The 261,519-nt window shown below is 42.3% G+C and overlaps 11 protein-coding genes, 1 long non-coding RNA gene and 3 pseudogenes across 20 annotated transcripts; 9 read left to right on the top strand and 6 right to left on the bottom strand.

Annotated features, from left to right (window-relative positions):
- Window positions 1–14,006: 14,006 nt before the first annotated feature.
- On the bottom strand, window positions 14,007–18,682 carry FDXACB1 (ferredoxin-fold anticodon binding domain containing 1). The gene is made up of 5 exons (XM_036258975.1): window positions 18,475–18,682; window positions 18,085–18,241; window positions 16,012–16,215; window positions 15,695–15,853; window positions 14,007–15,331 (listed from the first exon to the last, which is right to left on the bottom strand). The coding sequence occupies exons 1-5, from the start codon at window positions 18,644–18,646 to the stop codon at window positions 14,149–14,151; spliced, it is 1,875 nt and encodes a 624-aa protein (XP_036114868.1). The 5' UTR covers window positions 18,647–18,682; the 3' UTR covers window positions 14,007–14,148.
- Window positions 18,683–18,781: 99 nt separating this feature from the next.
- On the top strand, window positions 18,782–29,837 carry CUNH11orf1 (chromosome unknown C11orf1 homolog). Of its 2 annotated transcripts, none has more exons than XM_036258785.1 (4): window positions 18,782–19,117; window positions 21,462–21,692; window positions 22,193–22,259; window positions 29,549–29,837. In XM_036258785.1, the coding sequence occupies exons 1-4, from the start codon at window positions 19,076–19,078 to the stop codon at window positions 29,656–29,658; spliced, it is 450 nt and encodes a 149-aa protein (XP_036114678.1). In that variant the 5' UTR covers window positions 18,782–19,075; the 3' UTR covers window positions 29,659–29,837. The 2 variants fall into 2 exon arrangements, with proteins under 2 accessions (XP_036114678.1, XP_036114677.1); XM_036258784.1 differs by lacking the exon at window positions 18,782–19,117 and adding an exon at window positions 20,211–20,307.
- A 26,115-nt stretch (window positions 29,838–55,952) lies between these two features.
- On the bottom strand, window positions 55,953–59,214 carry CRYAB (crystallin alpha B). Its single transcript, XM_036259779.1, is given in 4 exon segments — window positions 55,953–56,300; window positions 57,555–57,677; window positions 58,788–59,153; window positions 59,155–59,214. Coding segments are annotated over 4 exon segments (738 nt in total). The 5' UTR covers window positions 59,200–59,214; the 3' UTR covers window positions 55,953–56,096.
- A 188-nt stretch (window positions 59,215–59,402) lies between these two features.
- Window positions 59,403–62,363, top strand: HSPB2 (heat shock protein family B (small) member 2). Its single transcript, XM_036259781.1, has 3 exons — window positions 59,403–59,552; window positions 59,932–60,145; window positions 60,614–62,363. Exons 2-3 carry the CDS (start codon window positions 60,052–60,054, stop codon window positions 61,066–61,068), a joined length of 549 nt encoding a protein of 182 aa, XP_036115674.1. The 5' UTR covers window positions 59,403–59,552; window positions 59,932–60,051; the 3' UTR covers window positions 61,069–62,363.
- Window positions 62,364–65,375: 3,012 nt separating this feature from the next.
- CUNH11orf52 (chromosome unknown C11orf52 homolog) lies at window positions 65,376–71,808 on the top strand. The gene is made up of 4 exons (XM_036259780.1): window positions 65,376–65,416; window positions 69,767–69,804; window positions 70,798–70,853; window positions 71,090–71,808. The coding sequence occupies exons 1-4, from the start codon at window positions 65,385–65,387 to the stop codon at window positions 71,336–71,338; spliced, it is 375 nt and encodes a 124-aa protein (XP_036115673.1). The 5' UTR covers window positions 65,376–65,384; the 3' UTR covers window positions 71,339–71,808.
- Window positions 71,809–77,335: 5,527 nt separating this feature from the next.
- On the top strand, window positions 77,336–78,003 carry LOC118628091 (annotated as a pseudogene).
- A 6,421-nt stretch (window positions 78,004–84,424) lies between these two features.
- On the top strand, window positions 84,425–155,133 carry DIXDC1 (DIX domain containing 1). Of its 4 annotated transcripts, none has more exons than XM_036258813.1 (21): window positions 84,650–84,763; window positions 111,613–111,742; window positions 116,373–116,498; window positions 118,836–119,067; window positions 119,658–119,765; window positions 125,624–125,736; window positions 126,888–126,892; window positions 127,138–127,281; window positions 130,304–130,393; window positions 132,107–132,160; window positions 133,759–133,809; window positions 135,741–135,845; window positions 136,215–136,268; window positions 136,937–137,029; window positions 137,109–137,180; window positions 138,102–138,191; window positions 139,006–139,167; window positions 139,674–139,740; window positions 149,527–149,632; window positions 150,454–150,562; window positions 152,437–155,133. In XM_036258813.1, the coding sequence occupies exons 1-21, from the start codon at window positions 84,704–84,706 to the stop codon at window positions 152,515–152,517; spliced, it is 2,052 nt and encodes a 683-aa protein (XP_036114706.1). In that variant the 5' UTR covers window positions 84,650–84,703; the 3' UTR covers window positions 152,518–155,133. The 4 variants fall into 4 exon arrangements, with proteins under 4 accessions (XP_036114707.1, XP_036114706.1, XP_036114708.1 ...); XM_036258815.1 differs by having other exon boundaries at window positions 84,695–84,763; window positions 116,376–116,498; XM_036258814.1 differs by lacking the exon at window positions 126,888–126,892 and having other exon boundaries at window positions 84,425–84,763; window positions 127,136–127,281.
- Window positions 95,022–102,564, top strand: LOC118627703 (annotated as a pseudogene).
- Window positions 155,134–164,955: 9,822 nt separating the features above from the next.
- Window positions 164,956–182,104, bottom strand: LOC118628312. The gene is made up of 4 exons (XR_004959277.1): window positions 181,987–182,104; window positions 180,610–180,672; window positions 175,343–175,572; window positions 164,956–165,340 (listed from the first exon to the last, which is right to left on the bottom strand). It is a non-coding gene; the product is annotated as an uncharacterized LOC118628312 (long non-coding RNA).
- Window positions 182,105–183,327: 1,223 nt separating this feature from the next.
- On the top strand, window positions 183,328–220,184 carry DLAT (dihydrolipoamide S-acetyltransferase). Of its 2 annotated transcripts, XM_036257852.1 has the most exons (15): window positions 183,328–183,661; window positions 184,071–184,172; window positions 184,701–184,825; window positions 184,988–185,138; window positions 188,038–188,164; window positions 191,304–191,491; window positions 192,656–192,809; window positions 200,811–200,878; window positions 201,725–201,817; window positions 202,128–202,235; window positions 212,519–212,634; window positions 215,998–216,160; window positions 217,163–217,299; window positions 217,858–217,953; window positions 219,904–220,184. In XM_036257852.1, the coding sequence occupies exons 1-15, from the start codon at window positions 183,386–183,388 to the stop codon at window positions 219,911–219,913; spliced, it is 1,914 nt and encodes a 637-aa protein (XP_036113745.1). In that variant the 5' UTR covers window positions 183,328–183,385; the 3' UTR covers window positions 219,914–220,184. The 2 variants fall into 2 exon arrangements, with proteins under 2 accessions (XP_036113745.1, XP_036113744.1); XM_036257851.1 differs by lacking the exon at window positions 219,904–220,184 and having other exon boundaries at window positions 217,858–218,751.
- Window positions 204,592–205,230, bottom strand: LOC118627576 (annotated as a pseudogene).
- Window positions 220,185–222,344: 2,160 nt separating the features above from the next.
- PIH1D2 (PIH1 domain containing 2) lies at window positions 222,345–227,839 on the bottom strand. Of its 2 annotated transcripts, none has more exons than XM_036257853.1 (6): window positions 227,742–227,839; window positions 226,575–226,777; window positions 225,651–225,774; window positions 224,974–225,219; window positions 224,392–224,657; window positions 222,345–222,541 (listed from the first exon to the last, which is right to left on the bottom strand). In XM_036257853.1, the coding sequence occupies exons 2-6, from the start codon at window positions 226,749–226,751 to the stop codon at window positions 222,407–222,409; spliced, it is 948 nt and encodes a 315-aa protein (XP_036113746.1). In that variant the 5' UTR covers window positions 226,752–226,777; window positions 227,742–227,839; the 3' UTR covers window positions 222,345–222,406. The 2 variants fall into 2 exon arrangements, with proteins under 2 accessions (XP_036113746.1, XP_036113747.1); XM_036257854.1 differs by having other exon boundaries at window positions 226,575–226,793; window positions 227,742–227,771.
- A 215-nt stretch (window positions 227,840–228,054) lies between these two features.
- NKAPD1 (NKAP domain containing 1) lies at window positions 228,055–238,900 on the top strand. 2 transcript variants are annotated; one of them, XM_036257856.1, is made up of 6 exons: window positions 228,055–228,111; window positions 229,262–229,338; window positions 231,431–231,531; window positions 234,118–234,267; window positions 235,428–235,481; window positions 236,796–238,425. In XM_036257856.1, exons 2-6 carry the CDS (start codon window positions 229,270–229,272, stop codon window positions 237,280–237,282), a joined length of 861 nt encoding a protein of 286 aa, XP_036113749.1. In that variant the 5' UTR covers window positions 228,055–228,111; window positions 229,262–229,269; the 3' UTR covers window positions 237,283–238,425. The 2 variants fall into 2 exon arrangements, with proteins under 2 accessions (XP_036113749.1, XP_036113748.1); XM_036257855.1 differs by lacking the exon at window positions 228,055–228,111 and adding an exon at window positions 228,496–228,656 and having other exon boundaries at window positions 236,796–238,900.
- Window positions 238,901–239,405: 505 nt separating this feature from the next.
- On the bottom strand, window positions 239,406–241,266 carry TIMM8B (translocase of inner mitochondrial membrane 8 homolog B). Its single transcript, XM_036257858.1, has 2 exons — window positions 241,157–241,266; window positions 239,406–239,720 (listed from the first exon to the last, which is right to left on the bottom strand). Exons 1-2 carry the CDS (start codon window positions 241,238–241,240, stop codon window positions 239,553–239,555), a joined length of 252 nt encoding a protein of 83 aa, XP_036113751.1. The 5' UTR covers window positions 241,241–241,266; the 3' UTR covers window positions 239,406–239,552.
- Window positions 241,267–241,386: 120 nt separating this feature from the next.
- Window positions 241,387–257,903, top strand: SDHD (succinate dehydrogenase complex subunit D). Of its 2 annotated transcripts, XM_036258487.1 has the most exons (4): window positions 241,387–241,487; window positions 245,809–245,925; window positions 247,623–247,767; window positions 256,956–257,894. In XM_036258487.1, the coding sequence occupies exons 1-4, from the start codon at window positions 241,388–241,390 to the stop codon at window positions 257,119–257,121; spliced, it is 528 nt and encodes a 175-aa protein (XP_036114380.1). In that variant the 5' UTR covers window position 241,387; the 3' UTR covers window positions 257,122–257,894. The 2 variants fall into 2 exon arrangements, with proteins under 2 accessions (XP_036114380.1, XP_036114381.1); XM_036258488.1 differs by lacking the exon at window positions 247,623–247,767 and having other exon boundaries at window positions 256,956–257,903.
- The last annotated feature ends 3,616 nt before the right edge of the window (window positions 257,904–261,519 follow it).

Below are 261,519 nucleotides of genomic sequence, written 5' to 3'. Positions count from 1 at the left end.
GCCTCCTATACGAACTCCAACCAGGGATCAAACCCACAACCTAGGTATGTACTCTGATCAGGAATCAACCTGCAAATTTCTGATGCACAGGATGACTCCAACCAACTGAGCCACACTGGCCAGGGTGCCATAAACATTTTTAATAGCAACAACCAGAATAGCAATGACAACCAAGATAAATATCAAATGGGTAATACTATCAATTATAAGTAATGATCTATCACATGACCACCAGGAGGTATGGCCCCTGGCACTACTGCATTCTTTGTCCCTTTGTCTTGTCAATCATTAGTACCCAAGTTATACTATTTAAAAAGTACTGTAACAGGGGTCTAGTGGCAGAAAATAATTTGTGCAAAACTGTTGGCCCTCTGTCCAGTCTAGCCCAATCTTCCCCTATGTGAAGTACCATATAATACATTGTTATATTCTATGGAATTGCCTGCTTTGTCTTTCAGGCTGAAGACATCTTCTCATTATGGTGGCCATTACCCCTTTGCCCTACCATTGGACAGTAATTTACTAGGTACTGATTATTACAAAATACTAAATGAAAATGCATAATACAATATTATTTATACATCAGAGCTGTGGAAGTCAGAAGTATATGAAAAGACTGCAAAGAAATATAATAAAATGGAAATGGTAGCTGTATCAAGCTAGTAGGGTTTAGGTACATGATTTTCTTTCTATTTTCCAAACTTTATAATGTGGTTTTTTGTTTTGTTTTATTAAAACTCACCCAAGGATATTTTTCTATTTATCTTCAGATAGAGTGGGAGGGAGAGAAAGATTGAGAGAGAAAAACATCAACGTGAGAGGGACACTTTGACTAGTTGCCTCCCACATGACCCCGACTGACCAAGGCCAGGAACTAACTGCAACCGAGGTACATGCCCTTGGCCGAAATCTAACCCGCAACTCATTGGTCCACAGGCTGACACTCTACTGCTGAGCCAAACTGGCCAGGGCTATAATGTGGTTTTATTAATTTTGTAATTAAGAACATCAAATTGCTCTGGCCAGTGTGGCTCAGTTGGTTGAGTATCATCCCATCTATCAAAAGGTTGGCAGTTCAATTCCTGGTCAGGAATATGCCTAGGTGGTGGGCTCAATCTCCAGTAGGGGTGCATGTAGAAAGCAGTTGATTGTGTTTCTCTCTCACACTGATGTTTCTCTCTCTCTCCCTCTCTCTCTCCCCCTTCTTCTTTCTCTAAAATCAATAAAAACTTATTTTTTTTAAAAAAAGAACATCAAGCCCAGCTGTTGTGGCTCAGTTAATTGAGTGTCATCCCATGGACTAAGAGGTCTTGGTTCAATTCCCAGTCGGGCACATGCCTGGTTTTCAAGCTCAATCCCTGGTGGGAGGTGAGCAGGAAGCAGCTGACTGATGTATCTCTCTCACATGGATATTTCTATCTCTCTCTCTCTTCCTCTCTCTCTAAAAAGTAAATAAAAACATTTTTTAAAAAAAGAACATAAATTTAAAAATAAAATAATAGGGGTTGTATCAAATAGCTTTTATACTATAGTATACTGGTATGTTTAAGAGCATTGAATACCTCACAATACAAGCATATTTAAACATATACTCTGATTAATATAACTGCATATAACATGAAAATACTTTTCATTTTCATCACCATAAAAAAATTCCCAAAATAATAAATAAAGTGACAAGTAAATGCCCAGATTCATTCATCAATTCAATAAATGTACTGAAAATATACTATAAACTGAACACTATTCTTGATGCTACCACAAATGCGGATAATTTTAGTACAAAATGTCTGCATTTAAGGACATAGTTGGGAAGAGTACAAAGTTAACATTTACCAAGTTAAAAATTAACACAAGTTAATATAAGGATGGTATCTGAGAGCAGGACAATGACACCCCATAGCAATTAATATTCAACATAGTAGCTGGAAGTCTGATCAGTGCAAAAAGATATAAAAAAAATAAATGAGGCATAAATTAAATAGAAGAAACTAAACTCTATAAATACAAATGAAAGAGAATCCAAGAGTTTCACCTGACAAACCACTGACACTAATAAGGAAATTCAGCAAGATTTAAATTAAGATCAAAAGGCACAATTCAACTGTGCTCCTCAATACCAGCAATGATGACCTAAAAGAATTACCATTCATAACAGCAACTCAAAGTATAAAAAATCGAGGCATTAACTTATCAAAGACTGGATGCATCTAGAAATTTTAAATAAAAGACAGAAAACCTGACTAAATGGATAAATATATTTTAAGGTAGAATGATTTAACATTATAAAAATATTAATTCTCAAATTAATATGTAAATTCAGTACAACTTAAAACAAAACCCAGCAGAATTTGATGGAGGAGCAAACTGACTCTAAAATAATATTTAAATACAAATTTTAAAATGAAGAAAATGAGAAATTCATCAACCAGATATTAACACACATTACAAAGCCATAATAAAAAATAATATGGTACTGATTGACAAATTGACCAAGAAACAGACCCATACATATGAGATGAGGTGTATGATAAAAACTGTATTACAAATCAGAAGAGAAAGGACGAATTATTTAGCAAATGGTGCTGGAAAATCCACTTCACTAGCAAAAATTAAAGCTGGATTTTCCCACAATTAAAAAACACTCATATGGATTAAAGTCTTTTATGTAAAAGATAAAATTATAAAGTTTATAGAAGAAAATACAGAAGATTATCTGTGTGACCTGTGGTAAAGAAGGATCTCTTTTAGAAAGACCCAGAAACCACCAACCATTAAGTAAAAAACTAACTGGTTTGACTACATCACAATTAAAGATTACTTACTGTTTAACAAAGGGCTACAGACAAAGTTAATAAAGAGATGACAGCCTATGAGAAAGGATTTCTAGTATCTAAAACCTACAAGGGGTTGCTATTGAGAACTTTTACAAATCAGAAGAGAAAACCAGAACACCCAATTGAAAAACAGGCAAAAGTGTGAAGAGGTAATATATGGACAAGAAAATCTGAATGACTAATAAATTTATGAAGAAATGCTCCAACTCAGTAGTAATCTGAGAAATGCAATTGAAGTGAGAAGCATCTTACATACAAGAGAAGGGCAAAAATTAGAAAATCAGAAATATTAAGTGCTCAGGAGATATGAGGAAGCTGCAACCTTGAACATTGCTGCAAGGAGTGTCAAGTTGCATAGCCATTCTGGAGAGCAACGTGTCAGGAAATTAAGTAACCCATGGTTCTATGTATGGGATTCCACTCCTAAATATACAGTTCAGAGAAATTCATAACCTGATCCATAGGGAGACAAAAGTGTTCTTGTTTAAGGCATTAAGAAGTTGGGAAGGCAACCATCACTAGGGGTACAATTACTGTCATGTTGTCTCTCATCAACAATCCATCCTTCTCTACTCTACATGATGCTGGGGCTGGGCTGGGACTTTACAAGCTACAGTTTCCTCTCGCCAAGTGGCTCCCTGTTTGCTCCCGTTTGCAGAACCTAACAGAGAGAAGATTGGAAATACAAAGGGAAATCTTCATTTCTTCTCTGCTTGCTCTTTGTATCTTTGATGTAAAAGTAATAGTGATGTAAGAGGAAGAATTCTGTGTTAAATATGTCAAATTTGAAGTGATAGAGGATATCCAAGTGGAAATAAAACCCGTAAGCATTGCATATGGTTATTTCTCTACTAAGTCCCTCATTCTGTATATTGTTCCTCTGATAAATTCGAAAAACTGGAAATGAGAAACTAGGTAGGAAAAGGAGAGAACGAGCTCTATCACTTTCTGCAGATGATACTTTTCTGATCATTCTCAAATGTAAATGCAGTTATGTCTCACCTCTTGTCTAAAACTTTTCAATGGCTTCACAATGTACTTGAGGGGAGAAAGTCCAATTTCTTTTTTTTTTTTTATCTTTATTGTTGAATGTATTATAGATGTTACTCATTTTTCCCCCATTGACCCCCTCCTCCCCACTCCTGCCCCCCTCCTGCCTTTTCCCACACTGTTGTCTGTGTCCTTTGGTTATGCATATAAGTTCTTTGGTTTATTTCTTCCCACCCCCAACCCCCCATCCCTTTGAAGTTTGTCAGTCTAGCAACCAATTTGTTCTTTTTAATCCCTTCACCTTTTTCACCCATTACTCCAACCCTCCTTCTATCTGGCAACTAACAAAATGTTCTCAGTATCTATGAGAATGTTTCTGTTCTGCCTGTTCATTTTGTTTGTAGATTCCATTGTCGATAGCTATGTATTCATTGCCATTTTGTTTCTTCATATTTTTTATCTTTTTCTTCAAAAAGACCCTTCAGCATTTCATATAATAACGGTTTGGTGGTGAGGAACTCCTTTAACTTTTTCTTGTCTGGGAAACTCTTTATATGGCCATCGATTCTAAATGACAGCTTTGCAGGATAGAGTAATCTTGGTTGTAGGTTCTTGGTTTTCATCACTCTGAATATTTCTTGCCACTCCCTTCTGGCCTGCAAAGTTTCTTTTGAGAAATCAGCTGACAGCCTAATGGGAACTCCCTTGTAGGTAACTAACTGCTTTTCTCTTGCTGCTTTTAAGATTCTCTCTTTGTCTTGAAACTTTTGCATTTTGATAAGGATGTGTCTTGGTGTGGGCCCCTTGGGGTTCACCTTGTTTGGGACTCTCTCTGCTTCCTGGACTTGTATGTCTGTTTCCTTCACCAAGTTAGGGAAGTTTTCTGCCATTATGGTTTCAAATAGGTTTTCGATTTCTTGTTCTCTTTCTTCTCCTTCTGGCACCCCCAAGATGCGAATGTTGGCACGCTTGAAGTTGTCCCAGAGGCTCCTTACACTTTCCTCATTTTTTGGGATTCTTTTTTCTTTTTGCTGTTCTCATTGGGTGTTTCTTGCTTCCTTATATTCCAAATCAATGGTTGGCTTCTTGGCCTTCCCTACTCTACTACTGAATCTGTGTAAATTATTCTTTATTTCAGTTAGTGCCTCCTTCATTTCTGACTGGTCCTTTTTTATGCTCTTGAGGCCCTCACTAAGTTCGCTGAGGTTCTCACTAAGTTCATTGAGTATCTTTATAAGCAATACTTTGAACTCAGCATCGGTTAGGTTGCTTATCTCCATTTCGCTTAGTTCTTTTCCTGGAGATTTTTTCTGCTCTTTCATTTGGGACCAGTTTCTTTGTCTCCTCATTTTGGCTACTTCCCTGTGTTTGTTTCTATGTATTACTTAACAGGAGGAATGAGGCTAGCTGAGACCAGATGCTGCTTGTTTGAAAGAATTTAGGAAAACCTGAAGCAGGATCCAAGACAGGCCAATCCTATGGTTAAGCAACTGGTAACAGCTTGGATGGGCCTGAAAGTTGGGGGGGCAAGGCCTCAGGGAATCACCAGGGTGGGGCTACCAGTGTGAGCCCAGTTGCTGGAGTCCCAGATATGGTGGCTGTCTGCCGCCCCAGGGAAGGGCTCACCAAAGGAACAAAGGCCTCTGACAGCACGTCTGTCCTGGAGAAAGCCCCCTCTCCAGCCCTGGCTCCAATGCCAAACAGCTCAGTTCTTCCCTGTATGTCTCTGGCGCCCCTCGAGCTGTCTCCCCTCCAAGCTGAGAGGGAGTGAGTCCGATAAGTCCATGCGCTGACCCTTTAAGAGGAGCTGCCTGGGGCTCCAGCACCTCAGCCTCCCTGAGCCTCAGTTCCAGCTGGTTTTTCCAGCCAGAAGTTATGGGGATTCTCTTCCTGGCACTGCAACCCTGAGCGGGGTGCCTGTTATGAGACGGGGACCCCTCAGTCCTCAGGGAGGACCCTCCCAGCTGAGGTGTCCTCCTGATTTTTATCCGCCACACATGGGTGTGGGACCAGCCCGTCCGCCTCCGCCCCTCCTACCAGTCTCCTTGTGGCTGCTGCTTTAATTCCGCAGTTGTAGGACTTCCATTCAGCTTGATTTCAGGTGGTTTTAAATGATGGCTGTTCTGTAGTTTAGTTGTAACTGTGATGTGGTTGTGGGAGGTCGTGATACCGCGTTTACCTACGCCGCCATCTTGACCAGAAGTCAAAAGTCTAATTTCTTAATAGAGCCTACCAGGTATTGTATAAATCTGACCTCTTCCTGTCTCTGTCTCACCTAATCCACTCCACCACTCCCTCTTCCAAGAGTCAAATCTATTTATACAAGAAGGCCATGCTGGTCTTCTTCCCAGACTCAGGGCCTTCTTCCCTCATCCCCATTCTTCCTTTACCTAGACGACTTCAACTTATCTTCTAGTTTTCTAATCAGGAATTTCTGCTTCATGGAAGATGGATTAGCCATACTTTTCCCTATTACTCCTACTATGTAGAACCAAAAACTGGACATTTTATGTAAAACAAGCATAAGAAGATGCTGAAAGATGGAAAGAAGGCAGACTGGCTAGGAACTTCAGGACCTAAGTAACAACATGTTAGTAAGTTCTCTGGGTTTTCTCTTTGCCTTCTATATTCCAAACTTGGAACTAAAGAAGTTGGCAACTAGAAATGACAATGGGCACAAACAAAATAACACCAACAAAAGCCTGCTCTGTCCAGCCAAGAGACCAAAAAAGGTGTGAGACAGAAAACTTTTAGACAATAACCACTCTACTCCAGCCAAGCACTCCAGAAAAAAAATGTAGCTCTACTCTCACCGATGCAATCAAAGGTCCAGTAGGAAGCTGGAACTTTTATCCTTGCCAGTGGTAACGAGCTCCCTCTTCTACCACAGTGTCAGTTAAGACCCTTGGAGAACCTGTACTTCTACCTGCCCCATTCCCCAACCCAGCAGTGGTCATACACTACTTAATGATGGGAATACATTCTGAAAAATTCGGCGTTAGGTGATTTTGTTCTTGTGCAAACATCATAGACTGTATTTACACAAAACTAGATGGTAGCCTACTAACACTTAAGTTATATAGTATACCTTCTTGCTCCTAGGCAACAAGCCTGCACAGTATGGTACTGTAGAAAACAATACTAGATTATACCAAGCCAAGAGAAAATGATGCACTCAAGAGATGCAGCGAATACTAGATGTATGAAGCTGCTGCCAGCATAAGACTGCATAATGCTCTACAGCAAACTTATTTTTAGTTGGTAGAAAGAATACAGTCTAAAATATTGATAAAAATATAATATAAATACATACACCAGTAACAGTTGTTTGTATCATTATAAAGTAGTATAAGTGCTGTTCCTATTATATGTGCTATACTTTTATATGACTGCAGCACAGTAGGTTTGTTCATACCAGCATCTACCACAAACACATGAGGAATGTGTTGCATCCATCATTGAACCAGGGCACCATTTTGCAGTTCCCTACACTGCACAGTGGGGTGGTATCAGTGGAAGCCTAGTGGGGAACCTAGACTTCTCCCCGCACCTGCAGTAACAAGGTGGAGAACTCTCTCCTTTCTCCTGCTAGAGTGTATCAAAAGAAGCCAGTTTAAATAAGACCCAGAGGAGCAGAGGAAGCATGCTGGGCCCATGAGTAAGATCATGAGTCTCATAATGTAATACCCCAAATATCCAAGTTTTAACAGAAAATTATTTATCAGCCAGGAAGGTCTCAAACTGAATGAAAAAAAAATCAATCAATAAATACCCAAAAAATAAAGAGAGCAATGTTAGAATTACCTAAGTTTTCAAGGAGCCATTGTAAGATTGCTTCAATGAAGAACGAAGAACGTACTTGAAACAAATAAAAAAAAAAACAGAAAGTCTCAGTAGAGAAATAGAAGATATAAAGAAAAACCAAATGGAAACTTAACAAAATAATAACCAAAATAAAAGCTCAATGGATAGGGTCAACAGTGAAATGGAGGGGAAAGAGGAAAGAATCGGTGAACAGGAATACAGAAGATTAGAAATTACTCAATCTGAACAACACAGAGGAAAAAAGGGGGGCGGGACAGTCTCAGGGACCTGTGGAACTAAAATAAAATATCTAACATTCATATCATTGGAATCTCAGGAGAGGAGAAAGAGGGAAGGGCTGAAAAAGTACTAAAAAAAATACATCTATAACCCTGGCCAGTTTGGCTCAGCAGTTAGAGCATTGGCCTGCGAACCAAAGGGTCTCAGGTTTGATTCCCAGTCAAGGGCACATACCTGGTTGCAGGTTCGATCCCTGGCCGAGTCAGGTTTGTACAAGAGGCAACGAGTCGATGTGTCTCTCTCACACTGATGTTTCTCTCTCTCTCTTTGCCTCCTTCCCTCCCTCCCTTCCACTCTATCTAAAAATCAATGGAAAAATATCCTTGGGTGAGGATTAACAACAACAAAAAATACAGCTATAAACTTCCCAAATTTGGCAAAAGACATAAGCCTAAAGATTCAAGAAGCTAAAAAAACCTCCAAACAAGACAAACCCAAAGAAATCTATGCCAAGACACATCATAGTCATATTTGTGAAAAGTAATCAGGTTAAATCTCAGTTAATTCCTAACTATCCTTCAGCACGCTGTTTAAGTTAAGCTTTCCTAATATGCTATCCCATTGCACACTGGTACTCTTCTTTCATAAGATTCACTGCATTTATAATTACTTGCTCAGTATAATCTTCCCTATTAAACTATATATTCTATGAGGGCAGAGATTTGAGTCATTGTTATATCCAAACACTTAGTGAAGTGTCTACCAAATAAAAGTTGCTTAATTAATATTTGTTGAACAATGAATGAATAAATAATTCTTCTTTCAAAAAAGTCCCTTCTTAACTACCAACCTATTTTGTTCTTTTCTTAAAACTGTTCCAGAGACTCATCTCTTGATTGGTTGTGATTGCTTCCAGGTTGGCCTGTCCTTACCTTATTAGTTTGTAGAATTCTTGCATGAAATGCAGCTGGCCAGACATGAAGCAACAGGTAAGCATAGGAGCGAATGGCATAAACTGGGGAATATTCCCAAGTCTGAAACCCTTTCCCATAGATGAGGTAGTGTGTCTGAAAGTACAAAACAGATGAATTCAGGGTTATAGTGGCCAAAAATCCTTGTTGAAGGATGCAGATGAAGTTTTTAAGCAAAAATATTAGAGACAAAGGTGCACAAAAAAGCTGAAACTCTCAACAAGATTTGCAACTAATGGATAAGAATCAAAATGACCCAATAATATAAAGTATTAGGACATTACAAATTCTACGAGATTATTGTTTGGTCAACAGTAAAAGCCTGAATTTTACCTTCTACTTTTTTTTTTTAACTTTAACTTCTATTTTCTTAAACCACCTACACTAAGCATTCTTTTTATTAATGAAAAATGTGATTTGAAAATCTCGCCTATGAATTTTCTATAATACAAAGTCAACAGACTTATAAATCTAAAAATCAAGAAATAGCAATATAAGCATACTATTTAGTAACAATAGTTATTTTAGGAAACACCAGAAAAAATAACTGAGAAAACTGAAAAAAAAAAGTGGTTGCCTCTGGGAACTGGAATTTGAACATAAATGGAACAGGGAGCTACTGTTTTTGCTTAAAATTATGTAGTAGTGGTTAACTTTAAAAACTATCTCAAAGTATTACTTTGATTTAAAATAAAATTGAAGAAAATTACAAATTACATCTTTCATAAAACAGCCAAATTCCCTACAGCCTTCAATAGTTACTATCTAAATCATCAGCTTGGAAAACAAAAATGAAATAAAGTTATTTTACTAATAGTCACTCTTGTATATAGTATTTATATCTTGATTGGTAACAAGGTCCCAAGCAGTGAAATCAAAAACAACAACAACAATATCCATATAAGTCACCTACTGGTTCCCAGTAGTTGAATGTTTCATCACAGTCAGAGATGTTGCTCAGGAGAGCAGCACATAACCTTGCTGAGAGCAAACACTTGAAAGCAGTAGATCCTTCAGGTGCCCAAACTTGTCCTGCTTTGTTCCCAGATAACCTGCTCAGAAGCAAAAGAAGTATGTGTCAGGAAGGACCTGCTAAATAGAAAGGCTAAAACTAGATAAAAAAGACAAGACCAGCAAGGGACATTAAAGGTCTGAAGTAGTCACCTACAAAGGCGAGCAGTTAGTTATTCTGAGTAGATCAACCTTTATCGCTTTTTCAGGAGCAAACTAATTAATACATTTTATTTCTTGGCATCTAGGACGCTCCACTTACCCCACACCAACTAACCACTCACTTGAAGACCACAAAACTCTCAACCTCTGTTTCTTTCTCTTAACAAGATCATTGCTTTCCTCGGCTCTATTCATTTGCTCATTTGTTCCAGTGTATAGAGGCCTCCTAACACGTGCAAGGTACTGTAACCTCTTCCAACTCCTTAAGTTGACATCTCCTTCAATGCAGCCCTAACCTGCAGTTCCCGGCCTTGGGGAGAGAGGTGGTTGCTGGTGCTGGAGGTTGTGGGGCCCTCGTATTCAGTAACCGGTCAGGACTTTTGGGAGAATGAAGCATTGGTGAGAGACAGCCGAAAAAGGTGTACTCATTGCTGCTGCCAACTCAACCACCAGGACGCCAGCCCACTCTGGGCCTGGGCAGGAGCCTCAGAGACCCGCACCCCAGGGTTTCTTTACAGCAAACGCAAACCCAGGCGACAGGTCTAGGACCGAGTGAAGACCGAACGCTGACCCGCCCATGAGGAGCAGAAGGACCCTCTGGGCGAGAAGACTGGCGGGGCGAGACCCTCCGGGTCAGTGCCCGCCCGGCCACGTCCCCGCCGCGCCCGCACACCTACTCGGTCCGAGGCTCCGCGCCGCCCGCCTCCCGGCTGCACAGCAGGTCCCGCAGCTTGTCCGCCGCCGAGGCCGTGTCCCCGCCGCTGCTCCCGCCTCCTTTAAGGCGCTGCCGAGCCCCGCGACTCGCCTTAGCCAGCTTGGAAGTAGAGGTGGAATCCGGCACCCTACGAAGACCGCGAGCAGGGAGACAGAGCTCTGCTGCCAAACGGTGTCCGCCGAGGGACAAAAGACCTTGACATGCGCAGAAAAGACTAAATTACAGCGTTACAGGGCAAATTAGGGCAAAGCCCCGACTAGAAAAGAAACGGGACCTGAGAGTACTTTTACCATCACTGCTATCCCGCCCACGTACTTGTAACGCTGGGCATTCCTCCCTCCTTCTGACTCTTCCTTCACTTCGCAGCGTTCTCCACTCTCCTACAAACACCGTTCTGCAGCCCCCATTTTTAAAAAAGGCACAGATAGCGATTAAATTGCAAGGTCACTACGCGGAGATATTCAGTTAAAATCATAGCACAGCTGCCTACCAAGGGGGAAGTCCTTTAAAGGTCACTGACAACCTGCCCTCTCTGTATTTTGGTAAGAATGGTAAGGACAGCCTGTGGCTAATTAACTGCTTCAGAGAGATGGTGCCATAATGGCAGAATATAGAAAGAGAAGAAAAGTGAAAGACATGAAATTCTATGCAGGAAATTCAACCATACACTAGTGACTGCCATTGCTACTACAGCATTATGGTAAGCATTTTACAGATTTTATTCTTTTAAAATTTAATACTCATAACAACCTTGTTTTATTGAGAAGGAAACTGAGGCCCAAGGTTGTATAGCTAGGAAACGGTGAAGCCATATTCCAAGGCAGGTCCAACCCAACCCAGCAGCCATATTCCAACCCCCATTCTCATCCAACCAGGAGATCAGGAGCTTTCCACACAGGCATTTTTATACAGGCATCTTGATGATATCATGCCTGTGACTCCCAGGGGTCATTCACCTGTTCCTGACATTCTCCCTACTCCTCCACTCACAGTTCTACCCAACCCTGTGGAGCTCTGTGTTAGTATTTAAAACAAGTTTATAGGGGGAACACTAAACTTGGCAGGGTCCCAGGTTATGATTTCATACTAAAAATTCCCAAGTATTGAAAATTGCCAATTGATCAGATTGCTCAATTCCCACATACAATTATTAGTTACCAAGTTCAGGCATCCCAGATTAGCTATATATTTCATACATACATCTCCTTTTCATTTCACTCTAATCCAGACCCCTTTCTGCCTACCTAGGACTACTACAATAGCATCCATACAGGGATCTCCCATCTCAAATTCATCTTTTGCAACACTATCCAATTAATTTCCAAAACCACTACTCTGTCACTTCCTTATTTTAAAGTCACAATTTTTCTATTTCCTGACAAAGTACAAACTCCTTATTTTAGCATCCTCAGTCTGTCATGAACTAACTTTAGCCCCAACCTACCTTTCTAATCTCTACCTTTCTACCACCTTCTTATATACATTTTACATTCCAACTAACTAGCTTGAAAAGTGCACCAAATGCTCCATTATCTATACCTCTGTTCATGTATGCCCTCTACCTGGAATGCATGACCTCCCTGCCTAACAGTCCTGTAACATCCCTGCCCTTAAGAGCCAGCTCAAATGCCACCTCATGCATGTACTAGGAACTCCTGGGGATTGAAGAAAGCTATAAATCACTTATCTGCCTTTCATGAGCTTATAATCTATGTGGAGAGCTAAGCAATCAATGCATGTGTCCATTAGAGATTCCTTACTTTTTCACTCCCAGACTTACTCCTGTGCCAGTTTTCCCATTTATTAATGACACTCTATTTTTCTAATTGCTTAGGTCAAAAACCTAGCTTGATTCCTCTATTTTTCTAACTCTACACCCTCCACTCATGCACATATATTTAATTCATCAGCAAGTCCTTCTAATATTACCCAGTCCAACCATTTCTTACACCCTGGTCCAAGTCACCATTACCTCTTGATTGCATTATCATAATAACCTCCTAATTCATTTCTTTAATTCATTCTTGCCGTCCTATATATGCTTTTCTCCAAACACAAGAATAAGCCCTGGCCAGTTAGGCTCAGTGGTTAGAGCATCAGCCTGTAGACCAATGAGTCGCAGGTTCGATTCTAGTTAAGGGTAAGTACCTTGGTTGAGGTTTGTCCCCATCCCTGATTGGGTCATGCAGGAGGCAACCAGTCAATGTGTCTCTCTCACATCGGCATTTCTCTCTCACTCTCTTCCTCCCTCTCTGTCCCTCTCACTCTTATCTGATGATAAACAGATTTTTTAATCAAATTTTTTTAATGAGGATTAAAAAAAAGTTTACAATATAATTCCAATTGGTGGAGCCTAACTTAATTAATAGGAACATATATTCATTCACATTGAACATATATTCATTCACTTCAGAGTCATGGGCTGAGCCAATTTCCCAGTGTCCCTTAGAGATGCTTACAATAGAAGGCCTCATATCTGGGGTGAGGGGGGGGGCAAACTTTAGAGTTAATCACAGTTGAGAGATTACTGTTGAAGACAACTAGGGAAAGAGAAGTAACAAAATGGCAGAAAAAAACCTGAGCTGTAGAGTCAGCCAGATCCAAATATGAACTCTAAATCTGACACTTATTAAATTACTTTAACAGTAGTCAACCACTAATTAAAAATGATGATGATGGCCTTGGACATTGTTTCTCAGTGGTTAGAGCATCAGCTCACTCACCGAAGGGTCTCGAGTTCAATTTCCAGTCAAGGGCACATACCTGGGATGCAGGTTCAATTCCAGCCAATCAGGAAGTGTGCCAGGGGCAACCGATCGATGTCTCTCTCACATGGATGTCTCTCTCTCTCTCTTTCTCCCCCTCCCTCCCTTCCGCACTAAGAATCAATGGGAAAATATCCTTGAGTAAGGATTAACAAAAATAACTAACTAAATAAATAAAAGTTAAAAACTGATGATGGTGATGTCATGATACCAATACTAAGTATGGAGCACTTGCAACTTATCCAAGCTAATAAATGTTGGTCTGTCTGACTCTAAAAACCACTCTTGTAAATAGATTTAGTGAGATGATACAATAGAGTTAAAGGAAGAGGAATTGACAGTGTGGAATATATTATATATGTTGTTTCGATGAGACACTCAAGTTCTATTGCCTCTTCAGCAATAGAGCATCTAAAGTACAAGATGATGTTTTATTTGTTTTCCTAGTCATTACTGAGGATCAATATATTGCACAACTCCAAAGGTCACCAATCACAGTATAGTCTGTAAGTTTAAGTGATTGAGTCACAGGTATCTTTAGATTTAACAGTCAAAAAGTACAACAGTTTACACAAAAAAATGGTCTAGAAAGGATTCCCAGTTACTTCATCCCACACCCATGAGGATCACACTGCAGAAATGAATTTACTAAACTACCGAGGTCTCACATGTAGTCGTTGTTCAATCTCTTTCCTAAACTTGGACTGCATTGATGCTACCTGCTGCTGGGTAAGGGCCTTGTCACAGGTCTGGTAGGTCAGTCTATAGCAAAGACTGACCTGGTCAGTCTCAGGATGCTGAAAACGACTAAGGAATTGTATGGATATGACAGTGTCTTGGGACACTGCTCGGGCCACAGTGTGAAATTCTAGTTCATCAAATCCTTTCTTCTCATCTAACCAAAAACTAATATCATGCACATAGCTTGGAGGATATAGGGAATAGCTTTTAAAGGGTTCTATTTTCCCAGGGACAAAATTCTTCAGGAAACGTTTATCAAAGGTCCACAACATCCTCCAGTCAGAGATACCCCAGACAAGCATGGCTAATAGGTCCAAGTTCAAAGACACAAACACAAAACACTGGTCTTTATGTATAATGCTTGGAATAGATATGGTAACAGACCCAATAATCAGATCCTTGGCACAATCTGGGCCAAAATTATGAGACTTCACATTCATGATATAATCTTTCCCATTTGGCTGAAAGACAAATTCTATTGAACTACTCAGTTTAGAGCCTTCCAGTAATGTCAGAGTCAGAAGGCTATCTAGAATGCCCTTCAGGTGGTCTAATAGTGTCTGAAGATAGCCATCATTCAGATTTTTATTAAACCCAAGGATAAATAAAGTCTCATGAAAGGCTGGCATTGTGAAAGGCAGGATGTGGCACTTCCGAAAGATAGGTCCACTAAGGATGTGCAGAGAACCTGGGAGGAAGTCTGGTGCTTGGATGACAGCTGGAACATGAACTAGGAGAGACGGTCTAAGCCAGATCTTGGCTTGTCCATAGATTCCTTCATGAACTTCTTCTTTACCATCTCTTCCAGGGCTCTTGGGAAGGCTAAATTCTGAAGGTGACACCAGAAAGTTCTCTATGTCTTGTGTTTTCCCACCAGTCAGAGACTCAAAATTTGAGTTACCCTCTAGAAGATTAATCCAAAAGGCAGCTGATAGAAAGTCACAGTTCCAGGGAGTGAGAACACTGGCTTCTCTCTGTGGCAGCAAAGGGGAAAAACACTTCAGCCTTTTTAGAGGGAAAACTTTGCCCAATTCAGCAATCAGTTTCTCATTTATGGTTTTGATAGGATGATAGGAAGATGCTTCTAAGAAACCCCTGTTTAAACACAAACACAAATTAACCTTTTTAACTTAAAATAATAAATAATTATGTAGTTAGAATTTAAAAGTGCAAATAGCTGAAAAGAAAAGAATTATCCTTGTTGATCTTGAAAGGAGACAAAGAAATCAACCACCATACACAAAGGTATCATGTGTTTCAGAACTCTGACAACCACCATCCCTACAATATACCAGAACATTCTTAATTCTAAAGAGGCTTATGTAGGCTACACTGACAAGTATTAAGAGCACCAAAATCATTAACAGTACATGTAGCATTCATTCAATATATGGTTGTCATCAATTCAATCAGGATACAGCTAGAGACAGAAGTGATTTCTGGTAAAATAGCAGTTACCTGTTCAACTTTCCTACAAGTGCTTCTGGTTCTGGAAAGGAAAACCACCGGTCATCCAGTTTGATCTTGAAGATTCTTGGTTGTGAACCTTCAAAGGGTAAGCTTCGGGTGAAGATATGGTTCAAAGCACCTTCTATGTGAAAGGACTTATCTTGACTCCTGGCAAAATAGACACCAAGTATGAAGTCTGCCATTATTAAAGAAAGCAAGTATTTCTGAGACTGAAGCAGAAAATTGGCAAGAAAAAAGTTTATCTATGAGATTTTTTTATAATTAGAGAGCTGAAAAGGCTTAGTTAGACCTCTGTTATTACTTACCTATATCCAGTGCACTTGTACCCTGGCACAGCCTCATAGCTGAAGGGATGCACATCACTTAAAATGAATCCCCCCAGAGCTGCCATGGCAACCACTTGCCAACTGTTGTGCCATTCTCTTGTGGGATTATCAGCAGGAGTCCCACCTTGTCCTCTACACAATGCCACATGGACTTCTCCTTCTTCTGCAAGAACATCTGCACAGCTAATAGGGGATGAGGACACCAGCCACTTATTAGAAACAAGTAGAAATTACCACAGGACTTAGTTGTATATACATAGTTTGGCTGTGAAGTAATTAAATCCAGTCATAACCATTGGCAAAGGTCTACTAGACTTCAAACATGCAAAGAAAGTGGTTGGAAGGAAATAAGAATGTAAATTCAATGTTCAACTCACAACTGACACTAGTGAATGACTACAGTGTTATCAGCTTGGCATTTGCATTGTTCACCTACATGTCATAGAAAGTTCAATGTCTGCAAAGTCCCTATATAGGATTCACTGATCAGGCTGTTCTTCCCTGTGGAGAAAGATGTTCTTTTCATTTCCCTCCTGCCTATTAAAATTCTATACTTTAAATATTAACTAAAATACTGCCTCTGTTAAGTTTGTTGACAATTGTGACCCCAAAAGACCTCCAATTATATCACGTTTTGGTATAATAGTACAAAGCAGCAATTTTCAACCTTTTTCATCTTATGGCACACATAAACTACTAAAATTCTGTGGCACAATAAAAAATATATTTTTTGCCAATATGACAAAAAAAAAAATAGGTATAATTTTGACTTATTCACACCAAACGGCTATTGTTGTCATTTTTTTATTTGACTATCTAAAGGAAAAGCAGTCAGTACCTCTGACTAAATAGTGAGGTACTATTGTATTGCATGTTTTAAAAATCCTGTCCTGGCTGGTGTTGCTCAGTGGATAGAGCATCGGCACACACACCAAAAGGTCTCAGGTTCAATTCTGGTCAAGGGTACTTAGTTGGGTTGCAGGGTTTTGTTTTTGGGGTTTTTTTAATAATTCATTTAATCCTCACCCAAGGACATTTTTCCATTTTTTGTTCAGATAGAGTGGGAGGGAGAGAGAGGAAGAGAGAGAGAGAAAGAAACATCGACATGGACTGCAGGCCAATACTCTAACCGCTGAGCCAAACCGGCCAGGGCTGGGTTGCAGGTTTGATCCCTTGCCCTGATTGGTGTTGTGCAGGAGGCAACCAATCAATGTGTCTCTCACATTGATGTTTCTTTCTCCCCTTCCTTCCTCCCTTCCACTCTCTGTAAGAATCAACAGAAAAAATATCCTTAGCCCAGGCCGGTTTGGTTCAGCAGTTAGAGCATAGGCCTTCAGACCAAAGGGTCATGGGTTCAATTCCCAGTCAAGGGCACGTACCTGGGTTGCAGGTTCAGTCCATGACCCTGGCTGGGGTTGTGTGGGAGGCAACTAATTCATGTCTCTCTCTCATGTCCATGTCCCCCCCTCCCCCACCCACTCCCTTCCACTCTTTCTAAAAAAAAATTAATGGAAAAATATCCTCAGGTGAGGATTAACAACAATTATATATAGCCTTGGGTGAGGATTAACAAAACAAAAAATTCCTACAGGCACACCATTTGAAAATTGATGGTGTAAAGCACTGTGGCAAATTCCCAATAATTTTATGAGGTAGTTACTATTAATATCCTCAGTTTATAGATGAGAAAACCAAAAGGATTAAGTAACCTTACCTAAAATCATACAAGTAGTTAAGTAGTGGGCTGTTTGGCTCCTAAATCCATACTCTTCAGCATTGGACTACACTGGTTACCATTATTTTGCATTATCAAAATTAGGTGATCATCCCTTTACGTGCCCACGAGCACACTATTTGTACTTTTATTTGGCATTTAGGGGTTACACGTCTGCCTTTCCAACTTGACTGTGTGTTCTTTTGGAGCTTTATATTCTTTGCAAACCTAACATAGTATTTTATACACCTATGCCTAATTTCCCAAACTTAAATGTTTGAATGCAGTATGTCATGTACATCTTAAACATTTCACTGTGAGTGCTCTCCTTTCCTCACCTCTGAAAAAATTTGGCAAGCAGGTCCCTGTTCCTAGCTACTCCAGCTTTGCGACCACAGTGAGGAAAGTTAAAACAAATTCGATCAAACTCCCTTTCGTGCAGTTCAAAGGCATCTGCCAGCTGGGTGCAGTCCACGCCAAAACGTATCTTGGTACCTGGCACGAAATATAAACGGGAGGATGTCTTAAGACCTGGAGCGGGAGAAAACCCTTCCTAACGTGAACCGTGCGAAAGAACCCTGATCTAGGCCCGGAGCGAGTTTTCTGCAAATGCTCGAGGGCTGCTCGGGAGCAATCCTCACGTCACCTGACTCCCCACGTTCCCACCCTTTCCACGCCCGGCCGCGCCGCCCGCTGGGCGGGGCTTCGCGAAGGGTGGGCCTCGCTACCTCGCTCGCGCAGGCGCTGCAGGTTCTCCCGGGCCACCGGGTCCGGGGTAAGGTCCGCCGGGCGCTGGAGGCAGGTGGCGGTGAGACTAGTGCTCGGATCCAGGGTCTCGCTTACAGCGACGGCGAAGGAGAAATTCCCCTCCCCGACCAACAGGAGGCGCCGAGGAGCCATGGCCGCCCCTTGTTCCCCCCTCGCGTGCTCGGAAGCGCTCACTTATGACGTCACTTCCTTCGCGAGTCTCTGGCCGCCTGCTCCTCATCCGTCGCTGTTTGATGACGCATCACAGCGCTGGGTGGCCTAGGCAAATTAGTGCAGTAACACCCAGGAATGGAAAAGAGCCTTGAGTGCAAAAGGGAGACGCCGGCCACGACGTCCCCTCACTCCTCCCACCCCCTCGGGAGTGTCAGAATAAAACCTTTCCGCCGGTGGCCCTGAGCGACGTCGTCACACGTGCATGAGGTCACAAGCAGTCGGTAGCGCAGAGGGACAGGCCGAGGGTGAGGCGAGTTCTGAGTGAAAGAAGCCAAGGAGAGATTAAAACCGGCAGTGTTCTGCATTTTCCTGTCACAGAGGATTTTATAAGCCTTCTTCTCACCCGACATGGCTGCTGCCCGTTGTCTCTACTGCTCGGATTTTCTCCAGGTGCTTCGATCTCCTGCCTTTTATTCAAAAAATACTGAATGCCTGTTATGTGTCCCTGTGAGGACGGTTAGATACGCGTATGGATGAGCAAGATATGTGCTTGTAGTCTGGTGAAGGATGCGCAGCAAAAGAGGCGATTCTGATACAGCTACGGGGGGAGTAATTCAGGTTGCAATGGGAGCACACAGAAGCAGCCTTACTATTTTGAGGGCAAAGTGAAAGATTCCCTGGCATTGAAATCTGAGTTGAAAGCTAAGAGGGAAAAGTACAGTTTACCTGGGTCAGGAGGAGTGAAGAGTCAGAAGGAACAATATATGCAAAAGCATGATGGAGAAACAGAATACTTGAGTTTGGCTGAAATGTTAGAAGGAGAAGGGATAACAGATGAGACTGAAAAATTAAGCAGTGGCCAGGTCATATAGAGCATTATAAGCCATTTTAACAGCCGGAACCGTATTCTGAAACAGTGGCCAGACACTGAAACATTGTGAATAGGAAGAGGATACAATTAGATTTTTATTTTGGAAAGCCCTACTTTTTTGTGGAGAAGGACTGGAGAACTAGGCTGATGGCAAGGAGATCAGATAGGAGGCCACTGCAATCATAGAGTCCAGGGCTGATAGTGATTTGAATTGGAACTTGGCAGATAGAGGCTAGTGGGCTAATTAAAAAATCAACAAGACCTCGTGATTGGACAGATGTAGGGAGTTGAATGAAAAATCAGTGTCAACGACAAGCCCCAGGTTCCAAGAGTAGACAACTGAGTGGATGGTGATATCTTTCCTACAGCCCAGGACAATATCACCTTGGTCTGCAGTCTGAATACTAAGCCTGTTGGGCATTGTGGGTCCAGCTGCACTTTAGTCATCATGCTGTTTGTTGACATCAGTGCATGCATCTATCTTCACAAAGACAACGGGTGTAAAGACAGTTACCTTTAAACCTACAGTGTTGGCTTTGTCCTTACCTGTGAAAGGGTGGGTGAGTGGTGACTCCCAAATCATGGCCACCTGGTCATGGTGATCTAGATGATCTACAGTCTTTCTTTGCTTGGAGAACTGGGAGGGCCATGTTTGGTGATATCTCTTCCTTTAAAGAACATGGACAAAAAGGATAAGGTTTCTTGTCACTCTCCTATAGAATCTACAAACAACAGAAGCTACTCAGAATCAAATTACTCTTCATTGAAGGTATTGTCTTGCTCCTAAGCCAAGAGACCAGACTTTTTTATTTTTGCCAAAAATAAAAATGGGTAGGCTTTTGATTTCTCACAAAAATTGAAATTCAGACATTGGTCATCTGGTATGTTCAAAGAACTGTTGATTGAGAGGGCAGGCAGGAGGAGAGGGTGTGATAATGAATAATACACAGATCCTGTCCTCAGGGATCTGCAGTTCAGTATGAGGGATTCAAGGCATACTTCAAGAACTCTTGACACATGGTAGAAGTTATACATACAGAAAGATATGAACATGAAGTATTGTGTGAGACCAATGAGAAGTTAATGAGAGAAGACATATGGAATAAGTGGCATTTGAACTGGGCCTAGAAGGAAATATACTATCATTTATTGATAATTTATTGTTTTCCAGTTCTCACTAATCTAGTTTCCCAGTTCTCACTTCTCCCTATTCTCTTTGACTATAACAATACTCTTAGTTCTTTTAAAAATATTTTAAAATTGATTTTTAGAGAGATGAAGGGAGAGAAAGAGAGAGAAAAAAATACATATGAAAGAGAAACATTGGTTAGTTGCCTCCTGCACAACCCTGAGCAGGGATGGAACCTGCAACCTGGGTGTGTCCCCTGACCAGGAATTGAACTCACTATCTTTTTTTTTTTCCTTATTGATTTTAGAGAGAGAGGAAGGGAGAGGGAGAGAGAGAGAGAAACATCGATTGGCCAGTTCCTGCATGCCCTCCACTGGTGATCTGGCCCACAACCTGGGCATGTGCCTTGACCGGGAATCGAACCAGCGACCTCTTGGTGCATGAGTTGTTGCTCAACCACTGAGCCACACCGGCCAGGGCAATAGTCTTGGTTCATCTCAAAATTACCTGACTATTTAGCTAATATATAGTATTGGGGGTAGTGAAGTTTTTCTGTCTTTTTGAGAGGGAGCATTTAATCTGCATAGTCATCCATTACTGCTAATTGAGAGGATAGGTCAAAGGACTTGTGGACCTGGACAAAAAAGAAACAGAATGACAACAATTAAATTTAGAGGAAAGTGTAGACTCTTGCTACAGTGTACTTATATTGTGCTTGGCCAAGGATGACAAAGGGATGCCTCTTCTGCTCTCTGATCTGTATAACAAGCTTTTCTATTCTCGCCTTTTCCCAGAGAGAGTTCCTCACCTGTTTTCTTAAAAACCCACACTATGGCAGCCTCATTAATGCAGATGGCCATGCTGAAGTGTGGACAGATTGGAATGATATGTCCAAGTTTTTCCAGTATGGATGGAGATGCACCACTAATGAGAATGCCTATTCAAACCATACCCTGATGGGCAACTGGAACCAGGAAAGATATGACCTAAAGAATATTATGCAGCCCAAACCTTTACCTTCCCAGGTAATGTAACTTTCTCTTTCTTTGGTTCCTTCTGTTAGCACAAGAAATACCAGTGGCCATTTGAAAGGCAGGAATCTAATAACTTCTAATGCCGAAATCTCTTGTGCTTCTGTTCAGTGAAGTGGTTGGAGGAGGGCAGTAGTTCTTAGCTGGAACACCTATCCCACTTTATTATCAAGTTGAATGTTGTAATATTGTAAGATAATAAAAAGATGTGTAGTACTCTCTCATGCTTCTGTTTGAACTTTATTCATCTACAGAAATATATAAAGTCTTTTGACTATGGCTAGCTTTTCCCCTGGTTTTTGCCCCTGTAGCTTTCCTAAGCAAACAAATATACAAAGGTTATGAAATGTAGTATGATATAGAGTAATGACATATAGAACTCTAGTCAATCTAAAGTATGACAGAGCCTGTTAGAATTCATGTCACTGTGTACTTTATTTCCAGATATTGGTTATAGACTGCTATATTTTTAATCTGTTACTTTTTCTTTCCAGTTTGGACACTACTTTGAAACAACATACGATATAAGCTACAACAACAAAATGCCACTTTCAAACCATAGTAGGTGGACTATGTATTTTCATTTTTATTTATCTATTTTTAATCCTTACCTGAGGATATTTTTCCATTTATCTTCAGATAGAGTGGGAGGGAAGGGGAAAGAGAAAGAGAGAAACATCTATGTGAGAGAGACAAATCGATTGGCTGTCTCCTACACAACCCTGACCAGGACCAGGGACGAACCGCAATCGAGGTACGTGCCCTTGACCGGAATCTAACCCACAACTCTAGTCCACAGGCCAATGCTCTAACTGCTGAGCCAGACTGGCTAGGGCTCTTTTTAATTTTTATTTATTTATTTTTATTTTATTAATTATTTTTGTCACAGATGTTTCCCCTTTCCCCCCCCTAGACACCCTCTTCCTGATCCCACCCCCCTACCCCCCCACCACCACCACCACAGGAATGTTGTCTATGTCCATTGGTTATACATACATGCATATAACTTATTGGGTTTATCTCATCCCTCTCCCCTCCTCTTGCCCCCCTCCTCTGAGGTTGTCAGTCTGAACCATACTCCTTTCTATGTCTCTGGGTCTATTTTGTTCATCAGCTTATTTTGTTCATTATATTTTACAAATAAGTGAGATCATGTGATATTTGTCTTTCTCTAATTGGCTTATTTTGCTTACCATAATACTTTCCAAGTCCCTCCAAGTCATCTCAAAGGATAAGAGATCTTTCTTTCTTACAGCTGCATAGTGTTCCATTGTGTAAATGTACCACAGCTTTTTTACCCACTCATCTATTGATAGACATTTGGGCTGCTTCCAGATCTCAGCAATTGTAAATAGTGTTGTTATGAACACAGGGGCACATACATTCTTTCTGATTGGTGTTTCAGGCTTCTTAGGATATATTCCTAGAAGTGGGATCACTGGGTCAAATGGAAGTTCAATTTTTTATTTTTTGAGGAAACACCATTTTGTTTTCCATGGTGGCTGCACCACTCTGCATTCCCACCAGCAGTGAACTAGAGTCCCCTTTTCTCCAAACCCTCACTAGCACTTGTTTGATGATTTGTTGATGGCAGCCATTCTGGCAGGTATGAGGTAATACATCAAAGTCATTTTAATTTGCATCTCTCTGATGATTAGTGACCATGAGCATTTTTTTCATATGTCTCTTGGCCATTTGTGTGTCTTGTTTGGAGAGGTGTCTATTTAGGTCCTCTGCCCATTTCTTAATTGGGTTCTTTGTCTTCCATTTGTTGAGTTGTATGAGTACTCTATATATTTTGTAAATTAACCCCTTATCTGATATATTGTTGGCAATTATGCTCTCCCATGTAGTGGATTCCCTTTCCATTTTGATGGTTGTTTCTTTTGTTGTGCAGAAGCTTTTTAGTTTGGTGTATTCCCATGTGTTCATTTTTTCCTTTGTTTCTCTTGCCTTAGGCGTTGTATCAGTAAAAATTGTGCTGCAGATAATGTCTGGAATTTTGTTGCCTACACTTTCTTCTAGAATTTTTATGGATTCACAAGTTATAATTAAGTCTTTTATCCATTTTGAATTTATTTTTGTGTATGGTGTAAGTTGGTGGTCTAGCTTCATTTTTTTGTAAGTAGCTGTCCAATTTTCCCAACACCATTTATTGAAGAGATTGTCATGACTCCACTGTATGCTCTTACCACCTTTATCAAATATTAATTGAGCATATTGTCTTGGTTCAATTTCTGGGTTCTCTCTTCTGTTCCATTGATCTATCTGCCTGTTCTTGTGCCAGTACCAGGCTATTTTGATTACAGTAGCTTTGTAGTATAGCCTGATATCTGGTATTGTGATCCCATCTACTTTGTCTTCTTTTTCAAGATTGCTGTGACTATTTGAGGTCTTTTTTGGTTCCATATGAACTTTTGAAGTATTTGTTCCAGTTCTGAGAAATATGTCATTGGTATTTTGATGGGGATTACATTGAATCTATAAATTGCTTTGGGTAGTATGGACATTTTTTTTAATTTTTTTTTTTTTTTCGAAAATGTAACAAGAATGTTTAATAGCATCAAATAAAAACCCAGGGTTCAAATTTCCCTCTCGTCTTATCCTTAAAAATATTTTTTACAGTTTGTTTGAACCAGGATCCAAATAAGGTCTATATATTGCAAATTCCAGTGTCTTTGTATTTTATTCTTATATCTTGGATGTGAAGATTTATGTTGGTTATTTCATCCGTCCTCATCATTTTATAGATGAGAAAATTTGCCAGGGGTTACATTGCTGGTTCACTTAAGATTAGAACCCAGACCTTCTAGGGTTTCATCTTTTTTTTTTTTTTTTTTCACACTTAACAAAATAATTCCTTTTTTTTTTTCCGCACCTTTATTTTTATTTTTTAAATCCTCACCCGAGGACATTTTTCCATTTTTTGTTCAGATAGAGTGGGAGGGGGAGAGAGAGAGAGAGAGAGAAACATCGATGTGAAAGGGACACATCGAGTGGCTGCCACCCACGCGACCAACCAGGGCCGGGGACAAACTGCAACCAGGGCACATGCCCTTAGCGGGAACCGAACCACGGTCTCTCTGGACTGCAGGCTGACGCTCCAACCGCTGAGCCAAACCGGCCAGGGCAACAAAATAATTCTTTAATATCACATCCAGTCTTTGCCATTTTCCCAATTGTCTTGAAAATGTCCTTTTACTATTTTTTTTTTTTTTTTTTTAATCCTCACCCGAGGATATTTTTCCATTTTTTGTACAGATAGAATAGGAGGGAGAGAGAGAGAGAAACATCGACGTGAAGGGACACATCGAGTGGCTGCCACCCGCACGACCAACCAGGGCCGGGGACAAACTGCAACCGAAGTACATGCCCTTAGCGGGAACCGAACCCGGGTCTCTCTGGACCGCAGGCCGACGCTCTAACCGCTGAGCCAAACCGGCCAGGGCCTTTTACTATTTTGTACCAATTGATATCAAAGGAAGGGCACATACTGCATGTGGTTAACACATTTTTATAATCTCTAACCCTAACTCCCCTCCCCTTTTTCCCCATGCTATGTTGAAGAATAAATCCACCTATTGCTTTTTCTGTTGTTGTTACAGATGTTTCTCCTTTTTTCCCCATTGACACCCTCCTCCCCATCCCCCCCACCCAATACCCAACTTTATTGTCCGTGTCCATCAGTTATACATACATGCATATAAGTTCTGTGGTTTATCTCTTCCCTCCCCCCACGACCCCCTCTTCTGAGGGTTGTCAGTCTGTACCCTACTTCCATGTCTCTTGGTCTACCCAATTCCTCAGACTGTTATGTTCATTATATTCCACAAATAAGTGAGATTATGTGATATTTGTCTTTCTCTGCTTGGCTTGTTTTGCTGAGGATAATACTTTCCAGGTCCCTCCATGTCATCTCAAAGGATAAGAGATCTTTCTTTCTTAGAGCTGCTTAGTACTCCATTGTGTATATGTACCACAGCTTTTTAATCCACCCGTCTACTAATGGACACTTGGGCTGTTTCCAGATCTTTTGTAAATTGTGCTACTTGTAAATAGTGCTATCATGGGGGTACATATATTCTTTCTGATTGGTGTTTCAGGCTTCTTAGGGTATATTTCTAGAAGTGGGATCACTAAGTCAAATGGAAGTTCAATTTTTAATTTTTTGAGGAAACACTATAGTGTTTTCCATAGTGGCTGCACCAGTCTGCATTCCCACCAGCAGTGTACTAGAGTCCCCTTTTCCCCATGCCCTCGCCAGCACTTGTTGTTTGATGATTTGTTGATGGCGGCCATTCTGGCAGGTGTGAGGTGATACCTCATTGTTGTTTTAATTTGCATCTCTCTGATGATTAGTGATGTTGAGCATTTCTTCATGTGTCTCTTGACCATTTGTATGTCCTGTTTGAGAGGTGTCTATTTAGCTCCTCTGCCCATTTTGTAATTGGGTTCTTTGTCTTTCTTTTGTTGAGTTATATGAGTACTCTATATATTTTGGAAATTAACCCCTCATCTGATGTATCACTGGCAGATAGGCTGTCCCATACAGTGGGTTGCCTTTCCATTTTGATGGTTATTTCTTTTGTTGTGCAGAAGCTTTTGAGTTTGATGTAGTCCCATAAGTTCATTTTTTTCCTTTTTTTCTGTTTCTTTAGGTGATGTATCAGTGAAAATTCTGCTGTGTATGATGTCTGAAATTTTGTTGCCTACATTTTCTTCAAAAATATTTATGGGTTCATGGCTCACATTTAAGTCTTTTATCCATTTTGAGTTTATTCTTCTGTATGGTGTAAGTTGATGGTCTAGTTTCATTTTTTTGCATGTAGCTGTCCAATTTTCCCAACACTATTTCTTAAAGAGGCTGTCGTTACTCTATTGTATGCTCTTGCCTCCTTTGTTAAATATTAATTGAGCATAATGTCTTGAGTCCATTTCTGGGTTCTCTGTTCTGTTCCACTGGTCTATATGCTTATTCTTGTGCCAGTGCCAGGCTGTTTTGATTATAGTAGCTTTGTAGTATAACCTGATATCCAGTATTGTGATCCCACCTACTTTGTCCTTCTTTTTCAAGATTGCTCTGGCTATTCAGGGTCTTTTTTGGTTCCATATGAACTTTTGATGTATTTGTTCTAGTTCTGTGAAATATGTCATTGGTATTTTGATGGGGATTGCATTGAATCTATAGATTGCTTTGGGTAATATGGACATTTTAATGATATTAATTCTTCCAATCCATGAACAAGATATGTGTTTCCACTTTTTATATCTTACTCTATTTCTTTTTTCAATGACCTGTAGTTTTTTGTGAAGAGGTCCTTTACTTCTTTGGTTAAGTTTATTCCTAGGGCCCTGGCCGGTTTGGCTCGGCGATTAGAGCATCGGCCTGCGGTCCACAGAGACCCGGTTCGGTTCCCGCTAAGGGCATGTGCCTCGGTTGCAGTTTGTCCCCGCCCCTGGTTGGTCGTGTGGGTGGCAGCCACTCGATGTGTCCCTTTCATGTCGATGTTTCTCTCTTCATCTCTCTCCCTCCCACTCTACCTGAACAAAAAATGGAAAAATGTCCTCGGGTGAGGATAAAAAAACCCAAAGCAGCCCTGGCCGGTTTGGCTCAGCGGTTAGAGCGTCGGCCTGCGGTCCGGAGAGACCCGGGTTCAGTTCCCGCTAAGGGCACGTACTTCGGTTGCAGTTTGTCCCCGGCCCTGGTTGGTCGTGCGGGTGGCAGCCACTCGATGTGTCCCTTCGCGTCGATGTTTCTCTCTCTCTCTCTCCCTTCCTCTCTCTCCCTCCCACTCTATCTGTACAAAAAATGGAAAAATATCCTCGGATGAGGATTAAAAAACAAACAAACAAACAAAAAAAAAAAACCAAAGTTTATTCCTAGGTATCTTACTTATTTTTGCTGCAGTGGTAAATGTGATTGTTTTTTTAGATTCTCTTTCTGTGAGTTCATTATTGCTGTATAAGAATGCCATCGATTTCTTGATGTTAATTTTGTATCCTGCTCCTTTGCCCAATTCATTTATTAAATCTAGTAGATATTTAATGGAGTCTTTAGGGTTTTCTATGTATAATATCACGTCATCTGCAAATAATGACAGTTTCACTTCCTCCTTTCCAATTTGGATCCCTTTTATTTTTTCTTTATGTCTAATTGCTATGGCTAAGACTTTCAGTACTATGTTAAATAACAGTGGTGAAAGTGGGCATTCGTGTTGTGTTCCTGTTCTTAAGGGAAATGCTTTTAGTTTTGCCCATTGAGTATGATGTTGGCTGTAGGTTTTTCATATATGGCCTTTATTTTGTCAAGATATGATTCCTCTATACCCACATTGATGAGCATTTTTATCAGCAATGGGTGCTGGATTTTGTTGAATGCTTTTTCAGTGTCTATTGATATGATCATATGGTTTTTATCTTTCATTTTGTTTATGTGGTATATCGCATTTTTTGATTTGTAAATATTGTACTATCCTTGCATCCCTGGGATGAATCCCACTTGGTCACAGTGAATACTTTTTAAAAATGTATTGCTGGATCCGACTTGCTAATATTTTGTTCAGGATTTTGGCATCAATGTTCATCAGGACGTTGGCCTGTAGTTTTCTTTCTTTGTAGTGTCTTTTTCTGGTTTTAGGGTTAGAATTATGCTGGCCTCATAAAATGAGTTTGGAAGTCTTCCTTCTTCTTGAGTTTCTTGGAATAGTTTGAAGAGAATGGACGTTAGTTCTTCTTTGAATGTTCAATAAAATTCCCTGTGAAGCCATCCAGGCCCGGGCTTCTGTTTACTGGGAGTTTCTTGATTACATTTTCAATTTCCTCAGTTGTTATTGGTCTGTTCAAGGTTTCTACCTTTTCCTGGTTCAGTTTTGGGAGACTGTGTGATTCTAGAAATTTGTCCATTTTGCCTTGATTGTCTAATTTGTTGGTAAATAATTGTTAATAGTATTTCTTAATGATCCTTTGCATTTCTGTGGTATCAGTTGTTACCTCTTCTATTTCATTTCTAATGTTGTTTATTTGGGTCCTCTCTCTCAGTTTCCTGGTGAGTCTGGCTAAGTTAGGTCCATCAATCTTGTTTATCTTTCAAAGAACCAGCTCTTTGTTTCATTGATCTTTTGAATTATTTTTTTAGTCTCTATGTCGTTTATTTCTGCTCTGACCTTTACTATTTCTTTTCTTCTACTTGCTCTGGGTTTTTCTTTTTGTTTGCTTTGTAGTTCTTTAAGTTGTGAGATTAGATAGTTCTGTTCAGCTGCTTTTCTGTTCATTTTTCCTGATGATTTGTCTTTATTTTAGTTGTAATTCCAGTTTGGTCTTAGGAGATGGTCTGTGTAGCTTCCCTTCACTATACCGCCCTTTTTATCTTTTCTCTCCTTTGTTCTGTTCTCAAGGAATTTGATAAGTCATTGGTCAGGAGACAATGAAGTCTCTTTTGTTGAGTTTTCTTCCAGGAGTTTGACCAGGTTCTCACAGTAAATGTCTGAGAAAAACTTCTTCATGTTTCTACTGTCAACATAAGAATCGTTCAAACCTGTGAAGAATTTGTGAGTTTACTTGAGCCAAACTGTCAACAAAAGCCAGGAAGCAAAACCTCAGTGGATTGAGATAACACTCTCATTTTAATTTTTAAATGCTCAGGACCTAACTCAAGACCTAAAACGTAGAAGGAACTGAAATAAAAGTAAACTAAATGAGTGAATGAATGAATAATTTCTCTCTTTTTTGAATTTTGGCAGTATTCACTCTCTATTCCTTCAGAAATAAGAGTGAAATTTGTTACTAAGACTCCTTGCTATTTATTGATTCCACTTGTCTTTCCTTCTCTTTTCTCTTTTCTCTTTCCTCAGGATTTAAGCGAGAGCCTCACTGGTTCCCAGGACATCAACCTGAGCTGGATCCTCCTCGATATAAATGCACAGAAAAGTCAACTTATACAAGTAGCTATTCAAAACCTTAAATTGGACATCACTCTGTCTGTGCATAATCATAATAACTGCCCATTTCAGGGTATAAGATTCTAAGAAAGAATAAGAAGCTTCATTTTTCCAGAATAGAACATAGGAGAGAGCACATTCTAAGCACAACTAAGAGTTTAGCAGACTATAGCACAGTTTGACTCTCTGAATAAATAAAGCACAGAAAATGTTCTGTACCCACTTTTAACGAAGATTTAAATGTCAAATTTAAGTTGATTACATCTATTAGTTATGCATTAGGGGTGTTGTAGCAGGGCATTACAAATAATTATTTCTCTCAAATCTACAACCAGTCTGCTCTTCTGTGCCTTCCATCAGGAGCAAAATTCAGTATAACTTAGGTAAAGTTTGGCTAGATGCTGTCTGGATATAAGTCTGGTAGTTATGGTAAAATAATGTAACTTTAATGTGAACTTAATGAACATTCCTCTTAAGGACTTGAAATCAAAAAATAACTTTTTTATTATTACAGAGAATTTAAAACATACAAAAGCAGACAGAGTATTATAATGAACTCCCATCATCAAAACTTTATGACCAATTTTACTACCCCTATCTAATTTCTCTGGTTATTTAAAAATTAATTTTGGAGCATATCTCAGAAGTTATATCACTTTATCTATAAATATTTCCATTTATATTTCAAAAAGATACGTCTATCAATTTTTGATTCCCCACAAGGTTCACCACAGACACCTATTGATTAAACAAAGCTGAGTATTTAAAGCTATAGCAAGGAAGAATATCAGCTTGGCAGAATCTTGGTAATGATTCAAAAGAGAAATATTTGTGTAAGTTATCTTCAGGACTTTGGGATAAGGACTCAGTTTGTTTATGTTAAGGATGGGTCTCTCAAAGTGGGGAATTGGTAAGGATTGAGAAAAGGTTGTTATTAGTTTAGGGTTAGTGAACACAAGGAGGCAACAGTCTTAATTTTAAAATGGCAAACTTCGGGACATCCAGGATGGTGACAGACTAGGTGGATATTACATTCACCTCCCAGGATCAAACTGGAATTACAACTGAAATGTAGAGCAATCAACCTGAATAACCAGCTGAAGAGAAGTCTTAAAACCAAGGATTTACAGAAGAAGCTTCGTTGAGACTGGTAGGAAGAGTGGAGACGCAAAAAGGGCTGTCCTGCCCTGGCTGGAATTGCTGTTGGTTGGGCACTGTCCTGTGCACCAAAAGGTTGCTGGTTCAATTCCTAGTCAGGGCACGTGCTCCGGTTGCGGGCTCATCCCTGGTAGGGGTGTGCAGGAGGCAGCCAATTGATGTTTCACTCTCCCATCAATGTTTCTCTTTCTCCCTCTCCCTTCCCCTCTCTCTCTAAAAATCAATACAAAATATATTTTTGAAAAAAGAAAGAGCCCTGGCCGTTTTCTCTCAGTGGTTAGAGCGCCGGCCCACGGATCAATGAGTCTCTGGTTTGATTCTGATCAAAGGCATGTACTTTGGATGTAATTTGTCTTTGGCTATGGTGTGGGTCATATGGGAGGCAGCCAGTCGATGTGTCTCACATCGATGTTTCTCTCTCCCTCCCTCCTTCCTTCCCTCCCACTTTATCTGAAGATAAATAGAAAAATATCCTTGGGTGAGGATAAAAGGAAGGAAGGAAGGAAGGAAGGGAAGGGAGGAAGGAAGGGAAGGAAGGTAAGTGAGCAAGTAAGGAAGGGAGGAAGGGAGGAAGGAAGGGAGGGAGGGAGGGAGGGAGGGAGAGAGGGAGGGAGGGAGGGGAAAGAAAGAGGAGAGAGAGAGAAAGAAAAGAAAAGAAAAAGGAAAGAAGAGAAAAGGGCTGGCCTCATTCCCAGAGGTAGCAGCTGAGATAGCCTTTTGGTTCTTCCTGAGAGGTCTCAACCCCCTGAGAGGTCTCAACCCCCTGAGAAGTCTCAACCTGAGAAGTCTCAACCCCAGGCCAGACTCCCCAGCACAGAACATCAGAGCTCGCAAGAGGTGCCTACATAACTCTGGCTGTGAAAATAAGTGGGGATTCTGTCTGTCATGGAGAGATGGCAGTCGAGAGTCTACTCAGGGGCTGTCAGTAACTGAGTTGTGTGGCTTTGGGGCAGGGGACATTTCCTAAACTTTCCTGTGAACCTGACCGGCTCCTACCCCTCACAGGAAATCTGCTAGCCCCACTCTCCTGGCTCCCAGTAGCCCCCACCCTCCAGATTGCTGGTGGCTCTGCCCTGCCAAGGTCTGGGCAGAACCCAGGACAGGCTGAGTTGTGTTTCTCGGGTGGAGGGCCACTCCCTCCACCTTCCCCGAAGTATGATGGCACCTCTCCCTTAATAGAGATCCACTAGCCCTGTTCTGATGCCCAATGGCCCTACCCTGCTGAGATCAGGCTCCTGGAAGAACTGGGACAGACAGTAGTGTGGCTCTAGGACAGGGACTATTTTTCCCCAAATGCCTGAGCAGTGCAGAGTCCTTCCTTCACATGGACAAATCTTAGTCTGTTTGGGCCTGATAAACTCTGCTGACCTCATTTAAGACCAGCACTCTACCACAAACTTCCTGAGACCCCACCCTACCACAAAGGTGTGTGAGCACCCAGTGGGTGGCAGCTAGACTTGATATGTACTGGGACTGGTGGGGGGGGGAACGGTACCAGGTATTAGACCAGTGGGGTCAGACTGGACCTGGGTTCAGCAAATTTGGTACTTGAGTTCTGGCTAGGAAAGAGTTCACAGACTCAAACTATAAGAGAATACTTATTTAGAAAATCACAGAGGTATAAGAAGTAATTCATAGAAGAAATGGGCTTAGGAAACAAGTTATAGAAGCAAAAGAAGGGCCCTTGGAGCTTGGAAGTGAGGAAGGTAATAGTAACATGCTTGGGGGATGGGCAGGGAGAAGGGAAAGGCACAGGTCCTCTTTCTGGCTGTCTCTTTGTAGTTGTTTCTATGTATTAGGTAGATCTACTATGACTTCCAATCTTGGTAGGGTTGTCTTATGTAGATGTCCTGTGGAACCCAGTGGTGCAGTCTCCTTGATCACCTGAGCTGGTTGCTCCAGGAATTTTTTGTATGTGGGTTATGTGGGCCATTCTGTTGTAATTAAGTACAGATTTCTACTGGCCTGTTTCTGTGTGGGATTGACTCTCAAGTTGGCTGACTGTAAGGATTGACCTGTACCTCAGTGTATGAGTTCCTGTGTAGGTGCTGACCACACAAAATGGGATTCACTTCAGCAGTATCTGATGCCTGCCAACATTTGCCTTTGACTATGCCACTTGTATAGCTAATTGGATCTTGCTGTGGTACTTCCTGCAGCTGACCACTGGGTGTATTGGTTCTGGGACCTCTTGGGAGGGACTCTGGTGCAGGCCAATGTCAGACACTGCCCGTGACTTGCCCTGGACAACTTGTTTATAGCTACAAAGCAATCCACAATTTGTGGCTGCCTCTTCTGGGCCTGGGTGTGTATGGGAAGGACCAAGCTGTACGCCAAGGCCAGCTTTTACCATCACCAGGCTCAGGTGTAGGTCAGCAACCGTTCTAAGGCACTCTGAGATTCACCTTCACCTGTCAGCTGCCTATTAGGCTCAGCCACTGAAAGAGCCTCTGGTGGAATTCAAGTAGCATGCGGTAGGTTCTCAGTGAGTCACCAGTAGGAGTGAGTGATGTTCATCAGCTTGATACAGGTTCAAACTCCATACCAGTGCTGGGTCTGAGGCCACTCAGCAAATGTCCTGTGGTAGGCAGTTAGATGGACATGAGCAGAGCAAGGATGATGGTCCAGGTACAGAAGGTCACCAAGGTAGAAAACCCAGGTTGCCTAGCAATAGACAATTTTAGAGTGGTACTTTGCCCCCCAGGATGACCTTTCCTCCTCTAGCGTATTTGCTAGTCATTCAGTTTAGATCCCATGACCTTTCCTCCCTAGAGAAAACATCTAGGCTTCAATTATATTTCAGCTCCAGGTTCAGAAAAGGTGCAAAACCAAAGTGATGCCATGGCTGACCTCAGGACTAGCTACATTGGATAATGACCCCCTGCCCTGGTGCCAATCAGTCAGTGGAGACCCTGACCCTAAATAAAAACACACCTGAAAAGCTACTGAATAGTCTACTGAAACCTTCTCCTGGGACCTCCCCTAAAATCTCTACCCTAGGAACCCCTAGGACAGAGGGCCCAGCACATTCTCCCTCCTGGCCAGTTTGGCTCAGCGGTAAGAACGTCAGTCTGCGGTCCCGAGAGACCCGGGTTGAGTTCCTGCTAAGGGCACGTACCTCGGTTGCAGTTTGTCCCCGGCCCTGGTTGGTCGTGCGGGTGGCAACTACTCCATGTGTCCCTTTCACGTGGATGTTACTCTCTCTCTTTTTCTCTCCCTCCCACTCTCTCTGAACAAAACATAAAAAAAAAAAAAAGAATAATCAAGGAGCCCTGGCCAGTTTGGCTCAGCGGTTGAGCATCGGCCTGCGGACCAGAAAGTCCCGGGTTCAGTCCCTGCTAGGGGCACATACCACCAAAAAAAGAAAAAGGAAAAAAAAAATGATCAAGGAACTTAGTGAGAACTTCAACAAAGAGGTAATGAACATAAAAAAGGACAGAGAAACCATTTTAAAAAACACTCAGAAATGAAGACTACACTAGAAGAAATAAACAGTAGATAGGATGAAGCAGAGGACTGAATCAGCAATTTGGAAGACAAGCAGAAAACACCCAATCTGAGCAACAATAAAAGAAAAAAGAACTTTTAAAAATGAGGATAGTATAAGGGACCTGTAGAACAACAGGAAGCATAACAACATCTACATCCTAGGGGTACCAGAAGGAGAAGAGAGAGAGCAAAGGATGAAGAACCTATTTGGAGAAATAATGACTGAAAACTTTTCTAACTGGGTGAAGGAAAAGAAATACAACTCCAGGAATCACAGAGAGTCACAAACAAGACAAATCCAAAGAGGCCCACACCAAGACACATCATAATTAAAATGGCAGAGGTGAAAGACAAAGAGATAATCTTAAAAGCAGCAAGAGAAAGACAGTTACTGACCTACAAGGGAGCTCCCATAAGACTGTCACCTGATTTCACAAAAGAAACATTTCAGGCCAGAAGGAATTGATCAGCATGAAATATTCAAAGTGATGAAAAACAAGGATCTGAAACCAAGACTACTTCACCTAGCAACGCTATCATTTAAAACTGAAAGAGAAATAAAGAGGTTCTCAGACAGGAAAAAACTAAAGGAGTTTGTTATCACTAAACCGATATTACAAAAAAATGTTAAAGGGTCTTCTTTACGAAAAAGAAAGAAAAGAATAATAGAGAAACAGTTAAAAGACTAAACTGGCAATAAATATGTACCTATCAATAATCATTTTTTTTTCTTTTTCCTTTTTTTAAAATCTTTTATCTTTATTATTGAATGTTTCTCAATTTCCCCCATTGACCCTCTCTTTCCCACTCCCGCACCACTCCTGCCTTTCCCCACACTGTGTCCATTGGTTATGTATATATGCATATGTTCCTTGGTTTATTTCTTCCCACGCTCCAACACCCTTCCCTTTGAGGTTTTTCAGTCTAGCAACCAATTTGTACTTCTTAATCCCTTCACCTTTTCCACCCATTCCCCCAAAACCCCTCCCATCTGGCAACCAACAAAATGTTCTCTATATCTATGAGAAAGTTTCTGTTCTGCTTGTTCATATTGTTTGTAGATACAATTGTCGATAGATATGTACTCATTGCCATTTTGTTTGTTCATATTTTTCATCTTTTCCTTCAAGAAGACCCTTCAACATTTCATATAATAATGGTTTGGTGGTGATGAACTCCTTTAGCTTTTCCTTGTCTGGAAAACTTTTTATACGGCCATCGATTCTAAATGACAGCTTTGCAGGATAGAGTAATCTTGGTTGTAGGTTCTTGCTTTTCATCACTCTGAATATTTCTTGCCACTCCCTTCTGGCCTGCAAAGTTTCTTTTGAGAAATCAGCTGACAGCCTAATGGGAACTCCCTTGTAGGTAACTAACTACTTTTCTCTTGCTGCTTTTAAGATTCTCTCTTTGTCTTGAACCTTTTGCATTTTGATGATGATGTGTCTTGGTGTGGACCTCTTGGGGTTCATCTTGTTTGGGACTCTCTGTGCTCCTGGACTTGTATGTCTGTTTCCTTCACCAAGTTAGGGCAGTTTTCTGCCATTATGGTTTCAAATAGGTTTTCGATTTCTTGTTCACTCTCTTCTCCTTCTGGCACCCCCAAGATGCGAATGTTGGCACGCTTGAAGTTGTCATAGAGGCTCCTTACACTGTCCTCATTTTTTTGGGATTCTTTTTTCTTTTTGCTGTTCTGATTGGGTGTTTTTTTGCTTCCCTGTATTCCAAATGGATGGTTTGCTTCTTGGCTTTACCTACTCTACTATCGAATCTGTGTAACTTATTCTTTATTTCAGTTAGTGCCTCCTTCATTTCTGACTGTGCCTCCTTCATTTCTGACTGGTCCTTTTTAATGCTCTTGAGGCCCTCACTAAGTTCACTGAGCATCCTCATAAGCAGTATTTTGAACTCAGCATCTGTTAGGATGCTTATCTCCATTTCGCTTAGTTCTTTTCCTGGAGTTTTGTTCTGTTCTTTCATTTGGGACCTGTTTCTTTGTCTCCTCATTTTGGCTGCCTCCCTGTGTTTGTTTCTGTGTATTACTTAACGAGCAGTATGGGGCTAGCTGAGACCAGATGCTGCTTGTTTGAAAGTATTTAGGAAAACCTGAAGCAGGATCCAAGACAGGCCAATTCTGTGGTTAAGCAACTGGCAACAGCTTGGGTGGGCCTGAAAGTTGGGTGGGCGGGGCCTCAGGGAATCACCTGGGTGGGGCAACCTGTGAGCTACGTTGTTAAAGTCCCAGATATGGTGGCTGTCTGCCACCCTAGGGAAGGGCTCACTAAAGGAACAAAGGCCTCTGACAGCATGTTTGTCCTGAAGAAAGCCCCCTCTCCAGTTCTTGCTTCAATGTCAAACAGCTCAGTTCTTCCCTGGATGTCTCTGGTGCCCCTCGAGCTGCCTCCCCTCCAAGCTTAGAGGGTATGAGTTGATACGTTTGTGCACAGGCCCTTTAAGAGGAGCTGCCTGGCCCTGGCCAGTTTGGCTCAGCGGTTAGAGCGTCGGCCTACAGTCCAGAGAGACCCGGGTTCGGTTCCCACTAAGGGCACGTACCTCGGTTGCAGTTTGTCCCCGGCCCTGGTCGGTCGTGCGGGTGGCAGCCACTCAATGTGTTCCTTTCACGTCGATGTTTTTCTCTCTCTCTGTTCCTCTCTCTCCCTCCCACTCTGCCTGAACAAAAAATGGAAAAATGTCCTCGGGTGAGGATAAAAAAAAAAAAAAAAAAAAAAGAGGAGCTGCCTGGGGCTCCAGGCGCCTCAGCCTTCCTGAGCCTCAGTTCCCGCTGGTTTTTCCAGCCAGAAGTTATGGGGAATTCTCTTCCAGGCACTGGAACCCTGAGTGGGGTTCCTGGTGTGAGACAGGGACCCCTCAGTCCTCAGGGAGGACCCTCCTAGCCGAGGTGTCCTCCTAATTTTTATCCGCCACACACGGGTGTGTGACCAGTCCCTCCGCTTCCGCCTCCGCCCCTCCTACCAGTCTCTATGCAGCTGCTTCTTTAATTCCGTAGTTGTAGGACTTCCATTCAGCTTGATTTCAGGTGCTTTTGAATGATGGTTGTTCTGTAGTTTAGTTGTAACTTTGATGTGGTTGTGGGAGGACGGGATACCACATTTACCTACTCCATCATCTTGACTGGAAGTCCTCAATAATCACTTTAAATAAATGGCTTAAATGCTTCAATCAAAGGACATAGGGTAGCTGAATGGATAAGAAAACAAGACCCCACCCTGGACGGTTTGGCTCAGTGGTTGGAGCATTGGCCTGCAGACCAGAGAGTCCTAGGTTCAGTTCCCGCTAAGGGCAAGTACCTCAGTTGCAGTTTGTCCTCAGCCCCAGTTGGGGTTGTGTGGGTGGCAACCAGCTGATTTGTCTCTCTCATGTCGATGTTTCTCTCTCTCTCTTCCCCCCTTTCTCCCTCCCCCTCTATCTGAAGATAAATGCAAAAGTGTCCTTAGGTGAGAATTAAAAAGAAAGAAAAGAAAACAAGAGCCATATATATGCTGTCTACAAGAGAGCCACTTCAGAACAAAAGATACACAGAGACTATAATTAAAGGGATAGAAAAACATATTTTATGCAAATGGAAATGAAAAAAAGCTGGGGTAGCAATACTTATAACTTTATAACTGACAAAATAGACTTTCAAATAAAGGCTATGCTAAGAGATAAAGAAGAACACTGCATAATGATAAAGGGATCAACTCAACAAAAATATATAACCCTTGTAAACATTTATGCATTAAACATAGGAGCACCTAAATTGGTGGCATTTTTATACACCAAATCTTGATGTAGTGTATAAAGGGAGAGACTGAAGTAATACAGCAGTAATAGTAGGGCATTTTAACACACCGTTAACATCAATGCATGGATCTTCCAGACAGAAAATCAACAAAGAAACAACAGCTCTAAATAACACACTGGAACAGATGGATTTAATTGATATTATCAGAGCATTTTCCCCAAAGCAGTAAAATATACATTCTTTAAAGTGCACATGGAACATTTTCCAGGATAGACCACAGGTTAGAACACAAAACAAGTCTCAATAAATTTAAGAAGATTGAAATCATATCATGCATCTTCTCTGACCATAGTGGTATAAAACTAGAAACCAATCACAAGGGAAAATGACTGAAAAACACACAAACATGGAAATTAAATTAAATTAAATTACTAAACAACGAATGGGTTAACAATGAGATCAGGAAAGAAATCAAAATATACCTTGAAACAAATGAAAATAAGAACACAATAACCCAAAATCTATGTGACACAACAAAAGCAGTCGTAGGTGGGATATTCATAGCATTACAGGCCTACCTCAAAGAAACATGGAAAATCTCAAATAAATAATATAACTTTACACTTCAAGGAACTAGAAAAAGAACCACAAACAAAATCTAAATTAAGTAGAAGAAAGGAAATAATAAAGATCAAAGCAAGAATAAACAAAATAGAGTCGGAAAAAAAAAGTTACAAAAGATCAATGAAACCAAGATCTGGTTCTTTGAAAAAATAAGGCTGACAAATCTTTAACCAGATTCATCAAGAAAAAAAAGAGAGGATCCAAATGACTAAAATCAGAAATGCAAGGGGAGAGTAACAACTGACACCAAAGAAATACAAAAGATTGTAAGAAAGTATTACAAACAACTATATGCCAACAAATTGGACAATCTGGAAGAAATGATAAATTCATAAAAACATACAATCTTCCAAAACTGAATCAGGAAGAATCAGAAAATCTGAATAGACAGATTATAACTCATGAAATTGAAGCATTAATTAAAAAAACTCCCAACAAACAAAAGTCCTGAACTGGACATCTTCACAGGTGAATTTTATCAAATATTCAAAGAACTCACAGCTATCCTTCTCAAACTATTACAGAAAATTCAAGAGGAGGAAAGACTCCCAAGCTCATATTAGAAGGCCAGCATTATCCTTATTCCAAAACCAGATAAAGACATTACAAAGAAAGAAAAATTATAGGCCAATATCCCTGATGAACAAAGATGCTAAAATCCTCAACAAAATATTAGCAAATTGGATCCAGCAATACATTAAAAAGTTCATACACCATGATCAAGTAGGATTAATTCTGGGGATGCTATGTTGGTACAATGTTTGCAAATCAATAAATGTGATACACCACATAAACAAAATGAAAGATAAAAATTTGATCATATCAATACATGCAGAAAAAGAATTTGATAAAATTTGGCACCAATTTATTAAAAAATTCTCAGCAAATTGGGAATATAGGAAACATACCTCAGTGTAATAAAGGCGATATATGATGAACCCACCCAACATCATATTCTGAATAAAAACTAAAAGCATTTCCCTTGACATCAGGAACCAGACAGGGATTTCCACTTTTACCACTCTTCTTCAACATAGTACTGAAAGTACTACCCACAGCAATCAGATAAGAAGAAATAAAAGACATCCAAATTGAAAGGGAAGAAGTAAAACTGTCATTATTTGCAGATGACATGATACTGTATATAGAGGACAATAAAGATTCCACCAAAAATATGCTAGAACTACTGATAACTGAATTCAGTAAAGTAACAGGATGCAAAATAAATATTCAGAAATTGGTGGCATTTTTATACACCAATAATGAACTATCAGAAAGGGAAACTAAAAAAAAAAAAAAAAAAAAAAATACACAATCCTGTTTACAATTACATCTAAACAAACAAACAAACCTAGGAATAAATTAACCAAGGATGTAAAAGATTTGTACTTGGAAAACTGGAAGACATTGAAGAAAGCAACTGAAGAAGATAAAATAAGGGGAAGCATGTTCATGGATAGAAAAAATTAACATCATTAAAATGTAAATACTACCCAAAAGAATGTATAGATTCAATGCAATTCTTACAGAGATACCAATGGCATATTTCACAGAACTAGAACAAAAATTCTCCAAATTTATACGGAACCACAAAAGACCCCAAATAGTCACAGCAATCTTGAGAGAGAACAAAGTTGGGAAAATCACACTACCTGATATCAAACTAGCCATAATAATAAAAATAGCATGGTACTGACATTAAACAGACATATAGATCAATGAAACAGAATAGAGAGCCCAGAAATAAACCCACATCTTTGGGTCAATTAATATATATTTGTTAATCCTCTCCCAAGGATATTTTTCCATTGACTTTTAAATAGAGTGGAAGGGAGCTGGTGGGGGAGGAAGAGAGAGAGAGAGAAACATCAGTGTGAAAGACACATGGATTGGTTGCCTCCTACACAACCGGACTGGGGCCAGGAATCGAACCTGCAATCCAGGCATGTGCCCTTCACTGGGAATCGAACCTGCGACCCTTTGGTCCTCAGGCCGACACACTAACCGCTGAGCCAAACTGGCTAGGGATGGTCAATTAATATTTGACAAAGGAGGCAAAATCATACAATGGAATAAAGAAAGTCTTCATTAAATTGTGCTGGTAAAATTGGACAATACATGCAAAAAAAAAGAAAAGAAACTAAACCACCTTCTTACACCATACACAACAATAAACTAAAAATGGATTAAAGACTTAAATGTTACACTGGAAACCATAAATTTTTTAGAAGAAAATATAGACAGTAAAATCTTGGGCATTTCTTGTAGCATTATTTTTTTCTGATATATCCCCTTGGGCAAGGCAAACAAACAAAGAAAAAAACAATAAACAAATGGGACTGCATCAAACTAAAAAGATTTTGCACAGCAAGGAAACCATCAACAAATTGAAAAGACAACCCACTGAATGGGAGAACATATTTGCCATTGGTTTATCTGACAAGGGGTTAATATCCAAATTTAAAGTACTTCTACCACTTAACACCAAAAAAACAAACAATCCAGCCCTGGCTGGGTGGCTCATTTGGTTAGAGTGTCATCCTGTACACCAAAAGGTTGCGGGTTCAATTCACCATCAAGGCACATAGCTAGGTTTTGGGTTCTACCTTAGGTTATACATGTACAGGAGGCAACCAATCAACCTCTCTCTCCCCCACACACCCTTCCTCTCTCTCCCTAAAATAAATAAAAACATGTCCTTGGGTGAGGATTTAAAAAAACAACAGTCAAAAAAAAAAATGGGCAAAGGACCTGAATAGACATTTCTTCAAAGAGGACATACAGATGTCCAATAGACACATGAAAAAAATGCTTAAATGTACTAATCATCAGAGAATTGCAACTTAATACCACAGTGAAATATCACCTCACACTTGTCAGAATGACTGTCATCAATAAATCAATAAACAACAACTACTGGCAAGGATGTGGAGAAAAAAGAACCCTTGTGCACTGTTGGAGGAAATGCAAATTGGTGCAGGCATTGTGGAAAACAGTATGGAGTTTCCTTAAAAAATTAAAAATGTAACTGTCTTATGATCCAGCAATTCCACTTCTGGGATTATATCCTAAGAACCTTGAAACACCAATTTGAAAGAATATAAGCATTCTTATGTTCATTAGTGTTGTTTACAAAAGCCAAGTTCTGAAAACAACCTGTGTCCATCAGTACATGAGTGGATAAAAAGTGGTACTACATTTACACAGTGGAATACTACACAGCCGTGAAAAAGGTAGAAACCTTGCCCTGGCTGGTTTGGCTCAGTGGTTACAGCAGCAGCAGCCCTCAGACTGAAGGGTCTTGGGTTTGGTTCCTGGTCAAGGGCACATACCTGGGTTGCAGGTTCAATCCCCAACCCAGTTTGGGGTCATGCGGGAGGCAACCAATTTATGTGTCTCTTTCATATCTCTCTCTCTCTCTCTCTCTCTCTCTCTCTCTCTCTCTCTCCCCTCCCTCCCTCCCTCCCACCTTCCTTCTCTTCTGCTTTAAAAATCAATGGGGAGAGACTTCCGGTCAAGATGGAGGCATAGGTAAACGCGGTGTCGAGTCCTCACACAACCACATCAAAGTTACAACTAAACTACAGAACAATCATCATTCAAAAGTGCCAGAAATCGAGCTGAATGGAAGTCCTACAACTACGGAATTAAAGCAGCAGCCATATGAAGACGGGTAGGAGGGGTGGAGGCAGACAGGCTGGTCCCACACACACGTGTTGCAAATAAAATCAGGAGGACACCTCCGCTGGGAGGGTCCTCTCTGAGGACTGAGGGGTCCCCGTCTCACACCAGGACCCCACTCAGGGATCCAGTGCCAGGAAGAGAATCCCCATCACTTCTGGCTGGAAAAACCAGCGGGAACTGAGGCTCAGGGAGGCTGAGGCACCTGGAGCCCCAGGCAGCTCCTCTTAAAGGGCCTGTGCACAAACTTATCAACTCACTCCCTCTAAGCTTGAAGCGGAGGCAGCTCGAGGGGCGCCAGAGCATCCAGGGAAGAACTGAGCTGTTTGACATTGAAGCAAGAACTGGAGAGGGGGCTTTCTCCAGGACAAACGTGCTGTCAGAGGCCTTTGTTCCTTTAGTGAGCCCTTCCCTAGGGTGGCAGACAGCCACCATATCTGGGACTTTAACAACGTGGCTCACAGGTTGCCCCACCCAGGTGATTCCCTGAGGCCCCGCCCACCCAACTTTCAGGCCCACCCAAGCTGTTGCCAGTTGCTTAACCACAGAATTGGCCTGTCTTGGATCCTGCTTCAGGTTTTCCTAAATACTTTCAAACAAGCAGCATCTGGTCTCAGCTAGCCCCATACTGCTCGTTAAGTAATACACAGAAACAAACACAGGGAGGCAGCCAAAATGAGGAGACAAAGAAACAGGTCCCAAATGAAAGAACAGAACAAAACTCCAGGAAAAGAACTAAGCGAAATGGAGATAAGCAACCTAACAGATGCTGAGTTCAAAATACTGCTTATAAGGATGCTCAGTGAACTTAGTGAGGGCCTCAAGAGCATTAAAAAGGACCAGTCAGAAATGAAGGAGGCACAGTCAGAAATGAAGGAGGCACTAACTGAAATAAAGAATAATTTATACAGATTCAATAGTAGAGTAGGTAAAGCCAAGAAGCAAACCATCCGTTTGGAATGCAAGGAAGCAAAAAACACCCAATCAGAACAGCAAAAAGAAAAAAGAATCCTCAAAAAATGAGGACAGTGTAAGGAGCCTCTATGACAACTTCAAGCGTGCCAACATTCGCATCTTGAGGGTGCCAGAAGGAGAAGAGAGTGAACAAGAAATCGAAAACCTATTTGAAACCATAATTGCAGAAAACTGCCCTAACTTGGTGAAGGAAACAGACATACAAGTCCAGGAGCACAGAGAGTCCCAAACAAGATGAACCCCAAGAGGTCCACACCAAGACACATCATCATCAAAATGCAAAAGGTTCAAGACAAAGAGAGAATCTTAAAAGCAGCAAGAGAAAAGTAGTTAGTTACCTACAAGGGAGTTCCCATTAGGCTGTCAGCTGATTTCTCAAAAGAAACTTTGCAGGCCAGAAGGGAGTGGCAAGAAATATTCAGAGTGATGAAAAGCAAGAACCTACAACCAAGATTACTCTATCCTGCAAAGCTGTCATTTAGAATCGATGGCCGTATAAAAAGTTTTCCAGACAAGGAAAAGCTAAAGGAGTTCATCACCACCAAACCATTATTATATGAAATGTTGAAGGGTCTTCTTGAAGGAAAAGATGAAAAATATGAACAAACAAAATGGCAATGAGTACATATCTATCGACAATTGTATCTACAAACAATATGAACAAGCAGAACAGAAACTTTCTCATAGATATAGAGAACATTTTGTTGGTTGCCAGATGGGAGGGGTTTTGGGGGAATGGGTGGAAAAGGTGAAGGGATTAAGAAGTACAAATTGGTTGCTAGACTGAAAAACCTCAAAGGGAAGGGGGTTGGGGGGGTGGAAAGGAATAAACCAAAGAACTTATATGCATAACCAAAGGACACAGACAACAGTGTGGGAAAAGGCGGGAGGGGGGTGGGAGTGGGGAGGAGGGGGTTAATGAGGGAAAATGAGGAACATCTGTAATATATTCAACAATAAAGATAAAATAAATAAATAAATAAATAAATAAATAAAATCAATGAGGAAACATCCTCAAGTGAGGATTAACTAAAATAAAAAAGGAAATTTTACCTTTTATGACAGCGTGGATGCACCTAGAGTGTATTATGCTAAGTGAAATAAGCCAGTCAGAGAAAGACAAGTACTGTATGATTTCAGTTATATGTGTAATCTAATGAGTAAAATAAACTAACAAACAAAATAGAAACAGACTCATTGATGCAGAGAACAGATTGACAACTGTGAGAGCTGGGGTAGGGTGGGGGGTTGGGAGGCTGGGTGAGAAGGATAAAGGGATTAAGCAAAACAAAAAACAACAGCTCATGGATAGTATGATGATTACCAGGGGAAAAGGAGCGTGGGAGGAGGTAGAAGAGGATGTAGGGAGAATAAATCGTAATTGGAGGACACTTGACTTGGGGTGGTGAAACACAATACAATACGCAGATCATGTATTATATACTTGTACATCTGAAACCTATGTAATTTTGTTAACTAATGTCACTCCAATAAATTCAATTAAAAATAAAATGGCCAAACTTATCGGTATTTTCCTATTTTTTATCTTCTATTTAAGGTGACAGTATAATTTTGGGAAATGTCTCCCATATATTACCTCCTAAGCCATTATTATTTTATGTTATAGATATGGAATTTATGTTGTATATGATAGACAGTGACTAAGTTTCATTTTTTCTATATGACTATTTAGTTGGCCCAGAGTTATTGTAAAGACTATACTGTGAGGTTTTGCTTGTGGACCAGAGCATCCTAGAAGACCATCGGAATGAGTGAGCACAGCTTGTCCAGTCAGTGTGGCTCAGTGGTTGAGCGTCAACCCGTGCACCAAGAGGCCCCGGTTCAATTCCTAGTCAGGTCACATGCCCAGGTTCTGGGCCTGATCCCCAGTGTGGGGCATGCAGGAGGTGGCCAATCAATGTTCTCTCTCATCGATGTTTCTGTCTCTCTCTCCCTTTCCCTTCCTCTCTCTCTCTCAAAAAAAATCAATTAAAAAAAATTTTTTAACTAAATAAATAAAATGTCTATGCTTTAAAAAAAAAAAAAAAAAAAGAATGAGCACAGCTTCAGTGAGCTCATGCCACGGGCACTTCTAGAAACTTGGTGGGGAGGGTGTAGGGGGAGAAAAGACTATACTTTCTCCACTGCTTATCGTTTTTTGTTTTGTTTTTTTATGCTCACCTGAGGACATTCTCCCATTTTTTGTTCAGGTAGAGTGGGAGGGAGAGAGAGGAAGAGAGAGAGAGAGAGAGAAACATCGATGTGAAAGGGATACATCAAGTGGCTGCCACCCGCATGACCAACCAGGGCCGGACAAACTGCAACCAAGGTACGCGCCCTAGTGGGAACCGGACGCAGGTCTCTCTGGACCACAGGGTGACGGTCTAACTGCTGAGCCAAACCAGCCAGGGCTCCACTGCTTATCATTTTTTATTATAAATCAACTGTCTGTATACTTAGGTCTGTTTTTGTGTTCTCTATTATATTCCATTGGCCTAATTGTCATTCCTTATCCTTTCTTGGCTATAATGACTTAATTATCTCACAAACTTAATTATAATAATTTTGTAAGTCTTAAAATCTAATAAATTAAATCTTTTCACGTTGTTTTTCTTCAAGAGTGTCTTAGCTATTCTTGATCCTTTACATTTCTTTCTAAATTTTAGGATCAACTTGTCACGTTCCACCAAAAGATACTGTTAGGATATAGATGAAAACTGTATTGTATTATTAGGTTGATTTTTGAATTGTCTCATTAGTTTTAATAATTCATTGGTGTGTGTTCTTGCAATTGAATACTTTTATAGGCACATATTTTGTTCATATGCTATATATCTTATTCTATTCCCTGTGTATCCAGCACAGCATATAACATACAATATATCATTTTAACTATTTTTTAAAAGATTTTTTTGTTGATTTTTAGAGGGAGAGGTAGGAGGAGGGGGGGAGAAAGAGAGAGAGCAAGCAAGAGCACCAATGTGAATGTGAAACGTTGATTGGCTGCCGCCTAAACAATCCAAACCCGCAACCCAGGCATGTGCCCTGACTGGAAATCAAACTGGCAACCTTTCAGTGCACAGAACAATGCCTAACCAACTGAGTCACACCAGCCAGGCTATCATTTTAATTATTTTTAAGTATACAATTCAGTGACATTAAGTACATTCACAATGTATGCAACCATTACCACTATCCACTTCTAGAACTTTCATCATCACAAACTGAAACTGTTTACCAATTAAGCAATAATTCCTCATTCCCTTCTCCTCCTAGGCCCTAGTAACCTCTATTCTATTTTCTGTCCCTATGAATTTGCCTGTTCTATGTACCACATATAAGTGGAATCATATAATATTTATCTTTTTGTGTCTGGTTTATTTCACTTAGCGTATTTTCAGAGTTCATCCATGTTGTAGCATGTGTACTTTTTAAGACTGAATAATATTCCATTATGTGTATATACCACATTTTGCTTCTCTATTTTTTGATGGACACTTCGGTTGTTTATACCTTTTAGCTATTATGAATAATGCTGCCGTGAACATTTGTGTAAAATATTTGTTTGAGTTCCTGCTTTCAGTTATTTTGGGAATATGCCCAGAAGTGGAATTGCTGGGTCATACAGTAATTGTATGTTTAACAGTTGGGAAATGCCAAATTGTTTTCCATAGTGGCTACACTTTATTTACATCCTCACCAGTAATGTACAAGGATTCCAATTGTTGAGTTATGTTCTGTTTTGTTTTTGTTTTATAATAGCCATCCTAGTGGGTGTAAAATGGTGTCTCATTGTGGTTTTAATTTGCATTTTCCTAATGGCTAGTGATCTGGAGCATCTTTTCATGCGCTTATTGGCTATTTGTATATTGTCTTTGGAGAAATGTTTATTCAAGTCCTTTGCCCATTCTTGAATTGGGTTGTTTGCTTTTTTGTTGTTGAGTTGTTGTTCTTTATATATCTTCATATATTCTGAATATTAATTTATATTCAGGTATATGATTTGCAAATATTTTCTCCTATCCTGTGGGTTGTTCTTTCACTCTCGATAATATCTTTTGATGCATAAAAGTTTACAGTTTTGTAAGTTGATGAACAAAATAGATCCAGAGACATGGAAGCAGGGAACAGACGGACAAACCTCAGAGGGAAGGGGGGTGGGGGGTGAGAAGAGATAAACCAAACAACTTTTATGCATGTATGCATAATCAATGGACACAGACAACAGTACAGTAAAGGGGGGGGTGTCAATGAGGGAAAAATGGAGGAACATCTGTAATACTTCCAACAATGAAGAAATTTTTTTTAAGTTTACAATTTTGGCCCTGGCCAGTTTGGCTCAGCGGTTAGAGCGTCGGCCTGCGGTCCCGAGAGACCCGGGTTCGGTTCCCGCTAAGGGCACGTACTTCGGTTGCAGTTTGTCCCCGGCCCTGGTTGGTCGTGCGGGTGGCAGCCACTCGATGTGTCCCTTCACGTCGATGTTTCTCTCTCTCTCCCTTCCTCTCTCTCCCTCCCACTCTATCTGTACAAAAAAGAAAAAATATCCTCGGGTGAGGATAAAAAAAAAAAAAAAAAGTTTACAATTTTGATGAAGTCCAATTTTTCTGGTTTTTTTTTTCTTTTGTTGCCTAAACTTTTGGGATCATGTCTAAGAAATTGTTGCCAAATTCAATGTCATGAAGCTTTGCTCCTATGAAAAAATCTATCCAATTTGGATATGAAATCTTCTATGTTTTCTTCTAAGAGATTTATAATTTTAGCACTTATGATTAGGTCTTTGATCCTTTTTGAGTTAATTTATTATATAATGTATAAGGTACAGGGTGAAGCAAAAGTGGGTTTATAGTTATGAGCATGCAAAACACAGTTTATTCTTGGATTATTATTTATTGATTATTGTATTATTTTCCATATGAACAATTATAAACCTACTTTTGCCCCACCCTGTATATTATGTAAGGTAAAGGTCAACTTCATTCTTTTCCTAGCATTGTTTGTTGAAGTGACTCTCTTTTTCCCATTGAATGGTCTTGGTGAGTTTTGACCATATATGTGAGGGTTTATTTCTGGGCTATCTATTCTGTTCTATTGGCGTATGTGTCTGCCTTTATGCCAGTAGCACACAGTTTTGATTATGTCTTTTTTTTTTAATCCTTACCTGAGGACATTTTTGCATTTATTTTCAGATAGAATGGAAGGGAGAAAGAGAGGAAGAGAGAAAGAGAAACATCAATATGAGAGAGACACATTGAGTGGCTGCCACCCACATGACCCCAACTGGGGCCAGGGACAAACTGCAACTGAGGTATGTGCTCTTAGTGGGAACCAAACCCGGGACTCTCTTGGTCCGTGGGCTGACGCTCTAACCACTGAGCGAAACCGGCCAGGGCTGATTACTGTAGTTTTGTAATAAGTTTTGAAATCAAGAAGTGTGACTATTTCACTTTGTTCTTCTTAGCAAGATTGTTTTGGTTATTTGAGATTCTTTAAGATTCTATATTCAAATAGGATAAATTTTTCTATTTCTGAAAAAAAATCATTGGAATTTGGGAAGGAGGGAGTCAATGGGGGTCAACGGGGAACATCTATAATACATTCAACAATAAAAAAAATCATTGGAATTTTGATAAGAATTACATTGAATCTGTAGCTCACTTTAGCTAATACTGATATCTTAACAATAATATGTATTCCAGTCTATAAACATGGATGTCTTTTCATTTGTGTCTTCTTTAATTTCTTTTAGCAACGTCTCATAGTTTTTAGCGTACAAGTCTTTTTCTCCTTAGTTAAGTTTGTTCCTAAGTATTTAATTATATTGTAAATGGAATTGTTTTCTTTTTAGATTATTCACTGTTAGCATATAAAAGTGCAACTGATTTTTGTGTTGGTTTCATATCCTGCAACATTGCTAAAATTGTTTATTAGTTCCAACACATTTATGTGAATCTCTAGCGTTTTCAACATGTAAGATATAGGAAGTTTTACTTCTTTCTTTCCAGTTTGAGTGTTTTTGTTTTTCTTACCTAATTGCTCTGATTAGAATTTCCAATAGCATATGGAATAGAAGTAGTGGATGCAAACATTCTTGTCTTAATCCTGATCTTAGAGGAAAGGCTTTCAATCTTCATCATTGAGTATGATGTTAGTTGTGGATTTTTCAAGTTTAGATAATTTCCTGCTATTCCTAGTTGAGTGTTTTTGGGTTTTTTTAGGAAAGGATATTGAATTCTGTCAAATGGTCTTTCCGCATTAATTGAGATTATCATGTTTTTCCCCCTCCACTCTGATACTATGGTGTATTACACTGATTTTTATGTTGAATCAGCTTTGCATTCCAGTAATAAATCACATTTGGTCATGGTGTGTGATCCTCTTAATATGTGGCTGAATTTGATTTGCCAAAATTTGGGGAGGGATTTTTGCACCAGTATTCGTAAGGGATATTGGTCTGTAGTTTTCTCATGATGTCTTTGTCTGGCTTTGGTATCAGAGTAATGCTGGCCTCATCAAATGAGTTAGGAAGTGTTCCCACCTCAATTTTTATGGAAGAGTTTGACAAGGATTGCTGTTAATTCTTATATAAATGTTTGGTAGAATTTATCAGTGAAGCCATCTGGTCCAGGGCTTTTATTTGTTTGGACCTTGTTATTACTGGTCCAGGCTCCTTACTAGTGATAGGTCTATTCATTTTTTCTGTTTCTTCATGATTAAATTTGGGTAAATTGTGTTTCTAGAAATTTATCCATTTGATCTATGTTTTCCAATCTGCTGATTTACAGTTGTTCGTAGCATTCTCTTATAATCTTTTTTATTTCTGTGTAATCTGTAGTAATATTCCCTTTTTTCTAATTTTAGTAATTTGATTTTTTTATCCTTTTATTTAAGTCAATCTAGCTTAAGATTGGTCAATATCTTTTATCTTTTCAAAGAACCAACTTTTTATTTTGTTATTTTTAAAACGTATTTTTTAATTCTCTTTTATTTACCTCTGCTCAAGCCTTTAATTATTATTTTCTCCCTTTTGCTAGCTGTGGGTTAGGTTTGCTCATCTCTGTTTCTGGTTCCTTAAGGTATAAAATTAGGTTATTGATTTGAGATCTTTCTTTTTTAATGTATGTGTTTTCAGCTATAAATTTCAGTCTTAGTACTATTTTTGCTATATCCATGAGTTTTGGTATATTGTGTTTTCTTTTTTATTTGTCTCAAGGTATTTTATAATTTCCCTGTGATATTTTTCTATAATCTAATGATTATTTAAGGGTGTGTTGTTTAATCTGTAAATTTTCCATTTTTCCTTTGCTATTGATTTCTAGTTTAATTTCACTGTGATCTGAAAAGATACTTTGTATGAGTTCAGTCTTTTAAAATATATTGCCCTGGTTGGTGTGGTTCAGTTGTTTGGGCATTGCCCTGTGCACCAAAAGTTTGCCAGTGGGGTTCTGGGTCAGGGCACCAATAAGAATAAATAAATAAACAAAATATATAAAGACTTGTTTTGTGCCTAATATGTGGTCTCTCCATGGAATGTTTTATGTGACTGAAAAAAAAAAATGTATTCTGCTGTTGTTAGGTGGAGTGTTCTGCCACCATAGTATAATTTGCCTCTAACTCCCCACTGTCAAACAAGTCTTCATAGACTATCCTCATATTTGTCTCTCAGTAGCTGGGGTGGGAAAGTCCGGGCCATATGAGGCATGCAAAATCATTTGGTTTGGCCCTCCCAAGGCAACTACAGGCAGGACTCAAAATTCAATAAATCTAGGAGCTTTTAAAATAGAAACAGAAATTTATATTAAGTGAATCATAAAAATAATGTAAATTTTGGGGGACAAGCAAGGAACGTCCATTATAGGACCGGCAGGACACATACGAGTACATGATGGGACAGACACATTTGCTATTTGATGGCTGCCCAGGTCCCAGCTGCCTGTATTGTGGTGACTCAGAGGACAGTCAGTGCCAGGCAGCTGGGAGTGGACACGTTTCAAAAGTGTTAACACACTGTGGCAAAACTGCGGCAATACGGTGATGATAAGGCAAGAAGAAATGAGATGATTCCTCCAGACATTGATGACCTTGTCTCTGATGAATGACGCTGATGTTGTTGACTTCTTTGTCAACACAGCTGATAATTTCAATCCAACTTTTATCCAAACATCCACAATCAACAAACCTTGCAAAAATTGAATCTCAGATGAAGATTAAGGAAATTACAATACACAGAAAAGACCTTAAGAGTCGATACTAACGTTGGATATATTCCAAATCCATAATGCAGGATTAGAACAGTGATCAAAGCAAAATAATCATGTCACTGGCAAAACAAATACTGGATAATTATTAAAACTTAAGTGGGTGATATCCTACAAATGGTGACTACAAAGAAAAGAAAAGCTGATGCAGAGTGTCAATCTTTCCAAGAGAATTAGACAAACGATTGTTTTTTTGTTGTTGAAATCAAAGGCCTTAAAAAATTGACAGCTCCTACTTCCTGTCTTGTGGAACACTCCTTGGAGCCCTGAGCTGCTATATAAGTCTAGCTAGCCCTGGCCAGTTTGGCTAAGCAGTTAGAGTGTCGGCCCACGGACCAGAGAGTCTAGGGTTCGATTCCGGTCAAGAGCATGTACCTGATTGCAGTTCAGTCCCTGGCCTTGGTCACGGTCGTGCAGGAGGCAACCAATCGTTGTGTCTCTCTCACATAAATGTTTCTCTCTCTCTCTCTCCCACTCTATCTGAAGATAAATGGGGAAAAAAAGTATCCTCTGGTGATGATTAAAAAAGAAAAAGAAGTCTAGCTACCTGGTGGAGAGACCCTACAAAGAAGCCCAGACACTACAAAGAGAGGGAGAGGAGTCCAGTTGAGCCCAGGCTTTGAGTCATCCTTTTCAAGGCATCAGGAATGAGAATTAAGTCATCTTAAAGCCTATAGATAAGACTATCCACCAGCTGAATACCACCAAGTGACCCCAGTCAGTGCCATAAGAAGCTGAAGAATTGCTACAAATAGTAAGGTCTAATAAATGATTACTGTTTCAAGCTACTAAATTTTGGGATAGTTTATTATGCAGGAATAGATAACCAGAACAGTATTCTATAAACTAAGGTTTATTAGCTCTAATAGTTTGTTGATTCTGTGAGGATTGTTTTGGCAGTTGATTATATAATTTGTAAATAATGGTAGTTTCATCTCTTCTCTTCCAATTTTTACATCTTACTTTTCTTCTATTACAGCATCATCCAGAGCCTTTCATGCCAAGTTAAATATTAGAAGTGATAGTGAGCACCTTTGTCTTGCTCAAGATAGTAAAAGTGGTATGTTGAAATTTTCTTTGGTAAATATAATGCTTGCTTTACGTTTTTGTTATATAATGTTTACCAACTTTAGGAAACTCCCTACTATTCCTCGATTGTTAACAGGACAGGGATTTTTCCCCCCTGTAAATATGAACCATACTTAGAGATAACCATAAGATTTATTTTCTTATATTCTATTAATGTAAGAAATTACATTGAGATTTTCTCAATATCAACAATCTTGCATTCCTAGAACTTTTCACTTTGAGTGATAACTAGAACTATGGGTTAGTAGCTATCTATTACTACCCAACCAGTCATTACTCCATTATTTTGGTCTTTATTGATTCTGGTAAGTCTGCTGTCAATCGAGTTATAATTCATTTGTAATTAATTTATCTTTTTCGGCCTCATATATTTTAAGATTTTATCTTTATCCTTATTGTTTTGAATTTTCAGTGACATTTTCAGGTACATACTTAGTTTTCTCTATCCTGCCCAGTATCTGAGAACTCACATCTATTTTCAATTCTGGAAAATCTCTTCAAATAATGCTTTACCATTGTTTCTATTAAATCTTCTCAAACACCCATTTGGATATATATTGGAGTCTCATTCTTTCTTCCACGTATCTTCACTATTCTAATTTTTGATATCTTTTTCGTCCCCAACATGCTGGATTCTGAGTGAATTCCTCAGTGATCTTTACATTTGTAAATATGCAGCTTTGTCTCTCTCTCTCTCTCTTTTTTTTTTATTGAAGGAAGAGGGAGAGAGTGAAACATCGATGAGAGAGAACATCAATTGGTCACCTCTGCATGCCCCCCACTGGGGATTTGGTCCACAACCTGGGCATGTGCCCTGACTGGGAATTGAACTAGCAACCTCCTGGTTCATGGGTCGATGCTCAACCACTGAGCCACACCAGCGGGGCAGAGCTTTGTCTCTTATAGCATTTTTAACATCAACTAATTTCTAATATATTTAAATGGTTCTTTTTCATATCCGTACATTTTTATTTTATTTATTTTTTATCCTCACTCAAGGACATTTTTCCATTTTTTGTTCAGGTAGAGTGGGAAGGAGAGAGAGTAGAGGAGAGAGAGAAACATCGACGTGAAAGGGACACACCGAGTGGTTGCCACCCGCAAGACCCAACCAGGGCCGGGGACAAACTGCAACCGAGGTACGTGCCCTTAGCGGGAACCAAACCCGGGTTTCTCTCGGGACCGCAGGCCAATGCTCTAACCGCTGAGCCAAACCGGCCAGGGCTCCATACACTTTTAAATTTCTGCTTCTTTTTACTTAATATTTATTGCTCTTTTCAAATGAAGTTATTTCTTAATTTTTCTTTTTGTTGATTTTATTGTTGCCTGTTTTGGTTTTCAAAATAGGTCAAATAGCCCTGGCCGGTTTGGCTCAGCGGTTAGAGCGTCGGCCTGCGGTCCGGAGAGACCCGGGTTTGGTTCCCGCTAAGGGCACGTACTTCGGTTGCAGTTTGTCCCCGGCCCTGGTTGTGTCTTGCGGGTGGCAACCACTCGGTGTGTCCCTTTCACGTCGATGTTTCTCTCTCTCTCTCTCTGTTCCTCTCTCTCCCTCCCACTCTATCTGTACAAAAATGGAAGAATGTCCTCGGGTGAGGATAAAAAAAAAAAAAAAAAAATGAAAATAGGTCAAATAACTCCTTGATTTCTGATATTGACAACTGTGTGACCTTATATAAAATATAATATTAAAAATAAGAACAAGTGGTTAAGACATAAAAGAGAACTATGGAATTCACCAAAATATGGACTATATTAGAAGGAAAAAAATTGAGAGTAAAGATTATCAATACGGTTATAAGTATGTTGAGTTTGTGGACCTTTGGGAATTCAAACGGAGGTATTTATTAAGTAGTTGGACATGTAACTTCAGTTCTCTGGAGGCACACTTGGTGTAGGAGTATACATTTACAGCAGTTCTCAACCTGTGGGTCATGACCTCTTTGGGGGTGGAACGACCCTTTCACAGGGGTCACCTAAGACCATCAGAAAACACATATTTCCAATGGCAATTCATAACAGTAGCAAAATTACAGTTATGAAGTAGCAACAAAAATAATTTTATGGTTGGGGGTCACCACAACATGAGGAACTATATTAAAGGGTCGCGGTATTAGGAAGGTTGAGAATCACTGATTTAGAATATGGAAGCACATAGGTGGAGTTGAAGGTATAGGAATTGATAGTGTAATCTAGGCTTATCAAAAGGAGGGGCATAGAAAGGCCAGTGACAGAATCATTGTAAAGGCAAACTTGAATGATTGGTAGAGAAAAATGAACTCGTAAGAGAGACAGAGAAAGATGGGAGAACAATGAGCCCAGAGGTAGAGAAAGAAAGAAAGAAAGAAAGAAAGAAAGAAAGAAAGAAAGAAAGAAAGAAAGAAAGAAAGAAAGAAAGAAAGAAAGAAAGAAAGAGGGAAGGAAGGAAGGAAGGAAGGAAGGAAGGAAGGAAGGAAGGAAGGAAGGGAGGGAGGGAGGGAGGGAGGGAGGGAGGGAGGGGAGGGAGGGAGGGAGGGAGGGAGGGAGGGAGGAAGGAAGGAAGGAAGGAAAAGCATTTATGTCAGATAAGCCACACAGGGCTATTTTTCATGAATTGAATCAGAAGTTTTGTCTAGGCTTACAAAAGTGAAATGAAGATGTTTTTGTTTCAGCTAAATAATAGAATCACTTATTAATCAGTTATGCATTATAATTCTAAAACTTAACTTTTTTAATGGTGGGTCATTGAATTGGAAATTTCCCAGTCTTAGTTTTAAGAGGTATTTGCCAGATAATTTAGGACTACACCTGAGAAACTTGTTTGGCACTAATCACTCAAGTCCTATGTATTGCCTTTGTGAATCAGCTGAAGGCAATGCTTATCAGTGGGAAAATGTCAAATATTTTGGGGCCACCACCTATGCTCCCTGGTGACATGATTAATTTCAGAGATGTACTAAGGCCTTTCATGTATTGTTATCCAGAGTTCATTCAGATTTGTTGTTGGTACTGAGGGCCAAAATCAAAGAGAGAGGAGAGAGAGGAACTAATATTCCTTAAACTCTGCCAGGGGCTTTACCTACTTTTTCTCCTTAATGTACTCCTTACAGAAAGTGTACAGATCAGCACCCCATGTTATAAATGGAAGACCTGAAGACCAGGAAAGTGAAGTGACTTGCTAAATTTACACTGTTAATAAGTGATGGAGACAGTCATTCTGACTCTAATACCCCTGGAGATCCCTAGATCATAATGTGATGATTAAATGGATCTGCTGTATTTGTCCAATTAAAAAAATACATATGAATATTCAAGCACAAGGCAGTTATCTGTTGCTGAATGACATTTTATTAGCTTAATAATTTGGGCCTGCCCTTAGCATTAATAAGCTTCAGCACTAGACACAAGAGTTTTATTCACTGGTGGGGAAATTTTCTTGTTTTAAAAAATGCAATTAGAGAAAGGGCATCTACTTCTTAGGGGCTGCAGTGACAGCAGGCTTCTCTTCCCGAGTGATGGGAATGGTGCGCTCAGGGCCAGAGGCCTGTTTCCTTGGTCCATTCACACTGAGGACCCCATCCGATGACAGGGATGAAGTAATGGCGAGAGGGTCCACATCTGCTGGGATCCGGTATTTCCTATGGAACTCCCGGGAAATGAAACCATGTTCATCCTAATCCAAGAGATGTGGAAAAAGGCACAGAGGTAAGAATAGGAAAATAGCACCACTTGCTCAGAACTCAGACATCCTCCTTCCCCTTAGATGTGACGAAATGCCATGGCAACATGAGAGACAGCTTTTCTGTTTGGGGCTAAGATGAAGTTGTCTAGCTGGTCTCTCCTACCAGTGAGAATCTGAGAAGTCTGAAACAGGCAAAACCTCACAGCTGTCCAAACCCTGAGGCATGGAAATGTTTAGAGGTATTTTCCAAAAGTTTAGATCAATGCCTACAGGTTTTGGAATATCATCCAGCATTGAAGATCTAATTCCCTGAAGAAGCTCAGATATTGTCCTGACTACAGGAATGTCCCAGGCCAATAGGACTGCTGCTGTGTTAAATACATACATACATACTCCTTCCAAGGAGACTGTGACCCAAACTTAAATATGCAAAATGGAAATAGCTTGAAGACCTCAAATTGTACAGTTTGATGCAGAAGGTTCTGAATTATCACTAATTGGTAAGAAGCAAACTCATTCAAAAACCCTCCCTGAAAGTAATGAGAAGCTACTCCATTCTCTAGAATTCTGCTGAAGAGTAGTTGACCCTAACCCTGCTGAATTTCAAGCATTTGTCCAGACAGGCTCTCAACATTTTTCCACTTGTGCTCCAGGGTAATAGGAGCTGAGTACAGCTCGGAAACTTAGGCAAACCAAGTAGTTAAACGTTAAGATGGGCTAAAGAGAAGAGGATTCCTGAACACTAAAAAGTCCCAAACTCAAGGGCCTTTAGAATGCATACAGTTAATTTAATTATGTAAAGCAACCAGGTGTCCGACAAGCTCTGTGCCTAAATCAGTGCTCTTCACCCTGGAGTATACATTACAATTATCTAGGGAGCTTTTAAAAATTCTGATGCCTGTGTCCCACTCCTAAAAATTCTAATTTGACTGGTCTGAGATATGCCTCAGCATCGGAATTTTTTAAAATTCCCCTCTTGATTTTGATGTGACCAAGGTTGAGAACCACTGGCTTAAATGAAAAGTAAACATCCATCTATCCCATCTAAGGCAATCAAATCAAATTCAAACAAACAAACAGACAGCAAAGATCACTCTCTGGCCAAAACAATAACAATACCAGGTCTATCCCTGTTGCCAGACCCTAATGGTTTAGGGCCGGAATGCTGCTGGCAGAGGGTGATGGCAGTGTCTGGCACACAGTATGCACTGAATGAATGAACAGAAGAGAAGACAGGCTACATACCTGGCGCTCTTCATGTTTGCCATGCACCTCAATCACATCTCCCAGCACCTTGACCTTGAGTTCTTCTGGGGAGAAGTGCTTCACATCCAGGTTGACAGAGAATCTGTCCTTCTCCAGACGCATCTAGAAATAGCAAAGCGGGAGAAAGGGGTAAGAGAAATAAAAGTGGGAATGTGGATTACTAGTGCAATCTCATCATTCTGTAGACTTGCTTTCTAGTCAGGTAGTTTATCCTCCTCTTTTTTACTTAAAATCCCTTTTTGAATAAGCATGGCTCTGTGGTTCAGGGGAGCTACCACTGTGGTACCCAAGGTACCACTTGATCACCAGCCCCTAACTTTATTTACAGGGACAAGGAAGAAGATAGGCCACACAAGGGACCTAGCACAAGGATGGATCTGGGCATTGCTTCTGCCACCTCTCTCGTCCCAATGCCTGGCCTTGTCATTTGTCTGTGAGACAAAGGACCCTTCTTCTTGCTCAGATCTCTGCCAAGTTTCCCACCCACTCAATCTGGAATGTTCTGCTGGACCTGATTGTCCTTCCAAAGCCCTTGCCCACTCAACTCCTGTTTACACTTGGATATTTTTAAAACGGTGTTATCTGTGACAGCTTCTGTCAACCTTATATGTTCACCCCATTCTCCCACCCTCTTAGGACAAGTGGGGGGTCCTAACACTGGACCTACATTCTTTCCTCCATAGGCCTGAACCCAGGACAGTGCCCTGTCACAGCCCTGAGAAACCGGGAAAATCTTAGAAGAGAAGATAAGAAGGAAGAAAACAGTGGTTACTGTCTCCAGCTCCACACAGTAGAGAGGAAAAGCTCGGGATGTGGTAGGGCTGTGTCTTGGCTCCAAAACTTGAAATGATAACATTTTTCAGGAGTATGAGGTATTAGAAGTAGTAAGCAAAGGAGTCTGAAGGTAGCTCTTTCTTTGTAGATCCTTATTAACCAAACCAGAAAGAAGCATCCTACTTAAAAGTTAGGGGATAAAAGATGATCTTCATAGCACATGGAGGAAATGTAATAAGTAGGATATAGAGGAGCATCAAAGGCAAACAGGTGACTGGAGGAGAGAGGAACTAGTAGCCTCATCTCTTTTCACTGCAGGATACACAAGTGCCTATCTTAAGACACTTAGCCATAGCCAGATTTAGAGGAAAAGTAGAGTGCATGGGGATGTTTCCAGAAGGTTCAGGAAACTCTCCTGCCTATAGAAGGGAGACTAACCTCTGAGAGCCCAGTGTCAATCCAGCTGGGTGCCCGCAGCCCAGTGTCAATCCAGCTGGGTGTCCGAAAGAATGATGATGGCCGAAGGTAGAAGGGGCTCAGGGAAGTAGAAGCTGGGAAGAGATCAGACTCCAGCAGGTGCTCTCCGAAGAACTGGTCAAAGAGGCGGCTGGGGGAGTGGAAAGGAAAGAAGGGGCGGCGGATCCAGGGGTGGTGGATGGCGATGTCCATGGTGGCTGGTGAGTGTCGGGGGTCAGCTGGCTGGTCAGCTCCTTCAGCTGCCGCTACAGCCAGCCCCTTATATACGCAGTCTTGTGAAGCTTCTGGAATGATGATGTCAGGGGTTTTATTATCCCAGCTCACCACCCCGTTCATGGAGACTTGTGATCGGGGATTTGGCAGTGTGACACATACCCAGTACTCACTGAGCTAAGAAAAGAGAAATATAAACACGTCTGACCTGTCCAGTGACTTGTCCTGGACTTGTTTCACTAGCTTTCTGCCCACACCCAACGGCACCCCTCCCCTCCCCGTTTGGGATACGGTCTGGAATCCCAAGCAGGCGGATGGTGTGCCCCTCCTCCTCTCCAGCTCGCCAGCTAGGGGAATAGGCCAGCAACTATCTTGGGCCTGGGCAGGAACTGGAATCTTCCTTGGCTGGGACCCAGAGACATTAACTCTTTGCGGGTCCCTAGAGGAGAGCAGTGGTTACCACCATGTCAGTGGCAGGCATCTGTGTGGTGCTCCAGGTTGACCCAGGTTCTGGTAAGTACCCTGACATTAACCTGGGCAGGAAGACCCCTCACCACATGCCAAAGAAAGAATAGGAAAGTGTCTTGCATCTTTCACCCTCCACGGATCACAGAACATTAACTACAGAGAGCTTTATGAGTAGGGCGCAAGGTGCCCGCGAGGAGAAAGGTGGTGTGGAAAATGTGCAAACTGTGAGGGTCTCAGCTGGGGCTCTCCAGGACCTCTGACCGGCCTCCCCTCCCCAGCACACTCCCCAGCCAGGACCCCCAGCTGTCCTCACTGGTCCCCTGCAACAGCTGAAGGGTTGCTGGGGAGGGGACGGGGGTCCAGGCGGCGCTGGCCACACACCCGAGGCTGGCGCTCAGGGCCCCACTGCCTGCCCCTCCCCCAGACTCGGCACTATTTTGGGTGGTGTAGACCCCGCCCCCACCTCGGACCGAGCCCTGGCTGTCCAGGCAGCTGGAGGGGTCGCGCTGCACCTCGGACAAGCGCCGCCGACGCGTCCGCAGCCATGTCTGGCCGCTCGGTGCCACATGCCCACCCGGCCACCGCCGAGTACGAATTTGCCAACCCGAGCCGCCTGGGCGAGCAGCGCTTCGGAGAAGGTATGGCACAGACTCGACTCCTTTGCCTCCCACCCCCACCGCCTGAAATTCTGGGCTGACTTCCCGACGGCGCTGGCCTCCACCCCACGCAGGGCTTAACTGAACTGCTGGGGCGAGCCATCTCCTAGCCCAGCTCCCCTCACCCCTCCAAGCAGCTCTTGCCCTTCCGCCCATCCCAGAGCAGACGCGGCGCCCGCAGTGCTCCGATACCGCCCACCCCGCTGCTCCCTTAGAATGCTCCCTTAGAATGCTCCCTGTTCCCCTCTTCCACCCAGTTCTCCATCCCCACCTTTTTCCTTCCTCAGTCCCCTCTCCCCAGCTGCCTCCTTCTGGTCGTCGTGTCCCTCCCTGCCCTGTCCTACTCCTCCTGCCCCCCCCCCCCCCCCCCAGCCCGCAGGTCTCCTTTCAGCCCTGTTTCCGCCCCGCAGTCCCTCATCCTGCCTCTTGCCTTCTCTCTCTGCCCCTCAGGCCTCCTGCCAGAAGAGATCCTGACCCCCACCCTCTACCATGGCTACTATGTCCGGCCCCGGGCCACCAGAGCTGGGGAAGGCAGCAGGGCAGGGGCCTCTGAGCTCAGGCTCAGTGAGGGCAAGTTCCAGGCATTTCTGGATGTGAGCCATTTCACCCCAGATGAGGTGACCGTGAGGACTGTGGACAACCTGCTGGAGGTGTCTGCCCGGCACCCCCAGCGCCTGGACCGCCATGGCTTCGTGTCCCGAGAGTTCTGCCGCACCTATGTCCTGCCTGCTGATGTTGACCCCTGGCGGGTTCGTGCTGCTCTCTCTCACGATGGCATCCTTAACCTGGAGGCGCCTCGGGGTGGCCGACATCTGGACACAGAAGTCAATGAGGTCTACATCTCCCTCCTCCCTCCACCCCCTGACCTGGAGGAAGAGGAGGAGGCAGCCAGAATTGAGCCCTGAGTGCCACAGACCCAGTACCCAGCCAGCAGCTGCCACCACCCCAGAGGTAGCAGCATCCTTGGGGGAAGGGAAAAGTGCATGGGCCACAGTGTATGGTTTGGTCCTTTGGGACGTGTCCTAGCTTTTAGTTTAGTTCTGGGAAGAGCTGAATAAACCCAAATCGCAGGGCCTTGTTTGTGCTGCCTCCTATTCTGTGGCCTGGAGGATGGGGTGGGAAGGGAGGAGGAGGTCATAGCTAGAAAAAAAGCTCCTCAGTTAGATGTGCTCAACATTGCAGAACCCCGAGCTCACACTTGGATGCTGAGATCACACCCGGAAGCTGACACTGGCTCCTGATCACATTCCTAGCCATAATTTTCTCACAATGCAACAAAGGAGAGTGATCCTGGGAGGGAAAAGGGATATGCCATCTAAACAACCCACAGGGCACTGTCTGAGCTGGTGATTAGAGACACAAAAACAAGGGTCTCCAGACTGTCTGGCCTGTTTTGGGTAGGGGTTGGAAAAACAGGTTTTGGCTGGAGAGAGTTGCCTAAAGCCCTGTTTTCCCATATTAAGGTCTGTCCACTGAAAAATGGTCTCTGATTCTGAGGGACCAAGTAAGTATATATACTCAGGGGCACAGGCACAGAAACCTCTGCTTTTGTCACCGAACCCCATAGTCTCCCACCTTCTGCACAAGGGGAGGCCCATGAGAGAAAGCATCAGCCTCGTATCTTAGAACATCCCAAAGAGAGGAATCACTGCATCACCCAATGTAATCTGAGACTAAACGCAGGGGATCGAGGGCTACTGGTGTGATTGCAATGGCCAGGGAAGTGTCCTTTGGAAGCAGGGTGTTATTACTAGAGCTATGGTGTGTGCAGGAAAGCCTGGGTTTCTGACCCCAGTTACTCTCTGTAATCAAGAAAGTATGTGTGAATATGATTTGGGAAGTGTCAGAAGATCTCCCTGCCCCAAAATATATCTTTTATGAGGCTGAGGTAGATATCTGAAATTCTTCCACTAAAGTGGTTGCTTCTTAACTTTGTTGGGTTACAGACCTATTTGAAAATCTGAGAGAAGCCATAGATCATCTTACCAGAAAAATACATATGCTCCCAAATTTGGCATACAATTTGAATAGAGTTCTTGAGATCCATTCATATGCTCCTCTTAGGCACTGTGGATCCCCAGGACAAGAATCCTCACTTGAAGAATCCAATTTTTGGTTAAAGGATTACCATCAATTTAAAATGAAAGCAGCCTAGCCAGTGTAGCTGAGTGGATTAAGTGTCATTCCGTGAACTGTGAGGTCCCGGTTCAATTCCCAGTCTGGGCACATGCCCAGGTTTCTGGCTCAGTCCCCAGAGAGGGGCGTGCAGGAGGCAGCTAATCAATGTTTCTCTCTCACATTGATGTTTCTATCTCTCTCCCTTCCTCTCTCTAAAAATAAGTAAATAAATAAATAAAACATTTAAAAATGAAAGCATGCTTCAGAGAGATAACTATTGATATATTCATTTGTTCGTCCATTCAACAAATATCAACCCCCAAGTGATATACTATGGGAGATACACATTATAAATATAAATTATAAAAAACTATGGTCTTTTATTGTCTACACTTAGGAGTCTAATTGAGAAGAAAAAAATTTTTAAAAGGTTCTACTCAGACTTCAACCAAAACAGCTTCACATTGATCTGTTTTGTAACTGGGATTTTAACATGAGCTTTATTTAAAAGAAAAGGTTCCTTAGCTAGAAAGAAAACTGAGACTTCTGATTTAGTCTAAATCCCCACTCCATTCAAAATCTTTTAAATTTATTAGTCAACTTCTTCTGGTACATTTTGAATGACAGAGAACTAAGAATTTCATAAAGTAGTTAACTCCATTTTCTTTTTGGACATGTCTGTTATAAATTCTTCTTTTATTGAACCAAAATCTGCATTTTAGTAACATCTGCCCACTGGTTCTCGCTATGTCCAGAAAATAAATGCAATTCTTCTTTCACTTGAGAGTCTTTCAGATATTTAAAGATAACCATCCTGTTCTTCTAAGGCAGTGGTTCTCAACCTTCCTAATGCCACAACCCTTTAATACAGTTCCTCATGTTGTGGTGACCCCCCCACCCATAAAATTATTTTCGTTGCTACTTCATAACTGTAATTTTGCTACTGTTATGTCTTAGGCGACCCCTGTGAAAGGTCGTTCGACCCCCAAAGGGAATCTAAGGCTTCCCTTTAGCAACTACATACCTAGTTCTTTTGACCATATCTTATAGGACTTTCCATATCACTTATTACTCAGACAACTTTCTCTTGAACACACTGCCTTTTGACAACATAACTTGAAATTCAACATGTAATCCTAAAATCATTATTCCAGCTCTGGCTGGATAGCTCAGTTGGTTGGAGTGTTGTCCCAATGCGCCAAGGTTTCAGGTTTGACTAATCCTTATTCAGGGTGGGTGCAAGGAGTCAACCAGCGAATGCTAGCGAGAATGCCTAGGCCGGTGAACAACAAACTGATGTTTCTCTCTCTAAAAATAAAATAAATAAATAAATAAATAAATAAATACTCCAGTCGTGGACTGACTGGTACAGACCTCAGTGGAATAATCAATTCCCTTGTTTATCACTCGGAACCTCTATTAGTGCTGCTTTAGGTCTGTCTGGCTACCACAACACACTTTTGGTTCTTTTGGAGTTTGCCACCATCTAAAATCTCTTAGGTGTCTTTCTTTAAATTAGAAAAGGTGGCCGGAAAGAGACCAAACGTGGAGGGCTTTGAATGCTAGGCTAAGATGTTTGGGAAACAGGATGAAAAGAATACAGGTAATGATGGAGTACAGAACGGATTGCTGGGGAGAAGCATGGCCATGAAATAAGAGGCTAGTGCAATGATCCAGCACAAGATAATAAAGTAAGATCCTTTACTATCTGACAATTAGCTGAGAACAAGAAGAAATAATAGTAGTTAGGGCTTACTAAGAGCTCCCATGTGACAGGCCCTGGATTAGAGTTTGATTTACATTATCTCATTTGATCTTCACAATCCTGTAAGGCTGACAGTCCTACTGTCTCCTTTTTTCATAAGGAAAAAAGATGGGGGAGGAGTGAAGAGTCCAGGGTACTCTCTGTGGAGGGCAGGGTGGAGTGGGGGTCCTGAATGCCCATAAGAAGCACACAAATACCTGGGCGTCTGAACAGGCACTGAGGAGGGGAGTGGGAGCACTGGAGACAAGCCTCATGGGTTTCACCGGTTTTCCTGGAGCTCAAATTTTCTTTTTTAAATATGTTTTTATTGATTTTTTTAGAGAGAGAGGAAGGGAGAGATAAAAAACATTGATGTGAGAGAGACACATCCATCAGCTGTCTCTGCACACCCGCTACTGGGGATTGAGCCCGCAACCCAGGCATGTGCCCTGATTGGGCATCGAACCTGGATCTCTTAGTCCATGGGATGATGCTCAATCCATTGAGCCTCACCGGCCCGACAGGAGCCCATATTCTCTACAGAGGAATTTGCTCAGCTGTATCCTGGTTGCTGGTGAGTGTGGAATGAGTGTATTTTGGGTCATTGGAAGGAGAAGCTGAGTTGAGCTGTAAGTGGGGACTCTACAGTTCTGTACTGGGAATGGGGAAGTGAGTGGTTAAGAAGTGCTGAGGCCATTTCAATCAGAGTCATATGATTTTCTACTAGAAACGGGGTAAGGAAATAGGTTCAGTCCTCCATTATTACAGTCTTAACAAAAAAGTGATTTGCTCATGTTAATTCCTATAGCAAGGGAGAAAAAATATAGAAGGAATCCATTTTCCTAAATTTAAGTTTGCTAGAGACTACAGTGTTCAAACCCAGATTCTGGATAAGGATAATAAGAAACTGATACTGATAACCCTGAAAGTGAAACTCAATTAGAGCTGAGTAGTGCTGGGAAACATAAGGTAAGACTCTTCACTCCATTATAGAGGATATATTTCAATAACAGTGTGATGTCGTGGAGAAACACTTCCTAAGGAAACCCAGAGTCCTTTTGTATCTCAGGTTTCTTTTCAATGGAGCTTGAAGCTCAAAGTTCATGGCTCCATCAAAGCAGCTCCAAATCCCCAAGGTGAGGTAGTTCTCACCTATGTGTGTTCCTCTACTCTTTGGCTGGAGCAGTCACCTGGGAATCATTCCAGCAGGTGGCTTCCAAAGTCCAACCTGCTAGGTTGAAATCTGACACTGACAGAGACTCCCTGGGAGCTGCTACTGAAAACTAAACCAGGAACCAGGAAATGCACACGAGCCTCTTTATGTAGAAAATCAGCTGGCTCCCTCGGAGAGAGAGCAGGATGGGAAACCGGCTCTGCTGCGGGGGAAGCTGGTGAGTAGGGGCAAGGGGAGAGGGTAACATCTGTGTGGGTCGACACGGAGGCCCTGAGAATAAACTAGAGCTGCGTGCAGATAGTTCTCTGCCAGCCTCCCACTGCCACCTTCCTCTGCCTGGCACCTCCCTGTGCCACCACCAGAACAGCACCTCCTTCTGTGCTCACTCCTTTCAGGAGACTAGAAAAAACAGCCAAGCCAGCTGTCAGGAGAATGCCCAGAGCAGGCTGGGATGGTGAATTGGCATTGTTTCTCTTTGTCCTTCTCTTCCTCTCCTTTCCCTTTCCCTCCCAAATGATGATAATAATTGTAGCACTTGATAGCTTACTGTGCCAGCCACTTTACAATCTTATTTAATTTTCCCAACAATTCTATGAGGGGTGGCCTTACTCCTCCTCTTGTTTTTACAGCTGAGAAGCTAAGGCTCAGAGCAGTTGTCCGAGGTCACATGGCTAGTAAGCAAGTAAACCAAGATCCCAACTTAGATCTATCTGACTTCAGAGCCCACACTTCAAACCACTGCATAATACTGCCTCCCAGATCAAGCAAATTAACATTGGAGAAATATTTATTTGAAAGGGCAGAACAGGGGACAAGGAGATTACCTATGAAATATTTGAATATAACTTTTCACACTTATTTGCTGTGTGAGCTTAGGCAAATCCTGTGTACAGATAACATGACCTATGTTTAGATCACAGGTTTGAAGAGCAGAGGACATGTGAAAACCTCAGTGGAAATTAATTGTAATGTCTTCATTGTTCTTTCCCAGAGCTGTCATCACTAGAAATGCCTGGACCTGGTTTTAAACAACCAGTGCCTTCTTAGCTATTCCATTCCACGCCTGGGGCAATGTTGACAATACCTTGTTTATGAATAAAGCATCATCATATTTACAGAGATAACTGAAGTACATTGAAAAGGGCATATGATTTTGGAGTCAGTACAATGGATTCAAGTCCTGTTCTACTATCCTTCATTTATCCGTTCATTTATTAAACAAATATTTTATTCAGTACCTATATGTACCAGGCATAGTGACAGATGCAGATTTAGTAATAATAGAATATTTGGTCTCTGCCTTCTTAATTAACATGTTTTAGAGCCTTAGCTGACCCATCTGTAAAATGGGAACCATAAGACATGTTTTCTGATATGTTGTCAGGATTGGGGGAAAAAAGCACTTTTTAAACTCTGAGATGTCCTATAGACATAGGATATCTAGAAACATATTAAAGCTTCTAAAAAGGGGGGGTATAACAGTTTCTTTCACTACCCGTCTTCTCAAGTCTTCATGTTCCTCATTTTTGGTTTTTTCCTCTGATGGTGGTAGTCATAGTAGTCAGCTTTGCCGGACACTCATCATATGCCAGGCAGCTAGCTGAGCAGCTTACATTTATCATTTTATTTAATTATTACAATGGTTCCATGAGGTTTAGGTTCTATTATCATCCTCATTGTATTGATTAAAAAATGGAAGCCAGCCCTGGCCGGTTTGGCTCAGTGGTTAGAGCGTCGGCCTACGGTCCAGAGAGGCCCGGGTTCGGTTCTCGCTGGGGGCATGTGCCTCGGTTGCAGTTTGTCCCCAGCCCTGGTTGGGTTGTGCGGGTGGCAGCCACTCGATGTGTCCCTTTCACATCGATGTTTCTCTCTCTCTCCCTTCCGCTCTACTTGAACAACAACAATAAAAAAATGGAAGCCAAATGGAGTTAAAAACTTGCTGAAGGTTACACCGCTAGCCTGATAGCATCAGTCTGACTAGAGCCTGGCTAGAAACAGTACACCAGATATTCCAACCAAAATACAGGGTGGGTAAAAGTAGGTTTACAGTTGTTCATATGGAAAATAATACAATAAATAATAATACAAGAACAAACTCTGTGTTTCGAGTACTCAGAACTGTAAACCTACTTTTGCCCCACTCTGTATATTTTTTCCTCTGAAAATATTAGTAGGACTGGGTAAATATTATTTCTCTCTATTTCTCATCATCTCAATAACTTCCAGAGACTTAAAGATACTATAATTAAAGAGATTTTTATTTTAAAATATTATTTCCTCTATTACAAAGTAATACATAATAACTGTAGAACATTTGGAAAATACCAAAGAGCAGAAAATAAGAACCATAAATATAAACAGCCAGAGATGACAGGTACATTTAAATAGATTTTCATGTAATCCCCCCCTTTTTTTGTTGTTAATCCTCACCCGAGGGCATTTTTCCATTTTTTATTCAGATAGAGTGGGATGGAGGGAGGGAGGGAGGGAAGAGAGAGAGAGAAACATCGATGTAAAAGGGACACATTGAGTGGCTGCCTCCTGCACGACTCAACCAGGGCTGGGGACAAACTGCCACCGAGGTACGTGCCCTTAGCGAGAACCGAACCCGGGTCTCTCTGGACCACAGGCCGACGCTCTAACCACTGAGCAAAACCGGCCAGGGCTCCATTGATTTTTAGATAAAGTGGAAGGCAGGGAGAGAGAAAGAGAGAGAGAGAGAGAGAAACATCTGTGTGAGAGAGACACATTGATTGATTGCCTCTGGAACAGCCCCGACCAGGGCCAGGGATCAAATCTGCAACCCACGTACATGCCCTTGACCAGGAATCAAACTTGTGACCGACACTAACTGCTGAGCCAAATCGGCCAGGGCTCCATGTAATACTTTTTTGTGCCTATGTGGATAGTTGTTATCCCAAAACATATCTTATTATCTTTTTATTAATAATTATCTTTATTTATTAATAAAGAGTAAAATTTTCAACTATATTAGGTGTTCCTCAACATCTTTCTTAAATGGATGTGTAATGTTCCATTGAGTAGAGATGCCATTTACTTGATTAGTGTCCCATCTTGGACATTTAGGATATTTCCTGTTTTTTTACAATTGTAAATTATGCTACAGTAAGTGTCCATATTTGCACCTGATTATTTCTTAGACTATGGAATTGCTACATCAAAGGGTATGCACATTTGTTTAAGGCTTTTTATACTTATTGCCAATTGCATTCTAGAAAGATTGCACCAATTTCAACTCCTACTACTAAGATAGGAGAGTGCCCATTTAGTTTCCTTAATTCTAAGCTAAAGTCTTGTCACCTAAGAGTAACTGAATATTCCATTTGGGTTGTGTCCAGGCATTGTGCAATATCCAACTTGGGAGCAGGCTCCATTTACTAAAATTGGGTCACCCAAGTCTGTGTCATTTTAGAATTAATATTTTCTTTATCCATTTAAGTAAAGTATGTAGAAAGACAATAGTGACAAAAGGCAGGGAATTAGAGGCTAAGCAGTGGTAAGAGAAAGGAAGAAGTCAAGTGGCAGAAGACGAAGTAGAAAGACCCAGGAGTTTCAAAGCCTTTCTTCTGAATCGCCTGTAGAGTTCAGATGGTGACGCTAACTGCTCTCAACTCAGCAAGCGGCATTAAATCCCAAATCAAACCAAAACACAAACCCCTGTCAGATATGTGTATGGAAACCCTGACTTTTCCACAGTAGTAAATCAATGGACATGATTTAGAAGTTTCCATCTTTTTAAGTAGCAAAAGAAGGAAACTTCCTGGAGGAGGCAGAAGTCAGACAAATAGGCTGGCCCTGGTGAGGGCTGGAAATGTACTAGCAAGGAAAGGCATCGGAGTAAGCTCCAAACTATTCAGCCTATTTCCTCAGACAAGTGTTGTTTCCTGGCCATAAAACAGTTGACGATCATAGACACCCCGGCTCCATTGGGGACCCGAGGGGCCCAGAAATGAGTATAAGAAGCCTGTCCTACCACGAGCTCCGGGCAGCTGAGTCACTCACCAAATTCAGAGCTCCCAGTGCTGTGGGCCTTAAAGGTTAAACATCTCTCACATCCGTTAATTAAAAACAAGGACAGGGAAGCAGGGAGGGAGGTCACCTGTTAGGAAAGGGCTTTGAGAAGCCTTAACTAGTGAGCCTTGCTTATGGCAGCTTCTGTGACTCCCGGAATGTGAGAACCCCAGGTTGCAGAGACCCCTAAAAAGGCAGTGAAGCAGAAGTAAGAGGGTCTCCGAATCCAGGAGTATTCCATTATATGGCAGGTCTCTCTTACCCAATGCTGGAATTAGCCTGTTAGACAATCCCAGAATAGCCGTCAATCCAGCTACATCCCCTGGCATGTAATGACTGGTTGCCTGAGTCTGTATTTTGGGTTTGGTTATGTCAGTTGTTCCACTCTGCCTTCCAGAACCATCTCTTTGGGAGAGCTGTGGTATCTCTAAATGCTCTGGGGCTGGCTCAGGGTGACTGTGTCAGAGGGAGGGGCAGGGAGGGAAGACAGAGGCCAGGGGTCTTACACATGGGTGATCTGTTTTTCCTTTCACAGGAGCTGCCCGTCAATTTTCCAGAGGAAAAAGAAAATGGGTAACTAGGGGGAGGCAGGGGGGAGGGTAGCAAATTAGAGAAGATAATAGAGGCAGTGTCTTTGGAAGGAGCATAAGGGTGGGAAGAGTTGTGTTGAAGGGATAAGAGGAAACATTGCACCGCAGAGAATCTTCAGGCTACTGGGGCCACGGACAGCTCTGAAACACTGGGTCTCATCCTTTCTGTTATCTCGGAGTGGCAAGGTTGTTTGCTCATTCTTTCATTCATCCAGCAAAAGTTTACTGAGCTTATATATTGTATGTGAGGCACTGTAGAATCCAAAGGAGGCAGAGAGGCACAAGAGGAAGGACATGCTGTCTTGGCCCTTAAAAGAGCAGAAAATCAAGTTTGAGAGATAGATGTGTAAACAGGTAATTGCAATACCATCTACTAGTGCTATAAGAGATGCATACTCCAGCTGTGGAAGAATAGGGAGAAACATCAGTGTTGAAGAAATAATACCAAATTCACAAGTTGGAAGAGGAGCAGAGAAGAGAGGCTACTTTAGGCAAGGGAATTATCTCATGCAGAAAAAAGAAAGAAAAGAAAGAGGAGAGGCTGACTTGGTTGAAAGCGACCAATTGTTTGGTAGCTGAGCATTTACCACATTGCACTGCAATATAGTCTGTGTACTTATTTATCTCCCCTAGTAGACTGTAAGCTCCCTGAGGCCAAGGACACAGCCTATTCATTCTTCTATTCCCACAATGCAGCATAGCCTGGAAGCTAATGGGCTCTCAACATACATTTGTTGAACTCTGTTAGGGACCAGTGAAAAATGAGGAGGGGAGATATGAGCAGATTGTAAAAGGGCCAGGTTGCATTCCCTGCTAAGGAGTTTGGATGTGGAAATGATATAAGTGACAAAGATAGAATGGATGTAGGGAGATTAGTTAGAAGCTCACCATAATAGTTTAATAGATATTTGAAGAGGGCAACCTCAGTAGAGACAGGGAAGAGAAAATGGATTTAAGTTGGATTTCCTCCTCTCAGGGGGTCAACCAAGACGAACTCTGAAGCAGCAGCAGCAGAAGCAGAATGGCACAAAGGTAATGACAGGCCTCCCTGTCCCTTCTCGAGGGCTCAGACATGGGATGCCAGGACTCAGCTTTTTCACCCTGGAACAGACACAACCTAGTCATCTATAGGACTTGCTTGTTCTGCCCATCGTTCCCTGCCCCCCCTAAGAGGCAAAGTAAAGGGACATCAGTCTACCTGACCCTGCACTGAAGGTGAGGGACCAAACCAAGCCAAGAATCTCTCTAATGCTGTCCATTCCTTGCAGGGCCATGACACAACAGGACTTGCGTGTGAGCGAGTGTTGAGGCAGCCTGCGTCTCAGGAGAGGAGCCAAGGCCTCAGGTCAGAGGACAGCAGCTTACATTATGCAGTCATTCAAGTGTGCAGCCATCCCCAGCCACGCTCTGCCCGGGAGGTGAAGCACCAGCAGTCAGAAAATGCGACAGAGTATGCCACCCTTTGCTTCCCCCAGGCCACACCCTGCTATGACAGCAAGAACGGAACCCTAGTGTGAGCCGTGGGGAGACAGGACCAGTTTCCATCATTTCACTGCTACTCTGGTGGGAGAATCGGCTGCTTCGGGGAACTGGGTGGCAGCCCAGGAATGGCAGCCACATTTAGAGCTTAAAGAATTCAGGAGCCCCTGGAGTTGTGTGTCCCCAGTCTTGCTCTCTTCCCTGTACCTATCTTATTTGCCACTGTTAACTTGGAGTTGTATTTGGGTTTGTCAGGGGTGGGTGAAGTTGTTCTTAAAATAAAGGGGCTAGGTTGAGTGTGCAGGAAGGTAGGTTTTGACCCCTACCTTTGCTCCTGCTCTCAAGAAAAGTGCAGGAAAAAACAGGTTACCCTTTAAACACTTGGGCTGATCTTGTTAAACTTAATTTAATGGTATCCCTTTTACATACCTGAACATCCAAAGCTGAAGAAGAGGTGCTCTGAAAGATTTCTGAGCTTTTGTACAAGCCCCTAGGCCTGGCTTGGGCCATTTCCTTAGGGGCCGGGTCAAGGGGCCCCGACCTGAACAGTCAAATGAGGGCAGGGACCGAGGCTTGGAGGAGGCATTTCCCAACCATCCGTTACTAGGACTTGAAGTCACTGACACTGACAGCACTGAGTGGCCAGACGGCTGGCTCTCGAAGGTGCAGAGCCGGTAGGGACAATAAATCGCTTGCGGAACGTGCCTGGTGCGTTTTCTGGGGCGGGGACTTACGGGCTCTACGTAGGTGCAGCGGGTCTCGCCTGGCCTACGGGCGGCTTGCAAGTCCGGCCAGGAGAGAGAGGCGGGCCTCGGCACCCCACTCTGCAGGCTTCGGCTGCGGCGGGGCGAGAGTGTGGTTTGGACCCACGCACGGGAGATGAGGTCCCATCTGCAGAAAGCCGGAGCTCCGGAGCAGAGCCAGGGCCGGCAGGAGGCGCCTCGGTACAGGCAGGGGACCCGGTCCCGGCAGTCAGAAGGCGGGGGTCAGGACAGGCAGGGGTGGGGCCAAGGCCGGCGGGGCTGGGACCGGCCGCCAGAGGGCGGGGCGGGGCGGGGTCTGGGCCGGGAAGGCGGGCGGGCCGGTCGGTGGCAGGCTGGGGCCGGCTGGAGGCGGATCTGGCGGCGGCCAGCCTGGCGTCACCATGGCAGCGAGAACGCGGCGGCGACGAGGCAGCTAGAGGAGGCCCTGCTCAGGAGGACTGGGGACAGAGATGCTGCACCAGACCCACCGACGGTTTAAGAGGTAAGTGCTGAAAGGCGGCGGGTAACTGGGAGGTATTCTTACTACCGGCTGAACGTCCGATCAGGACCCGGGCCGCGCGGGGCCGCGAGGGAGGGAGCGAAGGAGGAAGTTTCGACCCATTCTGAGCCGTACAGGTTCTCAGTGTGCCATTCCTGGTTCAGACTTTCACAACTTGGAGACAAGCGGTGATGCACTTCCCTTTCTCAACCTGAACACCATCCTTCCCAAATGCAGCCGGCCCTGGTTTGTCCCTGATTCCTTGAGATGGATAGAGTACTGAAATCGTAATCGCAGCATAAAAAGTTGGTAATAATAGTATCAACTTCATGGAGTGTGAGAATTTTAAGCACGTAGAATGACACATAATATGTAGTCAAATGTTGGCTGCCATTAGCATCATTATCACTACTTTCCTGTGCTGTACCCTGGCACAGACCCGGTGCAAGTGGATTCAGAGAGGTGGCTAGAAACTGCCTCCATCACTAACCGGCTGAGCCAATTTCCTATTAGCTGGGGGGTAATCAAATGAACTCTATTTCCAAGAGTTATTTACTGTGACCGTCAACTAAGATGATGTAGGTAGTAGCACTTTGTAAACTTAAAGTACTATAAAAATTTCTGCCTTAGAATATAAATGCTGCCTATCTGTTTAACACTGAATTTCTGAGGATGAAGGGAAGTGTGTGTCAGGAGCAGAGCTCCCAATATTTCTCCTGATTGTCTTCAGAATCCTTCCTTTGGTTTTAGATGGAAAATGTGGGGAGGAGGGAAAATGCATCCTTATTTCACTAATGATAAGGGCACATTACTCTTTCCTTTATTACTATTAAAACTTAACTGACTCGTTTTTAAAATGCCATTAGGTTAGCCCTGTTGCGATTATAAGATCTTGGGCTAGGGTTCCTGCTAACTAGCATCCTATTTCTGATATTTCCAAATGACTTAAGTTGGTAGGTTTGAGGCCCGGGCCTGACCCCACTAGGTTGGTTTAGCTTTTGGAATTTTTTCCCCCTGTCCTATAGTTTTACACATTTCTTTTTCTTCTTATTTCAAGGTGGCCCTGATCTGGCTCTTCTGGGGACTGTGAAGATGGGGACCCATGTGGTTATGAGACTCTGTAACTCCCTGTTGCCAGCAGAGCCCTCTGTAAGTTTCTGGCATACTGTTTAGAGGAGTGTAAGGACCTTAATGGCTTTTCAGTACACTTCTACAACTGGGGTATTTATCCTGGAACTAGATTGTAATATATTTGCTTTCTTTTCTTGCTTCCCCTTCTTATGGAAACTCTAGCTCACTTGATTCATTATCTTTATCTGTAATTAATAAAAAAAGGCAGAGGTTGAAAAATTCTAGATATTAATAAAAAACGTATGCATTAAGATTTAAATGATGCTTTTGTAAAAAAAAAAAACATGTTAATTATAGAGCATTTGAGAAATACTGCAAACCATGATTTAAAAAACCCATAATTCTCTAATCCAGAAGCAATTCACTGTTAATATTTTAGAACATTTTCTTCTAGTCTTTTTTTCTATGTATATTATTTACATATTTGAGGTCATATAATGTACTTTTTAACTTTTGCTTTTTTAACTTAATATTTGTTAATACAAAATTATTGAAATGTTTGTTTTAATGTAGGTACAAATGTTTGGTAAACATTATAATGTCCTTAATTTTTTTGACCTTTCTGCTATTGTTGAACTTTTAAGTTACCCTCTTCCCATTGTAAATAAATAATTTATTTCTTCATTTAAAATATTTTTTTTCTTAGAGTATAGTCCCAGAAGTGGAATCCCTAGGTTTAAGGATGTGAACATTTTAGCCCTGGCCGGTTTGGCTCAGAGGTTAGAGCGTTGGCCTGCAGTCCAGAGAGACCCAGGTTCGGTTCCCACTAAGGGCACGTACTAAGGGCACGTACCTCGGTTGCAGTTTGTCCCCGGCCCTGGTTGGGTCGTGTGGGTGGCAACCACTCGATGTGTCCCTTTCACGTGGATGTTTCTCTCTCTCTCTCTCTCCCTCCCACTCTATCTGAACAAAATATTGAAAACAATGTCCTCGGGTGAGGGAAAAAAGAAAAGGATGTGAACATTTTAAGGAATAAGTTAACTTCTAATTTTTTTCTTTATTAATTTTAGAGGGAGAGGAAGGAAGAGGGAGAGAGAGATAGAAAAATCAATGTAAAAAAACATTGATTGGCAGACTCCTGCATGCCCCTCACTGGGGTTTTGGCCCACAACCTGGGCATATGCCCTGACTGAGAATCAAACTGGCTACCTCTTGGTGCATGGGTCGGCACTCAACCACTGAAACACACCGGCCAGGCTAAGTTAACTTTCAAAAGAAGAATTGTGGTGTCAGATTTTTTGTACATCCTGCAGAAGGCAGAGGGATATTAATTAGGAGATAGAAAGGTCCTTAGTCAAAAGCTGGCTACCTCTAGCAATGAGACCTTGGGTCCTATAGAAAGACTATTTCATGATAGTGCAGTTAGTATTGTGGAGCCCTAACACATCATGAATGGCAGTCCAGAGGCATAGGGGCATTTGCAACGTTTTCATAGTAGAGAAACTCAAGGATCACTTCCAAAATAGCCACCAGATGTCGCTTGTCTTAATTTAATTTTTACCTACAGGATAGCTGGCAGAAAACTTTGAAATGTAAATTTAAAAAATTCATGTTGAGCCTGGCCTGTTTGGCTCAGTGGTTAGAGTGTTGGCCTGTGAACCAATGGGTCGTGGGTTCGATTCCAGTCAAGGGTATGCACCTCGGTTGTGGTTCGTCCCTGGCCCTGGTCAGTAGTGCAGGAGGCAACCAGTCGATGTGTCTCTCTCATGTCGATGTTTCTCTCTCTCTCCTTCTCTCTCCCCTCTTCCCACTCACTCTATCTGAAGATAAACAGAAAAATATCCTTGGGTGAGGATTAATAAATAAATAAATTAATTAATCATGTTGAATATATTTGCATATCTGCTTTGGTATAGTTTATATTAAACACTAACATCTGGTGATTACTTTGGCAACATCCTACTCTAGTCTCTCACCATTTTCTCTCTTTTTTCCTTTTTCTACCCACTCAGTCTGTCACACTCATTTTTTTTTTTTTTAATCCTCACTCGAGGATATTCTTTACATTAATCTTCAGATAGAGCTGGAGGGAGAGAGGGAAGAAGAGAGAGAGAGAGAGAGAGAGAAACATCAATGTGAGAGAGACACATCGGCTGGCCGCCACCTGCACAACCCCAACTGGGGCTGGGGATGAACCGCAGCTAGGCACATGCCTCTAACCGGAATAGAACCTGGGACTCCATGGTCCATGGGCGACAATCTTACCATACCAGCCAGGGCGCACATTCATTTTGTACACTCTGTCCCCACATAATTAATATTGGAGTCTCAGTTTTACTTGTCTTCATTTTACTATTCTTTCTTTTAGTCTTATTTTTTGTATCTGTGTATGAGTATATGTATCTATGTATAACTGAGTTCTTGAAATTTTTGCTAAAAGAATAACACCTGGCATATAATAACATATAATTAATGAATAATTAATGAAAGAATACATTGATTAAGAGAGGAACATATAGAAAGATGCCAGAGATTATTTTTATTATTTTAAAATATGTCTTTACTTCTTTTAGAGAGAGAGGAAGGGAGGAGAGAGAGAAACATTGATGGGCTGCCTCCTCCACACCCCCTACTGGGGATTAAGCCTGCAACCCTGGGCAAGTGCCTGATAGGGAATTAAACCAGCAACCTTTTGCCCTGGCTGGTTTGGCTCAGTGGTTAGAGCGTTGGCCTGCGGTCTGGAGAGACCCGGGTTCGGTTCCCGCTAAGGGCATGTACCTCGGTTGCAGTTTGTCCCTGGCCCTGGTTGGGTCGTGTCGGTGGCGGCACTCGATGTGTCCCTTTCATGTCGATGTTTCTCTCTCCCTCCCTCCCACTCTATCTGAACAAAATATCAAAAAATGTCCTTGGGTGAGGATTAAATAAATAAATAAATAAATAAATAAAAAGACTTCCAGCTGTGGTAGTTAAAATTAAAAAAAAAAAAAAAAAAACAGCAACCTTTTGGTATATGGGACTACACTTAACCAATTGAGCCACACCAGCCAGGGCCAGAAATTATTTACTTTTGTCTTAAAAATACAGTAAAAGAGACAACAATTCACATTTCTAAATTAACTATAAGTGCTTAATGATATAGTATGGATCATGCTATGACCTTTGAATTTTAAAGAAAGGAAGGTTCATTTATCTATTCAGTCAATATTTATTGAGCGTGTGCTATGTGTCAGGAAATATTCTTGGTTCTCAAGATTAACCAGTAACAAAGCAGACAAAATTCCCTGCCTTCATGGGGCAGTTTACATTCTGAGGAGGAGGATGCTGACAATAAACAAATAAACAAGTAAATATTGAATATACAAGATGGTGATGAATGCTAGGAAGAAAAACAAAAATAAATGAGGTTTGGGAGAGCTGGAGAACAAGGATGCTATCATTTTAAATAGAATAATCAGAGAAGGCCAAACAACTAACTTGACATTTGAGCAGGTATAAACAATGGGTTATCTGGGAGATGACTGCTCCAGACAGAGTATGATCAGGTCTATCTTGATTTTAACAAAATCATGGGTGGTCAGAGAAGTTTTATGAAGAAGTGGAACTTGAACTAGGCATAGTGAAGAACTGAGTAGCACAAGTGTGGTACCCCTTCTTTCCCCTCTTAGCCTTCGCTGCACATTCCTTTTTCCTCTGCTGCCACCCAGTCCCGAATCAGTCAACACATGGATTTTGGAGACCTGAAAAGTCCCACTTGCCTCCTGGTCAACGACTACCTGGTGGACAAGAGTTACATTGAGGAGTATGTGCCATCATAAGCAGATGCGGCAGTATTTAAAGTGTTATCCGGCCCACCATCTGGTGACTTATATCATGCCTTACGTTGGTATAATCACGTCAAGTCTTACAATAAGGAAAAAGCCAACCTGCTAGGAGTGAAGAAAGCTTTGTGCAAGTATGGCCCTGCTAATGTGGAAGATACCATGGGAAGTGGAGCTACAGGTAGGAAAGACGATGATGACATTGATCTTTCTGATGAGAAGGGGGAAAGTGAAGAAGCAAAGAGGCTAAGAGAAGAATGCCTTGCAAGTATGAGGCAAAGAAAGCCAAAAACACCTGCACTTGTTGCCAAGTCTTCCATCTTATTAGATATGAAACTTTGAGATAATGAGATGGAGGTGGAAAATCAGAGGAGGGTGTCAGGAGCACTCAAGCAGACGGCTTGGTCTGGGGCTCTTCTAAACTGGTCCCAGTGGGATATGGAATTTAAGAACTTCAAATATAGTGTGTAGGACAAGATGATAAAGTTGGAACAGATATGCTAGAGGAGCGGATCACTGCTCTTGAGGACTATGTGCAGTCTGTGGACAGGGCTGCTTTCAACAAGGTCTAAAATCCATCACGGGTCATTGCTCTTAAATGAAAGCCTGAACGATTTAAAAACAAAAACAAAAAACAGTGGACATTCTAGGCAGGACAGTTGTGAAGGCGTGGAGGTGAAAATGAGCCTTGTAAATCTGTGAGGCAGGGTGGAGCCTGCTAACATGAGCCTAAGCAATTTGTGGGGAGGCTTTAAGAGCTGGGAGTGAGGAATTTATATCTGATATGCTAGGAAGGAGGAGCATTTGAAGACATTTGAGTAGTCTAAGGAAGACTCAAGGGTGGCAGAAAAGACTGGGGACAAAGCAATTTAGGAACTAGGACACGTTTGAGACCTCTGCCTGTAGATGTGAGCCCTTTTGTGTATATTTATGCTGATGTTTCTAAAGATAATGCAATGCAAATTTTAAACATATGCTACTGCCAAGGAACTTGTTAATGTGAGAAAACAGAAGGTTAAAAAAAATTATTTCAGAGTCATTTAAAATATTTCTATTGACAATTCTGTTTGTTTGTTTATTCAAACCGCTTTTCTGCTTCTCCATAGTCATTAATGATTACCCATAATAGATGTGTTAAATTTTACATAGATGTGAATTTCACACAAGGAGAGGCCACAGTCAATATTTTCACTGAACTACAGTTTCTTTTAAGGCTCAAAGTCTTACTTAGGCCGACATGTTATCTATATTAATAGAAGTGATGAATGAGTTTGTTAATGTTTCCTCCACTAGCTCATTCACTTATTCACTCATCATTCAACTAAAAGCATTTATTGAATACCTTCTTTGTAGCAAGCATCATTTAAAATTATTACATAATGATTAAAAAACTGGACTTTGGAACTTCCGGTCAAGATGGCGGCGTAGGTAAATGCGGTATCGCGTCCTCCCACAACCACATCAAAGTTACAACTAAACTACAGAACAACCATCATTCAAAACCACCTGAAATCAAGCTGAATGGAAGTCCTACAACTACGGAATTAAAGAAGCAGCCTCATCCAGACTGGTAGGAGGGGCGGAGGCAGACGGCTGGTTTCACACCCACGTGTGGCGGATAAAAATCAGGACACCTCGGCTGGGAGGGTCCTCCCTGAGGACTGAGGGGTCCCAGTCCCTCAGGGGTGCCCCGCTCAGGGTTCCAGTGCCAGGAAGAGAGTCCCCATCACTTCTGGCTGGAAAAACCAGCGGGAACTGAGGCTCTGGGAGGCTGGGGTGGCTGGAGCCCCAGGCAGCTCCTTAAAGGGCCCGCGCACGGACTTATCGGACTCACTCCCTCTAAGCTAGGATGGGGGGCAGCTCGAGGGGTGCCAGAGACATACAGGGAAGAACTGAGCTGTTTGGCACTGAAGTGAGGGCTGGAGAGGGGGCTTTCTCCAGGACAAACGTGCTGACAGAGGCCTTTGTTCCTTTGGTGAGCCCTTCCCTGGGGAAGCAGACAGTCGCCATATCTGGGACTCCAGCAACCTGGCTCACACTGGTAGCCCCGCCCTCGTGATACCCCGAGGCCCTGCCCATCCAACTTTCAGGCCCACCCAAGCTGTTGGCACTTGCTTAACCATAGGATTGGTCTGTCTTGGATCCTGCTTCAGGTTTTCCTAAATTCTTTCAAACAAGCAGCATCTGGTCTCAGCTAGCCCCATACCTCGTGTTAAGTAATACACAGAAACAAATACAGGGAGGCAGCCAAAATGAGGAGACAAAGAAGCAGGTCCCAAATGAAAGAACAGAACAAAACCCCAGGAAAAGAACTAAACAAAATAGAGATAAGCAACCTAACAGATGCTGAGTTCAAAATACTGCTTTTAAGGATGCTCAGTGAACTTACTGAGAACCTCAAGAGCATTAAAAAGGACCAGTCAGAAATGAAGCAGACACAGTCAGAAATGAAGGAGGCGTTAACTGAAATAAAGAATAATTTACACAGATTCAATAGTAGAGTACGTAAATCCCAGAAGCAAACCATCGATTTGGAATACAAGGAAGCAAAGAACACCCAATCAGAACAGCAAAAAGAAAAAAGAATCCCAAAAAATGAGGACAGTGTAAGGAGCCTCTGGGACAACTTCAAGCGTGCCAACATTCGCATCTTGGGGGTGCCAGAAGGAGAAGACAGAGAACAAGAAATTGACAACCTGTTTGAAACAATAATGGCAGAAAACTTTCCTAACTTGGTGAAGGAAACAGACATACAAGTCCAGGAGCACAGAGAGTCCCAAACAAGATGAACCCCAAGAGACCCACACCGAGACACATCATCATCGTCAAAATGCAAAAGGTTCAAGACAAAGAGAGAATCTTAAAAGCAGCAAGAGAAAAGCAGTTAGTTACCTACAAGGGAGTTCCCATAAGGCTGTCAGCTGATTTCTCAAAAGAAACTTTGCAGGCCAGAAGGGAGTGGCAAGAAATATTCAGAGTGATGAAAAGCAAGAACCTACAACCAAGATTACTCTATCCTGCAAAGTTGTCATTTAGAATCGATGGCCATATAAAGAGTTTCCCAGACAAGAAAAAGTGAAAGGAGTTCATCACCACCAAACCGTTATTATATGAAATGTTGAAGGGTCTTTTTGAAGAAAAAGATAAAATATATGAACAAACAAAATGGCAATGAGTACATATCTATCGACAATGGAATCTACAAACAAAATGAACAGGCAGAACAGAAACATTCTCATAGATACAGAGAACATTTTGTTGGTTGCCAGATGGGAGGAGGGTTGGGGGAATGGGTGAAAAAGGTGAAGGGATTAAGAAGTACAAATTAGCCCTGGCTGGTTTGGCTCAGCGGTTAGAGCTTCGGCCTGCGGTCCAGAGAGACCCAGGTTCAGTTCCCGCTAAGGGCACGTACCTTGGTTGCAGTTTGTCCCCGGGTGGCAGCCACTCGATGTGTCCCTTTCACGTCGATGTTTCTCTCTTTCTCTCTCTTCCTCTCTCTTCCTCCCACTCTATCTGAAGAAAAAATAGAAAAATGTCCTCGGGTGAGGATAAAAAAAAAAAAAAAAAAGTACAAATTAATTGCTAGACTGACAAACCTCAAAGGGAAAGGGGTTGGGGGGTGGGAAGAAATAAACCAAAGAACTTATATGCATAACCAATGGACAGACAATAGTGTGGGAAAAGGTGGGAGGGGGGGCAGGAGGGGGTCAATGGGGGAAAAATGAGGAACATCTGTAATACATTCAACAATAAAGATTTAAAAAAAAAAACTGGACTTTGGTTTTAGCACTTAGTAGCTGTAGGGTCTGTGGCAAATTACTTATCCTCCAAACCTCTCTTTTCTTTGTATGTAAAATAGGGAAAATATTTAAAAATCTACTGTTTATAGTCATTTTGACCATCAAATGAACTAATGTATCAAAATGCTTAGTACAGGACTTGGCACGTAGTAAAAGCTCAATTGTGCTATATTGCAGTTGTATAGATTTTGGTGTTAGTTGGTGAGGGAAGTATCTACCATCATTATTAAAATAAGGCAGGGCTGAGGAAGCCTGGTATAATTTCAGAAATCAGGAGCATGGCAGAGACATGCAGGAAGCAGCATGCTTGGACTCTGTATGTAGGCCCCTCCTCCAGGCAGAGTGAAGGATAGGCCTGCAGCAGTGGGAGGGGTTCCAGCCTTCCCGAGTGGCTTGCTGTTTTCCCATGTAGGGTACTATGGGATGCAGATCATTGTCCTATTATTCCTAGTTCTTTTAGTTAACCCACTTTTTCTGCCAGCTTTTATGTTGATATTACAGTAGGGTAGGATGGGGAGGATGGAAGGAGTAGTAAATAATAGTGCTGCTTAGAGCAAAAGCTCAATTCTTCACCTAGGCCACCTTCTAAGACAGACTGTGATAAGTATGGTGAACATATCTTCTGAGCAAAATGAACTAAGATTATATGGTCCAACAGGAATTTTGTCCTTTTTCCAAGTGTGAGAGTAGACTACATACAAAAATATCATAATTTTTGGAACATTTCAATAGTTGTATGGGGACAGTGCAATAGAATATTTTGAAATTGTACTATCTAATTTTAAATTAATTAAAATTAAATGTCATTTACATTTTAGGTCCACTTTTGCATTAGCCACAGTTTTAGTACTTAATAGCCACATGTGACTAGTGGTCACTGTATTGGAGAGCACAGATATAGAACATTCCACCATTATAGGAAGTTCTATTGTACACGACCCCTGTAGAATATGTGGTTGGTATAATTATAGACTTCCAGGGAATAGTGCAATCTTGGACCATATGCCCTATAATAAATCGATTTGTATCAATTCACCACAATGCTCTAATTCCTCCATCACACTGTGAGGCACAAGGCAAACAGCACAGGGTTGGCTTCAGAGACCTTCACTTCAGATCTTAGCTCCCACATTGACTGGCTGAGTGACTTTAAGCACCTCTCCTAGCCTTGGTTCCTTTAATAGTGAAATGAGGGAGTTGGATCAAATGAAATAGTTTTTTGAGGCTTTAAAATTCAGTGATGTAAAGAGTCTTTTCCCAGTAATAATGAGTTCACAGGTCCTCCTTTGGTAAATGACTTGCTGTTTGAGAAACAGTGATCTCTTTGCATAGATAACAGCAGGACCTCCCTCTGATGTCTCAATATTTTCTGCTCTGTACAAAGCAGGATGGGCTGTCAACCAATTAGAATCCTCTATCCCGGGATTGATCCACCAACTGGGTGTTTGGGTTTTGTATCTGTATGCATATAAATGTGTTGTATGTAATTTTATGCTCTTGGAAGTGTCATACTTCCCTTTTAAAACAGCCTTGTTGTATTAACATGAATTAGTGACTCACCTGAGGGTATATGGACTGTGGTTCTGGCGAGGAGAGTTCTTGGTAACTAAATTCCCCAGATAGATTACGAAGGATAGTCTGACTCGTGGGATACTCATGTGCTGTTTGATTTGTTGTTATGGTTTTTCCCCAGCCTTGGCCAGAATGGAACTCACAGTACTCAACCAGTAATAGCCACTTAACATCTCTGCTGGCCTTCTGCTTCCTGCTTGCTGTGGTGGGAAGGAAGGTGTCTTTGTGTTTAGCAGCTTTAAACATGCAGGCAAGATGTCGCAGTTCTGACTACTCTGGGTAAAGATTTTTCCCTACCAACCTGAGGAGGAGGTCATTAGGTTAAATAAGAGCCATTACTGACTTTTCTTGCTAAGGTTCCAATGTCAGTTTGGGGAGAGAATCTGGACCTTCTGCAAAAGTGTAAGTGTAGAGTACTGGCTCCTCAAACTGTCTCTGTCGCTGACCTGCTGTGTCCTTGGACAAGGCCCCAGCCTTCTCTGAGCCTTAGCACTCTGTAAACCCTTTCCCTCTAGCTGGGATCACGGGGTGTAACATAATACATATGGGTGTTCTTTCAGCTTCCACTTTTCCTATAGAAATAAGTACGCACTGAGAGTACAAATGACTAGTGTTCGTAAAAATAAGCAAGGCTGTAACTTGAATAACCAGAAACAGAGGGGAGTAGCTCTGCTTCACTTGAGTAAGCTTTACTTAACTCTTTAAAAAGCACCAGGACATTTTTACGGTTTTTATTTTAATTAAAACCCATTTAATTAATTTAAAACATTAAAAATATGGGTTTTAGCCCTGCCGGTGTGACTCAGTGGATTGAACTTAGTCCCATGGACTGAGAGGTCCGCGTTCGATTCCTGGTTAGGGCACATTCCTGGGTTGTGGGCTCGATCCCCAGTGTGGGGCATGCAGGAGGCAGTGGATTGATGTTTCTATCTCTAAATAAATAAATGAATAAATAAATAAATAAATAAATAAATAAATAAATAAATAAATGGATTTTACTTTTTAGAAGTTATTCTAAAAAGAAAGAAAGGCTCTTTTGTTAAAGTTCTGGTCATCCTTTATTTACCTTTGATGTTTCTGTTGTGATCCTGTGTGAATAGTTTAGCTGTGTTTCAATTAAATGTGTCCTAATGTCATCACAATTAAAATTTTCTCTTTCCATCCTCTTTTTTCTCTCCTTCTGAATGGGTCTTCTGTCTCTTTTTCTCTCCCATTTGGTTCTCCTTCTTTAGCCTACCCTCAGTGTCCAGGCCCCATATGGAAAAAGGTTGCTGTTCTCAGCTAGTGTGGAAAGAAGGGTGGGTAACCTTATGATTCACTCCCCTTCCCACCCACCATGCGGTCAGTTGTTTGCGGCTTTAATCAGCAGATCTTGTGTGTGTGTGTGTGTGTGTGTGTGTGTGTGTGTGTGTGTGTGTGTGTAGCGAGCACTCTGACACGCCTGCTTGCTGACATCCGTGTGTGTGTATGTGTGTGCAGCACGCGTTCCCTCAGACACGCCTGCCTGCCTGTATGTGCGTGTGTGACTGCAAGCGCTTGCACACGCCGGCACGCCCGAGTGAGTGAGTGCGTGCGTGCGTGTGTGTGCGCGTGCGGGGCGCGCACACTCCAGCCTGCCCGCGGGCCGGGAGGAGGTCGCCCGCCAGCGCAGGTCCAGCCTGTGCGCGCCCCGCTGTTTCCATAGGAACCGCGGCCGCGCCGGGGCCCCCCTGCGGAGTCCTCCGTAGGAGCATGCCCAGTGGAAGCCGCTAGTTTGGCTCAGGTCTGGGTTTCCAGTAAGTGGCGTGCGGGACTCCGGAGAAATCGCAATGAGCTGAACCGAGAGTCTTTGTGTGCAGTGGGCGGCGGCGGCCGCCTGGTCTGGAGACCCGCCCGGGAGCCCGGGAGCCCGGCAGCAACCATGCTGGCGTGCCTGGCCCGGGGGAACTTGCTGGACGTCCTGCAGGAGGGCTTCACCGAGGTAACTGCCTGCCCCTCCCACTCCCAGCTCCCCTCCCCCAGCGCCTCCCGCCTAATCTCTGGAACGGGTTGTGGCCCTCGGTCCTCATCCTCACGAGGACCCCAGAACAATTCGCCAGCAGAGCCCCAAATGGGCATCGGTGGTGGGGGCGGGGCAGACAACACGGGTGCACCGCGAAAAATCAAAGGGGCCGCCTGCCTCTATCCAAGCTGGGCATTGACCTTCCCTGGCAGCTTACCTGAGCCCCAAGACAGGACCACAAATTCAGAGGTTATGTCCTTCCAGAAGAGGTGGTTTCCACTGTCCCCACGGATTCTCCCAAGGAAATTCCTGAGTACATGGCAGTAGTGCTCATTCTATTTCGGGAGCTAACCGAAGAGCCAGGGAAGGGTGGGGTGGCATTGCATTGGTAGAAAGTTTGAGAGAGGGCAGGGTGAGTGTGTGGTCCATATGAAGTGCCCTCTTCATGTTGATATCTTTTTCTAAATTCAGGGCAGTAGATGTCTCCACAGCTAACGGTATGATTGGCAGAGAAGACCTAAAAGGAGAGAGAGGGCCTGGGTGTCTGGGCTCAAGTCAGGGGAACCAGCATTTTCTCCCTTCTGTGTGAGAGCCGGAACTAGGGCCCCAGTCTGACAAGCAGTGTGGGCCAAGGCTGTCTAGTCTTTCTCTTCACTGTTTTCTCTCAAAATTCTGTTACTTATTCCATTTCCTTCTCTTGCGATCCAGAAAATTCTGATTTTGGACCCTCCCCCCCTGTAATTTGCTCCATATGTCTGTCTTTCATTACTTCTGAGCCCCACCCTTTGGGTTGCCTTATCCCGGGTTCCAGGGAGACCCCTACAAGGAGACCTAGACTTAGTTGTGTCTTTCTTACTTTCTCCTTTTCTTTTCACCTCTCCCTCTCTTCCTTCTCTTTCTGAAATTTAATATTATTTTTAAATCAGTTTTTAGTTAAACAATATGAACATTACAAGCAAGACTGAGTACCTTGGCCACCCCTCCAGTCTTGGCCTTTCCCCCAGAGGTATTCATTCTCATGAATTTGTGTGTAAGGTTTTTGCTCTACAGCTGCACTACAGGCTCTTTCCTTAATTCCTGTTTCTAATTAAGAAGTTCTGCAGCCTGACCTATCACAGAACCTTTCCAGTCCTGGCCCTTGTGCCCAGCCTTGTTCCTGACACAGAGAGGAAAGTTGCAGAGATGCTGTCCGGGTACTGTCTGGGTCAGAAATTTCCTTTTGGCTGAGGAGTGTCACACCCCTCATGGAAAGGCAGGGTTTGCATCCTGCCGGCACTGCAGGGCTCCTCATCTTTGCACCAGTCCTCTTTTTTTTATCCTCACCTGAGGACATTTTTCCATTTTTTGTTCAGATAGAGTGGGAGGGAGAGAGAGACAAACATCGAAGTGAAAGGGACACATCGAGTGGTTGCCACCCGCACCACCCGGGCCGGGGACAAACTGCAACCAAGGTACGTGCCCTTAAGTGGGAACCGAACCCGGGTCTCTCTGGACTACAGGCTGACGCTCTAACTGCTGACCCAAACTGGCTAGGGCTGCATCAGTCCTCTTTGAGCATATGTAAGGGGATTGTTAACAAAGAGCTACAGTCATCGAAGCCAGGAAGCCACCTTTGAGTGCTTCCAGTATTCCTGGTTCCTCTTTTCTCTGCCTTTGGGCCTCCCCTGGTCTCAAGCTTCATGCATCTGACTTATCCACCAATTGTAGCAGAAGCCCCCTAGGTCCTCCTCTGGCCTCTCCTTTTTAAAGGTCTGCCCCCAGGTATCAGGTCATACTGCCTTATCAGGAGGAGAGAACCAGCAGAGTCAGCTGTGGTCTTTGCCTTCTGTTCTTTTTCACTTCCAAACCTTTTCCCTGAGGAGTTAAGAGGCGTGGCTGTCTTTTTCATGCTTTAGTGTGTCCATAAATATCCCCTGACCTACAGCCTGGCCAGTGTGGCTCAGTGGTTGAGCATTGACCCATGCACCAAGAGGTCACTGGTTCAGTTCCCAGTCAGGGTACATGCCCAGCTTATGGGCCCGATCCCCAGTGGGGGGGCATGTAGGAGGCTGCCAATCAATGTTCTCTCTCATTGATGTTTCTATCTCTCTCTCCCTCTCTTTTCCTCTCTTTTTAAAATCAATAAAGAAAAAAAATATCCCCTGACCTCCAATTCTTATAAAACATAAGGGACCGAGAGTAGGAGAGTTTTATTTTTGTGGTGGTAATGGAGTCTTCATAAAAATAATAGACACACAACTTTATTATGAATTCATCTCTAGAATAATGTAGTAATGCCTATTTTTTTCTTTCTGAAATTTGATTTTTCTACCCATCCTGTAAACTTCCCTCCACCCCATCTATAGGCTAATGTATAATCTATTCCCTTCTACTAGTGTATTTGAACTCTGATAGCCAATAGGTACTTTGGTTTCTCTGAGAAAATTACATCATCTACATAATATTAATAGTAATATGTTAAATCTCAAAGGTCCCTTAAAGTTTAAATTATTTTACATACATAATAAATTATACTGAATAATTCTTTTCACATAGTGTATCACACTTAGTACTACTGAATAATGCTATAATTACTTATTTCAGATTTGATGGGGCCCTGATTGACCTATTCCATCCTCTAAGGTTGCTTAATAGATCCAGTAATATGCATCTCTTTGTTGGAGTCTTGTGATAAGGATGTAGATAGGGACTTAAAGGCCAGTGTCAGAATATACCTCAGTTTCTCTGAGAAACTCTTCCTACTGAGACTAAGAATACCACACATGTCCAGTCATCTCTGGGGAATGAGTCGAGCATATCTGACAGTATTCTTCATCACTCAGATGTTTTTAAAGTCTGCGTGGTTAAGGCTGTGCCCTTGCCCGTAATCAAACCCGTGACTCTTTGGTCTGCGAGCCGATGATCTAATTGCTGAGTCAAACCGGCCAGGGCTAGATTTTCTTTAAAAAGTATTTTGGTGCTTATGTTGGAAGGTTTTGGTAGCCCGAAGACTATAATATAGTTTGGCCAATAAGCATTAATTTATTCACTTATTTAGTTCATTTATTGAATGAGGGGGTAGATAAAATAATTGAAAAACACCTCATTCATGCTTCCAAGGAATTTATAGGGAGAGATTTATAGGTGTACTGAAAAAAACATACGATGCTTAATGTGTTATGTGCCATAAAAGAAGTAGTGTTTGTGGGAGATTATAGAGACATCTTCTACTTAATGATATCATGAAAAGTACCAAATATTTACCAACTCACCTGCTCACTGAGAGCAGACTTTTTTCCTGCTAATCTGGAAAAGATGCATGCAAGTACTCATTCAACAGATAGTCACTGAGTGACTGTGTTTACCAGGCACCATGCCAGGTTCTGGAAATAGAAGTCAAATGACATAGAGTCTGTGCCCTACTGGAGCTCGAAGGTCAATGAAAATACAGTAAATGCTCAGAGTATCAAACTTGGGAAAATTGTGGTGATGTAGAAATCCTGCTTGTCAGGCAGAGCAAACCTGTGCCTGCCTGGAGAGTGAATGGCCTGAGAGACTGAAAGTTATGGGAACGATCTGTTAAAATGTTGGTCAACCGGAAACCAGGTGTCTGAACCTTAAGCTTTTAAATGTATGACCCGGGAGCCTTTCCCTACCATTTTTTCTCCACGTAAAAAAGTAGAAATTTAAATCCCACGTGGAGGTTCATCTGCTTGGCAGTCCCTGAGAAATACAGGGAGAGCCTTTGTCTGGCATCATTCCCACAGGGGGACGTGGGTGAGTGGAGAAGAGGATCGGCATGTGCAGCAGCTGCAGCAAACGTCTCTCCGAAGTGCCTTGTGCCTTCATGGAGTAGGATTTGCAACATGGGGCCAAGCAGCGGCTTTCAGACTTTTCTACAATGACTTCCTCTGTGCTTTGCTGTAGAAATTAAAGGCCAGTTAAGTCTTTAATGTAACAAAGCACTGCACTCCCCAACCTTCTTTTTTCTATCCTGACTGATTTCTCCACTCCTTACCCTAGCTCATTGGCATTGTTCCCACAGGAGTCATTGCCAGCTAAACAGATGCTCCCTGGCAGCAAGCTATCAGGCAGCATTATGTTCCTCCTGGTGAGTGATGGGCTGGCCGGGCGTGTGGAGCAGTGATAGGGTACTGTTTGCCAGGTGCCACTCCCCCATGACTGGCCTTGTTGTCTAGGCTATAAAGACTCAAACTGAATGAAACTTTCCTGAATGTTATTTCCTTATTTGTTATCCCCAAACCAGGCCCTGTTTAAGTGGTCATGGACATAACCTTCAATGGTCATGTTATCGGTGGAAGTAGAGTTCTTGGGGTGTCACAGGGAAAAAACTTCCTGAGGCTCCCATGGGAGGATGGGATTTCGTGGAAAACTTTATTGATGATGTAACATTAAAGTTTCTCTCCAAGGTCCCATCTCCATCCGTCCTGCCATGGAAAATGTCCAATCTTGTCTTCAGCAGGGCTAGGATCAAGGCCACTGCCCAGAGTTTCTGATCCATATTAAAGCACCGTCCAGTCCAGCATCTGGCTAGTTTAGCTTGTTTTCCAGGTTGCAGTTCATTGTGTGTGGGGTCCACATGGCCATTGGCCATGCAGCTGCTTAAGGCCACGTGGCAGGCTAGCGCAAGGGCAAGTGTGGGCCATGGAGCAAGGAGAAACAGGAGCGCAAGAGAGCACAAGAGTAGGCAAGAGAGGGAACTCTCTTTGTCGAGGGATTTTTAACCTTCCAAGATTTCAGGGGCTTGCATTGGGGTCCAGCCTCCTAGCTAGTGATCCTTTTCCCAGGCTAGACTGACAGGCAAGTACCTTCCCTATGTCACCCCAACTTCACTGTGCATGTGCCCATCTCCCCCTTTATTTGATCCCTCCGTGATTTGCAGAGAATGGACTGGTGGTTCCCTGGGGAGTGTGAAGCTGTAGCTTCCTGGTGAAGCTGCCCAGATGACCATGCTTATAATGTCTGGCTCTCCTTTGCTCTCTTTCTATTATTAATGTTAATAAACTAGCTAAACATGACGATAACAGTCAGATATGGTAGGAGAATAAGGAACCAATCCCAAAGGCCCTAAGGGTGGGCTTCATGCCCTTTTTTTTTTTTTTTTTTTTTAATCCTACGTTTTGCATTTATCTTCAGACAGAGTGGGAGGAAGAGAGAGAGAAACATTGATGTGAGAGAGACACATCAACTGGTTGCCACCTGCACAACCCTAATTGGGTCGGAGATGAACTGCAACTGAGGTTTGTGCCCTTGACCAGAATCAAACCCGGGACTCTTTTCGAGGGCCAACACTCTCACTGCTGAGCCATAAGGGCCAGGGCTCCATGCCCTGTTTTTTGTTTTAATTTATTTATTTTTCTTTATTGATTTTAGTGAGAGAGGAAGGGAGAAGGAGACGGAGATAGAAACATCGATGAGAGAGAACATTGATTGGCTGCCTCCTACATGCCCTCCACTGGGGATTTTGCCCTTAGCCTTGGCATGTGCCTTGACCAGGAATCGAACCAGCAACCTCTTGGTGCATGGGTCGACACTCAACCACTGGGCTACACTGGCCGGGCTCCATACCCTGTTTTTAATAAAGGACCTTCATAGATTATACAGTGATACCTCATTCATTCATTCATTCACGTGCATTTATTGAACACTTACACGTACTTGTGGTGAACAGAGTATTTACAGAACACGTAACTAATGGAAATTTTAAAATAAGGTTAGGAGATGAAATCTTTCAGAAGGTCTTTAGGGTTTTACTTTCTACTATATTACCCTTTGACTACTGGGCTGAACACTAATGCAAAGAGCCCTACCCATGCAGAGAAGAAGAAATTTAATTTTTTTTTTTTATCCTCACTCAAGGACATTTTTCCATTTTTTGTTCAGCTAGAGCGGGACAGAGAGAGAGAGAGAGAGAGAAACATCGACACGAAAGGGACACATCGAGTTTCCGCCACCCGCACAACCCAACCAGGGCCGGGGACAAACTGCAGCCAAGGCACATGCTCTTAGCGGGAATCGAACCCAGGTCTCTCCAGACTGCAGGCCGATGCTCTTAACTGCTGAGCCAAACTGGCCAGGGTGAAATTTAATGTTTTTATTTGTGAACTTTATTTTTACCAAATTAGCCACCAAGTTCAATGAACAAGTATCCTCTCCTAGTTCAGTAAGGCCTGAAGGAGTTAGTAGAAAAGAAATACCATGTTACATTATTTTACTGGCAGAATTTAGGCCAGTAATCACTCAAGGTTTCCAACCTCCTGCCTTCCTCTCAGTTTCTCAGCAAAGGCTTCACCCCCATCTCTGCAGCTTCTGCCGCTGGAGGGTGTCAGAGTTCTGAACAGGTATCTGGTTTCACTGTAAAACTGATTTCCTTCTGAGCCATTCAGGTCTGCACCCTCCAGCACACCACAGGAGCCCGCTGCTTTTCTTGTTTGCCTTGGTGCTTGCCGCAGGAAGCCGTACAGCCCACTTCTTGGATGTTTCTACACTAGGAATGAAGGTCCTGCAGACTTCTGGCAAAGCCCAGTCAGTGCTTTAGCAACTCTAACCAAACAAGTCCCCTGTATGAATTCTCCTTGACCTTGAGGCTTAGAGGAGATAGACGGCAGAGGCTAGGTTCACGCACTTGTTTGGACGGAAGGGCAGTCCTAAAGAAAAATAAAGTTACTTGGGCCAGCGGAAAGTTTTTAAGGTCAAGATTTCCTGCACAAATTAAGGTGGTAGACAGAATTGTCTATATTGGAAAGTTTAGATTTATATTGTAGGGTTACTTGGAGTGTCTTAAAGGAAGCTGATGGAGAGTATGGGGTTGCTACTCATAGCTTTAGGGTGGTTCAGTCTTGTCAAGCCAAGATCCTGCTCAGACCGCTTTATGACTGTTGCTGTCTGCTTTTCCCTGAGACCTGACTCAGGGCTTGTCATATAAACCCTCAGCCTCTGACTTCTGGATTGCTCAGGCAGCCTTCTAGCTTCCACGGAACAACTTAGAGATATTAATACTGGATCAAGATTAGTTCTTTGTGGTCACAGACATTGCCTTGCCTTTTTTTTTTGGTTGTCAAATGATCTATAATTGAAGTATTTCCCTTTGCAGTTCTTAACTAGCTGAGCATTCCACTGCACCCTGTTGATGCCATCTGGGCGGCAGCCTTCACCGTTGTAGCCCACAGACTGGGCGGTCCCCAGGATCTCTCTCTCTCTTTTTTAATCCTCATCTGAGGATATTTTTTCATTTATGTTCAGATAAAGTGGGAGAGAGAGAGAGAGAGAGAAGGAGAGAAACATCAATGTGAAAGACACATCAATTGGTTGCCTCCTGCATGACCCTGACCAGGGCCAGGGACTGAACCCCAACCAAGATATGTGCCCTTGACTGGAATTAAACCTGAAACTCTTTGATTCATGGGCCGATGCCAAACACACCAGGCCCTAGGATCTCTTTAATGGTTCCAGAGAATTCTCTAGCTAAAGATCTGTGCCACATCTGTGGGGCAATGTTGACAATCTCGTCAAAAGTGGTATTTCCACTGTGCTTAATGTTTTTTTGCTTCTCTCTGTTCCTTGGTGGTTCTTCGAGGGCTTTGATGATCAGGGCAGAGGCGGAAGGTACTATTTCATCTGGGCCTGTCTGCTCTGAATGGTCAGTTTCACTGTGATCCTCAGACCCTTCCAATGGCCAGTACCTTTGGCAATGTCATCACCAACATTTTTGGAGACAGACACCGGGAGGGAGGCAATCTTGGGGGCCAGGGTGGACTTGGCACCAACTTCCCAACCAGTACACCTCAGGTATACAACTTTTATCTCATTGGGTCGAGCTTCGTCAGCATGGTGGAGGCAGCTGGTGTCAGATGAACCCAGATTTGAGACAACCGGAGAAAGTTGTGCCTAGACCTCCTCCATGCCGAAAGCTGAAAAAATGTCTTGCTTTTTTGTTTTTATTAGTTTGTTTGCAAGTGACAAGAACCCAACTTGAACTAGCAGAGATAGAGAATGGAATCTACTGGCTCATGGAATCCAAGGAAAGGCTGAAAAACTAAATCATGAAATGGGTAGGGATGGAGCAGAGCCTCAATGAAAACCAAGAACTCAGACACTGGCAGGTTCTCTCCCTCTGCTTTTTGCCTCATATTTGGTTCTTTCTGTGGTCACTTTCTCTACAGATGTGATCAACATGGCCTGTGGCAACATCTAAGTTTATTTATATCTTACAACTTTGTCAAACTGGGAGAGGATGGTGGGGAAGGGGGCTGATTCTATCCCTATATGCCAGATCAGAAAATTCCTGAGATCTGCTGGGCTTGACCAGTCAACTTAGCTGGACCAGTCAACCGAGGCTGGTGGAGGGGGTGATATAATGCCAGCCCAGTACTGGGGCCCATCACTGAGTATGTAGAGGGGCCATGTTTCTACAGAAGGTCACGTCATTATGAGCTGGACAGCTATCCCAGGAGCTGTTAGTTACCCCTCCGGGCCTCCCCCACCCTCAGGACTGATTGGAAGCTGACTGTGGTCCATTGGAGCTTCTTCAGCATGTTCAAGATATATATCTTCTGAGGACATTTTTCCATTTTTTGTTCAGGAAGAGTGGGAGGGAGAGAGAGAAACAGAGAGAGAGAGAGAAACATCGATGTGAAAGGAACATATCGAGTGGCTGCCACCCGCACAACTGACCAGGGCCGGGGACAAACTGCAACCGAGGTACGCACCCTTAGCAGGAACCGAACCCGGGTCTCTCAGGACCGCAGGCCGACGCTCTAACCGCTGAGCCAAACCGGCCAGGGCTCAAGATATATATCTTAATATTTCAGATATTTCATTTTGCTGAATCTATTGTATTTTGTTTTCACTGAATAATTGACTTATAAAATGATAGTGCTAGAACCAAACAAAATTCAGTGGTTTTTTTCCCTCAGCTGATGCAAAAACCCCTTAAGAGTTTATCTCACATGGCTTGCAGGGTGTGGGGGTAGAAGGGAGTAGGTTCAGAATTCCCCACCCTGGCACTAATCAGAGAATCATTGCTTTTCCCTATTTTACATATCTGGCTTTCACACAAGTTATAATTTGAGAAAAGACTCCTCTGAGGCCAAAAAAAGAAGAAAAAAATGAAACTACTAGTTTAACCACCAGAGAAAAACAGCCACCTGCAAAAAGCATATGCTATTTCATCTACTACAGAAGTAGCTCTAGTAAATTTAAAACCAGGACCGAGGCTCTCACTACAGGCCTCTTTGAAGATAACATCTTTGTGGGGGCAGTGGGGATGTGGCTGGTCCTCCTGAGCATCTACTTTCAAATCAGTTACTTCGGAACCAGCAGTAGGCATTCGTAGAAGAACAGTCTTGCCTTCCCCTTGGGTGGGAAGTACAGACAGCTTCAGGTCAAAGAGGAGACACACACTGAGACTTAGTTTAGTGGTTGGCTCCCAGATTAGACTAAAGGGAGAGGAGAAGAACTAGTCATTGTAACCCTCAACATGCCCTAGCCAGTGTGGCTCAGTTGTTTGGAGTGTCATTCCATTCACCAGAAGGTGGCGGTCCGATTCCCAGTCAGGGAGCCTATGGGAGGCAATGGATCAGTGTTTCTCTCTCCCTTTCTGAAAGAAAGAAAGAAAGAGAGAGAGGAAGAGGGGAGGGGAGGGGAGAGGAGGTGAGGGAGGAAAGGAACGAAGGAACAAAGGAAGGAAGGAGGACCCCACTCAGCTGTGAATCTGATCTCTCTGTCGGATGCCATTTAATAGGTCTCTGTCAGCATGCAGACATAGCAGTGACATGACGAAGAACATTCTTTGGTTAAAATTTTTTATCATTGGCCCTAGCTTGTTTTTCTCAGTGGTTAGAGCCACAGCCTGTGGACCAAAGGGTTGTGGGTTCAATTCTGGTCAAGGGCACGTACCTCGGTTGCAGTTCGTCCTCAGCCCTGGTCAGGGTCATTCAGGAGGCAACCAGTCGATGTGTCTCTCTCGCAGAGATGTTTCTCTCCTTCGCACTCTATCTGAAGATAAATGGAAAAATGTCCTTGGGTGAGGATTAAAAAAATAATAAATTTTTGTCTTTGATTTAATTGAAGGCACACATCAATTTTTTAAGTTCTATGAATCTGGGCAGAATAGTAAATAGTAAATGCCCTCAGCATTTCAACATCTACCACTTTTCTGGAATGACTTCAGGATCCATGATGAAGACAGTCAAGCCTCCCAGTTCTTGACCATCCCCCACCCCATGCTGCTACAACAATGCCGCACAGTAAGGCTCTGTCCTGGAACTTACTGCTGCGAATTGCCCTGCCCTTGAAATCCTGAACTCTGAAACTCGACTCTCTGCTTAACCCCCAATTTCCACACTCCTCCATTCCTGCTAAACATGTCCAGTGGCGTCGAGTTCTCTTCTCCTTCCTCTTTGTCCTCAGTTTATCATCAGCTCCCCTTTCACTTCTTCTCCCCAGGGCAGATTCTACGACCAGTCACTTCAAGTACACTCTCACCACCATCCTCACCTCCCTGGTGATCGCTGCTTCTCCTCTGACCAATTCAGTCCTAGATTAGCCCAGATTGGTTTCCTCCACTCACTGCTCAGGGCTGCTGAGCACTCCTGCAGGAAATTACAAAGCCTGCTGACTGATTCGTCTGCGCAGTTACGGTTTCCAGCCCCATGGGGTCCTTGGTGCCACTGTTGTTCTCCCACAGGGTCCCTTTCTGGAAGCCGCCTTCATTCTCCCTGTTCCTTTCACTCTCAACAGGTAAACCCCTTCTTCATAACGAGTAGAGGGGCATTTGTTTTTGGGCTCCTGCAACTTCCGAATGCCCCAGGGAGACCTGTTCCTGCCTCCCAGGATCAGAGGAGGAAGTGGCCCTCTTCTCTCCTGGGAACCTTGCTGATTATTCACACCCCTCTCTCCCCTCCTACCTGTTTCTCCTTCACTGGCCCCACCTCTCAGCCGACAAGTGTGCTGTCGTCCTAAAACACCCTCATTCCCTGTTCCCCTTCCTCTCCAGCTACCTGTTCTCCTCCCGTCGCCGCTTCTGGTTTTATTCTGTCGGAGGTCTCAGTTCACTGCCATGTGACGTTTAACCCACCGCTCAACAGCATCTGCTCTCAAAGGTCACCAAAGCCTGCTCATTATTAAATGAAATGGACTTCTTAGTCCTCAGCCAGACTGTTGTACAGCATCTGACCTTATTGACCACCCATCTCAAAAGTCTCTCGTCCCAGGATTCCCACTATTTCCTCCACCCTCTGGTTGCATGTTCTGGAATAACTTGTTGCTCATTTCACTTCTCCTGTTCCGTTAGTGCTGATACAGCCCATCCTCTGCCCTGAGCGCCCTTCTTCCCGCTCATTGTATGCTTTCTTCAGTGCTGTAGAAGTAACATATTCTTTAGAGTGTGGGAGTGGGTCAAGTCCCTTTTTCACCAGTTATCAGCACTGTGATCTTGACCAAAGTTTTTCGTATGGGAAATGGGTTAATAATGTCCGTTTTAATGGCTGGGTAAGAAGAGTAAGGTGACAGGCATATAAAATGCCTCTTTCAATGGCTGACAAGAACTGCCACTTAGGACAGTTTTAATCTCTTCTTCAGGGCCCTCTCCCTACTCCCTTTCCTGCCAAGTGACTTCTGTGGTTCACTTGTAAGCCTAGGATTTGGAGTCAGCATTGAGTTCAGATTCTTGTTCTGACACTTATCAGCCCTGTGACCCTGGGTTCATTGTTGCTCTGAACCTTGGTTTCCATGTGTGTGAAATGGGATAGTTCCTCTCAGGATTAATGTGTGTGGGGGGATGTGCATATAAAACATATGTATATGAAACGATGTGAAGTCCTAGCACCGTGTCTGGCATGTGGTAAGTGCTCAGTAGATGGTAGTTACTGTCACCCGTTTGCAACACCTCTCACGCACAGGTACTCGCAAAAGGACCGCCCACCCCGTCCCATCTCTGGTGCTCTGGACCTGTATTCTGCCAGCTGGCTGTGGAACATCTTCACCCTGATGTTTTACCTAAAGCTCAGACTCATGTTCAAAACTGAACTATTTCTTTTCCCCCGACACTTGCTCTTCTTGCATTCTCCATCTCAATTAAAGCATCACCATCCAGCCAGTCATTCAGGTACAACTTTTGGACCCTCTCTTTTTGTCACTGCCCACATCCTACCAGTCACCTCTGCCTTGTTTCTGGAATGCGTGTTTTCTAACTATACTGCTTCAATTTCGGCTCTGTCTTCTCTGTCGGGTTGTTGCCTCGTCTCCTCGTGGGTTTCTCCCAATCTGGATGCTCCTCTTTCTATCCCATGTCCTGCTGTGTCCAGAGTGACTTCTCTAAGATGCAGGCCCCACAGTTTCACTCTCCTCTTTCGAAACTCCAGGCCCTAAGTCTGAGGGCTGGTGGTTCTTGTGCTGACCTATTTCTCCATCCTCATTACCGGCCACTGAAGGCTCTGCCCACACACTAATCTGTTAACTGGCTGTTCCTCCAAGAGACCACATGGCTTCGCGGCTCTTCTTCTTTTCAAATCTCCTGTCCCTAGGGTGCCCTCCTCCTCTGTGCCTGGCAGACATCCTTGACGACCCAGCCACATGTTTCCTTCCCTTTTGACCCCTCCTGACCCCCACATCCTTCCCTCCTATTGCTTCTTCTGTGCACGAATAGCATTTTAACATTTCTTTGTTGCTGCAACAATCACTCTGTGGCATAGTTATTTATGTGCCTGTAAGCTCTGGGTTTGGCACAGTTCCTGGCGGTGTTGGTTGATTTGGATAAATGAGTGCATGAAATGACAGGGTCTGCAAGGATCTTGAGAAATGGAATCTAACAGGTTGAGATTTCTAAGAGGTAAATGGATCTTAAAAGAATGAAGATGGAAGAGATTGGTTTCACAGCAGAGTGTGTTAGAAATTACCTAGAGGTTTGGTTGGCAGCATTTTGTGAGTCAACAATAGAATGTGGTAACAAACAATAAGAAAGAGAAGAAAATGAGGAAGAAGAATGTGAAGTTATTTGGATGAGGAAGCTGAGTGTCTGGTTTTACACTAGAGAATTGTGATTATTTCTAGGTATCATGGTTTTAGAGGGACATAGGCCAGAATAGCAATATTCACTTTAAAAAAAAAAATCTTCACCTGAGGATATTTTTATGTTTATCTTCAGATAGAGTGATAGGGAGGAGAGGGAGAGAGAGAGAAACATCGATGTGACAGGGACACATCGACTGGTTGCCTCCCGCACGACTCTGACCAGGGCCGGGGACGTACCACAACCCAGGTACGTGCCCTTGACTAGAATTGAACCTGTGGCGACTCATTGGTCATCAGGCCAATCCAGAATAGCAATATTCTTGAAAGCATTTTTAAAAAGATTTGTTGGAGATATCAAGATAGACCAACTTCTGGCTAACACAATAAAAAAGAAAGGGAAGAAAGCACAAAAGACAAAATAAATGGTAATGGAGAAGTAACCAGTGAAACAAAAAAATTATCAGAGTCTTTGCAGATCTGTGCAATGTTTTAAAACATTAATGAAACGAATAATTTTCTTGGGAAATTCTGATTGTCAAAATTGGTAGAGACAGAAAATTTAAACAGACAATTTTTGTAAAAGAAATAAAGAAACCCATTAAGGAACTATTCCTCACAAAAGTACCAGGCCCAGCCTGGCTGGTGTGGCTCAGTGGTTGAGTGTCGACCCCTCCACCAGGAGGTCACCGGTTAGATTCCTGGTCAGGGCACATGCCCAGGTTGTGGGCCTGATCCCCAGTGGGGGGCATGCAGGAGGCAGCCAATCGGTGTTCTTTTTGATCAGTGTTTCTATCTCTCTCTCCCTCTTCCTTCCTCTCTCTAAAAATCAATAAAGAAAAAAAAATTAAAAAAATAAAGGTACCAGGCCTAGGTTATTTCACAGGGGAATTTTAACAAACCTCTACATATCAGAGAGTCCCAAAGCTCTATAAATTATTTCAGAGTATTGAAAATGTAGAGAAACTTCCTACTTCATATGAAGCAAAGATAATATTCATACCTAAATATGATAAAGACAAATACCTGTGAAGAATTGCCACATATGTAGTACCAATATAGCGCTAATAAATATTTTACTAATGATCAGAATCCAACGCCACATTAAAAATATAATTCACTATGATCAGATAGCTTAACTCCAAGAATTAGAATAAGGTAGGTTCATTATTAGGAAATCCATTAATAGCATATAGTACTATATTAATAGGTTTCAGGAAAAATGATCATAAGATTACCTCCATAAATGCTAACAACACTTTCAAAATTCAACATCTATTCTCATAAAAATACTCAAGAAAATAAGACCCAATGAATACTTTCTTAACATGAAAACACACACACACACACACACACACATATATATATATATATACATATATATATATAGTTCTAATGCCAGGAACTTATATATAGTTCTAAAACCAGTAACTTACTAAATTGGGAAACACTACAAATATTTTCTCCAAGGCCAGACACAGGGGAAGGATGCCCACTATCTGCACTTCAGTTGTACCAGAGGTATTAGCCAATGAAATTAAATTCAAGAAATTGATTAGAGGCACAAGGCTTAATAACGAAGTAAAACTATTTTTTTTTAATAAAACAAATTCAATCTTTATTAGAATTTTATATGTTGCTTACTATTAGATTAAAAGTATAGCCCTGGCTGGTTTGGCTCAGCGGTTGGAGTGTCGACCTGCAGTCCAGAGAGACCTGGGTTCGGTTCCCGCTAAGGCCACGAACCTTGGTTGCAGTTTGTCCCCGGCCCTGGTTGGGTCGTGCTGGTGGCAGCCACTCGATGTGTTCCTTTCACATTGATGTTTCTCTCTCTCTCACCCTCCCTCCCTCCCTCCCTCCCACTCTCCCTCCCTCCCACTCTCTCTGAACAAAAAATGGAAAAAATGTCCTCGGGTGAGGATAAAAAAAGTATAAATGTGTTATTTCTCAATTAAAAGTTTTGTGATTGAGGTACATAGAGTATTCTTTCTTCTGAAAAAAATATTTTAATGTGAATATTATTTTTTTCTTTTTTAAAATATTTTATTTATTAATTTGTTTTTGTTACAGATGTTTCTCATTTTTCCCCCATTGACACCCTCCTCCCCTTCTCTCCCCCATCCCCAGCTTTGTTGTTCATGTTCACTGGTCATGCGTACAATGCATGTAAGTTTTGTGGTTTATCTCTTCCCCCCCCCAAACCCCCCTCCTCTGAGGCTTGTCAGCCTGTACCCCACCTCTATGTCTCTGGGTTAATTTTGTTCAGCAGTTTGTTTAGTTCATTATATTTCACAAATAAGTGAGATCATGTGGTACTTTTGTTTCTCTGGTTTGCTTGTTTCACTTAGCATAATATTCTCTAGGACTTTCCACGCCATCTCAAAGGATAAGAGATCTTTCTTTCTTACAGCTGCATTTCTTACAGTTCCATTGTGTACATGTACCACAGCTTTTTAATCCACTCATCTACTGATGGACACTTGGGTTGTTTCCAGCTATTGTAAATAGTGCTGCTATGAACATAGGGGTACATATATTCTTTCTGATTGGTGTTTCAGGTTTCTTAGGGTATATTCCTAGAAGTAGGATCACTGGGTCAAATGGTAGTTCAATTTTTAACTTTTTGAGGTAACACCATAGTGTTTTCCACAGTGGCTGCACCAGTCTGCATTCCCACCAGCAGTGTACTAGAGTCCCCTTTTCTCCACACCCTCACCAACACTTGTTGTTTGATGATTTGTTGATGGCGGCCATTCTGACAGGTGTAAAACTATTTCTTTTTACAGTTGATGCGACAGTAATTCTGGAAACCAGAGAGAATCATTGATAAAACTCAAACAATTAAAGATAAGGTAACAGCCCTGGCAGGTTTGACTCATTGGTTAGAGCATCAGCTCGCCAGCCAATGAGTCTTAGCTATTGGCGGGTGATGCTCTAACCACTGAGTCTTGGGTTCGATTCCGGTCAAGGGCATGTACCTCGGTTGTGGTTCTTTCCCGGCCCTGGTCACGGTTGAGCAGAGGCAGCCAGTCCATGTGTCCCTCTCATGTCAGTGCCCCCCCCCCTCCACTCTGTCTAAAAAATCAATGGAAAAATATCCTTGAGTGAGGATTAACAAAACAAACCAACAAACAAAAAAGCTTCCACACAGCAAAGGAAACCTTCAACAAGACAAAAAGGTGACCTACTGACTGGGAAAATACATTTTCAAGTCATACATGAAAATATATAGAAACTCATACAACTCAATAACAAAATAATTAACACTCTAATAAAATAAATGGGCGGAGGACAGGAAAAGACATTTCTCCACAGAAAACATACAGATGGCCAACAGACATATAAAAAGGTGCTCAACATCACTAACCAGCAGGAAAACGCATATTAAAACCACATCGAGATACCACCTTCACCTTCCCTGCCACCGGCCTCCCCTCCCCCTCGGCCTACGGGAGCCTGTTTGCATTGACTGACCAGAGTCGAGGAATTCTCCGCACCAAGCTGGTCCAGATTGCCCTGACCTCAGCTTTCTGTCCTTTGAAAACTGTAAGAAGAATGTTCTTGCATCATTTTTACTAGAGCCAATCACCTTCATGCCTGGAACAGTGATCGTACCCAGATTGCTCTTAGTCCCACTATAATCACGTGTATAAGAAGGGGAGCCAGTGGGCAAAAGCTCATGAACTCAAGGAGCACAGTGGACACATCACAGGTATCGACTGGGTTCCCAAGAGCAACTGCATGGTCACTTCTGAGACAGACCTCATGCCTTTGTCTGGAGTCAGAAAAATGGTGTCTGGGAGCCAGCCCAGGTGATCCTGAGAATTAATCATACAGCTACTTTTATCAGGTGGTCCCCCCTAGAGAACTCATTTGCTGTGGGAAGTGGAGCATGACTCATTTCTGTTTGTTACTTTGAGTCTGAAAATAACGCACACCCTGGCCAGTGTGGCTCAGTTGGTTGGATATTGTCCCATGCACCCGAGGCGTTGCTGGTTCGATTCCCAGGAGGCAATGTTTCTCTCTTGCTCTCTCCCTCTCCCTTCCTTCTCTCTAAAAATCAATTTTTAAAATCTTTTTTAAAAAAGCTACTTTGCTCCCAGGTCCTCAGTTTGGACTGGCATCCCACTGATGTTTTGCTGGCAGCAGGATCATGTGATTTCAAACATAGAGTGTTTTCTGCATATGTTAAAGAAGTGGATGAAAAACCAGCAGTATGCCCGGGCAGTAAGATGCCTCTTAGTCAGTTGATGTCAAAGTTTGGTGGCAGTGGCACTGGTGGCTGGATGCATGGCGTCAGCTTCCCCTTCACTGAGAGCCACCTGACTTGGGCCAGCCACGACAGCACCGTGTCCCTTCCCAGTGCTCAAAAAGCATGCAGGTCAACTCTGAAAACAAAGTTCCTGCCCCCTGAGTATGTCATTGGTCCCAGAGAATGATGTTGTCACTGCTGGCCATGACTGCAGCCCAGTGCTCTTTAACGTGATGACCATGGCTGCTTGGCTTTCCTCTCCAAGCCAGACATTCCAAGACAGCAGTCAGTATAACATGTTTGCCATGGAAGCTTCCGCCACGTGGACAAGAGGGCCACAACCGAGGACCTCCATACAGCCTTGGAGATGCTGCAGCAGGATAGCATCACTCAAGCGTCTGTTTATGAGATGGGAAGGCAAGGTTGTTGCAAATTTTGCACAGCTGGCATCAATGAAGGCATGACAGTTTGGGATTTCAAGACCTTAGAGTCTTCTATTCTGGGACTTCGGATTATGTGAAGCCCAGAGCCTCCCAGATCCAGCATGGCAAACTGACACACTGCCCCACAGCAGCTCCGCCAGTCGATGGTGGAGAACCAGCCACAAAACAACACTCAAGACACATGCCACATATGTTGGTGTGGTTTTGTTTGAATATCATTGGTGAAAGTGTGGTTTTTAAAAAGCAGCAGTGATTGAGTTTCATGGGGGAGGGGCTTTTATTTTTGCTACTTCATTTCATTCTTGACCAAAGCTTCTCTTTTAGTAGTTTATTATGGAAAATTGTCACACTAATTTAAAAGAAAGGATGGGGAAGTATGTAAATTTCTTCTTCTTTTTTTTTTTTTTATCCTTATCTGAGGACATTTTTCCATTTTTTGTTCAGATAGAGTGGGAGGGAGAGAGAGAGAGAAACATCGACGTGAAAGGGACACATTGAGTGGCTGCCTCCTACACGACCCAACCAGGGCCGGGGACAAACTGCAACCAAGGTACATGCCCTTAGAGGGAACCGAACCCGGGTCTCTCTGGACTGCAGGCCGATGCTCTAACCGCTGAGACAAACTGGCGAGGGCAAGTATGTAAATTTCTTTAAATATGAAATGAAAATACTGAATGTGTAAAAAGTTTTTTAAATAAATGTAAAAAATAGAACTACACATGAACTAGAAAAAAATAGGTGAAATATTTTTCTAACTTTTCTGTTTTTTCAGAGGCAATAAAATAAGATATCAATAAATGTGATTAGGCTCAGCCAGCGTGGCTCAGTGGATTGAGTGTCATCCATGGTCCTGATTCGATTCCCGGTCAGGGCACATGCCCAGGTTTCGTGCTCCATCCCCAGTGGGGGCATGCAGGAGGCAGCCAGTCAATGTTTTTCTCTCATCAATCCTCTCTCTCCCTTCCTCTTTCTCTAATAAAAACATATAAAATAATAAATGTGATTAGATAAAATGAAATCTTGCCCTGGACAGTTTTGCTCAGCGGTTAGAGCATCGGCCTGCAGTCCAGAGAGACCCGGGTTCGGTTCCCGCTAAGGGCATGTACCTCGGTTGCAGTTTGTCCCCGGCCTTGGTTGGGTTGTGTGGGTGGCAACCACTTGATGTGTCCCTTTCACATCGATGTTTCTCTCTCTCTCTCTCCCTCCCACTCTATCTGAACAAAAACCGAAAATAAGTCCTCGGGTGAGGATAAAAAAAGAAAAAATAGAATCTTTTTCATGGCCCCAAAGAACTACTGTAAGAAAAGTCTAAAGACAGCTGACAAACTGGGATATATCTGCAATATATATCAGAGACACAAGGGTAACCCTCTTAATACACAGGGTGGGGCAGAAGTAGGTTTACAGTTGTTAGTATGTCAAACACAATTTATTCTTGTATTGGTATTTACTAATTATTGTATTGGTTTCCATACAAACAACTGTAAACTTACTTTTGCATCACCCTGTATAAAGAATTCTTTTTTAAAAAAATCTTGAAAATGGAGGGACAGAGGACCAAAACTTTTGATAGAAAAATGGGAAAAAATGACACGAATAGAATGTACATAGGTATGAAAAACGATATGATATAAAATGGTTCAAAGTAGTACAAAAAGAGGTTCAGACTCCTAATTAAAGAAATGAACATTGAAACAAGACCAAGGTACAGTTTCTCACCTCTCACATTGGCAAGAATGAAAAGTAATGCAGCATATTCTGTTGGCCAGTTAGTGGGAAAGCGTGCTCCTGTGTATTGCAGATGGGAATGCAAATGCATACAACCCTTTGTCGGGGAAGTTGGCAATATCTAGTGATATTATATACTCACTTGCCTTTTGACCCGTCAATCCCACTTCTTGGAATCTACCCAGAAGATTGGACTTCCGTCAACATGAAAATACACATGCGTATGGTTACTCAGTGCAACAATGCAATTGCAAAATATTGGAAAAAAAACTAAAAGCCCATATAGAGGAGAATGGCTGAATAAACTATGGTATTATCTGCATAATAGAGTACAATATGTCTATAAAATGAATAAAGAAGATCTCTAAACCAATATAGTGATTTCCAGAATATATTAAGTGAAGAATGGACGTGCAAAAAGAATATGAATATTTTACTATTTTTCACGTAAGGAAAGGGAAATAAGAAAATATGTGTTTTCTTTTCTAGATAAACTGGAACTAAAGAGATGGGTTGCCCTGGCTGGTTTGGCTCAGCGGTTAGAGCATCGGCCTGCAGACCAGAGAGACCCGGGTTCGGTTCCCGCTAAGGGGATGTCCCTCGGTTGCAGTTTGTCCCCGGCCCTGGTTGGTCGTGCGGGTGGCAGCCACTCAATGTGTCCCTTTCACGTCGATGTTTCTCTCTCTCTCTCCCTCCCATTCTATCTGAACAAAAAATGGAAAAATGTCCTCGGGTGAGGATAAAAACAAAAACCAAAGATGGGTTGCCTATGGGGTGGATAGCATGGGGTGGAGAGAAAGGAGTGGAGTAGAAAGAACAATGAGGGAGTGACACTTTTCTAAGTATGTTTTTGTGTCCTCTGACTTTTCCAATGATGTTCGTCTTTCACCTCCTCCTAAAATAAATAATTTACATCAACTTCAGTGTGGGGAGAACCCAAAATAGACTGCAAATAGTGAGAAATGAACCTAAATGTGGTATGGATGAATGACATAACCACCCCGAAGGGGGTGGAGAAGAAAGAACTAACCTAAGTCACTCTGGAGTCAGTATTTTCACTATATACTGAAAGGCTAACGACAAAAAGTACTATGTACAAATATTGTATTATGGTTAGTTTTTCCCCCAAGGTGTGGATTAGTTTGACAATATTTTGTGTTTTATAGGACTGAGCAAATATTAGTAACTATACTGTGGATAGTGAGAGTCAAGTTTTCTCACTGTGGGAAAGGGAGTTATGAATAAGGAAAGAGAAGGGGAAGAATGAACCCTGTGGTGTTGGGTTGGAGGAATGATCGATAGAATTTATGGTAGAATTTGTGGTGTGTCTCTGTCCATCTATCAAAATAAGTGGATACAGATATGTGTGTATACATACACGTACTTTCTACACTGCCACTGAGAAGGCCAAGGATGTTCCCAGTAGCAAAGCACACACCTCATTCCCCAAATTTTGGTTTCTAATATCTATTCTCAAAAAACAAAAAACAAAACAAAACAAAAACCAGTGTTCTTTTGAGAAATAGCTGATTCCAGAGCGGGGGCAAGGAAAGCACAAGATGAGGAACCTGGAGTGTCTCTTGGTGCCAGGAGGTAAGAAGTGCTCAGAAAGTGATCGGGCCATCTGATCAGTAACCCTGCCCTGGGTCTATATATGTCCAAAAGAACCGGAAGCAGGATCTTGAAGAGATATTTGCACGCCTGTGTTTGTAGCAACATTTTTCACAGTAGCCAAGAGATGGAAGCAACCCACATGTTCATCAACTGGTGAATGGACAAACAAAATGTGGTATAAATATATAATAGAATATTAATCAGCCTTAAAAACGAAGGAAATACTGTTGCAAACTACACCATGGATGAACCTTAAGGACATCATGCTAAATAAAATAAGTTGGTCATAAAAAGACGAATACTGTCTGATTCCGCTAATCTGAGTTGTCTAAAGTAGTCGCATTCATAGAAACAGAAATCAGAATGGTTGGCAGGGCTGAGAGGAGGAGGAAAATGTGGAGATGTTGTTTAATGGGTGTAGAGTCTCAGTTTTTCAGTATGAAAAAGATCTGTAAGCTTGCACAACAATGTTAATATACTTAACACTACTGAACTATACACTTATGATGTATAAAGATGGTAAATTTTATGTGCTTTTATCACAGTTAAAAAAAAAATGACTGAGACATATGAAAAGGGTATAGGAACCAACATTTGTCTCCATGGCCAAATCTGGACAATTTGAGCACCAAAATAATGATAGTAATGGGTTAATATAATAAATAAAAATAAATATACAGGAGTCCATACTAATATAAATAAATGAATGGGGTAAAGGGAAGAGCTCGTCCTCATATTGTAAATTCCAATTAATAACTGTGGAAGGAATAATGATTAGAAAAATCATCATTTGGAAAACACCATAATAATTATTGCAGGAAAGAAAAATCAATGGATATTAAATTTAAAATGGATAGGTAACATGATGATAACCAAAAGGACATTTTTAGTGTCAAAGCATTTTCCCACAAGAGACTTACTAATTACAAAGGGAAAATATCAACCTCACAGTAGACTGAGTAGAAAAACCTGACAGACCCCACCTTAACCAAGTGATCACAGTTAACTTCATCAGTAATAAGATGTGTTGGCATCATGTGCCTTTTGATTATAATGCACTGAGAAGAGCACAGTATGACTTCTGTGTTTTTCTGCCAAAAATTCACAACCTGAATTTAATCAATAGGAAACTCCAGACAAACCCAAATTGAGGGACACTGTACAAAATAACTGGGTCCGTATTCTTCAAAATTGTCAAGATCATGAAGGACAAAGATTGGAAGAGAGTAAAGAGACATGACAACTAAAAGCAGTGTAAGCCCTGGCCGGTTTGTCTCAGCGGTTGAAGCATCGGCCTGCAGTCCCGAGAGACCTGGGTTCGGTTCCCACTAAGGGCATGTACCTTGGTTGCGGTTTGTCCCTGGCCCTGGTTGGTTGTGCGGGTGGCAGCCACTCGATGTGTCCCTTTCACATCAATGTTTCTCTCTCTCTCCCTCCCACTCTAGCTGAACAAAAAAGTGGAAAAAAATGTCCTTGGGTGAGGATAAAAAAAATAATAATAATAATAAAAGCAATGTGAGATCTTGAATTGGTTGCTGGACCAGAAAAAGGACGTTAGTGGGACAATTGGTGAAATTTGAATAAGGTCTGTAGATTAATTAATAGCCTTGTGTCAATGTTAATTTCCTGTTTTGATCATTGTACTGGGTTGTGTAAGATGTAAATATTTGGGGAAGGTGTGTAAGGGAACTCTTTGTGCCACTTCTATGTGGCAAAATTATTTCAAAATGAACAGTTAATAAAATAAAATAATAATACTTAGGGATTTTGAATAACCCCCTAATATGTGTCAACAACATGTTCTGGTGGCCGAGGAAAGAAGGAAAGGAAGAAGAGCCCTCGGTTTTGCTCAGCAGTTAGAGCGTCGAACCAAGGTCCAGAGAGTCACAGGTTCAGTTCCCACTAAGGGCACGTACCTCGGTTACAGTTTGTCCCTGGCCCGGGTTGGGGTCGTGTGGGTGGCAACCAGTTGATGTGTCTCTCTCACATCCATGTTTCTCTCTCTCTCTTCTTCCCTCTCTCCCTCTTGCTCTATCTGAAGATGCAAAAATGTCCTCGGGCAAGGATAAAACAACAACACCAACAAAAAAGAAAGAAAAGAAAGGAAGAAGAGGATAAATACCTTGAATGAGGAATCTGCGTGTCTCTTTTTATACCTAGAGTATTGTATTTAGCCAGAAGACACCTTAGCTCTACAAGAATCTTATGGGGAAACTTGGGAAATAAAAATTTCTGAGTTCCACCCTCTGGAGAGAATTGGGTGGATTTGGGGAAAGGTCTCCATATCTGTATTTTGGAAAAGCTTCCCTTGTGATCTTGATGTGCAGCCAGGAATGGGAAGTGGGCTGGATCAAACTTTTCTTTTCTTTTTCTTTTTTCTTGATTTTAGAGAGAAAGAGAGAAACATCGATGAAAGAGAACATCGATTGGCTGCCTCCTGCATGCCCCCCATTGGGGATCAGGCCCACAACCTGGGCATGTGCCCTGACTGGGAATCGAACTGGCGACCTCTAGGCACATGGGTTGATGCTCAAACACTGAGCCACACTAGCTGGACTGGATCAAACTTTTCAAACTTTAATGTGCATTTGAATCACCAGTGGATTTTTTAAAAATAAGATTCTGATTCATTAGGGCTGGGGTGGAACCTTAGAGTTTACATTTCTAATTGGCTTCTAGGTGACATCGATGCTGCAGGACCAGGGACAACACTTGAGTAGTAGACAGCTAATTATTGTAGAGTATTACACAGAGACTCAAGCATTGGACATGATGGAGGAAGTGATTTAGAGGAAGTTGCCTTCTGTCCTGAGAGAGTAAGGTGGTTGAAACCTCGGGGATGCATTTAGGTGACAGTGTGGTAGAGTGGAAAGAGCATTGGCTTGGGAAGTAGAGTGGATCTCATATTCATAGTTAGCTATCTGGGTGACTTTGAACAAGTTATTTCACCTTTTTTTGATTCTCAATTTTCAGTTACCAAAAGAGATATAATAGAACCCCCTTGGCCGATTAACATGAGAGAAAATGTGTTTAAAGGACCTAGCATAACTCTTGACACAGAATAGGTGTTCAGAAAAGTGGTGACTATTATTCTCATTTATGCTGTAGAATCCTCTTGGAAAACCAGAGCTGTGATTATGCGCATACATGAAAGGTACTGTTAGGAGCCTCTAATCACCTTTGAATCAGAGACACTCCTATTCAACAGCCAGAGGAAGGCTATGATTACTTAAGTAGAAATTATTTTAGCCTAATGAAAAACATTTGTTCTTGTCTGCCCCCACATAATTAGCCTTTGTGATCATTTTAAGTCTTGGCCTGATGTAATATAACAATTATTCACTGATTCAAATATTTGTTGAGCACCTGTTACTCCGAGTCCAGTAATTCTGAGCTGTTGTAACTCCCTGCATAGAACGTAGTTCAGACCTGAGCGCCTTTGGGCTCACTGTCCTCGGACCTTGCCTCCTTTCCCCTTCAGGAAGCCCCCGCAGTGCGGGCTCCATTAGGCTAACACTCTCTTAGCCCTGCGCACCCCTGGTAGCACTCGTCTCTACCAGTCTGCAAGCTTCTCTCCCTCTCCTCTCTTCCCTTTTTTTCCTGCAAGCTTCTTGGAGACATAAGACTCTTTGGAGCTCAATAACAGTACAGTGCCCGTGCTCGGATTATTGCTGAACTGATTGTTACACAGGACGCCCTGAAGGAGATCATAGTCTGCGGTGTGTGGGAGGGTCAGGGGAGGCTTTCTGGGAAAGGTGCTGCTTGAGATGAGACGCAGAAGGAGACGGCAGGCAGGGGGAAGTCGAGTGGCTGGAAAGCATGGTGGGTTTGGGGCACTGCACAGGGTTTGGATGAGCTGAAGCCTGGGGGGCATACGGGAGGGGAGTGCGTAGAGGTGGAGAAGAGCCAGGGCTAGCACGTGACAGACCTCAATGCAGCTAAGGAGGCTGGATTTTTATCTTAAGGATAATGAGAAACCAGAAAGGATTTTAAGCAGGAATGTGTGGAAAGAGGGTTGAGTGTGATATTTGCTACAGGGAGATTAGTTAGGAGTTTAATACTAATCAGTATTAGTCGGGTAATCAGATCCCAGCTGTTACCCTTAATGCCTCTTCTGATCTTAACTCATTTTCCCCAGAACAGAGTGGGAGCAGACCTCAGATGAAGGTCTGACCCGTGTTAGGCAGAAGATGCAGCCACTTCTATTCTGTGGAACGAATTGGATAGCAAGAGGTGTGGACCACATTTAGTGGGTTTCAAAGCCAATTCTACTCTGTCCTAGCTATGGGCACACTGGAGAAGTTACATAATCTCTCTGAACCTCATGCATAGACTGGAGATGATACTGGCCCTTCAGTGCTTTTGTGATGATTGGATTAGATGATGATAGTGATGAAAATAGTAATGACCATTATGTAAGCATCAATTGTGTGACAGACCTGTTCCAGGTATATTATTTAGTCATTAAAACATGTATGAAACACAAGCACGTGGTAGGTACTCAATAAATATTAGATTCCTTCCCCTACCACCTGCTGATTACAGCACTTCCTATAGTTTGTAGCTGATTGATTGTTGCCTTAGTACTATTTCCAAAGGACTTTATTCCCAAGGGTAAACATAGAGAAAATAATGAAGATTTAATTTAAGCTCAGGAAGCCGCCAGTGAGTAATTGCCGACATCGCTTATTAAGGAAGTACTTAGGGCTTAGAAATCAACTGTACCTTAACCAAATTATAATTTGATAGTTAGCCCTTGAACTTAATTTCTAGGTCCAATCTCGGGCTTCTACAGAAACCAGGGCACTGGAGAAGTTACATAACCTCTCTGAACCTCACAGATAAACTGGAGATGATACTGTCTGCTCCCTGTACTATGGCATTGCTCATGTGCTGTTTTGATATTTAATGCCTATCTTCAGACCAAATAATCAGAATAAACACCGGCATACAAGTTCTGTGTGAGAGACAAGTGGAATAGGTAAGGTCATCTGAGGGTTGGGATGAGTTGTGTGTCCCTACCTGGGCCTCCCAGGCTTCTGTGACCCAGCTGTGTCTGAAAATAAAGGAAAGTGTCCCCTAGCCTTTCCCCAGTCTTCGGGAACACTGTTTACCCTAGGCTTTCTTTGCCCTTCTTTGTGCAGGTATTAGGTGACTAGATCCTCTTTGACAATATAAAGCAAGGATTAAAAGTAACTTAGTAGAAAGCCCAGGATTGATGGCTCAGGAGAACAAATCTTAGGTTGAGTGTGAGATGATTTCAGTTAAGTCTCCTTGTGAAGAAAGCAGCTATGGGAGAGGTGGTTCTGAGCTTGGTTTACTGTTTATTCCTGATTCCCAAGATCAATACTTATGAGTATCACATTGTGCATAGGGGACATGAGTGATTGGTCCTGAGAAGATGGGTTGCTGGCTGCAGTGATTACACCGAAAACTGAATGTGGTTCTGGGCCCGGCCCTCATCCCTGGTCAACAGAGCAAAACTCAAAGGAAGCAGGAGTCGCAGTCCTTGACACGTCTGTCTGCTTATCTGTGTGTACACTGCCACCTGGTCATAGGTCAGCTTATCCTTGGAGGCTGGCATAAAACTAGAGAATGTCAAAACTTGATATATGTCTGACCATCTTTTTTCTTTCCTTAAAACCTCCTCCTCCCTCTGGACATGGACTGCCCACCATGGCTCAGTCTCAGACGCTGGCTCAGTCTCAGACGCTGCCTCAGACTTGCAGGGTGGAGGTTAAGAATAACAGGCGACCTTCCCCTCATTTCCACTTTCACTCCAGCAGCAGCTGCAGGCCTATGTGGCCTGGGTGAACGCGCAGCTGAAGAAGAGGCCCGCGGTGAAGCCAGTGCAGGACCTGCGACAGGACCTTCGCGATGGGGTGATCCTGGCTTATCTCATCGAGATTGTGGGTCAGTGGCCCTGGACTCTGGTGCAACATAAACCAGAGCATGACCTTCTTTATCTTTCCTATGCCTTTCAGAACAGATTTCTTCTTCTTTAAAATATATGGAACTGGAAGTAGAGAAGATTTAAAATACTTTCTCAAGGTTAATTCACTTATTTATTAGTCAGTAAACACTGCGTGCCAGTCCAGCCTGTGTGGCTCAGTGGTTGAGCATCAACCCATGCACCAAGAAGTCACCAGTTCAATTCCCAGTCAGGGCACATGCCCAGGTTGTGGGCATGATCCCCAGTAGGGGGCGTGCAGTAGGCGGCTAATCCATGTTGTCTTTCATTGATGTTTCTATCTCTTTCTAAACTCAATTTTTAAAAAACTTTAAAAAAAACACTGCATGCCAGGTACTGTATTATGTTTTGGGATGTGATGAGCAGTCTAAGCTCTCAGAGCCTCCAATATAGCTGGAAAAACTGGAAAATTAAGTCATTTCATTAATGTACTTAGTACTTTGATGGGGTGAGTACGGATAGGAGCACATGGTGGGGGGGTCACCCAACCCAGTTTTAGGGGTTCAGAAGTAGCTTGTCAGAAGAATTGAAGTCTGAACTGAGGCTGGAAAAGGAAGTAGTAGCCAGGCAAAAGGACCCCTCTAATATACTATAATGCTTCATGAAAAGCCATGTCCTTTTGAAATCCTGGAGTTGTTGCTGCTCATCCTTGTTAGATGGTACCATAACCTTATTTCCATAGCATTTGTATGTAGCTCTGTTATTATTTTATTCCCATTCACCAAATGGTAATTATTTGCCTATCTCTCCTGTGTACACTGAGCTCTTTAAGAGCAGGTACAGTATAATTTTTTTTTTTTTTGGCTCCACACCTCCTACCCAAGTGCCTGGCACATGACAGGTGTTCAAAGGCTGATCATCGTCTTCGTCAGCCCACCTCACTTAGAGTCCTTGAGGGAGGCAGCTCGCTCGCAGGTGGTGATGAAGAAGCCGTTAGGCGCAGGCAGCCCATCCCTCACTGGCACAGCTGATGGGCTCATCAGAATATTCATTGATAATAGTAATAACAATGGTAATAGCAATAGTAGCTGCCATTATTGAATACTTTCTGTCTTGTTTAATTTAATTTCACTTAGTCATCAACCCTTGAGAAATAACTAATGTTATTCCCATTTTCAGGAAACAGCTTAAAAGAGAGGATTTATAAAAATAAAAAAATTCATTGAGCACTTAGAATATATCAAAGATTGTGCTAAGCATGCTACTTTGATTGGTGTATGACGTGGGTATGATAGGAGTACCACTCTCTCACTCATTTCCTGAGCTTTGAAAAAGCTAAGCAGCCCTGGCTGGTTTGGCTCAGCAGTTAGAGCATCTGCCTGCAGTCTGTAGAGACCCGGGTTCAGTTCCCGCTAAGGGCATGTACCTCGGTTGCAGTTTGTCCCCGGCCCTGGTTGGGTCATGTGGGTGGCAGCCACTCGATGTGTCCCTATCATGTCAATCTCTCTCTCTCTCTCTCTCTCTCTCTCTCTCTCTTTCTTCCTTTCTCTTTCTCCTGCTCTAGCTGAACAAACAATGAAAAAATGTCCTCGGGTGAGGATTAAAAAAAAAAGAAAAGGCTAAGCAACTTCACAAGGTCACATAACTTGAAGTGGCATAGTGGTGGCAAAACCTAGATCTGCTTTGATTTCAGGCTCGTTTTAAACATTTAATTTTTCACTTATTTCAGTTAAGTATACTTGAAAATATAATCAGGTAAAAAATCCTGAAGGTACAAAAGATTATAAAGTCAAAAATCTTCTTTCGCCCTGGCCAGTTTGGCTCAGCGGTTGGAGCGTTGGACTGCAGACCAGAGAGTCCTGGGTTTGGTTCCAGCTAGGGGCACGTACCAAAAAAAAAAGAAAGTCTTCTTTCTACCTGAGTTCCTCTGCCAACTGCCTGTTTTTCTTTCCGGAGGCAGCCAGCAAAAGCAGTTTTTGGCATTTATTTTCAGAGATATTCTGTGCATATACAAGCAATGTGAATATGTGTTCTTGTTTGCCCAGAACGCAAGGTTTTTTTGACATTCTGTTGTGACTTTGCCTTCTAGGAAAACTCACGGAATTCACTTCCTTTCCCCATTTATCCTTTAACCCGCTCTCATTAAGCTTTTAATTCCTCTACTGTACTAAAACTACTCTCCTCCAGATCACAACCGCAGCCTTGAGAAAGCCAGTGGCCAGGCCTCAGTCCTCATTTGATTCAACTTAAGAGAACTTCACACAGTTTTTCACTCCCTCTTCCTTCAAACACTTTTTAAAAAAAATTTTGGGGTGACATTGGTTAATAATAACATTATATAAGTTTCAGGTGTACATCTTTATAATATGACATCTATACACTCTATCGTGTGCCCACCACCTGAAGTCTGGTCTCCTTGCATCACCACTTATTTGACCCCTTTTACCCTCTTCATCCTCCTGCCATGCCCCTTCCCTTCTGGTAACCACCATTCTGCTGTCTGTATCTATGAGTTTGTTTGTTGTTTTTGTTTTATATCCCACATATGAGTGAATTCATATGATTCTTGTCCCTTCTCTCCTCCTGACTTACTCTACTCAGCACAATACTCTCAAGATCCATCCATATTGTTGCAAATGGGAATATTTCATCTTTTTTATGAGTGAGTAGTATTCCGTTGTATATATGTACGTCATCTTCTTTATCCAATCATCCATCAAAATGAATGTGACTACATAAACTAAAAAGTTTCTGCACAGTAAAAGAAACTATCAACAAAACAAAAAGGTAACCAAACATTTTCTTTACTTTGTTTCCAGGATCCTGTGGACTAGTTTTCCTCCTTCCTCTCTGGCTCTGTTTGCTTTGCTGGCTTTTCTCCTTCTTCCTGACCTCTGAATGGTGAAGTTCTCCAGATTCAGTCCTTAGCCCTTGAATATTCTCTATTCCTAGGTGGTTTCTTTCCAACATATATTATTTCTTTAGTCCTAAACGCTTCCTTGAGTTTTAGACATGACTATCAACTCCCTATTCGGCATGTCTACTTGAATGTCCAAAATACAGCTTTAACTTCACATGTCCTAATCAGACTTTTGATTTCCTGCTCCCCACTAATCCATTTACCCTCTTCTTTCTTCTTTCTTTCTTTCTTTCTTTCTTTCTTTCTTTCTTTCTTTCGAGAGAAGAAGGGAGAGGGAGAGAGAGAAACATCGATGAGAGAGAACATCAATTGGCTGCCTCCTGCATGCCCAATACTGTGGATCAGGCCCACCACCTGGGCACGTGCCCTCACTGGGAATCGAACCAGCGACCTCTGGGTGCATAGGTCGACACTCAACCAATGAGCTACACTGGCCGGGCTCCTCCAGGTTTCTTCATCTGAGTAACGTAACACAGTACCCTTCACCCAGCTCTTAAAACAGAACATTTAAAGTTTTCCTCATGTATCATATCCAGTTCTTTACATGTGCTGTCTGCTTTATATCAAAAATTAACCAATATCTGACTTTCCACCTGGCAGCTTCTTCTACTCTAACCCAAGCCATTGTTTGCTTGCCTTGACTATTATCATTTTCTTTCTAACTAATCTCCTTGTTTCCTCTCTGCATAATCTATGTCTACACAGAGTCAACTTTTAAAAACATAAATCAGATAGGTCATGTATCTCCCTCGCCTCAAACTCCTCATTGGCTGCCCATTACACTGAGAATATTTTATTTTATTTTTTAAATTATTACTCGAGGATATTTTTCCATTTATTTTCAGATAGAGTGGGAGGGGGAGAGAGGGAGAAACATCGACGTGAGAGAGACACATCAACTGGTTGCCTCCCGCATGTGCCCTTGACCAGAATCGAACCCAAGACAATGGTCCTTGACCTAACACTCTAACCACTGAGCTAAGCCGGCCAGAGCCCATTACACTGGATTAAAATTCAAGCTCTTTACCCTGGTTTGCAGAGCTCCACGTCCTGGCCTTGCTCACCTCTCTGTCCTCTCCTAGAGCTCAGCCCCTCCCTCCACTCCAGCCACACTGGGCTGGCTGCTGTTCCCCAGGTGAGCTGAGCTCAACCCTACTCTGGGCTTTGTACCTGTAGTTCCTTAGTCTGAAATGCTTCCTCCTCAAATGTTAACATCTCTTACTTTATTGAAGTTTCTGCCCAAATGTATTATCAGAGAGCCCACGATCACACGTCTGTGTTTTTCCCCATACATTTATCACTATCTGAAATTATATTAAACATTTACTCATTGACTTAGTCAACTGTCATCGCTAAAGACACAAACTCTATGATGGAAGGGACTTTTAAAAAAATTAATTCTCCTTTTTTTTGGAAGGGTCTTTGTCTATTTGTTCACTGATGTTTCTCTGGTGTCCACAGCAGACCTGGCTCACAGTGGGAGCTCAGTGATCAAATGTACGCATAGCAACTTCACAGACTCCTGGAAATAGATTTAAAATTTTTAGGCCCTCCAAAAGACTTTCATTTTCCTATTTTCCATCTAAATTACAAACATCAACTTAACTCACCTGTATATTTATATATAATCTTTCTCTTTCCCTGTGTGTCGCGGTATGAGACTTTGATAATATTTCTCCCTAGAGCTTCATATATTTTCTATCTTCTAACAGCAGGAGAAAAGTTGAGTGGGGTACAACTGAACCCTAGAAACCAGCAGGAGATGAAGAATAACGTGGAGAAGGTGCTACAGTTTGTGGCCTCCAAAAAGATTCGAATGCACCAGACCTCAGCTAAAGGTCAGGCCTCTTCTTGTTCTTGGTGGATGAGTATACTTATCTTTAGCTGGTAACTGCTCAGTTGTGTAGCCGAGGGTTCTGATAGACAGGAGTAGGTTTAGGCCCATGACCTCATGTCATTTTCCCATAAAGAAAGTTTTTGGGCCCTGGCTGGTTTGGTTCAGCGGTTAGAGCGTTGGCCTGTGGACCAGAGAGTCCCGGGTTCAGTTCCCACTAAGGGCAGGTACCTTGGTTGCAGTTTGTCCTCAGCCCCTGTTGGGATCGTGTGGGTGTCAACCACTAGATGTGACTCTCTCACATGGATGTTTCTCTCTCTCTTCCCACCCCTCTCCCTCCCGCTCTATCTGAAGATAAATGCAAAAATGTTCTCGGGTGAGGATAAAAAAAAAAACAGATTATGTTTTTCAAGTTCCTAGGGTTTCATGACGAAGAATTACTTCAAATCATAATAATCTACATTTTTTCCATCCAGTTTTCCAGGTGGAAAATATTTTCTAGCATTTTTATTTCTATTTTTGACATCACAGAACATTCCTGGTGGGATGAAGGGGTCTCGGTGACCTCTGCATGTGCCCTCTCCTGTAGCACATGGCCAGAAGGGGACCCTTGGTGCACCTCGAGCCCGGGCTGCAGGGAAGGGTGAAGGTGTCTTCAGAAGGCACAGGCTCCCTAGTCCTCTCACCGTTTCTCTGGAGCTGACTGTAATCCAGTTCTGTTTCTGCTTCAGTTTCTGGGCCTGATTACCTGCGGCTCTGGTGAGAGGGGGGCAGAGGGAGCACCCTTTCATGTCAGATTACTGATGTTCTTTGTTTGGGGGGCATTCAGGTAGGGTAGATACTGACCATTGAGAGCACCCTGTAGAAAGTATCAATCAGTCCTTTCAAAAGCTTGCATATTTAAAACTAAAAAAACAGAATTTTACTCATTTCCTTACATCACCTTTCACCAGACCTGCCACATTTTTTGCTGCTTGCATTCCTCTCTTTTTCTAGGGCAGATTTCAAATGCGATAATCTCTCTCCTCTGGTCCCCATGAGGGGTGGGCTTGGGGATCTGGCCCATTAAAGTCAGCTATTTTGAGGGAACACCGCCTCTCAGGACATCGTTGTCCTTCACCTGGCTTCCTGATTAGTCCCACGGCATTGCTTTTCGTCCTTCTCCCACCTGCTCTCCACACCCCGCCAGAATGGTCTTTCTACGAGAGCACGTGCTCCTGCAGTCCTCCGCGTCGAGGGCCCTTAGGGTAGAGCCCAGAGTCCTTCTGGCTTAGCATGCCCTTCCTGGCCCGACCCGACTCATCCCTCCCTGCCACCCGCTCCCGCCGGCCTCTGCGCTGCGGCTGTGCTGGGCTCTTCCAGCTGCTCTCCCGCAGAGCTGTGCCGCGACCTGCATGAGTCACATGCAGCACGTGAAAGGGTCTAATAGCCACATTAAGGGGGAAAAAAAAAGCATGAAATTAATTTGAATAATAAATTTATTTAACTCAGTATATCCAAAATATTATTTCAACATGTAGCGAATATAAAAAACTATTAATGAGATATATTTTGCATTCTATTTTTTGTACTACATCTAAGGAGATATATATTTATTTTTTTATCCTCACCTGAGGACATTTTTCCATTTTTTGTTCAGATAGAGTGGGAGGGAGAGAGAGGAAGAGAGAGCGAGAGAGAGAAACATCGACGTGAAAGGGACACATCAAGTGGCTGCCACCTGCACGACCAACCAGGGCCAGGGACAAACCGCAGCCGAGGTACATACCCTTAGCCGGAACCGAACTCGGGTCTTTCTGGACCGCAGGCTGACTTTCTAACTGCTGAACCAAACAGGCCAGGGCTAAGGAGATATTTTTCATCCTTTTCTTGTGTGAGCGCTACACTACAGCACGTTTCAGTTCGGACAGTAGCTACCTGTTAAGTGTTCAGTGAGGCTAGTGGCTCCCACACCACAGAGCCTCTAATATGCTTTCTCTCGCCTCCGGACCTGCTTGCTGCTCCCTCTTCTTGGAATGCTCTTTTCCTCCTCGTCCCTCATCTGATGGACCACTATTCATCAGTCGTCTCAGTTTAGAACTTGTGTCCTCTGGGAATCCCTGAACCCTCTAGAATAGACAGAATGCCTCTATTCTGAGCCCCCAAAGAATCCTGAACTTCTATCATAACATGGTATTGTACTTTGCTATAATTGCTTTTAAATCTTGTGTGTCCTTGTTGTGTGAGGACAGAGACCTTGACTGCCTCGCTCACCTGCATCACTAGCAAGTACATATTAAGTGAATGAGTTCTCAGCTCCCGGCCTCCCTCTGAGGACCTCTTGGTCTGTTCTGTTCCTCAGATATTGTGGAAGGAAACCTGAAGTCTATCATGAGGCTGGTCCTTGCCTTGGCAGCTCACTTCAAACCCGGCTCTAGCAGGACAGTAAGCCAAGGACGGGACATCAGAGCTCCTCTGCAGAGTCACCAGCCACACTGTGCCACTGCTGTGGCCCAGGGAGCAGCTGCTGCTCTGGCCGATGTGTGTCGTGACATGTCACGGTCAGGACGGGATGTCTTTCGATTCAGACAGAGGTAAGGGTAGAAATCTGAGGATGGACTGTCTTTGATATTTCTTCCCTTAAATGCTACTGTGCTGTAAATGAAAATATCACCTGCACAGCCCCATGTTGCAGGAAAGAGTGGGTGGAGGCTGGAGAGGGCACTTCAAAAGACAAAAGCCCTTTCTTTTAGAGAGCCCTATTTGCATTTGGCAGAAAGTAAAGGAATGATGTAGACAATCTGTGGCTCTGGTGCCCAGAATTGTAAATATATGCCTTTGGCACAGTGTGTTTTCCTCGCTGGGAGATATGTGGGAGCAATGTTCCATTCATTTGGGGGAGGCCGTCCCTGGAATCGCCTGAAGACCAAGCCGTACTGGAGTCCTGGCAGGAAACGCTTTGGCGGTGTGTGTCTGCCAAGCAGGATCCTGAGGTGCTGCAAAAGGTGGTGAAATTACATGTTTTTGTGTCTGTCTTCCCTGCTAGGTTTCAAGTGTCTTTGAGGCAGGGGCTTTGCTTTCTTCATCTTTTTTTCCCGTAGTGCTCACAGGAGTGGCCATCTGTCAGTACTTGTTGACTTGAAGGACTGACACCTTCTCCTTTGCTGGTGCCCTCTGACTTTAGGAACAGCAGCATGGACGAGGAGATCGAGAATCCGTACTGGAGCGTGCGAGCTCTGGTGCAGCAGTACGAAGGGCAGCAGAGGTCTCCGTCTGAGTCCAGCTGCTCCAGGTAACTGGCCTCGGATTCTTTACCACTCCAGTCCTAGCTAACAGCTGAATTCTTGGGGACTCTCAGGGTTCTCAGCCTCAAACAGTAACACAGCAGGCCATTTGGCACCTAAACCCTGTCTCTTTTCCTCAGAGAATGTTTGGCCTTAAAGGGGTAGCCTCAGCACTGTCTTCTGGTTTTGTGCCGGCAGGGAGGGTAGGGTGGGATGCTGGTGAATTTTCCACATGTGGACACTTTGTGCCAGTACTTAGCTGTGTCCACATGGGGGCATGGCTGGGACCTGGCATGGCCAGCCTGGTTGTTCTGATGCTTGTATACCAGCTGCCAGTGTTTATGAGAACCACTTCCACTGCGCTGTTTTTGTGCCTGGATGTAACTCTAAGATATGGCCTGAGATGGTTGTATAAAGCTCACAGCAAGATAAAATGAGCAGAGTTGTCTTACAACATTAGAATGTTTCCAATTTTCATTTATAGGGCTGGGAATTGTGGCAGATTAGTACATATTCGAGTAGGCTAATGATATATGTGACTCTAGCTGGAAGGCTGTCTATATGCCTTAGAGCCAAGTGCACTAACCCAGACAGGACACAGTGCTCTCATAAAAGCCTAATGAATGCCAAGTGTAGTGGCAGGAAAAGACTACTTTCCTGGCTTATGTAAATCATGCTCCTGTAAACACATCTCCAGATCATGTTAGCTTATTTACTGACTTCATTTCATTGCTGAATCATATTTAATTTATGCTCTTCTGATCTTTTTTCTCTCCTACCTCAATCCAGCTTAGGCTGTTCTAAGTAAGCCTAATTGTTCTTTGTCTTATATGTATTTATGTGTCTTTGGTTTTTTCCCCTCCTATTTCTTTTCCTCATAAAATTCCATCTTAGTTTGATGGACTATTTCCTAATTTATTGAGGTCACATGGCATTCTCCTAGCATTTTAATATACTGGTAACCTTGCTCAACTTTCTTTATTTTCATATTTAATAAATACGCTTTTTTATGTATAAAATTCACATAACATAAAATTAACCATTAATCATTTTACATTTTTCTAAATCCTCACCTGAGAAATGCTTAGAGAGAGGAAGAGAGAGAGAGAGAGAAACATCGATGTAAGAGAGAACCATCAATCAGTTGCCTTCCATACATGCCCCAGCTGGAGATAAAACCTAAAACCAGGCATGAGCCCTGACTGGTAATCAAACCTGCAACCTTTTGGTGTACGGAATAATGCTCAACCAACTGAGCCACACTGACTGGGCAACCATTAATCATTTTAAAATGTACAATTCGATGGCATTTGGTACTTTACTTGTAATGTTGTACAACTATCACCTCTATGCACTTTGAAGACATTTGCATCACCCCAAAAGGAAGCTCTGTATCTATGAAGCAATAGGTGTGCTTTAAGTGAGAATCTAAACCATTTCTTCCTCGCTTGCTGCTTTGACTGTCACTTGGCACAGATTCAAAGGATGTTTCATTGTATAATGAGATCTATTGCTTCCTGCGTGGCTACTGGCCTCTTGCTCTTCTGTGCCTGACAGTGCCTGCCAGTGTTGGAGGGAGGGAGGGGGGGGAGGGGGAGAGAGGGGGGGGGAGAGAATGAGAGACAGAGAGAATGAGAGAGACAGAGACAGAGACAGACCTGGATTTCTTCCTGAGAGCACTCGGGCAGAACTCAGAGGGGCAGCCACAGTGAGAGGGTGAATGAGGGACCCACTGGAAATCAGACTGCAGTGGGATGATGGTGACACTTCTAGGAAGGGCTCAGAGAATAGTTTGCATTCCTCTTTGTCTTTCACGCCTTCCTAATTTTCTTTTCTTGTAAGTCGACCCTCACTCACCTCCTTAGGGTGCTGTCAGCACCCTGCCTGTTCCTCTGTCAGCTCCCTGAGATCCAGCAGCTTGGGCACAATCTGTCCCCTCCCTCCACCCTTGCTCAGGGGGAGCCCATCTAATGGCCTAGTGACCATGAAGGCCAGGAGACCCCGGGATGTGCCCCCTAACCCGGAGAAGGTTAAGATTGGAAAGGTAGCCCGTAGTGTTTCATTCCCTGCCCCTGGTCCTCGAGGGACATCCTGCCGGCCTGTTGCTTCCAAGACCTCAGGCCAGCCAGTCACCGTATCCAAACAAAATGTTTCCTAGTTGGTAAAAAGAACACTCGAAACGCCCGAGGAGAAAGTGGGGGTAGATGGCCGTTCCGCGGGTTTCCGGGGGAGACCCCACCCTCAAGGAGGTGGCTTTTACATACCCCGACCCCGTGTCCGAGAGGGGGGGCTCAGGGTAGAGAAGGCAACATTTTCAGATCAGGAGATCCGGCCCGCGCCCCTCCTGCCTAGCCGGTGCCCCCAGCCCAGGGCGCCCCTGCAGCCCGCCGGTCCGCCCGGGTCCGCGCCGGCGCTGCCAGGCCGCTGTGACAGCCCGGGAGGGGCGAGGCGGGAGGGGGGACTGGGAGGCGCTGCGGAGCTGGGGTCCCCGCCCGCCCGCTCGCTGCCCCGGACTCGGCTGCGCAGCCGGAACCGCGGGACCATTTCTTGCGGAGGAAGATGGGTTGAGATGCCCGCGCCCCGGGGCTGGCTCAGCGCGCGGCCGCGGAGACCACCATGCGGCCGGTGGGGACCCGCCGCCTGCGAGGGGAGGCGGCTTCCGCCCAGACCCGGCTGCAGCTGTGTCTGAGCCGCGGGGACCGCGCGCCCCAGACCCGGGAGCATCCCGGTCCCTGGGGCTGAGACGCCGGCCTCTGCCCCCCGCCGTCTCCCGCGGCCGGGGCCAGCAGCGCCGGTCGGTGGCCTGCCCGTGCAGCGGTTCTTCGGCCCCAGTCGGGGAGACATGCCCGAATTGGGGAGCGCTGTGACTCCCAGCCTCCCACTTCGCCCAGGGAAGCAGGCTCGCTGAAGCCGGAGCCAGGAGGGGGACCATGGGAGGGACGCAAGTCAAATGGTGAGCTGAGGCCACTCTGGCCTTGGAGGTGGGGGGCATGAGTGGGAGCAGAGCCAGGACTGGAGGGTACTGTTGGCCAGAGATAGACGCGGATGGGTGGGGGCGCTATTTTGGGGAGAACCGGCTGCTGGCCTGGGATCATCATCATAAAATACAGTGGGTTTGGGGACCTGGAGCCAAAAGGGGAAGGAGCGGCCCTTTGCCCGCCTTGTCTCTGCTAAGGGAAGGCACTTCAGGAGGGAACGGGACTCTCCTTACCACCCTTTCCCTATTTTTAAAAATTCATTTGACTCGAGGTCGCAAGTATCTTTGCTGGAGGACCGCCTGCCTGATAAGTGAAGGTTGGAGATGTTAAACCTGTAGTAATGAAGCGTATTGGTCCGACCTGACTTGCGATCGGTTGTTCCCGGGTCTGAGAGGTTATGATGGCATGCAGGGGATTACTTCTTTATGAAATAGCGTTTTACAGCTAGTCAGGGGGAGCCTACAGCATATAATTAATTAGTGTGAAGATACTTTCCTCTGACTTGAGGCAGAGGATTTAGTGCACCATCCTCATTCATGAGGTTCTTTTAGCCTCAGGATTTTTCTTCCTCTTTTAACTTGGCCATCTAGTTTCATGGTCTTAACTCTCTGGCCTCACACACTGGCAGCCTCAGTTCAAGACAGAGAAATGTTGTTTTCTTCTGGCTGCTCTACCACTCCCCCATTGGGGTTGGGTATGCAGACATCCGCCTCCTTCTGCCCTTATATGGGAGACAGCTCACTCTGGAGGGAGAAGGTGGAGCTGAGCATGCGTCTCTGCTGTTAGGAAAGTAGTTTTCCAGCATCCTAGGTTCACACCACACTCCCAACCCCACCTTCGTCTCACACATGACCCACTGTGGTCCCGCCGATGCAGACAGTGAGACATGTCACCCATAGCACCTTGTCAGCTGAGGAAGTGTCTTATTTCTCAAAGAGGAGCAGCTGCTGCAGGCCTCTTTCTGCACTTTCCCACTTTCTATGAGAAGGTGAACTGTTTCCTTGTAAATGACATAGGACCCTTAGACTAGCACTTTTCCAGCAGCTAATGCATGCTGGCCTGGAAGTCAGGTGGCCCACACAGTGAAAGATGGGTAAGCGAGTTCCAGAAGACAGTTACCTTTTCTAAGTACCACTTCTTGCCACTCTTCACCCTTCTTACCTGTTTGGGTTGTAGGTCTGTAGATATGGTTAAGTTCCTTTCTTTAATTTGAAGAAGCAAACAACTTTAATTTTTTTTCTGTGTTCTAATAAGGATAAGAATGTATTACTGGTTGAGGTCATTCCCACTGAAGCCTTTAAACTTTGGACAACAAGGAGGATGAGACCCTGGTCCTCAGGTTGCTTCAGGGGTTTTGAAATATCTAGGCACCTCCACTGTGCGTGCCTCTTGTTTTCACTGGTTTCTAGGAAGAAGAAATGTTAACTCCTGATCGTGGCTGTGAGGATTAGCCTGGGAGACTTCAGGGCATATTAAGTGGGTCAGTGAATCCTAGACACTGTCACTGTTGTCTAGGTGATGGATTTGGAAAGAATCCCTGAGAGGGGGCTGGGCCTGTAGGCCCCACAGCCCTGAGATTGGTTCAGTGCTGATGTTCTCAAGGTGCAAGGGCTCTCCAGCTGCAAGCACGAGCCTTACATTCCCGTCGTGTTTTACCGATTTGCTGTTGTTCTGAGGATTTAAAATTCCACTTCCCTAAAAGTCTGACCAGTTCCTTCCAAGGCTAGTAATTATATCAGAACTTAAGAATTATTGCGAGATTTCTGATGCCAGTTTGAAAACAGTGTGGCAGAAATATAAGTAACTCTGGGAATAAATCAAGTGAACCTTTGCCATCTCCAAGCAGGTCCTTTCCTCTTTTGATCTGGTACCCTTTTCCTTATCAGGGCCTAGCTTTGTTGACAGATCACTGCCCCTTTGTCCTTCCTGGTACTGTCCACATTCCGGCAGCTTCTCCCTGTGAGGCACTTTCGCTCCATGCCCTCCTTCGGCATCAGCCCAGCGCATTTGTTGTGACTGCTCTGCTGGTCTGGCTGGTGTCTGTGAAAGATCAGTGTATTGAAATAGATTTTCCTTAAGTTTCCCAAAGATACTAAAGCACATGCTACATCATTCTCTGAACTTGGGTCCAGGGATGGTGGTGGTGGTAAGAAAAATAAAATAACTCATGTCCTGGCTAGGTGGCTCAATTGGTTGGAGTGTCATCCGTACACCAAAAGGTTGTGGGTTCAATCCCTGGTCTAGACACATATGAGAAGCAACCAATCGATGTTTCTCTCACATCGATATTTCTCTCTCTCTCCTTTGCCCCCTCTCTAAAATCAATAAAAACATATCCTTGGGTGAGCATTAAAACAAAAAAAAACCCTTGAAGCTCTTTAAAATGCTTGATTACCCATCCTCCTGATAAATTTCTTCTCAATGAATTAAGCTTCAAAGCAACCTTGTGGAAAAGATTTCCAAGGACTGGCTCATTTATTTATTCAACATTCATTTCATTCAACAAATATTTATTCTTGCCTGGCCAGTGTGGCTCACTGGTTGAGCGTCGTCGACCCATGCACCAAGAGGTCTCCGGTTCAATTCCCATTCGGGGCACATGCCCAGGTTGTGGGCCAGATCCCCAGTAGGGAGCATGCAGGAGATGTCCAGTCAATGTTCTCTCTCATCGCTGTTTCTATCTCTCTTTCCCTCTCCTTTCCTCTCTCTCTAAAATCAATTTAAATTTTTTTTTAAACAACAGCAACAACAATTTGTTCTTATTGTGGTCTGGGTACTGTGTTAGGCAGTAGGAATAAGATGAATAAGAACATGTCTCTGGGATAAATTATGAAAGTTGGCTTCTAAACAACTGTTCATAATAATTGTTTCTCTTCCTTTCATCACAGCCTGACTTCACCCAGTCCTATCCACAGTGCCAAGAGTGAATCCATTATCACCCAGTCAGAGGAGAAGGCAGACTTTGTGATTATTCCCTCTGAAGGAATAGAGAACAGGACAGGTACTATTTCTCAGCCTGCCTGGGTTGGCTCAATGAAGAGCCCTCAGCCTGAAGAATTCGGGGGTCCTAACTATCTACCTATAAGCTCCCTGGCTTGAGCCCTCCGTAGTCTGTACAGGCTCAGCTAGAGGGCTCTGATGCATTAGAGCCAATTAATGTAGTTATCCCCTTAAAGAATGTCACTTTCGATGTCTCAGCTGTCAAAAATCTTGCAGGTTGTTCCGCGGTCAGCTGTCTGTGAATTAGGAAATGACTTTTGAACAATCAGAAGCCTTACTCAAGTAGATATTTTCTATTATTTCTGTGTTATGCAAATAATTTCAGTACTTCCCTAACTTAAACTGGGAGCAGGAATATAGAGGAGGGGCTGAGGTGTCTGAGGACATACGGGAGAGCGGGTCTCCATCAGGCTTGGTATGAGGTCTACGGAAAGGACCACAGCAGTTCCCTTTGTTCAGACTTCTCCTTCCTCTGTTCCAGCCGCTGTCTGTTTACTTACATAAACATAGAGGGGGAAATGGAAGAAGTAAAAACGTGATTTAGATAGAGTTTTATTCACCTATCAGGTGATACAGTAAAACTGAAGCCCTCAGAAGAAAGACTGGTTAAATTCTTCCTTGTAGCATTCCCCATCTAGCCCGGCATTAGTATCAGAGTAAGTCATGTTACTGAGTCAGACCCTCCTGGGACCCTGGGGAGGGAGAGGGAGAGCATTATTGAGTGCCTGCTCTGGGCCAGGAACCACGTGGCCCTGTGCAGAAGTGACCTCATTTAATCTTCACAACCACCCAGAGGGATTAGACTTACTATATTCACTTTTATGAATGAAGTCAGAGCAAAGAGATTGTAAAGGCAGGAAAATAAAACGAGAGAGAGAGAGAGAGATTGATTAAACAACTTGTGCAAATATGTTTTACTGGTTCCTTTCCTGTATGAGACACTTATCTGTGAAAGGGGTCAATTAAGACAGAATGGTCAAAGGAGTATTGGGCTGAGGTCTCCCTTCTGAGGCTCCAGAGCAAACAACAGGAATTTTGTTTTCATTGCCTCTGGCAGCTTCCCTCTTTGTACCTGGCAGGATCAAGCTCTGGGAATGCCAGTTCTAGAGCATTAATAGTAAAATCTTATGTCCTATACCGAGACTCCCAAAGAGGAGGTCTTATTGCTTCCTAAACTGCTGGAGCGGATATATTTCCCCAACAGAGTAAGTGCCGGGGCCTGAGTTAATTGCCAATTCTTTATGTCTCACAACTCCACCTGGTGGCGAGTCCAGATTGTGCAGTGAGAACAGGTTCAGTAGGCAGGTGACCTGAACCTGTGAACGCGAGGACTGTGAACGCTGTCTGCCGGAAACTCCGTTTCTTCGACATGAACTGTGCTCCCTCCTTTCATTTTGTAGAGACAGACTCCCCATTATCCAGAGACTGGCCACCAGGTAGCCCCGCAACCTGTCTGGAGGCTTCATGGGAAGAACAGCTGTTGGAACAACAAGAACATTTAGAAAAAGAAATGGAGGAAGCCAAGAAAATGATATCAGGATTACAGGTAGCTCTTTCCCTCTTTGTTCATCTTGGTTCATCAACTGATTAGTATTCTTAAGTCACTGGTACCAATTGAAAATAAACTGACAGTTTCGTGTGAGGTCAGAGTTGAATGGGGGGTTTAGATGGAGGGAGTAGTACACAAAGGGCAGAAAATTCCTTTTATGTGAGTACAGTCCTCTTACATGGACCATCTGCCCTCTTGTTTACAACACGACTGTCAGGAGCTCTGCACGCCTGGGAGCCTGCGCGGAGCCTGCCCGGCCCTATCCCGGCTCTCTGCTTCCAGGGGGGTCCCTGCCCTCCCTGCGCCCCACACTTGCAGTTGCAGCCTCCACCAAGTAATGGCACTGTGAAGAGTCAGGACTGTCCCGAGGAGTTCTTCAGGGAAGGTGCAAGAGCCAGTAATGCCATAGGTCTCTGGATCTAGCTAAGGAATTCAGCTCACTCCTAATGTGTTTGCAAGTGGATGCCAAGTCTTGATGATCAGGTTAGAGAGGTTTTCTGTGAGCAGCAAAGCCCTTCAGTTTTTCCTATGCTTTCAGTGCCAGCTCAGGAAATCTCCCAGAGGCCAGCTGACCCATTTGACTTAGTTTCTACCCTGAAATGACCCCTCAACCCTCTGTCTTTATGCATCTGTCTCTATTTGGTGGAGTCCTTGTAGTATGCTGATGACCCTGAAACTGCCTAGAAATATTCCTTTCTGTTTGTGCTGGGAACTGCATTACTTCTGAATTGTCAAATATTTATGGAGCTGCAAACAAAGCCCACATTATGTGAGTGGCTCTGGCAGCCGACAGGCGGTGGAGGGCGTGCTCCCAGCCAGCCCGCAGCAGGGAGGGGACAAAGGGTTCCTGAAGAAAAACGGAGATTGGTGCTGTGGCAAAACCATTTGCATAATGTGTGCCCCAGGCACTGAGAGGGGTTTGCTGCCAAAACATTCCTCCAAGGAGAGTTGTTGATTTCCCCCATTTTCTCTGTATTTTTAAAAGATCTGCCTTTTAGATCTCTTTTCTGCCACTCCGTTAAGGAATGGTTTAATTAATGGAATGGTTTGTATGTGTGTTGTCCTTTAATTGAAAGTATTAAAACATGGAAAACTTTGGGATTACACCCAACCAGGTTTTCCCCCCGGATAATTTCATTATATGAACATAGATATCCAGCAGTTTGGCTTTCAGTTTGATTTGCGTTTTTCGGTCTGGGAGAAATCCGATGGCAGATTAGACAGAAAAAGAAAAGAATCGATAGGCAGAAAGTCAGCATCCTGATATTCTCAGCAAACAGAGGATGGAATTCACAGTGAGCCACCCGATCACAGTGAGAATTCAGTTCCATCACAGAATACAGTGGGGCTCACAGCATCCACTGGGCTTCTTAACTCCTTTGGTGGTGAACAACTTGAATGTGAAACCACACCCAGGATGTCTGATTTACTAGTCAGCCTTAGTTAGAACCCACCGAACACTTTGCCACCAAGCTGTCTTTCTGTAATGTCGCCCCCTCTTAGCTTAGCTCCCTGCAGCTCTGACTTCTTACAGTTGTCTGTACCTCTTGCCATAACTCCATGGGGTAAACACATTAATTTGATTTACTAAACTTTTATTATTAATTAGCGCTTGGTAGACCAACCAGTGGTTGGAATTTTTTAAACCAGTACATTTTTTACTGATTTTTTTTTTTTTTTATCCTCACCCGAGGATATTTTTCCATTTTTTGTACAGACATAGTGGGAGGGAGAGAGAGGAAGGGAGAGAGAGTGAGAAACATCGACGTGAAGGGACACATCGAGTGGCTGCCACCCGCACGACCAACCAGGTCCGGGGACAAACTGCAACCGAGGCACATGCCCTTAGCGGGAACCAAACCCGGGTCTCTCAGGACCGCAGGCCGACGCTCTAACCGCTGAGCCAAACTGGCCAGGGCTGATTTTTTTTTTTTAAAGAGAGAGGAAGGGAGAGGGAGAGAGAGAGAGAAAGAAACATCTATCAGTTGCCTCTGGTACACACCCCAATCAGGGATCGAACTCACAAGCCAGGTATGTGCCCTGACTGGGAACTGAACCTGTGACCCTATGGTGCATGGGACTATGCTCCAACCAACTGAGCCACACCAGTGAGGGCAGTGGTTGGATTTTTATATATCAACATTTGTGGTGTAATTTTTGCTGTATTTATTAAAACAGGATTTAACCTCTGTAACTCTTCTCTGGATTGAGAAAATTGCATGACGTAAAATGACGACACATTTTTAAATCTTTCATTCAGCTGGTAGGTCTCATGATACCTATCTGCAGGCGTAGATCCAAGTTCTGTGAGTCCAAAAGTACACAATTTAGGAGGCCGTCTTTAAGACTAAGATTACAGATTATGCATATGATTTTAGATATAAAACCTTGGGAAGGCAGTACAGGTGAGGGGCCTGGGGTTGGAGCTTCCTTTAGCTTCAGGGTAAGTCTGCTCCCTCCCCTGCCATATTGTAATGAAGACAGAGCCTGGTGTGGGGAGTGGAAATGAGTGCTCATATTTCTCTGCAAATATGTTTTCCCTCTTGTTCTGTCCAGGTTGCCTTAGGGAGTGAAAATGCAGAATTATTAAAGCAAATCCAAGTCAGTGCTTTAAATTCTAACTAATTTATTATAATAAACTTTTGTATGCCAAGAAATTCTAAACTGCTTTTAGTTCACTTCCCAGCTGGCAAAATTCAGTTTGAGTGGCTCTGGTTTGGAATGCCACTTCTGAGAGGAATGTTTATTTAGATCATTTGCTGGGGCCGAGGACCCTTGGGGCAGAGGATTCAGGTGATTCTAGAGAGATGAAAGGCCTAGAGCATCAGCCTGACCAGAGGAACTGCAGAGACACCCAACATGAACAATTGGAGGTACCTAAGGAGCAGGATCAAAAATTACCAAGGAAGTTTCTAGAGGAAGCCCAGTTGTGATTTCAATATGGGATGAGCCTACCAAGCCAATCCTAGACTGTTTTCTGATGGGAATTAAGTTTCTTTCTGCCCTTGTGGTTATTCAGGCCTTACTGCTCAATGGGTCCTTACCTGAAGATGAACAGGAGAGGCCCTTGGCGCGCTGTGAACCAGGGGTCAGTCCCGAGGAACAACTGGTAAGCCCTTTCTTTTGTGACACCACCAAATAATCCGATTCATAATATATTTGATTTGTGTTTAGCATTTGACCCTGTTGTCTGCACCTTCTTTAAATGCTCTCTTCCCGCCCTGGCCGGTTTGGCTCAGCGATTAGAGCGTCGGCCTGCGGTCCGAAGAGACCCGGGTTCGGTTCCCGCTAAGGGCATGTACCTCGGTTGCAGTTTGTCCCCGGCCCTGGTCGGTCGTGCGGGTGGCAGCCACTCGATGTGTCCCTTCACGTCGATGTTTCTCTCTCTCTCTCTCTCTTCCTCTCTCTCCCTCCCACTCTATCTGTGCAAAAAATGGAAAAATGTCCTCGGGTGAGGATAAATAAATAAATAAATAAATGCTCTCTTCCCTAACTCCAACTCTCCTGGTTTTCCTTTTTTTTTCCTTTATTGATTTCAGAAAGAGAGGAAGGGAGAGATAGAAACATCAACGAGAGAGAACATCGATTGGCTGCCTCCTGCATGCCCCCCACTGGGGACTGGGCCCACAACCTGGGCATGTGCCCTAATCAGAATGGAACCAACAACCTCTTGGTGCATGGGTCGACATTCAATCCACTGAGCCACACCGGCCAGGCTCCTGGTTTTCCTCTTATATTTTAGAGTATTTTTCTTTTTTGCTTCCTTTCATTCATCCAATCAACAAATATTTATTGAGGGCCCACTCTGTGCCAGTCACTGCCTCAGGGTGCTGGAGATTTGCTAATGGAAAAACAGGCCTAGGACTCCACCCTCCTGGAGTTCACACCCAGTCCCCATCTTCTGCCTGTGCTGTGAGTGCTGGTGCTGTCAGGCCGCTCTGGGCCCCCCTGGGCCCCCCTGGTCTCGCACATCAGCCCAGGGCGATAGCCGATAGCCGCCTCCGTGCTTCATCCCCTTCCCCCGGCGCAGACCTTGTGTCTCATGTTTGCTCCTCGCTCAGCTCGCCCTGTGAGCTCTGGGTGTATGTATGCAGCATGCGGCTGCCTTCAGATCGCCTCCACTTTGGTACCCCTATGTCTCTCCATTCCACTGAACCCCAAATTAAACAGCTTTTCTCCCCTTCTCCCGCCTTCACCAAAACTACTTGTCCTTTTGGATCCTGTTTTTTATCACTATCCATGTAGCCAAATACTCCGAACAGAAATCTAAATGTCATCCTTGAGGTCTTTCTGACCCTTCTACGTCCAGTTAGTCACAAAGTTTTGTCAGTTGTTTTTTTAAATAACTTCATCCAGTTTTCTCCATCCTTACAGCCACAACCTTAATTCAGCCCTATGCCCAGTATTCCAGTGACCTTCTAACTGGCTTTCCTGATTCCTCTCCTGTTCTCCTCTAATTCACTTTCTATAAAACAGTGATAATAATTTACCTTTAAGGCACACTTCATTTGTCACCTCTTTGCCTAAAACTTTCCATCGATTCCCCATCGCTCTCACTGGCGTTTTATGATCCGGCCCCTATTTTTCTCTCCAACTTCATCCCTTGCTATTTCCGTTTCCCTGCCCAACCTCCTGCACCCAACACTCACTTACTCATTCTAAACTCTTCCATATTCATGTGCTTCCATCACCCTGGGCATCTGCCTCCACTAGAGGGCGGGAGCTGTTTTCTGTTCTTCTTTGTGTGCCCAGTAGTAAGTGTTCAATCAGTATTTGTTTCATAGCATAGGTGCGTAACCATCTCTTTTTGCCTTATATTCAGATTATAATCCAAAGTCGTCTGGATCAGAGTGTGGAGGAGAATCAGGACCTAAAGGTATGTCAGGACATGTACACTTTACCTTTGAAAAAAATTGTGAGAATGTTACACACAAACTTCAGGATAGTAATAGGGAGAGGGGAAGGGATGCAAACTCATGACTCTGGCTGTATTTGTATGTGTATTATACCTTTAATTGAAAGAGACAAGTATGTCCTAAATATGGCAAAAAGGTAACATCTTTTTAATCTCAGTAATGAGTAATAGGTATCTATGTCATTTTGTTTTTTTTTTTTATCCTTACCTGAGGACACGTTTGCATTTATCTTCAGATAGAGCGGGAGGGAGAGAGGGGGGAACAGAGAGAGGGAGACACATCGACGTGAGAGAGACACATGGACTGGTTGCCACCCACATGATCCCAACCAGGGCGGGGACAAACTGCAACCAAGGTACGTGCCCTTGGCAGGAACCGAACCCGGGACTCTCTGGTCTGCGGGCTGACGCTCTAACCGCTGAGTCAAACTGGCCAGGGTCATCCTTTTTATTTTTTAATTAAAATAAAGACTGGATCTATTATCAATCTGGTCTTTTTTAATTATGACATATAACATTAGTTTCAGATAAACAACTTATTGATTCCATATATTTTATATATATATATACACGTATGTCAAAATGATCACCACAGTGGAGCCTAGTTAACTAGACTCCACACACAGTTACACATTTTTTCTTGTGATAAGGTCTTTTAAGATCTACTCTCTTAGCAACTTTCAGATATACAATACAATATTATTAAACGTAGTCCAGTTTCTTTCGTAATGAATACTTCCCAGAATTCCTTTAGGTCAGTGGGTCTTAATATTTTTGGAGTCATAAGTATATAACTGAAGCCATTAACCCTCTCCCCAGAAATATGCAAGAGCACATGCACACACACTCACTGACTTGAATTTTATTGGCATAACTTTGGAGCCATCCATGGAGTCCAGGTCAACATTACCATTTCAGATATGTTCACTTCTAACTCATGATGTGATGCAGTAAGAAGAGAGTGGGTCTGAGGTATGGGTGTTCCTCTCCTACAATCTCTTTCCTAGTGACAGTCATATGCGTATATTTAATCTATTGTAACGGAGGGTTAATTACTTAGTATTTCATTATTGGGCTAAATGTGTTTTTATTTGGTCCATAAAGAACGATATGCTCTTGGAGAATCAGAAGCAGTCTAACCCTTTCCTGAACATCAGAAGCTAAGATAATCATTTAAGACATTGGGGGTAGGCATACTGAGATATGATCACATCTTCCAGAGAGAGGGATTTAGATCATCATGGCTGTTTTCCTGGTGGTGAAGATCGCTGACTACAGGAACGAGAGCCGCTGGGAACGTGTGCTGGCTTCTTTCTTGGCAAGACTCCTTGCTGCCTGGGCAGTGAACCTGGCTGCCACAGGGCAGAATGCAGTGGCCCTGTTCTTGTTTCTGCGGTCAGCCTGTGCTGTTCACTGGGCCAGACCTGCTTTCTGCCTCAGCAGAGGGTTAATTTTTCATGGAATGATTATCTGAGTTCTGTGTTCTGCTGACAGAATGAGGTAATGCTTCTGAAGCAGCCCAGCTGCTCCTATCTGATCTAAGTATATTTGGTTTGCAGAAGGACTTGCTGAAATGTAAACAAGAAGCCAGAAACTTACAGGGGATAAAGGTAAAAAGAAACATTTAACTCTTTCAATAAACTCACTGCAAGGTAAAGTAGTCTGCTGGGTGCTAGGAGGCTGGATGGGTCCTGTAGTCTTTCCTTGTACACTTTGGTGGGGCCGTGGGCAGGCTCCGTGCTGTTAGCAGAGGGAGGGCTTTGTGGGTGGGAGTGAGGTGTGCTAAGGAGTGTGTACCTCTACTTTGCTGGGGCTTATTTCTGGGGGTTGTGCCTCCTGGTGCTTCCCTCTGTGCTGCCTTATTTGTTTCTCTCTGTAAAAACAATCAGTTCTCATAGTTGTCTTTAGTTTCCATTTTTATCTATTTTCTTCAGTGCTGAAGAAGAACATCCTCTTAAAATTATAATTTATTCAGTTTTCAAATAGTTAATAATATTCAAATGGTTTAAAGATAAAAAGGTACAAAAGGATAATCCTTGAAAAGTCTGACTAATGACCTGTCCCCCAGTCACCTAGTTTTCTCTCCTGGAGACGCCTTGTCAATTACCAACAAAAATGTATGTATATAATTTCCCCCCAAATAACAGTATACAGGAAATACAGCTTGCCACGCCACTCCTCTTCACTTAGCAATTATCTTGGAGTCCATTTTATTTCAGTCCCGAAAGACCTTCCTAGGCCCTTCTGTGGCTGCCCAGTGTGCCAGGATATGTATATGTGATTATTTCATTGCTTTTGCTCATACAAACAGTGATATGGCTGACAACCTTGGATACATGTTATTTCACCCAGGTGGGAGTATGCCTGCGGTATAAATGCCTAGATGTGGAAAGGGGTGTTCTTAGGCTGCTGCTTCCCCTCTTCCGTCCACTTGTATCCGTGGGCTAGACTAGGGCATGTTTCCGAGCCTTGGTCCTTTGAGATATTTCAGGAAACAAACGTGCTCTATGATAAAGTAAATTTGAAAGCTGCCCTACCAACGTGAAGAGTCACAGTGACTAGTAACATATTAAAAGACCGGAGGAGGTTTCTCATAAAGAAGTTGGCCCTAAAAAGTTTTTAGAATAATTAACTACAGAAGCGTTTTTCTGTCGTGGGGCGCACTTTGAGAAATGCTCCTCTGAGCCGCTGAAGCCAGGGCTCTGAGACTACCCTTGCCGGGGGCCATCGTGGCAGACGGCACATTCAGGGATGGGCCCACATTCTCCAGAGCCGCGCCGTTTCTCTGCGAGGGTGGTAAAGAGAGGAAAGTCAGGGTAAATGTACCGGAATGTAGCTCCAGTCCATGGTTCCATTGGAGGTCACCATGGTTGGAGTGGGTCCAAGCTGAGAGAAAAATAGCCTAAAGTTGGTAAGATGCTAAGATACCGGGAAGAGGAACCATTAGACCAAGCACAGTTCTGAGCAGGGAAATATATTCCCAGTCCTGGTCCACATTAGGCATGGAAGCCCTGGCAGGTGGGCTCTGGCAGGCAGGGCTGCTGTATGAATAGGGTGGCAGGAAGACATAGGTCCCAGCCCTCTAGGAAATAGGGAGTCGGCAGAGAGGTAGATTGAGTATATGCCCAAGATACAGACAAGAAATCCAGGGTGGGAGGAAGGAGAGTGCATCACCCAAGGTCACGGTCATGAAAGTAAGTGGTAGACTTGTAATTTGAACCTAAGTCTATTTGAGCCCAAAAATCTCTCTCCAGGACAGATGCTGTCAGGAATGAAGTAGAGGGCGATGGTGAGTACTAGGTGGAGGAAAAATCAGGTTTCATTCAGCTTAGGACAGTGGACAGGACTTTCCTTTAGATGCTACTGTCCTGGAAAGGGGCAGAAAAACCCCCGCTCATCTCCTGGGGCAGTCCCTGAAGTCACTTCCACCCTGCCTAGCCAGACTAATGTTGGGTACGCAGTGAGGGGCTCAGTAACTTTTAGTAATAACTGGCTGCTTGCTTAGTTGGGACCACGATAATTAGTATGCTTGTTCCCGCAGGATGCCTTGCAGCAGAGGTTGACTCAGCAGGACACATCTGTTCTTCAGCTCAAACAAGAACTACTGCGGGCAAATATGGACAAAGATGAGCTGCACAACCAGAATGTGAGTTAAATGAATGAACTCTGACCTCACTGAACCCCAGGAGCAAAATGAAGTCCTGTTAGATCTGCTATCCTAAACTCAACTATCTTAATTTCAGGTTGTCTGCTCTCAGTGTCTGCAATTATTTTATTCCCTGTAAGACTCGTCTCTGTTCCCAGGGGAAAGCCCTTCAACTCTGAGGACACAGACACTGAGGCTGCATTGTGATTCTACAGTCTGTCTGACTAGAGACATGGAGAGCAGCTGTGTGTTTTCACCGTCGCCATGCCCTCTCTGTGCTTGTCCCGTGAACTCTGGTTACTGAGTAGCTGGTTTCCTGTGGGGCTGGCAGACAACCTGCATGCCAGTGAATCCTTATCCTTCTTGCAGGTGGATCTGCAGAGGAAGCTGGATGAGAGGAACCGGCTCTTGGGAGAATACAAAGTAAGAATGAACATCAGTTTGGAAATGATTTCCATCTGACCTTTTATGAACAGCCCACTGTTGCTGTTGATCAAAGAGCACTTAAGACTCAGAGGTTCTCAACCTGTGGGTCGCAACCCCTTTGGGTGTCGAACGACCCTTTCACAGGGGTCGCCTAAGACATAATAGTAGCAAAATTACAGTTGTGAAGTAGCAACAAAAATAATTTTATGGTTGGGGCTCACCATAACATGAGGAGCTGTGTTAAATAGTCGTGGCATTAGGAACGTTGAGAACCACTGAAAGTACTCTGGTATCCTTACCCTTGGCCAGGGAATCCTTTTTTGTGTTCCCCGGATTCACTAACCCTGAAGATAGAGAGCATGGCTAGGAGAAGCAGCACAGAACTAGGAGTGTGGAAACTTCAGTTCACTCTTAACCTTTATATCTGACTAGCATGGATAGCATGTAGTGGTCCTTCTCCACACAGTAGTTCCCTTTCTCCTGACCCTTCCAAGAATCCTTTGCGCTGTGCAAGACTGCTGTGATGTGTGATGTCTTCCGGGTGTAGCTTGAAGAAGGACTGTTCCCCCAATGCTCGGCTTTCCTCCTGTGGAAAGTGCATCGCAAAGGGTGAACTGCTCAACATCCTTGGCTTTGCCCACATCTGAGCTCTCTCTCTACTGCAGAAAGAGCTGGGGCAGAAGGACCGCCTCCTCCAGCACCACCAGGCCAAGCTGGAGGAAGCACTCCGGAAACTCTCCGAGGCCAGTTACCAGCAGGTGGGGACATCTTCAGCTGCTGGCTTTCCTGCCCTGCGGCCGGAAGAAATGCTCTGCTGACTTAGTCTCTGGTTTACAGGTGGATCTAGAGCGGGAGCTGGAGCACAAAGATGTCCTTTTGGCTCACTGTATGAAGAGAGAGGCAGATGAGGTAACTCCAGCTTGGGGTCTCCCTCCCACATTTACAAGGGCAAAGAGAGGGTTCTCTTTCTGACTCAGGACAGAACCAAGACCACAGGTTGGTTTGTTAGGAGGCAGTTTGGTGAGGGGGCTATGAATGCAGATTCCAGAATAAGAAAATTTGGTTTCAGAGCCCATCTTGACCACGTCTGACCATTGTGTGACCTTAATTTGCTTAGCTTCTGAACCTTAGAAATAAGGCTCATCTGGAAAACAGAAGTGGCCCTCTCTACCATTATGAAGAACACGTAAGATAATCCAGGCAGATAACTAAACACAGCCCTTGTAGATCCACCCAGCACAGAATCAGGCTCAAGAAATGTTAGTCACTGTCCTTATTTTTTAATTACTGGAGCAAAGGCCGGAGGTGTGGGAGCAGCATTCTTAGGCCTTCTGGTGGCCAGGCAGAGCTGGTTGGGGCCAACAGGCTGAGATTTCCATTGTGTTCATTCTATATTCAACAGTGCCTGGTGAACAAAGGGAAAAACTCTCTGCACTCATGAGCTCATATTGTAATAGAGAGAGACGTGAAACAAATATACAGTATGCCAGGAAGTGATAAATGTAAGGAAGAGCCCTGGCTGGTTTGGCTCAGCAGTTAGAGCATCGGCCTGTGGACCACTGAGTCCCTGGTTCGATTCTGGTCAAGGGCACGTACCTGGTTTATCCCCAGCCCTGGTCAGGTCATGTGGGAGGCAGCCAGTCGATGTGGCTCTATCACAGCGATGTTTCTCTCTGTCTCTCTCTCTCTCCCCCTCCCTCCCACTCGGTCTGATGATAAATAGAAAAGTATCCTCCGGTGAGGAATAAAAAAAAAAGTAAGAAAGACAAGACAGGACCTCTTGGTTTGGAATTCTCTCGTAACAAGCATCATTTCTTCTTGCTGCTGCAGGTGGCCAACTACACCAGTCACAACTCTCAAAGCAATGGTTTTCTCCCTCCAGTGGCAGGGAAAGGAGCTGCTTCAATCACGCCCAGAGGGGTAGGTTCTTAACATTTGCGTGCAGTGCGACCTGTGTGGCTCAGTGCTTGAGCGTCGACCCCTGCACCAGAGGTCGCTGGTTCGATTTTCGGCCTGGGCACATGCCCAGGTTTTGGGCCTGATCCCCAGTGGGGGGCATGCAGGGAGCAGCCAGTTGATGTTCTCTCTCATCAGTGTTTCTCTCTCTCTCTTTCCTTCCTCTCTCTCTAAAATCAGTAAAGAAAAAAATTTTTTTTTAAAAAGATTGAGTACAGACCTGCTGCTTCCAGCTAAAACCAGAAGAGTACCTTAGCCATTGCCGGTGGACTAGGCTTTTTACATCCCACTTCCCTAATTCTTGCATCTGTGGGTATGTAAAGATGTGAGGTACTTATTATCCAAAATCAAGAATTAGTGGGCAAACAGTAGGCCCACTTCTGTGGAGGAACACTTCCTATAGTTCATACCTCCTCCCTCAAAACTAAAAGATCTATTCTGGAAACCTCCCCCCTATGTCTTCTTAAGCGCAGTGGTTGGGATGTGGTTAATAATATGGCTCTGGCTGGTTTGGCTTAGTGGTTAGAGCATCAGCCCGTGGACCAATGAGTCAGGGGTTCGATTGCAGTCGAGGGCACATATCTCAGTTGCAGTTCAGTTCCAGCCCTGGTCAGGTCGTGCAGGAGGCAACCGGTCGATGTGCCTCTCTCACATCGATGTTTCTCCCTCTCTCTCCCTCCCTCCCACTGAACAAAAATGGAAAAATGTCCTCGGGTGAGGATTAAAAATATATATTTGACACTGCACCACGCCAGCAGCACCTCACTCTTGCCCACAGACCAGTGACCTGCAGCTTGTTCGCGACGCCCTCCGCAGCCTGCGCAACAGCTTCAGTGGCCACGACCCTCAGCACCACACCATCGACAGCCTGGAGCAGGGCATCTCCAGTCTCATGGAGCGCCTGCATGTCATGGAGACCCAGAAGAAGCAAGAAAGAAGGGTAATCCTCTTTCTATGGTGTTTCTCTTAGGCAAGATCCCGAAGAAGCTTAATTTTATCAATTTTAATTTAGAGGAAGGCAATGCTAAAAGATGAGACCCTGCCAAAGGTTACAGATGATTTTCTCCTCGGTTTTCCTCTTCATCATGGTTTGACAATCCAGGGAGGGAATTCGGGATATCTCTTACTCCTAGCAACTGTTTACGGTCTAATGAACGGTGATGCTTTGCCCCACAGTTCTCTCTTCACTGCTTATTCCTTGCCCTCTACCCCCACCCCCGAATGAGCTCACATTAGATGGAGAAACATATGGGAAATGCATTGAAAACTAGAAAGCCTTTTATAAATGTGCATTATTATTGTTAGGATAAATATGTCCAATTTTATATACTGTGGAAGAAGATAATGGTAGAAAGAGTGTATTTTAGGTGCACATGTTAAATTTAAATTTCTTTGTTGCATTCTCCTGTTGGTCATAACTCTTCTGATTTTTGTGTGGCTCTCCAGGTTCGGGTCAAGTCACCCAGAACTCAAACAAGTAGTGAATACCGGGAGTCCTGGCCCCCTAATTCCAGTAAGTGCTCATTGTTGCTCAGTAAGGTCTCCTAGCTTATTGGATCAGACATTTAGTATTTTTAATTGCTACTAAATAATTTGCTGATAGACTTTTTCTTGTAGTACTTAATTTTTCTAATATGTTGTTTCTGTAGCAATACTATCTAGAATTGAGTTATTCTAGGAGTATGAAGATACCATCATCATCACCTCTATCACTCCAAGTACCATTTGTGGAGGATGCTGTTGACTCAGAGAGGCTAAAATATTTTGGGGAAATATACAAGCTCAAAACATTTACACCACACAAAACAAATAATGAAACAAAAAAATACACACAAATATCATACACACACAAATCATCCTACAACCCAAACAGCACAGACAATTCCAGTTCTTCCTAGTGTAGAGAAGTTTAATTTCTTTGGGGATTTTCCTTAAAACTTTGAGTGCTTAGGTCATTCAGTTTAAGTCCTGCAACATCGTTGCGCCATCTAGTGGTCATGGCTAGGAAGTTTTGTGTGTGTTTTTTTCCTGCTCTATGCCTACTCAATACACTTTTTTTTAAAATCCTCACCAAGGACATTTTTCCATTTTTTGTTCAGACAGAGTGGGAGGGAGAGAAAGGGAGAGAGAGAGAAACATCGCCGTGAAAGGGACACATCGAGTGGCTGCCACCCGCACAACCAACCAGGGCCCGAGACTGAGATACTGGCGGGCCCTTAGCAGGAACCGAACCTGGGTCTCTCTGGACCGCAGGCCAACGCTCTAACCGCTAAGCCAAACCGGCCAGGGCCTCAATACACTTTTTCCCCAGGTTCATTCCAACATGTTAGAAATCTACCCTGTTTGATCATTTCTTTTTTTACTCTGTATCTTACCTTTTGATTTAATACTCTTCACATTTTTTTTATCTTGTATAGCTTACCCAGACCTAATCTAAAAGTATCTAAGTAATTTACAAAAACCAAATAGTAAAAAATTGAACATAACCAGTTTTGTTTGTTACATATACTATTGAAAAAAAAACATTAATAAACAAAACCTAAAGTAAAACACTTAAAATATTTGTACAACTATTCAAGGTAGAATTTTTCTGCAGAGTAAATAAATTAGCATTCTCAAGTCTCCAGATAAACTTTGCCTTTTGAATGCAGTAACTGCAATGGGAATAAAACAAAGTTTGTTAGTACCAAAAATACTTTCACTTTTTTTTTCTCCAGCCTTATTTTGAAACAGTCATTTTTGTTGTCTTGGAAGGCTGTTTATTTTACCTCTTCAGTGCTTTCTGTAGGTTAGTATAAACTGCCAATGTAGATAAGTCTAAATATTTGGAAATTCTTTTTCAAAACTCTAATAAATTTCTCCCCTGGAAAAATCCTTTTGTGTACATTAAGTACGTATTCAAAATACTACACATAAATTCACACTGCCTGTAAATTATGGTGTTAATCTAATATCCGTATTCAAAAATTAGCTGAAATGTTTCTCATCAGAAAGTACAGCTCTGGCCGGTTTGGTTCAGCGGTTAGAGCGTCGGTCTGCGGTCCTGAGAGACCCGGGTTCGGTTCCCGCTAAGGGCACGTACCTCGGTTGCAGTTTGTCCCCGGCCCTGGTTGGTTGTGCGGGTGGCAGCCACTCTCTCTCTGTTCCTCTCTCTCCCTCCCACTCTACCTGAACAAAAAAAAAAAGGAAAAATGTCCTCGGGTGAGGATAAAAAAAAAAGACAGTACAAAAACTTGTGTAACTTGCTAGCCATCTAACAACTGACTTATTTATTTTATTCCTCTACATCAAACTTCTTGAAGAATAGACTACACTTGTTCTTTTTTTTTCATTTTACTTCCTATTCACAATTCAAGCCTTTAGTTTAACTTTTACCAAGTATTCTTTTCGTCAGATCAGTGCTGACTTTATTGTTGCCTAATCAAACATATAAGCACATTAAATATAAATGATCTAAGCATATCAATCAAAAGACTAGAGATTGTCAAATTGGATGAAAAAATAAGATTAAACTATATGTCATTTATAAGAAATCCATTTTACTTTTTACTTTTTTGATTTTTAGAGAGAGAGGAAGGGAGACAGAGAGAGAGAGATAGAAATATCGATGAGAGAGAACATCCACTGGCCGCCTCCTGCATGGCCCGCACTGGGGATTAGGCCCATAACCTGGGCACCTGCCCTGACCGGGAATTGAACCGGCAACCTCTTGGTACATGGGTTGATGCTCAGTGACTGAGCCACACCAGCCAGGCATGCAGGAGGTGGCCAGTCTATGTTCTCTCTCATCGATGTTTCTATCTCTCCCTCTCCCATCCTCCCTCTCTAAAAGCAATAAAGAAAATAAATTAAAAAAAAAAATTCATGGGATGCAGCAAAAGCACTGCTTAGAGGAAAATTCATAGCATTAAATACATTAGAAAAGAAAAAAGGTCTCCAATCAATGATACCCTAATGATGTAAACATCTACCTTAAGAAGTGTGAAAAAGAAGAGTAAATTAAACCCAAAGGAAGCAGAAGGAATGAACTAATAAATATAAGAATGGAAATGCATGAGACCAAAAACAGAAAATTAGAATAAAATCAGTCAAACAAAAAACTAGTCCTCTGAAAAGTGTATTAAAATGGATGAACCTAAACCCAGACTGCCCAAGGAAAAAAAGAAGAAGAAAGACACAAATTACTATTAGAAATGAAAGAGAGAACATCACTATAGATCTTATAGACATTAAATGCATTAGACATTAAATGCATACTTAAGGAACAAACAATGTTAAGCACATAATTTTGACAACTTTGATGAAATTTATAAATTCCTGGAAAGACACAAACTACCAAAACTTACTCAAGAGGAACTAGATAAGCTGAATAGGTTTATAGTTATAAAAATTGAATTTGTAGTTTAAAATGTCCCATCCATCAAAGAAAACTTCAGAATCAGATGGGTTCACTTAAGAAAAAATATAACACCAATTTTATACAAACTCTTCCAGAAAACAGAAGAGAAGGGACACTTCCTAACACATTTTATTTTATCCTGATTCCAAAATCAGTATCTGATGAACGTAGATGCAGGAGAAGAAAGAAAAAGCTTAGAGATTAGAAAAGAAGATGCAAAACTGCCTCTATTTGTAGACAACATGATTGTCTAGGTAGCATATCCCAAAGAATCTATAATAAAGCTACTATAACTAAGAAGCGAGTTTGGCAAGGTCACAGGACACAAGGTCGTTATACAAAAAGTCAATTTAACTTCTATGTACTAGTATTGAATATTTGGAAATAAAAACACATTTTATTTATTTATTTATTTATTTATTTATAAACTTGGGAAGGGGAGGGGAGAGGAGGGGAGAGGAAAGTGGGGGAGGGGAAAGGCACAGGTGTGCTCCCTCTGGGAGGGAGAGCTCTATTTTATTTTATTTTATCTCATTTCATTTCATTTTATTTTGTTTTATTTTATTTTATTTTGATCCTCACCCGAGGACATTTTTCAATATTTTGTTCAGATAGAGTGGGAGGGAGAGAGAGAGAGAGAAACATCAATGTGAAAGGGACACATCAAGTGGTCGGCACCCACACAACCCAACCAGGGCCGGGGACGAACTGCAACCGAGGTACGTGCCCTTAGCGGGAACCGAACCCTGGTCTCTCCAGACCACAGGCCGATGCTCTAACTGCTGAGCCAAACTGGCCAGGGCCTATTTTATTTTTTTAATCTTCACCCGAGGATATTTTTCTATTTATCTTCAGATAGAGTGGGAGAAAGGGGGAGAGAGAGAAACATCGACGTAAGAGGGACACATCAACTGGCTGCCTCCTGCAGGACCCTGACCAGGGCCGGGACGAACCACAACTGAGGTATGGGCCCTTCACCAGAATCGAACCCACAACTCATTAGTCCGCAGGCCGACACTCTAACCACTAAGCCAAACTGGTCAGGGCAGAAACACATTTTAAAGTACCATTTATAGTAAGACCAAAAAACATTAAATGAATAAGTATAAACTTTACAAAATATATGCAACATTTCTATGTTGAAAACTATAGAACACAGATGAAATAAAGAAAACCTAAAGAAAGGGGAAGATAGACTATGTTTATTGATTGGGGGTACTCTATTTTGTTAAGATGGTCCATTCTCCTCAAATGATCTATAGCTTAAATCCCAATACAAATCCTACCAGACTTTTTGTATATATAAACAAGCTGATTCTAAAATTTATATGGAACAGCCCGGCTAATGTGGCTCAGTGGTAGAGCGTCGACCCATGCACCAAGAGGTCACCAGTTCGATTTCTGGTCAGGGCACATGCCCAGGTTGTGGGCCAAATCCCCAGTGGGGGGCATACAGGAGGCGGCCAGTCGATGTTCTCTCTCATCGATGTTTCTCTCTCTCTCTCCCTTTCCCTTCCTTTCTCTCTAAAATCAGTGAAGGAAAAAAAAATTTTTTTAAACATATTTACAAATGTATATGGAACAATAAAGGGGCTGGAATAGACACAAAATAATAAGTTGACAAAGATGAACAAAGAAGTTGTACGGCCACACTATCTGATTTAAAACTAAAAAGTTAGTACAGTATAAGTGAATGGATAGACACATAGATTAGTGTATTTGGCCAGTTGATTTTCAGCAGTTGAGAAAAGGCTAGTCGGTGGCAAAAGGAGTAAGGCGGAGGTTATCCAAACAGGAAAAAGAAAAGAAAAAAAAAGGATAGGCTTTTCAACAAACAATCCTGGAACAATTAAAGACTCATATAAAAAAGGGTCTTGAGTCCTGGCCTGTTTGGCTCAAAGGTTAAAGCATCAACCCACAGACTGAAGAGCTGTGGGTTCGATTCTGGTCAAGGGCACGTACCTCTGTTGCAGGTTCTGGTGGGGGTCGTGCGGGAGGCAACCAGCCGTGTATCTCTCATCAGTGTTTCTCTCTCTCTCTCTCTCCCCCTCCCACTTTGTCTAAAAATAAATGGAAAAATATCCTCGGGTGAGGATTTTTTTTTAAAGTCTTGACCCATACTTCATACCATACAAAAATTAACTCCAAATGATTATAAACCTAAACTTAAAAACTAAAACTGATTTGTGGTGACGTTTAAAGTTATGTATTGAATTTACATACACACATATATACAAAGATGTCTCTTGGTCATTTATTTGAGTTTTTGGTACATGCTTTTTATAGTAATGCCACATTGAAGTAATAGTTATCATTTTATCATGATTTAATGTGGGGTAAGACTTGTTCTCCCTCATTACTTTCTTTTTGTTTTTCACTAGAAAAGTCTGTAGTCCAACTCAGTCTTCTTTACTAATCAACTGAAATCACTCTCACGAATGGCATCAACGGCCTATTTACTACACCGATCTTTAGTTACTAGACCTCTGTGTGGCATTTGACATCATGATTACTCTTTCCTTGAAATTCACCCAGAATGTGTACATAACATTTATATTGGTTAGCTCGGGCTGCCATAACAAAATACCATGAACTGAGTGACTTAAACAACAGAAATTTATTTTCTCACAGTTCTGGAGACTGTAAGTCCCAAGATCAGGGTGCAGCATGATCAGGTTTTGGTGAAGAAGGACCCTTCCTGGCGTTCAGATGGCTGCCTTCTTGCTGTGTCCTCACACGGTAGAGAGAGAGCTCTGGTGTCTGTTCCTCTTCTTTTTTTTTTATCCTCACCCGAGGACACCTTTCCACTTTTTTATTCAGATAGAGCGGGAGGGAGAGAGAGGAAGAGGGAGAGAGAGAAAGAAACATTGACATGAAAGGGACACACCGAGTGGCCACCACTCGCGCAACCCAACCAGGGCGGGGGACCAACTGCAACCGAAGTACCCTAGCGGCGTCAAACCTGGGCCTCTGTGGACCGTAGGCTGACGCTCTAACCGCTGAGCCAAACTGGCCAGGGCCCTCTTTTTTTTCTTTGTTAAGCCTCACCTGAGTATATTTTTCCATTGATTTCGAGATAGAGTGGAAGGAAGGGAGGGAGAGAGAGAGAGAAACACCGATGTGAGAGGCACATCAATTGCTTGCCTCCTGCACGACCCTGCCTGGGGCTGGGGATTGAACCTGCAACCAAGGTACATGCCCTTGACTGGAAATTGAACCCTAGACCCTTCGGTCCTCGGGCTGATGCTGTACATTGAGCCAAACGGCCAGGGCTCTATTCCTCCTCATAAAGGCATCAGTTCTATGGGATCAGGGCTCCAGTCTTATAACCTCACTTAACTTAATCCCTTCTTAAAGGCCCTGTATGTAATACAGTCACACTAAGAGTTAGGGCTTCAACATATGAATTTTGGAAAGACAGAATTCAGTACAGCAATATTATTTTTGCATTTTATTATATTGTAACTGTTTTGCTATTTCACCACCACTAGACTTTGAGCTGCATAAAGATGGGGATTGGATATAATTTATTTTTGAATATCTAGTATTTGATACATAATAGACAACCAATAAGCTATTTTATTTAGTTAGTTAATGCTCACCAAGGATATTTTTTTCCATTGATTTTTTTAGAGAGTGGAAGGGAGGAAGGGAGTGGGGAGAGAAAGAGCGAGAAACATCAATGTGAGAGAGACATATCGATTGGTTGCGTCCCGCATGTGCCTCATAACCCTTTGATGCGTGGGCTAACACTCTAACCACTGAACCACACTGGCCGGGGCTAATAATAGTTAATTGTACTATGATGCATCTTTTTTTTATTGTTGACACTGTTACAGATGTCCTCCCTTTCCTCCCTCTTTCCCCCCCCTCCACCCAGCCCCCCAACCTCCCCACCACCAGTCTTAACTACATTGTTGTCTGTCCATGGGCTATACATATATTCATATATATTCTTCGGTTAGTTTCTTTCAGTTCCCTACACACCCCTTCCCTCTGAGATCTGCCAGTCTGTTCCATGTTTCCGTGCCTCTTGTCCTATTTTGTTTGTCAGTTTATCTTATTAGATTCCACATATAAGTGAGATCATATGGTGGTGTCTTTCTCTGGCTTATTTCAATTAGCATAATAATCTCCATGTTCATCCATGCCATCACAAAGGGTAAGAGTTCCTTCTTTTTCACAGCCGTATAGTAAGAAAGAATACATCACCCCTATATTCATAGCAGTGTTATTTACAATAGCCAAGATCTGGAAACAGCCCAAGTGCCCATCAGTACATGAGTGATAAAAAAAAAAAAAGTGATACATTTATACAATGGAATACTACCATGCAGCCTTTCCCCCCAGGCTATAAATATAGTTGTTTTTTACTTCCCTTTTATCCCCAACATCCAACTATATCCCAAGTATCAAGAACTTTTACTTTCTTTAAAAAAAAATATGTTTTTACTGACTTCTTAGAGGGAGAGGGAGAGAGAGAGAGAGAGAGAAACATCAATGGGAGAGAGAAACAGAGTGGCTGTCTCCTGCATGCCTCCAACTGGGGATTGAGCCCACACCCAGGGGAGTGCCCTGACCAGGAATTGAACCTGCAATTTCTCGGAGCATGGGAGGGTGCCCGACCAACTGAACCACAATGGCTAGGACCCAAGACTTTTACCTTCTAAAGTTCTCTCAAATCCATTCCTTATCTGGCTCCAGGACTATGTCTTGCCATTCCTCATCTTTCAGATTGTTTTAATTGCCTGTTAATGGGATTACTAGTTTACAGGGTTTCTCCCATCTAGCTCTTACTTTACTTTGCTGCTAGATTGGCCTTTCTTTTCTTGTTTTTTTTTTTAATTTTATTTATTGATTTTAGAAAGAGGGAGAGGAAGGGAGAGCGAGCGAAACATTGATTTGTTGTTTCACTCATTTATGCATTCATTGGTTGCTTCTTGTATGTGTCCTGACTGGAGATTGAACCCACAACCTTGGAATATTGGAACAATGTTCTAACCAACTGAGCTAACTGACCAGGGCCTAGATTGGCCTTTCTAAAATGCCATTCTGATCATGTCACTCCTTTTTAGCAACTCCTCAGAACTTAAGACTATTATCAAAATGTCTTAGGCTGGCAGAGTCCTTGTGATCTGTCCCCTGACTACTTTATTACCCTCATCTTCCATAACTTCCCCATGCATTCCTTATACTCCACCTTTACTAGTTAACTTTTAGTTTTTAAAATACATGATAAAAAAAAAATACCTGATCACATTCCATGCATTTACATGCATCCTTCCCTCTTGGAATGCCCTTTTCAACTTCTCTGATGATTTTTTTTTAAGTGCTTTGTTTAAGGATTCTCCAATCATGGGGCCTTCTGACCTCTTCCAGGTGAATTAACCACTTCATCTTCAGTCTTACTGTGCAGTTTGCACACATCTGATTTTAGTTTATTGTAATTATTTATATCCATATCCATCATCCATGCTAGACTGTAAACTCTTTGAGGTCAGAGACCACATGTGGTTGACTTTATATTCTCGAAATCCAGCACATGGCAAATGTACAATAAATGTGTGTTGAATTAATTAATTAATCATAAAATTTAATGATTAAAATGAATGTTTTATTTTATTAAACAGCCACTGTTTGCCAGGCACATGCTGGAGTCAAAGGAGCATCATGGCATGTAGTTTCAATAATTGGCATTCTTTGAAGAAAAACACTGAAAACTGACTGATTGCTGTACCAAGAGAGAAAGTTCCCTTGTCTTTCTTCCCCTGTATTAATTAATTCCACACATTCTCCTTTATTTTAATTTTTTTTTAATCCTCACCCGAGGATATTTTTACATTTATCATCATATAGAGTGGGAGGGATGGAGGGAGGGAAAGAGAGAAACATCGATGTGAGAGGACACATCTACTGGTTGCCTCCCGCATGACCCGACCAGGGCTAGGGACAAACCATAACCGAGGTACATGCCCTTGACTGGAATCGAACCCATGACTCATTGGTCCGCAGCCTGATGCTCTAACTGCTGAGCCAAACTGGCCAGGGCCACTCTTCTTTATTTTAAACCCCTTCCTGGAAATGTTCTCTTGTGACTTCCCAGCTTGATTGGAATCAATGTCTAGAAAAAGTTAAGAAGAAAATATATGTAGTTGGAATTGCAGGACAGATTTTAAGGAAACTTGAATTATTTGTTGGTCCTTATAAAAATTTCTGATTGGTCTTTTCTCCTATTCTCTTAAAGTCATAATCACAAGTACTCATTAATGAAAATTTTCCATAAATACCTATACAAAGGGTAGAGACAAGATGTAGATCAAGAGACCTGAGTAAAAATTATGGGCCAACACACAAAGATCCTCTGTAGCTAAGGGATAAGGTAGGTCTTGTATCTTGGACTGGAAGCATGAGGCCCCTTGGGCATCTGAGTTTCTAAGGTTACTTTGCTTCTATGGCTCCTGTTCCTATTCCTTTCTCGTTTCATGAATTGCATGAGCGTTCTTTACCACAGACCTCTGAAATTTAGCTGTTGGCAGAGTCTGCAGCCCCTGCTGTGTGTCCACTCTGCCCTAGCTGAAAAGCTGCTGGGCTTCTTTGACCTCTTTAGACTCTTAGCAACAATGCGTCAGAACAGTTGCTATTTCCCTGCTAGAATACCTGGAATGGGTAAGAAATGATGGTCCTTGTGATAGTGTCCGTGTCCAAAGCACTTCTTGTTTTTGTGGCCCCAGTGGTGACTTCCTGTGGGTCACACCCTATGGACTTGGTGTTTGGCAAGGGTGTGAAAGCTCTGCTGTGACCTCAGGCAGCTTCATCCTCTGGGGCATTTCGGATAACTGGAAATGAGGGGTGGTTGGGTGCCAGTTGAATGTTCTGACCACGAAGCCTCTCTGATTGCAGAGTTGCCTCACTCACAGAGCTCACCTACTGTCAGCAGCACCTGCACGAAAGTGCTCTATTTCACTGACCGGTCACTTACACCCTTCATGGTCAATATACCAAAGAGGTAAGAGTCTTTGATCCATTTCTCTTTTAAAAAGGACAGGCAGGCAGAATCATTAATTACTGCCCATCTATCTAACCAGCTAAGAGGTGTTTGAGAAGCTGTATGGTGTAAAGAGAGCACAGGAGAGAGAGATTTCAGTTTTGGCTTCACCAGTGGATTACAAGGGACAAGTCATGATCTGCTGCTAGGCACAGACACAGTGCTTCCAGCCTGATGTGCAAATATGCTTCAAGTTAGGAAAACTAGTTATTTAAGTGTTCAAAATAGCTCCTGCTGATCACCATGGATTGCAGCCTGGTGCCCCAGGGCTATTACTTACTGATCTTTGTTACTATTGGATGACTACAACTAACCTCTTGAGAATTCATGTTAAAAACCTTCAAACACTGGGCTAATTACTCCCTTCTAAGGTAAATGGCTCTGAAATAAGATATTTAAACTGTGGAACCAACTCCTGAGTAAGGTGATAGGATTTCCCTTTCCTAGAGAGTCTGCTTACTTGGTCTGGGTTAGACAGGAGTTCAACAAATTAGATTTCAGAAACGTTGTGTCTTATTTCCAGAGAAAAATAAAACAGTGATTTGGCTGCTGCTGAATAAATCTATTGTAAATTCTCAGATCATCCCATTTGTGATGCCATTTTTATTCCCTAATGGTGACTGGCTCCCTAACTTCCGTTGTTTAGAATCATCTGGGTTCTCAGGGGGCAATGACCTAACAAAGCCAGAGCCTTTGGCAGGGGCCTGGGTTTAAAGCTAACACCTTGTCCTTACAACCTATTGATAAACAGCCTATCTGAGAGCTTTCTGTGTTGGTTGCAGGTTGGGGGAGGTGACACTGAAGGATTTTAAAGCAGCTATTGACCGAGAAGGGAACCACCGGTACCATTTCAAAGCGCTGGATCCTGAGTTTGGCACTGTCAAAGAGGAGGTACAGTATCCTTGGGGAGTCAGGGTGGTGTTATTGATCATTCCTGAACCTCAAAGCCTCCTACTCAAGGACAGTACCCAGAAGTATCTGAGTTCGCCAACCAGGTCAGAGAAACTTCCCAGAGCCACAGCCCAGTCTGATTACTAGGCTGAGGTCAAGGAATGGCCCAAGATGATAGCTTCTTTAGCTCAAGGACTTAATCACTTTCACCAAACTCATAAAACTTCTCTTGAAACAAAATAAAGAACCTTCTCTTGAACAAAAGCTTGGCTTTGGGGACCCTTTTGTATCTGTAGCCAAATTTTAGAAAACTTTCTGCTTCCTATGTAGAGCAAAATAAATAAATAGGCATGAATGTGGATCTGTATATTGTGGTGGTAGTTTCTCAGATAATGAAAGTGAGGAACTTCTGGAAAGTCAACTGTGCATATTCTTTTTTTTTCCTTCTTTATTGATTTGAGACAGAGAGAGGGAGAGGGAGAGGGAGAGAAACATTGATGAGAGAGAACATCAATTGGCTGCCTCCCACATGCCCCCCACTGGGGATTTGGCCCACAACCTGGGCATATGCCCTGAATGGGATTCAAACTGGAGACCTCTTGGTACATGGGTCCACACTCAACCACTGAGCCACACCAGCTGGGCAACTGTGCATATTCTTAACTCCTTGACTATTTTATTAGCCTATGCTTTTCTTTATAATACATCTGCTAAAAATAGACTTTTTTGTGGACAAGAGTTCTGAGTTATGGAGTATTGTAAGTGCTTTCATTGTGGCTATAGAATGAAAAGGGTTAGAAAAGCCAGTATTTTATTTTGTAAAGAGTTCCTCACTGAAAATGTTTTAATAACCCTGTTCTATTAGTAGCTTAGTAAATGAATTGAATGAATGAATGAAAATAATTGCATGCAAACATGTTAAGATTGGTCTTTCTAATCCTTTCTTTAACAATGCCCAGAACTGGCCTGGTTGGTTTGCTCAGTGGTTAGAGCGTTGACCCTTGGACCAAAGGGTATCAGGTTCAATTCCTGCTCAAGGGCACATACTTGGATTGCAGGTTGATCCCTGGCCCCAGTTGGGGTCATGCGGGAGACAGCCATTCAATGTGTCTCTCTTACATCGACGTTTCTCTCTCTCTCCCTCCTTCCTTCTCTTCTACTCTGTCTAAAAATCATTGGAAAAATTTCCTTGAGTGAGGATTAACAAAACAAAACAAAACAAAACAAAACAAAAAAACAATGCCCAGAACCAAAATTTTCCCCATTCTTGTTGTTTTCATGTTTATACTGATGCTTTCTCCTAAGAAGCCCAAAGTGTTCTATGGTTAGTAATTTATTAAGCCTTATATATCTTTATAAGCAAGGCCATGTTAGGGATGCCCTTACCATTTCACAGATGTGGAACTAAGAATATGTATATATATATAATTTTTTTTGTACGTTATACCTCTAGAAACAAAAAGAGATGTAGACTCTCTCTAACTCAAACTTTTCTTCTACACTCTTATCCTGTATGTTTGACGTCTTGTTTTTATCAGCAGCAGATGTTTAGTGAGACTCCCTTTCTTACTGTTATTTATTTATTTTTTTTAATCCTCACCCGAGGACATTTTTCCATTTTTTGTTCAGGTAGAGTGGGAGGGAGAGAGAGGACCAGAGAGAGAGAGAGAAACATCAATGTGAAAGGAACACATCGAGTGGCTGCCACCCGCACGACTGACCAGAGCCGGGGACAAACTGCAACCGAGGTACATGCCCTTAGCGGGAACCGAACCTGGGTCTCTCAGGACCGCAGGCCGACGCTTTAACCGCTGAGCCAAACCGGCCAGGGCCTTACTGTTATTTTTTCATTACGCCTTTTTTTCTTTCTCTAGGTTTTCCATGATGATGATGCCATCCCTGGATGGGAAGGGAAAATTGTAGCCTGGGTGGAAGAAGACCATGGAGAGAATTAATGCTGAGTATTAGATTGGGGCTTGTAGAACTTGGCACTCCCTGGCTGCTTCACTCAGGAAAGAGAACTAAAACTAGAATACCCTAAGAAGTTTCTAGTGTGTGCTGCCAAAATAGAAGCTTCTCCAAGTGTGACAACCACAGGCCAGTCCTGTTTCTGTGCCTGGCAAATGTGGTACTTAAAATCTCTGCCCAAATGTGGACCGTGAATTCATCTGGAGTTCCTTGTCTGTGGGAACACGATGTTTTATTCCACTCTGAGGACAACAAACCGAAGGCCTTAACCAAAAAGAATGGATGATCTTGCTCTTGTAGGGGCATGGCTGCTATTATCTGGAATTTGGGAATGGATGCATCACTCCGCTGTGTTACAGTGTTATTTTAATTGGCCTCAGTGGTTGCAGCAATCAGAGTCCCAGCAATTGTACTCACAGACAAGGCATAGGTACCAGCTATTTTGCTTCTTTGAAGTTACTACAAACCAAGAATAACTCGTGGGGTGGTACCAAAGACGAAAGCCCTCTTCAGGAATCTTTTGTACAGGACATGGATGGTGCTGACTTGGTTGGATGGATACAAGGCTGCCCATATTGTGCTATACTGTGCTAAAACCGTCATTAAGTAAGACCTTGAGCTGCCTCTTGTGTCTTAACTGGTTCTGCAACTTGTCCTTTAGCCCACAGGGCATAGTCCATGTACTGCTAGTTTTCTCTGGGGACTCTTCAACTTTAGAGCCACTTTTTTTTTCATTCCAACCGATGAGTTTTGTATTTGAAAGGAGTAAGGAGTGAAAATCTCCTTAAAAATCCAGGCGGGTATGGAAAGGTGCTGCTACCCATATCTTCTTGACTTTCTTTCTCTCATGACTTCTTTAGCTCATGGCATCTCCTTTGCAGTCAAAAGGAGAAACCATTAATTTCAGTATTTGTGGTTTATGAAGTATTGAGCATGAGTTACTGGCCTGCCCCTCTTCAGTTCAAGGCCAGAGTTATTTTGTTATATATTTAGTCTAGGCTGATCATGTAGGGCACAATAGAACCATGGGGCATGGAGCATGAGTTGTAAATGGCAGGGTTGATTCTGGGTGGAAAAACCTAGAAATCTTTCTCATGTGCAACACTGTCAAGTGTAGAAGCTAAAAGAAAATAGTTAAATTTCTAGGGATTACTTAATAACTTGGGTTTTCTCATTCATTCAAGTATTGTCAACCAGTCAGCCATTTTATATATATAGATAAATTTTTGCCCTCAAAAGCAGTCTGCCTATGACCACCAATGTACACTGCCAACCAGAAAACTCGGACAGATCAGTTCTGGGTTCCTGAACTGTCTGTCTCTAGTTCATCTCCCCCTCTCAGCCATTTCAACAGACTACTTGTTGGAGCTCTGAGATGACATTTTATTGTTTTATATAGACCTGTCTTTTTTAAATTGTTCATGATTGGAGAATTCTTTTGTACTCATTTGATTTCTGTCTGAGAACCATGTCTATTTTTATAACTTGAGTGTGAGTCCTGTATATTCTCACATTCTGTATACTGTATCCATTTTCTGGAGAACCCAGTAGCTTTTATATGGGCTCTTCATATCAGCCCTTGTGGTTTCAGAATAAGCTTTATTTTATTACATGCATACTAATGATAACTAACTCCTGTTCCAGTTCTACCTATCATTTAATTGTGGAGATAGTTTAACATAATCTATTTGACTGCTCTTCTAACAGACAGGAAAAAGACACCTGATGTCTTCATGTAAGTTTACCTGGTCTTCTCCTATTGAAGAATGACTTCTCATCAGAAATGACTGAAAGTTTGGGAAAGTCAGTTAAAAGCAAGAATAATTCATTATGAATGCAAACAGAATAAAACAATGTATTCTGTTTTTTTTCCCCAGGAAATCTGGAGAAAAGTCCTCCTGTCACTAATTTGTCTGTTGCATGAATTTTAGTGTTTGCTATAAGACAGCATGAGGGTTATCAGGCCAAAATTCATTATTGTATTTCCAGTACAATTTATCTTGAGTGTCTGTCTCTTATATCAGTTTGTAATGTCAGTTTTCTTTTAGCAAACATTCTTACCATCATGTCGAATTTACCTTTTCAGAGAAAATTAAATCAGAGAAAGTTTTCAAAGTCCTCTACCTTGTCTTTTATCTCCATGTCCTTTGGTAAAGGACCCGCATGGCCTTAGCACTGCCGTAGAAAGCTAAAGTTGTGTTCAGAGAAGAAAATGAGATACTTTTTTTCCTTTAGTTCATTAATCTCATATTACAGGATGTTATTCCAGTAATTCTTGTGTAAAATGTGTTGGTAATCTTCATTCCAGTTTCTAAAGACAGAGAGACCTCCTGAAAGAAGTGTGCATCGATTTGTTCTGGTTTGAACAGTCTCCTCTTGGATACACTGTGACTGTAGAGGCCTCCGGACTTAGAGTATTCTCCCCAGTGGCTTTTGTGTGGGACAGTCCTTCCTGCTACTGCTGAAGTTCTCTTTCTTCGAGAAAATGAAGGAACTAGAATGTTTAGAGTTCATAAAATAATCTCTAAACGCTATTAGATTTAAAAAATGACCCTCTTATAAAAACTAGTTTAGTAGTCCTGGCTGGTTTGGCTCAGTGGTTAGAGTGTAGGCCTGTGGACCAAAGAGTTGCGAGTTCAATTCCGGACAACGGCACATACTCAGTTATGGTTGGTCCCAGGCCCTGGGCAGGGTGGTGCAGGAGGCAACCAGTCAATGTGTCCCTCTCACATTGATGTTTCTCTCTCTCTCCTTCCTGCTCTATCTGAAGATAAATGGAAAAATATTCTCAGGTGAGGATTAAAAAACAACAACACGAAAACTAGTTTAGTAGAAACAACAATTCCTTTAAAAGTCTTCATTTAAAAACTGAATACTATGCTTACTGAGTTCGCTAAATTAGCTGGAATTGCAATACTTTACAATCTGTACCTAAAGAATTCAGGTTAAACTTACTTGGAAATGTAGTCCTACTTACTGACCAATGTTTCAGCTCTTTTTGACCAGGGTGGTGGTAAATTAGGGAAAATATTACGCTCTACATCTAACCCAAGAGGACTCTAATTATTTAAAAGCATTTAGGTCACAATAATTTTCATTTATTTTCTTTTTTAAAAAAATATTTTTTCTTTATTGATTTTTAGAGAGAGAGGAAGGGAGAGGGAGAGATAGAAACATCAATGAGAGAGAACATCAATTAGCTGCCTCCTGCATGTGCCCTGACTGGGAATCAAACCGGCAACCTCTTGGTGCATGCATGGGTCAGTGCTCAGCCAGTGAGTCACACTGGCCGGGCAATTTTCATTTCTTTTCTTTTTTTTATTCCTCACCTGAGGATATTTTTCTATTATCATTAGATAAAGTAGAAGGGAGGGAGGGAGAGAGAGACAGAGAGAAACATCAATGTGATAGTGCCACATCGACTGGTTGCCTCCCACATGACCGGACCAGGGCCAGGAACAAACCGCGACGGAGCTATGTGCCCTTGACCAGAATTGAACCCATGACTCATTGGTCAACAGGCTAATGCTCTAACCGCTGAGCCAAACCAGCCAGGGCAATTTTCATTTATTTTCTTTCTTTTTTTTTTTTTTTCATTTATCTTCAGATAGAACAGGAGGGAGAAAAGGAGGAAGAAAGAGAGAGAGATATCGACGTGAGAGAGAGACATCACCTGGTTGCCACCCACACAACCCCAACTGGGGCTGGGGACAAACTGCAACCGAGGTACATGCCCTTAGTGGGAACCGAACCCGGGTCTCTCTGGACCACAGACCAACGCTCTAACCACTGAGTCAAACCGGCCAGGGCAATTTTCATTTATTTTCTATAAAATAAACATTATGATTGCACACTCCTTCTATTGTCTAAATTTATGCAAGAGGTATAGTTTGCTTAAAATATATATGTAAAGTTATATTTTCTTAGAACATGGGTATTTGTGTGGACAAAAAGGGGCCACATGCTAACCTGACAAGCTCAGGGAAGGCCTGCGTGGTGGCCTTGCAAACTCAAAGACCTAAAGTAACCACAAACGATGGTCTGCAATTAAAACATTTTTAAAAATGTTTTTTAATTCATTTCAGAGAGGAAGGAAAGGAGTGAGGATGGGAGGCAGAGAGAGAGAAACATTGATGTGAGAGTTAAACATAAAAAAAAGAGCCCTGGCCAGCTTGGCTCAGCAGTTAGAGCGTCGGCCTGCGGTCCAGAGAGACCCGGGTTCGGTTCCCGCTAAGGGCACGTACCTCGGTTGCAGTTTGTCCTCGGCCCTGGTTGGTCGTGCGGATGGCAGCCACTCGATGTGTCCCTTTCACGTCGATGTTTCTCTCTCTCTCTCTCTCTCTCTCTCTCTGTCTCTCTCCCTCCCTCCCACTCTGTCTGAACAAAAGGTGGAAAAATGTCCTCGGGTGAGGATTAAAAAAAAAAAACATAAAAAAAAGAAGAAAAGAGCCCTGGCTGGTTTGGCTCAGTGGTTGGGACGTCGGCCTGCGGACCAGAGAATCCCAGGTTTGGTTCCCGCCAGGGGCACATACCAAAGAAAAAAGAAAAAAAGAGAGTGAAACTTTGATTGGCTGCCTTCTGCATGCCCCTTCTTGGGGATTGAGCATGAAATTTGGGCATGTGCCCTGACCAGGAACTGGTGACCTCCTGGTGCATGGGAAGTTGCTCAACCAACAGAGTCACACGGGCCAGGCTAAAATTAAAATTTTTGAACTAAACACAGCTTATGGCAAGTAGTCATGTCTTAGGCTAGAAGCTTCCCTGACAAAAGTCAATCTTTACCTTAACTAAGCCTATTTATTGTTTTTTGCATCAATGATAACATTCCTTTGGAATGTCAAGGTAACTTCCCTTTTCCCCAAACCCCTCAGGGCACAACCAATGCACCAGGGCCATAAATCCTCTCTTTGCTATTCTTATCATGTTAGTTGTTGCCTGTTAACTATCCTGTATCCACCTATGTAAAAAATGTGTCTATCCTTTTACTGTCCAATCCCAGAGGTTTCCCTGCTTTGCTTTTTCCCACCTCCCTAATCTATCACTAGTGAATTTCATGTAACCCACCTTCATCTTCTCTTTTGACTGTAATGTTTATAAGACACAAAACTGCCCTTCTCTGGAGCATTATCTCAATCCTTTGATATTTTGCTTCCCACCAATTGTCTACAGTTTGGCTCAAATAAAATCACAAAAATTCTCTATAGGTTTGAATGTTTCTTTCTTTTCTTTTTTTTAACTCACAGCAAGGTCCCTTTATTTATTTTTTTGCTACATGCCCCTAGCGGGAACCGAACCTGGGACTCTCCTCTGGTCCGCAGGCCAACACTCCAACCACTGAACCAAACTGGCCAGGGCAGTTTGAATGTTTCTTACATGGACATTTACTTGGTGTAGTCTGCAGGATTCCAAAGCAGCTCACCCAGGACCACCCCACAGACCTGGACCCAGAGCTAGGATCCAGCAAAGGGCCCACTGAGCCTGCTGGCTTCATGTCCAAGGGTGAACTTGGGGGAATTGTCTCTTGGATCCAGGACCTTCTCTTGCTTGTGGTAGAGGGTCTGGCTTTATTTGAGCTTTTTAAAAAATCCTCAGGTGGATTTTAACTAACCTTAAAGGTTGACATAACCCAAGCTCAGGTGAGACAGGAGGAAAACTGGGTGGCTAGGTTTATTTATTTAATCCTCACCTAAAGGACATTTTTCTATTTTTTGTTCAGGTAGAGTGGGAGGGAGAGAGAGGAGGAAAGAGAGAGAGAAACATTGACGTGAAGGGAACACATCAAGTGGCTGCCACCCGCACAACCAACCAGGGCTGGGGACAAACTGCAACTGAGGTACGGGCCCTTAGCTGGAACTGAACCGCAAGCCAACACTCCAACCGCTGAGCCAAACCGGCCAGGGCGGGTGGCTGGTTTTTTAACTCTGGCTTTTCAATTGGAATTGCTTTCTGAGAGTCTGAACTAAAGCCTTCACTGTATAAATGAGAGCTGAACTTATTCACTCTGATGATAAGGGGCACATCCTCCCTCCAGCCTGAATCTCAGGTGCTTTTAGGTGACTAAGAATCTTTGTGGAGGTGTCTCATGACCTGCAGGAGCCCCATAGGGAATTCCAACTCAACTGTAATTAAACTGACCAGAGGATATTTTTTCTTTTCTTTCTTTTTTTTTTTTAACAATGTTTTTTTTTCCTTTATTGATTTTAGAGAGAGAGGAAGTGAGAGGGAGAGAGAGATAGAACTATCTATGAGAGAACATTGACTCGCCACCTCCTGCATGCCCACCACTGGGGGTTTGGCCCACAACCTGGGCATGTATCCTGACCGGATATTGAACTAGTGACCTCTTGGTGCATGCATGGGTCAATGCTCAACCACTGAGCCACATCAACCGGACCAGAAGATATTTTTTCCATTGATTGTTAGAGAGACTGGATGGGAAAGGAAGAGGGGGGAGAACATTGACGTGAGAGAGATACATGGATTGGTTGCCTCCCATACTTGCCACAACCAGGGCTGGGGATTGAACCTGCAACCCAGGTATGTGCCCTTGACCTGGAAGTGAATCCGAGACCCTTTGATCTGTGGACTGACACTCTAACCACCAAGCCACATTAGGCAGGGCGCCCTGGAGGTTTTTATTGAGAGACTCAAGAAATCTACCTGCTTAGTAATTAGGACCTTCCCTCCCCTTTTCCAATCTTCTTAAGAATTAGCAAGGGCAAATAAAAAAAAAATCTTGTTTTCTCTGCAAAAATTAATAATTTGAATTATGTGTATGGTCTTTATATGATATGTGTTTGTATATTATATGTGGTGTGTTTTCTGCCTCTGGATGGCATTACTCTAGGGTGTAATATTTTATTGGCTTAAAGAGATTAAATACTTATACATGTTAATTAGGATCCTGTGGTCTGGACAAAATATTTAATATTAAAACCATTTTAGGTTTGATTAATGTCTTTTAGAGTTATTACCATAAAATGTGTTTGTTTTACCTAAATTTACAAAGAGTTCATGATATAATGTTTTGATTAAGTAGATTTGACAACCAACGTTTAAATATTAAAAGACTTGCCCTGGCCGGTTTGGCTCAGCGGTTAGAGCGTCGGCCTGCGGTCCTGAGAGACCCGGGTTCGGTTCCCGCTAAAGGCACGTACCTCGGTTGCAGTTTGTCCCCGGCCCTGGTTGGGTTGTGCGGGTGGCGGCCACTCGATATGTCCCTTTCACGTCGATGTTTCTCTCTCTCTCTCTTCCTCTCTCTCCTCCCGCTCTATCTGAACAAAAAATGGAAAAATGTCCTCGGGTGAGGATAAAAAAATAATAATTAAAAATAAATAAATAAATATTAAAAGACTTTTTTAACCAAGAGATGACTGAGTTATTCCAATGGTCCTTGGAATACCTCAAGGATTTATTCTCTCTCCTTATAAAACAACAACAACAAATGTTTTAAAACTAATTAGGCCTATTTAGTATGCTTTAAATTACATGGGAAATGTTTCCAAATAAAAAATAACAGTTCAATTTTACACGTATATTTGTATAAAAGTGGATATTCTACAGATTTCAGTGTGCCCTAGGCAGAAACTTGTAAAAATTCAAAGCCAAGTTCAAACAAGAAGTCCCGGGGGTAGCAGATGTCCTGTCAGTGACAGTGGGCAAGCCAAAAGTGATGGTTCCCTGTGGGGGCATCCGGCAATGGTACTTCAGACATTGGGAGTTCACGAATTATTTCCAATGCTCAGTGCACACTTAAGATAAGCCATGTGTGCCCTGGCCAGTTTGGCTCAGCAGTTAGAACGTCAGCCTGCGGTCCAGAGAGACCCGGGTTCGGTTCCCGCTAAGGGCGTGTACCTCGGTTGCAGTTTGTCCCCGGCCCTGGTTGGTTGTGCGGGTGGCAGCCACTCCATGTGTCCCTTTCACATCGATGTTTCTCTCTCTCTCTCTCCTTCTCTCTCTCTCTCGCTTTCCCTCCCAGTCTATCTGAACAAAAAATGGAAAAAAATGTCCTCGGGTGAAGATAAAAAAGAAAAGCCATGTGTAACGTTTTAAAATCTTGCATATTGCCCAGCTGGGGTGGCTCAGTGGTTGAACATTGACCCATGGACCAAGAGGTCGCGGTTCAATTCCCAGTCAGGGCACATGCCGAGGTTGTGGGCTCAATCCCTAGTGGGGGGCTTGGAGGAAGCAACCAATTGATGTGTCTCTCTCATCGACATTTCCATCTGTCTCTCCCTCTCCCTTCCTCTACAACTCAATAAAAATATTAAAAAATAAATAGAATAAAATCTTGCATGTTATTTGTTCTTTATATATTGACACTGTGTATTGACTCTGTGGTAGGCAGTTAGACATGAGCAGAGCAAGGGGGAGCCAGATACAGAAGGTCACCAAGGGGGAAGCCCCAGGTGCCTAGCAAAGGACAACTGTAGGGTGGGACCTCGTCCCCAGGGTGACCTCTCCTCCCCTCGCATATCCCTGGTCATGCACTTTGGATCCCTGACCTTTCCTCCCTGGAGATAATATCTAGGCCTCAGTTATATTTCAGCTCCAGGCCCAGAAAAGCAGCAAAACCAAACAACTGACCCCATGGCTGACCTCAGGACAAGTTTCGTTGAATAATGAACCTCTGCCCTGATGCCAACCAATCAGTCAGTGGAGACCTAGAGCCTAAAAGGACGCACCTGGCCCTGGTCAGTTTGGCTCAGCAGTTAGGGAGTCGGCCCGCTGACCAGAGAGACCCAGGTTCAAATTCCACTAAGGGCATGTACTTTGACTGCAGTTTGTCCCCGACCCCAGTTGGAGTGTGTGGGTGGCACATCAGTGTTTCTCTCTCTCTTTCCCTCCCTCTCTCCCTCCTGCTCTATCTGAAGATAAATGCAAAAATGTCCTTGGGTGAAGATAAAAAAAAAAAAAAAATCAAGGAGAAAGGATACATCTGGAAAACTGCTGAGCAGTCTATTGAGATCTTCCCGTGGGACCTCCCCTAAAATCTCCACCCTTAAAGCCCTTAGGACAGAGGACCCAGTGCTCTCCCCTGGAAGCACACCCCGGCCTTCCCTTCCCTCACCTCCCACTCCTCCAGACGCTTCCCCTTCATCTTCCTACTCCCAAGCTCCAAGGGCCCTTCCTTTACCACTATAACTTGTTTCCTGTGCTCATTCCTTCTATGAATTACTTCTACTTCTGTGATTTTTCAAATAAATGTTCTCTTATAATTTGAGTCTGGGCTCTGAATTCTTTCCCAGCCAGAATTCAAGTACCGAGGTTGCTGAACCCAGGTCTGGACTGACCCCGCTGGTCTAACATCTGGTGCCATTCTTGTTGCCCTCAACAAATTTAAATGATATATATGAATTTTATATTATTCTCTATGTCATTTTTATAGGAACTACTATTTACCAAGTGTTTTAGGTAAATGTTTAAGAAAATTAGATAAATTCAGGATTCATTTCAAGTCACAGGTAAAAAATAAAACTGAAGACAATTGAATTAGAGTCTAATATTCACAACTGTATTGTAGAGTTTATTGACACATAATTTCCCCCCTAAAATCACCCTCATTTTTGTTAAAAAGCCAAATAAAGACCAATTTATTGTCTGTATTAAGTCCAATTTCAATTTGGCCTGGTTATTTGCACAAACAATAAGAATAACACTTCATTATTATTATTTTTTTATCCTCACCCGAGGACATTTTTCCATTTTTTGTTCAGATAGAGTGGGAGGAACAGAGAGAGAGAGAAACATTGTTGTGAAAGGGATATATCAAGTGGTTGTCACTCAAACGACCCAACCAGGGCCGGGGACAAACTGCAACCGAGGTATGTGCCCTTAGCAGGAACCAAACCCGGGTCTCTCTGAACCACAGGCTGACGTTCTAACCGCTGAGCCAAACTGGCCAGGGCAAAATATTTTTTTTTTTTTTGGTCCGTGCCCCTAGCGGGAACCAAACCTGGGACTTTCTGGTCCGTAGGCTGACGCTCCAACCACTGAGCAAACCGGCCAGGGCAATTTTTTAATTTACTTTTATCCTCACCTGAGGACATTTTTCCCTTTTCCATTCAGATAGAGATAGAGATAGATAGAGATAGAGATAGGGATAGAGATAGAGAGAGAGAGAGAGAGAGAGAGAGACACACACATATCACTTGCATTATATACTCTTTTAAATCTGCTTTGCTGGACTCTCATGACTGAGCTTTACGTAGCCCCTCAGGGCAAACAGGCCAGGCCGCCTAGTTGCATTCAGGCTTGTCTGCAGCACCTCTACACTGGGTGCATTCCTCAAGTTGTTGAGATTTCCAACATGTCTTGAGGTTCCTTCCTCGCCATCTGTCAGGAGAGCAGCCTTGTTCTTCACCTGGAAAGACTGGCATGACCATGTGACAAGCAAGGCTCCAGACTGCTGCTTTAAGGGACTTTGATTAGCTTCAAAATCAGTCTTGTTCTAGACACTTTTGCTCAGTGGTTAGAGTGTTGGTCTCAGGTTTGATTCCAGTCAAGGGCACATACCTGGGCTGCAGGTTCTTTCCCGGCCCCGGTCAGGATCATGAAGAAGGCAACCAATCGATGTGTCTCTCTCACATCTCTCTCTCTGTCTGTCTCTTTCTCTCTCTAACCCTCCCTACCTCCCTCCCTTCCACTCTAAAATACCAGTGGAAAAATATCCTCGGGTGAGCATTAACAAGAACAACAACAACACAAAGTCAGTCTTCATTCCTTAAAGCTTTCTGATGACATCCAGAGCCAGGCATGTCTCTGTCAGATGTGGCATTCTAATCAAATTCTTGGTTAATAAAACCACAACTGGAAACCGGTCTTATTGAATTCATGCAAAGAAATGTGTTGCCATGACTCACTCATTAAGAACTGCCAGATTCTGCCCTGGCCGGTTTGGCTCAGCGGTTAGAGCGTCAGCCTGCGGTTCTGAGAGACCCGGGTTCGGTTTCCGCTAAGGGCGCGTACCTCGGTTGCAGTTTGTCCCTGGCCCTGGTAGGTCGTGCGGGTGGCAGCCACTCGGTGTGTTCCTTTCACATCGATGTTTCTCTCTATCTGTTCTCTCTCCCTCCCACTCTACCTGAACGAAAAATGGAAAAATGTCCTTGGGTGAGGATAAAAAAAGAACTGCCAGATTCTGCCCTGGCTGGTTTGGCTCAGCAGTTAGAGCGGTGGCCTGAGGTCCAGAGACACCCAGGTTCGGTTCCTGCTAAGGGCACGTACCTCGGTTGCAGTTTGTCCCCGGTCCTGGTTGAGTCGTGGGGGTGGCAACCACTCAATGTGTCCCTTTCACGTCGATGTTTCTCTCTCTCTCCCTCCCACTCTATCTGAACAAAATATGGAAAATGACCTCAGGTGAGGATTTAAAAAAAAGAGAGAGAGAGAGAGAAATATATAATTTACCAAAATGCTTTAAAAATGTCTCCTTGCTTGGCCGGTTGCTCAGTGGTTAGAACATCAGCCTGCGGACCAATGAGTTGTGGGTTCAATTCTGGTCAAGGGCACGTACCTCAGTTGCAATTCGTCCCCGGCCCTGGTTGTGCAGGAGGCAACCAGTCGATGTCTCTCTCTCACATCGATGTTTCTCTCTTTCCCGCCATCCCACTCAATCTGATGATAAACAGAAAAATATCCTCAAATGAGGATTAAAAAAAAAATGTCTCCTTAGCCTTGCTGGTGTGGCTCAGTGGTTGAGCATCGACTCACGCACCAAGAGGTCACCGGTTCAATTCCCGGTGTTGTAACCCAGGAGAATCAACCTCACTCGGACACAAAGTAATTTTGAATATTAGGAGCTTTATTACCTGCGCAGGGACTGCAGCCAACCTACACAGAGGAGAACTGCAGCCCCGAGCTCAGGGGGAGGGTTGCTTATATAGGACAGGGGTTACTCAAGAGTTTAGCAGAGCAAGCAAGCTACGTGTACAGAAGCAGATATCAGCAGTTAGTAGCTGTACAAGTTGTTTATTTTATATTTCTTAACATTTACTAGACCCTAGCCTTGAATGTCTCATTGTCCCGTCTGGCATCTCCTGATTAGTTAAGCTCCTGGTCAATACCCTTGTGGTCATGGCTGATGCATACCTTCCTCTTCAAGAATTTTTGCAAAAACAACTCGGGTTCAAGGGACCCAGGAGAGGTTCCTTTTTCTAGTGGATGGAGAATTACTGGGTTACAACATTGGAGGCCCCAGCGAGATCAACCGCAAGGTCCCCACTCTAAGGGGTTGACCTCCTCGGAATAGGCGGAGGGAGCCTCCACATCCTCCACCACTACATTAGGCTTTCAATTCGGTTTGGAGCTTTCTGTTTCGTCCAGTGTTGTGGGGACATTGGTAAGGGGAGTCCCCTTTTGTTTGTTTGAGCCTTGAGGCATTTGCATTGGTGGTGATTGGAGGTGGGACTCCACACCAACTGCAACCCACTGGTCAGAACAGGAAGCTGTTGTCTGGCTGTTGTTTCGGTTCTGCTCTGCAGTACCGAGTTGGTTTGGTCTCGCGGGTGTAGTGTAATTTTTATCTGTCTGTTCGTGTTTCTGTGTTTCTTGTTTTGTGTTTTCATTGCCTTCTGCCTTCCAGGATGGAACAAGGAAATTCTTCCCCCACAGACTCCCCTGGAATGTGTGCTTGCTAACTCTTCTGATTTCTTTAAGCGCTCCTGTGACTATGAAAAAGCCTGCGATCCTGGTTTCCTGAGAACACTCTGTGAACTTGAATAGCCCGCCTAAGGGGTTAATTGGCCACCCGAAGGTAGTTTCAATTTGCAATTGGCTTTTACAGTCCGTCAGGAAATATACAGGAGTCTTGGTCACCTGGAACAAATGCCATATATTAATATTTGAATTGATATAACTACTGACAAACCCAATTATATTAAGAAATGTCAGTATCCAGAGGTTCAAATGAAAGGAAAAACAGTTTTGTTAACAATGCCTCACCCTGCCCTGAAGGACAGTTAACTCCTCCCAGCCCCCGAGGAAATTCTCTCTAGTCCTTCGGGACCCCTCTTGAGGATGTTAACCTGAGTTTACATGTTACTAAAATGTTAATTAACCCGAGTTTGCCTACTTTGGGTTTTTATTACAGAAAAGCAAGAAGATGAATTTGGTTCTGTTAATGATCTACCCCAATATCTGAATAGATACGGCTATATTCAGATGTACTGGCTTCTTTGGAGTGAGGTCTCAATGCCTCTCTGCAAGGCTTATTAACATTCTCACAGGCAAAGTGTGTAACCATGGAAGTGCCAGCCGGGTCCAGCTGCAGAAAGGGGCATATTCTTTCCATGCCAGCCTGGGCTGCTCCTCCGCAGCGCGTTTGGTAGCAGCTAGTTTCCAACAGGCTTCTCTGAACTTTAGGGAGTTAAATATAGGGATCCCAGGCATGGGTGCCAAGTGCTCTTAGAGAGTTAAAAAACACTCTGCCCCGCCCGCATAAACATATGTGTTAGGCTGTTGCTCCCCTTTCCTGCATCCTTTTGTAAACCTGGGGTCCGGGGAAATGTTCCCATTCCTCTGACTGCGGTAGGACCCAAATACTGTCAGGGGAAGGGCTTCCTTAGACACTTTTCACCGTGTTCTCCTGTTAGGCCTATTGGCCAATTGGCTGAATTAGCAAAGGTAGTGGTAGCAGACTTAAGGGAAACAGGACACATGGAACAGGATCACCCTAGGAAGGGAAACATGAGGAAGGGTCAGGACAACAGGCCTAGGTCCCGATTAGGAATAGAAAAGACAAGGGCAAAGTCAGGTGTAGAGGAACAAAATAAAAAGCCGTCCTTAATTTAGGAAAATGACAGGGCTAGGGCTCCTTCCGGCTGAGCCCTCTGGAGCCCAGAATAATACAAGACAATAGGGGACAAACTGGTTAGTTTCCTGGTAGATACTGGCGCAGCAGACTCAGTCCTGACCAAGCCAATGGGACCCTAACCTACCCCTAGATTTCAAAGAGGACTATAGACCTTGGGAAAAATACCGTGACTCATTTGTTTCTGTTCCTGCCGGAATGCCCATATCCCCTATTCGAACGTGATCTCCTCCAGAGATCATTCAATTGCTGGCCACTGCCACTCCAGGCCAGCCCTCGCATCAAGTTCCCCAGGATATTGCCATCAATCCTGCCAGCCTGTCTCCAGATGATGACCCGGAGAAACCTCTGCAGGACAGCCTGGGGGAAATCGGCATTACAGACGGCCGCCCAGACCTCAAGGATGACCCACTGCCATCATCAGATGAGGTATTGTTCACGGATGGGAGCAGCTATGTCCAGGAAGAAATCAGGTATGCTGGGGCAGCAGTAGTAACTCTGGATAGTGTCATTTGGTCTCAGTCATTAAACAGAGGAACTTCAGCCCAAGGGGTTGAACTCATAGCCCTAATCCAGGCTCTCTGATGAGACAAGGGGAAACTGTGCTGCAAATAAGGAAGCTGGACAGGTGGAGACCTCTCCAGATATCAGTCACCTTGCCAAACACAAGTTTGCCTCTGACTCCTACTTACACTAGGTCAGAAAATGACTTAACCAAGGAGAAACAAGCCACGAAGAAAAGCAACGGATGGTAGATAATGTCGGATGGGAGGCTGTTAGTCCCAGAGGCTCTAAGTCAGACTTTGGTCAACCAGCTGCACCAGACTACCCAGTTAGGTTACACCAAGCTTACTGAACTCCAGTAAGGTCACAGGGCAAAGGAGAAGGCAGAGGGAAGCAGGGATGTGTAGGTCTAAGTAAGAAGGAGGAGAAGAAAAGCTGGAGGATGTGCAGACAGCAGATAAATTGAGCAAGCTCTCAGGTTCATGTCAGGGGAGGGACTAGGAAAGTCGCAGAGGGTCTGTGTAAGCTGAAGAAGGATTGTATAAGTCGTAGAGGGTCTATCAGCAAGCTGAAGAAGGATTATAGACAGGGAAGAAATAAAAAGAGAAGGATTATACAGAGGAAATAAAAAGATAAGGAAGGATAAAAGAAAGGGACATACATATTACAGGAAGACAGGACATTGGAGGAATACTCAAGAAGGGAAGAAGATAGGACACTGAGTGGGGAGAGCTTGCCCCTAGTAATAGAATAACAGTCTGGGATATAATAAAGAGAGTAACAGGTTTAGGCTACTCCTGACCCTTAGATCAGACAGTGGCTCCGCCTTGATAGCAAAGATATCACAGGATATCTAGATCTAAGGGGTTAAATATAAATTAGAAGCTCCATTGTGCTTACTGCCCAGAGAGTTCTAGGCAGGTAGAGCGCATGAACAGGACTTGAAAGGAAACCTTAACCAAATTTACTTTAGAAACTGGTGAAAACTGGACCACTCTGCTCCCCCTCACCCTCTTACAGTTCTTACAGGCTCTGCAGTCTTGCCAGAAGGCCATCCATAAACACATCTGCGATGCCCTGTCTGTGCCCACCTCAAACCCTGTGCACCCTTTCCAGCTCAGGGATTCGGTATGGGTAAAGAAATTCACCACCCAGGGACTAACTCTGGCCTGGAAGGGACCATACACTGTCATCCTGCCTGCACCAACGGCTGTCAAGGTCAACGGCATCCTGGTCTGGCTGCACCATTCCTGGCTGAAGGTGGAAAAAGCGGAATAGACAGTGCAGGCCTCTCCAGACCCTTAAAAACGAGACTCTTGCATTTATCAGGACTCTAATTTTTCTGATTATAACTGTACAGGGGAATCTTTATAAGTCTAGACCCCAATAGAACTGGGAACTTAGAAATAGAATATTAGGGGAAATCTTAAAAAATGTCACCACAAAGGGGATGTAATAACTCCATTCTGACCCTCAGTTACTACATGTACACACCCTAGCAGACTTTCTTTGTAAACGTAAGGGCCTTGAGAAACCCAAAGAAAAATATAAAGATAAGGGGTTAATAATGGCCTTGGGGAACTCAGAGGAACCATGAGAAAAAAGAGATTAATAATTGCCCTGACCTACCAAGCTCCTCTCTCCCCCTTCTCTGTATCAGCCCCCCTTAACGGTGCCAAAAGCGGCGCCAAGAGAATGTAGTTTTTTTCTGTAGTTTGTGCCTTTAAAAGCAGGCAATAAAAAAGACAGGTTGCTGAGGATTTGGGGAATGCCCCCCCAGCCTGCCCATGTAATAAAGTGCTCCTTTACAATTCGGCTGTGCGTCTCTAGTTATCTAGCTGACACCTTACAGCATTTAGAGCACTAAGGGAAGCTTGCTGTTTTTATGCCAATAGATAGGAGTCATCAGAGGGAGTATTCAGGTTCTTAGGAAGCGCCTCGCAGAACAGGCCAGAAGCGAAGAGGCCTCTAGTAGCTAGTTCGAAGGCCTTTAAAACTGGTCCCCCTGGCTCACTACTCTTCTGTCTGCTCTAGCAGGCCCCCTCATACTCCTATTTCTAGGACTATTTCTGTGGACCTATAATGATAAACGAATTAATAGCTTTCATAAGAGAGAGGGTCCAATCTGTCAAATTATTAGTCCTGGACTCTCATTACCAAAGGTTGCCATTAGATCAAAGATTTGATCTGTGCATAAAACCAGTGGGGAATATTATAACCCAGTAATTCTCCATCCGCTAGAAGAAGGAACCTCTCCTGGGTTCCTTGAATCCGAGTTGTTTTTGCAAAAATTCTTGAAGAGGAAGGTATGCATCAGCCATGACCACAAGGGTATTAACCATGAGCTTAACTAATCAGGAGATGCCAGACGGGACAATGAGACATTCAAGGCTAGGGTCTAGTAAATGTTAAGAAATATAAAATAAACAACTTGTACAGCTACTAACTGCTGATATCTGCTTCTGTACACGTAGCTTGCTTGCTCTGCTAAACTCTTGAGTAACCCCTGTCCTATATAAGCAACCCGCCCCCTGAGCTCGGGGCTGCAATTCTCCTCTGTGTAGGTTGGCTGCAGTCCCTGCGCAGGTAATAAAGCTCCTAATATTCAAAATTACTTTGTGTCCGAGTGAGGTTGATTCTCCTGGGTTACAACACCGGTCAGGGCCCATGCTCAGGTTGTGGGCCCAATCCCTAGTGGGGGGCATGCAGAAAGCAGCCAATCAATGTTCTCTCTCATCAATGTTTCTATCTCTCTCCCTCTCCCTTCCTCTCTCTCTAAAATCAATAAAGAAAAAATTTTTTAGCCCTGGCTGGTTTGGCTCAGCAGTTAGAGCATCGGCCAGCGGTCCAGAGAGACCCGGGTTTGGTTCCCGCTAATGGCACGTACCTCGGTTGCAGTTTGTCCCCAGTCCTGGTCAGTCGTGCAGGTGGCAGCCACTCGATGTGTTCCTTTCACATTGATGTTTCTCTCTCTCTCTCTCTGTTCCTCTCTCTCCCTCCCACTCTACCTGAACAAAAAATGGAAAAATGTCCTCGGGTGAGGATAAAAAAAAAAAAAGAAAAAAAATTTTATAACACTGTCTCCTGTGTCTGAAAAGCAAGAGGAGCCCTGGCCAGTTTGGCTCAGCGGTTAGAGCGTCGACCTGCGGTCCAGAGAGACCTGGGTTCAGTTCCCGCTAAGGGCATGTACCTCGGTTGCAGTTTGTCCCCGGCCCTGGTCGGTCGTGCGGGTGGCAGCCACTCGATGTGTTCCTTTCACGTCGATGTTTCTCTCTCTCTCTCTGTTCCTCTCTCTCCCTCCCACTCTACCTGAACAAAAAATGGAAAAATGTCCTTGGATGAGGATAAAAAAAAAGAAAAGCAAGAGGAAAATCTTTGTCCTTTTAACAAAGTGACAAAGAACCAAACTTCGACTTTGGTTTTTTTTTTTTAATCCTCACCTGAGGACACTTTTCCATTTTTTGCACAGACAGAGTGGGAGGGAGAGAGAGGAAGGGAGAGAGAGTGAGAAACATCGACGTGAAGGGACACATCGAGTGGCTGCCACCCGCACGACCAACCAGGGCCGGGGACAAACTGCAACCGAAGTACGTGCCCTTAGCGGGAACCGAACCCAGGTCTCTCCGGACTGCAGGCCGACGCTCTAACCGCTGAGCCAAACTGGCCAGGGCCAAACTTCGACTTTGTATTAGCTTACTTTTTTGATCTTTAAGGTTACTTATTTAATTAAATTCATTATTCAGCTAACTTATAATTTCCTTTAAAGATTTCTCTTCACAAAACTTCTATAACTTTCATAAACCTTTTTACTCATTCAGAAATAACAACTTCTTTTTCCCAAAATATTTCCATCCCTGGTTGGTTCTGTTCAGTGGTTAAGGTGTTGGCCTTCGGACTGAAGGGTCATAGGCTTAATCAGGGTCAAGGTTACATACCTGGGTTGCAGTTTCAATCCCTGGCCCTGGCTGGGGTTGGGTGGGAGGCAACCAGTCAGTGTATCTCTCTCACATCAATGTTTCTCTCTCTCTCTTCCTCCCTCCCTCCCACTCTAATAATCAACTAAAAAATATCCTCAGGTGAGGATTAACAACAACGACAAAAATATTTCCATATCTTATACCTTCTATCACCAAAATTATACAATTTTTTTCCAATTATAATTCTTTACTCTTAAAAACCTTGAGTTTTAGTGACCATTAAAAAGTAAGCAATTAGCCCTGACCAGTTTGGCTCAGCGGTTGAGCGTCGGCTTACGGACCAGAGTCCTGGGTTTGGTTCCTGCTAGGGGCACATACCAGAAAAAAAAAGTAAGCAATTAGTATCCTTTAGATTGGTAAGTATATTTCATAACTTTTAGAAACATAGGCTCTTCTGTTGTGGTGCAACAGAGTCAAAGAAAGGCCATTAGAGAATTGAAGTCCAAATAAGAGATGCGTATTAGCCAGCCGGCCTCTGATCCCAAACACCCGTGACAGTCTTCGGAATTAGCCCCGACCTCCTCACACACACCTGTTAAAGCTTAAAACCGTATTCCAGTATGCACTGTAGCAGAGCAAGCACGTACAAAAGCGAAAATATGCAGGTAGACAGATGGCTAACCTGGCTAATCTGGGAACCTGACCTTTTTTGGTCACATCTTAGACATTTCTTGGTCCAGGGAGTATTCCAATTTACTGAGGTTATCTGGTTATTTTGATCTCTATTCTGTTGATTAGATTCTTTACAAAACAGGTTCAGCTAGAGGACACACAGTGACTTTCCCAATCACCAATTATGGAGCTATAAACAAGTTAGCACAATCATTTACCAATCATCAATTATGGGGTTACAAACATGTCAGCACACTTCCACTGGCAAACATACTCACAATTTCTGTTTTGTTTTGTTCTTCTGTTAATCCTCACCTAAGGATATTTTTTTCCATTGATTTTTAGAGAATGGGAGGGAAGGAGGAAAAGAGGAGAGACAGAGAAACATCGATATGAAAGAGACACATCAATTGATTGTCTCCCACATGCACCCCAACTGGGGCCAGGGATCGAACCTACAACCCAGGTATATGCCCTTCACCAGGAATGGAACCCACAACCTTTTTATTTATTTATTTATTTATTTATTTATTTATTTATTTATTTATTTATTTATTTATTTATTTATTTATTATCATCCTCACCTGAGGACATTTTTCCATTTTTTGTTCAGGTAGAGTGAGAGGGAGAGAGAGGAACAGAGAGAGAGAAACATCGACGTGAAAGGGACACATCGAGTGGCTGCCACCCGCACGACCAACCAGGGCCGGGGACAAACTGCAACCGAGGTACGTGCCCTTAGCGGGAACTGAACCCGGGTCTCTTCGGACCGCAGGTCGACGCTCTAACCGCTGAGCCAAACCGGCCAGGGCGGAACCCACAACCTTTTGGTGCACAGGCCAACGCACTAACCACTAGCCAGGGCCACACTCACACTTTTTTTTTATCCTCACCCGAGGACATTTTTCTATTTTTTGTTCAGAAAGAGTGGGAGGGAGAGAGACAGAGAGAGAGAGAGAGAAACAAACATCGATGTGAAAGGGACACATCGAGTGGTTGCCACCCGCATGACCAAACCAGGGCCGGGGACAAACTGCAACCGAGGTACGTGCCCTTAGTGGGAACCGAACTGGGTCTCGACACTGTAACCGCTGAGCCAAACCGGCTAGGGCCACACTCACACTTTTAAGAAACACATTTCTAATAAAGTATTAGACATTCACTAATAGCTTCAAGTGTACAGTGGGCCCTCCTTTATCGTGGTTAATCAGTTCCAGACTCTACCGCGATAAATGCATTTCCATGAAGTAGGATTCTTTATTTATACACAGTCGCCCCTCGCCACTTCACGCGTCCATTTTTGTAGTGAAGCCGCGAAGTCAAAGCGCAAAGTGGCGAGGGGCTGGAAAAACTGCTATAGAGTGAAGCCGTGAAAGTCGAAGCACGAAGTGGCGAGGGACAACTGTATTTTCTAGCTTTTCTGTTAAAAAAAGCCAAAAGTAGGTGGACTTAAGATTTATATAGCAATCAATGTTTAACAGCTGAAATAAGTTAATGTGATCTGCTCAGATGGCTAAGATAGTTTCCTTTTTTTTTCTTTGGTATGTGCCCCTAGCGCGAACCGAACCCGGGACTCTCTGGTCCGCAGGCTGACGCTCCAATCGCTGAGCCAAACTGGTCAGGGCAATATTTTCCTTTTAATGAGGATTACCTCCCAGAAACTTGCATTTTATTTTTAAATTTTTTTCCCTTTATTGATTTTAGACAGAGGGGAAGTGAGAGGGAGAAAGAGATAGAAACATTGGTGAGAACATCGATCGGCCACCTCCTGCATGCCCCCCCCTAAGGATTGGGCCCACAACCTGGGCATGTGCCCTGACCAGGAATCGAACTGGCCATCTCTTGGTGCATGGGTCGATGCTCAACCACTGAGCCATACCGGCGAGACAAAACTTGCATTTTAAAAGATGACTCAACCCAGACTGTGTGGCTCAGTGGACAGAGCATTGTCCCATGGCCTGAAAGGATCTGGTTTGATTCCCAGTCAGGGCACATGCTCGGGGTTTGGGTTCCATCCCCAGTAGGGGGCTTGCAGGAGGCAGCCAATCAATATCTCTCTCACATCAATGTTTCTATCTCTTTCTCCCTTCCTCTCTCTCTCTCTCTAAAAAGTCAATAAAAACATATATTTTTTAAAAAAAGATGGCTCAGCCTGGCCAGTGTGGCTCACTGGTTGAGGGTTGACCCATGCACCAAGAGGTAGCCAGTTTGATTCCCAGTCAGGGCACATGCCCAGGCTGTGGGCCAAATCCCCAGTGGGGGCATGCAGGAGGCAGCCAATCAGTGTTCTCTCTCATCGATGTTTCTATTTCTCTCTCTCCCTCTCCCTTCCTCTCTCTTTAAAATCAATAATGATAGCCCTGGCCGGTTTGGCTCAACGGTTGGAGCGTCGGCCCGCGGTCCAGAGTGACCCGGGTTTGGTTCCCGCTAAGGGCATGTACCTCGGTTGCAGTTTGTTCCCGGCCCTGGTCGGTCGTGCGGGTGGCAGCCACTCGATGTGATCCTTTCGCGTTGATGTTTCTCTCTCTCTCTCTGTTCCTCTCTCTCCCTCCCACTCAACCTGAAAAAAAAAAGGAAAAATGTCCTCAGGTGAGAATTAAAAAAAAAAAATCAATAATGATAGCCCTGGCTGGTTTGGCTCAGTGGTTGGAACATCAGCCTGCGGACCAGAGAGTCCTGGGTTCAGTTCCCGCTAGGGGCACATACCTAAATAAATAAATAAATAAATAAATAAATAAATAAATAAATAAATAAATAAATAAAAAAAATAAAAAGATTTTTTTTTTTTTTTTTTTTTTTTTTTTTTTTTTTTAATCCTCACCCGAGGATATTTTTCCATTTTTTGTACAGATAGAGTGGGAGGGAGAGAGAGGAAGGGAGAGAGAGAGAGAAACATCGACGTGAATGGACACATCGAGTGGCTGCCACCCGCACGACCAACCAGGGCCGGGGACAAACTGCAACCGAAGTACGTGCCCTTAGCGGGAACCGAACCCGGGTCTCTCCGGACCGCAGGCGACGCTCTAACCGCTGAACCAAACTGGCCAGGGCAATAAAAAGATTTAAAAAATTGAAAAAGGCCCTGGCCAGAATGGCTCAGCAGTTAGAGTATCAGCCCTCGGACCAGAGAGTCCTGGGTTCAGTTCCCGCTAAGGGCACGTACCTCGGTTGCAGTTTGTCCCTGGCCCTGGTTGGGTCATGTGGGTGGCAACCACTCGATGTGTCCCTTTTGTTTCCCTTCATGTCGATGTTTCTCTGTCTCTCTCTCCCTCCTACTCTATCTGAATAAAATATAGAAAAAGGTCCCCGGGTAAGGATAAAAAAAAAAAAGAGTTAAGCCCTGGCCAGTTTGGCTCAGCGGTTAGAGCATCGGCCTGCGGTCTGGAGAGACCTGGGTTCGGTTCCCGCTAAGGGCACGTACTTCGGTTGCAGTTTGTCCCCGGCCCTGGTTGGTCGTGCGGGTGGCAGCCACTCGATGTGTCCCTTCACGTCGATGTTTCTCACTCTCTCTCCCTTCCTCTCTGTCCCTCCCATTCTATCTGTACAAAAAAATGGAAAAATATCCTTGGGTGAGGATAAAAAAAAAAAAAAGAGTTAAAAAAAAGAAAAGAGCCCTGGCCAGTTTGGCTCAGCGGTTAGAGCATCGGCCTGAGGTCCAGAGAGACCTGGGTTCGGTTCCCGCTAAGGGCACGTACCTCGGTTGCAGTTTGTCCCCAGCCCTGGTTGGGTCGTGAGGGTGGCAGCCACTCGATGTGTCCCTTTCACATTGATGTTTCACTCTCTCTCTCTCCCCCCCTCCCACTCTATCTGAGCAAATATGAAAAAATGTCCTCAGGTGAGGATAAAATAAATAAATAAATAAATAAAAATTAAAAATTAAAAAAAGAAAAGAAATAAAGAAAGTCAGCCTCTTACCTTAAAACAAAGAGGTCTGGAATTCCAAGCAATTCACTCAAGTACACCCGATGCAAAGTGAGGAGCTGGTGGGGCACTATGTCACAAGGCGGTCCAGCATGCGCTCCTCTGGAATCCTGCCACACCATCTGAGGCATGGCACCATTATGTTGTAGCTGGCAGGAATGACACCAAGTGTTAGCTCGGTAGTGTTGGACCGGACCTGGGTTTAGAACCTTGGTACTTGAGTTCTGGCAAGGAAAGAATTCAGAGTCAAGACTCAAACTATAAGAGAACCAATAAATTGTGGTCTTGAAATGTTATCTCTTACAAAAAAGTAAAAATTTTTTTATTAATCGCATTATAATCAAATCTATTACCATGCCACTTTAAATTTTGTCATTTATAAACAGTCATTGTTTAACTCTGGTAAATTTGCACACATATTACATCTTTAGAAAAATCCATGGGGGAAAAAAAAAGAAAATCCATGAAAAGGACTCTGACACTCTAAATTACAGGTTTCTAAGCTGATCATATCTTTAAACTAAATCATATTATTAAACTTGTCTGGCCAGTGTGGGTCAGTGGTTGAGTGTCAACCCATGCACCAAGAGTTCCCTGGTTCGATTCTTGGTCAGGACACATGCCCAGGTTGTGGGCACAATCCCCAGTGGAGGGCATGCAGCAGGCGGCCAATTGATGTTCTCTTTTATTGATGTTTCTATCTATCTCTCCCTCGCACTTCCTCTCTAAAATCAATAAAGGAAAAAAAACATTTAAAAAAGTTTATTAAACTCTAAGAAATAACAATTCATAAAAATACTGGCAAATAATCAGAATAAACAAAACAATGGTTATGGGACTAAATGAACTGAAAATAATTATTCTTATGACTCAGTTTTACATATTGCTGATTTTAAAATCTTTTGTTTCCAAATATAAGGAAAACTAAAAGGAGACATTCTGCATTACTATCAATGGCTCATTAGCCAGGTTATAGGGACGAATAAATTAGTAACATTCGTTTCACAGTATACTCCCAGGAAACAAAGATGTCAAAGACCACAATTTACAACCAGGAGATTTTTGTCCATTGGTAAAGACATTCATTAAAGACTCTTTCCAACAGTGCTGGAAGGGACCGTATCAGGTGTTTGACTGCGAATGGACATCTCCTGTTTCTGACACTTGCCTCCATCTACAGTGGAAATCAAAGACTTTTTAAAGATGAGAAGCCCAAACATCAAATATAGACAGCCATCCCGAGACACTGATAAGAACTGTATACTACAGATTAATGTTGCTAATAATATTAATGATAATTATTATTATTATACTTGTTCTTTAGACTTTTCTCAAAGTCATCTCATGGTCAGATCATAAAAGCTGAAAAGTATTAGGGTTTGGGCTGGTGACACAGGCTTGTGAAAGAATTCACAACTCTGCTCTGGCCGGTTTGGCTCAGCAGCTGGAGCGTAGGCCTGTGGATCAGAGAGTCCTGGGGTGGGTTACCGCTAGGGGCACATACCAAAAAAAAAAAAAAGAATTCACAATTAAGATAAGAGATACAGTGAGGAAATTTACTTTACTTTCCAAGGAAGGAAAGGGCTGGTGTATTGATTGGTAATACAGGGTGGCAAAGATAGAGAGGACTGGTCTCTTATTGTAGTTTGAGAGAGTAAACTGCAGCTATGGCAAAATGATAAAGAAGGGAGGGGAGTTGTGTTGCAGTGGACCAGAATCCAGGGGTTGTCTTGAGAAGTTAGTTTGTTTGCTTTCCGGGAGACAGTCCCACAGATGTACTAAGGAGATGTCTTTATAAGCATTTTCTGAAGCCTGTAAAATAAGCTTAGAGCAAAAGTTATACAGAGTTGGAAAGGGAGAGGCCTGTCTTAAGGGGAGGGGGAAGGGAACTTTCTACTAACTAGAGATTCCTCGGTGTGAATCATTTCAGAGTTGTTAAAATGGTGGGGGCATGGGGGGAGTACAACCTTGAACACAGCCCTTATCTGTCTCACTGTTTGGACAGAGGGGCGGTCTGAATCAGAAGAGCCAGCAATCTCAGCGTTAAATTACCAGGTGCTTATCATAAATTGTGGAAAAACCATAAAGAAAAGGAGAGACCTGTTTTCTGTCCTTAAAAAAAGGTATGTGTTATACCCTCAAACTATAAGTGTATGTTATACTAAATGCAAAATGTAAAAACATAAGACAGACAACAAAACCTGGATCATAATAATTTATAGTTTAAAAATAATCCAGCCCTAGCCAGTTTGGCTCAGCTGTTGAGCATCGGCCTGCAGACCAGAGAGTCCGGGGTTCAGTTCCCGCTAGGGGCATGTACCACAAAAAAATAAATAATAATCCAGATTGTTTTTCTTATTAAAGGCCCATAAGCTCTGATGGACTACCATTTACTTGCCTTTAACTTTGGGGGGAAAAAATTCGGCCTGGACTTCCATCCAAGGTTACCGTCTTGCTCCATAACCAATGGTCTGTTGTTCAGCAAAACAAGCGTTAACACTGAGACTTACTAAGAATGAGCCTTCCTAGCACTGTGGGGCCTCATTATTCAACCAAAAGGTTGGTGGTCCATCATGCATTCTTTGGACTGATTTATGACCAAAACAGGGGTGTGGAGGAAAAGTGGCCACATACTAACCTAACAAGCTCAGGGAAGGCCTACGTGATGGCCTTTCAAACTCAGAGACCAAAAGTAACCACAAAGGATGGTATGAAATGAAAACTTAAGTAGTCTATGAAAAGTAGTCATGTCCTAGGCTAGAATCTTTCCTGACAAAAGTCAATCTTGCCCTGGCCGGTTTGGCTCAGCGGTTGGAGCATCGGCCTGCGGTACAGAGAGACCCGGGTTCGGTTCCCGCTAAGGGCACGTACCTCGGTTGCAGTTTGTCCCCGGCCCTGGTTGGTCGTGCGGGTGGCAGCCACTCGATGTGTCCCTTCACATCGATGTTTCTCTCTCTCTCTTCCTCTCTCTCCCTCCCGCTCTATCTGAACAACAAAAAAAAGTCAATCTTTACCTTAAGTAAGCCAATCTATTGTCTTTTGCATCAAATACAGTGATACCTCGGTTCTCGAACATAATTCGTTCCAGGAGGACGGTCGAGAACCGAAGCAATGAAACCCAATAGGAAATAATGGAAACTGGATTAATTCGTTCCAAGCCCCAGAAAATGCCTATTTACTGGCCTAATTTGTATATAATATGTAGAAAAACATAAGTCTCAACAAGAAATAAAAGTGTACAGTATGTCTAAGGGTTGAATTCAGTGTAAAGCGTGACTCTCTCCACAAAGCGTGACTCTCTCTGCACTCACACTGATGATGCAAGCAAGGCGCGCTGGGCCGAATGAAGGCCATTCGGCTCAACTCGGCTCATCTCGGAAGTTCGAGTTCCAAATATTTGTTCGGATTCCAAGACAAAAGTTTCTCGAATCTCCTGGTCGAATACCGATTTGGTCGAAATCCGAGGCGTTCGAGAACCGAGGTATCACTGTATATCATTCCTTTGGAATGTCAGGGCAACACCCCTTTTTTCCCAAACCCCTCAGGGCACAACCAAAGCACCAAGGTGACACCACAAATCCTCTCTGTTATTGTTATGTTACTTGAGACTGTTAACTATGCTGTACCCACCTATGTAAAAATTGTGTCCATCATTTTGTTTTTCTTTTTTTTTTTTTTTTATCCTCACCTGAGGATATTTTCCATTTTTTGTACAGATAGAGTGGGAGGGAGAGAGAGGAAGGAGAGAGAGAAACATCGACGTGAAGGGACACATCGAGTGGCTGCCACCCGCACGACCAACCAGGGCCGGGGACAAACTGCAACCGAAGTACGCGCCCTTAGCGGGAACCGAACCCGGGTCTCTCTGGACCGCAGGCCGACGCTCTAACCGCTAAGCCAAACCGGCCAGGGCCATCATTTTGTTTTTCATCCAACCCCAGAAGTTTCCCAGCTTTACTTTCTTCTACCTCCCTAATCTATCACCAATAAATTTCATGTAACCCACTTGTGTCTTCTTTTTTGTTGTTGTTAATCCTCACCCAAGGATATTTTTCCATTGATTTTTAGATAAAGTGGAAGGGAGAGACAGACAGAAACATGGATGTGAGAGAGACACATGATTGGTTGCCTCCCACAGGACCCTGACCAGGGCCAGGGGTCAAACCTGCAACCCATGTATGTGCCCTTAACCAGGAATGGAACCTGCGACCCTCTGGTCTGCGGGCTGATGTTCTAATTGCTGAGCCAAACTGGCTAGGGCTTCTGTTTTGATTGTAATATATAAAATATGATGCAAAACTGCCCTTCTCTGGAGCATTAGCTCAATCCATTGAGATTTTGCTTTCCAACAATCATCTCCAGTTTGGCTAAAATATACTCACAAAAATTCTCTATAGGTTTGAATATTTCTTATGTTGAGATTGGCAACCATTGCTTTCAAAGAGATTATTACCATGTATTTCCTGTTTTAGAATGTGTTTTCATAAAGACTGTGTTATACCAAGGCTTCTGATTATCAAAGTGATAATCGGTTTTAACTGCCTATATATATTTGTGAACTAATTAAAAAAAATAACAAACTATGAATAAAATGGAGGTTTTTTTTACAAACTAAATACTATTAATCATTTTCATTTGTGTTTATTTATTTTTTTAATCCTCACCCAAGGGCATTTTTTGTTCAGATAGAGTGGGTGGGAGAGAGAGAGAGAGAGAGAGAAACATCGATGTGAAAGGGACATGTGGAGTGGCTGCTACCCGCACGACCCAACCAGGGCCGGGGACAAACCACAACCGATGTACATGCCCTTAGTGGGAACCGAACCTGGATCTCTCTGGACCACAGGCCAACACTCTAACTGCTGAGCCAAACTGACCAGGGCCATTTGTGTTTATTGACTGAAATTAATCAATAAAGCAATTTACATTTAGTGAAAGCAAATTTCCTCAAGTGATCTCCCTGGTAGCATATTTACTCTTAGTTGAGGAGTGGAGATAAGGACTACTTTATTGCCATCGGTATTTTACTATTAGTATTTCTAATGTAAGCACAAAATAGACTGTCATTTATCGAAGAGAATTCATTGATTTAGCACTTATTTTAAACTATATATAAATATGCAAACAAGAACTCAAGAGTGCAAACTTTATTAGAGCTTTCAGTTTTCCTTTTCCTTATATTGCTTTATTCAGTCTGTACAGGGGAGTTCAGGCCTATTCTCTCAGGACTAATTTGACCAAAATAAGAATTCCTAACTTACCTCTGGCATCAATTTAATTTCTCTGGACTGTTTGATCTGTGCCCTCCTATGATTTAGCTACACCTGTCAAAAGTAAATTCAAGATGCAAACCTGCTATGTATTGAAAAATGCAAAACAAGGTTTAAGCAAGCCTACCAAAGTAAGTAAACAGCTAATAGAAGATCATCTACAAAGGCTAATTTAGGTCCAGTTAAATTCAAATGCAGTGAAGGTAGATATTTTAGGCTATTCAAAATCATTACGCTTTTATAATAATTTATATAGTTTAAGCCCTTTCATTAATCACAGTTATTCCTTCCACTGATTCTTTTTTTTTTTATCCTCACCTGAGTACATTTTTCCATTTTTGGTTCAGATTGAGTGGGAGGGAGAAAGAGGAAGAGAGAGAGAGAAACATCAACATGAAAGGGACACATCGAGTGGTTGGCACCCGCACAACCAACCAGGGCCGGGAACAAACTGCAACCAAGGTACACGCCCCTAGTGGGAACCGAACCTAGGTCTCTCTGGACCGCAGGCCGACTCTCCAACCGGCCAGGGCCCTTCCACTGATTCTTTCAATTGTTATTTTTAAGTAGTTTTACATAATTTGACAATATAATTTCTGTACTCTTTTTTTCTTTTTGGCATGTGCCCCTAGTGGGAACCGAACCTGGGATTCTCTGGTCCGCAGGCCAATGCTCCAACCACTGAGCCAAACCAGTCAGGGCTAATTTCTGTACTCTTAATATTATTTTGAATGTGCCTTTCCATTTAATCTGGAAATTTTATACAGTATTTCTCCACTGTAGTGCCTGCATATTATTGTTAGGCAGCTGTGTTTGCGTAATCTTTTCCTCATTTTTGTATAGTTGTTTTTCTTTTTTTACATTATAATTTTTATCCTCACCGGAGGACATTTTGCATCTATCTTCTGATAGAATGAGAGAGAGAGAGGGAGGAAGAGAGAGAAACATGGATGTGAGAGAGACACATCGAGTCGTAGCCACCCACATGACACCAACCGGGGCTGGGGACAAACTGCAACCGAGGTACTTGTCCTTAACAGAAACTGAACCCAGGACCCTCTGGTCCACTGGCTGCCACTATAACCACTGAGCCAAATGGGTCAGGACTGTCTAGGTGTTTTTCCATTTCTTTTTCTGTAAAGATACTAAAACCTTTTCTTCCTTGTTTTGAATGCCTCAAAGATTGTAAAATAGGATTTTGGGGGGAAATTTAAACATTTTTTTCCCTGATTATTTCAAATTACTATTGCCATCTCAAAAACAACCAATGCTTAGTGCCATCAAACGAGATAATCTCTGTTTCTGCAATCTCATTAATACTGGGTTTCTAGAGTTTAGTATCTAATTTAAGTAGATGTGAAATAATACCTTCTGGCCGTTTTAATCTTCCAAATGTTTAATTACCAGCAAGCTTGAACATGTTTTCATGATGCGTTTTCTTCCTATTTGTTGTGGTTTTTATTTATTTCATTTTTTTCTTCTTCTTCTTCTTTTTTTAGAGAGAGAGAGAGGAAAGGAGAAGGAGAAAGAGAGAAACAGCAATGTGAGAGAGAAACGTGATGTGCTCGACTGGAGATCCAACCTGAAAGCTGGGTATGTGCCCTGGCCAGAACTGAACCCGACACCTTTCAGTGCAATGCCTCCGGAGGAGGCTCCAACTAAGCCAAACCAGCCAGGACTTTGTTGTGTTCTTGGTGTTCTCTGACCATGTGTACACTGGGGACTTACGAGATATAAATAAATACAGCACTTGCTTCCTGCTAATCTAATGTCATCCTCAGCTCAGAAATGAGATATTTTCTAATTATAGGATAATATCCCTACAGTAAAGTGTACCTAACAAATGTTGTAGATAACTTTTTGTTAATTCAAAAGACATGCACTCAGCCTCGAACACAGGACATGCTTCCTGCACCCTGGGCTCCTCGTTGTTTTAGGACAATGTATTTCAAGCGGAACAAACCGTGTGCGACTTCAAGGGATTCTACGGTCAATTAGAAACGCAAATCTGTTTTGTATCTTCACACACGGAGCAGGCTTAATCCGGCTGCGGTACAGCTGAACGTGGGAATGTAGGAATGTATCTTCCCTTGGCTGCCTTTCACAGCTTCTGGCTGGAAAACCCGTTTACTCTGGTTTCCGTGTGGGCGGCAAACCTGAAATAAAACCTGTGAAACCCAGCACAGCCTGCGCTGAGCGAGGCCCGCCGCAGGGCCGCGGAGGCTGAGAGCACCCCGGGAATGCGACCACCGCTACCCGCGCGTCCCAACGCGCCCTTGGCCCCCGGCCCTCCGCGCCCAGCGGTCCTCCCGCTTTGCTCCCAAGTTTGGTCACTGCCCTCAGCCCACCGCCTCGGCCCACCGTGCAGGTCAGCCCGCTCTCGCCGCCTCTTCGGCCTCTGCTTTGGGCGCGCCCCGCGCCTCGCTTGGGCCCTGTCCTGCGTTAAGGTCCCGCTCCTCCGACCCCCCCACCTTCCGCTCCTCGCGACGTCTTCTTTCTCCCAAACGCGTGCCGCGCTGGCTCCCCGCCTCTGGCTCCGGAGGAACCGCCCCTACCCACTTCAAACCACCCCTTCCCTCGCGCACACCCGGGGCAGCGTGGATGTTTCTTACATTTCTGGTGTGGTAACTGGGTGGGGCGAATTTTTGGAGCCCGTTTTACGACAACGTGCGGCTACGCGGCTTGGCTGACGGCAACGCCGCTCTGCTCCTGGAGAGGTCACTCCGGAGACGGCGTTCGTTGGGGGGGTGTTGGGGTCCGTGGAACAATGTGGCGCGTTTGTGCGCGACGAGCCCAGCATGCGGCCCCCAGAGCAGGATTCGGGGCTCGGTGGGCCGCCTTGCGGGAGGAGCCGGGAGTTCCGGGCGTGACCCCGCGGGTCGGTCCAGCTCCGGCTCGTTGCATCAGCGCGACCACTGGATGTAGAGTCCGGGCGTTCTGCGGCTGGCGCCCCGGCTCCTGGGCCCGGCCGCGGAGTCGCTTCCTGCTGCAGCTCTGGAGATCGCCTGGCCGCCGCTGTTACAGTCTCCCCCCGCATCAGAAGGTGAGCCCCAGAGCTGTCCTTCGCGGGACCCCGTTGTCCTTCAGGGTGGACTTCTTGGCCTTGGACCTTCCCTCAGGGGCCTCAGGGGCCCTCCACCCCTCTGTCAGTGTGTGTCATTGTCCCTTCCAGTACCCAGCTTTGCTGTGACTCGCGCTCCCACCACCCGATCTGCCCCGTTGAAAGAAGAGCTCCAAACCTGGGGCTCTGGATGTGTGCTCAGGTGCTGCTCTGTCAGACCGACAGGACTGGGGAGCAGGAAGTTTGTCGTTGGAGAGATTCTGGTGGCAGGAACTCCCATGATTTCTCCATATCCCCAACTCTTTGCATTAAATTAAATTGAATGGTATGAAACTAAACGAGAGCTAAGTAGCTCTTTTAAAATTTAGCGTTTCTCCTTTGTCTCCCCCAGGTTCCATTGCCCTCTCTTTCCCCCACAATGCAAGCAGGCACCATAGCCCGTTGGGAGAAAAAGGAAGGGGAAAAAATCAATGAGGGTGAACTAATTGCAGAGGTAAGCTGTTTTAAAATATGCAGATAAGTTAGAAGAGACTGACTGGGCATCAACTTTCTTGGTGGGTAGTTATTCCTTCTGCTTAAGAAACTTAGATGTTTATTACAACTTGATATTAGAGAAGCTTGGTACATAAGTTGTCAGCAGCTAGCCAAACTGAATTAAAAAAAATTTTTTTTTTCTTTATTGATTTTTTGAGAGAGAGAGGAAAAGAGGGAAAAACAGATAGAAACATCCATGAGAGAGAACATCAACTGGCCGTCTCCTGCATGCCCCCACTGGGGTTTGGGCCCACAACCTGGGCATGTGCCCTGTCCAGGAATCAAACTGGCGACCTCTTGGTACGTGGATCGACGCTCAGCCACTGAGCCACACCGGCCCAGCCAAACTGAATTTTTAGCTAAGATTTAAAAAGATAATTCTGTCTTTTAAATCTCTGATAGAGGCTGTATCTTCACATGAGCTATATAATTCCAAGCACAAGCTACTAATCTTCATACTTGGCAGCACAAGCTTTTGTGTTAATAGGTTGAAACTGATAAAGCCACTGTTGGATTTGAAAGCATGGAGGAGTGTTACATGGCAAAAATACTTGTTGCTGAAGGCACCAGAGATGTTCCCGTTGGATCGATCATCTGTATTACAGTGGAAAAGTGAGTAGTACCCTGGTAATTTTTTTGAATTTAAGCAATTAGTGGAGTATTTTAAACCCAGAATTGAGAAATTAGGAGTTAAAGGCTCCTAAGACCTCTTCTGCAGGAGATAAATCTGCTTTATAATCCCCCTTATACTTATACATTCTTTCTCTTCCTTAGACCTGAGGATGTTGAGGCCTTTAAAAATTATACATTGGACTCGGCAGCACCCACCCCACAAGCAGCCCCAGCACCAACCCCTGCTGCCACTTCTTCGCCACCTACACCTTCTGCTCAGGCTCCTGGTAGCTCATATCCCACTCACATGCAGGTGAGGCTCAGCCTCTGGGTGTTTACTCCAGAAAGTTTATTGTTTATTCATTAGTTTTCATAGATGGCTATCACACTTTCTGGAAACTGGCTTTAAATATGGCTACCTCTTGTCATTTGAAAGTAAATAGAAATTTAAACATGCAGATTGATAACTTGTATTCCTAGTTGTTATTTCCAGGTCTCTTAATTTGGACAGTTACTTTAACCTTTCTCACCCACAATGTAGTAGCAGGATACTGCTTGGCATTTCTCATTCAAGGCATTATGTTAGCTTTAGAGGTTGATTTGTACTTATAGCTGTCTGCTCCCTATATAAATAGTTTTTAGTAGGCCTCAAGTGCTGTCTATTGAATGAAAGTCCTCAATTGATATTTTCTTTTGACGTGTGGTGTCCTATTGTCTAAGAGTGGGTGAAGTAGTTGAGTAGTAGTATTAAATGAGAAGACTGACAATAAAGAATAAGTATAGACCCTGGCCGGTTTGGCTCAGCAGTTGGAGCATTGGCCTGCGGAACAGAGTCCTGGGTTCGGTTCCCGCTAGGGGCATGTACAAAAAAAAAAAAAAAGTATAGATTAGACATACATAATAGTATTGCAACAAAGCTGAAGGCAACAATCACAGTTGATTCTCTTAACTAAATCAGCTTCTAAGAAACTATATCAGTTTATTAGATATTAGGGAAATCCCCTATATATTTGTTTCAAATAGTGGAAATGGGTAAAAAAAACCTGTCCTTTTTCTAAAGGATTAAGACTAGAACTTATACTTCACTTAGTTTTTTTGGAGAAATTTCTGTATAGGAATCTTCTTCTTTTTTTTTTTTTTTTTTTTTTGACATAATGTTCTACTCCATGATCTATTAACAGTCACTCATGATGAAGTTTTGCCTGGTATTCAGTTCACACAATTATTTCATCTTGTTCAGTAAATTCTGTCTCACTACATAAGTCTTATTCATTTCTCTCCATTTTATGCCTGTGGCTTTGTATGCAAGTGTTAGGGTTATTGTCTTAATTATCCTTTAAGATACTGTATAGATTATCGGCGCCACTAATTTTTCTTAGTGAAAGTTTTTTATTATTAAAATTATTGGGGTAACATTGATTAATAACATTAAATAAATTTCAGGTATACAACCTTATACTACAACACCTGTACTCTATTATGTGCTCACCATCTGAAGTCCATTCTCGTCTGTCACCTTGTATTTGACCCCTTTTACCCTCTTCATCCTCCCCCCACCCCGCTTCCCCTCTGGTAACCGCCATTCTGTTGTATCTGTGAGTTTATTTTTGTTGGTTGCTTTTTGTTTTATATCCCACATATGAGTGAAATCATAGAGTTCTTGTCCTTTTCTTTCTTTTTTTAATCCTCACTCAAGGACATTTTTTCTTTTTTTTTTTGTTCAGATAGAGTAGGAGGGAGAGAGAGGAAGAGAGAGAGAAACATCGATGCGAAAGGGACACATTGAGTGGTTGCCACCCGCACAGCCCAACCAGGGCTGGGGACAAACTGCAGCCAAGGTACACGCCCTTAGCGGGAACCAAACTCGGGTCTCTCAGGACCGTAGGCCAATGCTCTAACTGCTGAGCCAAACCGGCCAGGGCCCAAGGATGTTTTTACCATTGATTTTTAGAGAGTGGAAGAGAGAGAGAGAGAGAGAGAGAGAGAGAGAAAGAAACATGGATGTGAGAGAGACACATTGATGGATTGCCTCCTGCATGCCCCCTCAACTGGGGTGTGGGATCAAACCTGCAACCCTTTAGTGCTCGAGATGATGCTCTATCCACTGAGCCACACTTGCCAGAGCAGTATCACATCTGTGTCCTAACTTCACTACTGATAAGAAGTAGATGAAGATGACAAATTCTAAATCAAGAAAAACATAAAAAATTTTTTTCCTAGTTAGAATGCTAAGTTTTGTTTTACTTTTACTTTTTCTCCTACCTTCCTGAGACTTCAATTGAAATGATATGTCCTCTGAGCATAATGCTATTTTCAGTTAGTCATGAAGGATTAAAAAGACAGCAAACAAAACCCATAATCAAGTAAGCATCTAAATTCAGTAGACACACAAGCCATATAAATAGGAAAGCATTTTTTAATTTAGATCAGCCAATCTGGTGTTTAGATTTTATTGGGGTAGAAGTGAATATTGTAAAGAACAGATTTGTTTTAATCCTCACCCAAGGATATGTTTTGTTTTTATTGATGTTGAGAGAGAGAGGAAGGGGGAGAGAGAGACATCAGTGTGAGAGAGAAACATCAATCGGTTGCCTCCCATACACGTCCCAACTGGGGATTAAACCCACAGTCTAGGTGTGTGCCCTGACTGGGAGTCAAACCTCAATTTTTTGGTGTATAGGACGATGCTCCAACTAACTGAGCCATCTGGCCAGGGCAAGAACTGTTCTTAATATTAGTTATTTTTATCTTGGAAAGATATTCTGAGAAGTTTGGGAGAAATGCAGTTCCCTCTGAGTGAAAAGATAATGCTGATACAGAATATAGCAAAATTTTAATAGAATAGTCTGGACCAAGATCATTCTGTGAAAATGAAATATTGTACATTAATGTAAATGTTTAAAAAGTTGAAAAGAGGCTCTTTGCTTAGATACTAAGGAGTTAATTTTGACTGTTAGAAATCTTTCCCATCTGCTCATTACTTTTCACTTTGAAGGGTGGATCAGAGTATCACTGATATGATAAAGCTTGAGGTTTGGAGGATAATTTAACTGGTGCAACACTGTTGAGCACTAAGCTTTTGCTGTTATGGGGGTGTCAGGCAGATGGGAGTTTGGATTGACATAGTCACTCTCAATATAAAACTAAGCTTGCCTGAATTCCATTGTGTTAAAGGCTTTCCATTATTAAGTGATAATTGTTTGTTTCTACAGGTAGTTCTTCCTGCCCTCTCTCCCACCATGACCATGGGCACAGTTCAGAGATGGGAAAAAAAAGTGGGTGAGAAGCTAAGTGAAGGAGACTTACTGGCAGAGATAGAGACTGACAAGGCCACTATAGGTAAGATTTCAGCTCTTAATGGTTGAGACACTGAGTTTTCCAATGAGGGAAGAGGATTGCCATCCTATCCTATAATCAGTGAGTGATGACATGAAACATTTTGATTTTTGGGATTCATTTTCTGGAACAGGATATTTCATAACAAAAGTATGCATAGTCAGATTTGTCAGTTTCATACTACACTTTCTTTGATTGAGGGATATGTCAACTTAGAGATTCTTTTTTAGGCCACAGTTTGCTTATTGTGTTACTGAGAAGCTATGTCAGAACTGCATTCCCTAAAGTAGGCAAGGGTAAAAAAAGAGGAAATAAGAGAAAATAACTTCCAAGGCAGGAAATACCAAAGAATATAAGGTGGCTTTGAGGGAAGACTGAAACCAGGATTTAGATTGTTTTGATAGTTTGAGAGTGACTGATATAATTGTATATATACCTGTTCAGATGTTATATTTCCATATATTTTTCTATTCATTTTTATGCTCAGAGCAAATCCCACATGGATAATCCTATATTTGTGATTATATTTATAGATAAATATATTTCTTTTTTATCCAGACTCCAAAGATGCAATCCTCTGCGGCGATTGTTTTTAGACTGTGTTCTGAAATTATGAAATCATTGATTTCAAACCCCATGATTCCTTGATGGCATCTTGGGGCAAAGGAGGACTTAATGAGCAGGACTCTACTGTGCCCTGTTCCCCTCCTTCACTTCTACCAAGGCAATTCATTCCTCTTTATTTTTTTTGCATATTGTGCTTATCTCCCTATAGATTTATTAGAAGAAAGGATTCTGTTTGTTAAAATGAGAGAAACAGACAAAAAAACCTTAGTAACAATAGATCTGCTTTGCAGACCAGTATCTGCTTTGGATGCTAATGTTGCTGTAGAGGCTGGTATTCTAGAAACTTTAATCGCTAGAGACATATTACCTAGGTCAATTCTTTAAACTCTATTGTGGCCTCGGAGTCCTTTCTTTTCTTTTTCTTTTTAGATATGTTTTCATTGATTTTCTTTTTTTTTTTTTTAAAGAGAGGAAGGGAGAGGGTAGGGGCGAGGGAGAGAGTACGTGAACATCAATACCTCCCCTAACCTGCAACCTGAACATGTGCCATGACCTTTCAGTGCATGGGATGATGCTCAATCAACTAAGCTACACCTGCTAGGGTTCCTTTCTTTTCTTTTTAAAAATATCTGTTATTGGATATTATTTCTTAACTGGGAAATGGAGGAATTTATCAAAAATGTATTAATCAGCAAGAGGCACAACGCCAAGGAAAGCCTAGGTCTAGCCTTGGCCTGTTTGGCTCAGCAGTTAGAGCGTCGGCCTGTGGACCAAAGAGTCCAGGGTTCGGTTCCCGCTAAGGGCACTACCTCAGTTGCAGTTTGTCCCCGGCCCGGTTGGGGTCGTGTGGGTGGCAACCAGATGATGTGTCTCTCTCATATTGATGCTTCTCTTTCTCTTCCTCCCTCTCTCCCTCCCCCTCTACATGAAGATAGATGCAAAAATGTCCTCAGGTGAGGATTAAAAAAAAAAAGAAAGCCAAGGTCTAGAGGGCAACAGTTGTTTTCTGCAGTGGCTTTAGTTTTTACTTTGCAACCCTTCGTGTTTGGGTTCCTTTTAAGAAAAGCAGCAGCTGAATAAAATGTAAGTTGCCTCCCTGGCCAGTGTGGCTCAGTAGTTGAGCATCAGCCCATGCCCCAAGAGGACGCCGGTTCGATTCCCAGTCAGGGCATATGCCCAGGTTGTGGACCAAATCCCCAGTGGGGGGCATGCAGGAGGTGGCCAGTCGATGTTCTCTCTCATCAATGTTTCTCTCTCTCTAAAAATCAATAAAGAAAAAATATTAAAAAAAAAAAAAAGTAAGTTGCCAACAACGTAGAAGTTCTAGTAAGACTGTATTTTTCTTTTATTTATTTTTTATTTTTGTTGATTGATTTTAGAGAGAGAAAGAGAGCAGTTGATTTGCTGTTCCACTTATTTATGGATTCATTCGTTGATTCTTTTTTCTTTTTATCCTCACCTGAGGACATTTTCGCATTTTTCTTCAGATAGAATGGGAGGGAGAGGAAGGAAGAGAGAGAGAAACATTGACGTGAGAGAGACACATCGAGTGGCTGCCACCCGCATGACCCCAACTGGGGCCAGGGAGAAACTGCAACCGAGGTACATGCCCTTAGTGGGAACCGAACCCGGGATTTTCCGGTCTGTGGGTCAATGCTCTGACCGCTGAGCCAAACCGGCCAGGGCCATTGGTTGATTCTTATGTGTGCCCTGACCAGTAATCAAACCTGCAATCTCTCTCCCACCACCATCTCCCCTATTGGGACAACCAGGACCATACTATATTTCTTTATATTGAAATATTTGATGTAATAACAAACATAACCTATTTGGAAAACCCCAAAGATGCTCTTAGTAGGCATGTAGTCTAATCGCACATCAAGCCTAGTTGCTCCCTTTATATTACATCCGTGTGGTTCTGATCTGTACCAGTACAACTAATGCCGTCTTAGAGTCTTGTGGGTCTGCCTAGGGGCAGCCCTTGGAGATGTTTTTAGGAAACTGTTTAGAGCTAACTACTGTCTGTAATCGCTCATAGTTTTATTTAATAGATATTTATTTAGTGTTTACTTTGTACCAAGTACTGTTTCTAAGTACTTGAAAAATATGAATTCATTTAATTTTCATGAATAACATCCTGTGAAGGTAGGTACTATTATTATCCTCGTTTTGTAGGTAAAGAAGCTGAGACACAAAAGTTAAATAGTCTGAAGGAGAAGAACCTTTTACTTAAAATTGTGCTTTGAGCCCTGGCCAGTTTGGCTCAGTGGTTAGAGCGTCGGCCTGCGGTCCAGAGAGACCCAGGTTCAGTACCTGCTAAGGGCATGTACTTTGGTTGCAGTTTGTCCCCGGCCCTGGCTGGGTCGTGCGGGAGGCATCCACTCAATTTGTCTCTCTCACATCGATGTTCCTCTCTCTTCCTCCTACTGTATCTGAACAAAGAATGGAAAAATGTCCTCGGGTGAGGATAAAAAAAATAAATAAATAACAAATAAAATAAAATATTATTGTGCTTTGAATTTGGAGGGATACTAGAATCCTTTAAGTTCCATAATAGTTTTTCTTTCTGTTTAAGGTTTTGAAGTACAAGAAGAAGGTTATTTGGCAAAAATCTTGGTCCCAGAAGGCACAAGAGATGTCCCTCTAGGAACACCACTCTGTATCATTGTAGAAAAGGAGGCAGATATACCAGCATTTGCTGACTATAGGCCAACCGGAGTACCTGATTTAAAACCACAAGCACCACCACCTACCCCTCCCCCGGTAGGTATGCTTCCAGAGTTGAAGGAACACTTACTTATTCCTTTCTAAATTTAGATGATACTCTAGATTCCTTTTAGCTCTAAAATTCAATGAATGAGGAGGGAGATAGTCAGTGAATGTTGATGGAGACCTACAGGGGGTATGGCACTGCACCATTCACCTAATGGTCACTAATTTGATCCTTGTAGCTTTCCTTTTTTCCCTGCTGTCTTGAGTCGCACTAAGAACAAAGCTGAGGTGACATATTCCTTTTCTGCTTTAGATGTTGATATGCATATGGAAGATAATGCTTTGTTCTCTGTTTTCTATAGAATTTGTTATGTAATCTTTGTCACTGTCAACTCTCTTGGTGTTCACATATTATAGTGGGTCAGGCTTATATTTATAATACATTGGAACCTTAACTTGTTTTGCATAAAATTTAGTCTAACATTATACTCTATATACTCTGTGCTGTTTACCTGTGACATGAGCTTGTATGAACTCCAAGTATTGTTAACACTATCACAAGGCATCTGAAGATGCCAGGATCAGGATGGTGTACACTAGGTACACATTTCTTTCAGAGAAAATTTGATTTCTGACTGCTATACATTTGTGGGGAGCTGGCAAGTAGTAGTTTTGGTTTATTTCTTAAGGTACTTTCAACATGGAACCTTCCAGCATAATTTTTTATTTTGAAGTTTAAGTAAAAATGAAAACCAAGTTGGTGATATGAGAGAATGGAAATAAAGAAGCTGCAAGAGAATAAAGTGAAGAAAGGTATAAGAATATATACAATGCCCTGGCCAGTTTCACTCAGTGGTTGGAGCATCGCCCTGCAGACCAGAGAGTCCCTGGTTTGGTTCCCACTAGGGGCATGTACCAAAAAAAAAAAGGAATACACACACACACACACACACACACACACACACACACACACGTCAGCGGTATTAAATTCCATGCCTCTGTGTTGTGGAATAAGATAACTTGACTTTGTTCTGTCTTTGACATAAAGTATTGCTATTATTCATATGTCAGTTAAGTAGGGAAACTGCATTGTGATCTTTGGAAATAAGATTAAAGTTATTCAAATAAAATAGCTTTGACTTAAAATGTAAACTATTAATCTTTCAGACCAATCTTTGCAGTGGTGAATTGACAATTCGTAACTTTTTTAAAAAGGTGACCCCTGTTCCTCCAACTCCCCAACCTGTAACCCCTGCACCATCAGCCATCCGCCCAGCTACTCCTGCTGGACCAAAGGGGAGGTTGTTTGTTAGCCCTCTTGCAAAGAAATTGGCAGCAGAGAAGGGGATTGACCTTACACAAGTAAAAGGTAAGTCTGTTTCCGTGGAATGGAGTTGTAAAGCTAAAATTTGGTTTCTTCCTTAAGACCAGCAAATACATCTATATGTAGTTGTCTTATTGGAATGGTGGGGAGAAGAATGAGGAAGGGAAACATCTCCTTTGTTGCCACCACAGATTTGGGAAACTTAATTGTGCTTTATTTAGCCTAAGATCTACCTACAAAATTTAGATAGCTTTTTTCATTAAGTATTCATGGGAACTGCTTAATTTTTGGTAAAAAATAAAATGAGCTCGTTTAGCAAAAGTGGGTTATAGGACTTGATTATATAAGAAGAAGAAATCTCTGTTAGTGCTAGGCTGACTGAATATAGCAATACACAAACACAATATGACGTTTGGGTGATTAGAAATGACATAAAATGTTTAAAAAGTTATATAAAACTGAAGTGTTTAGCTCCCAGAGGGCAAAGGAAAATGTTTTATTCTCTTTCTCCCCAAACAAAAAGTATAGTTTAATGATAAGAGCAGGGGGAGTCTTAAATCACACTATCTAGGGTTTGATTTTCAGAGAGAGTGGAAGGGAGGGAGGGAGGTAGGGAGAGAGAGAAACATCAGTTGGTTGCCTTCTGAACACCCCAACCAGGGCCAGGGATCAAACCTGCAACCCAGGTATTACCCTTGACTGGGAATCAAAGCCGAGACACTTCATTCTGCAGGCCAATGCTCTAACTGCTGAGCCAAACTGGCCAGGGCTGTATATGTCTTTATATGAATTACTTAATCCATCTGTTTTTACATCTGTAAAACAGATAATAGTGTGTATTAAAATAGGTGAAGTGCTTAGAACAGTATTTAGAATATATATTCTCTAAGTACTCAAAACACATTTGTTCATATTTTTTTTATTGCCTGGCATTTAAATATATGTTTTTAAACTAAATAAGCTAAACTTTAAGGTAATTTAAGGTTCTTATTGGAAAAGGGGGGGGATTACTATTTCTGGAACCTGGTTTGATGGCTGGTATTATGTGCTAGTCATTTAATATCACATTTAATTTATGTAACACTTTTTCAAGTAAGAATTATCATTCCCTGTTTTTTTGGATAAGAAAATAGACTCTTAAGGGAACTCCCTTTCTGTTAGGTAATAAAGTTACAATTTGAATCTAGATTTGTTTAATTCTGAAGCCTATATTCTTCCCACTATTCTGCGCTGCCTTCTGTTTTGATGTTCTACCTTCCTTTATTACTCGAGAAAATAATGGTTATTTTCCCAGTTGTCTAACTATGGGCACTCTGTGGTGGTTATCATGTTTGCATTCTATTGTTTTGTGGTTGGAAGACAGGCCAATCTCTAAAGATACAAGAATAAAATGTATATTTTTTGGACCTCAGAGGATTCTTATAATATTGGAAGACCTGTTTTTTCATCTTAATGTATGTAACTAGTATATTGTCATTCTTTTTTCATATATATATATATATAGAGAGAGAGAGAGAGAGAGAGATTGATTTCAGAGAGAGGAAAGGAGAGGGAGAGAAAGATAGAAACATCTATTGGCTGCCTCCTGCATGCCCCCTACTGGGGATTGAGCCCACAGCCTGGGCCTGGGCCCTGACTAGGAATCGAACCGGGGACCTCCTGGTGCATAGGTTGATACTCCATCTCTTGAGCCACACCGCCAGGGCTATATTGCCATTCTTTTTTGTGTCTGTGTGTGTGGTACGTGCCCCTAGCAGGAACCGAACCCGGGACTCTCTGGTCCGCAGGGCGATGCTCAACCGCTGAGCCAAACTGGCCAGGGCTATATTGCCATTCTTTATGTGTGATTAGAATCAGGGACAACATTGTAAATTGGAATAAATTTTAAGGGGAGGAGGGACTGGGCTAATAATTATATCTGAAGAATTTAGACAAGTAAAGAAGGATTGTTTGTTAGGTATTTAGCAACACTGGCCCCCTTACTAAAGATATAAGTGGAAACATCCCAATATTCTTTTTTTTTTTTTTTTTTTTTATCCTCGAGGACATTTTTCCATTTTTTTGTTCAGCTAGAGTGGGAGGGAGAGAGAGGAAGAGAGAGAGAGACAGAAACATCGACGTGAAAGGGACACATTGAGTGGTTGCCACCCGCACGACCAACCAGGGCCGGGGACAAACTGCAATCGAGGTACATGCCCTTAGCGGGAACCGAATACGGGTCTCTCTGTACCACAGGCTGACCCTCCATTCGCTGAGCCAAACCGGCCAGGGCCCAATATTCTTAATAGTCCAGTTAAAGTTAAGTGGTTCATTTATTATTATTAAAACAAATATTTATTGAGTGTTGTCTCTGTGCATCCAACATTTGCTCATAAGACAGATAAGATTTCAGTTTCAGATGGTTATATTACCAACAATAAAGAATTACATGAACAGAAAGGGAGTATAGCATAGTAGTTAAGAGTGTGGATTCTGGAGCTGGAATGCTTGGGTTTGAGCCCCATCTCTGCCGTATACTAGCTGTATGACCTTTTGTGTTTTAGTTTCTTCATTTGTATATGAAAATAATACCTTATAGGTTGTGAGGATTAAATAAGTTAATAAACAGAGTATCTGCACATAGAAAGCATGTGGGGGTATTAGCTATAACAATATTATTATTATTATCCTCATCCGAGGACATTTTTTTTCCCATTTATCTTGAGATAGAGAGGGAGAGGGAGAGGGAAGAGAGAGAGAGAGAAACATTGATGTGAGAGAGACACATCGAGTGGTTGCCACCCACTTGACCCCAACTGGGGCTAGGGACAAACTGCAACCAAGGTCCGTGCCCTTAGTGGGAACCGAACCCGAGCCTCTCTGGTCCACGGGCTGACGCTCTAATCACTGAGCCAAACTGGTCAGGGCAACAACGTTATTATTAAATAAGATGATTTAAATGCTAACAAAGAAAGAAAGCAGATGATATGCTAGTGAGTGACAGGGTCAGTATGTGTGCAGTTGTAACTGCTTTCAGACACGTGGTTAGGGAAGATCGTTCTGATAAGGTGGTATTTGCTCTGACTTGGAAGATGAGGAGTCAACTATGAGCCAACTATTTGAAAATTGGAGAAGAAGCATTTTGGGCAGAGAGATCTGTATTATACAGTCTTAAAGTGGAAAAGAGATTGGCATATTTGAGAAAAGGGTCTAGTGGTAGGAGGTGAGGTTGGAAGAAACGGGAGAGCACATAACGGACTTTATAGGTTATGGTAGAATTTGAATTTTAAGTACAGTAGGAAGTCCATGAAAGATTTAAACAAATGACTTTTTATTGTATTTGTTTTGAGAGAGAGAGGGGAAGAAAGAGAGAGAGAGAAATATCGATGTGAAATAGAAACATCGATCTGCTGCCTTCTGCACACCCCCTACTGGAGATAGAGCCCGAAACCTGGGCATGGGCCCTGACTGGGAATCGAACCAGGACCTCTCAGTCCATGGGACGATGCTCAATCCACTCACTGATCCACACCAGCCAGGCACAACTGACATTTTTAAAGGATCATTTTGGCTGCTTTTTGAAAATGGATTAAATGGAAGCCAAGAAACCTGTTAAGATGTCATTTTTTATCTGATAATGGTGGTGAGAATAGAAATGGAAAGAAATGGACAGCTTCAAGATAACATTTTTTTAGCCTCACCGGTGTGGCTCAGTGGATTGATTGTCATCCCATGGACTGAGATGTCCTGGTTCTATTCCCGGTCAGGGCACATACCTGGGTTGTGGGCTCTCGATCCCCAGTGGGGGGTGTACAGAAGGCAGCTGATCAATGCTTTCTCTCTCTTTAAAAAGTCAATAAAAATGTATCTTTTTTTTTTTTTTTTTAAAGATACATTTTTTACATAGAATGAACAGAACTTAGTCAAGGATTGGATATGGGGACTTGTCAACAGTAATTTCAAAAGAAATATGTGGTGGAAGCCAGTTAGGATAGGTTGAAAAGTGAGAATTGGATAAAGAAGTGGAGATAAGATAGCATCGTAGACAACTCATTCAAGAAGCTTTCGCCCTGGCTGGTTTGGCTCAGCTGTTAGAGCGTCGGCCTGCGGTCCCGGGAGGCCCGGGTTCGGTTCCCGCTAAGGGCATGTACTTTGGTTGCAGTTAGTCCCGGCCCTGGTTGGGTCGTGCAGGTGGCAGCCACTCGATGTGTCCCTTTTACGTCGGTGTTCCTCTCTCTCTCTCCCTCCCGCTCTATCTGAATAAAAAAGTGGAAAAATGTCCTCGGGTGAGAATAAAAAGAAAAAAAAAAAAGAATCTTTGCTATGAAGGAAGGCACAGATATGAAGGTGTAGCTGTGGCAGAACATGACCTCAACAGAGGGCTTTTGGAAATGAGTGATAGGAGAATGGGTCTAGTATAGAGTTTCTCAGCTGTGAGCTGATAGCATTTTGACCAGATAATTCTTTGTTGGGCAGGGACGGGGAGTGGTATGTGTCCTTGCATGGTAGGATGTTTAGCAACATCCTCGGCTCTACCCATTGCATGATAGTAGCATCCCCCACTTGTGACAACCAAAAATATTTTCAAACACTGCCACATGTCAAGGGGAGGGCAAAATTACACTGGTTGTCAAACAGTCTAATAGAAATGGATAAATTGATGATGCAGAAAGGGAGAAAGACAGAATATTTGGCAAGGATTAAAGTTTTTGAGATTGTACGAGGGGATGGAACATTTGTCTGCTTTTATAGGAGAGAAGAGAATATGTTGTGGGATTGTAGTTTGGTGGTGGAAGGTGAGTAGAGTACCTCTCTGGTTGCTACTATTTGAAGTGAGGAAATCAGCTGGAGAATGAGTGTGGGGAGGTTTGAGGTTAGATTGTACAGGTAATATTGTTCTCAGAGATTGGGAAAGTGAATTTAAGGAAAACTTAATTTCAGTGTATTATTATGTGTCTGTTTTGGGGTTTGCGGCTCTGAATTTATAGTACAGTCAGCCAGCTAGGTGTGTACTCCACCCCCCCCCACCCCCCGCCTCAAGCAACATTAAGTGACTCTGGTTCTGGCATTGAGAAAGCAGACATTTTGGAATTTGATCAAGGAGTGATTATAGCAATGATCCATAGAATGTAAGCTGAGTAAGGAGGGACTGAAGACAAGAGGAGATAATGGATGATGAGAACAGGGGAGTCACTGGAGTAAAGATCTTGATAAGGTCGAATAGATTTTATGGCAGGGGGAGGGAGTATTTTATTAATTTTTATTTATTTATTTTTGTTAATCCTCATTCAATATTTTTCCATTGATTTTTTTTTTTAGATAGAGTGGAGGAGAGGGGAAGAGGGAGGGAGGGAGAGACAGACAGACAGACATCCATGTAAGAGAGACACATTGATTGGTTGCATCTTGCATGACCCCGACTGGAGCTGAGATTGAACCTGCAACCCAGGTACATGCTCTTGACCAGGAAGTAAACCCTCGACTCTTTGCTACGAGGGTCGATGCTCTAACCACTGAGCAAAATCGGCCAGGGCTAGGGGGAGGGAGTGTTCTAGCATACATAGTGAGCTGAGAAGATCCCTGATTGGTGTTTTTCTGACACCAAATGTTTTTTTTTCCACACCAACAATCATTTCTAAGACACCAACTGGGTACCCAACAATTCATTCCTATTATGACACTAACTATCTAGAGTTAGCGTCAGACTCCCCAGGAGTAAGGGCTCAATCCCATGAGACAGCTCCTACCTCAGTTGCCAGCTGCAAGTCCTGGGACCACCCACACTTCTCACCCACTGGCTGTGAATCAGGAGTTCCTCAGACCCCACCCCGGTTCAACAATTTACTAGAATGATTCACAGAACTCAGGAAAGCACTTTAATTACTATTACCAGTGTATTATAAGGGATACAACTAAAGAACAGTCAAATAGAAGAGATGCAGAGGACAAGGTATGGGGTGGGTGGGTTGCAGAGCTTACATCCCCTCTCTGGGAGTACCACCCTCCCGGGGCATCAATGTATTCCTCAACCTAGAAACTCTCCAGTTCTCATTATTTAAGAGGTTTTTTTGTTTGTTTGTTTGTTTGTTTTTATTGCAAAGAGAGAGAGAAACATCTATTTTTTTTGTTCTACATATTTAAGCATTCATTGGTTGATTCTTGTATGTGCCCTGACTAGGAATCCAACTTGAAACCTTGGCATATGGGATGATGCTCTAACCAATCAAGCTACCCAGCCAGGGCTCAAGAATTTTTATTTTTGTAGGGGTTTTAGTAAGAAGGCATTGCTGATTAAATCATTAGCCATTGGTTGTTGGGCTCAATCTCCATCCCCCTCCCCTACCTGGAGGGACAGATTACTTAGCAGATTTTACCAAAATGTAATCATTTGGGGAGAAACTTAAATCCTAAACCCTGATGTTTAGAATTTGATTTGTCTCAAAGCTACCCATACTATATATTGTTTTGATGCACAGCACTTTCATATCACAATCCCCTTTTTAAATAATTTTTTTCTCAATTTCAGTTGACATACAATATTATAATAGCTTTATGTGTTCAACACAGTGATTGGACATTTATATACCTTATGAACTGACCATCCTGATAAATTTAGTACCCATCTGACACTGTACGTAGTTATTACAATATTATTGTATATGTTCCCTATGCTGTACTTTACATCCCCATGACTGATTTTATAACTGGCAATTTTATCACTCTCCCATTTTATCCTGTGAGTAGGAGCTGGTCTTATAATCTCTGTCCTATAGACGAGACTGAAGTGACTATAAGCTATCTGTTTAGCTTATGTTTGACAATTTCCCTACATTTTTTATCCTAGTCTAGTATTCTTCCTTTTATCACATTGCTTTATGATGGCCTGTTGTGACTTCTTAGGGAGATAGGCAAAATAGTTTAACTCCTGATCGTTGGGAAATTCTCGTGGTGGCTGAAGGTTAGCACCGGCAACACTGCAGCTCTTCTCTCTCGGGGGCTGCAGTGTCCAGGTCGGCCTTGCTTGTAAGGGGAGGTTATGGTTTCTGTCTTTTATGAAGGAGGGAATCTAATAGGGGTACTGCTACCTCTGTTCTAGAGCTCCTGGTGAGGATAAACACAATCCTAGCCAACTCAGTTTTCATAATGAAGGGAAGGAGTTGGGACGAACTTCATACAACAAGAATCCTTTTAAAAGTCTGCCTTTGGGGAAGATGAATCAATTTGACCAAATTTTTTCTAGAAGTGGGCCTGTGTAAAAGGTATTTTAATAACTAAATTCTGAATCTCCTTAGAATTAAGGTTCAGGATTATCTACTTGGGACTGAAGTTAAACCTGTGAGGTTGTGGATGGGAGGAGGAAGGAAATTGAAAATAAAATTAAGCCTATTAAGAGAACTTTGAAGATCTTTCCTCATGTGTGACATTACACCTATTTCCTTCAGAGTCTCCAATGCAGGCCAGTTTAGAGTCTTGGTTACTATGAGCAAATTGTGAAAAATGGAGACCACGTATGAATGAATAGTTTTAAAGATAAGATGATTATGACTGAGTTATTCATATTGTTTTGGGGTGAAAACATTGACTTGCCTAATTTATTTAAAACAATTGTTGCCAGAACTGTTGACTCTGTACAAAGGGAATTCCTTATGATGAAATGAATCTAGAGCTCAAATGAGATCTATTTCAGGATTCAGAAATGATGAGGCACCTAGACTTGTACTCAGCATTATCCTTATGCTGGTATTTCTCTATTTGAAAGTAAAGAAGATGAAAAAATAAAGTACAACTTAATTAGATAAAACTTTAGAAGAGGAATACTTGCTATAGTTAAAAAGCAAAGAACTGCAGATCAAGCAAGAGCACTCTATGAATTAAAATTCATAATTGATAAAGCTGGTGTTTTTAGGGAGAACTTTCGGGGGCAGGGTTAAGGCTGTGATCCCTTCAGAGTCTTTGGTAGAGAACCCTTAGGGACTTGTACTTAGGGATCACAGTGTTGGTCTCCTTGAGGAACCAGCACTAGCTGTCATCTCTGTGATTGATACAGTATTTATGTACCTCTTCCAGGAACGGGACCAGAAGGCAGAATCATCAAGAAGGACATTGACTCTTTTGTGCCTACTAAAGCTGCTCCTGTGAGTTATATTGGCTTTTTTTTCCCCATTTGTCCCCAGCAAAGTGCTTTGTCCAGCCTATTAGACCCTTTCGTACATTATTTATGAATGAAACAGCTTAACCAGAACTGTATTTTCTTTTGTCTAATGTCACTGGCTAGCAATATACGGATATGAATGTGATTTCATTCATCTACAAAAGCAAAGACGAGAAACTACATTGACATGCATTCCAAATTGGATACTAAATTTTTTTTAACACGTTTTCATTTTTACATTCAGGCCCTATTTTTAAAAGCATGCTTGCAAGTTGGTTAATTTAGGTTTGAGTTTTCTGTGATTAATTATTTCCAAAGGGATTAAATTCACGTAGCCAACTTCTGAATAATTGATTAAGGTGCCAAAATAGCCAGATAAAAGTAAGGAAATGATTTCGTTATTTAGATGTTTGCTTTAAAATGAAAGTTATTGTTTTTTTCTTAACACTGTTCAGGAAAATGATTTACCTTGTTTATATTTCTCTCTTTATCCTTTCAACTTAAGAATGCTTTGATTGCTTTTCTGGAAGATAACTTTGCAAAAACAATTATTTTGACATAAACTAATCATTAAACATACTCTGGCTCGAAGAACAGTGACACTTAAAGCCTGATTACAGAATTTTAAGTGTAAAAATTAAAAACAAAGCTCTTAAACAAGCATCTCTAAATCTGAGTCCCTTTTTCTCCCTTGGGATAGAAATAGCTATTTTTCTATAAGCCTTTTGATTTTTATTTTGTCATCTGTAAGAGAGTCACTAGTAGTTGTTTCCAGTTGCTTATGCTAAGGTTGAGCTACAGTTACTAAGAGCTTTTTACTTTCCCATAGGCTCCAGCAGCTGCTGTGCCTGCCCCAGGTCCAGGAGTGGCACCGGTTCCAACAGGTGTCTTCACAGATACCCCAATCAGCAACATTCGTCGAGTAAGAGCATTACCATAAATCTGGAACTAAAGCTGTTGATTGCATCCACAGTTTGAAACAAGAGACTTTCTTTTTAGTTGGAAATCTTAGATGATTAGTTTAAAAGATATTTGGTTTGGCCAGTTACATACTTGGGATAAGCAAACACTATGTTCTGATTAAATACTGTTAGAAGGGGTGAAGGTATGGTGCAGTCCTTCATCTTCCAAATCTAGTAATGCTCTTGAGGTAAGCATTACCAGGGAGCAGAGTATTAGGTAAAGTCTTCTCTCAACTCAAGGCAACTGACTTTGAATCTCTCTGGTTTCAGGTCATTGCACAGCGGTTAATGCAATCCAAGCAAACCATACCTCATTATTACCTTTCTATAGATGTCAACATGGGAGAAGTTTTGTTGGTACGGAAAGAACTTAATAAGGTAAAAGATTGGAAATTCCAACTCTATAAATTCTAAAAATCTTGTTTTTTCTTGTAGATTTTTACATTTTTGCCCATATGTTTTATAACAGTATGCCAGTTGATGATGGAAAATGGGTTTCATCTTAATTTTAACTTACAAAAACTGCTCTGGAGAATTTTCATTTTTTTAATCTTTGATTAAAGCCTATCATTTATTTATTTATTTATTCTTCAGATAGAGCAGGAGGGAGAGAAGGAGGAAGAGAGAGAGAGACATCAAGTGGTTGCCACCCACACAACCCCAGCTGGGGCCGGGGACAAACTGCAACCGAGGTACGTGCCCTTAGCGAAAAACCGAATCCAGGCTCTCTGGTCCATGGTCCGATGCTCTAACTGCTGAGCCAAACCAGCCAGGGCAAAGCCTACCATTTAAAACTGATGTTGCCATGGGTCCATTTTAGCCTAGCACAGTCACTGTGATTTTGAGACCACTGAATCCTTTGATAGGTACAATACAGTATGTTTACTTTGTGTTTATGGTGTTTAGCATAAGGCATAGTCCCTTTCCACGAATTTATAATCTAATTAAGGATATAATTATGTGAAAAAGAGGAGGCAATTTTTATTGAAGTAAAAGTATTCGTTTGTAGATCAGTCTCTTTATGATAATGCCCCTCTTCTGCTAGATTACAAATGTAGATAAGTGTTATAGGAGTTCAGAGAGTGAGGAAACCTGTGAAGGTAGTTGGGGAATTCAGAAAGGTGTAGGAAAAACTTGGTTGATCCATGGAGAAGAGGAACCATTTGGATTGGCAAAAAAAGTTGAAGAAAGTTCATTCTTTTTTTTTATAATGCAAAACAGGTTTATTTGTACACACACTAATGAAGGAAAGCAGTCTTCTGTCAAATGGAGACAATTAAGATTCTTAAGTAGCTGATTTTGGGACCTACAGTGGGAAGACTTGCTTCGTTGCCTTCAGACGTCTGTCTCTTTATCTGACACTTGAGCAGGCTTTTTAAATGGGTCTTCCTCCTGGGCCTGCTTTTCTAATCCCTTATGATATGCAAGCTCGTGTTCCAGATAGTTTGTGTTCCTCTTACGTTTATCCAGGTACTTTCCCATGAAGTATAAGAGATCAGTTTCCTCGTTGGCAGAAGCCATGGTCTTCAGGTTTTGCAGGTGGCTGGTTAACTTCTTTTCCACCTCCAGAGCAGACTCTAGTTCTCCAGTTATCTATGTCAGGCCTCTTTATCACCGAAAGGCAGATTTTACTCTTCCATTTTCTTAGATATCTTAGGGATTGCTTTGCATGTTCCCTCTTCACCTTAGCTTGGTCTTCAAAGAATGCAGCAAAAAGAGGTGCTCCCATGTCTTGGTTGTAATAACAGGCCATAGATAAATAAGCATCACTGATGTGCAGCTCATAAGATGCCACGTAATTAATAGCCACCCTACAATCTTCAGAGAGGAGGTTGTGGCCCGGGGATACCATCTCAGCATTAGAGAAAACCAGGCATAAGTAGTGCTCAGATAGTTCAGTCTTATGATGGTATATCATGAAGGAAAAGTACTTTTAAAAAGGGAAGTAAGCCCTGGCCAGGTAGCTCAGTTGGTTAGAATGTTACTCCTGATACACCAAGGTTTTGGGTTTCATCCTGGGTTAGGGCATATACAATAGTTAACCAATTAATGCACGAATAAGTGGAACAACAAATTGATGTTTTTTTTCTCTCTCTTGCTCCTTTTAACTCCTCTCTCTAAAATCAATAAATTAAAAAAAGCGGAGGAGGGGTGGAAATAAGTAGAGCTTATTTGGGAGATAGGTTACCTTTCTAGAGTGTATACAGTTGTTGATTTAGGGAAACACCTCGATTTATAAGCAGAAGAATTTGGACTTGATAAGTTAAACATTAATGGTGACATTGTGATGGCAATATGTATATATATTTGTGTGTGTGTGAGCAATCATCTGATTTATAAAAAGATGCAACAAATTTTTAAATGATACAAAATATCATTTTCAAAACAACATCAAAAAGTAAGTGTAGCCCTGGTTGGTTTGGCTTAGCAGTTGGAGTGTCAGCTCATGGACCGAAGAGTTGCAGGTTTGATTCTGGTCAAGGTGACATACCTCCGTTGCAGTTCAGTCCCCTACCCTGATAGGGGTCATGCAGGAAGCAACCAGTCAGTGTGTTCTTCATGTCGGTCGATCTCTCTCTCTCTCTCTCTCCCTCCCTCCCTCCCTCCCACTCTATCTGAAGATAAATGGGAAAGTATCCATGAATGAGAATTTTAAAAAAATGTGTTTAACCATACTCAACTTGTAACAAAGCAAATAGGTAAGTGGAACAATGACTCAGGTTGTACCATGTTTAATAAACTGGCAACAGAGAAAGCTGGTTGAAGGAAAGCAGAGGAACTTTGTCTTTAAGTATTAGAACCTAGGGCCTCCATAATCATCTGGCATCCGCTCAATGTTGTACCTATGGTTAGAAATATACATGATGGGAACTCCAGGGATCTTCCTGATTCTTCGTTTAAGGTCCTGGTCAACTGTGGCCACAATATAACACTTCTGCTGAGTTACTCTCTGTACTAAGCAGTCATCTGCATAGGTTCCTTTGTGTGTGCACAGTAATCGTTCAAATCTTGGATCCTTGGTGATCCTTAGAGCCACTCTATACTTCTGCCCCAATTTCTCAGTTTCAGCCATTACATAATCAGTTATACAAAGGATATACTTGGCCTAGAGACAGTCCATCATTGACTGCACTAAGTCCAGTTTGGCCTTAATGGAAAAGTTGATATCAACTAGGATGTGGTAAGGTGGGCCCAGCTATGTGTTACATTGGAAGAATAAGCAGGAGGGGTGTTGGGGGACTTCTCTTTCTTTGAGTGCACTGGGATCTTTCTTTTTAGGTTTTAGTCTATCCTTTGCTTTAAGCCTCTGATCTCTGAGACTAAACATTCGCTTCATGGTCGCATACTTCCTTGTTTTCTTTTGTTTCCCCATGTCCATGCCACACTCAAGTTTCTTTTGGAATCACCCGTGTTGGCAATATTTTAAGAAAAATTAGTGTAATAGATATATACCGGCATGCCTTAATGTAGAGACTACTTTTGCTTGTCGTAAAAGCATGAAATGGTGGTAAGGATCTGGATTAGAAATTTGTATTAAGAATGGAGTAGGAACCCTGGCCGGTTTGGCTCAGCGGTTAGAGCATCGGCCTGCGGTCCAGGGAGACCCGGGTTCGGTTCCCGCTAAGGGCATGTACCTCGGTTGCAGTTTGTCCCCGGCCCTGGTTGGTCGTGTGGGTGGCGGCCACTCGATGTGTCCCTTTCACGTCCATGTTTCTCTCTCTCTCTCTTCCTCTCTCTCCCTCCCACTCTACCTGAACAAAAAATGGAAAAATGTCCTTGGGTGAGGATTAAAAAAAAAAAAAGAATGGAGTAGGAGCCCGGCCAGTGTGGCTCAGTGGTTGAGTGTTGACCCATGCACCAAGAGGTCACTGGTTCAATTCCTGGTTGGGGCACATGCCCAGGTTGTGGGCCCGATCCCCAGTGGGGGGCATGCAAGAGGCGCCCAGTCGATGTCCTCTCTCATCAATGTTTCTATCTCTCCCTCTCCCTTCCTCTCTCTCTAAAAATCAATAAAGAAAAAAAAATTTAAAAAAAGAATGATGACTGATGCAAGCTTAGCTTTGTGGTAGAACCAATCACTTATGTCCTAGAAATCAAGTACTGTAGTGCTGTTCGTATTACTTTAGTTCTATGGCATATTTGCACTTTTACTGTTACCATGTACATTTAGAATGATTGCTTCTGATTGTTTTTTTAGTTCTCTGTGTGTGTAGTATGTCTATAAAATACGAATTTAAATAACACTGTTTTATTCCATGTAAGCATTATACAGTGCATGTGGGTTGCAAGAGATTGCATTAATTATCATTAAATTTTATCTACCTTCACTTAATATGCTTGAACTGTTGCCTTAACTATGTTAAGCATCTAGAATAAAAGCCAAAATATAATGATTGCTGTCTTTCTAACACCTAAAATGCAGTTCTATACTAAACTGAAATGTACTCTAGCCCTGAACAAGTTAATGCTACATACTGAGCTACAGCATAGCTGCTTAGTTGCATTTGAGATTTTCTAGTCATTGTATAATGGAAACTTCTTCCCAAAGTTACTTGGTATCATTTTCTGAGAAATGAATTACTATATATTTAATGTTAAAGTTCCTAAACCTAGTAGGATAAACTTTTGACTTCCTTTTTTCATTTATAGATTAAGTGAGATAATAGCTAATTTTGACCTTTTACTCTAAACAGTACATAACCTAACTACTTTGGGATGGTCTTACGATGTTGTCCTGGAAATTTGTTCTATTTTTTGACTCCTCCCTGTAAACAAAATGGCATTGACACTTTATTCCTGATTTTTTTTTCTTCTTTTTGGTTTATGCCTATTCTAATTAAATATGTATAAATAAAGTTAAAAAAAAAAGAAAAAAAAAGATTGGAGTAGGAGACAGGAAGATGAAAGACTTTCAAGGAGTTGAAAAGAGCCAAACTTCTTAGAGTGGCAGACAGGGCCTTACAGGCTATCTATAACTCCCCTGAGTTTCAATCTTACAACTTTCCCACTTGCTCTCGCTTCTGTGCTACCTATACCCTACATTAGGCCCTTAGCACATGCTGTTGACTCTTATGGGATGTTCTTCCTCTGGTATCCAGCTGGCTTCCTCCTGCATTTCCTGAAAGATTTGATGCAATATTACTGCTGGTTTTCTTTGGTCGCCTTATTCTAAAGTTAAGGGAAGAGGAATAAGGTTGCTGAGTTCTCCCTTTAGTTATATTTCCCAGCTTTATTTTTCTCCTTAGCTCTTAACACTGTCTAATATAGTATATGTTTCTCTTATTTATTATCTATCTTATTTATTATTATCCTCTTTAGAATATAAGCTCCCTGAGAGTAGAGTTTTTATATGTTTTTTTTCCCTTGCTTTATATCTAGGGCTTTAGAGTTCTGTGCCCAACAGAGTAGACTCAAGATATTAGGTGCATGGATGGATGAATCAAGCAGTGAGGCATCAGCACAACTTTGTATCTGGGCTTAGGGGTTATATTAATGGCAGACTTTGTCTAAATGTTAAAGTTATAGTATATTTAATTTAATTTTTAAATGTTTTTATTAATTTTTTTTTGTTACAGGTGTTTCTTCTTTTTCCCCAATGACACCCACCTCCCCATGCCCCCCACCCTATCCCCAGCTTTGTTGTCTATGTCCATTGGTCATGCATACATGCATATAAATTCTTTGGTTTATCGTCCCACCCCCAATTACCCCTCCTCTGAGGCTTGTCAGTCTGTACCCCACCTCTATGCTTCTGGGTCAATTTTGTTCATCAGTTTGTTTAGTTCATTATATTCCACAAATAAGTGAGATCATGTGATATTTGTCTTTCTCTGCTTGGCTTGTTTCGCTTAGCATAATACTCTCCAGGTCCTTCCATGCCATCTCAAAGAACAAGAGATCTTTCTTTCTTACAGCTGCATAGTATTCCTCTTTTTTTTTTTTTTTATCCTCACCCAAGGACATTTTTCCATTTTTTTGTTCAGATAGAGTGGGAGGGAGAGAGAGGAAGAGAGAGAGAGAGAGAAACATCGACGTGAAAGGGACACATCGAGTGACTGCCACCCGCTCGACCAACCAGGGCCGGGGACAAACTGCAACCGAGGTACATGCCCTTAGCGGGAACTGAACCCGGGTCTTTCTGGACCGCAGGCCGACACACTAACTGCTGAGCCAAACCGGCCAGGGCCTGCATAGTATTCCATTGTGTACATGTGCCACAGCTTTTTTATCTAATCATCTACTGATGGGCACTTGGGTTGTTTCCAGATCTTAGCGATTGTAAATAGTGCTGCTCTGAACATAGGGGTACATATATTCTTTCTGATTGGTGTTTCAGGTTTCTTAGGGTATATTTCTAGAAGTGGGATCACTGGGTCAAATGGCAGTTCAATTTTTAACTTTTTGAGGTAACACCATAGTGTTTTCCACAGTGGCCGCACCAGTCTGCATTCCCACCAGCAGTGTACTAGAGTCCCCTTTTCTCCACACCCTCGCCAACACTTGTTTGCTGATTTATTGATGGCGGCCATTCTGACAAGTGTGAAGTGATACCTCAGTGTTTTAATTTGCATCTCTCTGATGATTAGTGATGTTGAGCATTTCTTCATATGTCTCTTGCCATTTGTATGTCCTTTTTGGAGAGATGTCTATTTAGGTCTGCCCATTTTTTTTTTTATCTTTATTGTTGAATGTATTACAGATGTTCCTCATTTTTTCCCCAATTGATGCCCTCCTCCCCACTCCTGTCCCCCTCCTGCCTTTCCCCACACTGTTGTCTGTGTCTATTGGTTATGCATATAAGTTCTTTGGTTTATTTCTTTCCACCCCCCCCACCCCCCCTTCCCTTTGAGGTTTTTCAGTCTAGCAACTAATTTGTGCTTCTTAATCCCTTCACCTTTCTCACCCATTCCCCCAACCTCCCTTCCATCTGGCAACCAACAAAATGTTCTCTATATCTATGAGAATGTTTCTGTTCTGCCTGTTCATTTTGTTTGTAGATTGAATTGTCGATAGATATGTATTCATTGCCATTTTGTTTTTCATATATTTTATCTTTTTCTTCAAGAAGATCCTTCAACATTTCATATAATAATGGCTTGGTGGTGATGAACTTTAGCTTTTCCTTGTCTGGGAAACTTTATATGGCCATGGATTCTAAATGACAGCTTTGAAGGATAGAGTAATCTTGGTTGTAGGTTGTTGCTTTTCATCACTCTGAATATTTCTTGCCACTCCCTTCTGGCCTGCAAAGTTTCTTTTGAGAAATCAGCTGACAGTCTTATGGGCACTGCCTTGTAGGTAACTAACTGTTTTTCTCTTGTTGCTTTTAAGATTCTCTCTTTGTCTTAAACCTTTTGCATTTTGATGATGATGTGTCTTGGTGTGGGCCTTTGGGATTCATCTTCTTTGGGACTCTCTGTGCTTCCTGGACTTGTATGTCTGTTTTCTTCACCAAGTTAGGGAAGTTTTCTGCCATTATCGTTTCAAATAGGTTTTCGATTTCTTGTTCTCTCTCTTCTCCTTCTGGCACCCCCATGATGCGAATGTTGGCATGCTTGAAGTTGTCCCAGAGGTTTCTACACTCTCCTCATTTTTTTGGATTCTTTTTTCTTTTTGCTGTTCTGATTGGTTGTTTTTTGCTTTCTTCTATTCCAGATCGATGGTTTCCTTCTTGGCTTTACCTACTCTACTATTGCATCTGTTTAAATTATTCTCTATTTCAGTTTAGTGCCTCCTTCATTTCTGACTGGTCCAATTTTATGCTCTTGAGGCCCTCACTAAGTTCACTGAGGTTCTCACTGAGTTCATTGAGTATCCTTATAAGCAGTATTTTGAACTCAGCATCTGTTAGGTTGCTTATCTCCATTTCTCTTAGTTCTTTTCCTGGAAATTTTGTTCTGTTCTTTCATTTGGAACCTGTTTCTTTGTCTCCTCATTTTGGCTGCCTCCCTGTGTTTGTTTCTATATTTTACTTAACGGGAGGTATGGGGCTAGCTGAGACCAGATGCTGCTTGTTTGAAAGAATTTAGGAAAACCTGGAGACAGGATCCAAGGCAGACCAATCCTATGGTTAAGCAACTGGCAACAGCTTGGGTGGGCCTGAAAGTTGGGTGGGGTGGGCCTGAAAGTTGGGTGGGGTGGGGCGGGGCCTCAGGGAGTCACCAGGGCAGGGCGACCAGTGTGAGCCAGGTTGCTGGAGTCCCAGATATGGCGGCCGTCTGCTGCCCCAGGGAACGGCTCACCAAAGGAACAAAGGCCTCTGACAGCATGTTTGTCCTGGAGAAAGGTTCCTCTCTAGCCCCCTCACTCCAGTGCCAAACAGCTCAGTTCTTCCCTATATGTCTCTGGCGCCCCTCTAGCTGCCTCCCCTCCAAGCTGAGAGGGAGTGAGTCCAATAAGTCCGGGCGCGGGCCCTTTAAGAGGAGCTGCCTGGGGCTCCAGCCACCTCAGCCTCCCTGAGCCTCAGTTCCCGCTGGTTTTCCAGGCAGAAGTGATGGGGGTTCTCTTCCTGGCACTGGAAACCTGAGCTGGGCGCCTGGATTGGGACGGGGACCCCTCAGTCCTCAGGAAGGACCTTCCCAGCCGAGGTGTCCTCCTGATTTTTATCTGCCATCCGTGGGTGTGGGACCAGCCCTTCCGCCTTCGCCCCTCCTATCAGTCTCGATGTGGTTTCTTCTTTAATTCCATAGTTGTAGGATTTCCATTCAGTTTAATTTCAGGCGGTTTTGAATGATGGTTGTTCTTTAGTTTATTTGTATCTGTGATGTGGTTGTGGGAGGATGGATACCGCGTTTACCATCTTGACCGGAAGTCACCCTCCACCCATTTTTTTTTTTTTTTTTTTTGATTCACACCCGAGGACATTTTTCCATTTTTTGTTCAGATAGAATGGGAGGGAGGGAGGGAGAAAGGGAGGGAGGGAGGGAGAGAGAGAAAGAGAAAGAAACATCTATGTGTTGCCACCCGCACGACCCATCCAGGGCCAGGGACAAACTGCAACCAAGGTATGTGCCCTTAGCGGGAACCGAACCTGGGTCCCTCCGGACTGCAGGCTAACGCTCTAACTGCTGAGCCAAACCGGCCAGGCCCCTCTACCCATTTTTTAATTGGGTTCTTTGTCTTCTTTTTGTTGAGTTGTGTGAGCACTCTATATATTTTGGAAATTAAACCCTTATCTGATGCATCGTTGGCGATTATGGTCTCCTGTGTAGTGGGATCCTTTTCCATTTTGATGGTTGTTTCTTTTGCTGTGCAGAAGCTATAATATATTTATTTTGAAATTAGGCTTGAAAAATCTATGTGCAATGTATTTTTTTTTAACTGGTTTTAGAGAGAGAGGAAAGGAGAGTGAGAGAGAGGTAGAAACATGGATTAGAGAGAACATTGACTGGCTACCTCCTGCATGCTCCCCCACTGGGGATCAGGCCCATAACCTGGGCATGTGCCCTGACTGGGAATCGAACCAGCGACCTCTTGGTGCATGGGTTGATGCTCAGCCACTGAGCCACACCAGCTAGGCCATCTTGTCTTATTCTTGATCTTAGGGGAAAGTAAGTGTTTCACCACTGCAGTACGATAACAATTGTGGAGTTTTTGTAGATTTGTTTTATCATCAGGAAGTTACCTTTTATTTCTAATTTGCTGAATGATTTTTATCACAAAAGGGTGTTGAATTTTTTCTGTGTCTCTTGAGTGGTCATGTGGTTTTTGTTCTATATCCTACTCTGACATTATTACATTAATTGCTTTTACATGTTAAAGCAACCTTGCATTCCTGGGACAAACCCAATTTTGTAATGGTGAATAATCCTTTTTATATATTGCTGGATTTGGTTTGCTAGAAGTTTTTTTTGAGGTTTTTTGTATCTATATTTAGAAGAGACATTGATCCATAGGTTTTATTGTTTTTGTTTTTTTTCTCTTTTTTATTGTGATATCTTGGTTTGGTTTTGCTATCAGCTAATACTGGCCTCATGGAATGAGTGGGGAACTGCTTCCTTCTCTTCTACATTGTTTGCAAAAGTTTGTAAAGAGTTGATACTAATTCTTCTTTGAATGTTTGGTATATAATTCACCAGCAAAGTCATATAGGTCTAGGCTTTTTTGTGTGGGTAGTTTTTAAATTATACTTTCTTTATAATTATAGATCTAATCAGAAGTTCTGTTGTTGTTGTTTTTTTTATTATTTTGTTTTGGTAGTTTATGTCTTTCTAGGAATTTGTCCATTTCATCTAGATCATCTAATGATGGCATATCGTTGTTCATAGTATTTCTGTACGTTAGGTAGTAATGTCGCTTACTTTGTTTCAGGTTTTAGGAATTTGAATCTTTTTCTTTGTCATGCTATGTAAACATTTGTTCTTTTGTTGATCTTTTCAAAAAACCATCTTTTGGTTTTGAGATAAATGAAAATGAAGACACAAGATACCATAACTTACGGGATGCAGCTGAAGCAGTGCTTAGCAGGAAACTTATAGCTGTAAACGTCTACATTAAAAAAAAAAGATGAAAGAACCAACTTTTTGTTTCATTTCATTCATCCTTTCCATTTCAGGACATTTGTATATCGCCCCCCTCTCCCATCCTCTTTCTCAAGATTATATAGTTTCAGTATTTAGGAAGAGAATTTAAGAAACTACAATGGTTTCTTGTCTTTGCAGATGTTAGAAGGGAAAAGCAAAATTTCTGTCAATGACTTCCTCATAAAAGCTTCAGCTTTGGCATGTTTAAAAGTTCCTGAAGCAAATTCTTCTTGGCTGGACACAGTTATAAGACAGTAAGTATACCACTGCTGGGGAAGGTATGTATCTCTCAGCAGTTTTCTTGTGTTATCTAATGTATAACTAGGAGTATAGGGTAAGGAGAAATGAAATACAGAGGGGGAGATGACTGCCATAGACAAAACATTGTGAAAACAATATTGAACTATTTAGGAGACAGTGCTACATTTACTTAGTCAAGATTACAGATTTTTTGTATGAGTTCAGGAGAGGGAGAAAAGTGTATAGACTTGTACCATTGATAATGATTCTTACAAAGCAAGGTTGATATGCTTTTTGTTCTCTAGTTCTGCTGAACTTTGTGGGGGGGCAAATTTGAAAAAAAAAACAGAAAACAGTATTTATTAATATTATGGTGGCATGCAACTAGCGTGGTGCTCATTGTTGTCTCATTTAATACTGTGACCACCGTATGAGTTAGCTTTTCACTTCCATTTTCCTAACAAAGAAATTGAAGCTCAGCGAGTTAACTCCCCAAGTTAGTGTGTTATTAGCAGAACTGTGATCAGAACCAGGATTCTGACTTCTGAGCCTAGGTTTTAAAAAATATATATATATAGGCTTTTTAATATTATTATTAATTTAATTTTTATTAAAATAATAGTAGATATGTTAAAATATTGCTACATGGCTTACAGTGACCTACTCAGCCTTTAATCCTAAGTCCACTCCCAAGAGGCAAATACAACTTTAAAATAATATTTTTTCTGGTATTTACCTTCATAGTTTTAAATAACTTTTTCAGTCTTCTTAAATATATCAGGTAATCTACTGATTCTAACTTTTTCCTTGGTCACACCCCTCTTAGAGAACATCCGAGGGTCTTATTACTCCTTATACACTATACTAATTTCCTGGGGCTGCCATTACAAGATACACAAAATTGGTGGCTTAAAACAAAAATTTATTTTCTGAATTCTGAAGACCAGAAGTATGAAACCCAAGAGTTGGCAGGGCTCTGCTCCCTCCACAGGCTCTAGGGGAGAATCTGTTCATGCTTTCTCCAGTACTGGTGGCTGTAGGCATTCCATAGCTTGTAACTGCATAACTCCGACCTCTGGCTCCATCTTCACATGGTCTTCTCTTCTGTCTCTTACAAGAATACTTCTCATTGGATTTAGGGCTCGCCCAGATAATTCAAGATGATATGATCTCAAGATTGTAATTACACCAGCAAAGACATTTTTATTTATTTTTTTATCCTTACCGGAGGACATTTTTCCACTTTTTATTCAGATAGAGGGGTAAGGAGAGAGGGGAAGAGAGAGAGAGAGGGCGAAACATTGACATGAAAGGGACACATCGAATGGCTGCCTCCTGCACGACGACCCAACCAGGGCCGGGGACATACTGCAACCGAGGTACATGCCCTTAGTGGGAACCGAACCCGGGTCTCTCTGGTCCGCAGGTCGACGCTCTAACCACTGAGCTAAACCGGCCAGGGCAGCAAAGACATTTTTACTAAATAGGTTACATGAGTAGATTCTGGTATTAAGACACAGCCATATGTTTGAGAGGGCTGTTATGAGTATCTGTACAGTTTGTGTTGATGTGTTTTCATTCCTTAGAGTTGTATTATTGGGTCATAGGGTAAATTTATATTTAACCTTTAAAGCATATCTGAAGGGAACACTACTTAGATCAAAGGATTGAGGTTGCAGGGTAATTTCTCGGTATTGTTCATTAATTCTTAGCAAATGCCATTCATTCATTTGTTCATACAGCTACTTAATACATATTTATTGAATACTCACTGTTAGCTGGATTCAGTGGTAAGATAGGAAACACCATCCCTACTGTCTTACGAAGGTTATAAACAAATAATATAGTAATAACAGGATAACTTAATTAAGAAAGCAGTATTTTCTGTGTGATATCTTAGCTAAAGCCCAGATGTGGTAGCTGCTAGTTCTGGATCATAAACAGTATTATTAGAGCAGGTCCCTTTGTTTGCAAATGGCAAAAATCTGCTGCCTCTGGCCAGCTTGAGTACTTTGAGGGATTTGGTACCCATAATCTTCTAAACTTTGTGCCTAGAAAGAGCTGGAGTTTTCTCTCATGCAAATTTTAACTTTTCTCGATTGCAGAACACTTTTTCAGGGGCCCTTATGCAGATGCATGCCTAAGGATACTGTAGATACAATTCAGGAGTTAGGGAACTTGGATGGGGGAAAGAATAATTACTTTCCACTAACCTATAACTGAAATTTAGTGTTTCCTCCTGTTAAAAATGTAGAAAACAGCTTGGCTGGTGTGGCTCAGTGGATTGAGTGTCGTTCCATGGACTGAGAGATCTTGGTTTGATTCCGGTCAGGCCACACACATGCCTGTGTTGCGGGCTTGATCCCCAGTGTGGGGCATACAGGAGGCAGCCTATTATGTTTAGCTATCATTGATGTTTCTCTCTCTCTCTCTCTCCTCCCTTCCTATCTGAAATATCAATAAAAATATATTAAAAAAATAAAATTATAGCCATTATTAGACCTACTGAAGATCTTGTTAATAAATTAATACAATAGGAAATATATCACATTCTGTTTTTTGAATCATTAGACAACTAAATTTCAATATCATTTTAGGTTTTTTTGCAGGGGAGGTTGGTGATTTATTTTATTTTCTGTATATATGTAACATATTTTGAGCTGAGACCCACATGCAAAGATGTCCATAATGTAGAAAAGATTAGGAATCTTATGTTCTGGGGGGCCGCCACCCTAAATCCTGAACATTCCTGTTTCTCTGACAATGCAGTCCTTTCTCTTCATTCTTCTTTTCAAGCTCTTCTTACAGACTCAACGCCAGCCAATTCACTTTGTCTCAAAATCAAAGTTCTTTTTGTTTGATTCCCATTGAATGCTGAGCCTTTTTCTCCACCTACACCCATGTGTTAGATGATGCAGATGGCAGTTAGAGAGTACATGTGAAACCAGCCTACTGACACATTTATCTTTCTTTTTTTTTTCTTTATTGATGTTTAGAGAGAGAGGAAAAGAGAGGGAGGGAGAGAGAGAGACACTGATGAGAGAGAACATTTATTGGCTGCCTCCTACATGCCCCCACTGGGGATTTGGCCCGCAACCTGGGCACGTGCCCTGACAGGGAATCAAACCAGTGACCTCTTGGTGCATGGGTTGATGCTCAACCACTGAGCCACACTGGCCGGGCTATCATTCATTTTTTAAAAGTGTAAGTCAGGGTTGGGGAGGGTACAGTGGAATGTAAAATCCAGAAAACATACCTCTCTGGCTGAACAGCAGCACAAACTGAAGTAAATGTCAATATTCTTGCTTACCTAACATATAAGCTCTTAGTAAACAATGTTGAAGGTTATCAAGATTTTCTTTTTTCTTTTTAAATAGAAATCATGTTGTTGATATCAGTGTTGCAGTCAGTACTCCTGCAGGACTCATCACACCTATTGTATTTAATGCACATATAAAGGGACTGGAAACCATTGCTAATGATGTTGTTTCTTTAGCAACCAAAGCAAGAGAGGGTAAACTACAGCCACATGAGTTCCAGGTAAAGTATTATTTATTTACCTTCTGAAAGTTAAGAATCATGTTATTTTTAAGGTCGTCATTATGCTTTCATTGCATTTTTCCACCTTTTTATTCTGCATTTTCACTGACACAAAGCCCTAAAAATAAAGAAAAATTGAGTAACCTATGAAAGGCTGAAAATAATATGTTTTCCAACTAGTGTACAAAAACCACACAACTGACTTTTATTGGTATTGTAATGATTGTGTATTTTAAAAAGAGTATTGTATTCAGGCCTTTCTTTTTTTTCCTTCAACTTTAATGATGTTATAATTAGCAAAGTGGAACTGTATGTATTTAAGGTATACAACTTAATGTTTTGATATATACATACATTATGAAGTCATCACCACAATCAAGCTAATTAATATGTCTGTCATTTCATATACTTGCATTTTATTTATTTATTTATCCTCACCGGAGGACTTTTTTTTTTTTTTTCATTTTATCTTCAGATAGAGCGGGAGGGAGAGAGGGAGGAAGAGAGAGAGAGGGAGGAAGAGAAAGAGAGCAACATCGATGTGAGAGACACATTGAGTGGCTGACACCCACATGACCCCAACCAGGGCCAGGGACAGTCTGCAACCGTGGTACATGCCCTTAACGGGAACTGAACCCAGGACTCTGATCCCCAGGCCAATGCTCTAACTGCTCAGCCAAACCAGCCAGGGCTTATTTTTCTTGTTTTCATGGTAGTTCAGAGGCTCTTCTTAAAAGATTATCTCTTTTTTTTTTTTTCCTTTACTGATTTTAGAGAGAGAGGAAGGAAGAGGGAGAGAGAGATAGGAACAACAGTGAGAGAGAACATTGATTGGCTGCCTCTTGCATGCCCCCCACTGGTGTCCAGGCCCACAACCTGGGCATGTGTCCTGACCGAGAATCAAACTAGCGACTTCTTAGTCTTTTCACAAAATGTCATTTTTCTCTGATTTATGTTGACAAGCAATTAACATGATCTAATTTTAATTTTATTCCCCTCTAGGGTGGCACTTTTACGATCTCCAATTTAGGAATGTTTGGCATTAAGAATTTCTGTGCTATTATTAACCCACCTCAAGCATGTATTTTGGCCATTGGTGCTTCAGAAGATAGACTGGTTCCAGCAGATAATGAAAAAGGGTAAGTGCCAAAATGGAGAGGGAGCTGTAAGTTCATTGTCATTACATTATATCTGTTTTTGAGTCTCTGTGTCAGAATTACTAGCATGGCATGTTGGGACTTTAAGTAGAGTTAGACTTAAATATAGAATGAAGTTTCGGAGGGCAGCAACACTTATACTAAATGCAGTTAACCTTTGAGATGGGAAGCCTTATTTACTCTTAAGTAAGGGGTCACCATGCTTTTTCCTTAAAAAGGCAGATAGTAAATATATTAGGCTTTGTGGGTCATATGGTCTCAGTTGCAAACACTGCCACTGTAGTGTGCCAGCAGCCAGGGGCACTGTGTAAACAATTCCAGGAAACCTTCACTGGGTGGGGTTTGGCCTGTGGGCTTTTAGTTTGCTGATCCGTGCTTCTGTCTGGTCTGTTTCTTCAGACCAAATTTGGGCTGGACATGAAGAATAGGTAGAAAATAATGTTACCTGGTTGGGATTATACGGTGGGACTTGGCATTTGGGCTGGCTACAATCTAGTGATTGCTTTTAGAATACCTAATAATGTTTTTATCTTCTTCTAGGTTTGATGTGGCTAGCATGATGTCTGTTACTCTCAGTTGTGACCATCGGGTTGTGGATGGAGCGGTTGGAGCCCAGTGGCTTGCTGAGTTTAGAAAGTACATTGAAAAGCCTATCACCATGTTGTTATAATGAACCCAAGAATTTCTAGACTCTCCTAGATGACACTGGTTCATTCTTACCAAGATATAAATATGTTATTAAACAGGCGTTTCTCTTTATTTTAAAGCTAACCAGTTATTTTTTTAGTCTGTCTGGTTAAGTTATTTGTAATGGTCATTGCTGAATTTTTTAAATACCAGTTATACCCAAATATTGTGCACATTTAGTAAATGTCAGATTTTAGCTGTGTACTCCTAGTCAAGGGACATGTGGCATAGCCCTTTGGTGATAAGTACTTCCACTCAGAAATGTAAAGGTAGAATTGATTCCCTATTGAGTAAGGTGTATAAAAATAATCTGGATAAAACCTTGAGATTTTGAAATTTAATAGCCTCAAATGTTTCCCTTATATTTGAGGAAAAGAGAGTCAGGAAAATTTGTTCTCTTGGAGAAAAGGTTTGAATCAAAGCTTGATTTTTGGATTTAACCCTAATTAAAATTTTTCTGTTATATGATCTTGGTTTTAGCATGGATGGGAAGAGTAGAGGAACTTCAAGGAAAACAATTGAAAATTTAAAAATCAACATTTTCTTAGATTTCTTTAACCACTGTACTTTGTTTATTTTCTATGAATCCCAAAATGATTGTTTTCCCTTCGTGAGATGAGTTAGAAATATAAACTAGCTACTTGGCATAAACGAGAATTTGTGTGGATATTTAAACAACTTAAATGTATAATTCTGAGCAGAATTCTACAATTACCTCCAAATAAATGACTATACTTATAGAATTTACCAGAGAAGTTGTGAAAGAATTATTTCTCCAATATCAACTAGTGGTTATTTACGATGAACTTAATTACCAGAATTTACTACTCAAATAACTTTGGAAAACTATACAGAGTAACAGTTGAGTAAGTGTACATATGTAAAATATGGTTTCTAACAAGATGTGCCAAAGTCCATATTTATATCAACAAGTTCTTTCTGAACAGACGTGGGGAGAGATATACTGGCGTACAGGTTAGAATGTTAAAAGGTGATGACCAAAACAAAACTGTCATTTCTATTTGGATAAAGTAAAAACTGTTACATGTGCATAAAAAAAATTGTCCTTTGTTTACCCACCCGTGTTGACTCATGTAAAATAAAATAGCCCTAAAATCCTATTGGAGAGAAAAAAATTATTTAGGTTGCGTACTACCTTGTCAACCTAAATATTTTTTCTCCATTTGCTTTTCTTCTGCCAGGCTAGGGGAATGGGGCAGATAAGATCCAATCACAATTCTAGACTTTCTATTGAATTAGTGTGCTTTAATAAATATTTGAAATTATTTGATTATTTAAAATTAATCTGACTAGTATGTAATATGTGGAGCTATCCCCTGAAATTTAGGTCTTTCATTGTTGAATCTATTTCTAAATGTTCATTATTGCATGGTGCACACGTGACACTCCATATATTCCACAGATGTTTCCCTTGTACTATTATGAAAACATCAATACGGTAATTGGTAATTATAGCTTGAAGTGAAGGTTATGCAGAAGGAACAAGCTTATCACAGGGGGACCATCATCAGTATGAGCCACATCTGGTTCAAACACATGAAACTTCAGAGATAATTCATTCTTTGCTAATGTTTATGGTTCTTTTGTTCCTTTGAAAGAAAAATAAATAGTTGCCTTCTAATAAAAATTGTTCTGAATTAAAAATTAATTTGGTCTGTAATGTAAATCTGGATTCAGTCTATTTACCTTACCAAACTTGAAAGAGTAAAAGTTAGAAATAGTGGTTTGGTTCAAATTAGATTGTTTAAAAGTGAAGTTATGTTTTCAATGTGTCTGGCCTAATTTTTGACCTGTGGGTAATTTTCACTTTAAATGATTAAGTGCAGGGACAGCTATGTATGTATAAGCTCTTAATATAGATACATTTTTATTTTATAGAATTGATTAAATCAGGACTGAGTTCAAAAGGATATAATCTAATACTTGAAGATCAAGGAGTTACTGAAGACTTCATGCTGGGATGTGGCACATAGCAAGATGAAAGTGTGGTCTGGCTGTTAGATATTTTACTCGAATCCTGAGGTTTGTGAATGTAGTGATGGTATCTCAGGGCATGGTCTACAAGAGGGGTTGACATGATAACTGTTGCAAGGAATACTCATCACCTAGTAATGCAGAAGGCCTGGAAAACATGGGAAATAATCATTACTGATACTTGATCTAAAACCAAGTTTATAGAAGAAGCTGGTCTCTAAATCAAGGACAATTAATGTCCATCTCAAATAATTTCCAGCTTTAAGGAAAAAAGATCTTGATAAGATTCTAATTTAAACTCCATAGTTTATTATTAGTCAGTGCTTTTCCTGGGAAAAGTTATGCTTTAAAAAAAAAAATTTTTTTTTTTTTAAATTTTTAAATTGATTTTAGAGAGAGGAAGAGAGAGAAACATCAACGAGAGAGAACATTGATTGGTCGCCTCCTGCATACCCTCCACTGAGGATCGGGCCCACAACCCTGGGCATGTGCCCTGACTAGGAATCAAAGCAGTGACCTCTTAGTGCATGGGTCGATGCTCAACCACTGAGCCACCGTGACCAGGCCACCAGGCTGTTGATTTAACATTTAAACATTAAGTGTGTTAGATCGTGATATGCATTTTATTAATGAGTATTTATTAATACATAGCTGCTGACATAAGTATGTGCCAAGAGTACAAGAGTAGAGATTCAACCAGTTCTATGTGGTTATTTACAGGAGTTTCTAGGAAATAAGTTTTGATAGTGATTTTGCAGAAGAAAAGATGAAAGCACTCCAAGTTTTTTCAGGGATGAGAATATAATAGATTTGTTAATTTTAGGACATCATACAATTCTAGAACGTTTTCAGATGATAAATTATCCTATTGCTAGAAGGATTCAAATTCAGGCCAGCTTTTAAGAAAATTATGTATTTATGTTACATGTCAACTATTTCTATTACACATATAACAGTTTCTAAAGTTAAAAAGTTTCAAAATTAATAAGGACTTTAAAGACTTTGTGTTGAACTAGGAAATAATCAGAAGGAATTTGTTTTGTATCTAGAAAAGATATTAAGAGCTGTTTATAGTTTGATGTGAGCATTGCATTTGGTATATAAATTGGAAAGTTCATGCCTTTGTGTTAAACAAGTATCAGACAACTTAGATGAATAGAAGTTGAAAAGTATATATCACCTCTGTATTTTTTTTTTTTATCCTCACCCGAGGACATTTTTGCAATTATCTTCAGATAGACCAGGAAGGAGAGAGGAAGAGAGAGAGAGAAACATCAATGTGAGAGAGACATATCGAATGGTTGCCACCCACACGACCCCAACCAGGGCCAGGGACAAACTGCAACCAGGGTACGTGCTGTTAGCGGAAACCGAACCCAGGACTCTCTGGTCCACGGGCTGACGCTCTAACCACTGAGCCAAACCTGCCAGGGCTCACCTCTGTATTTTTAAAAGTTATTTTCTTAGGAGAAAGACACTTGTCCCAAAGTCAACTCCTTTTTCTTAAAATAGAGTTGGATGTATTTTGCATCTTATGTGCAATAACATCTAGTCACTGTTACTGCATCATTGTGTCCAATCCACAGAAAAGTCCGTATCTGATGTTAAAAGGCCTGCCTGGGTAGCGTGGACTCCTGCCAGAGCTTTTTTATAGAAGTACAGAGGTTCACAGAAGCATAAGTTTGCATATTCTTACACTGGCCTTGTATCTTTACTGCTGGAGGAAACTTACTGCTGTGGCCCCTCTTGATAATAAAAAAAACTTCTTGCACAGTCTGGGATTTATTTCTGATGCAAAAATTTACTAGAGACAAAAGTTTTTTCAGCCAGAATTCTCACATGTTACTTGGAAACAAATAGAAATTTCCCAAATGGTATTTAAGTTACTTGAGACCATTACATATATCTTCCAAAGAAGTATATCATAGTCATACTATTTTTAGTAGTTTTTACTTGATACCACATTTATTTGAGAGGAGAAAGTGAGTTTTTTGGTTGTTTTTAATCCTCACCCGAGGATATTGTTTTCTATTTCAACAGAATGGGAGGGAGAGAGGGAGAGAGAGAAAGAGAGAGAAAACATTGATGTGAGAGGGACACATCTATTGGTTGCCTCCCACACAACCCCGGCCAGGGCCGGGGATGAACTGAAATGGAGGTATGTGCCCTTGGCTGGAATCAAACTTGTGACTCATTGGTTTGTGGGCTGATGGTCTACCACTGAGCCAAACTGGACAGGGCAGGAGTTTTTTTAAAAAGAACAATTGAATAAGTCTAATTCCATCAAAAGGAACTCTTAGAAAATATGAAACTAGTGTTTAAGATACACCAATATCTCTTCACCTAAAATGAAGGTCCTATAATTCACATAACTAGCACTGAAAACCGGAAACATACTGCTCTTGACTTACACCAATGGCATTGTGACGATCAATGTAGCTTTCTCTTTGATAAATTTTGCTGTAGTCGTTTCAGTATCCACAGATTCTGGAAGATTCAGATGTAATCTGTACTTCTCAGAGACCTCAATTAATAAATCATCCTAAGAAGAATAAACCAAGAGAGATTTTACAAGAGAAAAATAGAAAAGTATTTCTGGTTAAAATTAGTGTTATTGGATTCCTGTTCCCAGTTATCTACTCCTTTTCCATTAGAAGAGGATCCCAATTTATTGCCATGTAACTTGCAATGAGCAATAACTGCTGTCGTAAATCCCTGAGCTTTTAAGATTTATTATTGCTGCTTAATACATCAAAAGCTAACTGGTAGCAGTACCAAAAGATGGGTGTTGTCCCAAATTATTTTAATTGACTTTGGGGAGGACTAGCAAACAGCAAGGAAACATTGGAGACTGGAAAGGTGGTGATCCATGTTTTATAGTGATACAGCCCTTAATAAAACTATTAACAATAATTTGGAAGACAAATTATATACCTAGTTAATTTGTGGCTTTAGGTAAAGAAGTGGGAAAATAAAATGTTGGTAACATGCATTAGTTTAATGGGGCTACATTTAACAAAGTACAACAAAAAGAACTGAGACGAATTTACCAGTTTGCAAGCAGAGCTAAAAGGGAAAATACAGACCTCAGAAAGTCTAAGACTTGACGAAGATGCAATTTTTTTAACCAGTAAAGGGTAAAATCGAGATGATTATTATTTTTAATCAACAAAGGCTGGTTAAGACAGCCTGGAGGCAAAGACTAAATCACAAGTCTGTATGTATACTCTTGTTAAAATTTCTACCTGGGTTAAAGTAGACCTCAGTAAATCCTTACATTTGGCTCAAGTGACAGCTATGAAATGAAAAAAGAGAAGCCATTGGAAAAAACTGGACATGTCTAAAAAGAATTGTTGGGTATAGCACTGATTGGAATTAAATAAAATGTTACCATTCTAGACTAAAACTAATTTTAAAAAATCTTTGGACCCCAAACATTCCATGGGCACAAAACAGGCTGAGTAAATTGTTCAGCATCTAAAGATGGCATAGTCTCCAAAATGCTCTCTTTAGATGTGGTTAAGGTAAATCATGCAAGGGTGGAGTGGGGGGGGTCCCAAAGAATGGAACTGATGGTAACGGAAGACAATGGAACTGGGGTGGGGATAGGTAAAGAAGGAATCTGTCATGGCCTTAAGTGAGAACATCCTCTACATCAGGAAAGGGGATCCTCCAAATATCTGTCTACCAGGATTTCAGCAACTGCCGTGTGCCTCATATTTTTACCATTTCTAAATTGAGACTGTTAATAGTGATCTTCCCTTCATTACACACTATATGGTGATGGGCCTCTGGGATTAGATAACTTGTGCTTGCAGTTCATAGGTCTGGTTCAAGAGGAGAGAATGCAGACTATGATGAAAAAATCCTGTACATTAGAGTCTGATACTGGAATTGGAGGTGTCTTTCTTGGGGAAAGATGCAAATATTTGTGAGCAAGAGAATGGACTGTGGTAGACTGTAGTGTTTTTGCCAATTATTTGATCTTCTGTAAGAGGATTATATGTATACCCCTGTCATGTGACTTCCTGTGATTGCTCTTGAGAAGAATATTCTTCCCTGCCCTATTGATGTAGGACTTGGCCTAGTAACTTACTTTGGTGAACAGAATGTGAGTAAAGAGATACGTCTTGTCTAACAGGAAGTTTTAGTATCCACTGCATAGTTTGGCCATTTCTATTTTCCTTCTGCCAGGAGAATGGAATATGTCAGATGGGAATTGCTTCTTCACCTATATTTTGTAATGTGTAAGATTTGTCGAGCAAAGCAGGCTTAGCTGACTTGTAACCTGAGTAAATGATTATAAACCACTGAGCTTGTAGAGTTGGTTACTATAGCATAATATAGCGAATGTTGACTGATAAAAGTTTACAGTATTACCTTTCAACCTACCTCAGAAACATGAAGGTCACAGAGAGATACTGAATTAATACCAGGTAATTCAACTTTTAATTCAATTTTCAGGGGTTTCTCATTCTGATCCGCCACCATTTTTAATTCATAGGCTGGTTTCTTCATCTCCACCTGGATCTCTGTACTGGATATCTCTTCTATCAGGCACCCTTTTTCACTCGAAACTTGGTCTTTTGGCAGTAAAAGTTGAGGGAAATGATCTGGATTGCTCACAGTACTGCTTTTTATCTGTTCAAGGGTTAGTTCTTTATGAAAAAAGGGGAGGGAATACAATAACAAAATTAATCAACAACATAAACTATCAGGCTATGAGCTGCAATATGTAGTATTAGCTAAGATGGCAGATAAAGCTGCAGCTAAATGAGTTTGGGAATCTCAAAAGAATCTTAAACCAAAAAGATTTAAAAAATTAAAAGTTTGCAGGATTTAAAAATCTTGAAGGACATACTAATATTTCTAATATCTAATCTTGATCTTTTCCCATTTTAAGTTAAAATTGAGATTTCTAGTTTGCAAAAATTTTAAATCAGTTTAATTTTCCATTTACATTAATTAACTTACCCTTTCTTATTTTCTCTCTTAAATCTGTGGGATCAGATTGGATTCCCATCAGATTTTTTTTCATTCTTTGAATGTTTCCTTTTATTTTAAATGTGGTAATATGGTAAAATTGTGAGAGAGTGATCTGGAGTTGTTCCTCAATGCATTTCATGGCTATCTGTATTAATTGATCTTTTTTCACATGGTCTTTTTCTGCTGCCTGGAGAACATCAGGATTGTAGGCAACATCGATCACTGTGTAAACGTCTGCATGTGTTAAAAAAAAAAAAGAGAGAAGAGAAAGAGGAAAAAAAACAAACATCTGTGCCTGAGATTCAGAAGTTGTGAAATGAAGACAACTTGTTTCACTAACGATATTGTCAGGTAATAAATTAAGCCATAAACCTGATAAAGCTAGAAAATATAAATTCTGTATTTTTCAGAGGAAATGATAATGATGCTATATACACAAAATTTCAATGAAGGCATTTTTTTGGCATTTTATATGGGTTAAAAACAGCTTATATTATTAGACAAACAGTATTCAATTTGCATAAAGGTACATTTATTAGTCATTAGCTACATTATAACCAAATAAAATATTTTACATGTAATGTTTTTTACCAAGTGAAATCTGGGTTCATGCTATTCCCAATAAAATTTTTTTAATGTGCTTGCTCTCCTATAATTCTACATACCTGATGTTTCAGACATATCTTCTGGTCTGCCAACACTTAGAGGTACTGGATGAGTGGATGATTGGGGAGCTGGAATCCTTTTCCACTGACATAAGTTGATAAAAAGTATTTTTTCTTTAGGTTTCTAGAAATCAAATAATTTTACATAGCTTAAAACCTATATTTTTAAATTAAAAAAAATTTATTGATGTTTTAGAGAGAGGAAGGGAGAGAGAAACATCAATCAGCTGCCTGCTGCATGCCTCCTACTGGGGATTGAGCCTGCAACCTGGGCATGTGCCCTGACCTGGAAGTGAACCAGGATCTCAGTCCATGGGAGGATGCTCAATCCACTGAGCCACACTGGCCGGGCTAGTTTTTTTTTTTTTAATTAAATAATAGTCCAAAAGAAACACATCACAGAATTTGAAGAGTGAGAATTTTAGGGTCCAAGTAAGTTATTACATGTATTGAAACTGTGTTTGAAAAGTATACTGTTACCTGATTTCCCAACAGCCCTTCATCAAGAATCCAGTTGCTACTCTCAGAGTAACTGGGAGGAGGAAGGGGAACTGATCAAAGCAGCTAGCTATTCCAGGTGAATTTGTTCACCACTTCCTTACCTCACCAACAAAATAAACTCTCTTTATTTGAAAAATCTCCAACTCTATAATTCTCTGTTAAATCATTACATTGCTTTTTACTTTCATTCTAGCAGGAAAAATGGCTCATTTTGAGATCTTCAAAATACATCAAATATGAATTTCCCACTTTTACTCCTTCAGTGCAGTCTTCCACACTATATTTTATTTTTCATTTAGAGTGGCAGTTTCCTTCAAGTTTTCTTGTGTTAACGTTACAATGGCTAAGGGTAAGCTATTCTCTGGTTATTGCAGGATCATTTCATTCAGGACCTCCTCATCCCTGGGTACCAACTCTACATACCAGGATTCTTGTTTGTAGACAGAGTTGTGGTTGTGGGGCAGCACAGAGCTGTTTGCCCTCTTTCAGCTGCTGTTGAATGAACTTCTCATAGCCCTCAGGATTACTTTCAGCCAGATCATCCAGTAGGTTCCAGAACTGAGTAACTTGGGTAAGCAGACCCTTTGAGGATGATTCCATGATTGAGGTGAATAGGCCTCTTAAGTCTGTGGAAAGACATGACTTAAGGAAAAAACACCCTGTGTAACTATTGATTCATTTCTTCTTTCAGGGGAGGAGGAACAGGTCAGGAATTGTTTTGGTGCAATTAGAAGTTATCCTTAACACCCATGTCTAAAACATTGTGGATCAGCTCCACTTTATCTTTTCCTTATTCTCGAATTATCTAGTACCACTTTCTAAATTCTCAAGTTGTCCTCTCATATAATAAGGCCTTACCTCTGCCTAGACCCTCACAAGCCCTGAGGGGACAGAGTACCCACTTTAGTCTGGATTTCCCCATGGTTTCCTTTTTTCAGCACCTGGGTTTTGGCTGACTACCCTATCCAGTCTGGAAATTGCCAGAGGGGTGTGTGTATGTGATGAGACTTCACATGAGACTTCCCTAACATCAGCATAGCTTAGTAGTTGGAACCATGGACCTTCCCTGGCTGGTGTGGCTCACGGTTGGTTGAGCATTGTCCCATGCACCAAAAGGTCACAGGTTCAATTCCCAGTCAGGGCACATGCAGGAGGCAGCCAGTAGATATTTCTCTCTCCCCCTCTGCCTTCTCTCTCTGAAATCAATAAAAACTTTTTTTTTTAAAGCATGAGCTCAGGGGCCAGAATGCCTAGATTCCAATCTTAGCTCTATCAGTGCTGGCTTTGTGACCTTGATAATTAATTTATATATGTGCCTCAGTTTACTCTCCTCAAAGTGAAGACAATATCTATCTCATAGGGTTATTGTGAGGATCAAGCTAACGCAGAAAGGTTGGAACCCTTGGTCAACATAACACGAGAATAGTAACGCTGAGAAACTTCCCTCGCACCGACCCCCTACTGGAAGGTGCCCAGAGCATCCACAGAATGAGGAAAGGGGGGGTTTGGGTTCTTTCAACACTATGTTAGGGTTAGACTAAAGGGGAAACGTGACTAATGGACAAGCATTCCAGAGGTCTGCGAACCCACCTCTTCCCTCGGTTTCTTGACAAGCCGCGACGCTTGTTACCAGGGTAACCAGACTGGTCCACCCTCTAATGGGGTCCGGAAGGCTCGGGCCGCCGCTCTTTTCGCGTCCAGTTACAGAACCTGCGCCCCAGCCGCGGGCCGCGCTTCTCGGCTGAGCCCGACCCACGTCTCTGCCACGAGGGCGCCCGCTCCCGTCTGCTGCTGCCGAGCTCCTGCGGCTCCTGGAAACGCTCCCTGCGAAGTCTCCGAGTTTCCTGTTGGTGGGAAGAATTTCTCAGCAGCACGACTTCCGGCCTGAAAGGGAAGCTTGCTGTCTTTTCTCCCAGCCCGCTTCCTCCCCCACCCCCGCCACGCGAGGCTGCGGTGCACGGTATGGGTGTGTTTGTGTGAATTTGTGTGGGGAGGGCGTTTGGAGGGAAGGTTACCGGGAGCTTCTCGGCCGCTGGGGGCAGGGGTCCCGGTGACAGAGATGGGGGTATTTTCTCTGTCTTCCGCCTGGAAGCCTCAGCCCCCCTTTCAGGCACTTTAGATACTCCTCCGGGCCCAGCGGACGGCCGTACCGCTCCAAAGCGTCCCGCTGGGAGCGAAACCCAGTCCCCGGGCCCACCCGAGAGCGTGAGCGGGGAATGCCCAGCCCACCCGGGCGTCCGGCGTCCTGGCCGGCGCCGCCCCCGGCCTCCGTGCGCACGGGTCTCCGCCGGCGGGTCCGGGCCGAGGGGAGGCGGCCGTGGCCTGGGGCGCGGGTGCGGGCGGAATAACCGGTGGGCAGGCTGCGTTTTCACGAAGGACTCGGGTGAAGCTGCAGAGCTGCCTTTGAGCACTGACTCCTCGGCTTCCTGGGTCGGAGGAGAGCTTGTAATGGAGTGGTTCTTCGTCTCACACTAACAAGATGCCTGATTTCCTCAGGATCGAGGGGTGAGTGAGCGGTGGGGTGGTGGCACAGAGCCCTGCTAGCTGCACATGGGAATAGCCCTGCCATCTGGGGTTTTTTTTTTGAGGCTTTTATACAAAATAGAAAATAAAATACCCTGAATGGAGACATTTAGGGTATCTCTGTTTTTGATGCTTTCAGGCATCAGTTTTGGTTACTGTAGACGTTTGTGGCCCCTGACACATCCAAATCGAGGTATTTGCTTCATTGCAGACTAACTGGGGTTGGAGAGTTGATTTCTGATCTGGACCTTGTTTGCCTTGGACTGTGTGGCCTGAGACAAGTTATGGCTTTAAGGGAATTTTATCTACTAATTAGGAATGAAGAGACTTGCCTCATGTAAAACAGTTATTTTGAACAGTAAATAGTGTCTTTTCAAAGAATTACACTGTACACTGTCTCCTTTCTCCCTCACATTTTGATGGTTATGTATTTTTTCCTTTTAATGGTGAAGAAACAACTATTACTCAGGACCTCTGAGATCCAAGTGCTCTTTCCTTTACCTCATGCTTCTTTGTAACATTATAATAAAAGGTAAGGTAATAAAGGAAATTACTATTTTGAAATGTTATTTATTGATTAATTTCAGATTGAAGAATGTCCCGGGTTCCACTGGGGAAAGTCCTTCTAAGGAATGTCATCCGGCACACAGATGCTCACAATAAGGTGAGAGGTACAACCTAGTTATTCCTCAACACTTAACGAGGGTATAAGTGTGCAAGCATTATTTTGCTACTGTTAGGAGATACAAAGATGAATGAAATGTATAATTACAATATTGTCTGGTAATTACTGTAATAGAGACATATAAAATGTTTTAGGGCACTAAGGAAGGAATAATGATATCTGCCTTGGGGAATTAGGAAAGGCTTCACAGAATGGGTAGTATTTGAGGTGCTGATATTTGAACTGGTTCTTTTTTTTTTCTTTATTGATTTTAGAAAGAGAAGAAGGGAGAAGGAGAGAGAGATAGAAACATCTATGAGAGAGAACATCGATTGGCTGCCTCCTGCATGCCCCCCCCTTCACTGAGGATCAGGTCTATAACCTGGGCATGTGCCCTGACCAGGAGTTGAACCTACGACCTCTTGGTGCATGGTTCAGCACTTAACCACTGGCCAGGCAGTCGTCAAATATTTTTAGGCTGAGTGTGACTTGATTGTATTTGTATTTAAAACAATTGTTTTTTGTATTTGTATTTTAGTAAGATGACATCTTAGGGGATAGATCAAATGGGGTGAAACAGTAAAGAGACCAATTATGAGGCAATTGCAGTGTTCCACATAAGGGATGACGAGGGGCCTTCACATGAAAACAGTGACTGACAGTAGGGATGAAGATGAGGAATTTAGGAGGCAGACTCTGAAGAACTTGGTGACTGATCAGATGATCGTGATAATTATGGAATCAAATATAACTACCTTGTGTGTCTGGGTAAATGATGATGATGCCATTTGTTGAGATAGGAAACAAAAGAAAAGGGACAAGTATTATGGGAAATGTAATTAGTTTGGTTTGAACATGTTGATGGAGAGGTCCTTATAGGATATCTAAACAGTTGGAAATTCTGACTTGAAGGCAAGGAGAAATGTTGAGGCTAGACATAAAGGTTTGGGATTACTGATAAATAGGAAATAGTGGAGGTCTTGAGAGTAGATGAGGTCACTTAGGAGAGCACATATAATTAAAAGAGGGCCAAGGACCCTTGTTTGGTTTTCTTCGGTGAACTGTAGAACTCCTACTTTGATCTTAAATGGTCTTACTGTCATGTCACCTGATTATTTTATTTGAATGAGGTAATCACTGTTACATAAGCAGCCTCTATAATTGCATTAAACCATCCCTAGTTGAATGGTGAGCTTAGATTTGAAAATGGAGGCTGAAAAAATAATCTAGCACAGATTTAACAAAAAATTATAGGAGGACTTAGAAGTAAAACATATTCTTGTTTTTTTTAATCCTCACCTGAGGACATTTTTCCATATTTTGTTCAGATAGAGTGGGAGGGAGAGAGAGAGAGAGAGAATCATTGATGTGAAAGGGACACATCGAGTAGTTGCCACCTGCACGACCCAACCAGGGCCAGGGACAAACTGCAACCGAGGTATGTGTCCTTAATGGGAACCGAACCCAGTCTCTCTGGACCTCAGGCCGACGCTCTAACCACTGAACAAAACCGGCCAGGGCCATATTCTTGTTTTTATATCAGTTGTAATCTGCTTCTCTGGAAATTCTGTAGCAATTCTCACGTCTTTTTATTTTGTTTTGCATTGTTTTCAATAAAAATTAGAAAGTTGTGAAAAGGGACTTAGCTTGGAAAGTTGAAAGACCTGTCATTATTAGCTTTTTGACTTTGGCAAACTCTGGGCTTTTGTTACTTCTCAGTAAAATATAATGATGATATCTTCTTTGCTTTCTTCATAAGATTGCTTAAGGTTCAATTGAGATGATACAATTACGATCATAAAGCATTTTAGAAACATAAGAGAATAATTACAGCATAATTGCAAAATTGATGAGGTTATAAATGTTTATGCAGGGGTTAAAAAATTCTGTTGCTGCAGAATTCTACATATTGGATTTGTTGCGTCAGATTGTTTATTCACATTGAGAAACTAGAATTAGTTTCCCAGGTTCTTGATCATAACACAGTCTAAAATCCAATAGTTAGTACAGATTGTATTTTCAGTTACTTTTTTATGATGTAAAGTGTCATTTTTAGTAACTTACTTTAATTTATTTCCTTTAAAATGTCTAGATTCAGGAGGAATCAGATATGTGGAAAATAAGAGAATTGGAGAAACAGATGGAAGATGCTTACAGGGGAAACAAAAGGAAAATGTTACCCAGCAGTTCAAGGTGAAGTTGGTTGGAGCTCTGAGAACCAAAATAATTCTCATCTTATTCAGAATCATCAACTTGTGTTTAAAAACATTTTGGGCCCTGGCCAGTTTGGCTCAGCTGTTAGAGCATCAGCCTGCAGTCCAGAAAGACCCAGGTTCGGTTCCCACTAGTGGCGCGTACTTCGGTTGCAGTTTGTCCCCGGCCCTGGTTGGTCATGCGGGTAGCAGCCACTTGCTGTGTCCCTTTCACGTAGATGTTTCTTTCTCTCTCTCTGTCTGTCCCTCTCTCTCCCTCCCACTCTGTCTGAACAAAAAAATGGAAAAATGTCCTCGAGTGAGGATAAAAAACAAAACAAAAACATTTTGGTATGCTAAAGACATGAATTCAGTTCTGTGAGCCCTTATGCCTTCCCTGTTTTATTAACCTATACCCAAGCATAAAGGTAATGGCTATCATGTATGTGGTCCCACTCTTTGTACTTGTTCGCAATAGAGAATTTTAAAAGTCTGAACAATGTAAACATTAAGGATTCTGTGGATTCTGACCTTATCTGATGGCTTTTAACCTTAGATATTCTGTCTGTATCTTACTGTCACTTAGCTGATCATTTATTCCTTTCCCCTTTTAGTCTTTGATTCTTTCTCTCAGCCTTTTCTTTCTTTCCTTTTATTTTTTCCGGTATTTTTTTCTCAGCCTTTTCTTTACCCCATCTACTCGCTATCTTCGCCCAATCACACAGCCTTTCACATTACCTTCTTACTAATTTGAGTGTACATATGAAGGATTATGCAGGCTTAGTTGTCTTACCTGTAGCGGTATAGGAATGTCTGAGTATTAGGTACATCGATTGGGCTCATGTGCCTATTAGTGTACAGCTGTGTGTATGAAAAAAATGACTCAAAGTAAGCATGCTGATTTCTAGAGCTACTAAGGGAAATATAAATAGTGAGATATATGAGGAGAGCAAGTGTGCCTGCAGAGTATATAGACTTTAAAGTGTGATTGGCTCTGTGTAAATGACTTTAAACAAGAAAGTACGTAGGATACTTATTGTAAAGAAAGCAAAATTTCAAGATAAAGATAAATATATTTTCCATCTGTTTTTTCTCTGATGGTTCTTTGAGAATTTAGAAGTACTGTTAGTGCAGATAATGATTTATTTTGTGTTGGTTGTTCAATTCCCAGTGGCACTTCTAGGAACAAGATACTGTTCTTGCCCTGGCTGGTTTGGCTCAGCGGTTAGAGCGTCAGCCTGCGGTCCAGAGAGACCAGGGTTCAGTTCCCGCTAAGGGCATATATCTCGGTTGCAGTTTGTCCCCGGCCCTGCTTGGGTCGTGTGGGTGGCAGCCACTTGATGTATACCTTTCATATCGATGTCCCCCCCCCCCCCCATCTGAACAAAAAATGGAAAAATGTCCTCGGGTAAGGAATGAAAAAAAAAAAGATACTGTTCTTTTTGAGTGGACTATTAATGCCTGTCATGGGAATACATCTTTAAACATAATCTCTTTAGGGACAGGGATTCTGATGGTCTCATTTGCATTAAATTCCCAGTAGCTAGAACAATATCTGGCACACAGAAACCCTTAAACATTTTTGATAACCCATTAGCTAACTTTATTGATTGGCTAGTGGATATTGTAAGTATGGGCTGAATTAGTTGTTTTCAACTGGTTTTCTTTTTTTAAAAAATTTTTCTTTCTTCTTCTTTTTTTTTTTTTTGAGATAGAGGGAGAGGGAGAGAGAGATGGAAACATCAATTAGGACATCGATTGGTTGTCTCTTGCATGCCCCCCACTGGGGATTGGGCCCACAACCTGGTCATGTTCCCTGACCGGGAATCGAACCAGCGACCTCCTGGTGCATGGGTTAACGATCAACCACTGAGCCACACTGGCCGGGCTTCAACTGGTTTTCTACCCCAACATACTCATGGATTAGGCCTTGTTCCTACTGTTTTTATGACCTCCCTACAGCAAGTTGCTGGTTTTCCAAGAAGGGAGTGTATTAAGAATATCTAGGGTAGTTTGAAATGTTCTCAGCTGTGATTATGCTCTGCTTCCCACTTTGCATGCCCTCCTAGTTGAGAATTAGTGAGCTACTGTATGCCACAGTCCAGAAGTTGTCTCATTTTTATTCTGCAATATGGTGGGTAATAATGGTCAGATTCTCCCTGGACAAACTTATAGAGAGGAACAGATCTTTTTATTTTTTTTTTTTAAAGGAGATCTGCTTGAATCACTAGACTTTTTCTTTATTATATTTTAGAGAGAGTAAGGGAGAGGGAGAGAGAGATAGAAACATCGATGAGAACATCAACTGGCCGCCTCCTGCATGCCCCCCACTGGGGATCAGGCCCACAACCTGGGTATGTGCTCTGACTGGGAATTGAACCAGCGACCTTTTGGCGCATGGGCTGATGCTCAATCATTGAGCAACACTGGCCAGGCCAGATATGTCTTTTTACATGATTAAAAAAATTAAGTATCAGGTTGTTTTGTTCTCCCTCTTAGCTGTTCAGTGAGTTTTATGCATGCTGTTCCATAAATTAACCTCACAGATTGCTTCTAAATCTAAAAGTTCTTCTGTTTCCTCATATAGTCGGATGCGTAGTGATGGTTTTGATGAAGAAAGTCAAAGAGACAATTGGAGGCCAAGGAATGAAATTTCTGGAGCCCTGGAAGATGATTTTCTTAAGGCTAAATCCTGGAACAAGAAGTTATATGATTATGAAGCTAACATGCCAGACAGGTTTGTAACTAAATTCTTGCAACCATTAATGATATTTGGCCTGAGAATGGTACTTTCAAAACTTAATTATCTCTGCAAAAATTGTACACAAATGTTACCAGCATAATTATTCATTGTGGCCAAAAAAGTGTAACCCAAACGTCTATTAGCTAACAAAATGTGGTATATGGAATGGTAATCGAATGTTGTCTGGCAGTAAAAGGAATAAAATACTGAAAACATGCCACAGCATGGATGAAACTTGAAAACATTATTGTAGTGGGAAGAAGCCAGACATTAAAGGCCACATTACATGATTATATTTATATATATGTCCAGAATAGGCAAATTCATACAGACAGAAAGTAGATTAGTGGTTGCCATGAGCTACAGGAGAGGGAGGAATGGAGAGTGACTGCTAACAGAATTTCTTTTTGGGGTGATGAAAATGTTCTGTTAGATAGTGGTGATGGTTGCACAACTCTGAATATACTGAAAGCCACTGACTTGCATACTTATCATTATTATTATTGTTATTTTTTTAATCCTCACCCAAGGATATTTTTTCATTGATTTCTAGATAGAGTGGAAAGGAGGGATGGTGAGAGAGAGAGAGAAACATCGATGTGAGAGATACAGCAATTGGTTGCCTCCCGCACGACCCTACCCTGGGCTGGGGATTGAACCTGCAACCCAGGTACATGTCCTTGACCAGGAATCGAACCCCACACCCTTCGGTCTGAGGACTGATGCTCTACCACTAAGCCAAACTGGCCAGGGTATGACTTGCTTACTTTACGAGGATAACTTTATAGTATATGAGTTATATTTCAATAAAGCTATTTTTTAAAAATTGTACCAATGTAGACAGCATTATGTTATGAAGTGTTTTTGGAGAAGTACTTCACAGCAGATTATAAGAGTTTTCTTGTGGAAGAGAATGGCAAGTTCTCTTACAAATGGATAAAGGTATTCTTTGTGTTTGAAATACTCGTGTGCAGTACAGAAAAATGTAGCCAACTAAGTGACTGAGCTATAATGTAGGGTTGGCTTTACCATATCTCTGTTTTCTTTGTTCTGTATGTATGTCTTTGTGCATGTACTACTAAGTCTGTGTAATTTAATTTTCAAAAACATAGGCCTTGTTTTAACAATATGTGTAATGAAATGTCATCTTACAGATGGGGTCACAGTGGCTATAAAGAGTTATACCCTGAAGAATTTGAAACAGACAGGTAAGACAAATAGGCTTACTGGGGGAAAAAAGTTAGAACCAAGGCTTAGTACAAAGTCTGAACTATAAATTGAGTGCCTACTTTTTACAAAGCATGTCACATTAAAAATGTGACTGAGAAATAATAGGCAATTTAGATGGAAGTTGATTGTTATTTTGCTTTTCCCTGATTGATGTTTGACATACCTATAGCACTTAGTTTTTTTTTTCCTCTTTTTAAAAATGTTTTTATTCATTTGAGAGAGAGAGGAAGGAAAAGAGAGAGAAACATGTTTGCTGCCTCCTGCATGCTCCCTACTGGAGATCAAGCCTGCAACCCTGGGCATGTGCCCTGACCAGGAATTGAACCGGTGACCTCTTGGTGCATGGGTCAATGCTCAACCACTGAGCCACACAAGCCCAGTCAGGACACATGCCCAGGTTGTGGGCCAAATCCCCAGTGGGGGGAATGCAGGAGGCGGGCCAGTCCATGTGCTCTCTCATTGATGTTTTTATCTCTCTCTCCTTCTCCATTCCTCTCTCTAAAAATCAATAAAGAAGAAAAAAAGGTTTAAAAAATAAATAAAAATTTTATCTATTTTTTATAATATGTTTTTATTGATTTTTTAGGGAGAGAGAGATAGAAACATCGATCGGTTACCTCCTGCATTCCCCCTACTGTGGATCAAGCCCACAATCCAGGCCTGTGTCCTGACCAGGAATCTCAGTCCATGGGGCAACGATCAATGCACTGAGCCACAAGGGCCAGGCTAAAACAGCTTTCTACCTATCAAACTGGCAAAAACAATTTTTTTGATAATGCCTAATGTTACTGATGCTAGTGGTGAGCAGATCTTCTCAATATACTCTTTTTTTCTGAGTCCAATGATATTTAGTGGTTTTAGTGTTGTTTTACAGATTATAATTATGTTCATTTTATTTTAATTTTTTTAATTTCCTTTTTCTTTATTGATATTAGAGAGAGGAAGGGAGAGGGAGAAAAAGATAGAAACATCGATGAGAGAGAACATCGACTGCCTGCCTCTTGCATATCCCCCACTGGGGATTCGGCCCACATCCTCGGCATGTGCCCTGACTGGGAATCGAACCAGTGACCGACCTCTAGGTACATGGGTCGATGCTCACCAGCCAGGCTTTATGTTCATTTTAAAGATGAGGAAACAAAAACTCTGAGAGTGATTAAGTCTCATAGTAACCCTATGTCAAAGCTGTTTTAAAATTCAGCTGTTAACCCTAACTTTCTATCTAGAATGCAGAATATTTAAATGTACTTCTTATTTTCTATAGTAAAGCAGTTTCTCTTTTTTATTATTAGTGATCATCAAGATATTACGAATGGGAAAAAAAGATCTCCCCAGGTAAAATCATCTACCCACGAATCTCACAAACACAAGAAATCAAAGAAATCGCACAAAAAAAAGCAGAAAAAAAAGTCACATAAGAAACAGAAGAAAAGCAAAAAGGAAGCTGCAGCTGTAACAGCAGATTCCTCAAACGAGTTCTCGGAAGAAACTGGGGCTTCTAGTACCAGGAAACAACCACATAAGCGTAAGAAAAAATCGAGGAAAAAGTCTCTCAAAAAGCCTGCTTTAGTTTTAGAGGCAGAAAGTGACACTTCTCAGTCAGATGATTCTGCATCCAGCAGTTCTGAGGAAAGAGACACTAAGAAAACCAAAAGGGAAAAGAGAGATAAAGTCAACATCCCTGTAGTTAGCAATGAAATACAGGAGAGGACAAACAAACGCACAAATTGGAAAGTGGCTACAGATGAAAGGTCTGCTGAGAGTTCAGAGGATGACTAAATGAGAAACATTCTTCAGTTTCCATGTGACTCGGATATTTACAGCTCTTGCACCTCGGGGCTTTGCCAATGACTCTTGTTCAGCACAGGGGCCCTGAGGTCAGAGCCGTCTTGTGCCATCTGTGTATGTTCTGACAGACTTGTCTTCTATTTTGGCCTGTTAAACTTGATTCTCTTATTGGTAATAGGGAATCTGGTATTTTGTTATGAAGGTTTCTTGAAGAGATTATTTTTTGCAGTTAATTACATTTAGTGTAGAGTGCATATACAGCAAATTAAAGGACCCAGAAAGCAGAATCCAATGACCTGGGTACACCAATTAGAATGTTCAATTTGGAGAAAGCAAGGGCTGGGATCTAGAGGTGGATTGGAACCAGTGCTGTGCAGAATGTATAAGGGAACATTGTGTTACTCTCGTTTGGTTTATATAGCAGGTGCCACTTGACTTTGTCTCAGCCTTGGTGCTTTGATCTTCCTGTATTTTGGCCCCACAGATGTGGTAATTTATTTAATGGGGAGATGAGCAGAACGAATACTTTCCCTTTACAATGTCCATAAATAGCTGTTATCAGAAGAGACTAGGGTTTTCTGTCAAATTTCCCTGCTGGACAGGGACTGTAGCTATACTCAGTATACCCATAACCATGGTGATTGGATAGTAAATGGTTTTCTAGTTCCATTGCTGTATATTGCCTAAATGGACTTGTGTTCAAAAATTATTTCTTTTAGCTAAGTCCTCAACAAATGGGGAAGAATTAGGACTTAGTCATGTTAATGGTGCTCTGAACAGGCTTCAGAGCAGCATCTGCCATTTTAATGTTGTCTTCCTTGTTCATTTCTAAATCTATTAATGAACTTTAGATTTTCCCTGAAACTAGGTTGAATCAAATCCAAAATGAAATATGCTTCTCAGGGACATGTCTACTTCTTTCCAGCCTGCCTTTGGATTAAAGCACCAAGCAGAGACCATATTATTTTCCTTTGCAACATGCTGTAATCCCTACTATGTTAATTCATAAGAAACCAAAACAACACTGAAAGAAGGCTGGCAGAACAAAAGTTAATTTTTTCATTATGGCAAATCAAGTGACGTATTGTTTTTCCTGGTTGTCACTTCATGGGCTGAGTAAAAGAGCTTGAAAACCCGTCTTGGTTCTGCCACTAATTGGTTATGTGGCCTGGAGTAGGCAAGTTAACCTCCCTGGCCTTCCTTTTAATCCCATGTGTAATAAATACTTCATGGTGACATGACAGTGTTAAGACACCAGCAGTAGAGTATAGCTATGACATCATTCCATGAGGTAATATTTTATAGTTCTGCTAAATTTTTTCTCTTTACAGAACAGATTTCTAATAAAATGCTTAGTCATAAAGCACATGGTTGGCCAGTAGTTCCCTATCCCAATTCTAAGCAGGTGCTACCTTTGGGGATATTTATTTGAAATATTAATAACTTTGGTACTCAATTGTTAATGTTCAGTGGTATATATATATTTTTTCCTTTGGGATTAGTAGGGGCCCAAGGGGGAATAACAGTATATAATTACTACCTCTTAACCTAAAGCAATTATTTTATTCTTGGAGCAAGTGAAATCTTTGTTGGAGGGAGTGTTCACGTGGTTTTTTTTTTTTTTTTTTTTTAGCATTGTTTCTATGCTATAAAAGTACTGATTCTAAGCACAGACTCAGGAGGATGAGTGAGTAGAACAGGGCATCTCCAGGAAGCTGGTTCTGTTTGGGTCTTGAACTTCCCTTCCTCCCATAGTAGCAGACCTATCTTTTCCCCAATGAACACACATCTTACTTATTTTTTTTTGTCATGTTTACCTTTTCTGGGTCACGTATAAGCAATAAAGCTGTTTTGTGTTCTTCACTTTTCTCAACCCTAAATTTTCTTCTATGCCTTAGGCTAAGGCTTTGTTGGCTCTTCCAGCCCCCTTAAATCTGGCTTAGGATGACTCTTCAAAACTTAATATCTCCCATTTGCACTGCTAGCCTTGGAACATATTTATTTCTAGTATTTCTGCCAATCAGATCTTATTAAGATTGGAGAATTCACATTTTATTGAGTAACTGCTGTGATACAATGTGGAATTTCTGAACTCCAAATAAATTTCACTTTTAAACATTTGATCTGTTACTTTAGCACCAACAGGCTTAGTAATAGCCTGAAGTTAACCTGACAGTGAGTTGACATCTTTCCCCCTCTGGCCTTTCAATCTGTTTAATAACAAGTCCTTTGCTTCTTCTGTCATTCTTCCAGGGAATAGTCTACTGCCCTCCTTTCTGTACAATCTGGGCAAACCGACTGGTGATAGCAAGAGTAGTGTCAATGAAGCGGTCCACACAGCTGGAGAGACAGTTTTCAGTGCGAGAGTCTAGGCGATTCCCTGGCTTCTCCACACATTTATCCCAACACAACTCCATGAAGTGATGCACCTAAGAATAAAGAAAAATAGTAACCATTGGGGTCTGTATACAGGTCCAACTACCAATTTTCTTATTTCCTTCCCATTTTCATTTTCTGTTAATTGACTAAAACATTCTTTCAATCAACAAATCATGGGCCTCCTCTTTCCTCACTTCCTAATCTGTCCTCATCCCTACATTACAACGATCCTTTTATCCTTTCCATTTCTATTTTTTTCTTCTCTAGTAATTAAAAAATACTTCCCATCAAGTCACCTCTGCTTAATGCATCAATTTGTCTGTTAGCCACTCAGGACCCTACCTTATTTAACGCCTCACCCATACTGTTCCAATGAGGCCAGCACAGCAGACTCAACTTGACTCTATTCCTGGAATGCCCTCCCTAGAGATTTTATCCATCCTTCAAAACAGTTCAACAAATTCTTACCTCCTTGAAGGCCACCGTCTATTATGTTCTAATTGTGTCAAGTCCTCAATCAGAATGTAAATATTCAGGCAGGATTAATACCTTTTATTATATTGTCCAACTAGCATCAGTGTAAGCTGGGAAGGTATGGTACCAATTCCACCAAACCACTGCATCCTTATCATTCTAAAACTCTCCCTTACAGAGTAGTTAAGTTCTTAACCTTTTTGAGGTCATGAACACATCTGAGAATCCAATAAAGCTTATGGATCCACTCTCCAGGAAAATGCTTAACAGGCACAGGAAATGTATGCACTCTCATAATGTTCAGAACTCAGATTTCTAACGTGGGGTGGGAGGAGAGAAAAATAACCATTTACCTAGGGCTCACCATTTGGGAGGCTGGGAACTAGGCACTCAGTAAATCTTTTCTTTGGTCCTAAAAGATGACCTTTCACCTTCATTTAAGCGCCATAGTTCGGTCATTAGCCCTAAGTAACGCAGCTAATAAGGGACCACGTCGGGGTTCCAACCATGCCGAAAGGGCTCCAACCAAAACTTGTAAACTAATAGTCTAGACTGATTACTTCAGAGTCCCCCTTCCCCAATAACATTCTACCACTCTATCGTTTTCAAATACATTATCGCATTTGATCACTACAATCCAGCAAGGCAAAGGGCGGCTGCGAAACTAAGACGCGTAGTGGATGGGTGTCTCCTTTGGGGGCACATGGCCTGTACGTGGCAGAGGCAGGATTAGAACTTAGATCTCCAAATGTCAGCCCAAAGGGCTCGCCGCCCACCTCGGCTCCGTGTCCTGGAGTAGCTCAAATCTTTATTTTCTGTTTGACACCTACTATTTTTCCCCACCCTGGGCTGGCTTAACGGGCACCTGAGCACCACCAGCGGAAGGAGTGCCACCATTCGTTTCTTTTGCGAGGGGAACCGGACGTAGCAGGGCCATCCGGCGACCTCACCGCGGGAGCCTGGGACCTGTACTCTATCAACCCTCTTTTCACCCTGATCCCCGTCCCCGCACCTGTGCAGTGAACTGCGCCTTCTGCTGTTCGGCCGCCACCAAGCGCTGCAGTTCCGCTTCATCCGCCTCAGCCAGTTCCGCCATTGTCGGCGTCGGGCGGCGGACTTCGACCGTCGTGCGCGTGTGCGGCGTGCGGCGTGCGGCGTGCGCGCGCTTACTCCCGCCTTCCGACTTCCGGTTCACCGAGAGTTTTCCTTTTCCTTGTTTTCTTCTTCTGGTGGGAGGTGTCCTATGACTGTTTCCGGGTTGCTGGATGACCTTGAACCTTCTGGAACCGAGATGGCGAGCATCTGGAGGCTGAGTGTCCTCTGCGGTGCGCAAAGAGGCCGAGGTGAGGGGTCCCGCGGCCGGAGGTTCTCAGCGCAGCTTCCAGCCGGGGAGGGGGTGCGGTGAGGAGCCCACTGCGGCGGCGCGGTGAGACCTCTGGAGCAGGGAGTTCCTCCTGCTTCCCTTTGGCCACTCTGGCTCCTGCCGAAACCGCAGCAAGGACCCCCGTGGCCTAGAGGCCCAGATATTCATCCGAGCGCGCATTTCTCCTGCTCTGGGCAGACGTGGTGAGGGGGTAAATCTCAAAGAGAACTGCTTCTGGAAATTACATTCCTGCTGAGGCTATTCATTGGAGCCCAGAGCCTGGTCTTGCTCGTTCCCTGGAGTTGACGTAGATCAATTCGATAAACATTGAACTGGGCATGTTTATTATTCCAGGCACTATAGTAAGTTTGGAATACAAATGTGAATAAAATATAGTTCTTGCCCTTAAAGACTTTTCCTTTTTTTTTTTTTACAGGGAAAACACATATAAGTATAATTCAACATCAAACAAAAACTGCTGTGCTGTACATAAATTGTTATGCCAGTCCCGAGGGAGAATATATTTAGCTCTGTGTTGGGAAGGATTACTTTGTCTCGGTTCCTGAAGGAGGTGTGCCTGGTTTGAGTCTTTAGGATAAGGAAGGCCACAGGAGTAAGGGCGTTACAGTTAGGACTACTGGGATAAGCAAAATCAATGATAAAGGTATAGAAACTGGTTGTTATGAGATAAAAGAAAAGAAATTGGGTATTATTAGAGCATGAAGCTCAAGTAAGACATGAGAGATGAATCCGGAAAGGTGACCTCTAATCAAATCATACAAGAATTTGTCTTGATAAGGAGCATGCATTTGACCTGGTGCGAAGGGGAGCCATTGAAATATTTGACAGAGATTTGCAGTTTAGATTGACCACTTTGGTAACAATGTAGCAGATGGCCCTCACGGGAGATGGTCAGGTTAAGGCACAAGTCAGGGAGATGAGATATTGTAGTGGTCCAGGCAAGGATGGTGAGGTCCTCAACTTGAATAGTAGTACAAAAAAGGGAAAACTGTCTCAAGAAATGTCTGGGTACATCAGTAAGATTTGGCAGTTGATTGAATTTAGGGAGAAAGTCCTACATGACTTCCAGATTCTGGGTTAGATTGAAGGTGGGGTGTCATTAACATGGGGAATATGCAAATGGGAGACAGTTTTGGATGAGAAAGTGAGTTGAAGGATGATTTTAGTTTTTGGCAGGGTGAGTATGAGGACCATGTAGTACATCTCAGGGAAGGACCCCAGCAGGCACTTAAACTTCTGAAACTGGAGAGAGATCAGGGCTGGAGATACAGAATATGGGTGTCATCAATTTATAGGCAGTAGAAGCTGAGTGGACAGAATGGCCGGGGTTGGGCAGAGGAAGGGAGGAGAGCAAGGGCAGATGATAGAATTCTGGGGAAACATTTTAGAGTAAATGCAGGAGGAGACTGATGTAGGATGGTCAAAAGCAAAGAGAGAACTAAGGTGAGAATTACTGTCGGAGAAAAAAAGGAAGGAAAGACCGTAATGCCAGGTGATGGCGATATACCCAATAAGATGGAAGACTGAACAGTACCTGTCAGTATGGCACTTGAGACCATTAGCAACTTACCAGAGCAGCTTTGGTGGGGATAAAAATAAGTTTCTGAGTTAAAGAATGATAGGGAAGTGAGGAAGTTGGAATGATTTAGATAACACTTTAAAGAAGCATAGTTGGAAAGAGGAGAAAGTGTAGAAGAAGAGTACCTGGGCATTAGAGGAATTAGGATCAAGGAAGTGTATTACATCAGTGGAGGGAAAATGGCCAAGTTAAAGATATAGGCAAGTCCGGCCGGTGTGGCTCAGTGGTTGAGCGTTGACCCATGCACCAAGAACTTGCCCAGTTCGATTCCCACATGCCCAGGTTGTGGCCCTGATCCCCAGGGGGGGGCATGCAGGAGGTGCCAGTCAATGTTCTCACTCATCGATGTTTCTATCTCTCTCCCTTCCTCTCTTTCCAAAATCAATAAAAGGAAAAAAAAATTATTTTTAAAGATATAGGCGAGAGCCTTGGCTGGGTGGCTCAGTTGGTTGCAGCATTGTCCTGTGCACCAAAAGGCTGTGGGTGTGATTCCTGGTCAGGGCACATACCTAGGTTGTGGGTTCAATCCCCAGTCCGGGCCCTTGAAGGAGGCAACTGATTGGTGTATCTCTCTTCAATTGATGTTTGTCTCTCTTTCTCTCCCACTCTCTCTGAAAAAATCAATTAAACCCCAGCCCTGGCTAGTTTTGCTCGAGCGTCGGCCTGCAGACCAAAGGGTTGCAAGAGCAATTCCTGGTCAAAGGCATGTACCTGGGTTGTAGGTTTGATCCCTGGCCCCCTGTTGGGGTTTTCAGGAGGCAACCAGTTGATGTGTCTCTCACATCAATGTTACCCCCCCTTCTAAAAATCAATGGAAAAACATCCTCTGGTGAGGAGTAACAAAAAACAAACAACAAAACCATATCCTCTGGTGAGGATTTTAAAAAAAGATATAGGAGAGAAATTACCTTTTATTGAGTGCTTATAACTTTTTGGGAATTATATTGAATACCTTGCATATATTATTTAATTTTCAACAGTATTATGAAGCAAGTCCTATTATTTCCATTTTACAAATGAGGACATTGAGATTAATTGTTGATCATCTCACAGCTAGTAAGCGGTATAGTTAGCTTAATTTAGGTTTGTCTTTTTTATCCTCATTCGAAGACTTTTTTTTTTTTTTTTTATCCTCACCCGAGGATATTTTTCCATTTTTTTGTACAGATAGAGAGGAAGGGGGAGAGAGAGAGAAACATCGAAGTGAAGGGACACATCGAGTGGCTGCCACCTGCACGACCAACCAGGGCCGGGGACAAACTGCAACCGAAGTACGTGCCCTTAGCGGGAACCGAACCCGGGTCTCTCCGGACCGCAGGCCGACGCTCTAACCGCTGAGCCAAACTGGCCAGGGCATCGAGGACATTTTTGCATTTAGTTTCAGATAGAGCTGGAGGGAGAGAGGGAGGGAGACAGAGAGAGAAACATCGATATGAGAGAGACACATCGACTGGTTGCCACCCACATGACCCCAACCAGGGCTGGGGACAAACTGCAATCGAGGTACATATCCCTAGTGGGAACCAAACCTGGGTCTGTCCAGTCCACAGGCTGATGCTCTAACTGCTGAACCAAACCAGCCAGGGCAGGTTTGTCTGTTTTTCAACCACAAGACAGGATCCCAAAGGGGACAAAAATGGGTGGGTTCAGAGTACAAGTGGAGAAATTTATCTTGAAAAGGAGAACAGTAATAGGTATCCTACATGGTCCTCACACTCACCTTGCCAAACTAGACTGAATTTGTTGAGGACAAAGACTATCTTTTATCTCTTACTCCAGTGCAGAGCAGAATGGATAAATGGAAGGAGAGGGCTATAACTTATTTTTTATATTTTTAATATTAAACAAATTTTTTTCTTTACTGAATTTTGTTTAGAGAGAAAGGGAGAGGGGGAGAGAGAGATAGAAACAACATTGATTGGCCGCCTCCTGCATGTCCCCCACTGGGGATTGGGCCCACAACCTGGGCATGTGCCCTGACTGGGAATCGAACTGGCAACCTCTTGGTGCATGGGCCAATGCTCAGCCATTGAGCCACACTGGCTGGACATATTTTATTTTGTTAAATATATTTTTATTATTTTTTAGAGAGAGAGAGGAAGGGAAAGAGAGAAACATTGATGAGAGAGAACATCGATTGACTGCCTCCTGCATACCCACTACCGGGGATCCCACTACCGGGGATCTAGTCAGCAACCCATTCATATGCCCTGATTGAGAATTGAACCAGGACCTCTCAGTCCATGGGATATTGCTCAATCCACTGAGCAACACCAGCCAGGCTGTAATTTACTTTTGAAAATTAGTAAAAATGAGCCCTACCACTGTGGTTCAGTGGATTGAACTTCGACCCATGGACTGAAGTCCTAATTCCCTGGCAGGGCACATGCCCAGGTTGTAGGCTTAATCCCCAATAGGGGGCATGCATGAGGCAGCTGATCAATGTCTCTCTCCCTTTCTCTAAAAAAGAAACCAGTAAAAACTTTTAAAAAATTTAGTAAAAGTGAATCTCTTTTACATAAGTAATTTGTTGATTCTTCAGTCTTTCAGTGGCTGCTTAGTCTGACCTCACAGCAACCCAGTGAAATAGATGCTATGTTATTCCCTGTTTGGGTTGAAGTAGCTTGCATATGTTTATTTAGAAAATGTCAGCACTGTTATAAGAGAGGTGCTTATGATCCCCCAATGTCTCTTTCCTCAGCTCTCTTCCTCCGAACCCCAGTGGTCAGACCTGCTCAGATCTCAGCATTTCTCCAGGACCAACCTACCCCAGGATGGTGTGGAATACAGCATGTTCACCTGTCACCCAGCCGCCATTGTATGTTTTCTCCATTGCTGCTGCTTTCTGGGCTCTGGCCATCTTCATCTGAGCCAATTATCATGCCTTTGGGAGGACTTGTTGTCTGTGGGGGGAATTCTTGTGTCCAGCTCTGTCCAGTGAAGACCTAGCCTACACCTTTGTGCAGACAATGCTAACATGGTTGAATGATGCCATTTACACTCAGACAACCTTCTGGTATAAGTCTTTAAACTTTTTAATAAAAAAAAAAGAAAGAAAATAGTTCTGTAGGAAGAGTCTGTCCAATAGTTTAGTCATTGTTATTTAGTTAGCTTATGGAGAGGAGCCAGATATGAATACTTTAAAATAGTGGACAATTTTTTAAAAAGTCACACATATTTATAGTTGTAGTTAACTTTATTTATATATAGATTGGTATTAAAATCATGGCATTTCTTGGATGAATACTGTTTATATATTATTAAAATTAGTTTTAGAGTCTGTAGATGAATAATAAGTTAACTGTATTTCCATTTTTGAAGTGTGGAAAGATCAGTATTTTACGTAAATAAAGACTTCTCTTGATTTTTACATCAACTACCTAGACATAGTTGCATCTGCGTTATGAGAAATTAAAATTATACAAGTGTAGTATTTTTGCTTTTTAGACTAATTTTATCTTTGAAAAGTTTTTGTTTCTGCATTTCTCTGCTTAGTTGAGTTAGATTTAGCAGAGTAGTTTTAATTGGGGTGCATGGGACTGAAGGAAAGCCCCTGAAGTAGTATACATAGTTTATTTATTTATTATTATTTTTTTAATCCTCACTCAAGGACACTTTTCCACTTTTTGTTCAGATAGAGTAGGAGGGAGAGAGAGGAAGAGAGAGAGAGAGAGAGAGAAAAACATTGACATGAAAGGGACACATCGAGTGGCTGCCACCCACACAACCCAATCAGGGCCGGGGACAAACTGCAACCGTGGTACATGCCCTTAGTGGGAACCGAACCCGGGTCTCTCTAGACCGCAGGCTGATGCTCTAACCGCTGAGCCAAACCGGCCAGGGTTGTATACATAGTTTTAATGTGCATGTCTTGAATTTTTTGGGGAAGTCACTGCATCCTTTGTTAGATTTCCAAAGGGGTCTGCAACCGAAAAAAGATAGAGGCTTTCAAAGAAATGTTAATAGCCCATTTTGTTTTTCACGTGCTTAAAATAAGTTTTCGTGTTCCATTGCTGTTGATAAGCAATGGGACAGAACAAGGACCATGGTCCTAAAACTTGACATCAGAACTTTGCTTCTCTGAATTGGCTGGTTTCATTTTGTTTTAGGAGGAATTTTAACACCTTTCTTGAGATTAGAAAGGTGTTTAAAAAAAAATGTTTTAAAGGAACATTCTCAAATGTCTTTAACTTATATTCATAAGGTATTTATCCATTGCATGAAGTCCAGGATTGGTAATTCTGTAAAGATACTTTGTCCATCTTCTTGTCTATAAGTAAAGTGGATCTGTCTTCTAATCAACATATACAGGTGTTAAGACACCCTGTTCTAAAAAAGGGAGATAGCATGTCTTTCAGTTACCTTCTTATCTTACCCTCTTTTTGCTCAGAGTTAAGTCTTATGTGCTTAACTGTTTGCTATTCTGTCAGTTTGAGTTATTTTGTGGCAGGTACTGAATGTGACAGATAGGTTTCCCCCTTCAACTCATGTGAATCTGGTCTTTCCTTTCTATAGCTGGTTCCAAGGCTGCATCCCTTCACTGGACTGGTGAGAGGGTTGTCAGTGTTTTGCTCCTGGGCCTACTTCCAGCTGCTTATTTGAATCCTTCCTCTACGATGGACTACTCCCTGGCTGCAGTCCTCACTCTCCATAGTCATTGGCAAGTACAGCAGTGCCTTCAATATTATATTGTTTGTTCAGTTTGTTTGCTGTGAGCTTGTTTTATTATTGCATATAAGGGAGATACTAAAGGCCTGTAGAAAACTTTAAAACATAATATAAAATGTTTCTATGCCCAGATTTATATATCCACCTGCTCATTCGATGTCTTTATTCCCATATCTAATAGGCATTTTGAATGTAGCATGTTATAAAACTGAGTTTCTAATGTTCCCTAGATCACTTCCTCCAGCAATCTTGCCCATGGAATTAATAACACTTCCAGCCCTGGTCGGGTTGCTAAGTGGTTAGAGCGTCGGCCTGTAGTCCATAGAAACCTGGGATTGGGTCCCGCTAAGGGCATGAACCTTGGTTGCAGTTTGTCCCCAGCCCTGGTTGGGCAGCCACTAGATGTGTCCCTTTCACGTCGATGTTTCTCTCTCTAAAAAAAAATAATAATAATAATAATAACACTTTCATTCTATTTGTTCAAGCCCCAAACTTGGTCGTCATCCTTGATTCCAATGGTAGTCTCCTTGATTCCAGTAGTAGTCTCCTTCTGTCTATTCCCAACACAGCTGCCCCAGTGATCCTGTTAAAATAATAAGTCAGGACAAGACCCTAAACCCTTTTTTGTCTCCTAGTCATTCTGTAAAAGTAGAATTCTTACAGTGGTCTAGACTCTAATATGATCTGCCCCCTGTTTCTTCCTTCATCTCCAACTACTATCCCTCATTCACACTGGCTTCCATGATAATTCTCAAACATGCAGGGGCACGCCAGGTGTCAAGACTCGACTCTTACTGTTCCTTCTACCTGCAGCTTTTTCTATATACTTAGATTGTTCTCTCGTTTCCTTAACATCTTTTTTTAAAAAATTTTTATCCTCATCTGAAGACATTTTTCCATTTTTTGTTCAAGTAGAATGGGAGGGAGAGGAAGAGAGAGCGAGAGAGAGAGAAAAACATTGACATGAAAGGGACACATCGAGTGGCTGCCACCCACACAACCCAATCAGGGCCGGGGACAAACTGCAACTGAGGTACATGCCCTTAGTGGGAACCGAACCCGGGTCTCTCTGGACCGCAGGCCGACGCTCTAACCGCTGAGCTAAACCGGGCAGGGCTTCCTTAAGATCTTAAATGTCATCTTATTGAAGCCTTCTCTACATTTAATCAAAATTGCAGTGTACTTCCCAACATTCTTTTTTTTTATGATTTTAGAGAGAGTGATAGAAACATATGAACTGCTATTTTTTTTTTTTTTTATCCTCACCCGAGGATATTTTTCCATTTTTTGTACAGATAGAGTGGGAGGGAGAGAGAGGAAGGGAGAGAGAGAGAGAAACATCGATGTGAAGGGACACATCGAGTGGCTGCCATCTGCACGACCAACCAGGGCCGGGGACAAACTGCAACCGAAGTACGTGCCCTTAGCGGGAACCGAACCCGGGTCTCTCCGGACCGCAGGCCGACGCTCTAACCGCTGAGCCAAACTGGCCAGGGCGATAGAAACATATGAGAGAGAACATAGATTGGCTGCCTTCTGCATACCTCCCACTGGGGATTGAGCCCACAACCTGGGCATGTACTCTGACTGAGAATCGAACTGGTGACCTCTTGGTGCATGGGTCGATGCTCAACCACTGAGCCATAATGCTAGGGCCAACATTCTATTTATTTATTTATTTATTTTTATTCCTCACCCAAGGATAGTTTTCTATTTATCATCATAGAGAGTGGGAGGGAGGGAGAGAGAGAAAGAGAGAAACATCAATGTGGTAGAGCCACATCAGCTGCTTGCTTCCGGCACAACCTGACCAGGGACGAATTGCAACCAAGGTATGTGGCCTTGACTGGAATCGAACCTGTGACTCATTGGTCCATGGGCCGACGCTTTAGCTACTGAGTCAAACTGGCCAGGGCCAACATTCTTTTTTTGTTTGTTTTTATTTTTTTGGTATGTGCCCCTAGTGGGAACCGAACCCGGGACTCTCTGGACCGTAGGCCAATGCTCCAACTGCTGAGCCAAACTGGCTAGGGCCCAACATTCTTTTTATTTTATTTATTTTTCTTTTTTTAATTTTATTTTTGTTAAAGATGTTTCTCCATTTTTACCCCATTGACACCCTCCTCCCCATCCCTCCCTGCCCCGTCCCTGACTTTGTTGTCCATGTCCATTGGTTATGCGTACATGCATATACGTTCTGTGGTTTATCTCTTCCCTCCCCCCACCACCCCTTCTTCTGAGGGTTGTCAGTCTGTACCCTACTTCCATGTTTCTGGGTCTACCCTATTCCTCAGACTGTTATGTTCATTATATTCCACAAATAAGTGAGATCAGTGGTATTTGTTTTTTTCTGCTTTGCTTCTTTCACTTAGGATAATACCTTTGCTTCTTTCACTTAGGATAATACTTTTCAGGTCCCTCCTTGTCATTTCAAAGGATAAGAGATCTTTCTTTCTTACAGCTGCATAGTACTCCATTGTGTATGTGTACCACAGCTTTTTTATCCATTCATCTACTGATGGACACTTGGGCTGTTTCCAGATCTTAGCGATTGTAAATAGTGCTGCTACGAACATGGGGGTACATATATTCTTTCTGATTAATGTTTCAGGCTTCTTAGGGTATATTCCTAGAAGTGGGATCCAACATTCTTTTTTAAAAAAATATGTTTTCATTGATTTTTTTTTAGAGTGAGAGGAAGGGAGAGAGAGATAGAAACATTGCTGTGAGAGAGAAACATCGATCGGGTGCCTCCTGCATGTCGTCTACTGGGGATCGAGCCCGCAACCCGGGCGTGTGCCCTGACCAGGAATCGAACCAGGACATCTCAGTCCACAGACAATGCTCAATCCGCTGAGCTACACTGGCCAGGCCGTCCCAACATTCTTTATCCCTCTCTGCTGTTTTATTTTTCTTAGTAGCATTTATTACATTCTAATATAATATATCACCTATTTATTATTTTATATATTCCTTGTCTCCCCCCACTAGAATAAAAGCACAGATACAGAATAACCACAAGAATCAAATCTGGCTTAATGAGTATTTATAAGGGTAATATCACCCAGGTCAAGACATAGAACTTCGCCACCTACTCCAGAAGCCTCTTCCTTGTGTTCTGTTTCTGTCAAAGCTGTTCAGGGTCCCTCATCAGGAACTGTTATCCTGACTTTTATAGTAATCACTTGTTAGTATTTCATCGTAATTTTATCACCCAAATGTGCATCCTCTACACTATATTTCAGTCTTGCCCTTTTAGAAAAAGAAATATGTTGTCCGGCGGGTGTGACTCAGTGGTTGAGTATCGACCCATGCACCAAGAGGTTGCTGGTTCGATTCCTGGTCTGGGCACATGCCCAGGTTGTGGGCCAAATCCCCAGTGGGGGGCATGCAGAAGGCGGCCAGTCAGTGTTCTCTCTCATTGATGTTTCTATCTCTCTCCCTCTCCCTTTCTCTGTCTCTAAAATCAATAAAAGAGAAAAAAAAATTTTTAATGTTACCACTTTTTGACAATTTTTATTTGTTGTATTTTTATTGCGTAAGCAGTACCTGACATAGAGCACTAAGTAAATATTTGTCGAATGATGATTTCTAGTTTCTCTTTATTTTATCCAGTGTAGTTTATTAGACTTTCTTTGTTAATACTCACCTGAGGATTTTTCTTTTTCCATTTAGTTGTAGATGGAGTGGGGGGGGGAGAGACATTGATGTGAGAGAGACCCATTGGTTGCTTCTCGAATGAGCTGGGGATTGAACCTGCAACCAAGGCATGGGCCCTTGACTGGGAATCAAACCCACGACCCTTCAGTCCTCAGGCCAACACTCCAACCTCTGAGCCAAACTGGCCAGGGTTAGACTTTCTTAGTTAATGAACCTTCTCTAAATTTCACAGATAACAGTTGGGTTCCTCATGTTAATTTTTTATTGTTCTGTAAGCTGTATGCTATTGTGGGTAGGGGAGGCATTTTGGATTGTTAGAACTGAAAGGACTTGGAGTATCCTAACCAACTCTTGTTATTTTACAAATGTGGAAACTAAACTCCAGGGAACTTAAGTGACTTATCAAAATTATTTTCTAGCTAGTGTTAAGGGGATTTTGTCTACCTAGTTTTCTAGGGTTGATTAGGAGAATTACCCTTTAACCACATGTACCTTTCAAAATAAAGGATTCTAGTTACATATGAAATATTAGATAACAAGTACAGTAATATTACCCTAACATGTTTCTTGGAAGGAGATGCATCTAAATTAATGAAAAATCAGATTAAGATAATTCTAAAGTAATACATGTTAATATTACAGTTGACTTTCCAGTTTCCTCACTAATTCTTTTAGTTTTCACACACACAAAGTAATGAGTGGAAAGAGTTGTCTATCATCGTGCACTAGTTCCTCAGCATCCAGTCTCTCTTAACCGACATTAATTGGGCTTTTATCTCAACTATTTAACTGACGTCATTCTTACCAAAGTCACCAAAGACCTTCACTTTTTCAATTCCAGTTGTTTGTTCTCTATCCACTTCCTTGAACTCTCAGCAGCATTCAACTTAATTGAATATTCCCTCCGTGAATAATTCTTCTTTGGCTTCCTAGATTCCATACCTTGGTTTCTTCCACCTCACCAGCCATACCTTCTCAGTCTCCTCTGCCAGCTCCTCCCCCTCTGGGCTGACCTCTGAGTGATGATGGTTTGAACCCCAGGCTCAGCCTTGGCCTTCTTTATTTCTCTGCCTACACTCTTTCCCCAGGTTAGTTCAGATTTGCATTTTTTTCCCCCTGAGTTGCAGACTTTTATTTCCAGTTATCTAACCAGCATAGTCACTTGGATGTTTAACAGTCATCCTAAATTTAACTTTGCCAAAAACACTTTTTTCCCCTCACATAACTCTTGATTTCCCCTCAAAAACCTTCTCTTCTGTTCTTCCCAACTCAGTTTAATCTAATTGCTCATGCCAAAAATCCTAGGAGTCATTCTAGAGAATTCTTTTCATCTTACTCTATAGTAGTTCATCAGCTCTTTCTGGCACCTCTCTCCTTTAAACATAGCCTGAATTGTCACTTCGCACCATCTCCTCTTTCAGCAGTCTCGGTTATGCCCACAGTCTTGCCTAGACTACTTCCACTGTCTCCTAGCTAGTTTTCTATTTTTGTCCTTGCCCTCCTTTTCCTGCTTGCACTATCTATTTGCCACACTATAGCCAGAGTGACCTTTTTAAAAAGTAAAATTAGCCCTGGCCAGTTTGGCTCAGCGGTTAGAGCATTGGCCTGCGGTCTGGAGAGACCCGGGTTCGGTTCCCGCTAAGGGCACGTACCTTGGTTGCAGTTTGTCCCCGGCCCTGGTTGGGTCGTGTGGGTAGCAACCACTCGATGTGTCCCTTTCACATCGATGTTTCTCTCTCTCTCTCCCTCCCACTCTATCTGAACAAACTATCAAAAAAAAAAAAATGTCCTCAGGTGAGGATAAAAAAAAAAAAAAGTAAAATTAGCCCTGGCCGGTTTGGCGCAGCGGTTGGAGCGTCGGCCTGCGGTACTGAGAGACCCGGGTTCGGTTCCCGCTAAGGGCGCGTACCTTGGTTGTAGTTTGTCCCCGGCCCTGGTTGGTCGTGCGGGTGGCAGCCACCCAATGTGTCCCTTCACATTGATGTTTCTCTCTCTCTCTCTTCCTCTCTTTCCCTACCGCGCTATCTGAACAAAAAAAAATGGAAAAATGTCCTCGGGTGAGGAAAAAAAAAAAGTAAAATTACATTTATCCAAAGAAGATATGCAGATGGCCAATAAGCATATGAAAAAATGCTCAACATCATTTGTTTTAGAGAAATACAAATCAAAATCACAAAGAGATGCCACTTTAAATCTACTAGGATGGCTGTAATAAAAAGGATGGACAGTAAAAGTGTTTCAAGGATGTCAGGAAGTTGGCATCCTCATTTAACTATGCGGGAAAAGTAAAATGTTTCAGACACTTTGGAAAACAGTTCGGAAGTTCCAACAGAAAGCTATAGTTACCATATGACTCAAAGATTTCACTTTTAGATTTGTACCCCCTCCCTCCCCGCAACATTGAAAACATATGGCACCATACAAAACCTTGTACAGTAACGTTCATAGCAGTGTTTATTTATTTTTTTTATCCTCACCGGAGAACATTTTTGTATTTTTATGTTCAGATAGAGCGGGAGAGAGAGAGAGAAACATCGATGCGAGAGACAGACATCAAGTGGCTGCTACCCACACGACCCCAATCAGGGCCAGGGACAAACCGCAACCGAGGTACCTGCTCTTAGTGGGGACCGAACCCGGGACTCTCCGGTCTGCAGGCCAGTGCTCCAACTGCTGAGCCAAACTGGCCAGTGTAGTGTTATTTATAATAGCCAAGAAGTGGAAACAATCCAAATGTCTATCAGTTGACGAATAGCAAAACAAAGTGTGATATATGTGACTCAGGAACACCTCAGAGATAGTGTGGGTTCAGATCCAGACCACCACAATAAAATGAACATTGCCATAAAGTGAGTCACATGAATTCTTTGGTTTCCCAGTGCATATACAAGTTGTTTACGCCATATATGCTATAGTCCATTAAGTGTGCAATAGCATTATGTCTAAAAAACTGCATACCTTAATTTAAAAGTACTTTTTTGCTAAAAAATGCTAACTATCATCTGAACCATCAGCAAGTCATACTTTTTTTCTGTAGGAAGATCTTGCCCTAGTAACATCAAAGATCAACATAACAAATATAGCAATAATGAAAAAGTTTAAAATGTTTTGAGAATTATCAAAATGTGGCAGAGACGAAATGAACAAATGCTGTTGGGAAAATGGCACCAGTAGGCTTGGCTGATGCAGTGTTGCCACAAACCCGGTATCTGCAAACTAGAGTCAAGCAAAGTGCAATAAAGTAAGATGTGCCTGTGTTATTTGGCCATACAAAGGATTGAAGTACTGACACATGCAACAACATGATGAACCTTGAAAACACAGTGTTAGTGAAAGAAACTCAACACAGAAGGCCACATATTGTATGATGGCATTTATATAAAATTCCAGAATAGGCAACTCCATACAGACAAAACACAAAGTGTGGTTGGGCAATGGGGTACTAGGTACAGGGTTTCTCTTTGGGGTGATTAAAATGTTCTGGAGTTAAATAGTGATAATGTTGCACAACTCTGTGAGCATACTAAAAGTCACTTAGTTGTACACTTAAAAAGTGTTTATCTTGCCCTGACGGCTTGGTTCAGTGGTTAGAGCGTCGGCCCGCAGACCAGAGAGTTCTGGGTTCAGTTCCCACTAAGGGCATGTACCTCGGTTGCAGTTTGCCCCCGCCCCAGTTGGGATGTGTGGGTGGCAGCCACTATATGTGTCTCTCTCACGTTGATGTTTCTCTCTCTCTTCCCCCCTCTCCCTCCCGCTCTATCTGAGGATAAATGCAAAAATGTCCTCCGGTGAGGATTTTTAAAAATGTGTTAATCTTACCCAGCGGTGTGGCTCAGTGGTTGAGTATCTGTCCATGCACCAAGAGGTCGCTGGTTCAATTTCCAGTCAGGGCACATGCCCAGGTTGTGGGTCAAATTCCCAGTGTGGGGCATGCAGGAGGCGGTCAGTCTGTCATTGATGTTCTCTCTTATCAATGTTTTCATCTCTCTTCTCCCTGTCCCTTCTTCTTTCTCTACAAATCAATAAAGGAAAAGAGCCCTGACCAGTTTTGCTAAGTGGTTAGAGCATTGGCCTGCTGTCCGGAGAGTCCCGGGTTCGGTTCCCGCTAAGGGCACGTACCTCGGTTACAGTTTGTCCCCGGCCCTGGTTGGGTCGTGCGGGAGGCAGCCACTCAATGTGTCCCTTTCACATTGATGTTTCTGTCTTTCCGTCTCTTCCTCTCTCTCCTTCCCATTCTATCTGAACAAAAAATGGAAAAATGTCCTCAGGTGAGGATAAAAAAAAGAAAGAAAGAAAGAAAAAGAAAACTGGTTAATCTTATGGTATATGAATTTTATCCCAATAAAACTGTTATTTAAAAAAGTAAAATTAGCCCAGCTGGTATTGCTTGCTGGTTGAGCACTGACCCATGCACTAAGAGGTCGCCAGTCAATTCCCAGTCAGGGCACATGCCCAGGTTGTGGGCCAGACCTCCAGTGGGGGGCATGCAGGAGGCAGCCAATCGATATTCTCTCATCGATATTTCCATATTTCTCTCTCTCCCTTCTTCTCTAAAATCAATACAGGAAAAAAAGAAGTAAAATTAAGCACACACTGCCTCCCAGGAGCACCCCTGTGCCTCTCCTCCCCTTCTTTCTTCATAGGCATGCATCTTCCATACTCTAATTGACCCCATGAGGCTTGCAACAAGGGAAGCAGTGGGCAGTGGCAGTTCGTCCTGGGCAAACCCCCTGAACCTCTCCCATGGCCCCCTTTTCTCTGACTTAGTGAGCCAAAGCAGCCCAGCCTAGGCTCATTCCCCCAGCCCTTCCTTGTTTCATTATCCTCAGCTTTAATAAACATCCTCTAAAATTTAAATAAATAAGTAAAATTATGTCACTCCCTACTTAGGTCATTCCCTACTTAAAGCACATCTGTGGTTTCTCATTATATTTCATATAAATTTAAACTCCTTTTCATGACCTTCAAGGCCCTGTGTGATCTGTCCCCCCTTCTGCTCTCCATATTCTCCAGCCATATTAACCTTTTGCTATTCTTCAGAGATCCCAAGGCCATTGTCACTTTTGCTTGGATTGTTCTTCTCATTCAGGTCATCCTTTCTATAATATTACTTAGCATACATGTACTCTTACTTTCTCCTTCACTAGAGTGAATGTTCCGTATGGGCAGGGTGCTGTCTTATCTGGCCTACTCCCAACACCTGTAGCAGGTTCTGGCATATAATGTCTATTTAATACTTTTTTTTAATTAATGAAAAAATCTATAGGACATTATTTTAGTTTTACAAAAAATCCAAGATTTTGTAGATAGAGTAGCAATTATCTTCTTTGATATAAATAACTCTGGAAAATTGAATCTGAAGACTGGAAAGATTTCTGTATTATATTAGGAAATGCGTGATTCCTTTACTTTGGTTTATGACTTGCTGCATTTTGAATCTGATTAACTTATAGCCAAGTTATCTGTATAGTCTTCCAAGGTCATTTGTAATTTCTCATGTGCTGTGATTTTTCTCCTTAGGGGCCTTGGACAAGTTGTTACTGACTATGTTCATAAGGATGCAGTGCAGAAAGCTGCCAAGGCAGGCCTCTTGGCACTCTCGGCTTTCACCTTTGCTGGGCTTTGTTATTTCAACTACCATGATGTGGGCATCTGCAAAGCTGTTGCCATGCTGTGGAAGCTCTGACCTTTTTTACTTAATACCTTGCAAATTGATTGTACACCTCTTTGCCTCTGCTCTGTCATGCCATTCATCTCACAATAAGGAGGAAAATAACAGATAAGTCCATTGGTGAGATAAACCTCTTCTGATCACCTGGTTAGTTTTAGAATTTAACTGAGGAAAAGGTTTGAGAGGAATTGTATACAAGAAACTGTGAGACTGAGTTTCACATCCTAATGAGTGAATGAGATCTTCCAGCTTCTCACAAGACTCACAATGTGACTGAACATTATGTATGAGCTTTTACATTTTAATTTATCAAACTCTTAAAGGGAATTCAGCTTTATTACTATCAATACCTGATCAAACTTCTGTATTTGCCCTGGGGATAATGAAGAAAGGGAAAAACTATTAATTCATCAGGAAAGACTATAGAAATTTAGGCAGTACTTAATGTTTGAAAACACCCCCTTTGTTCAGTTGATACCAGCCACTAAAGGATAGATGTCTTTGGGAAACTTTAAAGTTAGGAAATGCTGATATTTCACATAACTAATTTCTTAGTTCTGAGAAAAAGAGCCTTGAGAACTTCTGAATATAGACAAGTTCCATGCAGGGAAGAAGTCCCCTGGTAGATGTATCAAAATATTACACTTTCTAAACTGAGACTTAATCCTCAGATGTGTTCATTGTTCTTGTCCTGAAATAATGTGCACAAATATAAAACTTTAAGTATTGTTATTTTCCCATTATGAGACTCTCTAATGTGAAGTATATTCTATGAAAATAAAGTTTTTTAAAAATAAAATCAGTATAATAAAAATGTAGTCTGCTCTTCTATGTGTTAACTATCCCTAGTTTTATTTAATAGAATTGAGTGTCCTTTGCATCTATAGCACTAAAACAGGATTCAGTGTTTAAATGTTTTTCTGGGGCTTAGCAGTTAGGTAAACCAGAAACAAGGTCTGTAACACAAAAAGACTTACATGTAATAGGCAAAAATATACTGGGTATAAGTAGGTTGGTGTGAGAAGTGGTTGGTTGGAATATTAGAAGGAATTAGAATTAGGTATAGATTATGGTGTTTTGTGAATGCCAGCCTTTGGAATTAAAATTTTATATATATAAAATTATATATATATATTTTTTTATCCTCACCCGAGGACATTTTTCCACTTTTTGTTCAGATAGAACAGGAGGGAGAGAGAGAGAAACATCGATGTGAAAGGGACACATTGAGTGGTTGCCACCCGCACGACCCAACCAGGGCCAGGGACAAACCGAACCTGGGTCTCTATGGACCGCAGGCCAACGCTCTAACCACTGAGCCAAACCTGCCAGGGCCAAATTATATTTTGTATACAGTTATTCTGGTCTGTAGGGTGAGTGTAAGGCATGATGGTTAGTTTCTCCTAGTGACATAGAGGAACTGGCATTTGGCACATTTCATTCACTGAGTACCTTACTGGGCAGCTGAGGCAAACTATTGGAAGCTGGCCAGAAGGGTAGGTGTGTTCATGAATGTCCATACTGATTAAAGATAAGTTCCCCCTGCCCTGGCCAGTTTGGCTCAGCAATTAGAGTGTTGACCTGTGGTCCGGAGAGACCCGGGTTCGGTTCCTGCTAGGGGTGCGTGCCTCAGTTGCAGTTTATCCCTGGCCCTGGTTGGTCATGTGGATGGCAGCCACTCGATGTGTCCCTTTTACGTCGATGTTTCTCTTTCTTCCTCTCTCTCCCTCCCACTTTATCTGAACAAAAAATGGAAGAGTGTCCTCGGGTGAGGATAAAAAAAAAAAAAAAGATAAGCTCCCCTTAACATACTATGGCCTTGTAGATTTAGATGTGTATTAAGGGCTTAGAAAGAGGAGGGCAATGTGTAATTCTGTTTTGGGTGGGTTAAAGGTTTCAGGAGAGAATGACGCCTGAAGTGTTGGTGCTGGCTCAGGCCTCCCTGGCAAGAAGGAGTATTTTATTACTGACGTTTAGAATTGCTGTTTTGAGTTGGTGATAAAAAGCAGACTGACCTTTAGTCAATTTTATTACTGTTTAAAATTCTCTAAACAGTGATCCCCCTTAGTGTCGTTCCCTCCTCACAGCACCCTTGGCGCACCACTACTGTAAAATGGAGTTTTCCATGCAGTCAAAATGAGGAAGGCTGTGACTGGATAATACGGGAAGTCTATAGCTATCACCAGCACCGTCAGGTCCTACTTTGGATTTGGAAAAGTTTCTGTTGCTAATAAACTTCATTAGATGGTGGCTGAGAAATTAAAGTAGAAGCTGGATGAGTACTGCGTGTCCCTTGTGGTTGGTTTTGTAATTAAGATAGATATGAGCTGTCACTTGGGAAAAACAGTGGGTGGCTGTGAGCTGCTAGAGCAGCAGGGAGAATGAGCAGGAGCTAACAGCAATAGGTTTCTGAGGTGCAGTAGGGCATGGTCAGAATTGTGCTTCAGGAAGAATTTAGTTGACATTAGAAAGGTTGATAAAGTAGAGGCAGAAGACTTGTAAGAGGATAGAGGTAGAAAGAAGAAGGGCTTGAACATTTTTTGGTTAATCCTCACTCGAGGACGTTTTCCCATTGTTTTTTACATGGAGTGGAAGGGATGGAAAGAGAGAGTGAGAGAGAAACATCATTTGATTGCCTCCCCCATAATTTTGAAGGGCTGAGGATCAAACCTGCAACCCAGGTATGTGCCCTTGACCGCGAATCCCAGACCCTTTGGTTCGCAGGCTGATGCTCTGATGAGCCAAACTGGCCAGGGCTGGGCTCAAACTTTGATAGTGGCAGTGGGAGGTAGGATTGAATTTCATAAAGGATGCTGGAAGTAAAAAACAGTCATTACTGAGTACCACATGTAATTGGCACTGTGCCAGTTATATGGATGGTAATAAGAATTTCTCTGCCCTTAAAAGGAATTTATAGTCTAATTGGAACAACAGGTAAATGATTGTAGTTCAGTGTGGTAAGTATAATAATAGTTAAGGACATCAAGCAGTGATGTTACAAAGGGTGCAGGAAGAATTTGCAAGTTTCCTGGAAGAGAAGAGTCAACCTGGCTGCTGAAAGGAAGCTGGGGGGTGAGGTGTGAGGCTGACTGCAGGATGCTAGGTCAAGCAGAAGATTGCAGATAATTTGGAATGAGTGCAGCACAGAGAGGGATTGATTGTAGAGGACCTTATATGCCAGGAAAAGCAATTGAGACTATTTTGATGGCAATGAGAAGTCACTGAAGATTATTAATTATGTAAATGACATGGTCAGATATGTATTTTCAATAGGTTATGCTGGGAGCTGTGTGAAATATGGATTTGAAGGAGATAAGCATGGAAATGGATACTATTTCAGTGATCGAGAAAAGAAATGATGAATTTTGAAGGCAGTAGTAGCCAGAATGAAGAGAACAATTCGAGAGATATTTAGAACTTAGAGTCAGTAAGAATTACACTGGGGTGTGAAAGATCAAAAGAGGAGGGTAAGTGTGCTCGATTGTATTTTGTCATAAGTAGGTGGATGGGAAGTAGTGTCATTAATTTTTGAAGGAAAATTAGATATGGTGGTAGAGGGATAGGTCACTATCAAAGTTTTGTATTTGTGAAATATCCAGGAAGACACAGAATTTATAGACATATTTTTGGCAATATGACAGACTAAATTTTAGAAATTATTTTGCTATGACACACCTAAGAAGATTAAACAAGAACACCCTTTAAAACACATCTGAGCCCAGGCTGGTCACTGGATGTATTCCCTGGTTAGGACATATACCTGGATTGTGGACTCAGTCCCCAGTTGGGGACCTGCAGGAGGCAACCAATCCATATGACCCTCTCACATGATGTTTCTTTCTCCTTCTCCCTTCTCTCTCTAAAATCAATAATAAAACCATATATAAAACACACACACACACACACACACACAGAGAAAAGAAACACATATGCCTGAGCTTGGAAAAGGAAATCCTTTGACAAAATGAGCATACATTCAGGGAGGTAAGTAAATATTGAGGGCACCAGGGGCCGTGGGAGCATTTGCTAATTCCAGGTGGCCTAGATTCTAGTTTTAAGGTGACATGGTCCAGGAACAAAGCTTTGGACTCAAATGGGAGTTAGATTGGAGACTCTCTAAAAACCACAAAGAGTTTTACCCTCAGAGAAAGAGTAAATTAGAAAAAAAATTTTACCCAAAAAATCAGAGCAGAGAAACTTGTCTACCTGAGATTCCAAAATGGCAGCAGAGTGAATGGAAGCTACACAGACCATCTCCCAGGACCAAACTGGAATTACAACTAAAATAAAGACAAATCATCGGGAAAAAGCAACAGAAAAGCAGCTTGTGAGGAACATATAACCAGGGACACTGACTCGATCTTGGTAGGATTGCGGAGGCATGAGAGGGGGCCTGGGAGCCCACAGACAGCA

Source organism: Molossus molossus, unplaced genomic scaffold, assembly GCF_014108415.1.
Source record: "Molossus molossus isolate mMolMol1 unplaced genomic scaffold, mMolMol1.p scaffold_m16_p_13, whole genome shotgun sequence".
NCBI classification, from domain to species: domain Eukaryota; kingdom Metazoa; phylum Chordata; class Mammalia; order Chiroptera; family Molossidae; genus Molossus; species Molossus molossus.
The sequence above is the reverse complement of the archived record's forward strand: the minus strand, read 5'-3'. Positions and strand labels throughout refer to the sequence as shown.

Excerpts from the sequence above, each read along its gene's own strand:
- FDXACB1 (XM_036258975.1), bottom strand. The coding sequence starts at position 18,646 with ATGGCTCCTCGGCGCCTCCTGTTGGTCGGGGAGGGGAATTTCTCCTTC. Across the intron at positions 18,242-18,474 it reads GCAGCGCCTGCGCGAGCGAG|GTACCAAGATACGTTTTGGC; the intron begins GTAGCGAGGCCC and ends ATTTCGTGCCAG. Across the intron at positions 15,854-16,011 it reads TACAAGTGCACTGGATATAG|GAGTCAAGATAAGTCCTTTC; the intron begins GTAAGTAATAAC and ends CTATTTTGCCAG.
- CUNH11orf1 (XM_036258784.1), top strand. The coding sequence starts at position 20,218 with ATGGACAAAAAGGATAAGGTTTCTTGTCACTCTCCTATAGAATCTACA. Across the intron at positions 20,308-21,461 it reads CAAATTACTCTTCATTGAAG|AGAGAGTTCCTCACCTGTTT; the intron begins GTATTGTCTTGC and ends GCCTTTTCCCAG. Across the intron at positions 21,693-22,192 it reads CCAAACCTTTACCTTCCCAG|TTTGGACACTACTTTGAAAC; the intron begins GTAATGTAACTT and ends TTTTCTTTCCAG.
- HSPB2 (XM_036259781.1), top strand. The coding sequence starts at position 60,052 with ATGTCTGGCCGCTCGGTGCCACATGCCCACCCGGCCACCGCCGAGTAC. Across the intron at positions 60,146-60,613 it reads CGAGCAGCGCTTCGGAGAAG|GCCTCCTGCCAGAAGAGATC; the intron begins GTATGGCACAGA and ends TCTGCCCCTCAG.
- CUNH11orf52 (XM_036259780.1), top strand. The coding sequence starts at position 65,385 with ATGGGAAACCGGCTCTGCTGCGGGGGAAGCTG. Across the intron at positions 65,417-69,766 it reads CTCTGCTGCGGGGGAAGCTG|GAGCTGCCCGTCAATTTTCC; the intron begins GTGAGTAGGGGC and ends TTCCTTTCACAG. Across the intron at positions 70,854-71,089 it reads AGAAGCAGAATGGCACAAAG|GGCCATGACACAACAGGACT; the intron begins GTAATGACAGGC and ends CATTCCTTGCAG.
- DIXDC1 (XM_036258813.1), top strand. The coding sequence starts at position 84,704 with ATGCTGGCGTGCCTGGCCCGGGGGAACTTGCTGGACGTCCTGCAGGAG. Across the intron at positions 119,766-125,623 it reads TCTGAGTCCAGCTGCTCCAG|CCTGACTTCACCCAGTCCTA; the intron begins GTAACTGGCCTC and ends CTTTCATCACAG. Across the intron at positions 132,161-133,758 it reads AGGAGAATCAGGACCTAAAG|AAGGACTTGCTGAAATGTAA; the intron begins GTATGTCAGGAC and ends TTTGGTTTGCAG.
- DLAT (XM_036257851.1), top strand. The coding sequence starts at position 183,386 with ATGTGGCGCGTTTGTGCGCGACGAGCCCAGCATGCGGCCCCCAGAGCA. Across the intron at positions 185,139-188,037 it reads CATATCCCACTCACATGCAG|GTAGTTCTTCCTGCCCTCTC; the intron begins GTGAGGCTCAGC and ends TTGTTTCTACAG. Across the intron at positions 188,165-191,303 it reads GACTGACAAGGCCACTATAG|GTTTTGAAGTACAAGAAGAA; the intron begins GTAAGATTTCAG and ends TTTCTGTTTAAG.
- PIH1D2 (XM_036257853.1), bottom strand. The coding sequence starts at position 226,751 with ATGGAATCATCCTCAAAGGGTCTGCTTACCCAAGTTACTCAGTTCTGG. Across the intron at positions 225,220-225,650 it reads AGATATGTCTGAAACATCAG|ACGTTTACACAGTGATCGAT; the intron begins GTATGTAGAATT and ends TAACACATGCAG. Across the intron at positions 222,542-224,391 it reads GTGACCTTCATGTTTCTGAG|GATGATTTATTAATTGAGGT; the intron begins GTAGGTTGAAAG and ends TATTCTTCTTAG.
- NKAPD1 (XM_036257855.1), top strand. The coding sequence starts at position 229,270 with ATGTCCCGGGTTCCACTGGGGAAAGTCCTTCTAAGGAATGTCATCCGG. Across the intron at positions 231,532-234,117 it reads ATGTTACCCAGCAGTTCAAG|TCGGATGCGTAGTGATGGTT; the intron begins GTGAAGTTGGTT and ends TTCCTCATATAG. Across the intron at positions 235,482-236,795 it reads GAAGAATTTGAAACAGACAG|TGATCATCAAGATATTACGA; the intron begins GTAAGACAAATA and ends TTTTATTATTAG.
- TIMM8B (XM_036257858.1), bottom strand. The coding sequence starts at position 241,240 with ATGGCGGAACTGGCTGAGGCGGATGAAGCGGAACTGCAGCGCTTGGTG. Across the intron at positions 239,721-241,156 it reads AGGCGCAGTTCACTGCACAG|GTGCATCACTTCATGGAGTT; the intron begins GTGCGGGGACGG and ends CTTTATTCTTAG.
- SDHD (XM_036258487.1), top strand. The coding sequence starts at position 241,388 with ATGACTGTTTCCGGGTTGCTGGATGACCTTGAACCTTCTGGAACCGAG. Across the intron at positions 241,488-245,808 it reads CGGTGCGCAAAGAGGCCGAG|CTCTCTTCCTCCGAACCCCA; the intron begins GTGAGGGGTCCC and ends CTCTTTCCTCAG. Across the intron at positions 247,768-256,955 it reads CTCACTCTCCATAGTCATTG|GGGCCTTGGACAAGTTGTTA; the intron begins GCAAGTACAGCA and ends TTTTCTCCTTAG.